We start from the raw sequence: 266,898 nt of genomic DNA on the forward strand, positions 1-266,898 counted from the left end.
AGGTTTTTATAAATTTCAGCACCTCCTTTAATAATACGCCCCAAGGAAATAACTTCACTATTACGCATCATTAAGAATTATTCTAGGAAAGCCCCACCATGCATTACCATGTAACGAAATGTTTTGTATCGCTAAAGGGACATTCTTTCTGAAATTGTTTTTATGAGTTTCACAAGCACTTCTCTAAAAAAAATCTCGAAAATTCCCCAGGATTACCTCCAGAGGCCGTCAAAAATTCCTTTCAGGATGCTTTTAGAATTTATCAAAAAAAATCTGGACAGGAAGAAGATTCTCGTAGGATTTCTTAGGATGATTTAAGCAAGAATTTCTTTAAAGATTCATCTTAGTATCCCTTCAAAATAAATTCTTGTCTATAAATATTTTTTTCTTAAGAAATCTCTCAAATAATAATCTTTGGTCCACGAGTTTTCTCAGAAATTTGATTTTTCAATGCTTCCAGTGAGCTACGCGCTCTTTGAAGCAAGCACGGCACTACACAACGGACTACATGCAACGCCCAGTGGCACAGCCGAAAACTTTTCCTGACTTTTCCTGAGGCGGGAATCGAACCCACGCTCCTCAGCACGATGAGACTAAGTGCTTGGTGACACTAGCCGCACGGCCACGAAGCCTCACAAATAATAATTTCTTCCGAATTTCCTCCTGGGATTCCTTAAGGTATAGCATTCCATCAAGAATTGCAGCATAAGTTCATGCTTGAATTCCGTCATGTCTTTATATATACACAGAAAGAAATCATGAAAATTGAACAGCACGTAAGTTAAGCATCGACTGAAAATTACAGCAGAAGCCACAAAATTACAGCCATTTACCGAGAGATGATACTGTCCGCTCAGTAATCAGCCAATCATGCGTACTGTTTACATTTTTTAGACATATCCGATTGAAATTTACATGCAGTAACGTAAACGAGGACAGCTACGCTCAGTCGTCTGCCTCGCTGCGGAGACTGCTCTCTTGCTCTCTGTGGCCGAAGCGGTACAACAGTTTGTTCCTTTATGGTGGAAGATGTTTATCTTTGATTGCCCTTTCTTCAGCTTGGTGGGACAGCCTAGAGAGGTTAGGCGTGAACTCTCACTCGGAAGATCTGAGTTCGATTCTCGTATAAAGATTTTTTTTAAGTTTCTCTGAAAAGTCGGTGCTTAATTAACACTTTTCTCTCAGCAATCAGCAGTGTAATTTTAATATCACACATAAATTTCTATCGAACACGATGGAGGTCAATTTGTTACATTCAGTTCGCCATAAATTTACAGATTTTGTTCGTACTGTGTATTTCTGTAGCAATTCCTCCAGAAAAATATCAGAATTTTATCAAGCAGTTTTTCTTTGGGATTTCTTTAAAAAATATTCTATAAACTCCTCCAGGAATGCCTCCAAAATTTTCTCCAAAAGTTGCAATTCCAGGTGTTAAGAAAACTGTTTCGCAGTTTGGCTGGCTAGTCCGTTAATTAGTTTTCCTTATTAGAAGGTACGATACGAGTTCAGTTTGCCCTTGCAAATTGTGAGGTTACTATAGCGGTAACGTAGCGATAAATAACAAATTCCGCAGGTATGGAAACAATCCGTATGGCTAGAATAATAGGCTATAAATAGTGAATTCAACTGTAATAACAAATAGTTTTTAACTAAATTATCAATTCACTTGATTTTATATCTTTTTATAAACGATAATCTTCAACAATTTCATTAGTTCAACACGTTGTTGTAGCATGTAGTTTGTTGTTGATCTTGAAGTAGCAATATCATTGTCAAGCTGTCACATTGTTTTCTCCGGACAGCCATAGACAACGTGACTCTATTGAGCGAGGTGATTTCTCAAAGGGTCTCTCGCTATAAATCCGCAACACCAGGAGTTAATTTTTTCACAAAGACTCGAAGATTCTTTCAGAAATTTCCCTCGGGTTTTACTTTAGAAATTAAGAAACTTTCCCAGATTTTTTCCAGATTGTTTTGCTTGAATTTCTATAGATTTTCTTCCAAGTATAACTCTATTTATTGAGGGATTTTTTCAGGCATTTATTTGGAAATTACTCTAGAAAATTCTCAAGAGTTTTATATTGAGGGTAATTTAGGGATTTCTCGAACAGTTACTTTATGTGTTTCTCCAGGTATTGCTAAGAATTAATTCAGACCTTCCTTCAGGAATTCTTTCAGATTCCCATGTTTTTGTTTCTAATAATTAACGAAGTATCTTGAGGTTTTCCTTCAGATATTCTCTTAGAGATTCTCCCAGGCAACCATCCGGGAATTGCTCAAAAGATAAATTTAGAAACTGTTTATTTGTCCAGAAATTCATCCAAAAATTTTTCAAGAATTTATTCTAGCAGTTTCCGAAGATATCTTCAGGACTTTTTTAGAGAATTCCTGAGACCATCCTCCAGGGTTTTCATGATTTAGTATTCTCTGTGCATTTTCAGGAAGAACATCTAACAAATCCATAGAGGAATATCTGAACAAAATCTTCGGTGGTCTCTAACGACATTCCAGTAAATATGTCTGAAGGAAGTGCAGCAGTAATTGTTTTTAAAAAATCCTAGTAGGAATTTCTGCAGGAACCATAAAAGGAATTTTTCAAAGTGCTCTTGGAGAAAAGTCTCTGAAATAAAGACAAATCAATCGATCAATCTTGGAGAAAACATTGGGGATTTTTTTTTAGTTTTTATTAATGTGTATTTTAACTTAAATGCTGCTAATTCTACACTCACTTGGGGAAATTACGAAGCAATCTGTAAAATTTGTAAAGAAAATTTTCGATTTTTTGTTTTAAAAAACTACATGGAAAACTTTTAAAAAAATTTCTAAAATTCCAGAAGCAATCGCTAAAACATTGAAGAAGACTTTGAAAATAGAAATATCTCCTCAAAAGAATTTCAGAGAGAATCCCAGCGGGAATTCCTGAAAAAAAAAATCTTGAATCCCTGCAGAATTTTTTGTGCTTAGTGCTTTTGAATGAATCTCGAGAGAAAAATTCCGCAAGAAATCCCAGGGCATTCCCGAGAAACTTCTCGAACATCCTTGGCAGAATTTCCGGGAAAAATATTGAGGTCAGTGTAGGAAAATTCCTGGAGAAATCCGTTAACAAAATCCTTTGAGTTTCTGAGAGAATTCTTAAATAAATCTGTGGAAGAATTTCTAAAACAAAAAATCTCGAATACCAGGAGAAACGCAAAGATAAGGTGTCTACAAAGACCCGTAGAAAAAAAACTCTTGGGATATTTGAAAATGAATTTCCGTAGAAATTCCTAGAAAATGTTTTTGAAAGTATCAGTGTAGAAATTATTGAACTTGTCTTCTGAGGAAATGTCAGAAACATTTCTGGGATAGTACATGGAATCCAGCCCGTGCACAGAAAAGGTGATAAGGGAGTGATTTTTTTCCTAATTTTGGCAAAGGGCGGAGGGGCGCCTAGTGTATGTAATATCGGCAATTAGAGGGGATTTACCTCCAAAACCCCTCCCTTGGGCACGGGCTTGAATGGCAAGAAACTCTGAAGGAATTCCTGTAGGATTTTCTTATGCACCCCCAAAGAAATATCTGGATACATTCATTTGGGATTTTTTAATGGAATCCCTAGAGCCACCTTTCTCGAACTATTGGTCGCGACCCATCAGCCCCATAAGAAATAAACGCGTCGGTAAAGAAGTTTGAGAAAGGCTGCCCTAACAATTGATTGGTGGACTTCCAAAAGAAACAGCTGGAAAATTTTTTGAAGGAATATCTGGATAATTTTCTGAAGAAATTACAGGAAGAATTTATTGAAGAATCTTTGAAAGAATTTAAAAAAAAATCCCTGAAAAATTCTAAAGTATCCCTGAAGGAGTTTCTGATGAAGTTTCTAACCGATTTTCTAGAAGAATTTTTAACCCTCTAATACCCAAATTTTTTATTTTGATCTAAATATCATTTTTCGCCATCTAAAATCGATTTAAACATGTTTTGGAAGATGATTCTTTTTAATTTTCGATTTCGTGAATTTCAGTTTTTGATTTTTCTAATTTTTATTTTTGAACATCCCCACACTTTTATATTTTTCCTGGAAGCCAATTTGGTGAACGGATTTTTTGAGATGAAAACATTTGGAGATTTTATGATTATTATTGAAATATTATTATTTTAAATTTTTTTCACAGAGAATTTTATTTTCCGTGTAATTTTAAGGAAAATAATTTTAGAGTGTATTCGATTCCCTTAAATTATTAAACAAGGATAGAATGATTTGGGAAAAATTTAAAATATGTTAATTGTAGCGATTCAATACAAAATAAACAATGACTTCTAAAAAGTGACTAAAACATCAATTTTTCGATGATTTAAAAAAAATGTAAATACGCTTTAAAATACACCAAAAATAATTTTGAGATATACAGAACAGTCCTTAATATCAGCCAAAAATATAAAAAAAAACTTTTTCCATGAAACAAAAATTACAAAAATGCTCAAACTATACCCCGTCTAAAGGCGGGATTGGGTATTAGAGGGTTAAAGTAATTCCTAGTGCGAATAGTGAGTCTACAGTCCCATGTATCCCCGACTAGAAAATTGTAACAAAAATATAACGTAATCGTAACAATTATTGATATTTATAACTCATTGTGATATATTCATGTTCAACATCCTTGGTGTTTTCAAAATACTGTTGCTCAATCATATCACATTATGTTATAAATGTTGTTTCATAACTCATTGTATTATAATTTAGTTTTGAGTCTTCGGCATTTGGGAAATAATGTAACAAAATTACATCAAATTTTGATAGAAACCAGTAATCCTGAGGCTGAAATTCATATCACAATTTGTTATAATTTTGATATGATTGTAACAAAATAGGTTATAATTTTGATTAGACCAGTGTACTTTTTGTTACAGTTTTAGTTATTTTAACATCATCCTGCATCTAGTTTATAACATAATAAGTTAGAGAAAAATATTATAACATCATAACACAATATGATACAAACTTGATATAATTTTCTAGTCGGGTCGGTAGAAGCCCATAGAAATCTATCAGAAATACTTGGAGAAAATTATGAGGGAATATTTGAAGAATTTCAAGATTCACTGGAAGAATTTCTTAAATCGGCGATGGAGTTTCTGTGCAAGATTTATCCTTGAAAAAATTCTGGAGGAACTTTTGATATTCTTTAAGAATTTCTGAAAGCGTTTTTGAATAAATCCGTGGATGGTTTCTTGAAAGATTCTCGTACAGATTCATGAAAAAGTCTATGGAGATTTTTTAAGCAAACCCACGAAAACTTTACTATGGGAATTTTTGGATAGATTTTTTTGAGGATTCGACAGCAAAAATTTCGCAGGAAGTTCTGAAGTGATCCATATAAGATGTTCCAAATAACTTTCAGAAGAAATAAAACAATTCCAAAGTCAATTTATGGGATATTTTCTAAAAAACTTTGGAGGAATTCTAAAGGAAACTAATAATTTTCTAAAGAAATCAAATCTCAGAAGCCTTTCATAGAAAAACATCGAAAATTTCGAACACGCAATTTTTTAATGTCTTACTAATTTATCGCTTTAAACTCAGAAAATATAAAAATTACCAACATTTTCATCTCTAAACGAAAAACACCGCAAATGTCACACTTGACTCCTTGACTGAGATAACAAAAAATGACTAAATAAAAAGAAAATCGCGTTAAGTACTGTTCCTTTGAATTCCACTAAGAATTTGCATCCTTTGACAGATACGTATTTCGACCTCAACTGTAAGGTCGTCTTCAGTGTCTTGTACTTGACTCGAGTCGAGTCGAGTCAAGTACAAGACACTAAAGGCGACCTTACAGTTGAGGTCGAAATACGTATCTGTCAAAGGATGCAAATTCTTAGTGGAATTCAAAGGAACAGTACTTAACGCGATTTTCTTTTTTATTTACAGATATTCCCCTAACAAGCCCAGGTTAATCATCAAAAAATGACTGTAATTCATGATTTTAGGACTCGAAGTCATGTTTACAGTAATCAGGGTCATGATTTTATGACACGGAGTCACGTTTACAGAAAGCAGAGTGCAGAGTCGTTATTTCATGACAAAACGTCATGATATTTTGTTTCTGAAAACGGTAAAAGCTTGGCATAACACTTTTCACAATCATGACTGTTCAAACCAACGGGATTGAACTGTACGGCGGTGAATCCCTCGGTGTTTGACATGCTATTGTAGGTAGGATGTATAGGTAAGCGAGAAGATAGACGGCAGCCTAACTGATAATGAGAGCAGGCAGATGATGTATAGCATTGAATAACGTGGAGACCATGTGAGATGTGGATGTGCTTCATGAAAGCGGAATTTATATTTAATTTGTCTGGATATTACATGATTACGAAAAATTGAATTATAATTTGGTGATTTGCATACGTTTTGAAGTGAGTGGGAACTGGTGGGACGCGAGTTTGTGCAATATTACATGAATTTGTTTTTGTAGGCTAGGGATTGCTGCAAAGAATTATTTGGTGGTGTAAATCTCACCCTTGCTTCCCTTGCTTTTATTGAATCGTAAGTCTCCAGTAATTGTAAAATTTCTAAATAACCTAATATGTTACTATTATCTTTAGTGCAATCACCGTTTAGAAACCGCTTGCGGGGCCGTGCGAATACAATAAACGATTAAGGGGAAAATTAATGTAAGATTGACTCAATAACGTAACCTCAAACAAAGTTAAAATACATCTATATTTGCAGCTTTGAGCGCATAAACCACAATCGCATCAGAGAAGTTTTTCTACCCGATCACAGTCCGAACAATGACTTTTGGTTCATGATAACCATCGTTTAGGTCCTGAAATTATGGCTTAGAGGCATGGAATCATGAGATTCGAAGAAAAGACTTTGATTTAATCACTTTTTGGTCATGAATCCGACAACGATTTTTTCCCCCGTTAGGAGAAGCAACGTCACCTGAAAAAGGCAGTGTGAGGAAATGAAATTTCTGTTCCGTTCTTAAGATTCACGGAAGCTGCTCTAAAAGAGCTCGGAATGAAGTTTTCACGAGAAATCAGCGAATAAAAAGCGAATGACAGAAAACCGTTTTTTGATGTCGCTCTAACTTTTTTCTTTGAAAATTAATATCTGGAACTATGATTTGATTTCGGAAAAGTCGTTTGGAATTGAGTTCTTTTCAACTTTGCAGAACACTTCATTGCTACAGCTACTACTGAACAAAATTATTAAATAGTTATCGTGGTTGGCGAAAAAATTGAACATTTTTTTTTTTCAATACATATTACAAATTTCAAGTGTTTTAAAATATTGAAAAAAAATGTGCAAAAATATGAAAAAACTTCCGGAAGACAGCATATTGCAAAACTATTAAACTTTTCGTCCAATTAAAAAGTGATAATTTTCGATCAGCCATCAAAATTTTTGTTTTCCCCTTTCCAAGTATTAATCAAGTGCAAACTACTTCAAACGATTTTTTTAGCTTTACGTCGCTTATTATGCACTGGTTATTTGAACTTTCAAGTAACATCGTGATATGGAGGTAAAATTATAATAAGCGTGACATCGACTAAAGGAAGCGTAGGGTTATGGAAATATCGACTTATTTAGAGTACGGTGTATGGAAAATTAAGGGACACGCGAATCCATCGAGTTATAGAGAATATCAAGTTGTAAAACATTGGCGTATCTTTAATGATCGATTTAGACACAGACACTTTTAATGCTTCCAGCTCTTCTCTTTTTGAAGTAAGCACGACACTAGACAACGGACTAGTATGCAACGTCCAGCGGCACAGTCGAAAACTTTTCCAGACAGCTGCGGCTGGAATCGAACCTGCGCTCCTTAGCACGATGCGACTACATGTTTGGTGACACTAGCTGCACGACCATGAAGCCACAAAATGTCTTTTCATCGATTTTCGTTTCTGATTATTCCGGGAAATACGCTCAATGTTCGGATGATCTGTCGATACGTTTTGATGGAGGGCGATGAGGATTAGCAACTTGAATATCAAAAAACAACCAAAAATGGTTTGCCGACTAAATTAGTGATCAATGAGAAAATCAATAAAGAGAAATAAATCATTTTAGGAAACGTCCGTATGATGATAGAAATGGTCTTCAAATTACGGCGATTAAAACAATAACAACATGACAAATGAATGAATTAATAAATAAATAATGAAAATAAAACCAACTGTCCGATAGACATGTGTTAACATCGAATTTTTAATTTTAACGGCAAGCGAGCTCAACACTGACAAATTTGCTTGCCTTTCAAGCGGGCAAAGCCTTGCGCTTTATCATCATTTAATTCCATTTGTTTATTGTTGTCAAAAATTAGGACTGTGTAAAATTATATGTGTTGTTACAGATACAATTTTACACACTTTAACGACGATATTTAGTAAACTTAGTGTATTCATATAGCACATTAGTTAAATTAGCCCTAAAACAACGTTCCCGACGGTATCAGATAAAGAAACCCAGAAGAATCACGTGTTACCTTGCGTTTTGCGCGCATTCGCTGTACGAACGCAGCCAAATGAATACATATTGCCAAGTCGCCTCTCTTTGTCAAGCGCAGTATACGTTTCTCTCAACGCCATTCACTCTCTCACCAAATGTTGAACAAACCGTAAGGGTAGTTTCCAATGGAATTTAAATATATTGCAACAACACTTATTTAATCTTTCATTTTGGAGAAATCTTTTAAAAGTCAAAAGAATGTTGAGAAATTTTTCAATAATTTTGGGACCTGAAAGGTATCGTTCTCCAATTCCAATATGAAGTATTCATAACAAGCGAGTAATGCTTCACCAGAGTCAGAAGTTGTGTATGTTTCAATCTTACTGTGCAATGAATTCATTCCGCGGCCACCGCTCGCCACACGACGACGCCAATGCCGAAGCGTATTCCCTCCACGCGTAGGCAAGCAACCCAGCAGCGCCTCGATGGAAAGCTTCACCAACGGACGCCCGCCAGTGCTTACCGAGATTCCGTTCAACGTTGACGTGGTTTTTGTGTTCGATTTGTCGTCGTCGTCGGTTGTCGCGCGTGACCAATCCATCCATCCGTCGTCGTGCCGGAATCAATCAACTCCACTTCAACACTTCCAGCTGGGTTGGGTATTGGAGTCAGGTACCTGCTTAACAGGGAGTCGTCGGATATCCACGCGTCCAAAAGAAGCGCATCATCCCTCACACGCGCGCTGCTTATTCGAGAGCGAGCAAGTTTTGATGCGTTTAGCGCTGTCGGTAGTGAGAGAGAGTAAGGAAGGAAAAGGGTGCCGAGAGAAAAGACGAACACGCCGCGATACGCGCAGAGAGAGAGCTATAGAGGTGAAATAATATTAATTTCGAAATAAATTATAAAAGCGATCCGCGGAGGACGGACCGCTTCCAGACGGAGAGTGAGTGCGCAGTGCAAGGTCCTACTTCCTCCCGAAGATCTTCATCTACGACGCCGCCGCCGCGATCAACGCCCAGTAGTTGAGGCGAGGATCATCCGGGAATCTATCTTCGACGCGTATAAAAACGAGACCAGTTCGGTCGCGGCCTTAACGGAGATCAGTCGGCTATCGTCCAGTGTTGAGAAAAGTCGCTCGGCATTGCTCTAATGAGTTTGAAGCGAGTACATCCGCATCCGTGTGAAGTCAAGTGAAATTGTGGTGAAGTGAGAGAAATTTCAAAGTCGCGCACTGGTGATTGATAACTTCTTCGCATTGGATCAGTAGTAGTAGTTCAAGAAGGTGTCGTTCGTCACTTTGGCGATTAACGAATTGTGCAGCAGTCGCAGTATAAAGCACGGAGGCAGAAAATGGTTCAAATCGAGTTTGGCCAGCAAGTAATGGCACCGTACCGCGCCGAGTCCGCTAGTAACTAGTTATTGTTGAAAGTGCGGCGTGCCTCCTCCTCGGAATATAAGCGAAAATCGCGAAACACAAACGTGTGAGCTCAAACGCGAAATATATAAAAACCGTTCAAGTTGATGCATAATTTTAAAGCCACGAGCTTCTGCGCGAGGGGCAATAAAAGAGAAATAGTTGGATAAGTGAGTGATTTTACTGTATATTTTCTTTCGCTGCATTTGCTACATTGGAGTTGAGCGTTTTATTTTATTTCATCCGCTCTCTTTCTGACACCTTTGACAAATTTTGCAAACCACGGGTGTCATCAATTACCTTCAATTAAAATCATATACTCTCTCATATGCTTGATTCTCTCCTCCCAAAGAGAGATTACGAAAATTGAATTTATTAAATAACATTACATCAAACTCTGACAAAAGAGAAAAATCGCAAAAAATAACCGCAAACACAGAAACAAAACAAAGAAGAGCAACACAGAGAGAAGAAATTGCAACAAAACAGCAAAAAAAAACAACAACACAAACAGAAACGAGAAGAAAACGTGTGAACTAGTTGGAAAAACGCAGAAAACTCGGTAACCAGTGAGTTTGTGTGAGTGCCATTTGTTGGAAAACAACGAAAAAAAAAAGAAACAGCACGAGACATCCAAGGATCACGAAAACAACAAAAAGGTAAGCCGTTGTTGAATGGAAAAATGCAACATTCCTATCATGAGATATAGGTACCTAACCACCAACGAAGCAGCGGAGAGACAGACCGAAAACTATGCTGACAGTAGTAGACCAGTAGACTAAACCTCAAGTGGAAACGTAACGAATATGAAACTCAGTCATAACACACCATCGCATCGCATCGCAAAACTGGTGGACGACGACGACGACGATGACGATTTACTCGGATTGTTGTTGTAAATTCGTGGCTCTCTCTCTCGCGCGCGCGGTCCTAAGCTTTAATTAAATATTTATCGATAAAACAACTGTTTCTCTGGCGAACCGTGAAAACATTTTTCGATGTGCACTCGCTCGGAAGCCTCAGCCAGCAGCACTGGGAGGGTGCGCTTCCTCCGAGAAGGCACAACACCACACAACATATTTCATGGACAGGAGAAAATATGTAGAGCAGTAGAGGGTTGGACTTTTTTTTTCTACCGAATAGCGAAAATGTGGAAGGACGTAGAACTGAACCGATCGGAAAATTGACGAATAGACGACGAAGAAAATTGGGTGAAGTTATCACCAGCACAGTGTTTGATAACATATAAGTTTGATCTTTTCAAACCTTCAAATAAGGAAATTGTTACCCAGAATAAAAGTAAAAAGATTTGTTTGTATTTCTCTTAAATTTTTACGGATATTGAAAAGATTTCTTAGTGTAACTATTAATAGTCTTCAATTAAATCATCCTATATTTTTAATGTAAATTAGTTAACAAGTTGTCTATCAATGATCCAAATTTCGGGAAGATTGAGCTATTCTATATGAAATTGAAAAGATTCTAGTAAAAGGCGTAATTATTTGATAGCCAACTTAGGGTTGTCATATCTTCGGATTCAATGAACCGAATGCAATGAAATTTTGAGCATTCATGACTTATATAGAGAGCTTAAAAAGCGTTTGACTTAACTGTAAATTGTTTCTAAGAAAGAAGTTATAGTGTTTTAATTTATTATTTGAATTTTAAGTAAATTGTACTATTTTTAATTTGCATCTAATAACTTGTTCCAAATTATTATCGGATATTATGTTACTTCCCTTCAAATCATATCTATATTCAAGTCAACTTGAGGGAATACAACTGAACTAACATTATCATTATGAATTATGATACGATGATGAAGTTTTGGCTGGCTGTGGAGCGGACGTGATGTGATAGTTAGAACACTTGACTATCACGCCGAGGACCTGGCATCGAATCCCACTCCCGACAAACTCGCAAAATGTGAGTTCTTCCTTCGGAAGGGAAGTAAAGCGTGGGTCCCGAGATGAACTAGCCTAGGGCTAAAAATCTCATTAATACAGAAAAAAAAAGTTTTGACTAATTATGTATTTTATTAATTTTTAATAAATATATCACTACCGTCAGTGGGGGTGTCATTGGGCCAAAATTGCATAGTACATCTCTTTGTAGGTCGTTACAACAATGTTTTAGCTCTAAATGAATGTTGTATTCGGTAGACACATTCATTTTTATACTGTTTAGGATTGTTTAAAGTGAAAATGCTTCAACTTTAATTTTGACAATGATATAACTTAAATGAAATTGGCCCAATTCCACCCCTACTAGGGAGAGACATTGGGCCAAACACTAAAATTCAAACAAAACAGTACTATGTGAGATAATATCGCTTGAAAATCGATACTATCAAATATATAGATACTTGCCCACAACTTATCAGTGTCTAGTCACTTCAAAATAACATCACAGATAAACAAACGTGACAATTTTACCACATTCATTGTAAACGATCAACGTTCCTACACAATATATCCGCTATCCCATAAATATAATTCCAACTAACATTCTCAAAAGACGAAAGTAATATTTCTTTATCATCTGCCTAGTAACTGATATGCGTGAATTTTAATTTTGCATGAATCTTACATTTATTTCCAAAATTTACACCGTATTATGCATAAAAAAAATGTGAATACTCTCAGTCGTTTTAATTCACATTTGTAAGGTTCTCGTACTGATTGCATTGCTTTTATATGGCCCAAAGTCATCCCCAAAACGAAGTATTTGTACTACAGCTTGAGTAAATAAGTTTTTCATGCAAAATAGCATACAAAACCAAGAAAATTTATTATACTTTTTATAACAACAATCCAACACACCGAGAAAACAGTGATTCATTACATGTTCGGTTTTCAGCTGTTTTCTGCTGAGCATTTTAAAACAACGATAAACAGTGATACGGTCAAAATTTGGCCACACAATTTTTTTCATAACTTTAGACTGCGTACACCAAAACAGTTGTTTTTTGGACCAGTAATGCTACATTATATGTAGCTTTATCAAAATTATACAGTATAATACTATTATGAAATTATGTTCGTAGTAAAATTTTGAGCCATTTTGTATGAATACTTTCAAAGTTGTAGCAGTTTGAATATGAAAAAAGCTGACCGGGTGCCACTTAAGCAAATATAACTTTGTAACGGCTGGATCAAATTGAATGACATTTTTACACAACATTTTGATATGCATACTACACATACAGAAAAATTTTCATTAAAATCGGTTAAGTATCTCTGACTCTATAAATAAAACAGTAAAAATGTGTTCTTATTTGTGAATCCTCTTTGCACAAAATTTTAAAATTGCAGATCTCAGGGTTCAACAATATCTCCGCAAATACTAGACCGATTTTGATGAAAATTTTATGATACAAGGCACATATAATGTAGCATTACTGATCCAAAAATCAGCTGTTTTGGTGTACGCAGTCTAAAGTTATGAAAAAAAATATGTGACCAAAATTTGACTTGACTTGACAGAATTTGATAAAATTTGACCACCTAAACAAATATAACTTTGTAACGGCTGGATCAAATTGAATGAAATTTTTACACAACATTTTGATATGTACACTTTACATACAGACAAATTTTCATTGAAATTGGTTCAGTATTTCTGGCTCTATAAATAAAAGAGTAAAAATGTGTTCTTATTTTTTAATCCTCTTTGTACAAAATTTTAAAATTGCAGTTTTCAGGATTCACAATATCTCCGCAAATACTAAACCGATTTTGATGAAAATTTTATGGCATAAGCTACATATAATGTACCATTACTGGTCCAAAAATCAGCTATTTTGGTGTACGCAGTCTCAAGTTATGAAACAAATTGTGTGACCAAATTTTGACCGTATCACCCTTTATTGTACAGTACGCCTAACCATAAAATTCACATCAAGTTTTCTTAATAGAAAATTGACTTAATGTGACTTTTTTCTACATCGGATGGTCAGCGCAAGTTATATTTACCGTTTACCATCCACTTTTTGATAATCACTTTGATAAATTTTAGTATTTTGAGCGAAACATCTTTCTTGATTTTTGGCCCAAAGTTACCCCCCAGGCCCAATGTCACCCCGACTGGCGGTATATTTTCTTCCGTGTTAACAATTTTAAGATAAGTCAAAAGTTTTTTGAAGTTCATTATAAAAGCCATAAATGCTCAAAATATCGTTACATTCGGTTTATTGAATCCGGAGATATAACAGATCAAAGATGGCTATCATCGGATAATTATGCCTTTTACCAGAATCTTTCTTACATCATGTAGAATAGCCCGACCTTTCCCAAATTTGGACTATTAATATACAACTAGTTAACCAATTTAAGTAAAAATTTCCAATCTTCCGACTGATTAATAATAATGTGTGTATGAGGCTAAGGCTGTAATACATCTATCAATATGGTTAACAAATACAAACAAAGACATCTAAGAGATGTCTAGACATTTTGATGATTTTTTCAATGCAAATACGCTTTGAAAGACTTTACCGTCTAGGAAACCTTCTATGATTGAGAAATGTCGCCATTATTTATATAAAAAATATCTCCGGGTATTCTCTCAGAAAACCATCAACGTTTTCAAGACATTCTTATATTCTTACTAACTTTTGTTTTCTAGATTGTCAATAGTTAGTTAAGAATGTTCATCTAAATTTCTCCAGGGATGTCTACAAAAAAATCTTCAAAATATTATTACAGAAATAAGGAAATATAATTTACGAATAATTCATTGAGAAATATCTCTCAAGTTCCCTTTAGAAATTCTTCCAGAGATTTCTTCAAAAACTTCTTTAGAAACTCCTCAATCAATTTTAGTACGAATCTTGAGAATCTTTTGTGGATTCCTTCTAAAAGTACACTATTGAAAAGTATTTCATAAAATGCATTACGTTATTACTTCCAGGATAACATATAATGATGCCTTTAGGAACTTCTCTAAAAAATCTCTCCATAAAACTACTACAAAAATTCCTCTGTAAATTTGTCATAAGATTTTACTATAATACTTTGAACAAATCTTAGTGTTCCTCTAAAAAAAAACTTTACGACTTCCTTCGGGAATTCTTTCAGAAAATTCATGAATTTTGATAAGGGATTCTTCCAGGAATTTTCTAATACATTCCGGAAGCAATTCCACTAAAGGGTTCTCAAATGTTTTCCCAGATATTATTTCAAGGAATTTATTCAGGAAAACCTTCTAGGATTTATTCGGAAATTTCCCTGGGAGTCTTCCAGATATTTTCGCCAGAGATTTCTAAAGATACTATAAATTAGCAGATTTATTCAAAAATTCCTTCAAGGATTCTTTTAGAAGAACAAATACTGGCGAAATTATTCAAGGAATACCCTAAAGGATTTTCTAAAATAATTCCTGGAGATACTTCTGGATATTCCAAGATTTTTTTGAAAATTATTCCTGAAAACATTTCCGAACAAAATTTTCTAAAGCAACCTTATGAGTAATCTTCGGAGAAGTTTCTACAAGAATCTATTGGAAATACATGGAAGAACTTCTCAAGATGGCTCTAGAGAAATTCCTAGAAAAATTTTATGAGAAACTTTTAGAGAAATTCAAGTAAAAAATCCTGGAGGAGTTTCTGAAAAAAAATCTCTAAGGAGATTTCTAAAGGAGTCTCTTCAGAAATTTTTGAAATTAACCCGGAAAATTTTCCATAGGAATCCTTGAAAGATTTTTCGTGGGAAACAGAACAAAAACTGCAGACAAAGGTATTGAAAGAGTTCTGTTAAGGAATTTCTACAGAAATTGATTTTTTTTTGGATGAATGGTTGGGAGACAACTGGAGAAACTCCGGGACCAATATATTGAAGGAGTTCCTGGAAAAAATTTAAATATAAAATCCTGAAGTAAAATCCAAAGGAAATTCCTGGAGGTATCTTTGAAGGAATATTTACTGAAATCATTAAAAGGGTTCCTGAAACAACTCCAGATTTTTAAAAGAAACAATTTCTGTAGGAATCTCTAAACAACTCCTAGGGGTAATGTAAAACATGAACTTTTAGCAGCTGGACGATATCAGCATATGATGTTTTACAAATCTTCCGTTTCCGGAATAATCGGACTATTAGTCCACATATGTCCATAAATAATGTGCATAAGGTTTTATATTGAAGTAATTTTATTGTGGGCACACTAGTACAAGTGGTACTGGAATTTGGAAAACTTTGGTAACCAGCTCTGTTTTTATCTCAGTTGAAGCACTATTCAAACTTCAAGCTTCAAGCTCACACAGATTCATCAAACTACATGTACGCAGAAAAATAAATTGTGAACACAATTAAATTCTAGTTCAAAACAAACAATTTTTCAGTTTGCTATAGCGACAAACTGATTTCTAGTTAAAACTGAACTGTTCCATTGTTTGATAATACAAATATTTTCATTTACCGAAATTTTTAACAGTTTGTTATAACAAACACAGATTTGGTAGTTTCAACATGAAATACCGGATTGTTTTAAACGACTGCACTTTTGCCTCTAACAAAGCCGGAATACGATTGTGTTGGTGATGGCTGCTCCTGCGGCAGCTCGGATATCTATTTTTAGACACTCATCGAGCGGATGGAAGCGAGAACGAATAAATAAAAGACAAAAAGGTGAAACCGACCAACTTTTTGTGGATGTTGTCTTGAGTGTTGTTTCTTCGTTGTGGCGATGTTGGGGTAAGAATTTTAAAGATGTGTGAGTGCTTCCGGGCCATGTTTGTGGTCCTCATTTTGTTGATACAAATGAAGGAGAAAAAATTGGGAACTAAATTATTTGCTAACTTATACTAAAAACATTAATGGGACAAATTGTCCATATCTGTAACGGAACCAAGGACTTTATCGGTCGACAACGACAAGAAGAGGACAAACGGAATGGGGCGACGACAGACAGGGGCGAACAACAAAACCAAAAGGCGGACAACAAAAACAAGGAACGTACTATACATCAAACTCTGACATCAACACGTTTCAAAAACTGGTAAATCAGGTTCATGTATTCCAAATCAAGTCCTGCCAACACTTCTCTAACGGGTTTCTGCTGTTTTCCTCGGACCCGGAGAATTTCATGCAGGTCAGATCTGACCTCGCGATACTCATTGCATCCCCACACGACATGTTCGATATCCTGGTGAGCCACGCCACAGACACAGAGATTGCTTTCTGAGAGCCCAATACGAAAGATATGTGCGTTCAACAAATAGTGATTGGACATCAGCCGACACATCATACGAATGAAATCTCGGCCTAAATCCAACCCTTTGAACCATGGCTTCTTCGACACCTGTGGAATGATGGAGTGCAACCATCTCTCCATCTCTCCATTTGTGTTGCCAGCTGATCAAGGTCACCTTTGCTAGCGCCCACCTTAGCCAGCGACATACAGAAAAACTTGTAGTTAGAAGGCACAGAATGTTGCTAATTGACAAATTGAGGGATGAATTTTTGAAAAAAATCGCGTTCTGGTGGGATTCGAACCCACGACCCCGTATTCGCTAGACCGGTGCTTTAACAAACTAAGCCACAGAACAGGTGATAATTCTGCGGAATAGAAAGCCAAACTGAACCCGAGCCCTCACCATGAACATTCACTTTTTCAAGAACCATCTCTCTATTGGCTTAGATGTCAACCCAAAACACAGCCTCGTTTGTGCCCAACAACTACAAGTGAGAGCGTATTTTATTTGAAGCCGAGACTTACTCTCGCACTCCGCATACCTAGCCACCAAGCAGTCTGTTTGCTGGTGTCTAATTCAGTATGCGTCGAGAGCATACTGTGTTGTGGATTGACATCTAAGCCGAAAGAGAGATGGTTCTTGAAAAAGTGAATGTTCATGGTGAGGGCTCGTATTCAGTTTGGCTTTCTATTCCGCAGAATTATCACCTGTTCTGTGGCTTAGTTGATTAAAGCACCGGTCTAGCGAATACGGGGTCGTGGGTTCGAATCCCACCAGAACGCGTTGTTTTTTTTTCAAAAATTTATCCCTCAATTTGTCAATTAACATTCTGTGTCTTCTAACTGCAAGTTTTTCTGTATGTTTATGACATACCAGCAAATCTGGTAAATGCCAGTAAAGGGCAACATATATCAGTGTACTTAGCCAGAGAGTCCGCCTTTTCATTGCTCGGAATCGAGCAATGTGAAGAGACCCAAGCTATGGTAATGGCGTATGAGCGTTTGGACAAAGCGCTCAAGACTTGGCACATTCCATTCAGGAAGTACGCTGAGTGCTTCATCAGTTTCGTTGACCGAACAGCCTCTCCAGATAGCTAAGAGTGTCGGTAAAAATTAAGTAGTGCTCAGGTGGAAGAATGCTAATGTACTCTAAGATGTAGTATATAGCCGCTAGCTCAGCAACGCATACCGAACAGGGCTTTTGAAGAATGAAGGCGGCGCTATGAAAATCGTTGTAGACACCAAAACCAGTCGATTCATCGTTTTTTGATCCATCTGTGAAGAACTGTCTGTTCCCGCTAATATGCCCGAACTTACTTGCAAAGATTTACGGAATACACATATAACGAAAAGATTCTGGTATTCCATGGACCTCATCCTTCATGGACAGATCAAAATCCGCAGAGGAACTGTCGAAGTCTGAGAAGTTGTCACGATTGATGTTAACTGAAGATGGGCTTACCTCCAGCCAGCGTCATGTACCAGTTCTGTTCGAGCAGCTTTTCGAAATTTTCTATGACCAATGGATTCACAACCTGGCATCGGATGAGGAACCGGAACTACAAAGCAAAGCGGTCTGTGTTGGTAGATATTTGAACGAAATATTAGAAAATAAAAATACATTGAGAGTAATATTCAGCGTGGATCTATATTTAATGTCATATACTTTGAATTTTCCCAAAACCTTACCCTTCGATTTCTTTTTATTATTTTTCTGTAGAAAATTGACTTCCTGCCTCAAAATTAAACTTTTATTTTTTATCGATTTTCACAACAAGCAAATGGAAACGAAAATCTCAAAATTTTTGGTATCAAAAATAGATTTCATGTACAAGTTCCAACGAAAAAAAACTCATCATAATTCCGGCAACAAACCATACTTAAGTAACAGCGAATTTAGAAATTCAAAAAATAACAAGAAAAATGCTTGGGACCATGTCAAAAGTTATTCGAAATTTTTTTTAAATTTTTATCTGTTTTACTGTTGAATGCTGATAATCAATTGTTTCTCACATATGTTACACATATATATGTTAGAACCCGGGTTGCCATATATACAGGTTTTTCTGTATTATACAGATTTTTGATCATCCGTACAGATTTCGTTTTATATGAAATACAGATTTTCGAGCTAGAGGAGCCTTTTTATTTTTGTATGGGATACATATTTTTCTTTTAAATTTTGTATGGGATACAGATTTTTAAAAAGAGTCATACAGATTTTTCAAAAAATCATCTGGCATCCCTGTAGAACCCTATTGAACTCAAAATTGGCCTCAAATTTTTCCCAACAAAGCTATTCAAATATTCAATACCAAAATAAGTAATGTGGAGCGGACCTGGTGTGGTGGTTAGAACACTTGAATATCACGCCGAGGAACTGGGATCGAATCCCACTCCCGACATACTCACAAAATGTGGGTTCTTCCTTAGGAAGGGAAGTAAAACGTGGGTCCTGAGATGAACTAGCCTAGGGTCAAAAATCTCGTTAATACAGACAAAAAAATAAGAAATAATGCATACCAACGTTTGCAATAAATCTATACAACTAGGAAGTGCAATTTAAATTCTAATCCGACAGAATACCACTAGGTATGCTCAACACAGAAGACCAGAGGTCAATCCTCCCGCATGATGACTCGTGCTTGAATGTTACATCAGAGCTTGACAGGTTCCATCCACAGGCAGCATAACCACCACCAGTAGTGCCATTATCGTCGAACGAGTTATGGCCACGTACGTTCAAGTTCAAGTTTATCAGGTCCGCTGCTATTGCATCACCAGCCATCCCCATCCAATCATCCCATCTTCATCATCCTCGTCATCTTCGCGGGGATGCCAGTTTTCTTCAGAGCGCGCCACTTTGGTTATTATTACACTTGCCCGTCCGTCTCTATTATGGCGCAGCCGGTCAGCAGAGTGGTGGCAGTTATTTCTGCATACCACAAGTTTTCCCCTCTTTCTCCATTCATATCTATTCCATCCCACCTGTGTATGCCATGCAAAAACGCTGCTTTTGGCCGGTAGTCGTTTCGATGTAAGACAACTACATTAGGAGAGGACGGGATGAAATGCACTCCGAAGTTTACATACCACTCGCTTTATGGTAACGTGTTTTTTTATATGTTTGGAACTTATCTGTGTACCGGTTTTGGGCACATCGGTTGTTCATTTGAATTTTTCAAATTATAAATGCAGTTTATGCATTACAGGAAATGCAAATCATCAAGACAATCAGATGTGAATACCATATCCCAGTTATTTAGCAACGACACATTTTATGCCATTTCCTCTCATACTTTATCCAAAGTAAGTTGAAAAGCATTGGAGGGATGGACTTCATGTAATTACATCCCGCGCGCATACCCAGCATTTACAGCAAGTTGGAACCGAGAAAGAGATATGTACCTAAACATTTACAGCCTCCTCACTGAACTTTCAGAGATCGGACGGACGATCCAGCAAATCCGGGGCAGGTGTGTGGAAGGAAAGTATGCGAATAGTTGTTGAAGATGAATCGCCTCCTTCGCGAGACGAGCAGAGTTCCAAATCGCGCGAAAGAAGATGTTCGCACACACCCCTTCGCGCGCCTCGGCAGAAGTGCAGAGTTCATTGATTTCTTGACTATGTGATAATTGCATCGCTGTTTCGATCTTCTCGCGATGGTCTGTTGCTGAGCTCTAGTTTTGCGGTGATTTCCAGATATGTTTGGTGTGGGCTACAGTGACCCATACGTTTCGAATAAAAAGCTTTTTCAGTTTGAATTATTAAGAAGAATAAGGAGTCATGAGGTCTAAATATATCTGCAAATAAAAATAAATTTGCATTTCCTTTGAAGCAACAGAAATCAGGAACGGATAAACCGATCAGCATGATTTTTTAGCGGATCAATTCGTCTTTGGAGTGGCTGTTTATATGTACGAAAATTGACGAAAATCAACTGAAAAAGTAGAACAATTGTGAAAATTGTGAAATGGCAATACAACAAAAAAGATTTCCAGTGAAATTTATAATTGAAATCAGAATAATATTTAATACTTCATGGGCTACAACTCATAGCGGTGATAATACGCCGAATGAAGTATCCGCTTTCACTGGTCTCTGTCCTGGGCCAATCGCTTCAAGTCGGCCTGAATGTTCAGACTCTAGACTAGAGTCCTTAGGTCCTCCTCAACTGCAAAAAGCCACCGTGTGCACGACATTCCACGAAGTCGACGACCCCTTCCTGGCTCTGCTAAATATAATTTTAGCTGGTCGTTCCTTCGGCATACGAGCTACGTTCCCAGACCATCGCAGCTTGCCGTGTTTTATTAGCTTCACTACTTCTATCTCTTTATAGACTTCCCCGGTCATATAGGAGTTATATTGACTTTTCAAAAACATGTGTGCTATGTACAATTTTATTATTTTTAAAACGTCAGAACAGTTATAAATATCATTGTTTGTTATTATCATGTTAGCCGGTGAGGTCTGACAAAATCGGGACATTTTTTGAAATCAATTGACTACTTGAAAAAGTTCTGAGCTCGTCAAAGACATTAGCTGCGTTGGAAGGCTGCCTTGTGGAGCGGACCTGGCGTGATGGTTAGAATACTTGACTATTACGCCGAGGACCTAGGATCGAATCCCACTCCCGACAAACTCGCTAAATGTGAGTTCTTCTTTCGGAAGAGAAATAAAGCGTGGGTCCCGAGATGAACTAGCCTAGGGTTTAAACATCTTGTAAATACAATTAAAAAAAGAAGAGTGCCGAAGATAGTTTGGGGGGAGGGGGGCGTTGGTTATGCTTTGTGTTAACAAAATTTGAGTTGGTGTTCAGGGTAGAAAAAATGGAATTTATGAAGTACATATTGAGTGCTTCATTAGCATAGAAATGTCCTAGACTAATTCTTCTTGGAACCCACGCTTTACTTCCCTTCCGAAGGAAGAACACACATTTTGTGAGTTTGTCGGAAGTGGAATAGGATCACAAGTCCAGTGCTTTAACCATCACACCAGGTACGCTACAGCGTGCTGGCGTAAATACTCCAGTATTAAGTGCTTGGGGTGTTTTCAGGTTAGAACGCTTAAGAAATTAAAGCCGAAAGGCAATGGAAACGGATTCAGATTTGACGTGCAAGTTATCACATACTTGTCAATCGAACACTGGTTCGTTTTCATTCGTTGACAGCTAAAGCTAGGAGTTATGATTCAAAGTGCACTTCCGTTTCCGCTGCCTTCTGTAGACCACAATTACTTTGAGCTGTGAGTTGGGATTTCATGATAAGAATAAGAAGCAAAAGATTCAATATTGCTTTTTTGCACCGTATTCGACCCCCTGCAGACATTTTTTGTCACACCACAATATGTTCCCACCAGTTTCAGCATACATTGGTTAGTTTCGCTGCTACCAATTTTAAGCGTCGGTTACACTTTTTGGGTGGTGCATGGAATAATCGGTTTGTTTACTTGCTACTTTCTTTGGTGTTGACGTGTGACCAAATATTTTAGACGATTAAACATTTGCACGGTAATCTAAAAAGCAAAGCAAGATGTTATTATTCTGCAGTAAAATGCAAATAAATACTAGAGTGGGTCATCGTTTATATGGAAAAATGAAAAATTCATTCAGATCAAAGCTTTTTTGATCCCATTTCAGGACCCAAATAAGTTTGCAATATTTGGGCAGGATCGGTTATGTCTACGTTTTGCGCATCGCGTTTGAAGTTTGTATGGAGTTTTACATGGGCAAACAGATTTTTTTGCATTCTCTTATAACAAGCTCGAATTTTTCTGAAACCATGTAACCGATAATGAGAAAACGTAGGCTAGGGTGTCCTGAAAAACTTTGTCCAAGACCGCGAACTGATCTGATGCTTATGAAAAAAGTTATAGCCTTGGCATTGCTTCCCGAAACAACATGATTTTGTTGCTATTGTTATTTCTTTACATGTTAAAACATAATCGCATGCATGCGGTTCGTTGGTTATAACTATAACATCCTAGGCAAGATTTTTAAACTTATGACAAAAATGCAAAATAGTATGTTTTCCAATAAAAAATCCCATTCAAATTTCAATTGCAATGCGCAATGTGTAGACGCAACTCAAACACTCAGGACCCGAACGGAACCAAAAAAGCTTTGATCTGAGAAAACGGTTCCGATGACCCACGCTAGTATATATGTATTTTGGACATTTACGGCAAAATCAAATGGAAGTGTCCAAAATATATACGCGTAACGGTCTGTCCAAATCATCTAAAACATCCTCTATACACACGCGCTCACTATTATTACGTTCCAGCATTTACAACAGAAAGAGAACGTTTGCTTCAAAGCTTGGCGTTTTAATAGGCAACGGTAAAAAATTGACAATTGTTTTATGCTAAACATTTATGTTTTATTGGCTTTTGTGTCACACCCTATTTCACTAATGCGGTACGAACCATCTATCGGCGAGTATAAAAATGGCGAAGCAATGTTTTCCCCCGATCCTCACACTGATCGACTTCAGTGACCCTCTCAACATGACTGCTGCTTGTGAGAGTGAGACATAATAATACACTCCCCACTTCTAACATGAGTGTCACAGACCCGAAGTTTATAGGTAAATATTTACCAGGGGCGTATTGAAGGGAAATCTGTAAAAGGAAATTGGGAAAATTTATAATTGTGGTGGAGCTACAAGACTACCTTGGAACCAACGGTTAAACATTCAAAGTGATTTTTTTTAAGAAATCCGAAGAAGGATCCTCCGAGATATCTCGGGATTCCCGGGTAAAATTTTTCTAGGAATCCCAGCAGAGATTCCTGAAGAAATCCTTAGATAAATTCCGGGAAGAATCCCTAAAAAATCCTGGCTAAATCCATGGAGTAATTTAAAGATAAATTATTGAGGAATCCCTGGACACATGCCCAGAGGAGTTCCTGTAGAAAGTCCTAGAAAAAAATGTGCACCACTATCAGCAAGAGTTTTTGGATGAAACCTAGCAGGAGTTCCTGAAAAACGCTTTGGTTATCATCTGTTCCATTCCTCCCAGCAAGGGGAACGTCTAAAAAAATGTAAGTGAATCATCTGAAGGGCTTCTTGTAGAAATCTCCAGAAGAATTGAAGAAGAAAAATCTGGAGGAACTTCTGGAGCATCACCAGCAAAAACTACGAAAACAATAGAAACAATAATTGCTGGAAGAATCGTAGCAAGAATTCCTGGAGGGATTCCACCACGAATTCCTGAAGTGTTAACCCTTATGAGAAATTATTTTAGGAATCCCAAGAGGACACAACTTGTTTCAAAGCCAGTGTCAGCAACATCAGTGCAATTTATTCACTGTTCGTATTAAGGACAACAGAACACAATTGCTTCTTTCTTGAAACGCAAAAAGCGCAGAGTCTAAATCGTTGTGCAACTTGATCTAGATAGAATGATAAAAAATGGATATAATATTGTCCAGACTCGAACCATGGACACCAGGAGTATTAACCACTCGCCATACACACTGCACACACACACGAATACGGATGCCCGGATAAACTGATACGGTTGATCAAGGCGACGATGGATCGAGTGATGTGCGTAGTTCGAGTGTCAGGAACACTCTCGAGTCCCTTCGAATCTCGCAGAGGGTTAATGTGTCGAAGACAAAGTACATGATGGCAAAGGGCTCCAGGGAGGAATCACCGCGCCCGCCACCCCGAATTCATATCGACGGTGATGAAATCGAGGCGGTTGAAGAATTCGTGTACTTGGGCTCACTGGTGACCGCCGACAACGACGCGACAACGAGGCGCGACAACGAGGCGCATTGTGGCAGGAAATCGTGCCTACTTTGGACTCCGCAGAACTCTACGATCGAATAAAGTTCGCCGTAACACGAAGTTAACTATCTACAAAACGTTGATTAGACCGGTCGTCCTCTATGGGAACGAAACATGGACCCTACGTGCAGAGGATCAACGCGCCCTTGGAGTTTTCGAACGGAAGGTGTTGCGTACCATCTACGGCGGAGTGCAGATGGAAGACGGGACTTGGAGAAGGCGAATGAACCACGAGCTGCATCAGCTGCTGGGAGAACCAACCATCGTCCATACCGCGAAAATCGGGAGGCTACGGTGGGCGGGTCACGTCATCAGGATGTCGGATAGCAACCCGACTAAAATGGTTCTCGAGAGTCATCCGACCGGTACAAGAAGATGTGGAGCGCAGCGAGCTAGTTGGGTCGACCAAGTGGAGGACGATCTGCGGACCCTACGCAGAGTGCGGAACTGGAGACAAACAGCCATGGACCGAGTGGAATGGAGGCGGCTAAATACTATGTACAGCAGAGGCCACCCGGCCTTAGCCTGACCGGTAAGGTAAGTATACACACTGTACCAGAAGTTCTGTGAGAAATTTGCTACTCAACACACCATAAAAGCTGCTGAAGTTACACGTTACTTTATTGTGCCTTATTTGTCACGAGCTAAAAAAAAACTATTAAAATAAAAAGACGCGCAAGATTTCCGCATCACATTTGGAACCTAATCTGAACAAACAAACCAGAGTAAGATGTTTCATATGTGTTACATAGCACATTTAATGCAAGCTGACTGTTTTGTCACTTGTAAGGAATATGTAAGCTCCGCCTCCATAAATCGATATCAAACACGATGTTATTTGTGATTTATATGAAACAAAGCCGCAATTTAACGATATTCGGTGTTTAAATGCAACTCAACTGACAAGATGGAAGTTCCATGTGCTTTCATTGCAACTATTTTAGACCAAAGCACAGAAAGCCACATTTTGGATGATGTTGCAGGTACTGCTTGGGAGATTCTATACTATTTCCCGGAAAGACATTCCCCGGAAATCCTTCCCCGGATAATCCATTTCCCGGAAAGACATTCTCCGGAATAACCCATTTCCCGGAAGACCATTTCCCGGAATGCCTAATTTTCCGGAAAGGCAATTCTAGGAAAACCTGAGAAGATATTTTAGAATCTTTAAACATGATTTGGTTTTTTGATTCTTATTACGACATATTTTATCAGTTGATGATCCTTAAAACTTTTGTTTATAACTTTTTTCAAGATTATAGAACTTAATAAAAGAATGGAACTCATATTCTCGTTTCAGTCCACTTAACAATGTAGAGCCAGCATCGTTGAGCTGAATGGATATATTTTGACTGGCTTTTCAATAATAAATTGTTCTTCCTTTTCGTCAAAGGCTGTTCCAGGTGCATTTTTATTGAACTGCTAACTGCATAGGAGATTTGCCTTTCTTTAATTAACAGTCTGTTCTTTCCAACGATGTAACGTTACAGAATTGATTCGCGCCCAATTTATTAATTCTATCTGGTGTTTTTCCTTCTTTAAAAATGGGTTGTTCTTTCGACCTGAAGGAACAACACATTTTTAAGAGAACAAAAATTATCAGATAATTTTAATAGTTTGGCCAGCTATCGAATACGTAACGTTGTAACAAGAAATGTTTACCAACATGTGTTTTATTAGCACTGCTTGAGGTATTATTCAATTATGGAAAAATCGCTATTTGTATAGAAAAATCGCCGATTATTATTTAGGTATTGCAATACCTGATGTCATTATTCACTAGTTATGCACAGAATGCACTCCAGGTATTATTTGAGGTATTTTACCTCTTATGCAGGGCTAATTAATAACTCTTCAGGTTGTAGGTATTGGGTTTTCCATACCTGAGTTTGTTATTCTTCAGCTATTTTCTCCTGCTCGGGTTAACAACTCAATTTGCCATACCCACAAGACGAGATAACGAGAACGGACACAACACGTTTTGTTCTTACTAACGATCGTTAGTAAGAACAACACGTGTTGTGTCCGTTCTCGTTGCCGCGTCTCGTGGGTGTAAATAGATCTTACGTGTGCACAAACCCAAGAAATTGAGTCAATTTGCCATTTTCTAGAACAGAAATCTGGAGATCCGTAGAGTGTCCTAGGTGTCCTAAGAATACATGAGATTAAAGAACTTTTTAAGTGACCCAAAACACTAAACAGGCTTAAGACTTAGAGGAAGTTTGAGTGAGGTAGTTGATGATTTCACTTCATAGTGCTGAACGCCCTCAAACGATATTTTAATATTTCGGAGTTATTTTATTTTTCTCGAAAAATAACTTTAGAACATTTGTTTATAAGGGAACGTCCATAAATTACGTCACGCAAAAATTGGCATTTTTAACCCCCCTCCCCCCTATGTCACACTTTTTGTATGGGACCTCTGAAATTTTTGTATGGGTCGTCACACTTTGCTGAACCCCCCTCCCCCCTCAAAGCGTGACGTAATTTATGGACGTTCCCTAATAAGAACAAAAAAGCCTAGTGGGTGTGTTTTAGGTAGAAAGTAGAGGTACACCTAGCTCGAGGATAGAAACTGATTTATCACGCTAGCCATCATCGATCGGTGTTGATTAGCTATGTACCAATCTACGTCTAGCTCAGATCCGCAACAACTTTGTAACAATTTGCATCGCGAAACAAGGCCGAATCAATACCGCCAGGCGAGCGAACATTGTATCCATCTGCATTGCATTCATCTAACCCTTTCCTTCTGCTGCTAACTATCCATCACGACGAGCTCTACTCCGAAGACGACGACGATGACTGCGCGATGGTGATTGCCACACAGACCTCGGAGGAATCCGGAGTCCGATCTAAAAATACGATCCAACATGCAATTATGGTCCTGGGCTTTCCATCGCACATTACATTGACCCGTTCCTGGTCATTATTTTAGAAAAGAACGCTCTTGGCTCAGCTTGTGCCATAGCCATTGCTCTAAGTACCGTAGATGGCAGTAATTGCGCTCCCGAGTGGATTAATACTCAACTGGGCTGGAACAGGAAAATGAAGCAAGCACGGCGCAGATATTTGCCTGGTCATCCTTCGATCCGGATGGAGAGTAGTCCGATAGGCAGACATAGGTAACATTCCAAAGGTACGAACAGGAGGAAGCAGAGGGCGGTCACCACCCGGTAATAGATAGCCGATAGGAGAAATTCCTTAGAAGCGCTGCTGCTGCAAGAATTCCATCTTTTCCATCACCACCGGGTTGAGGGCATTTCTTGATCGCCGAGGAAAAAAACGGTGCCTATATATCTACAGGTGGAACGAGATTCGCGCGACGAAAGAGGCATGTGATGTAATGTGGCAGCAGAAGCTGTAGTGCAACTCGGGATCAACATCATCATCATCTTTGGACTCCCGTGCCTGACTTGGATTGCTGCCTCCCGGAGTGTTTGCAAGTGGCCATTAAATATAACATCGCCATCGTTGCCGTCGACGATTGTCGTATCCCTTTTTCGTCTTCACGAGAGAATTTAGATGCGTGAAGAAGGCTGTAATCAAATTTTCACAGAGTATTTAAGTATAACTAATCGTGTTGTTTTGAATCAAATAAGTTGTAGTCCAATTGTATTTTAGTACCATTTAGAGGTCTTTGTTGATCATAAATATATTAGGCTAGGAACAACATCAACATCATACAACTGTTAAACCAATTCATACTCAATAAGTAATGTTGGATAGAAAAAGGTATCTTGCGATTAAAAAGCATGATATTCGCAAAAAAAATATCTAAATTAGGCGATGAAATAACAAAGCAAATTTGTAACGTTGCAATTTTCTCGCACAATCATGTCCAACAAAGAGCCCACAACTGCTGCTATGCTGTCATTTTCTCGAGAGGGAAACAAGAACAAGAAACTGGCAAAAGCCCAAACAACAACGTGCCTTCCAACCTTCCAAACAAAGATGATTCAACCGGCAAAAATGTTCGTTATTTTACACACAAGACTTTCGGGGCCGGGGCCGTCGTTTGTAGATATCGCGAGAACACACCTTCTGTCGAGAAGAGAGCAAAAAAGGCGAATAACAATTTTAATTCAAGTCATAAGCATGGAAATAAAGAACCACCACGATCGGGACCAGACAAGACGCGTAATGCTTACTTACTTACAATGAAGATTGCGTTCCTTCATGGAGAATCCACAAACAACCCACCAGGAAGAAGCGAATACCAGCAGCAGCAGCATCTTCTTCCTAAGCACCCAAATGCCCAAAAGCAGAACACGCTTAATCACCCTCATCTCCAGAAAACGAGTTGAAGAGCTGCGCACGATGCCGGAAGAATAACAAGAAGCACCCACCCCGAAATACTACGTCGTCGTATTCGTATCAGCCAATCTCCGGGGGCACCTGAGAAACCCATTTGGGAAAGAGCAAGATCAGACAATCAACGGTCGCTGTTTTTGCGTGATGTAAAAATTTCGGGATCGAAAGCACATGGCACGGTGCTGCTGGCTGGTGCGTATGCTCTCCCTTGGGCCCAGCAGCGAGATGCCCCTTTTCCGAAAGTGGTTGGTGGTTGGTGATCATCTTTCTTCGCCGCATTCTCTCGGACAGGGCGACGACGCGACGTGACGACGTGAGGATCGTCCAGAAGGGAGAAGAAATGCCTATAACAAGCGCGCGAGTGGGCACAGTTTATTGGCAGCCGTGTTGGGTGCTTGCGTGCCCACCGGCGCACAGGTTGAAATTTCGGTGGTTCGAACACGATCAAGATGATGATGATAGGTATCTCCTCCCAAATTCCAGACATTTTTTCCGATCGCACATTCTTTTACGTGCTATATACGTTGTGGCCGGTTGTTCGGACAGTAGCCGGTAGCAGTCAGTGGTGTGTATGGTGTGCTGAACGGATGCACGTGTTGACCCTTGCGGAACTGGTAATTTAGATTATGCAGGTAGTTTTTGTTTTGTATTTTTCGTCGTTAGATGCCATCTGGGACATGCCATGCATTTTCTGATCACTAAGTTCTAGTCATTCTCAGTCACCGAATTATAATTATTCGTATAATTTTGTAGAAGACACAAATAGCTGGATGCTTCAGGCAACCCAAGTAACAATTCATATTCTAATCAGTGTTGTCATCGAGATTACTCCAAGTACCTCGCTGAGTAATCAGTTCTTGAACCAAAATTCAACGCTACAGAAAGTCAACGCAACCCCATAATCCCAACCCTTTCTAAAATATTATTGTTTCCCATAACCTCGACCAAACCGCGAGTTTTAAGGTTCCCCAAAGCTAACATAGTCATTAAGAAGCCAACATGAAATTGTAAATAATAATTCAAAATGAGTATGGTTCCGTAATGCCTAATGACGCATGAGCCTTCAAATAAATGATTAAGTAAAAAAAAAGTTCTTGAGGTAAAAAAAAAACAATACGTGAATTTCGACTGAAAATTTATTGATTATTTTTACTAGGCAAATTCAAAACGACTTGTTTTGTATTGCCCGACGTTTCGGTCTTGTGAATTTGGCCTTTTTCAAGGGTAAAACTGTCTCTCGTTCTTCGTTACATTTATAGATGCCGCAATTTTCATTTTGGGCTTCTTGTATGCGAAATAACTATTCGATTCTTGAAATTCCTCCAGAAATCCCTACAAATAATAGAAATATTTTGGGGGATTCTTTCAGAAATTTGTCCCAGGATTCTCCTAGAAGTATATCAAAGGATTACCCCGCAAATTCCTATTGAAAATCCTTTAGGTTTTTTTTATTCTATCAAAAATCCATTCGGAAATTCCACGATTTCTTTAGTTTCTTATGAATATCTTCACAAATTCATATGAACTTTATGTAGGAAAGTATTTCTGTAGAAATTTATACAGCGATCCTTTCAGAAAATCTTCCAAGGGTTTTTAAAAGAAATTCTGAGTTTATTGCCTTCTTGGATTTCTCTGAGAAATCATCAGGAAAACTTCCATTGAATCCTTCAGAAAATTCTTAATTTCCTTTTGTATTTTACCCAAAGATTCAATTTAACTAGAATTTAATTTGGTATTTTTATCTCATAAATTCCTCCAGAAATTCCCTTTAAAAAGCTCCTTCGGTTTCTTCAAAATTTCCTCCAAAATTTTTCAGAAATTCGCATGAGAATTCTTTCCAAAAATCATCATTTTCTCAAAGAAAATCAAAGGTTTTCCCAGAAATTTCTCCAAGGATATGTTTAGAAAATCATCCACAGACTCTCTCGGAAATTCTTGAAAAAAAAATTTATCTAGAAATTCTTCCAGGAATTCTTTTAAAAAATCCCCTGGTGATTCCTTCAATTCTGTGGAATTAAATAAAAGTGAACCCAGAATTTTTTACTTTATTATGATGGTTTCCGAGGAAAATTTCCCCAATCAAATCATCATGTTACAGATTATTTCAGAAAATCTTCCATGTGTTCCACCAGACGTGTCACAAAGAATTCTTTTACGGAATCCGGCATGTATTGCTTCACCAATGCCTTTATGATTTTTCACAAATTCTTTCAGATTTTGTTTGAGAAATATGCCCAGGGAGAAATTTATTCAGAAATTTCTCTAGGCATTCGTTGGGAGAATCTTTTGGAGATTCCTTTAGAAAATCTACCCAAAAGTCTTCTGAAATCTTCTAAAAACTCATTCTAAAAATTCTTTCGGAAATTTGTCCGATTATTCGGTCAAAAATTCCTTACGGATTCTTTCAAAAAATCTTCCATGATTTCATTCGGACATTTCCCTCGGGGATTTGTTTAGAAATTCCTCCTTTTCTACAAATTCCACAAAGAGTCTTGCATGATTGACTTTTGAAATTCCTCTATGATTTCCCAAAAATATCGTTGAATTTGAGCAGAAATTCATCCAGGGATTCTTTCAAAAAATCGTCAGAGTTACCTGTAGAAATTTCTTTAGACAATTAATCAGATATTTATCTAGAGATATCTTTAATAAAACTTTCAGTGATGCCTTCAGAAAATATACCAGAGCTTTCAAGAAAATGTTGTGTAAGAAATTTGTGTATGAGTTTCTGGATGAATTCCTCCAGGAATTTTGTTCGATAATCCTTCAGAGATTTATACTATTTTTTAGGACATTCCTAGATTTTTTTTCCGGAAAGTCCTTCAAAAATTCCTTTAAACATTCTCTCGAACGATTTTCTAAACATTTATTCCAGAACTTTCTCCGGGATTTGCTTTAGTAATTTCTTCAAGGATTTTTTTTTTGAAAAAATAAATTTCCGGATCAAAAAATGTGTGAGATTTGCAGGGATTCCTAAAGAAACTTCCCTAGAGGTCCCTCACATTTTTTTCGAGGGATTCTTTCAGAAAATCTGTCAACCCAACATTTTGTTTTTGTGAATCGTAGCTCTATCTTTCCTCTTTTCAACAACAATTCGTTTTAAGGTGGGTTTTGGAGAAACTTTCGAGTTATAATGGTTAAAGTGAGCCACCATTTGACTAAAATCGAAGGATCTGCAAAAAATGTTGTGGCTCTAACTAAAGGGGGGTCCATCAATTTGAGTAACCAAATGCAATTTCCTTACTTATTTAGCGAGGACTTTCAGAAAATCGCCACCTTAAACATTTTTGAAGAGAAGGTGTAAATAGTGGGCCGGTCTAAGCGAGAATTACCCTTATGGCATTTTATTATAAATTTTCCTTCTACATTCTTCAGAAATATCTTCAGATTTTCCTCCAGAGATCACTTCACAAATTTCTCCTAGGATAACTTTGAAAAAACTTCCACAGATATCGAAAAAATCTTCCATGGACCCTTGCTGAAATCCATTCTAGGATTATTTTAGAAATCTTTCACGAGCTACGGAAAAAAATCTCCCAGGGATTAAGGAAATTCTCTACAAATTTCTTCAGATTTTTTTTTATTTAAATGGAGATTCTTCCACAGTTTTTTTAAGCATTCTTCTAGAAAACCGTCCAAGAACTTTCTCAAAAAAACCTCCATGATTTTTTTGCAAAATGATTCACGGATACATTAAAAATCAGAAATTCATAACTCCTTCAAAATTTTCCCAGAAGCTTCCTAAAGAATTTTTTCCTAGGATTGCTACAACAGATTTTGAAGGAAATTCCCAAAGTTCCCAAGACATTTCTCATCCAGGAGAAAGGAGGTCCTTGAGAATCCTCCAAGGGTTTCTTCAGAAGTTTTCTACACATTTTTTCAGAGATTCTTATAAGGATTCCTTCGGAAAGGCTGGAAGTCATTCTTGTAGAGTTTTCTACAGAAATTCACACAGAGATATAATCAGAAATTCCGCCGGGTATTCCCCTATGTATTTTCTCAAAAATTCCTCCAGGATTTCCACCCAGTGTACCTCTAGGAATTTCTCTTTGGATTCTTCCAGGAATTCATAAAAAAAAAACATTTAGAATTTTTATTAGGGAATTTCTGTAGGATTTTTTTTTTCGCAAAATACCTCATGAGGGTTTGAAGGTATTTCATCTGGGGTTTTCCATGTGTTTCTGCAGGTTCAGAAGTTGTTCCAGCCGTTCCTTCAAGAATTACTCAAGCGGTTTCTGCGTACATTCCTTCAGGAATTCATCCATGGGAATGTACCAGTGAAGGGGCACTTAAATCAGGGAACCTTGACTAACTAGCTCTGACTTTACCATGACAACACAGGAAATAATTTATCACACATCACATATGTCTAACATACCATTTTGGTTGGTTATCCGAAAAACAATAACATTCGTGTTTTATTATATAAGTTATTAATGCTCAAAATTTCATTGCTTTCGGGTCACTGAATCTGGAGATATATCAGCTCAAAGGTAGCTATCGAATAATGCTACCTTTTTCTAAAATTTGTCTTGCTTCGTGTAGAATAGCCCGATCTTTTCCTAATTTGGACCACTGATACACAACTCAACTTACAGTAAAAATTTGGGAATATTGTATGCACTTTTCGAAAAGTTACAGTTAGTTGAACATTTTTTGAAAAGTGAAAATTTTGCCTGTCCCGATGATTATGTCCATCCCCTGTGTTGTGTACGTATTCATGTGAATCCAGACCCAACGATACCTTCCCTATTAACAAACACTCTTTCCTGCAGCTTTTGATGGAGTCGCAGAGATAATCGCGGTCCTTTACATAATCAAGGTTGATAGTAATGTTCTTTCCCTCTTCCAACCTGACTGCAAGGACGTTGCCAGTGCCGTACTATTAAAGAGAGTCTCTGAAGCGTATACGTTGAGAATGTTGATCACTCCCACATTGGTTCGGGTCAACCGCGGAGTAGCAACCATATAACCAAGGTGGATTCGATCCCAGACCCTCGGTGTGATAGTCTCGTACTTGAACCGTCACACCAGGTCCGCTACACAGCATTTTTGTGACTTAAACATGATCCTGCATCTACGAATGAGTGTAATCAGTGGAATTAAAGTAAACCTTTTAATTCCACCCTGTTATGCTTATCCTTTGACAGATACGCGTAATTCGACTACCACCTGTAATCTTCCTCAGTGTCAGTTATCCCCAGTGGATAACCTCCGAATAATCAGCTGAAGTTTTTACTGTAACTCACTAACATCTCATATTTCAAGTGTACATTGAAAAAGAAAAAAATAACAGCACATTTTTATGAAAACTTTGATAAAAATTTGAGAAGATCGTCCCATTAATCAACCAACATCTCGACTCTCATAAATCTTACGCAAAAATTGTGTTCAGATGGCCGAAACATATATATACAGATTTCTAATATTCATGCAAAAATAAAATTGGAAATTGGTTTACTGCAACGTAAGATATTTTAATTTTAGTAAATTCCTAATTTTTAAAAACTGTAAATCAATTTTCAGGTAAAACTCAATAACCGTTCTACTTAAAAATTTTTGAAGCGCGGTGTCTACATTAGCACATAATAAGTATCAATAGTTTCGGTCATTGACAGAAGTTCACTACTTAAATTTTATATTGTAAACAAGTGATATTGTACCTAAGCATCAACAAACATTTCCTCAAAACTTAAATCGAGTTCAATTTAAAAGTCACGGACATATTCAATGCTTCCAGTGAGCTAAAAAGCTCTTTAAAGGAATCACGGCATTAGACAACGAACTAGCATGCAACGCCCAATGCACAGCCAAAAACTTTTCCTGACAGCCATGGCGGGAATCGAACCCACGCTCCCCAGCACGATGCGACTAAGTGCTTGATGACACTAGCTGCACGGCTATGAAGCCACGTTCTATGCCTGCAGGGGACAAAGGTGTTCAAGTGGCTCTATAGCTTGGAGGAAAGAAGCACCCGTCTAGCAAATTGGGTGTCGCACAGTGGTCCAGATTTGAAAATACCTGGCAAAAATTGCCAAATCAAAGTAGTCTGCTAGTTTTAGCCTATATGAGTGTATTGGAACATGATTTAGTGCTTAATTTCATTTTAAAGGCATTTTGATTTTTTGACGATTTCTTCGAACAAAATTGATGTTTTCCATACTATTTTACTACAGTAAAACCTCCATGAGTCGATATTGAAGGGACCATCGACTCAAGGAAATATCGAGAAGTGGAACAAAAATCCTTTGGGAAGCTTTTTGGAGGGACCATCATAGTAACCCAGAAATTATTTTTCAGTATGGAAAAAATTACCTCCATGAGTCGATATCGAGTCGAGGAACATCGACTCATGGAGGTTCGACTGTATACACATATCATCGTGGCGCTATTGTTTTGGCAGCTCTTGGCATTGCATTTTTCTTTAACCGATTCTGCATACATAAACGAGCATTTGAACGGAATCTAGCCGCGGGGAGTTGCGGGGAGCGATTTGAAAGACACTTTGAAGTCGAACTGTAAGAATTTTTCGTACTAATGACATGTAATGAAAATTTTGAAGCCAAAAGTGTTATTTTGATTTCTTGCTCTATTGCAGATGTCTGATATACACAGGAACTTACAAATAAACTTTTGAAAGCAATTGCATTACTTATATCAATAGACTTTATTAGTGGTTGAACTTGTTTGTGTTCTTTATCAAAAATTCAGCACTTTTTCCATCAGCAGCTATTCAGTGCTGTTACAAGATACAAAATCAATATTTCCAATTTTTTAAAATGCCAGTTAGTGCTTCTGGTATTATTGATGAATGCTCAATATACTGTATCCCATATAAAACATGTTCAAAAATTGAGTTTCTGCCAGCTTTTCTCAAAATTGGGCCTCTGGGTGTCGTGGGTTCGATAACCATCGGAACACGTGGATTTTTTTTTTCGCAATCGAAATTTCAATTTATTCATCAGATACGTGTTTATGTTGTGAACATGAACGTCAAAGCATTTCCAACCTTGTCAAAAATTGATAAGCTTTTAACAAAAATGTGGATGCATTTAAATTTTATTGTGAAAGCTTAGAAGTATTAATTGTTCTTTTGTAGTGGTTATATCTTGGTACTAGAATAGTTTATGATCAATTATTGCGCCGGTTTTTTTTTCTTATTTTTATTCTTCTTCATTTTTGTGGCTGGACTTTCGCAATGGAACTTGGAAAGCCTCTCTTCAACTTAGTGTTCTTAGAGCACTTCCACAGTTATTAATTGAAGGGCTTTCTTTGCCTGCCATTGCATGAAGTTATATCGTGAGGCAAGTACAATGATACTCTGTGCTCGCCGCTCGCCATAGCCTTATTACTAGGCGAACTAGAGACCTCAGTTTCTTATCTCTCCTTCTTATCTTCGATGTTATGCTTTTTTTCAAGTAAAGCACACTTTTTATGAAACTTCGGGCTGAAAGTCTCGTTAATAAAAAAAAACTTTAAATGAAAAAGTAGCCGGTAGATTCTTACGAACATATAGATTGAGCTGAATTGGTTTTAATTTCATTATTTTATGGTTTTAATTTCATTATTTTATTATATCAGACTTAGCATAAAGTGTCAGATAGTATAGCACATTTGTAGGAATTTCGTTTTTTAGTTGTGCATATATGGGACTAATTTTCTGTACATTCGGGGATGGGACCATTATTCTTTTTTCTCGTTTCAGAGAGCGAGTTATGGCGCATAAGCCTAGGCTTTAAAGCCAGGCCACATGGACAATAGACCCCAGCTATAACGGAGTGTGCCTTCTTAGCCTTCTTAGCTGCACTACTCCCAATGATTTTATGTTCAAACATTAGTCTCCCCAACCGAAACGGTTGGTACGGTTGTCCCCGTTTCTTCCTTCATTCAATTCCAAAAGGTTTGTCAATCATGTTATTCATAAGTGGTTAACCTGTTTACCATTTTTTTTATATTATATTCCAACACATTAGTCTGAACAGTGGGATATGGAAAAATGTAGAAAAAATACCAGTTCTTGGATGCAGTAAATAGTTGAATCCTGATAGCATATACGTGTACCATCGTACCATCTTCTAGTCTGAGGATTTTTCACCGCCCTGCTGAGGCCTGGCATCCAGACTAACCGCTCGTTGCAGTCTGTTCTAAATATTCAAATATGCGACAGCATATTCACAAACATACACATCCAAAGCTCTGTTTATTCGGCCAAATAATGTTGTCGAAATCAGAACAAAACCACGTGAAATAATGAAGATGTACACGTTAAGCAACAAATGCATACTCTAGGAATTGTAAGCATATGGATAATTCTCGCTGAGACCGGCCCGCTATTTACACCTTGTCTTCAAAAATGTTTAAGGTGCCGATATTCTGAAAGCCCTCGCTAAAAAAGTAAGAAAAATGCATTCGGTTACTCAAATTGATGGACCCCCCGTTAGTTAGAGCCACCAAAAATTTTACAGACCCCTCGATTTTGGTCAAATGGTGGCTCATTTAAACCGTTATAACTCGAAAGTTTCTCAGAAAACCACCTCAAAACAAATTGTTGTTGAAAAGAGGAAAGATAGAGCTACTATTCACAATAATAAAAAGTTGGGTCAGCCATATTGATGTCGGCCGCCATCTTGTATTTTTATTCCAAAACATTTTTTTCACCATGAGGGAAACCACCGATTTTCAAATTTTTTGCATCAATTGTAAGCTGAGGCATTTTTACATAACATATCAAAAAATTAGAGATGTCTTTTTTTCCTATCAAAAGTTATCTGCAGTTTTGTAAATTAAGCCACGTTTTCTCCATACATTTCCATGCGCACCGGCAACGACATGCAACAGCATCCGAGTTTACGCCTGCATGTATACACAAAGGCGCGTGCCGCGAAATTTGGCCAAATCGGAGGTTCGTTTCCGTTTTTGACTGTTTCTCAATGATGCGGGCATTGTTTTCATAACTTTTATAGTGATTTGAAAAGCTTAAATCTTCAGCTTTCCATTAGTGGACTCAGAATTCAAATTCGTGTTCGTGAAAATCGCGAAATAACGCTGCATTTATGTAAATGGCTGGCACCGGGCCCAGTGCGCATAAGTGGCAGGATTTACAAAACGGCAGATAACTTTTGAAAGAAGAAAAAGACATCTCTAATTTTTTTATATGTTATGTATAAATGTCTCAGCTTTCAATTGATGCAAAAATTTTGAAAATCGGTGGTTGCCCTCATGGTGAAAAAAATGTTTTGGTATAAAAATCCAAGATGGCGGCCAAAATCAATATGGCCGACCCAACTTTTTTTTATTCTAAATAGTAGCTTTATCTTTCCTCTTTTCAACAACAATTTGTTTTGAGGTGGTTTTTTGAGAAATTTTCGAGTTATAACGGTTTAAGTGAGCCACCATTTGACCAAAATCGAGGGGTCTGCAAAAATTGTTGTTGCTCTAACTAACGGGGGGTCCATCAATTTGAGTAACCAAATGCATTTTTCTTACTTTTTTAGCGAGGGCTTTCAGAAAATCGGCACTTTAAACATTTTTGAAGATAAGGTGTAAATAGTGGGCCGGTCTCAGCAAGAATTACCCATATGTCGCCCACGAGAGTTGAAGTTCACGCGTCATCAAGTGCAAGATCAAGTGCATCTGAGTCTCGTGTGCACAAATTGGCCGCAATTTTCTGCCTACGAACTTGACCACTTCGAAGCACATCTGAGTAGACAAACAAACGACCCTCCAACTATCCATCACATCACCATAATTTACCTATTCTTCCAGTAAACTGGCGATTGGTGCGAGAAGATGTACCGCACCATTCATAAGTGCAATTGTGGAAGCACGCCCCGAGCCGAGAGGACTTTGGTCGACAAGAAGGGGCTCGTCATTTCCATATTTCGACGACGCAACTTAGCTCAGAAAATATCGTGGGAGTTTAGCTATCGTTGCAGCAGCAGGCAATAGCCAAACAAGAAGCGTAAACACAATCATGCAGTCGTATCATCTCGAGCATTTCGTTGATATTTTCGTATAGATGATGTGGATTGTGGAAACTGCTGTTATTGTTATACCGCATATACTTCAAATGAAGTGTGTAGACGCGTGCAGCAACAGGTTGTTTGCGGTGTCTTACGCCAAAATATGACATCTTCATAATGTCTGCATTCATTCAAGTGGCCGTCAGAGTGACGTGTTGGAAGCGAAGACATCTAAATTTAGATGCGACTCGAGAATTGATAAATTACGCGAGTGCCTCTGGCCTGGCTGAATAGGAAAGTTGAGGATGTGATTCGACAAATTTCGGCGGTTTTTGCTATTTAGACGACTAATTTGATAATGGGCTTTAGAAGGGGCTAGATTTATGGAATCCGGATGTTTTTGACCGTTAGTTTCAACTTACATTTCCATTCTTTGTATGATTGTTTTTTTCGGGATCGTAACTGCGTCACGACCTCAGCTCATGCTTGTTTGTCGCATGATATGTTTTTTTTTTTTTTGAGAAACTTGGTTTAAACAATAACTTGATCGCTGCGCTGCTTGACGTAATGTGGTGCAGAAATTGATGTCGGTATTTGACAATTTTAAGAATCTTATTGGTAATCATTGGACATACACCACGACTGCATGCGGCTTTAAATATGGCATCAAATGGTACGGTATCCAAATCACTAATAATATCTGTGAATTTTATAAAATTCATAAATTAATATAAAAACGGTTTTTGAAGCATCCGTAGCAAACAAAACATTTTAAAAGAAAGACATAATTAAAAAAATATGGGAATTTTTAAATTATTCTGTGAATTTTGCAATATTCTTTAAAAAGTATTACTTCCTTATTTTCTTCTGTTAGTTCATTACTCTGGAGAAGAGTGCTTTTTCATTCTTAAAAGAATTACGATTCTCAATTGAATTTCAAGATCATCCTAACCTACAATTTTGCTCTCAAAATACCGTGCAACTCAGTTTGGTCTGTTTTCCAAAAACAATAAGGCAGATTTCTCGCTCAATTGGGTTCAGGGTGTTTCTATCGGTCAATGGAGTTGGTTGATCATTTTTGGGTATTTTCAGTGTAATATGTATGAAAAAACTACATTCTTATTTTTTGAGAATGTACCAATTTTATTTGCTCCCTCAATTCAAATAAATTAAATATTGTCCATTTTTCTTCTTTCAGGTATTGGAACTATAAAATATAACAGCCTCAACGAATCAAACTGACTTCAAATGCCGTGTCATCTAACAGTAAAAAAGTAAAAGGTAAAAACAATGTAACTTCCATAATGAACATAACTTTCCGCAAAAGTTCCATGTCACCTTATTTCACATTCCTTCAAAGACTCACCTTCGCACAAAACTATTTCCTTCCAAGCTTCCAACCTTCAGTTCCACTCTTATCCTTCGAAAGAGTCATTCAGTCACCAGTCAGTAGTGCGGATCATAACTCCGACGCATTCCGCACATGACAGACAGGGAGCACCAACACAAGTGCACAGTTACCTCACCCACCGACGACGACGCCGTTTACTAACGGGGTCTAGTTGACTTCAAACGAATAGTCACGTTCACGTACCTTACTTTGTGTGATCGATATCGTTTATTAAAAACTCCTACCAGCAGCAGCCTGCAACTTTCAGTCATCCACAGCTGAAGTTGTGCTCGGTTGTGTCCTACAATAGTGTCCCTCGAGGTCTCCATATTCACACACACACTGAGGGAGGTGCCACACCGCGCGATATTATTATTATTCGCGGTTCAACTCTCTTCACCACGGTTCAATTCTTTTGGCGAGGCGAGCTATACGACCGGTAGGTACCGTTTCCTCGCGAAATTGCAAACCGACCGAATCGAATAGAGGTAACAAAGCCAGCCAGCGATGATGCCACCCCCAGCTAACGGAATCGTTTGTATGGTGGCGGTGGTGATGCAAGTTATGTACCGTGAAGGGTTGACCACGTTCATCTGCGAATGTGAAGATGACGTTGAAAAAAACTGTGTTAAATTCAAAGAATCCACTACAATATTTATATAAATATAACAAGGGACATAATCCGGCAAGACACATCTCTTAGGATGTTTTAGGAAAAACAAACAAATCTAACCAAGGCTTCATTCGCAACATTGCCTCGCCTTCCCTAATATTCTACGTTATTTGTGTTTGTTTGGGTCACACCTTCTATTTTATTCTATTCTGGTTCCGCGTCGCTGACAATTGGCATAGTGAAATAAACGGTGTTTGACCTATATTTTCACTATTTCGGCTTTCATGGAGGTAATTGTCGATGCGGATGCTACCAATTTGAGGCGTTACTAATATTAGTTCATTATTTTTGTTGATGGACTAGTTTTTGCATCCCAATACACAAGTACACCGCAGTATTATTACGCTTGCTGGCAGATTTCTTTTCTGTCCCTGCGTAGAGTGTGGCCGACCCACCAACACTTTATTTCTTACATTTCTGTCGCTATCAGATATTCATGACATCGACGATGGAATTCGGTGTTAGAGATCGCATTGTAAGGCCACTATTTACGAATTATATAGTGCAGGCATCTATTGACGAAGACCTGCAGCCGTTAAGTGTTCTTCACTGCTACACACCAGGTTTCACTGGCGTATAGCAGCATAAATTTCACGTTCGAGTTGAAAATTCCAATTTTGGTGCGTCGACTGATCTGGTTGTTTTTCCATACATTTCTTAAACTCGCAAAAGCAGTCCTCGCCTTGTTGATCCGTGCACCTGTGTCGTTTTTGGTGGCGCCATCGGCCGCCATTTGGCTTCCAAGATATTAAAAGCTTCCAACATTTTTCCCTGATTGCCCAGATACTGTAAAGCTGGAAGGGTCGACTGTGTTTACATGAGGAACAGTAGTGGTGATAGTATACACCCTTGCCTCACTACAGCAACGACCCGGATGGGATCGGACAAAACACCGTTGTGCAGTACTCTGCACGAAAATGCCCTGTACTTTGCTTCAATGAGGCCAATGATTTTCTCAGGGAGACCCTTGCGCCTGAGGGCTTCCCGCGATTGAGACGGTCGAAAGCTTTTTCGTAATCAATTAACACCAGGTAGAGAGACTCTTGGAATTCATTGATTTGCTCCAGGATGATACGGCGCGTGGCAATATGGTCCACACAGGATCGTTCGGCACGGAACCCTGCTTGCTGTCGCCGGAGAGTTGCGTCAATTTTTTTTTCTGTATCCGGTTAAGGATCACTTAGAAGAGGACTTTGAGAATGATACACAGTAACATGATGCCCCGCCAATTATCGCATACAGTCAGGTCACTCTTTTTGGGCACCTTTACTAAGACGCCTTGCATTCAGTCGGCCGGAAATGTCGCGGTTTCCCATATGTTGCAGAATAATTGATGCAGTAGTTGTGCGGATACTACGGGGTCAGCTTTGAACATCTCAGCTGATATGCGTTTGACCCCTGGGGCTCTGTTAAATTTCATGCTACGGATGACTGTTTCTATCTCCTGCGCTGATGGAGCTTCGGTGTTGACCCTTGGCGGATGATGCTGAGGTGTTGATGGCGTGGCCGACACTTGAAAAAGGTTTCCAAAGTGCTCGAACCAGCGTCCAACTAGTCAGTCGGTCGGTCAGTAACTGTCCAAACGTGTCTTTCACGGGCATCGTAGCATTCATCTTGGTTCCACTAAGGCGACGTGAGACATCGTAGAGGAGACGGATGTCGCTGGTGTTTGCGGCTTTCTCGCCTTCGTCGGCTAGCGAGTTCGCCCACGCTCTTTTGTCCCGTCTACATGAGCGTTTCACTTCCTTCTCGAGAGCCGAATAGCACTTACGGGCTACGGCTTTGGCTCCTCGTGTTTTCGCTCGCTCTATCGCGGCTTTGGCGTTCCTTCGCTCCTCTATCTTCCTTCAGGTATCATCTGTGATCCACTGCTTTCTTCGGGTGCGTAACTCACACAAATTATTCTCGCCGGTGGCGATGAAGGCGTTATTGATGGCGCACCATTGATCTTCTACGCTTCCACCACCTGGTATATTCGCAGCACGGTTCTTTAGCTTCTCGACGAAGGACCTTTTCACCGCAGCGTCTTCCAGTCGGTGTGCGTTGAACCGGCGCCCGATTTTCTCCTCCTGTCTATGGATCCTCGCAATGCGCAGACAGATCTCGCCGAATAGGAGATGATGGTCGGACGCAATGTCGGCGCTACGTTTGTTCCGCACATCAAGAAGGCTCCGTCTCCATTCTCTTCTTCTTCTTCTTCTTCTTCTTCTTCTTCTTCTTCTTCTTCTTGGCGTAACGTCCTCACTGGGACAAAGCCTGCTTCTCAGCTTAGTGTTCTATGAGCACTTCCACAGTTATTAACTGAGAGCTTCCTCTGCCAATGACCATTTTGCATGTGTATATCGTGTGGCAGGCACGAAGATACTCTATGCCCAAGGAAGTCAAGGAAATTTCCTTTACGAAAAGATCCTGGACCGACCGGGAATCGAACCCGTCACCCTCAGCATGGTCATGCTGAATACCCGTGCGTTTACCGCCTCGGCTATATGGGCCCCATCCGTCTCCATTCTCGGCTGATTCAAATGTGGTCGATTTGATTTTCCGTAACGCCTTCACGGGAAACCCATGTCACTTTGTGAACTGGTCGATGAGGAAACAGCGATCCCCCATGACGTGCTCATAGTCCAAGTTGTCGGAACCAACCTTCGCGTTGAAGTCGCCCATGAGGATCTTGATATCACCTTTCGGAATCTTGTCCACGACAGCATTTAGTTGACTGTAAAAGTTCTCTTTGTCTTGCAATACGGCAGCATCGGTTGGCGCGTAACATTGGATCAAGGTAAGGTTTCGAACCTTCTAAATCTGGCTGAATGATCTGAATCTGGCTACAATTATCCTCTCATTAATAGGTTCCCACTTCATGAACGCAGTGTGGGTGAGAGCGCTGAGCAGTAAACCAATTCCACGGTGGCAAGGAGCGTGTTCACCTCGTAGGCCAGAGTATAACAGAATTTGACCCGACGTCAATCTGTGTTCTCCAAAGTTTCGCCAACGGACTTCGCTCAGTCCTACGATCTCAAGCTTCATAGCCGTTGTTTCGCGCTTAAAGTCGTTGTCTTAGAATCGGTCGTAATCTTTCATTTTCGATTCCTGTAACGGTTTTTTTGGGTTTCGGAAACATTAGGTTGTTGGCCTCAGGCCCCCTATCCACCGTGGTGGGGCTGACATCTTACGTATAGCTTGCGGTGGAGGAGAATTTCATACTCAGCCGCTGGATGCCAGAACATACGCTGTTTGTGCCGCACCTCCTTGGTGAACAGACGCTCGAGACGTACCACCTCAGCTGAAGCTGAAGTCAGAAGAACAACAGTGCCCAGGCTGCACTTCCAACTAGCGGTCTTCGTCATCGCTTGACCCGTGGAAGCATGAGGCAGGAACTTGTGAGGACTAGAGCTATGTTGGACGCTCTCCTTTTCGACTCACCGTTTTGCAGCCCAGTACGATAGCGCTAGTACGCCGTATATATGAGACTTATAATATGGCGTCCTTGGTGATAATTGTAGAGAAAACATTATTCTACAAGTTTGTTGCAAATCACATTTCAATATTAGGCTTCTGAACTGAGTAATAGATAAATGAGTCAAACGATTTCCAGGTGATCGAAAGCATCCTTGGGCTTGCCTCTTTTCAACTTATTGCTTCAATCTTGGATTTCTTCAGTAGCTTCTACTAGGGTTTACACATTCGTATGCTTTCTGTGGATTCCTTCAAATTCTTTAATGGATGTCTTCTGAGAATTTCTCCAGCAAATACTCAGAAAATCTTTAAGGGGATTTAGGAGCTTAGTCTGTTAGAAATTAGTTTCTCTAGTTTACAGTAAGTTAAGTCTGGGATCCAGAGATTCGATCTAAGGATTTCCCCAGAAACTACTCAAGCATTCCTAGAAGAAACACCTAAAAGAATCTCATCAATTCGGAAAGCTTCCCACAAGAAACTCTTGGAGGATTTCTTGAAAGAACTTCTACAGGATTCCTAGAAGAAACTTCTGAAAGATTCCCACAAAGAACTTCTGGAGGATGTTTGGGAGGAACTTCTGGAGAATTCCCAGAAGTTTCTAGAAGGAACATCTCAAAAGCTCCAGGAGGAACTACTGGAAATTTACAGAACAACTCCTGATGGATTCCTAGAATAAACTCATGGAGGATTCCCAGAATAAAATCTTGGATAAAATGCAGTAAGAAATCCTGGAAATTTTTTTGAATAAATCCTAGAATAAAATTCTGGAGAAACTCTAGAAGGAACTCCTGAAGGAATACTAGATAGAAATTTGAAAAGATTTCTGAAAATAATATTGGAAAAGAAAAGAAAATTCTCAAGAAACGAGAAAACTTCTGTAAGAACCGGAAGGAAAATCTTGGTGAATCTTAAATGCAATTCTTGAATGCTTTTCATTAAGATGTCTTGTAGAAGTATCTTAAAATCCAAAAAATGTGGTCACAAATGTGGAGTCACATTTGTCTGCGTCAGTTAAGAAACTGTAATCTGAACTGTGCAACCAAGAGGTACTGAAAGAAGTCAAAGACAATAAAATTTTATAGTAAACCTCATAATTTTACTTTAGAAATGTGTTTTATATTTAAATTGTCAGTTTGTATTGAAATGTTGCAAAATATTTTGTCAAAGAAAATTATTCCATTTTGCTGTGCGATTTTCAGCAGCCGAGTTAACAAACAGTACCTTGCAAATCCCCTTCGAGGGCGTCACGGCTCCCAAGTCTACGAAACGATAACCTTTCCGCTCAGTCACGTCACTGATTGGCTAATTAGCTCTTTAAAATTATATTCATTTTTTTTTAAATTTTTACTGTTATTTTTTACTGAATTTTTGTTAAAGGAGACAAAGGCGCTCAATCACTACAAAGGTCTAATACAGATCGGACTCGAATATCTAGAGTTGAGTTCTGAAGCATCCCAAACATACATCTAGCCGACAGAATGCAGTACAAAGCTGAAATTTTCACTGATGGCATATCAAAGTTGGTTTGACAAACCGTAAAAAAATCAGTTTGATGCAATCAAACCTCCATTTAGGTCGAATCCATTTAGGTAAAATCTATGTAGGTCCCTCCATTTAGGTATCGTTACCTAAATGGAATCTGATTGTGTTCAGAGCAGTTGGAGTGCTTTAGATTAGGGTAAGGTTGGTTTAAGGGAATAAAGTTACAAGTGGAGTTAAGGGGAGTTCAGGGCATGCTCAGGGGGGGAGCTATGAGGGGCGATGGAATTGATTTGGGACTGTTTAAGGTTTCCTAAGAATTTTCTTGAGCCACCTGAATCGTTTAAGAAATGCTTTGAAGCACCGCTGAAATATCTCTGAAGCTAACTTCAGACCTGTGACCCAAAATGTATTTTCAGAAACTGAAAGCCCCCTTAACCGCCCTCAAAATCCCCTGTAACACTCTTGAGACCCTCCGAAACCCCCTAAAATGACTATGTGACACCTCTAAAATCCGTCGTGTGAAGCTTCCTAAAACGCCCTCAAAATCCTCATAAAAACTCCCTCGGACCCCATGTAACGCGCCTGAGATCCCCAGAAACCCGCGAAACGCCTTCGTAACAACTGAGTAACGTCTCTGGAACTCGCCAAAAGCCCTCTAAAGCTTTCTGAAATGCCCTCGAAACCCCCTTAAAACCCCATCGGGGCCCATGTACCACAACTAAGACTCTTCCAACCAAACCTTCCGAAGCCCCCCACCCTCCGGTGCAACGCCTGTGACAAACCCCCCCCCCCCCACCCCTCCTGAGATTCCTATGAAGTCCCTCTAAAACCCCACTTGGCCCCCTTTAAAACTCCAGATCACTTGCCCTTCCTAAACTTCATTGCAATCTTCCATTCCATTTAGGTAATAAACTGAATCCATTTAGGTAAAAATTCTATTTAGGCAGTCCCAACCCGTTATCTAAATGGAGGTTTTGGTGTACAGCATTCCGTTCGTTAGATATATGCTTGGGAAGTTTTAGAACCCGACTCCGGATAATCGAGTCGTAATCGTAGTTGAACTGTTTTCAAAAGGTTATTCGCAAGTCCTTGTGTATATTAGATAGGGACTGTTTATAAATCACGTAGATAAAATTTGGCCATCTCAGACCACCCCCCCTTCCTCCTCGTAGACTTTTGTCCATAGATACAAAAAATTTGAAATTTCTATGGAGCCTAGACTTTGGCTTAGAGAACGAGACGAGATGGTATTAGTTCTATTCGTATTCTTCGATAACATCATCCTTGTACAAGAAACCGGCACACCCGGAACTTATTGTTTCACCGCAACCCAAATCTGCAAAAAAAAAAAAACAGTTTTAGCGACCATCGTCTACCCTAACAGGAACATTTCACGCTCCAAAGAACCCCGAAACCGAATTGGGCTAAAAATGCATTCACCAATTTCTGCTCACCACGACGACTGACTGGATAGTCTGCCAGCGTTGTGCTGTACTGTGCCATGATTAACCCAGTTTCGCTGCTAGGTCGGTACTCGACAACCGGCGGCATTCGGGTGCGGCGCGGTACGGTATTAGATTTTCCTTTTCATTGCGGTCCGATGCGGTTCGCTGTTTTGGGTACCGTTAACCAGGAGTAATTTGGTAGCTAATTAAAAGCCATTTTCGGATTGTATTCGCAGGTTTTTATCTTTTTGGCAAATTCTACATTCAATATTCGGCAAAATCTATGTAGAGAACAGAAGAGAGAACGAAAGAGAGAATAATAATAAATTAAAAAAAAAAAAACAAACATGTATGAAGTTGAAAGAGAGAATAACGGCGTTGTCATGGAGACGCCGAGTAGTAGGTAGGCAAAGAAAATTTAATAAAGCAGTCTTGTGAGATATTTCGACGGAAAAGAACGCGTTTTATTTCCTAGTGAAATCGTCTTTGAAGAATCTACCAGAACCAGACAAAAGGCCTGATAATGGAGTCCCCTCGTTTCGGACACGACAATCTACTATTTGAAGATGCTTTCAATACTATACATATACAATTTATATTTCAGAAATTTAAAATCATACAAACATATTTTGGCATTTAACTTTCATTTTCTCTACAGGCATTTTGTCCGAATAACTGAAAACATTACTGGAAATTGAATATGAGTGATATGTACCTACATATGCATTGAAAAAAATGTCATTGTTTTTACTAAGCATATCGAGGGTCTAGGACCATTTGGGCAGGGGGACCTATTTTGGGCACTTGTTACTATAACTCAGTCCAGTGTAGAATTAGCATCTAAGTTAAAATACACAAAAATAAAAACAAAAAAAAAATATAACTCAGTCAATTTCAAACCGATTGACTCGATTTTTGTACCACGATCAGATACGTACAGCAATATGTTCCAAAAATCAAGTCAATCGGTTTGAAATTAACTGAGTTATAGTAACAAGTGCCCAAAATAGCCCCCCCTGCCCAAATGGTCCCAGACCCTACGTACCATTATTCTGAATTTAGTGTGCCTGACTGTAATAATGCAATCGTAGTTAGGGTGAACCATATTTTCATTTCCCATTTCTATGGGAAAACAGCATATGTGAAACGTGATACCGTACAGTGCTTGCTTCAAATATACATAATAAATCAAGCAAAGAGATCAATTCTAATCAAAACTACGGTACTATTGGTTGATTCACCAACTTCGACAAATGCAGAGCACCAGCAGCTATCTTACGACCACATTCGAGCAAAACTCGCGAAAAGTCGAACACTACCTCAACAGCGGAGGAGCACTCTCAAGTGCTCTATCGGGGTTGTTGCTGTGGCGGCCGGCACCTCAACCGTTCGATGCATTTGTTGAATTATGCATTTGATGCGCATGGCGAACCAGCAAAAATGCACGTATAGATACCCCCGAAAAATTGTTCGCACCGCTCGCTACTCCGGGGCGATCGGTTGCTTGGTTGGTGATAGAGACTCGACAGGAGGAGCACTCGATCAGCTCAGCCAGCCATCAGCAGTCGATTCGAGAGAGTGATTGGCAAATGGCACCTCAAGAAGGTTACTTGGATGCGCTTTAGTTGACTGTTGCAAGCCGCCATCAATCTGTTGACAGAAATTTTGCAAGCATTGAATGCCACTCAAATGCATTCCACGTCGTGAAGGGGAATGGACGCGGTTGGGGCGAGTGCAAAAGATGTCGTTCATACGTCATCAGGGTCTTTAAAAATTCCCGTCATTGGTCATTTTCAGCTTGGGAATCCCTCGGTTTGATTTGATTGAACTTGTGATTGGGTTTTCTGCATACTTGAGCTTTCGTGCGATCGCCCCTTGGTAACAGCAAGTGACGTTCGGTGCGTTTTATGGTTCAATACCCTTTTACATTGATGACCGGAACCAGGAGTATGGGTTACTTTGGATATCAAGCAATGCAATGACCATACGATATACGAATTCTTTTGTGGTTTGGATATTATTCGATGATTGTAAATTGGTGAACTTGATTTATATCGTAATTTATAAAACCTCAACAATATCATGCCTAAATTCAAGTAAAACATATTTTTGTAAAAAGTATAGTAAAAAAGCATTGTTTTTAGGAATAGCTGAACCCTCTTACCCAGAGCAAAAAATGTACACATTTTTACATTACCGAAGGTGAACGCGTTGCTCCAACGATTCCCATCACGCAAGGCCGTTAGGTGACATAACGGGATAATCGAGAGTAGTCGTTGAAGTTACATTCTGAGACATAGCCGCTTCATACAGTGTTAGTACAGTAGCCAAGCCATCCATGCATGCGGTGCCGCTGCATCATTTATATAATTTGATTCGAGTAATTTAAACGCTATCGCGTGGAGAAATGGAAGCAATTAGCACCCGCCAGGTGACCTAAAGTATGTGGCTGTACATATAGAGAGAGGAGTGTCTGGAGCAATTTTATCTTTGTTGATTTAACCTTTAGCAGTGGGAATGTAATGGAAAGTTTTCATTAGAGTTGGCTGAGCTACTGTGCTGCCGTGTGCGGCATAGTTGTTCCATGTTCTATGGAAATCCCTTTTAACATGCGACAACTATGCTGCACAGTACAGTCGATTAGATTTATTTATCAGTGTAGGGTCTGGGACAATTTGGGCAGGAGCACCTATTTTGGGCACTTGCTGCTTTAACTCAGTAAATTTAAAACCGATTGACTTGAGTTTTTGTACATGGCTAGATACTGTGCCTATCTGATCGTATCTCAAAAATCAAGTCAATCGGTTCAAAATTTACTGAGTTATAGCAGCAAGTGCCCAAAATAGGTGCTTCTGCCCAAATGGTCCCAGACCCTATGTAACATTTATTTATGCAACGAGATGCAAAAAGATCTCATTTTTTCATCAGAAAACGTCGTACATTAATTCAAAAAGGAGGATTAGGCTCAGTGTACCAGTTATGGCTATAGTACCTCAAATTGGCTATAGTTGATTTTCAACCTATAACGATGAAAAACAACAGGAAACATTGTGTGAATACAAGATCACACTCAACAAAGATGATTGCAATCATTAAAACTTCACTATTGCTAAAATCATTATAGAAATAAATCATATTCCTTAAATAAAAAGAAAATCGGGTTAAGTACGATTCCTTTGAATTCCACTAAGAATTTACATCCTTTGACAGATACGTATTTCGACCTCAACTGTAAGGTCGTCTTCAGTGTCTTGTACTTGACTCGACTTATTCCTTATAATTTCGACTTCCTTGCACCCTATTTCGCCATAGTGTACCAGTTATGGCTAATCACATAAGGAATACATGCAAATAGTGCGAGGTAGAACCGAAATAAGAAAATGTGTCCATAACTGGTATATGGTTGCTATCATTGGCACACGCCGTAATAAATACTAAAATTAGTTTTGACTTGGTTTGTTTATTTTTCTTGTAAAATAACCCAAGTAACATTTTTTAGTTAAATAGAACCTCTTAGAACCATTATAAAACCAAAATAAAAGGGTAAGGGTTTTATGACGGTTCTCAAAACCTCTTCAAGACTAATTGGCCATCAAAATGTTACTTGGGAAGGAAACTACACATTCTTTTGACATATTGGGTTTCTCAGCGAAATTTCAAACTAATCAAACTTATTTTGTTTACCTGTTGTGCATCCGACGCCCCTGTCGTGAACTCAACCGAACTTGTGTATGCCAGCCGCTGCGAAGTCGTGTGCGAAATTCGACTGTGATGAAAATGAATTTCGGCCGAGTCTAAATGAGTGCAAATGTCGCAATATTGGAAACATTCGTCGATCTTCTTCTTATTTTTGTAGAAATAGTTTTCCTTAGGTAGTGCGATAACTGATACAGGCACCCTATATGTTATGTATTACTTTATGTTAACAGTAGATTTGCACTATGGTCAGCACACTATGTGTGCTGTTCATCATTTCCTCTTGAGAATACAACCCTGCAATGCTATCCGGTCTTCTTGCAAGATGCACCGTATGCTTCCGCTTTCCAGATGCTAGGTTCACAGTAGAGTAGTACAGACTGCAGAGAGCTCGTAGTATATCCTTCCTCAGGGAAGGGCCCGGTAGAGCCCCAGATAGCCTTGGTGCAGCTGGTGCAGCTACCTGTGTCGGACGCTAACAAGTCCGTTAAAATTGGGAAGCATAAGTTGCCAACTGACCCTACACGATCCATGAATCCAGCTTCTTCATGACCTGCCACGAACCAGGACATGTGACTGTAAAGGAGCAAGCAGTGTAGGCTACGTGGAGGTGAAAGCCATAGAGCGTAACCCAAGTAACAATCGTAATTCTATTTGGTTTTATTTGTTTTTATGATAGTTTTTTCATAAAACCATAAACACAACAAGAACTGTTGAACTTATTTTCATTTTTATAAGGCTCTTGTAGTTATCTTCAATCATCCGTTCTTGATCAAGAGCAACTGTTCTCGCATGAGAACAGTTTGGTACATGAAAAATACAAGAAAAAACTCAAGCATCAGATTTTGATTCTCATCGTTCCATTATTGCTGCCAATCAAGAACACCTACCCGGAAACCCAACCGCGACGCGGTGCAGTGCCAAATTCCTCCGGTTGCAGCATCCGATATGAGGTGGGTTTGGTAATCTAGGACGTAGATTCCCGTGCAATCGGGGTTCCAATCATCGATCTTCAAAATCTACAACTACTTACCTGGAAATGCTGACCGGAGGAATGAGGCACTGCACCGCATCAAGGACGGATATCGAAAAAGGTCTGCCTGGTTGGCAACGGTACCGGGCTGATAACTGAATTCATCGGACGAGATTCACAAAATCCACCGCTGTGCGATAATTTATTGTTTGTTTACAATTTGGCGTACATGATTTATGACGTTCTCGGCGGAGTTTGCATAAACCTACATCAAGAACGTTATAAACCTGAGTACTCTTGAGTAATACTTCTTACCCTTGCATAAGATGAAATAAATTTAAGACGTTCTTGATGGAGGCCAACCAGGCTGCATTGAGAACGTTATAAATCCTAGTATTCTTGAGTTATACTTTTAGCTCTAGCATGAGTTGAAAGAAATTTAAGACGATCTTATGGTGATGTTGATGAAAACCATCGATGATGGACCGACCACCGGCCTAGATTTCAATGGAAGCCATGTTGAGAAAACTCATGAGCAATGTTCGCATGACCAGGAATAATATTTTTAAATATTTTATTAGTACGTTATAATGGAAGCGCGTTGCAATTTTTGGAAGTATCTTGCAACATATATACAATGAATTTTGCTTGGCATTTGGCATCCTTGTTACACCACGGAAATATTTCCAATTTGTGTAATAAATTAATCCCGATTACAATAATGTGTCATTTTCATTGTGTTTTTAATTTCAATTTGATGCACCAAATATTTCTGTCGACATGAAAGCTGCATCAGCAACAACTCCAACAAATTTATTATCGTTTTATCGTGCACTTTAAGAATTCTACAAAGAGAGAGTAATTCGCCTTGAGGACAAGTTTTAAGAGAAATTTAAAAACAACTCTCCAAGAGCATCTCAGGATGGGCCTCTTTGGTCTTATGGCGGGTTTATGGTTGAGTTGATGTCGTTTTGCAGAGCAATTTGGTTTATGTATGGTTTTAAAGAACAGGTGTTGAAGAATACTTCAAAAGCATTATAAATTTAATTTTGTTACTTGGGAAGTCTGCACGAATCCTCACAAGAGTTTGATTTGTTCCGAGAAATCCGTGAACAGCAAAAACCCAATGGGAGCCCCGAGGTACCCGGCCTTCAGAAGAACCACGGTTGACAAGTCACGGTGCAGGTAATTAAGCTGAACCTGAACCACTGTGGGACAGCAACTGCTGTGTCAGGCAGTTACAGAATGGGGGACAGATATCGCACTTTTCAAGTATTTTTTACTTGAGTTACAAAAATAACACCCCTCTATTTTTTTGATATGTTTTATAACAACATTTCTTCTTTTGAATGCGGGCAAAAGATATGTTCATGTATGTCCCAACCCGTCATATCACCTTTTCAAAAAACTATGATTTTTTAAAGAAAAACACCTGTAACTGCAGGAATTAAACGGCTACCCAGTCTTCAATACGGAAAACGAAGTTTATTGTTTGCCCGACGTTTCGACACTGGGGTTTTGTGTCATCTTCAGGGGTGCTAAAAGGGGTTCAGGGGTTTTCCGTATTGAAGACTGCGTAGCCGTTGAAAAATCGAAACTGAAAAAGTTAATGCCAGAAAACCGATTTTTCTTGAACCACCCTAAGCTTATGTAGAAAAATATCTCTAGATTGGTCAATTTTAAAGCTACATAAAAACTGTCTTCAGAAAACTTGCTCAAAATGGATAGATCTACAACTTTGTCGAAACGTGTATATAGTTATTCTTGTAAAAAAAAAATGGTTTCCAATTTCTTTGAAAATATGGACAACCCTAATTTTCATGTACATTGGAAAGAGGGCCTTATTTTTAGGAACAACTTTGTAGCAGACCGTATTTGTCTAAAAAATCATTTGAAGGCGCTGAATCCATCTTTTCTCGTAAATCTGGTTCGTGGACCACTGTGCATTGTGCACTGGCCATGCTAGACGTCGATTTGGCTAATGTTGGTACCAAACGTATCTTTAGCCGAAACGATGCGGCATTCTTATTGGGAACGATGTGTAAGCACCGACGAACCGACGTGACAGCTAGAACAAATAAATTCAAATTTGTTGTCCCCGACGCCATGATGAAAAATATCCGAACACTACCGCCTCCTCTATAACGGTTCGCGTTGTTTTGATAGCTTGACTCCAAACCCCTGTGTATTCATATAGGAAAAGGTTCGCGCCTGTGCTGATTTGACAGAAGCGTTCGCTCGCTTTACTGATCGACCGTTAAATTTAGGGGGGACACTTTTGAAACACCACTGTCACGTCGGTTCGTCGGTGGTGTAAGGACGAACTTGGCTGGAATGCCGTTTCATCCGTCTTGGAGCTACAAAGGAGGATGAGCTCGGGGAGTTGCCTGATCAGACGCTACGTAGATCTTACCGGTGACCTGCGGTCGAATTTGACACCAATAATCAATAATGAATCCCGATAGTTTGCATGAGGTGTCATTCAAACCAACGGGGGTAGACGGCCCAAGTAACCCACTCATCACAGAAGAGTCACGGTAGCGCAAGGTTCTGTTGCGCAGAAGATATTGTGACTTACTTCTAACATATAAATACTAGAAGTAAGTTGCAATGACTTCTTTGCAACAAAACGCTGCGCCACCGTGACTCTTCTGTGACAAGTGTGTTACTTGAGGGTAAATATATACGGTTTTCCGGTAAATAGTACATTCCGGTAAATGGTACATTCCGGTAAATCGTAAATTCCGGTAAATGGTTTTCCGGTAAATGGCATTCCGGGTATTGGTTTTCCGGGTAATGGTTTTCCGGGTAATGGTTTTCCGGGTAATGGTATAGAATCGAACGACCAGAATAATCGAAGTTGCACAGAGACCCAATGAATGGTGCTTGGGACTAGCTACACACTCTCATTGTGCACAATTCGAGAGTTCAATATTTTAAAGTCAATAACGGCGCCGGCCACGTCCTTACGGTCATCGGGAAAGGGGAAGGAATGTTAGTTCGACAACCGTTGTTATTAGAAACCGTAGAATCCACAGCATCCCCACAGTTGTCTCGGGATGGAGTATTCATTAGTAGGGTAGGGTAAGGTGTGGATCTTGGAGTCACCTTTGGTAGGTGATATGATCCACTAGTTATATGAAAATACACGACACGGTCTTCATCTCGATTATTATTTATTTGGTCGCGATAGTAAGGGTAATACACATACGTCAACGATCGTTCAGTATTAAACGCGTCACCGCATGGATCGTTTACACAACCGTGAAAACCGACTTTCCCACGAAAGTTATCACGCGCTTTTAAATTTGCATTCAATATTCCCGTCCCCATCTCCCTACCGAAAAAAACCGATCGACTCACGGAAATAGTCGCGCGTTTCCCACAGTATTGAAGTTAGAGTATACGGAGAATAAACTTTCAAGCTTAGATAGCTATTTTCGAATTATGTATTTTACTAACAGTAGTCCCATATGTTACCTGTGATCGACAGCCGTTCAGGTAATTAAACCAATTATTTTAAATTTGCTCAATGATTATTGTGAAATGCAATTACTTTCTTCTAACATTTTTATCGCTTCAATATTAGGCCAGCACCAGAGCTACAAGATATATTTGCAGATATTATAGACTCCAGGAGTTACCCCAACTTCTTCTAGTATGTAAAGAAAAAAAACTCGGAATGATCTCACCCAGTTCCATGTCGTCGGATGACCGCAACCACTCCTTGACTCCTTCAATTTTCTGCAATACTGTCAAGTGTGCATCCATTTTTATCACTCCACGAGGAAGAAGAATGTGCACCTTCCCCAAATACGTTTCACTTTTCACTTTTTCCTTCGAACAATGCAACGCGGCCAAGATTTTCATCGCAGCTGCCACAAACAGTACACGCATCATTTTCACTTTTTCCTTCGAACAATGCCACCAGATCGCGATCCTCATCGCAACTTCTGGAATCAGCACTTGATTCTATATGAAAAAGTATGGTCGTTGATAGAAGTTCATCACTTTTGTTATAATGTGTATACTAGTACATAGAGAAGGTAGCTCTTTTGAGGCCAATCGATCGAAAAGTGATACGGCTCAAACATTATGTGGCCTTCAACATAACGACCTTCGGTCTAATGACCCAGCAACTTTGTTAACAAGAATGTTTTCGCAATTCAGCTGACCAGTATTGCGTTGCGTTGCGTTGTGTTGCGTGGTAACGGAGTAATTCGTAGATTGCATACTGAAAGTTGTCATGATAAAACTTTAATACTCCTATTCTAATTGCTTATGGAATGCTATTTGGGAAGTAACAGCTATCCAACTAGAGGTTGAAGTAAAAAAGACATGAGAACTTCCATTGCCGGCCACGCCCATCTTCTCCGTTATGAGGATAGGAAAGGATGTGATGATATGACACCTACTTTACAAGAGGTCAGCGACTCATCGACACTCCCATAGGTGTCAAGGAGTTGGATATTTGGAATGGGGTGATTTGGGAATCACTATAAGCGAGTGATGCGACAAGATTCAGATTGTGTATGTGTATTTGAGTAAATCATGTAGATGTGTTGAGTGAGTGGAAGTGTTTTAGTATATTTAAACACCAACGTTGGGAGTGACATAGCTAAGAAATTTTGTCACTCCATGGGCCTTTATGATTCCGGGATGGGGCACAGGCATTTACACTGTGTCCTGGCTAACAAGCCTAGGCTTAACCGCCATTGATCGGTCTCTGAAACGATAAGAAACACGTTATGTGGATGGGAAAGGATAGCAGGGAAGGGATAACTATTTATCGAGATGCCAGCGACTCACCGACGCTCTCGAAAAAATAGAAAGGAAATAGGATTTTGATTCGCAATTCAGCTGACCAGTATTGTCTATTAATTATTTTTGTTCATCGAGTTTGGTTATTTTATCCGAACATATCTATCTATGCTTTTCAAAAATATGCTCAGAAATGCACCACACATCCAGACAGAGGTCAAAGCCACCAATTTCAACTGAAGCCTATCAGCTAGCACTTTATATTCACCGTGCAATTCGACAATCAGTGAAAAGTTTTCACTCCCGCAAGCTCCAATTACTTTTAGTGCCCTCGCACTCGCTAGTGGCACGTGTGCCTCCCCCAAAATAGTCTTTTTTTAGTTTGCTTTCCTTGTTCCGTCGTGTGAATCGTTTCTCGGTTCCTTTGCCCAAAGTCACTTTCTGCTCAGCTGCTTCTCCATCCGAAATTGCCCATCGCCCGTCCGGACGTCGTCGTTGTCGTCACCGTTTTCGAAATGACATTTTAATTATGAATGAAATACCTGTCGCCGTCGTCAATACGATATGATGGTCGTTGGTTGCCTACCCTCGTGGACGAGGTGGTTTTGCGTGCGTGCCATGCTTTGATGAATGAACTGACTGACCAACCGAATAATCAGCTGAGGGTGAATGAAAGTTTAAGCAATCGCTCCGTCAGCGGGTGTGTTTGCTCATGCAATTGCTGTAATCGAACGAGACAATTGACAGGTGTCCCCAAATGTAGGGTGTAGGATACATGTTGGACGGAAGAGCTTGTTTTTAGCCCCACTAGGTTATTTAACGTTTTTCTGTCGTTGAACTTTCGATTCTTGATCGGAGTTGAAACCTATACTATGGAAACAGAACCATCTATTTATTATAATTATTTTTCTTGAAAAATGAAGCAAAAGTATGTTGAGCTATTTAACATAAATTATCTTAGCTGAATAAACGTGAAAATGACAATTTTATTATTAGATTTAACATACCACATTTTGCCAGTAAATTAAGCTTAAAAACCAAGATAAATTATGTGTGACGTTTGAAAATTTGAACAACGCAATTTGCAATATCGTCCATCATCATACCCAAATCGTGGGATTTACCCTATTTGGGTATCACGTCACAAGTGAAATGGCATCCTGCAGCAAGCGACGGCCGCTGTGACGTCCATGGCTATGGTGACACCGGTAGTGGGCCGCACATGGCCAATGCTCTTTCTCCCCACCTACCCTTAGTAGCCGGAACGAGCCGCTACAATGTATGTACATTGTGCATATGCAAAGTACGCTCTACCGATGGATGATAGTCAGCGTGTTCAATTTGCCATTCCGATGCAGTTCCACCACACTACGTGATAACACCACCTACCACCGACCACCGTCCGGTTGGACTACGGAATGGTATGGAAGTTTCTATTTCAAAAATCGTTGGAAGCATAACAAATGAACCTTCCACCCCCGCTCATTCGATCTGGTGCCGACGAAGGTGGCTGCGTACGTGACAGAGGGTTCATTTGCGTGCGTACGCGAGCTCGCACGCTCATCCGAGAGAGCTGCGGCAACATATACGCGAGAAGGGAGAGCCTGCTCTTCCTAATGCTGAACCGTAGAGGAACGAACCTATATGGAAATGACAGCGCTATACGCTGCTGCCGGGAGATTCAGATTCAAAACGTCTTTGCTCGCCGGCGTTTTTGACGAATGATGGTGCCAGCAGCATCGCGCGATCATATGCAATGTAGATTGACGAAGTGGGGGAGACAGCATTGTGGGGAAGGGTTATTAGCATTTCCGAAGTGTGCGCTCTGTAGCATTGACCTTGCAACCGATCAGGTGTTGATGGATGTGATCTATCTGCATACTGATGGAATGGAACAAGGCGGTGAGACGGGGCGTTCATTTCGGTTTCGGTACTGATATGTAATTCCTAAATTGTATGTGACAGATTAGGAACTTGCGTTCGAGGGCATCTCCGGGTTGATAGTATAGTACCCGATTGTAATGTAAACTATCTACATTTGTGGAACTCATTCCTTTAATCTACAATAGCAGTTTTTCCCGTAATAAAACATTGCATAATTTTCCGCAATCTATTCCATTGAAATTATAGGATCCTTCACTACAACTACAAAAAAGCCCGAAGAATGTTTTGATTTTCATGATTTTGAGAAACTTAAGATTTCACTTTAAGGGGTGAGGAGGGAGTCTGGTCGTCCACATAAATTTCAGAAATATGAACAAGAGTCTATGAGGGATGAAGGGACTATGAAATAGTGACACTTGTGTGATATTGCTGACGAAAGTCGTATTCTTGATCAAATTTTACAAACCTAGTCGAAGGTATACTTTTATATTTTCATTTATTTCGTAATACATCGAGTTCAAGATAAAACAGTAGAATAACTAGCCACAGAATGTCTATGTTGCGAGTGTTCGTGTGACCAACATCTAGTATACCACGTCCCTTCAGCGTCAGTACTGGTACTAGAATAACTAAAGCACGGGTACGAAATAAATCGAATAAAGTTACTGCCAACAGCGCCGTTAGCGATCTAATTTCTCATGTATATATTGATATAACTGAATCAACAATAAGGCATTGTCCATTTAGAATCCGGACGGACAATTTCACGTATATTTCAAGGATGGAATAACAAAAATAAAAGGCAAATTGAGGGCTTTTAACAAAGCCTATTTATTGTTGTTTCATGGAAAATCCAGATTAATCCACCTAGTGGTGATAGTGCCTTTCTCGTCGAATATGTACTCATGAACTTTTCGTCGACGTTAGCCAAAATGTTCCTGAATCCTGAAAACACTTCATATAGAAAAGCAACAATTTTAACAAAGCCATCATCGATTTTCGAAACTTATTGATGATACATATTCCGATGTTATGTTCAACAGCAAAACAGAGCTGAAAAATGTCAGACCTCTCGGTTGACTGCTTGACCACCTTAACCCTAGTCGTGTATTGGGGTCATTATGACCCCATTCCATCCACTACGGCAGCGGGGTGAGCGTCAGCTAATGCATGAAGAAGGTTGACTTTATTCACAATCACAGATCACTTTGTGATCTTCGCCAATGTTTATTTCAGCACACTTTAGGTTATATTTTATTACCATTGGTAACATGATTCATGTAAAATTTGACCTTCCTACAAGAAAAATGCATTCAAATTCTTGAATTTAATTTCCATTCAAATTTCAATCGCAATAAGAAAAGTGAGGCCTCAAGCAGCCGCACCAAAATTGTGAGCAGTAATTTTAGAAGCATAAGGAGATTGAAGATTGAAAAACTGTATAAGGTGTTGATGCGATTAAATTATATACTTTCCATAAAACGTTGATCCATCCTACTATACATTTACACCGCAGGAATCTGAAATGGTGTGATTTAAAGAGATCGCTTTGGTAACGATTTTGTTCTCTTGCAAATATAATCTTATAATCTTACCCAACGTTTACATGCTATCAAAAAAGCCACAATTTGATTTATCGCTGTGACATTTATTTTGTTCACCTTTATAATTCCGCTATTTGATGTGCAGCTTGCATGGGTTTTGTTAAATTTTGCGTTTGACCACTTCCGATGGGACACCTGCAACCGATTCCGGTTGTCTCAAATATGGTCTGAGACTATGTTTTTGTCAACTGTTCATCGGGTTACCTGAAAAGCCGAAATTTAATGTGATCTGAGGCTTTTTTCTTGCTAACCGTTCGGCAAATTTTTGAAAAAAGCCGCGATTTAATGTATCGCATGCGTGATTTTGGTTCACTTCTATTAAACCACTTCCGATGGAATACCCGCAACCGATTCCAAAATATTATTACAAGTTCTAGATGTGGCCTGAGACTATTTTCTTGTTGACCGTTAATCAGATTATCAAAAACGCCGCTATGGTTTAGTTCCCTTCTATATTTTACCACTTCCGACGCGTTACTCGTCTTGTCACCAGTTCTGGAACACTATCGGTTCTCTCAAATATGGTCTGAGATTATTTGTCGATTAACCGTTTATCTTGTTACTGAATAAGTCATTGATATGTTGCATGTATTGGTTCTCTTTTACATTTCACCTTTTCTGGCGGGACACCCGTAATCGGTTCCGTAACACACTGATATGGCTTGCGTGTATTTTCTTGCAACTGTTCAACATGTTACCTAAAAGGCCGTGATTTGAGCTATCGCATGCATGGGTTTGGTGTCACTTCCGGCCCGGAACCGGCTGCGGAACACTACCGATAGTCTCTTAAATAGCCTGAGCCTATTTGCTTGCTAAAGTTTATTAGGTTATCAAAAAAGCCATGGGTTTGGTTAAATTTTATATTTATCCGCTTTCGGAGGGAAACCCGGAACTAGTTTGGGCACTACTGACAGTCCATAATGTGATCTTAGCCTACTTCTTCAATAACCGGTCATCAAGTTGTCGAAAAAGCCGTGATTTGATATGCCGTATGCAAAAGTTTTGTCAACTTTTATATACGGCCACTTCCGGCGGAACACCCGGAGCCGGTTCCGAAGTACTACCGGTTCAGATATGGTCTGAGACTGTTTTCTTGCTAACTGCTCATCAGGTTATCGAAGATGCCGCAGTTTGATGTGTCGCATGCATGGATTTGGTTCAATTTTATATTTGGCCACTTCCGGCGGGACTCTCGAAACCGGTTCCGGAACACTACCAGTTCAGATATGGTCTGAGACGGTTTTCTTGCTAACTACTCATCAGGTTATCGGAAATGCCGAAGTTTGATGTGTCGCATGTATGGATTTGGTTCAATTTTATATTTGGCCACTTCCGGCGGGACATCCGGAACCGGTTCCGGAACACTACCGGATCAGATATGGTCTGAGGCTGTTTTCTTGCTAACTGCTCATCAGGTTATCCAAAATGCCGCAGTTTGATATGTCGCATGTATGTGTTTGTTACATTTTTATGTATGGCCCCTTCCAAGGGTACTGGTCCGGAACACGTAAATGGTCATAACTCCGGAACGGCTGGACCGATTCGAACCATTTTCAATAGGAAACAATGGGACCAGATTCCGCGTCGAATGGATCGTCGGTCATTAAAATCGGTTGAGGTTTACTGCCAAAAAGTGATGTGAGTTTTTTTGTACACATACACACATACACACATACACACACACACACACACACACACACACACACACACACACACACACACACACACACACACACACACACACACACACACACACACACACACACACACACACACACACACACACACACACACACACACACACACACACACACACACACATACACGCAGACATCACCTCAATTTGTCGAGCTGATTTGATTGGTATATGTGACTTGACCCTCCGGGCCTTCTATCAAAAAGTCGTTTTTGGAGTGAACATATAGCCTTTCCAGTACACTTAGTGTACGAGAAAGGCAAAAATACTTCAAAATTATTTATTTTTATTTTAAATACATTTCCTCACCGCGTTAACCTCCTTAAAAATCTGCGCAACGGTGGCAAATTTTATCATCAACCCCCATAGGCGAAACTAATGGGGGCGCCGGGGGTGCCAAGCACCCCCTAGAACTTGAATACTTTGCAGTGACATATTAGGCGATGAATGATGAATGGATGAATTAATGAATATTTGTTTGTGGTGCACCCTCTGACAAAAATCCGTAGTTTCGCCCATGTCAACCCCTTCGGCATGTTTGTCCGATTTCCTAGTGCCTTCACTAGTCGGATTAACATTCCGAAAAAAAATGTTTCAACATTTTTCTTATTGCAAAATGAAGAGCAATTTAGTGAATCGAGAAAACGCAAAATGTATGTTTTTTTTTCGTTGATACACAGACACACTACCCATCTGTGACGATACCACTGAACGGATCCGGCTGCCGTGAAAGATCATCAAAATAAATAAAACCCTTATGTGCCATCCTTTTATAAATGTGTTCCGAGCATCTTGTTTTTAAAAAATGATGCCCAGAGTTCGAACTTCTTGCCAAAAATTCAAATTTCAAGCAGGCTAATCGATGAACCCAAGTTTTAATTTTCTGGGACACTTCCTTATGCCATAGGTTCCCAAACTTTCAGGTGCGCGACCCCCTTTGGCCAGCAGACGTACTTTTTGCGACCCGCCATAGAAATTCTCTCATTTGTTGTCTGTTACAGAAAACTATTTGACTGTCCCTCGCGACCCCCTAAATGAAGGCCGGCGGCCCCCCAGGGGGGTCGCGACCCACAGTTTGGGAAACCATACCTTATGCTATGATTAACAACATCTGTGCACAAAACACATATGTCATGGTTTTGGAGATATTAACATTTTTTTGCGACTGTTGTACCTGACCACGCTAAATTTTCAACGTGTTTGTGCAAGATTTTTTTCTTTCGTTTGTCTTTAATCTGAAAAATAACTTGTCACTCGTTGCAAGAAAATCGATAAAATTTTCACAATTAAAAGAGGCCTAATGTAGGATCAGACTGCTGTTAAAGAATGAAGATTGTAATCATTAAGAGCGTCCCTAGAAAATATGCCATGCATCCGGGTTCTAAGTGGACAATGCTTTATTTTTCCATAATACACGGTTCGTGGCTGTCAATCTCCAACCTCGGTTACGCCCAACTCTCGCCAGAACTCTTTCCATCTAATCCGCCCACCTTGCACGCTGGCCTCCAGGTCTTCTTGTACTGTCCGGATCTCCTGCGACCACTAGTTTTGCAGAGTTGATGTCCGACATTCTGCCATCGTGTCCTTCAAATTTTTACCACCCTCCGGATGCTAGGTTCGCCGTAGACTGCAGTGAGCTCGTGGTTCGCCGCCACACACACTACCAAAGATGATCCTAAGCAACTGATTCTTGAATACTTCGAGTGCTTGCAAGTCCTCTTAGAGCATAGTTAAGGTCTCGTGCCTGTGGAGAACCATCAGCGTCATGCACATGTCGGTGCGTGAGCATATGTTTTTTGACCGCAGATTCATGTTGAGCCCACCGTAGGCCCAAATTCTACTGACGATCCGCCTTCGAATTTCACGGATAACATTGTTGTCTACTGTCATTAAGGATCCGAGATAGACGAAATCTACCACAATCTCGAACGTGTCCACCTCTATCGTAACACATAGCCCTAGGCTTGCCTTGTCGTTCCCGATTCCACCTGCCAGTATGTACTTCGTTTTCACCTTCAAACCGACCTTTGTTGCTTCTCGGTTCAGGCGAGTGTACAGTTCTGCCACCGTTCCAAATGTTCTTGCGATAATGTCCATGTCATCCGCGATACAGACAAATTGGCCGGATTTCGTGGAAATTGTATCCCGGCCGGCTTTTGAGCCCGGCTCGTCACATAGCACCTTGCAGGGCGATATTGAACAGCAGGCATGAGAGTCCAATGCCTTATCGCAGTCCCAGGCGAGATTCGAACGATCTAGACAAATCGCCTGAAACCCTTACGCAGTTTTCTACACCGTTCATCATGGCTTTCATCAGTCTAGTGAGCCTCCCGAAGAAGCCGTTCTCGTCCTTGATTTTCCATAGCTCTGTGCGGTGGATACTGTCGCCTTAAAGTCGATGAACAGTTGGTGCGTTAAGACCTGGTATTCGCGGCATTTCTGGACGATTTGCAGCACGGTGAAGATCTGGCCCATTATCGAGCGGTCATCGACGAAGCCGGCTTGATATTTTTCCACAAAATAATTCTCTTTAGGTGACAGAAGATGCTCTGGGATATCACTTTGTAGGCGTCATTCAGAATTGTGATCGCTCGGAAATTATCACACTCCCCTTCTTGTAGATGATCCCTTCCTTCCACTCCTCCAGTAGCTCTTCGGTCTCCTTTATCTGGACTATTAGCCGGTGCAGGAAGGTTGCCAACTTTTCCGGTTGTTGATGAGTTCCGATCGGATACCATCCTTATCAGCAGACTTATTGTTCTTGATTTATGATTTATTTATTCACCGCCTTCAACATTTAATGTATTGCACAGACTGTATCCTATCCTAATGTATTTAAGGGGCTGTCCATAAACCACGTTGTCATAAAGGGGGTGGGGGGGGGGGGGGTTCGGCCAATGACCATTTTGTATGGAAGAAAAAATAAATTTGTATGGACTAATGACCACGCGGGGGGGGGGGGCGGTGGTTTGAGAAGTCCCAAAAAATGACCACGTGGTTTATGGACAGCCCCTAACCTATGTTTAAAAGTTGTCTTGGAAATATTATTATCAAAAGAAGTGGTCGCGTTGTTGAAAAGTCGGCAGCACGAGATCAGAGGGCTATTGCTATCATACGCTGTACGATGGAATGGGATGTGAAGCAGTGCACGATAATGTAGAGTTTCTGCTGGGAGCATAGAAGTTCACTTGTTGCAGTTGATCCGATTCGTAATTAGGTCGAAACAGAATAGAGTTTGCAAAAAAAATCCTACTTACATTGGCACTGCATACTGATTTCAGGGCATATCATTGAAAGATGCAGTGATCCTGCATAGATATCCGAGTGATGCGAAGACATTCGATGTGGTAGTACTGATGTGCTCGTTGCAGTGTACTTTACTGTAGATCATTATACCCAAATCCTTGATTATAGCCATTCGCTCTAAAATCTGTGCTGCTATACATAGTTGCCAATCCAGTTGCAAAACGATAGGTCTGAAGATTTTCATATCATCTGCGAATAACAATTTATCGGATTCAATCAGATCGCACAAGTCTTTATATAAAGCCCAAAAAGTGGTAGCCCAGGCACTCCGGACGGAATATTAAAACGATGTGATGCTCAGCCATGTATTCCAACTGAAGCATAACGATCAGTTAAATACGAACGCAGCCTGACAATCATCCAACCCAAGAAGGACCCATTTTTTGTAGCTTTACCATTAACACATTATGGAGTAGTTTATCGAACGCTTTGGCGAAATTAACATAAATTCTCCATGTTTTGCACAAATTCATCACGAAATCCATAAGATTGGTCGTTATTGATATATCTCCTACAAAACCTTGCTGATCCTCGGAAATAATTGGAACTATAGCTCTGTACAGGGCGTCATAAACAAAGCATTCCAGAACCTTAGACAAACAGTTCAGTATTAAAATATCCTGATAGTTTCCTGCGTTGTGTAGGTTTCCAGACTTATGGATTGGAGTAATCGATGCTACCTTCCATAGTTCAGGAAATTCCCTAGATGAAAGTGATCGGTTGAAGATAATCGATGCGGGCAAAGCTAGTATTTACTTCGGCACATTGTCTAATAAACATCAGTGAAAAATCATCGTGTACAGGACCTTCAGTGGAGTCCATATCCGATAGACGCTTGTAGACCTCTTCAACGGAAACATTGATGAGGGGCATGTTCAGATCATATTCAACAATTCGATTAGTCACCTCATGTGATATCATATGTGAATCCTCTCTGTACACCGTTTTGAAGAATTCTGCCAATACAATAGTGGAGTGCTAGAAGATTATCTTCCGATCGATGCTTCAAATATCGCTTCCATGCCTTACGTAACCTGTTTCGAAGCGCGCGGAGATTACTGATCCACCACGGTTCAGTACAACGAGCTACAATAGGTTTTTTTTTCGAGGCACGTGTTGTTGGAGAATATTGCAAATGATATCGTAGAACTTTGAAACAGCGGGAACTTTGAAACTACGGGGTACTCATCAAGAACCGCATTTCAATCTTGAGCTGCTGGATAGCATGCTTAACTTCCCTCAACCTGGAAGTTGGTTCGTTGTGGCTACCTCCCGTACTGATGTAGTCATTTCTTCCGCTGCCTTGGTGCTCCATGTCTGCGCTACCCGCACCCGTGTTCGTCGTAGTGCTGCTTCCACCTTTCGATCATCTCACACCCGTCCGCCAAGATGCTCCCGTCATTATCCCTGCAGGCGGGTCTGCTGTTTCCGCGTTCTTTTATATCGTTCCACGTTCTGCCGAGTCCCGTGCTGCAGCATGAGCGCCCTCGCTGCGTTCTTCTCTTCCAAAATTTATCTGCATTCATCATCGAACCAATCCACGGTGGGACGAATGGCCAAAAACGTGAACTTTTTTCAGTAGCGTCTTTAAACGCGATTTTATCGGCATGGTGTCTTCGGATGAAAATTTCATAAAAATACGGCGCGTCGAATGGCGTTTAGTTTTAGTTCGCAACTTTGCCACAGGCGGCGCTGTAAAATCCAACTTTTTTGTTTGGCGTATTTTCAATATGGTGTCCTCGGCAAAGTTGTAGATATGCTCAATACAAATATCTTTGCCGAAGACACCAACCCTCTATCTCTACATTGCTTCAAGATACGGACGTATTTTATGAATGGCCCCCCAAAAGTCGTTTTATTCATATATTTCGAAAACGCGCAGTTTTAGAAAGTTGCAATGTTCTACAAAGTTGTGTAAAATGTCACAAGAAACATCTTTGTAGAAGTGAATAGGGTTCTAAAATGGCAATAGGGTTAGTTATGGCTATCTTTGAGTTCAAAATAGCCGTTTTTCAAGGCTCAATAACTATCTTGGATGCAACGGGATGCAAATCAAACCCCACTAGGTTCAATATGGATTACTATTAGTTAAATATCCTGATGTTTTCGGTTGTATCCTCGAGTATCCTTAGCAGGGGTTCTTAATTTTACTAGAGCATATTTTTGACGCTAAAACAATAATATCAGTTTTTGTATGTCATTTAGAACGTCATTATCTTCTGTGAAGTGATAAATATTACCTATTCGCATAATTGTATGCTTTATTGCGCCTATAAAAATAAATTATTATCGAATTATTATCATATAATTTTAAAAACACTGCATAGAAGTGAGCTGATGCAGTCGGTCATATGTATCCAAGTGATCTCACCTCCAAGCAAATACACATATTATTTTCAGCACGTATAGTAACCGAACAAGCAGAAAGTCAACTCATATTAAATCACTACGTTTCTTATGTCGAATACCCAATTACTAATTTTCTAATTCACTTAAAAGCGTCAACAGGCATGAGATTTGTCGATCGCTGTGAGAATGCTCTAAATAAAACCTGCATGAATGCAAATAAGCTTTTGTATACAAAATGTTTTAATGGTTTCTAGTTATCAAAAAAGTTGTGGATATGCACAACATCTTTGATGAAAAGTAAAAGTTTCTCTAATCAAAAATCATAAAAGTTGTTTTGGGTATGTGTTGGAATATGAGAACTAATTTAGAGAAGTTGGCCTTTTACTGGCTTAATCGAGAGTTTCTTGAGCCATGTATTCATTGAGCTTCCCGTATAAATACACACTCTCTTCCGCTTGTTCGGCACCTGTCAAATTCATGTTGTTTCCGATAGCTGAAAATGCTCCTTTTCATTTCCACAAATCAATTTGCAGCTATGTTTGAAAGTTAGGAAAATGGATACCAATGCTAACGCAAATGATTTCAGGTTTTCTAGACTTGCTGTTTGTTCGGTTACTATACGTGCTGAAAAAGAATATGTATATTTCTGGCGTTCGTTTTGAATAGGTCGTATTTTGACTGTGATTCTTACCCTGATTCGACCTATTCAAATCGAAAGCCAAATTTACATTTATGTTTTGAACACACGAATAAAATTTGCTTGCTGGTGAGATCACTTGGATACATATGACCATCTGGTTCAGCTCACTTCTATGCAGTGTTTTTTTAATGATATGATAATAATTCAATAATAATTGATTTTTGTAGGCGCCATAAAGCATACAATTATGCGAATAGGTAATATTTATCACTTCACAGAAGATAATGAGGTTCTAAATGACATACAAAAACTGATATTATTGTTTTAGCGTCAAAAATATGCTCTAGTAAGATTAAGAACCCCTGCTAAGGATACTCGAGGATACAACTGAAAACATCAGGATATTCAACTAATAGTAATCTATATTGAACCTAGTGGGGTTTGATTTGCATCCATTTGCATCCAAGATAGTTATTGAGCCTTGAAAAATGGCTATTTTTAACTCAAAAATAGCCATAACTAACCCTATTGCCATTTTAGAACCCTATTCACTTCTACAAAGTTGTTTCTTCTGACATTTTACACAACTTTGTAGAACATTGCAACTTTCTAAAACTGCACGTTTTCGAAATATATGAATAAAACGATTTTTGGGGGGTCATTCATAAAATACGTCTGTATCTTGAAGCAATGTAGAGATAGAGGGTTGGTGTCTTCGGCAAAGATATTTGTATTGAGCATATCTACAACTTTGCCGAAGACACCATATTGAAAAAAGTCAAACAAAAAAGTTGGATTTTACAGCGCCGCCTGTGGCAAAGTTGCGAACTAAAACTAAACGCCATTCGACGCGCCGTATTTTTATAAAATTTTCATCCGAAGACACCATGCCGATAAAATCACGTTTAAAGACGCTGCTGAAAAAAGTTCACGTTTTGGGCCATTCGTCCCACTGGCAATCGATCCTCCAGCTCTGTTTCACATACCCAACGAGCTTGTTAGATAGTTTGTTGGCAGATTGATAGACAGATAGCTGGTTAAATAGTTTGATGAAATCTAAATGTTCGCACCGTGGGTTCTTTCCAACACACTTCATGCAGCGCTACGTTGCCGAACCAACGACCCTTCAGCAACTCGGGGAGTAACACGGGTGCTCCCGCTGAAGTTAAGCTCGACAGTTCCGCGTAATGAGCTTTCATTCGCAATTCCTTCGTCGTTTTGCTCGTTGTCAATGGACTTGGCTTGTCTTACCCTCTTGCTGATGTTTCGATGAATTTGTTTTTTTATTGCTGACTCGCAGCACGGACATTAAGCCCCTAGCTTTACGGAGGACCATGGTGCACAGTTGAGCTCCGATTCCTTCACTGGCACTCGGATATTGATCATTCAGCCGATCCAAACACGAACAATAGACGATATTGTCAGCCGCTCCTCCTGGAGAACAGATACTAAGGTTTGCAGATACAAACTCCTTCCTTCCTTGTCAGCATAAGATCAAAGTTCCCTTCGGGGTTGGTTACTCGATCTTACCTAAGATCGTTCGCAGCCCTCCGGTATCACGAGAAAGCAGGAGTAAGAGTTGCTGGGAAAAGGCTAATGACCTTAATGAAGTCAGTAATATGCATTACCCAGCTTATGCTGTGATTTCCCAGCGGTATCCCTGGTTAAACTTATGATGGTATTTCAAATCAAAAATTAGGAGGGTTTGAAGAATTACCCGAAGTTAAAATTCACAAATAAAAAAAATAGAAGGTTGGTTGTTGCATTTTTTCAAATGAATTCAAATACCAACTGTTGAAAAAAGCAGCAACAATTCCTATAAATGTCTGGTGTAATGTTCCTAGATAACATGCTAGTTAAATTCCGGGCGGAATACTCCAAAATACTTCCTAGAGATATTTTAGTAATAGAAATCTTGATGTCATTTTTGCCGAATTTCTTGAAGAAATGGTGTAAATTATGAGAATTTCTGAATATGAGAAATTTCCCTATTAGTTTGACTGTCAATTTCACAAAAAACATGTAAAACACATTTCTACTGAATTTCTGGCAGCATTTTTATTTCACACAGTTGTTAGAAACTACAGCGAAAACAAATCTTTTGAAAATCATCATCCTCTTCTTCTTTTTTTTCCAATGGCTGAAAGTCTCTTAAATAAAGACAAATCAATCAATCAATCAATCATTCTTCTTCTTCTTTATGGTTCTACGTTCCCACTGGATCATGGCCTGCCTCTGTTCAACTTAGTGTTCTTTGAGCATTTACACAGTTATTAATTAAAGGGCTTTTTTTTCGGGTAGAGCGAAATGGGAAGGGCAAATTATATCATTAAAATAAAATGTTTGAATGGCAAAATTTGTTATTAGTGTGTTTGAAATAATAGTTAAAATAACATAAATAATAACTCATTCCTATGGCATAACAACTAAAGAATAACTCAGTTTGCTATTGTAATAACAAAATAATAGGAAAAAGAATGTCAAAATAATAACATATTTTAATATGATGATAAATTATGTTATTGTTTTGATATTATGGCCGATAGTTAATAGTAATATTTGTTATTAGGGCGTTACCGGCCGGTCGAGGGGGGGATAAAAATAATAAAGCATTTAATCAGAAAAATAATTAAAACTCATCAGATTTGTTGAAGAATTTTTAAGGCCCGATGTTTTGATAAAAATTCAAAAATTTTTGAAGGGGAGGGGGGGAGGCAAAAAGTCAAAATTAAATTTGCATCAGCCTTCACCTTATCATGTTATTATACTAGACTATTCAATAATAACTCATCAATTACAAGTTTTCCAATAATAGCATGTTTTGCTATTTATGTGTTATCCAGAGCTATTTATTAAAAAACTAAAGAATTGCAAATTTAGATATGATGACAAAATATGTTATTCTTAAGTTATTGGTTTGTTATTGACCTCTACTCGGGTTACCTGCCATTGTATGAATTTTTATATTTTGAGGCAAGGACAATGATACACTATGCCCAGGGGGTTGAGAAAATCTTCCCAATTGGAACGGGAATTGAACTCGCCGTCTCCGGATTGGCGATCCTCAGCCTCAACCACTAAACTAACTAGAGACTTTTGAAAATCATCAGTAATCAAATCAGAGATATGTTTGTATTCTTCTTGAGGCTCTACAGTAACATTTCTGAAAATTTGTCAAAGAATTTCACGTACCAAACAATGCTTTGCTAAACCCGTGCATAGTTCTTTTGAGAGGTCCGTAAAAAAAAGTTTGTCCAGTATAAGATAGAAATTCTAAACTATTTAGGAGTTTATTAGAAAAAATCTACCAAATGAGTTAGCAATCTGTTGTAGCAGTTTCACCAAAACAGAGAATTTCCCATCTCTTGAACGTGTAGCATTGGATCAAAATTCTGCGCTAGTTTAATAAAAATTCATTTAGGGTACTTCTTATCTTAGCGTGAACATTTCTCGAATATCTAAATAAAAAAAATCAATTGCTTCAAGCAAACCCACTTCAATGACATTATGTCAATCTTCACACCTTGTTCATAAGAATTCAATTACATTAATCGCATATTAATACCGCTATGCTACATAACAACTTTCGCGAAGCACACACCTAACCTTCCTTTAATGTCACATTACGCCAATCCCCTTTCACTATTCATCCAAACACTATCGGTAGGTATAAGCCAACCAACTAATCGACCTACTAATCCGCTCACTTACTTCCACCCGAACAACAGCACCAACAACAATGCTCAATCGATTACTACCACTATGTAGTGGGTGGCTACAAGAGGTGTTCCCCAACCGATCGAACGAAAGAAAAAAAAAAACAAATCGCGATAGGTACTGTTCAAGTTCACTAACATTTCGTACCCTCCTCCGAGCCGTTACTCGTGCCATTCATGTGTCGTTGTCGTCAGCTAGATAGAAGCGGTACATTCTACTGCCCGACGACAGGAGACGATCCCGTTCGTTCTGACAAACCGGTTCAATTCCTTCGACTCGCGACTAATGTCGCTCATCCACAAACCGTGTCGCCTTGCACACCCGATGCCGTTACACTTTAATTGGGGTCCCGAACGGGGGTTGGGAACGAAGTGTAAACTGATTTTGATATTACCGTCAGCCATAGTTAAACCTCAACGGAAGAAGGATAAAACTCAAAGTCGATGATTGTAATGATCATTTTTTAATTTTTTGACGTTTCACCTTAAGATGGAGTAAATTTGGTGAGTTCGTTCCATCTTTTTTTTTCTTTTTTTTTATCGTTATCTCATAAAATTTGTTAACCGACGATAGATCTAAGCGAATAAAGAAAATAACATGGAACGATCTCACCAATGGCACATAAAGAAAATAGGTGAGATCGTGCCAAGTTATTATTATCCGTTTGGTATATCACCAAACGGATAAAAATAACATGGAACGCTCTCGCCAATTTTCTACATGCGCAATTGGTGAGAACGTTCTATGTAATTTCTTAATTCGTTTAGATCTATCGTCGCTTTACTTCCATTGAATATACTACTACTGGAAACTGATCCTACTCGAATCTGATTGTGACGCTATGACTGATTGTTTGACCGCACGGCTGTTCTACTTACTTAACCGATGCGATAATCCAAACTGATTCACAAATTTGTTTTAATGGCCATTTGTCCTTTCCTACTCTTTCAATTGCAGAGATTCCTGTCGGCCAATTCGGAACAAGTCAGAATTTCAACGTGCCAACGACGACAGACTGCTGAGCACAGCAGCAAGAGCAGTAGCAGCGAGATGCGGAACTTGGACAAGCTGTGGTGGTGGCGGCCAAATCCGACCCCACTGAACCGAATAGTAGCCAACTCAAATCCAAATCGCCCGAAATGCAACCAGTGCTGCCCACTACCGATGACGACATATGCCGCCCTGCTGCTTGCCGGATTAGTGCTCCTCTGCTCGTCGCTGTCAGTCGTACAAACAGGTAATTAGAGTCACGCACATGGGAATGAATGACTGCATGGGTGGCGCTTGTTTACATTGTTCCCCTTGACGGTAGGTTTTGCTAGGTACTGCGGTAATGCAGTCAGTGAACAGTGGGAATTTTGTTCTAAATAAATGGTCAAATCATAGGCTCGATTACTTTATAATTCTCCTAAGATTTTTTTTCTATTTACTATAAGTTAGACATTCCTTCAGCAATTTCACCAGAAATTCCTTCAGGAATTTCATCAGGAATTCCAGACATTTCAGCAGAAACTCCTTAAAAATTACATCCAGAAATTCCTACAGGAATTTCACCAGACATTCCTTTAGAAACTTCACAAAGAATTCCTTCAGAAATTTCACCAGCAATTCATTCTGGAATTTCATCAGAAATTCCTACAGGAGTTCCACAAGAAATCTCTCCAAGAATTTCACCAGCAATTAAAACAAGAATTTCACCACAAATTCCTTCAGGAATTTCACCAGAAATTCCTCCAGGAATTTCACCAGAAATTCCTCCAGGAATTTCACCAGAAATTCCTCCAGGAATTTCATCAAAAATTCTTCCAGGAAGTTCACCAGAAATTTCTCCAGGAATTTGACCAGAAATTCTTCCAGGAATTTCACCAGAAATTCCTCCAGGAATTTCACCCAAAATTCAAACAAGAATTTCACCAGATATTCCTCCAGGAATTTCCCCTAGGATTCCTCCAGAAATTTCACCAGAAATTCCTCCAGGAATTTCACCAGAAATTCCACCAAGAATTTCACCAGAAATTCCACCAGGAATCTCACCAGAAATTCCACCAGGAATTTCACCACAAATTCCACCAGGAATTTCACCACAAATTCCACCAGGAATTTCACCACAAATTCCACCAGGAAATTCACCAGAAATTCCTCCTGGAATTTCACCAGAATTCCTCCAGGAATTTCACCAGAAATTCCACCAGGAATTTCACCAGAAATTCCTCCAGGAAATTCACCAGAAAGTCCTCCAGGAATTTCATCAGAAATTCCTCCAGGAATTTCATCAGAAATTCCTCCAGGAATTTCATCAGAAGTTCCTCCAGGAATTTCATCAGAAGTTCCTCCAGGAATTTCATCAGAAATTCCTCCAAAATTCTTATCAGATATTCCTCCAGGAATTTCACCAGAAAAACCTCCAAGAATTTCACCAGAAAAAGCGTTGATACTTCTATATCATTGCCAACGTTTCGATCCTTGGGTTGGGATCTTCCTCAGGGCTCGATCTTAATCAACTTGTGATAATCGTATTTTGCACACGATCGTTTGTCGGATTCTAAAAGACACTGCACTTTTTTCGTTCATCACCAGCACCTTAGTGGGATGTTGGGGATGGAAACGTTGGCAATGATATAGAAGTATCAACGCTTTTTCCGTGACTGAAAGCCGAAAAACTCTCATAGTTATCAAAAATCCAGTCGAATCTTTCCATTTCACCAGAAATTCCTCCAGGAATTTCACCAGAAATTCCTCCAGGAATTTCACCAGAAATTCCTCCCGGAATTTCACCAGAAATTCCTCCAGGAATTTCACTAGAAATTCCTCTAAGAATTTCACTAGAAATTCCTGCAGGAATTTCACTAGAAATTTCTCCAAGAATTTCACCAGAAATTCCTCCAGGAATTTTAACCTGAAATTTCTCCTGGAATTTCACCAGAAATTCCTCCAGGAATTTCACAAGAAATTCCTCCAGGAATTTCACCAGAAATTCCTGCAGGAATATCACAAGAAATTCCTCCAGGAATTTCACCAGAAACTCCTCCAGGAATTTCGCTAGAAATTCCTCCAGGAATTTCACCTGAAATTCCTCCAGGAATTTAACCAGAAATTTTTCCAGGAATTTCACCAGAAACTCCTCCAGGAATTTCTCCGGAAATTCCTGCAGGAATTTCACCTAAAATTCCTCCAGGAATATCACCTGAAATTCCTCCAGGAATTTTACCAGAAATTCCCCTGGGAATTTCACCAGAAATTCCTCCAGGAATTTCACCAGGAATTCCTCTGGGAATTTCACCAGAAATTACTCTGGGAATTTCACCAGAAATTCCTCTGGGAATTTCACCAGAAATTCCTCTGGGAATTTCACCAGAAATTCCTCCAGAAATTTCTCCACAAACTCCTCTAGGAATTTCACCAGAAATTCCTCCAGGACTTTCACCACAAATTCCTCCAGGAATTTCACCAAAAATTCCTCCCGGAATTTCATTAGAAATTTCTCCAGGAATTTCACCAGAAATTCCTCCAGGTTTTTTACCAGAATTTTCACCAGGAATTTCACCAGAAACTCATCCAGGAATTTCACCTGAAATTCCTGCAGGAATTTCACCTGAAATTCCTGCAGAAATTTCACCAGAAATTCCTCCAGGAATTTCAACTAAAATTCCTCCAGGAATTTCACCTGAAATTCCTCCAGGAATTTTACCAGAAATTCCTCCAGGAATTTTACCAGAAATTCCTCTGGGAATTTCACCAGAAATTCCACTGGGAATTTCACCAGAAATTCCACTGGAAATTTCACCAGAAATTCCTCTGGGAATTTCACCAGGAATTCCTCCAGGAATTTCACCAGAAATTCCTCCAGGAATTTCACCAGAAATTGCTCTGGGAATTTCACCAGAAATTCCTCCAGAAATTTCTCCACAAACTCCTCCAGGAATTTCACCAGAAATTCCCCCAGGAATTTCACCAGAAATTCCTCCAGGACTTTCACCAGAAATTCCTCCAGGAATTTCACCAGAAATTCCTCCAGGAATTTCACCAGAAATTCCTCCAGGAATTTCACCAGAAATTCCTCCAGGAATTTCATCAGAAATTCCTCCAGGAATTTCACCAGAAATTCCTCCAGGAATTTCACCAGAAATTCCTCCAGGAATATCACAAAAAATTTCTCCAGGAATTTCACCTGAAATTCCTCCAGGAATTTCACCAGAAATTCCTCCAGGAATCTCACTAGAAATTCCTCCAGGAATTTCACCAGAAATTCCTCCAGGAATTTCACCAGAAATTTCTCCAGGCATTTCACCAGAAATTCCTCCAGGAATTTCACAACAAATTCCTCCAGGAATTTCACCAGAAATTCCTCCAGAAATTTCACCAGAAATTCCTCCAGGAATTTCACCAGAAATTCCTCCAGGAATTTCACCAGAAATTCCTCCAGGAATTTCACCAGAAATTCCTCCAGGAATTTCACCAGAAATTCCTCCAGGAATTTCACCAGAAATTCCTCCAGGAATTTCACCAGAAATTCCCCCAGGAATTTCATCAGAAATTCCTCCAGGAATTTCACCAGAAATTCATCCAGGAATTTCATCAGAAATTCATCCAGGGATTTCATCAGAAATTCCTCCAGGAACTTCATCAGAAATTCCTGCAAGAATTTCACCATAAATTCCTCCAGGAATTTAACCAGAAACCTCCAGGGATTTCACCAGAAATTCCTCCAGGAATTTCACCAGAAATTCCTCCAGAAATTTCACCAGAAATTGCTCCAGGAATTTCACCAGTAATTTCTCCACGAATTTCACTAGAAATTCCTCCAGGAATTTCACCATAAATTCCACCAGGAATTTCACCATAAATTCAACCAGGAATTTCACCAAAATTTTCACCAGATATTCCTCATGAAATTTCATTAGAAATTCCTCCAGGAATTTCACCAGAAATTCCTCCGAGAATTTCAGCAGAAATTCCTCCAAGAATGTCACCAGAAATTCCTTCGGGAATTTCACCAGAAATTCCTCCAGAAATTTCACCAGAAATTCCTTCGGGAATTTCACCAGAAATTTCTCCAGAAATTTCACCAGAAATTCCCCCAGGAATTTCACAAGATATTCTTCCAAAAATTTCATCAGAAATTCCTCCAGGTATTTCACCAGAAATTCTTCCAGGAATTTCACCACAATATCCTCCAGGAATTTCACCAGAAATTCCTCCAGGAATTTTACCAGAAATACCTCCAGTTATTTCACCAGAAATTCCTCCAGGAATTTCACCAGAAATTCCTCCAAGAATTTCACCAAAAATTCCTCCAGGAATTTCACCAGAAATTCTTCCAGGAATTTCACCACAATATCCTCCAGGAATTTCACCAGAAATTCCTCCAGGAATTTCACCAGAAATTCCTTCAGGAATTTCACCAGAAATTCCTCCAGTTATTTCACCAGAAATTCCTCCAAGAATTTCACCAGAAATTCCTCCAAGAATTTCACCAAAAATTCCTCCAGGAATTTCACCACAAACTCCTCCAGGAATTTCACCAGAAATTCCTCCAGGAATTTTACCAGAAATTCCTCCAGGAAAACCACCAGAAATATCACCAGAGATTTTTCCAGGAAATCCACCAGAAATTCCTCCAAGAATTTCACTAGAAATTCCTCCAGGAATTTCACCAGAAATTCCTCCACGAATTTCACCAGAAATTCCACCAGGAATTTCACCAGAAATTCCATCAGGAATTTCACCAGGAATTCCACCAGGAATTTCACCAGAAATTCCAGCAGGAATTTCACCAGAAATTCCACCAGGAATTTCACCAGAAATTCCACCAGGAATTTCACCAGAAATTCCACCAGGAATTTCACCAGAAATTTTAGAAGGAATTTCACTAGAAATTTCAGCATGAATTTCACAAGATATTCCAACAGAGATTTCACCAGTAATTCCAGCAGGAATTTCACCAGAAATTCCAGCAGGAATTTCACCAGAAATTCCTCCAGGAATTGTACCAGAAATTCCAACAGGAATTTCACCATAAATTCTACCAGGAATTTCACCAGTAATTCCAGCAGGAATTTCACCAGAAATTCCAGCAGGAATTTCACCAAAAACTTCTCCAGGAATTTCACCAGAAATTCCAACAGGAATTTCACCAGAAATTTTTCTTGGAATGTCGCCAAAAACTCCTCCAGGAATGTCCCCAGAAATTCCTCCAAGAATGTCACCGGAGATTCTTCAAGGAATTTCACCAGAAACTCCTCTAGGAATTTCACCAAAAAATCCTCCAGGAATTTCACCAGAAATTCCTCCAGGAATTTCATTATAAATTCCTCCAGGAATTTCACCAGAAATTCCTCCAGGAATTTCACCAGAAATTCCTCCAGGAATTTCATCAGAAATTCCTCCATAATTCTTATAAGAAATTCCTCCATGAATTTCACCATAAATTACTCCAGGAATTTCACCAGAAATTCCTCCAGGAATTTCTCCAGAAATTTCACCAGAAATTCCTCCAGGAATTTCACCAGAGATTCTTCCATGAATTTCGCCAGAAATTCCTCCAGGAGGGAGACCAAAAATTCCTTCAGGAATTTCTCCAGTATTTTCTCCAGAAATTTCAACGGAAATTTCTCCAGAAAATTCAACAGAAATTTCTCCAGAAAATTCAACAGAAATTCTTCAAGGATATTGGCCAGAAATTCCCTTTGGAATTTCACCAGAAACTCCTCCAGGAATTTCACCAAAAGTTCTTCCAGGAATTTCAACAGAAATACATCCAAGAGATTCACCAGAAATACATCCAGGAGTTTCACTAGAAATTGTGGAATTTCACCAGAAATTCCTTCAGGAATATCACTAGAAATCCCTCCAGGAGTTTCACCAGGAAGTCTTCCAGGAGTTTTATAAGAAATTCCTCCAGGAATTTCACCAAAAATTCCTCCAGAAATTTCATCAGAAATTCCTCTAGGAATTTCACCAGAAATACCTCCAGAATTCCACCAGAAATTCATCCAGGAATTTCATCAGAAATTCATCAAGGAATTTCACCAGAAATTCCTTTAGGAATTTCGCTAGAATTCCACTAAGAATTTCACCATAAATTTTAACAGGAATTTCACCAGAAATTCCATCAGGAAATTCACCAAAATTTTCGCCAGGAATTTCACCAGAAATTCCACCGAGAATTTCACTATATATTCCACCGGGAATTTCACTAGAAATTCCAAAAGAAATTTCACCAATAATTGCAACAAGAATTTCATCAGAAATTCCACCAGGAATTTTACCAATAATTCCACCAGGAGTTTCACCAGATATTCCACGAGGAATTTCACCATGTATTCCACCAGAAATATCACCAGAATTTCCACCAGGAATTTTAGCAAAAATTTCACCATGAATTTACCCATAAATTCCATCAGGAATTTTACCAAAAATTCCACAAGGAATTTCACTAGAAATTCCACAATGAATTTCACCAGAAATTCCACAAGGAATTTTACCAGAAATTCCTCCAAGAATTGCACCATAAATTCTTCCAGGAATTTCACAAGAAATTCCATCAGGAATTTCACCAGAAATTCCACCAGGAATTTTACCAAAAAATCCTCCAAGAATGTCACCAGAAATTCCTCTACAAATTTACAAAGAAATTTCTCCTGGAATTTCACCAGAAACTCCTCTAGTAACTTCACCAGAAATTACTCCAAGAATTTCACCACAAAGTCCTCCAGGATTTTATCAGAAATTCCTTCAGGAATTTGATTGATAATTATTCAGAAATGTCACCAGAAAATTGCGATTTTTTTACGGAAATTTACCCGTAATTCTTCGGGGAATACTATCAGATAACTTGTTACCACTTGCCATACCAACCGCCTCCCACATTCCCATCCGATTATTGGTGGCGTCTCTCGTGACGATTTCCAACTGTGTGTGAGAATGCCGATCATCACCTTGTGTGTCGATCGCTGCGCTGGGTCGTTTGCTGGGGCCAATTGATTGCCCGGCTGGTAGAAAAAAAATCGATTGACTCAAATCCCAAACTCCGGCCGGGTGTGGGTAACTGTGTATGCAAATTTAATGACCGATACGACTAGATGTATATTATTAGCGTGGAATCTTCACTACACACTACACACAGATTTTAGAGGTATGTTAGGTATGTGTACCTACCTACACACATGTTGACTGGTGGATAACTGGTTGCCGTCGGGTTCTCCGTTAATCCGACTACTAATTTATGGGACCACTTTGCAAATCTATACGGGAACCGGACAAAACTTGTGGGTCATCTGGCTCACTGGCCTGGATGCGTGATCATCGTGTATTAGTGAGTTGAAATCAACCAGAAAATGTATGTGATTTGTTTAGGGCGTTATGAAGTCATTTCCAGACTGTGAATGCGGATATCAATGAGTAATGCGAATCCAATCGCCCTGCTAGAGGGCGTTGAATTGTTGTACCAACAATTTGAGTACTACTCTTCTTGAAACCTATCGAACACCGGTAATATTTAGTCTACTTGACGTCTCCATTATCACAACAAAGCCGGTCTCACCGTGGCTCGGCGAGTTAATCCATAAACAATTTCGCGCTACACTTTTTTATTCCTGACTTGGACGACGTTTATGTGACACTTCCAGCCGCCTACACAGTCGATCGTGTCCGATCAGAATCGAATAACAAGATAGCGAACACAATTTATTTTTTGTTTTGCATTTCAAAAATATGACATTCGCCTCAAAAACCTATTTTCCGATCATCCATTCCTCCTTCTTTAGTTGTCTGCCACCACAGTAACAAAAACTTCTTACCGTGCCAGCTGTGGAGATGCAGAGATGATTTCGATTTCTAGTAGAATCGCACGCCATATTAACAGTCCTTCTCTTTGTGGATGACTGTAAGGACGTGGCTGGTGCCTCTATTGACTGAAGAAAATGAGTGGAGTCAAAGGAATTGATGGTGCATTTAATCGTCCACTGCAGACCAAATATTATATCTATGCGTCTGATCGAGTTCAGGCAGATATTGGTTACAGGGGAAGTAGTGAACTGGCACAGGTTCACTTTGGTCAGCGGGTTGTCGATTGTTAGCGGCATAGTGCAATAGTTATAATTTGCATCGTTTTTGCTACATCTGTCTAATCGAGTCGTCAAACAGATAAAACACTTTCCGTTTCTTCCGAAGCAACTTCGAGTGCAAATTCCCCATAAGTTCGCACACACGTTATGCAAATTGGCTCTTGGAGGGGTACTAAAGAGTGAGACTTCAACGCCCACCCACGTCCTCCACGTACCTTCGTCTGTCTTGTGTCTTGTCTGTTTACAATTGGTATTTTTGTTGAGACGATATGGCGTTGAGTTTGAGTGCGAATATGCGAATGCGAAGCGCAAACATGATGATATTTCAAGAGTGGAGAGGTATGTACAATAATAATAGCAAACAATCAGCATAAATCAACTCCCGGGGTTCGAGTCGCGGGAATGGTTTCCTCCGTGGGGAGGTTCTGCTGATGAATTAGGTTCAAGACGTAGTAGAGGTACCACAGCGGTGAGCTATGCGTGGTTCTAGGATGTTATCGTTCTAGGCAGGATGTATTTCCGGTATGAACTGTTTGATATGCACGGCGTAGAATATGGAAAACTTCAAGAACTTTATTGCTATTTTTGTACGATCCATATTTCTTGGACAAAGCTTTGTGTTAGGACTGAACTTTCTTCTTCAAACATTCGTGAAATCATTTCATTCTGTATGATAGAGTCAAATCGAGCATTTTAGTGGAATAGCTCTAGAACATTTTTCTGAGATTTCCTCCTGGCTCTGCAGAGTTCTTTCTAGCATCTCTCTTCGACTTCCTGCTGATTGATCTTCCGGAAATTTTCCTGCAACTCCCTCTGAGGTTTTTCAGGAATTGTTCTAGATATATCTGCTGGAATACCTGCAGAGATTCCATCTCAGAATCCCGTAGAATTTCTTTCTGAGATCACTCAAGTTGATTCTTCAAATTTTTCTCCAAGATGTAATTCTGGAATTTAGTGTTTCTTCTAGGCTTTTTGAAATGCATTCCTCCAGAAGGTCGGAATAATGCGTGGAGGTACTCCTTAAAGAAGAAATTCGTGAAACAACCTTAAAAAAGAAATTCCTAAACAAATTCTGGGAAGAATTTCTGCAGCAATTATTTGATAAATGTTTGAGGAAATGCTGAAATCTTGAAGAATTTTCGAGTAAATTTCGATTAAATACTTAGAGAAATATTTTAAACATTTCATGCAAATATTCTTAAAGTATTCTGAACGGAATCCTCAAAGAAATCATTGAAAAAAATCCTGATGATATTTCTAAAGGTTGTACAGTGACGTTCCGGTTTTATCACTAGTCTATTTAATCACTACTCGCCTAAATTCACGGTTTTAGTTTCGACTTTATCACGATTTTCATTTCATTTTTATCACACTTGTTCTAAAACATTCCGAAATCAATATAAAATCAATATAACATACCCCAGCCCACCAAAGCTGCTAGAAAATGTGAACTACGGTTTATAAATTTTGCAGTTGATCGATTTTGATATAAAAATTCACATTTATTTTTCGTTTCACCAAATTCACGGTTTCGTTTATTTCACGGTATTTTTTTTTTTGACCGTGATAAAACTGAAAAACCACTGTATCAAATTTGCCTGAAAGAGATTTCGAGAGATTTCTGACGACAATTTCTCATGGATTTGCAGGAGAAATTTTTAAAGAATCCCTAGGAGAAATCTCTAAAAGTATGTCTGAAGAAATCTTGGGAGAAGTTTCTGTTGAACTCCTTGGAGGAATTCTGGGGCAAATTTCAGCTGAAATCCTTGAATATTTTTTTTAAATAAGGATTTCTCTCTTTTCATGATTCCTTATATAATTTCTCTTACAACTCCTTCTACGATTTAAAAAAAAAATATCCTACAATTCCTCAAGATATTGGGTTTCCCGTTATTATTTAGACTTCTGTGATAATTTGAAAATCCACTGGATTATCATTTCCTAGCGACATTTCACATTAATCAAACTTATTTTGTTTACCTGATGTGCATCCGACGACGCTGCAATGAACTCAAGCGAACTTGCCTACGTACAGGCGCTGCGAAGTCGTGTGCGAAATTCGACTGTGATAATAATGAATTTGGGCCGAGTCTAAATGGGTGCAAATGTCGCAATATCTATTATCGGATTTGTTCATACATCCTCTCTGAGATTCCTTAAGATGCTGCAGGATTTTCATCTTAAGTTTCTCCTTGAGATCCTTCAGTATTTTATCAAGCAACTATATTTGGTATTTCTCTTAGAGAGTTCAGAAACTCCTTCAGAGATTATTTCTGAAATTTCTCTTGTATTTTTTTTTCTAAGAATGCTCTTTAAGCTCTCGAGTTTTTTCCAGGAATTTCTTCTAGTCTACCCCAAAATTTTTTTCTTCACTCCCTTGAGTTCCTCGAGGAATGCTTTTTGTAATTTCTCCTGAACTTTCTTGTGGTGTTCGTCTTGCAGTGCTTTCAGTGTTTGTTTTTCAGGAATTTCATCTGGAATCAACTGACTAATGACGTCAATTTCTTGATTCTAGATAGGCTAATCAAGCCAAGTGGAAATTACAAAGTTTGATTCCTTTGGCATTTATGCACACAACAACAAACAAACAACACGTGTTTGCTGAACAAATTAAGAAATGAATAACGAAAAAAAAAATCCACGTGCTCCGGTGGGAATCGAACCCACGACTCCAAATTCGCTAGACGAGCGCTTCTTTCCTCCAAGCTGAAGGCACTTAGTGGAATCGAGTTCAGTTCTGTGCCTTCAGGGGACGGCGATGGTCAAGTGGCTCCGTAGCACGGAACAACAAAACACCCGTCTAGCGAATTGGAAGTCGTGGGTTCAATTCCCACCGGAGCACGTGGATTTATTTTCATAATTCAAATCTCAATTTGTTCAGCAAACACGTGTTTCTTTTGCGTGTATGAATGTCACAGCAACCAAACGTTGTAATTTCCACTTGGCTTGGTTAGCCTAAGCAAAAATCGAGAAATTGACAAATAGTTGTTTTTGATCCCCGAAAATATCCTCGATTTTAAGTCGCTAAATTTGAATCCGGGCTCAGATTTGCTTTAGCACGTCACGCATTTTGAGATAGAACTCATATTATATGACAAAATACGCGATGTTGTTGATTTTTGAGCGTCGGAATCGAATAGTTTTTTAAGCAATGAATGGCTCAATGTCTTCATTAAAATAAAAAAAAAAAAATACATTTTATGCAGAGTTCTCAGTCTTTCGTTTTCAGAACTTTAAGTTAGGTACAGTATCCGCCATACCAGCCAGCCGCCAAATGTTGATTGCACGTTAATATACCAAACTTAAATGCTTAGAACAATTAAGATAATTTGGCCAAACTCTGAAAACATCCTTGGAAGTAATTCCGAAATCAATCTTTGGTGGAATTCTCGAAAGAGTTTATGGAGGAAGCTCTGCAGGAATCTTTAAAATTAAAAATCTATGAAACAACTCGTGAAGGAATCGTCGGATGCATTTCCGAGGAAGAATGCTTAGATAAGTTTATGAAAAAAAGACTTGAGAGGATTACTAAAGCATTTTTGGGAGGAATTCGTGGAAAATGCTTGGAGAAACTCTTTAAAAATCTTTGGAGAAATTTCTAGAGCAACCTTTAAAAGAATTCCGAAATAAATCCTCGGAAAAATTTTCGTAGTAACCCTTGGAGATTTTCCCTGGAAGACTTTGGATAAAATCCTGAACACATCCTTTAAGGAATTTCTGCAGAAATGCTGCGAGAAATCCATCAGGGAATCTTTTAAGAAACATTCTTGAATAAATTTAAAATAGGTTTTGAAGATTTCTCATTAGGCAATGCCAATTTAATCGTTTGGATTCCCTAGACTGAGAAAGTCAAAAACTCCAAGCCGGGGCCCGTGGCGTAGTTGGTCACACGTTCGCTTCATATGCGGATGGTCATGGGTTTGATTCCCAGCCCCGGCACTTGCAATTTTTCGTCAGTTGCTCTTCCCCCGGCAGCGGTTGGCACTGACCCTCTTCTGAGCCCCGTGGCTCAAACGGTCCGGATACCTGGACATCGGCGAACTGCTACTCATAATGGACCCTCAATCGGACTGGAAAGGAACAACGGCCATCCATCATCTTTGTGTTCATCATTCTACCATGTATTGAGTAGAAAAGTGAAAGCAGCAGAAAGGCAACCAGATAAAGAAGAATAGAATATACATCTAGACGCTGTACACAATGTAAGTGCAGTCGTCAATTCAAATCGCTCACGTAGTGCCCTAGTGGACAATAGAGCTGTAAATTAGGTTAAGTGATTAAGAATAAAAAAAAAACTCCAAAACATAGAATTTCCAGTCGAAAATCTTCAGCATTAGAAATAGGTACTTGATGAAATATTTATGAAGATTTTCTTATAATATCCTAAACTAAATCGCAAATTGAAGTACCTGGAGAAATTCTAGATCATATTTCCGGAGAAAGTTGAACATTTCCTCTAAACAATTCTTGAGAGATTCTTGAAAGGAATTACTGATGGAATATCTTAAAAATTCTTAGGAGAAATCTCTCTAGGAATTTTGGTAGAAATTTATGTTAAAATCCTTGAAGGAGTCCTCGTTAGAATTTTAGCAAGAATTCTCGAAGACATTGCTGAAAAATCGTTGGAGAATGGGAGGAAGGAGGTAGGAGGAATTTATCATACAATCTGTGGAGGTTTTCTGGGTTCTGTGGTTTTGATTTCTTGGAATAATTTTTGAACAAATCCTTGTAATATCCTAAAATATATATCCAAACAAATCCTTGGAGAAAATCCAAAGAATTCTTGCGATTTTTGAAAGGAATTCTTCACGATTTCGTTTAAGGAATTTTTAGGAATTCTTAGGAGAAATCTCTGAAGAAATTACCGAAAAATCGTTGAAGAAATTCCTAAATGAATCAATGAAAAAATTCCTAAGGAATCCTCGGAGAAATTTCTGAAGAAATTTGTAAAAGAATTTATGAAGGTTTCTATGATGGATTTCTTGGAATAATTTTTGAAAGAAATTCATGCAGGCATTCCTTAAGGAAACATTGAAGAAATTCTTCGAAGACATTTTGGAGCAATCACGGAGCAATTTCTAACGGAATTCTGGAAGGAGTTCGTGAAGCAACTTTTGGAAGAAATCCTGAAGGATTCCTTGGAAGAACACTCGGAAGAGTACGTAAAGCCATTTCTGAAGAAATGTTTACACAAATTTCTAATGTAAAACTTGTAGGAAATGCAGAACTAATCTTTGGAAGAATTACTGAAGAAATCCTTGGGACATTTATTGTAGAAATCCTAAACAGCCTTCCTGAAGAAGTCCTGGTAGAACTTCTTGAAGGAATCCTTGGAGGACTTCCCGAAGAAGGACTTGTAAAAATTTCTGCAAAAAATCTTGGAGAAATGCCTTAAATAATCTTTGGAGGAACTTCAATCGTAACTCGGGAAGAAATCCAGGACAAATGTATTTTAGGACCCATGGAGAAAAATTTCTAAAAAAAAGCCATGAAAATATTCTTTTGAATTCAGAAATAAATCGCTAAAGGAGTTTCTGAAGATATTGCCGATGATAGTTGAACATTTACCCCAAGGAAATCTTGAGAGATCCTTGAAAGGAAGAATCTGATGGATTCATTGATGGAATTTCTCAAAAAATCTTTGAAGAAATCTCTGTAGGAATATTGGGAAAAATTTCTATTAAACTCCATGGAGGAATGCTGGGACGAACGCCAAAAAGAATCCTTGAAGCCATACCTGAAAATAAAATCGTTGGAAAAATTCTTAGATAAATCAGTGAAGAAATTCCTGAGGAATCCTCGGAAACCTTCAAGAAAGAATTTATGAAAAAATCTATGGAGAATTCTTGGAATAATTTTTCAACAAGTCCTTGGGGACATTCCTGAAAGAATCTTATAGTATCTAAAAATAAATCGCCAAAGAAATCCTTGGAGAAAATCCAAAGTCTTCTTGAGACGCTCTTGAAAGGAATTTCTGGTGGATCCGTTGGAGGAATTTTTAAGAATTTATAGGAGAAATATCAGAAGGAATTAAAAAAATCAGTTTAACTTCTTAGAGTAATCCAGGGACGAATTCCAGCAAGAATTCTGAAAAATCGTTGGAGAAATTCCTAATTGATTTTTCAGACGAACACCTTAGAAGGAATTTGTGAAAGAATTTATGGAGGTTTCTATGATATATTCCTTGGGATAATTTTTTAACAGATCCTTGGGGGCATTCCTGAAGGAATCATTGGCTAAATTTTTCAACGAAATTCTGGAGGAATTACGAAGCAATTTCTGAAGGAATTCTGGAAGGAGTTCGTAAAGCAACTTTTGAAAAAAAACAAAATGATTTCATGGGGGATCACTCGGAAGAGTACGTGAAGGCATTTCTGAAAAAACAAATTTCTAATGAAAAATTTGTAGGAGTTCCTGAACGAATCCCTGAAAAAATGCCGAAGAAATCCTTGGAATATTTCCTGTAGGAACCCTAACAGGCTTCCTGGCGGAATCCTTGCAGAATTCTTGAAGGAACCCTTGGAGGACTTCTCGAAGTAGTACTTGTAGAAATTCCAGAATTTTTTTTGGAAAAATGCCTAACATAATCTTTGGAGGAACTTCAAGTGTTAAACATTTACCTCAAGGAATTCTTGAGAGATTCTTGAAATCCTGATAGATTGGTTGGTGGAATTTCTTAAGAATTCTTAAGGGTCTGTCCATAAACTACGTAGGCTCTGAGGGGGGAGGGGGGTTTCTGGCCAAAGTCTACGCTCCATACAAATTTTCAAATTTTTGTATGGACAAAAGTCTACGGGGGAAGGGGGGGCCTGAGATGGCCAAAAATGAGTCTACGTAGTTTATGGACAGCGCCTAGGAGCAATCTTTGAAGGAATCTCGGGAACTCCAGAAGGAATCCTTGAAAACATTCCTGTAAAAATCGTTAGAAAATTCCTTATTGAATCAATGAAGAAATTCCTGAGGAACCCTCAGAGAAATTTCTGAAGGAAACCCTAAAATGAATTTTTGAAAGAATCTATGGATGAGGATTCCTTTGAATATTTTTTGGACAAATCCTTGTAGGCATTCCTTAAGAAATCATTGGTGGCATTCTTCGAAGAAACTCGATAAAAATTTCACGGAGAAATATATGAAGGAATTCTGGGAGGAGTTCATGAAGCAACTTTTATTAATAGACCGTTATAATTACCTTCAGTAATGCCACACTTGCAATAAACCTTAATTGCGTATGTCTTCTTCCACAAAAAAAAGCTTTTTTAAGCATGTATCTTCTCATTGTTTGATTACTATTTATGTAAAACATGTTTCGATTCCTCGATAATCGATTAGGGACACAGAAGATTATATTTTATTCCATAAAACATCATTCAAAAATGTAATTATAACAAACTTTCTCCGATTATCAAGTAATTCCTTGGGATTCCGGAAGAATACGTCGATGCATTTCTGATGTTTTTTTTGCAGAATTTTCAGATGCAAATCTCGTAGGAGTTCTTGAAGGAATTTCCTAATAAACGCTTGAAGCATTTCCTGTAGGAATTGTCGGAGGCCTTCCTGAAGGAACCGTTGGAGGAAACCACAGGGAAAGATTTCTTCGTTCAAGTGGTATCTGGTGGGCAAAAATATAAATTGAAATATGTTGGTCAATATTCTGCCCAATCATACTTTGAACACATGATTTGATTTGGATTGCGAAAAATTTGATCTACTTTTTAATAAACACATACGGCAAAATCACAAATTTTGACCATCCCATGTACTATAGTGTCACGTAGAAGGTTTGCCGGGAATTGAATTGAGGTTGTGCCCGAAAGAGACGTGAACCTGACGAAAAGAGGGACAAATATTCAATTTCATTGTTTTAAGTAAATTGTGGTTCTTTTGCAATATTTTTTTACATGATGTGGAAGCTAATTTATAAGTGAGTAATTGATACCAAATTGGCCACGAGGCGTTAGTCTAGGTGCAAGAAAATAAACTGATCATTATTGGTCGGTGCTTATACTGACGGTAATTATATGAAACCCCTGTAAGGCTCAAGCTTTTTTTCAATTCTGTAGTCGCTGTATACAGAGCCAAAAGTTGTGGAACAAGTTTTCAGCATGAAGCGCTTTGCGATGAAAAAATTTTTCGGCTGCGCCGTTATTTTTAAACTTCGTTTAAACTCATTACTGTTTACAAAATGTAAGTGTCAAATCAAAAAAGGTATCATTGACCGTTGGAAACCCCTCCCAGGGCCAATTTCTGGCTACGCCACTGTACAGAGCCGTAGCGTGTGGTTGGCTAGGTGGGCCCCCGCCAAGGGCGCCTGACTCTGAGGGGCGCTGGAAAATCCTAAGGTTAGAAGAAAATAGGATGATGCTAATGTTTTCTTGAATACTATCAAGATTTCATTTTTCAGCATTTTTATATTGATAATGTTTTTAAAAAAAAATTCCAAATCGAATTTCATTATTTTTTAAGCATTTACCATGATGTTACCTAAATCAATATGCTCTCAAAATTCTAGTGAAAGTTACTTTCTCAAATTTTTTAAACATTCTCACTGGGGAATGTCTAGAGGGTAGTTCCGAGGATTTTTTAAGCTTTCAATGAAATATCTCTTTAATTCCTTAAGAAATTTAAGAAGTTATCTACGAATTTATTCAGAACTTAGACAAAGAATTCTCCTGATATTTCTTCAAAGACTTTATTAGATAATCCTCCAAAGTATCGTCAAGGAATATCGACAGAAATTCTTTTTTTTAATCGTTCAGCGATAAATTTGTAAATTTTCTTCAAGGATACCTCCAGAAATTCCTTCAAACATTTTTCATGCTTTTATTTCTCAATACTTCTATATCACCTCTCTTAGAAAATCACCAAGGAATTTCTCAGAAATTTTTCAAAGTTTTCTTTAGAAATTCTTATAGAGATTCGTCCAAAAATATATTTAATGATTACTTTGAAATCCTGCAGTAGATTACTTCAGTAATTTCTCCATGGAATCCTATAGAAAATCCTGCAGAGCTTCTATGAGAAAATCCTTGCAGGGATTTCTTCAACAATTCGCCCAGATATTTTTTAAAATATCATCTAAAGATTTCTTTAGTAATTTAATCAAAATTTCCTTCGAAAAGTCTTCTATAGATTCCTATAGAAAGAAGAAGGCTCTAATATTGCTTAGAACGCCTTCCGAATGTTTTCCATGTTCACTAGAGATTGCTAAGTTTTTGCTAGGATTCCCCAAGTAAACCTTTCATTAATTTTCTCATAAATTCCTCCAGAAAATCACAAATTCCTTCAGAAATTTCTCTTGGTATTCAGTTGGAAAATCTACTAACGGTTTCTTACAAAACTTCTCCAACAAAATCTTTTGAAAACCTTTCATGGATCCGCCTCAGGGATCCATTTCTCAGGGATTTCTTCATGAGAGCTTCTAGAGATTTTTTTTAGAACAACATTTTTGCAGGGATTCCTCTAAAAATTTGTTCAAAATTTCTGTCGGAAATTCTTCCAGTTCTCCACAAACATTTGCAGGCATTCCCTCAGGCGTTTCTTCACGAACTACTACAGAAATTACTACATGTATTTCGTTGGAAACTGTTGTTAAAATGTCTCCTAGATGTTCATATGGACCGAATATTCCAGCAAAATTTCATTTAGTAATTCCTGCAGGATTTTTTCAGAGATTCTAACAAGCACTCAAATAGAATTTTTCAAAGGAAATCCTCCTAATATTTACCGATATTCTGGGAATTATTTTTATTAAACTTCGGAAGTTTTGGAAAATTCTGGTGAAACCTATTAAACTAATCACCAAAAATAGATCGTTTGATGTTTTCTGTAAACTTGAAATTCAATTAAATATTAAAAAATCTATTACACAAAAAATCCAGAAATAAAAAATGAAATAAAAAAATACCGTCGTGCGGGGCTTCTTTATACACTTTTTCGTGTTTTTTCAACTTTATGACATTATAATTCACAGAGTAGTGAATGGATTACCACAATTTTTACACACAATATTCGTGAGTATGTATGTGGGATATATGCAAAATTTGAGCTAAATCCATCAACAAACAAAAAAGTTGTTCATACACCAATCGGACACATCTCATTTAAAACTGGATGGGGGCTACTTTTGACATTTTTAACTATAACAAAACTGCATTTAAAATTCCAGGGTTATTTAGAAAACTACATTGTACCAATACTGTAGCATACTATATCGTACATAATTTCAATAAATATATGCGTTTTTAGATGGTTCTGTGCTATCTTTGGTATTATGAGCAGCTTGATATTGCTATATAGACAGCCTGAAAAAAGGAACCATCAATCCTTTATTTGGGTGAAACGGTCATCTATAATGTATAACGATACAAATATTCGGTTGTATATGGTACGTTGATACATTTTGAATGAATTGATCAACCCTTGAAATTTATGAACTGTAGAAACAATGCTTACAGAGCAAATGTTCTGATACGTTATGTATATTTTATTGGTTTATTCGATGTTTTTTCGCGTCCTGACAAGCAATAAACGGTCTGTTTGAAAAATAATTTCAACCAAATGAAGGAAAAACTATTGCTTCATAATAGTCCCAAAGACATCAAACAGATTTGAACCATATTTTAAATTCAAAAAATCCATATTCAAAAGTGTCCAAAGTAGCCCCGCATGTCAAAAGTAACCCCGCACGACGGTACTCTAAGAAAAATGTTTTGAAGAAATTTATGCATCATTTGTGTAAGGATTGTAAAATGTTATTTCTCATGGTTATGCTAGTCTTAGTGAGATTCTTGAAATGCAAAATGTGTATGTACTTAAACTCGAATTATACTCGTATAAAAGCATAAATTTGAAAAAATTTTTGGGCGACTCCCATTGAAAATCCAAAAGAAAAACACTATAAAAACTAAAAAAATCACAATTCTTCAGTACACCAACGAGGCTAGCCATGAACATGTTTGACACTTCTCACGTCATTTTGACAGACCAAATATATGCATGAAAAAGACGGATCATGTCCCAAGTAACACACTTGTCACAGAAGAGTCACGGCGGCGCATGTTTTTGTTGCGCATAAGTCACTGTGACTTACTTTTAGCAAGTAAGTATTTATTTGTTAGAAGTAAGTCACAATGACTTCTGCGCAACAAAAACCTGCGCTGCCGTGACTCTTCTGTGACAAGTGTGTTACTTGGGATTTCTACTTTATCGATCTTGTTGCCATCAGGTTCGCCCAAAGGCGCCATGAGACCATGCTACCACTCTGACTGTATACCATCAATGTGGAAATAACTACATAAAAAGCTCTCTAATAGCTCCAATTAAAGCCATACCTTTACTCATTCTTTCGGAAAAATATTTCTTCTTTGCAAAGAATCTTTAGAAACATCAAATGTTTTCCATACTGATCCCAACCTACAAAGTAACGGCAACTTTTACAGCTACCTACCAGTTTTATGGTTCGAGTTTTACTACAACCCAATACGCGATGTGGCCACCACGCTGGATCGTAAGTACGCATCGAGTTCAAGCGGAGTTCGCTCGACAGTCATTTATAGTTAGGCAGGGTCAAGTTCGTCTCACCGGCGTAAATTTCCTCCGTTCGTAAAGTTTTGCATTTTATTGATTTTTACGGCTTAATGTGATAGCTTGATGATGACTTGTCAAACAGTTCCACCCTCCTCCCTTTCATGGGCTTTCAGTGTAATCAATACCACCGTATAGGACCGTTGTTGACGACCGACGACTTCTACCGGTATGCGACCTTGGCCAGCTATTTCGCTCTCTGGTTGGTTGCCGGAGGAATCGTACATGCAAATTTCCTTCAAACGGGTCAAAGAAAGAAAGAAACAAGTGCAATATGCCATACGGTGCCATGCTGCTTGAGTAATGGATGGTTCCCTTTGCTATCTCGGTCGGTTTATCGCCGCGGTGCGGTGCCCGGGCTTTTGTAAACTTGGACCGTGTAACACTTGGGCAAACGGTTTTTTTTTGCAAACGCATGCGACAGCAGCAGCAGCAGAAAAAAAACGACCAGATCACGTCGTTCAAAGTCGGCTATTTTTGAGGCCACGGCGGCTGCCGCCGCGGTGACACATGCAAATGATGCATATTGCAGTTGACATTGCGGAGCTCATTCTGCTGGTCGATGTATGATGATTTTCACGTAGCAAAATGGAAAATCCGGCGTTACGTAAGGTGGTTTACTGGAAGGGTAAATCTGGACAGAACAAAGAGCTGAAGACCGAAGCAGAGGTCGTCGCCAGAGCTTCACGCCCGATGTGTACCTAATGTATGATGTTTCAATAACATGCACTTGTTGCCGTTCCAGGAATACAACTTCAAACAGACTGTTGACACATCTGGTCTGGCGTCGTCCGTCAATGCAAATGCCGGGCAAATATTTGCGATGAGCTTTTCACCATCTGTGTCATCCACTTATGAGCCGTGCGAAAACATCGGATTATTGACAACGCCGACGATCCGACCATCATAAAGCATGGATACTTTAGAAATGGGATACACGTTTTTCATCGAGCGTTGATTCATTCAAAGTTTTCATTACTTTAGCCAGCGTTGTAACCAGCTTACAGTTAGAACTATTGCTGTTAGAGATAGATACTTATATCTGCGTAAGTATCTCAGAACAATATAAATAATCAGAGCATTAGCTGTCATTAAAATAATTGTATATGACACAAGTTTAGCTCAAGACGTTACCTAGATTGTCAGGTATCTTCAAGACAATATATTTTTTTTTAATTCTTCATTCACTTAACCTAATTTACAGCTCTTTTGTCCACTAGGGCACTGCGTGAGCGATTCTTATTGACGGCTGCACTTGCACTTTGTATAGCACCTAAATGTATTATATTCTTATTCTACTATATCGAACTGGTTGCCTTTGCGCTGCTGTCACTTTTCTACCATGTCCATGGTAGAATGATGAGCACTTGGATGTTGATGTGGCTCTTGTTTCTTTTCTAGTCCGATTGGGGTCCATTATGAGTTGCCGTTAGCCGATATCCAAGTTTCCGGGTCCGTTAGAGTATATGCTCAGAAGAGAGTCAGGTGTCAGCCGTTCTCGGGGGAAGAGCAACTGACGAAAAATTGCAAGTGCCGGGGCTGGGATCGAACCCATAACCAGCCACTTACGAAATGAACGTATCAGTAGGTCGGCTCCAGAGGCACGTTCTCCTCCATTTGGGAAATTTGTGCCATCGCCATAAATATGAGCCTACTCATCATTTACCTGAGGGAGAGGGAAGGGAGGAATAAGGGATGGGATGGGGAAAGGGAAGGTAAGGGAAAAGGGTCGACATAATCGTATAAGCGTACCACAACGGGTTCAAACAGTGCCCTGAAAAGGGCACTGTAAAAAACGCATAAAGCGTAAAGTAAGTCTATAGCTACTTGCCACAACGGGTTCAGAACATCAGAACATCCTGAAGATTCAGGCTTCTTAGGTTAGTTTCACTTAATCAAGTGTTTACCGAGTACTCGGAAACGCAGTTGCGTAAAAACTGGGTAGTTACATATCAAATGATTCGAAGTTCCACAGTCGGATTCTCAGCCAAGATATACAAATGAAGCAACCTGTTGAGGCTTGTGATGGACAAAATCATAAGTAGGAAAACCACATTGAGTTATCTCAATTGCGTTTCTGCTACGAGATTTTTCAAAAATGATGGCAAGACTCCCGCATGGGGGCATCCACAAACACTCAATTTCCTAATCGCTGCTTGACGTAATGCCGAGAAGAGATGTTGGTTTTTGAGCATTTGGTAAATCCAATTGGAAATTATTGACAGATAAATAGGACAATGAATGAGGCTTCCAATATGGAATCGAAAGGTACGTGTTCAAAAGTATCCTGGAAATTCAAGAAAACACCCAAACAAAATTGTTTTTGAATGAATGCTTTTCCGATATCGTAAACAAAATTGTGTAAACAAATCACAGTGGACTTTCCATTTTGGTAAGCAAGTTGGTTTCCATGGAGAGGCATCCCAAGTAACAATTATACTTTTGTGGCAATCCTGAAGTAATTTCTAAGATAGAAAAATAAAACTTAGCAATAAAGCTCTTTGTTCTGCAAATCTGAGATAAAATAGGTATAAAACATCCATAAGACTAATCTGGCCCACTCTTCAGGAGATCTTCAAAGCTGCTTTTGAAGACTGCTTTGAAACTAGTTGTATTTATGTACATGCGCTGATGATTGATTATAAGAACTTCATGAAACTATAACAAGAATATCTTGAGGCATGTTGATCTTTTAGCTGTCTTTCTTAAAAGTGTCAACAGTGCATAATAAATGAAAACTTTTACCTTTGCATTATGCAGATGCAAACAAGTTTTGTTTCATGGATGAAATAATAATTGAACTGCGAATTAATTTTCATCAAATTGAAATGGCTAAAACATTTAAATTGCCTGACAGATCATTGATGACAGGGAATCGAAATTTTCCGTGCCATACCCACTTTTTCGTTGATATGCCACCCAAAACATACGAAAATTACAAAGCGCCTAAAAAATAATATCAATCATTAATATACGAAGACATAAATTTCCTTTAAAAACAAAAGGCTACGCCACTTTTTCAATTCTTTCTAAGCATGGCTGCCGTTCCAAGCGAACAAAACTCATGCAGCCGCCATAAATTTTTATTTCCTTTAATCCAAACCCCCACAAAACAATGATGGAACCAAGTCACCTTGCATGAACGCTACAGCCTTTATTGAAGATTGTTTTTACTAGTTATGATCTTAAGGCAGATTTGTTCGTCTTAAATGAAAATTATTCGTTTTATACAAGAGTAACAGCCTTTGACAATTGGTTGTTTACGTTTTCGATGCTAGAAAGTTGTCTCTGTACATTTCGCGGTGTTTCGCGTCAAGATGTGCCAATTCTATTTTGTTTCCCTGTATTTTTGCTATTAATAATGAAGTGCAACTTACTACAAAATACACTATTTGGCATGAGCTTGAGCAGAGTCACAGTAAGTACCCATCGATTCGCATAGCTATGGCCTGTGTGAGAAACTGGTTGAAGGCAGGACGACAGCAGCCAGCTACTCGCATTTTTGATTGGCCGTAAAATCATTATTTCGTTGACATGATTACTTTTTAGCACGAGAATGGCTAAATTATCAGTGAGCAAACATGTTTATGTGTTTATATTTGCATGAGAACGCGGTTTTTCAACCAATTTGTTACATTCATTATTTGGATTGAAAAATAGTTCGTTGTCTTATTATCATTATTTCACATAGTTCTTGTTCCAGAGTAATGGCTCTAGCTCAAGAATAGAAGGCTTCAAGAAGTTTTTAAAAGAGGATTAGCCAGATGATATGCACTTGAATAAACGAAGCATAAACTTTTAATAAAATATGTTGATGTTATGTGTTGAAAATACCTTCAAAGACACCTTAAAACTTATTATAAGATTTAATGCTCTTGTAAATTCAGTTGTTTTATGCGCGAATTTCAAAATTAACTTGAAGACAACTTAAAAACCGCAAACGAACGAAGATTGTTTTCTCTTGATAAAAACAACTATAAATGTTCCATGAATTGGTCATGCTGTGATAAAGCTTCCATAAAAATAATCAAATCTAAAAGGAATTGAAATTGTTACTTGGGATGTTTGCCAGAAAACATCACAGGTGTGATGCTCGACAAAGCGTTCTAATCATTTCAGAAGAAAGAGGTCAAATTGATAGGTCTGAACTTCATACGATATATTATTCACTTACGTAATAAACTTGGCAGTATAATCCCACCAAGATTGGGGAATAGCAAGGCTGCAAACAAGCAGTTTTATCAAAACATTTTGGGGCTCGAGGCATGACACGCGAGATTGCCATTTCAATTTTACTTAAAGTACCAAACATCGGGCCGAACGCAAAATGCGGAACCATATAGGTGTTAATTAAAGCATTACATCTACATAGAAATCCCTTCTACGAAAGTAAGGTTCTTGGACCAAAGCTGTTCTTTTATGCTGAAGATTGATCTGAGCTGTCATAACCATAGCCACTACCCAAACTAGGCACGATCAAACTCTTACTATCACAACACAAGAAAAAAGAGCAGCGATAAAAACCAATTCGGTATCGATTGAAGAACGCCAGAGACGTATATACACAGAGGACACTGTGAAGAACGCATAATGCGAAGAGCCATATAGGTAATAATTAAAGCTAATAAACAACATACTAATAATCCTACCCTTATTGAGCCTCGCATTTGAGGCTTAAGAAGGATAGCAGATTATCTCGGAGAAACGCAAGGTCCACTGCACTATTGCTCCGGTAAGCGCAGAAAGGGCGTAATACTGTGGAGGACGCCCTAATTGTCCACGGGCTCCGTTTGTGGTTAGGTTAGCATAAAGCATAGAGCATAAAGCCGCATAACACCATGAATTAGGGGTCACCTGTTTAGTGGACTCTTACCACTGGATCAGGCGGTTCGTAGCCAATTCTTAGCCAATTGAGACAACCGCTACCGACACTACACAGCTATCTAGGCTGAGCGGGAAAAGAAGTTGACATTGATGGTTAACTTCCAAGCGAGCCCGAACAGCCTGCAATGGTAGAATGATGAGCACTTGGATGTTGATGTGGCTCTTGTTTCTTTTCTAGTCCGATTGGGGTCCATTATGAGATGACGTTAGCCGATATCCAAGTTTCCGGGTCCGTTAGAGTACATGCTCAGAAGAGAGTCAGGTGTCAGCCGTTCTCGGGGGAAGAGCAACTGACGAAAAATTGCAAGTGCCGGGGCTGGGATCGAACCCATAACCATCCACTTACGAAATGAACGTATAAAAGTGTATAACTTCTGATTGAACGCATCCAAACAGCTGATTTTTTTATCAGTTACCGTATAGTATGTGTAGATGATGCCATGAAAATGTCATAAAAATCGGTAAAGTATTAGCGAAGATATCTCAGACGCAAAAGACGCACTGTAGAAAATGGTTTTAGCTATAACTTTACTGTTAGTTTGGAAAAATGTCTGAAAATTTGACTGTAGGTTCCCAACATAATACATATTAAGTGGCAAAAATTTCATCAAAATCGGTTCGCTACTTTTTTTTTCTAGAAATCAAAACTCAAACCGCGTCAGAGTGAATTTAGGCATATTTTAACAATGCCAAGGTCCGTGCGCACTATTTGAACTGTAGAACTGTTCATACTGCCCCGGTTGTCATCAAAATTTGACAGCGTTAAACTATTATATTAAACTGTTCTCAGTCAAATTTTGAGCCATTTTGGATGAATACTTTCAAAGTTAGAACACTTTGGATGTCACAATAAAAAAAAAAACATGTTCGATTATTGCGTCATTTGGCCACATATACGACCAGAACATTTTATAGGTGAGATCAAATTGAATGAAATTACCTCAAAATGTTTCCATGTACATACTTTACCAACAGAAAAAAAATCATCGAAAACGATTGAGTATTTCCGGCTCTAGAGCTAAAAGAGTAAAGAAGGAATTATTTTTTTAAACTTCGTTCGCACAAAATTAAAAAAATCTCATGTTTTGCGTCTGAGATATCTTCGCCAATACTTTACACACTTAGAATAAATTACAGTATTCGGTGAAAAAAATCACCGAAACTGGTCTACTACAGTATTACGGCGAAATCGATGAAATTACAGGAGAAAATCGGTGAATTCTAAGAAATCTCCGAAGAACCGGTGAAATCAGACAAATTTACAGGAGATTTGTGAATATTTTACCGAACAGACCGGTGATGGGAGTATTCTACCGTACTACTGTAAAATGCGTTTGACAGCCACGCCGGCAGCTTTGAGCATCAGTTCTATAAGAATTTGCGCATCATCTCCAAGCAAGACTCTCTTGTACAGTGGTAGCAAGTGTGGTTCCTGATCAGAAGGCCGTGTACTCAATCCCATGATCGACATTTTTATGAAAATAGATGTTTTTTTGTGCTCTCATAAAATCGCCGTGCATTTGTGAAAAACTACCGTAAGTCGGTAATATTTACGGATCATTTGTAAAATTTACCGTACGTTCAGTGATATTAGTAAACAAACATACCGAACGTTCTGCGATTTTTACGGTAAGTTTGTAAAAAGTACCGAACGTTCCGGTAATTTTGACAGATGCATTTTCCTGAGATTCACAGTACGTTCGGTGATTTAAAAAATCACCGAATTTTTTACCGTACGTTCAGCTGTTGAGATTACGGTAAAATTTTACCGTAATCCGTGATTTTTTCTAAGTGTGCACCGATTTTTATTGAAATCAGCTGTTTACATGCGTTCAATCAAAAGTGATACACTTTTTTCTGTGGTGCATTTTTTTCGAGTACAGGCCTTAGTTTTGAAAATTTTCCTTGCGAAATTTATGACGGAATACTATGTGGAATCCCTGGAGGGATACCTGGCGATACTCCTGAAGAACCTACCCAGCCAACCACATATCGTAAATCATTGTGTGAAAAAAATCGTAGGGTCTGGGACCATTTGGGCAGGGGGACCTATTTTGGGCACTTGCTACTGTAACTCAGTCAATTTTTAACTGATTGACAGGCAATTTTTTCCCTCATAAAAAAGTTCAACATGCTGTAACTTTTCATAGAGTGCATCAAAAATTCTCAAATTTTGGCTGTTTATCAACCTATTATATGTGCATTATTGGTACAAATTTGAGCTTGATTGGTTAATCTTTCGCGAAGTTAGAACCGTTCTGATAAAACACTCTTTTGAAGACAACTAATTTTTGAACTGTCATATCTCCGAAACCAGTGAACCGAATTGAATGAAATTTTGAACGTTTATCAACAATATATTAATGCTTCACAAGTCTTTAAAACACAGATACTCTTTGAACGTTGAAAAAAGTTATCATAGATTGACAAAAAACCCCAAATTATCGAAAAAGTGTAATTTTTTTACCTTTATGTCATTAAATTTTAAGTTTGATATCCAAAGATTTTCTACTCTATTCTCAGAATATCTCTAATAAGATATTTTAGAGCCTATGTGGATTGATGGAAAAACACAATTAGTAATTTTTGTGTGGTATTGTAAATTTCACTCATTTTCTCTATATGGGTGAAAATGTCAAACCGGTATAACTTTATTCGTCGTGAATTTTTTTTATATTTTACAACGTCGTATCAAGTATCAATATACTGTTGATAAACGTTCAAAATTTCATTCAATTCGGTTTTATGGTTTCTGAGATATGGCAGTTCAAAAATTAGTTGTCTTCAAAATAGTGTTTTACCAGAACGGTTCTAACTTCGCGAAAGATTAACCAATCGAGTTCAAATTTGTACCAATAATGCACATATAATAGGTTGACAAACAGCCAAAATTTGAGAATTTTTGATGCACTCTATGAAAAGTTACAGCATGTTGAACTTTTTTGTGAGGGGATACAAATTGCCTATCCCACACATATTGGCCACCCCCTGTACAATATCTAACCATGGGCATAAATTGAAGTCAATTGGGTAAAAAATGACTGAGTTATAGCAGCAAGTGCCCAAAATAGGCCCCCCCTGCCCAAATGGTCCCAGACCCTATATGTTCATATATTGAATCAGGATTGTATAATAATATGTATATTTGTTGACAATAATTGTGCATTCATGCCAAATGATCATAAAAAGTGCTAGATACTATCGGTAGGATACAGCTGATGACTTATAAAAAGTGGTGTATAGATTCCAACAACGATGTGAATTCCACGCCTCTTGCAAGGCACCACTTTTAGTGACACTCAATGCACAACAGCAACAACTCTCCCACCACAAGTCTCGCACCGTATCATGGTAATTTTTATTCGTTTCATCCCATTCACTTTGAACTCTCTACCTACAACCTGGCAATATAGCCAATAGAGATTAGGCGCAGTTCTCAATCAGAGGACCTAAGTTCGATTCCCACTGAACACCAATTTTTTTTTTATTTTAAAATCTTGAGTCGTATATCGGTACACTCAATCATAATAAGATCCTGCATAATCGTATATTAAGACAGAAAAAATCGGCGAAATCGTAGAAATTTTTCGAGAAATTGTAAATTATGTTGGATATAACCACAGTAATCGTATATATGTTTTGATATGGCTTCCACTTTAGTATGTATATGCCTGTTTCGTGCAGTGAATGTGATTTCTTTGGTGTGCACGGTGTGTCTGGTGGACAACATTAATTTAAAAAAATCGGTATCGCTAAGACACCCACCAAACGAAAGCTAAGGGTCCCCCCTTTCATTTGAGACTTAAATGAGAAAGTTCTATCGGCGGGTCTAGAACAATTTTTTTTTAAAGATATGATATTTCTTCATTTTTTTTCGAAGAACATATTTATGACAAAACACTGTTTTTCCATTGCAAGCATGACTTTCCGACGATTTATTTTTTATATTATGTTTATTATTCTACCTATAAAAACACAATAGTCCCATGAAAATAAGAAATCAAGCAGATGACAGTTTTGTGTTTATGGAGAGTGTGGTGGAAGTACCAGAGCGAACAGTGAGTATAAAATCGAGTTATATGCTGTTCCTTTGAATTCCAATCAAGATTCCAATAATGTGTATGCATCCTATGACTGATGCGTATACGTCTTTAGGGTCTTGTATTTGACTGACATCAGCAGGTCACCAATCGACCAACTTTACAGCACATACCGTCATTTGGTTCTTCAGATTTGTGCTCTTGAAATTTCGGGGTGTGACTTCGTCATATATTCTCCTCAAACAGCTTCTCAACTTCAATGCGCGTCTGGTACTCAAGACACATGTTTTCTTTCGTTTTCTTCTTCTTCTTGGCGTAACGTCCCTGCAGGGACAAAGCCTGCTTCTTAGCTTGTTCTATGAGCACTGTAATAAGAATAAATGAAATGGTTCGATTTGTTTGAAATTTTCTTATTTTATCTCCTACAAGCACTTTCACAGTTAACTAAAAACTTCTTTTGCCAATTACTATTTTGCATGTGTATAGGGTGTGACTTGCACGGAAATACTGCATGCTCATTTAAGTCGAAGAAATTTCCTTCACGAAAAGGTCCTGGACTGACCGGGAATCGAACCCGTCATCCTCAGCATGGTTGTGCTGGGTGCTCACGCCTTTGCAGCTGTGACTTTATGGGCACTTTTCGTTATCAAAAACAAATCATCGATGAACAAAATCGGTTTACTGTTCTGGTCACTCGTTGACGCCGGTTTCCATCTGGATGGTAATTCATGAATATTTGAGAGCTTCACCTGATCAGCCTAATCTCTGGGTTTTGCCCGCAAATATTCAGCAACTGCAGCAACTTTATGAGAAGTCTGAATGATGTTCAAAAAGTTTCAATGCACTTCAGCTTTAGTGCAAACAAGCTGCTTGCCTTTGATCATCTTCCTGTAGCATCTAGAACACAACTGCAACGAGCAATTTCTTTCTGCGTCATCGGTAGTAGCGCTAGATCTGCCACGTTTGCACTTTATGAGAAGCTGTAGTTCTTGCAGCACTACATATTTCACAAACAAGGGCCGCAACTCCATGTAGAAGGTTTTAAATAATATGTAAGCTCATAGAGAGTAAATCTAATGGGTATATTCGCCACCATTGAATGAGATAAATTTAAATGAGCAAGTCCGTACTTTTTTGTGGGGTAGTACTAACTGCTATCTCTGATATCTTTCAGAAAATAGTTGTCATAATATCAACAACCTGCGTGTAGAAACAAGAACAAGTTAAGACATTTTCAATCCGTTCTGATCAATATGTATGTGCTCAGACATATTCACTTTGATGTAAAACATGTGTATATGTCAATAAAGCTGTAGAATTGAATGAAAAGTTGTTAACTCGTCTTAAAAGCCATGATGCTAGCTGAAGATGTGGAGCGGACCTGGTGTGATGGTTAGAACACTTGACTATCACGCCGAGGACCTGGGATCAAATCCCACTCCCGACAAATTCGCAAAATGTGAGTTCTTCCTTCGGAAGGGAAGTAAAGCGTGGGTCCCGAGATGAACTAGCCAAGGGCTGAAAATCTCGTTAATACAGATAAAAAAATAGCAGAAGATCAAACTATTGATAACCGACAGATTAGCACATTGTTCTTACTACATATATATTGTGCAACCGTTAGACATGTAGCATTAATTATTCTATTTTTGTCTGTTGAGTAAGGCTACATGTTCACAAAGATACACTGTTACTAATATTTTTTTATGTCTAGTTACCCGTTATTAGACAATTTTACCAAACAAATCTAAAACAGTGAATATTAACTGCTTTCGATGATAATTGTGGCGGAAAAACAGTTCTTCAAACACAAAACGTACTCTTTGGTTTGGTTTTCCTCGTCACTTAGGGGGTTCTTGTCGTAGTTGTTTCTTTAAAAGTAAGGAGCTATACCTAACTGCAACAGTCTAAATTAACTAATAATGTTTAAATCTTAGGTACCATAAAGGTGCACAAATTGAACAAATACCGGCATGTGATAATTCTATCCGAGCCACGGCATACAAGGATATAAGACAGACCTTCACACTGATAAAATTGGTGTGGAGTTCTAGATCGTTTTATTCATGCTTTTGAACGATTTAAATTGCATCATCAAAAAATTTCAGTTTTCCGAAATGGGTTACCTTCCAAATGTTGTGCCCCGTTATCCGAGCTATTTTGATGTATATTCTATTTTTGTTGATATTACTCGGCCTACTTCGATCGTAAAACTGTTAAATCATGAGACATTGTCAATAAAAAATAAGAAAATCGCAGCCGCAATAACTACTTCCACATGTATAAAAGGCGAAGTTTATTTGCACATACGCCCAGATACTGCTGAAATTCTATTCAACTGCCTTAATTTTTTTTTTGCACTTTATGTCTAAGCAATATTTTGTAAGGGAAATTTTTAATTTTTGATTTGACCCGTTTACTCTTTTAAAAGGACACGTTACTACGAAACGCGACATCATACAAGTCTATTTGGCTACACTCAAGGTTGAAAAAAGAAAAAAAACACAAGTCTCAAAGATAGTAATATTTGAAAAAAAAAATTGTTCTAGACCCGCCGATAGAACTTTCTCCTTTTAGCCTCAAATGAAAGAGGGGGCCTTCAGCTTTCGTTTGGTAGGTGTTTTAGCGATACCGATTTTTTTAAATTAATTTTGTTCTACCAGACACACCGTGGGTGCTATATATATCGGACTGGGTCAACAATGTCGATTTTTTGGAACAAAGCTTTTTCGATTCCTTTTGGCGTCCAAAACAACTGTGCAAAATTTGGGAGCGATTGGTTGCGTCCCCGTATTCCGCATTGCGATTGAAATTTGTATGGAATTTAGTATGGGAAAACGTGCTTTTTTGCATTTATCACCTAAATTAAAATGTTTGGTCTAAAACGATCTAACTAATGACGTTGAAGTATAGCCTACATGCCGAAAAACTTTGTCGAAGACCGCAAAGTGATCCGACACTTATGAAAAAAGTTATAACGTACAGGTTGCCCGGTGGTGCTTAATATTTAACATGTAAAGGAATAACATCAATAATAAAATCTTAATTTTTAGCCTAAGTTACCAAGCGAATAACTTTTTTCACAAGCGTCGGATCACTTTGCGGTCTTCGGCAAAGTTTTTCGGCATATCCTAGGCTACACTTTAACGTCATTAGTTAGATCGTTTTAGACAAAAAATTCAACTTGGGAGAAAAATGCAAAAAAGCACGTTTTCTCATACTAAATTCCATACAAATTCCAATCGCAATGCGGAATACGAGGACGCAACCAATCACTCTCAAATTTCACACAGTTACCTTGACTGCCAATACAGATTGAAAAAGCTCTGTTCCGGGCTGGTACGATCAAATTTAAAGTTTCTCCATACAACGTTGACACACTCTAATATGTATATATATCCCTCCAACGCCCAAAAAGGAACCAATGGAGAAACCAGATTTTTTTTATTGTGAGGTGAATCATATAATAGAAATGTTCATTTCACCGAACCAGTTCATTTTACCGGTTCACTTTTGAACCGGTAAAAAATATTTTATTTTCCCGATTAGGAATCGTTCAGTTTTTATAATTTATTCTCATGAGAGATTGAACACTTGTATAAAATATGTGTTTGTGTGAACCGGTTTTCTCAACCGGTTCACTTTTGAACCGGTAAAATCAATAATATCGTGAAACTGGTATTATGCTAATGTTCTACATATTATGATGATAAAAGAGTGGAGAATACATTATTTGTTGAACCGGTTTGTTTAACTGATTCGTTTCTGAACCGGTGAAAATATTTAAATTAACTCGCTTGACGACAGTTGAAGTTTTATCACTTTTCATGGCAGACCTTTCAGAAAAATAATAAAACTAGTGATTTGAAAAACCGGTTCGCTAAAACGGTTCATTTTTAACCGGTAAAATCAAGAATTTTATCCCAGTAGTATTATAATGATATTTTGCGTATTACGATAATAAATGGATGCCCACTCGACAAGAAAACATGATTTTGGGAACCGGTTCATCAAAATAATAAATAGTGAACGGGTAAAATAATGTTGCTGTACCGCTTGATAACCGTTGGAGATTCATAATTTATTTTAATGAACGATTAAACATAGGACCAAAAAAAGTGATAAGGAAAACCGGTTCGCTAATCCGATTGAACTTTTAAAAAGAAAAAAATGTTCCACTTATGCTGTGTAAATTAAAAAAAATGTTTTTGAAGAATGATAGATCAACGAGACTAAAAGATTTTGCAAACTGGCAGTTAATACCAATCTAGTTATGAACCGGTTAAAATATATTATTGTCTAGTATGGGAAACGTTGAAGTTCTCTAATGCATTTTTTTTTTGTAATTGTTCATACGACAAAAAGAACCGGTTCGTTTGACCGATACACTTTTCAACCGACTTAAGTAATTTTAGTTATTTATTTATTTTATCAAACATAACGTAGGCTACATTTTCACTTATAACTACAGTATCGAACATTAGAAATGCCTAAAAGCCGTTTTCCCTTACAAACTATGTAGTCAACTTTAGATTCCCATACATATCACAGATATTTCTCCTCATTTTAATCTTCAACAACTATTGAAAAGTTTCGATGATAACTATTGATACAAAAATCACAGAAAGGTTGAATTTCGACAATGCATCAATATAAAAAAACGAAAGCAAAAAATTGTTACTTCTTATCATTATGGTGTTCTCGGCAAATTTGTTCCTAGTATAGCTTTCATTTAAAACCAGTTGCAAAAGATTTGATCAAGGATTCGATTTTTAACAATAACAACAAAACAGGTGTCACCTAGAGGTGACACTGGGCGTTGGAGAGATATACAGTCGAGACTCTTATAAGATCACTGCTCGGGGGGCGCAATAGGAATCTGCTTAATAGGAGACTAAGAGCTTATGGGATTTCGGCATTTTGGGGGTGTGGCCTATTATCTCGGGTGTGTTAAGAGTTAACGCAATACTTTCTTCGGCAAAAGTTTAGGGCTTGATAAGATCTACCATTTAGAACTTTGGTTCATAATTTGGGTTCAATTCATTTGGCCGCTAACAACAATTTGATGCTAAATTGCACTACAGGAACCATATCAGGTTGTCAAGCAAACGTTACGATATGCGACAGCTCAAGACCCTGATAGTTTAGAAGGATAGTGTCTTCGGGAAAGTTGTTGGGTACGCCAATAACTTACTGACGATGAGTTGCGAAGTTCGAAATTCCTCCACTGGGCGGCGCTAGTGAGCAAGTAAATTTTCAAAACCTCATATCTCAGAATCCCTATAACTTAGGAAGATGGTGTCTTCGGCAAAGTTGATCAGTATGACATAAACTTACAAAACAATAAACACTTGTTTCGCAATTCTGCCACTAGGCGGCGCTAGTGAACATGCAAATTTTAGAAATCTCATAGCTCAGAATCCTGATAACTTAGGAAGTTGGTTTCTTCGGCAAAGTTGATCAGTATGACATAAACATACATAAAAATAAACACTTGTTTAGCAATTCCGCCACTAGGCGGCGCTAGTGAACATGCAAATTTTAGAAATCTCATAGCTCAGAATCCTGATAACTTAGAAAGTTGGTGTCTTCGGCAAAGTTGATCAGTATGACATAAACTTACATAAAAATAAACACTTGTTTCGCAATTCTGCCACTAGGCGGCGTTTACCGGGTTTTTTCGTCTTTTTTCGATTTTTTGGCGGTTTTTCTGCTTGGCAAAACTAGTGTTGCTCCCCCCGATAACTTCGAAAAGTGGTGTCTTCGGAAAAGTTGATCAGAATGACATGCACTTACATAAAAATAAACACTTGGTTTAAAATTCTGCCACTAGGAGGCGCTAGTGAACTTGCAAATTTTAGAAATCTCATAGCTCAGAATCCTGATAATTTAGGGAGTTGGTGTCTTCGGCAAAGTTGATCAGTATGACATAAACTTACATAAAAATGAACACTTGTTTCAAAATTCTGCCACTAGGAGGCGCTAGTGAACTTGCATATTTTAGAAATCTCATAGCTCAGAACCCTGATAATTTAGGAAGTTGGTGTTTTCGGCAAAGTTGATCAGTATGACATAAACTTATATAAAAATAAACACTTGTTTCAAAATTCTGCCACTAGGCGGCGTTTACTGCTTTTTTCGTATTTTTTTCGACTTTTTTGGGGGGTTTTCGGCTCAGCAAAACTAGTGTCGCTCCCCCCGATAACTTAGAAAGATGGTGTCTTTGGCAAAGTTGATCAGAATGACATAAACTTACATAAAAATAAACAATTGTTTCGCAATTCTTTAATTTTTTAATTCTTTTAATTCGTCTGGTAGTTTCAGCTGACATACTCTTAAAAATTCTACGGAGGATTGCCACCTAGTGGCAGAATTGCGAAACAAGTGTTTATTTTTATGTAAGTTTATGTCACTCTGTTTAACTTTTCCAAAGACACCAACTTTCTAAGTTATCGGGATTCTGAGATATGAGGTTTTGAAAATTTACATGCTCACCAGCGCCGCCTAGTGGAAGAATTGCGAAAGAAGTGTTTATTTTTATGTAAGTTTATGACATACTGATCAACTTTGCCGAAGACACCAACTTTCTATGTTATCAGGATTCTGAGCTATGAGATTTCTAAAATTTGTATGTTCACTAGCGCTGCCTAGTGGCAGAATTGCGAAACAAGTGTTTATTTTTATGTAAGTTTATGTCACTCTGAACAACTTTTCCAAAGACACCAACTTTCTAAGTTATCGGGGGGAGCGACACTAGTTTTGCCAAGCCGAAAAACCGCCAAAAAAGTCGAAAAAAGACGAAAAAACCCGGTAAACGCCGCCTAGTGGCAGAATTGCGAAACAAATGTTTATTTTTATGTAAGTTTATGTCATACTGATCAACTTTGCCGAAAACACCAACTTCCTAAGTTATAAGAATTCTGAGCTATGAGATTTCTAAAATTTGCAAGTTCACTAGCGCCTCATAGTGGCAGAATTTTGAAACAAGTGTTTATTTTTATGTAAGTTTATGTCATACTGATCAACTTTGCCGAAGACACCAACTTTCTAAGTTATCAGGATTCTGAGCTATGAGATTTCTAAAATTTGCATGTTCACTAGCGCCACCTAGTGGCAGAATTGCGAAACAAGTGTTTATTGTTTTGTAAGTTTATGTCATACTGATCAACTTTGCCGAAGACACCATCTTCCTAAGTTATAGGGATTCTGAGATATGAGGTTTTGAAAATTTACTTGCTCACTAGCGCCGCCCAGTGGAGGAATTTCGAACTTCGCAACTCATCGTCAGTAAGTTATTGGCGTACCCAACAACTTTCCCGAAGACACTATCCTTCCAAATTATCAGGGTCTTGAGCTGTCGCATATCGTAACGTTTGCTTGACAACCTGATATGGTTCCTGTAGTGCAATTTAGCATCAAATTGTTGATGGTCCCTCTAGCGGCCAAATTGCCAACTAATCATATGAACCAAAGTTCTAAATGGTAGATCTTATCAAGCCCTAAAACTTTGCCGAAGAAAGTATTGCGTTAACTCTTAACACACCCGAGATAATAGGCCACACCCCCAAAATGCCAAAATCCCATAAGCTCTTAGTCTCCTATAACGCTCACCCCTGTCTAGTAGGAGTCCGTTTAATAGGAATTCGTTTAGTATGAGACTCGACTGTATATATGTGATATTTCAGTTGTAATTTCGATATAGCAACCAAATTGCTGGCTGGGTAGGAGAAAGTTTTAGAAAAATCTTTAAAAAAAATGTTTGAATATGATGAGAGAAGCCTTGTGGAATATATTAGATTGATTTTTTTTTATCAAAACACGATTTTTTGTACAAAATTTAAATTTAAGTTTGTGGAGTACTGAGTGAAAAACTATTAACTATGTGAAAATATACTTACAGTACATCAACCTATGATGACATGTTACGCATAGTGAGTTCTGTTTATTTGAGTTGTTTTAGAATGCTTTATAAACAAATTTTGAACACAACAGTTCTATACAAGGGCATTGCATACTTTTAGGCGTTTATCGGTGTATGGAGATTTCTGTCCGAATTTATTCTATTTTATAAAAACAGATTCACACAATAAAAATACGTTTTAGATGTACTTTCATATGTATAGTTTTGAATTACGTTTGCTTTTTCCTTAAATGATGTCGCACTATCAAAATTTCACCGTTTTACGGTACTCAAAAACTTTGACTGATGTATCTCAAATACGATTTGGCCAATAATTTTTGGTAACGAACCCTACACACTCAAAACAGATTTGTAGGTACGGCAAAAACGCGCATAGCCGTGTGCTCAGTAAAACGGTTCACTGATATCTCAGCGAGAAGTGACATTTGTTAGCTGGTTCTCAGCAAAACTTTTTCCGTATCTCAGCAATGAACTGTCAAAATTGCTGAGATCTCGGCAAAATAGTTGAAAGAATGAATTAATGCTGATATCCCGGCAATCTGAATTAAGTGTGTAGCAAGTTCTGATTTTATCTACACAATAGGTAATTTTGGTCCAAGTTGATGTTCCTACATAATTGCAAACTGCAAACCAATGTGCCCTATTTCTGAACGGTTCAAATTTTTCAATGACGCACTGCATGGTGGTTCCTTTTGTTGCATTCGCGATTCCATGGTTGTACTAGGTTATGATTTTATGTATCGTTAAACACGCGTTAATTGCAAGGCAAACAGTGTCAGTCTCTTGGATTTCCCCACACCTCTTTCAACAAGTATATTTCCGGAACACTTCCCGGTAATACCTATTTGTCCAAAAATATCCAACGGTACTTCACGATCCCGCTCAGCACCACCGCTGGTGGTTCAATATTCTAGACCAGACCCGAAGCTTGACATAACCTTGAACTCTAGAATCGACTCTGTATGATTACCGAGTGGGCTACGGACGGAGGCGCGTGGAGCCCGTGTCATGAAATTAATCCGACCACTTTTAAATGCTATTGTTCAAGCCGGTGCGACCCAAACACATATGGTCTGTTTCACCGTCGCCGTCGTCGTCAATTGTCGTCAGCAGGTTCTTACCGCGAAACCGGTGCCATATGCGCGTTTTGGCTAGCCAGCAGCAGCAGCAGCACGAGCGCACGGATTTGGTCTCGTGTGCTCCAAATTAACCTAGACATCATTGTTAGTACCTATCAGCGTTGGATAGCAATTCGGGACTGTGGTGGTAGAGTCGTGCAATGATGGCTTCATAAATTTATGAATTTGAGTAGCGTGTAGCACGCAGAAAAGGATGTTCTAATTTAAAAAGCGATTTTGATTAGTTTTCTGTTTCTGGAGGGCTTAAGAACGGTCAATTCATTCTGTGAAAGCGTGCTCTTATTTTAGATAATCATTGAAGTCAATTTTAGCTTAGTTGTGATGAATATTGAATCTGGACGAAAATTCAGCTTTATGGCAGATCTCCACGTCGCAAAAAGTATTCCATACCATAGCATTTGAAAACGAATTGTTGATTTGCATCATCTCAGAACTTTGTAAAAAGAGATAAGAAGTAATGGGACTGAATCAACATATTATCGCCCAGCAGTAAGTCCAATTTTATAAAAGATATTCCAAAGGTCCGACGTCTTTGAGGAGGACAGGAGCTATCCGGGAATCCCTCTCCTGATTTCACCGGGAATTTTCTTCAGGAATTCTTTCAAAACTTTTTCCAGCAATTCCCTTGACGATTCTTCCAGATTTTTACAGAGGTCCATCATTGGCGTATCTAGATTTTTTTTCCTAGGGGGTGCCAGTTCCAGTGGTTGTTTTTTTGTTTTGTAAAAGGAAATACCGATTCACCGTCAATTTCTTAGTATAATGATATACTGCGTCGCGGGAAACATTAGCCCGGCAATTTAAACGCGCTTTAGGTCAATTTTCCAATTGTTGCACGGCTAAAAACTCGCCTATTGTTGCACACTCCATGTTATTCTTATGAGGTGTGCAACAATTGGCGAATTTTTAGCCGTGCAACAATTGGAAAATTACCCTACATATTTTGAAGAAAAGTTTTTTTTTTTGGAAAATCCGAACCATTGTACTGTTTTAATACTTTCCCAGCCATGTGAGGTTTGAAAATTTGATAACTTGATTGCGTACAATACATGGAATTTGTGTTTTCAGTTTGAGCTTAACAATCATCGCGACAACACCTTTGTTTGTTTGGTAATTTCATCAGCAATTCCTTCGGAAATTTTGAAAACTTCGATTAGTACTTTGGGAACTTCTTCGGTAATTCCTTTAGAAATTGATCCGGCATTTCTTAAAGTTTTCCTTTTAGAATTTATTTGAAAAAAATCTTTGGCGGTACTATAAAAATTCTGTCACGGTGATTCTACGGCAATTTCTTTTGAAAATTCTTCCTAAATTTTCCTAATAAATTCCTTTGATGATTTCGGAATTTTTTTTTAGAATTTCTTTGAATTTTTTTTTGTGAATGTTCGTGGGAATTTTTGTAGAATATATTTCGGGAATTCTGTTCTGAGTTTGCATTTTATTTAAAAACCTTAATATTTTCTTCAGGAATTCCTCTGGTAATTATTATATGAATTCTGTGGTAACTACTACTTTGAAAGTTTTAAGGTAATTTTAATGGAAATTTTTCCGGCAATTTCTTTAGGAAAGTTTTCCGTAAATTGCATAGCTTTTTCTTTGAGTTGAGTTTTACTGAATTTCTAGTTCAGCAATTTTCGGAAGCAATAAATATAAAAACAATTAACTGAGAAAAAGATTATTGAAATAATTTCAGAGAAATAACCATTTAAATTATATAAAAAACCCAAAGAAAATGCTGATCAAATTCCAATGAAAGTACCGCAGAAATTTTTAACCAAAAAAAAACAACTATACCGAAGGAACCATATGGCCATATGGCGGTCTAGTAAATACGGTGTCGTGGGTTCGAATGCCACCAGATTTTTATTTTCACAAATTCACATCTTAATTTATTAATTAGCAACATTCTGGGCCTTCTAATTAATTCATGTTTTCCCCGTACATTCCTACAGGATTTCACTAGAGATTTCCCTGGTAATACCTCCTAGGATTTCTCTGGAAATTCCAACTATTCCCGAAATTCGTTTAGGGATTCCTCTAGAGATTTCTATTGGGATTCAGTTGGAATTCCTTGAAGAAGGCTAAGAGGAGTTCCAGGAGCACTACCATTAATAATTTGTAGAGAAATACAGGAATAATAACGCTAAATGAATTTCTGGATGAGTCTTTAGATAAAACCCTGCAGGAATCAAACGCATTTCTGGAAGTATCCTAGGAAAGAAGAATCCCAGCAAGAATGCCAGGAGAAATCCCTAGAGTCATGAGGAGCTCCTGGAGAAATCCCAGGAAAAAATCCTTTGGTATTTTCAGCAGGAAAAACCGAAGGTACTTCTGCAAGGCTCCTAGGAAGATTGCTTTGAATAATCCCAGCAAGTTTTTGAAGGAATCTCTGGAGAAATTCTTAGAAGAATCCCTAGAAGGACTCCGGGAGGTATTACGGTAAAAATTTCTGGAGGAGTCCTAGGAGGAATCGCTGGAAGAATCACAGCAGGAATAGCTTGGGAAATCCAGCTGAAATTCCTGGAGGAAGGCCAAGAAGAGTACCTGGAGGAATTCCATGAAAAATTTTTGAGAGAACCCTTGGATAAAACTTCTTGGATAAAAATTCCTGGAGGAATCACCGGAGAGCTTCTGAAAAAATTACAGGAAAAATCTCAGGAGGTATTCTTTGAAAGATTCTGGAATGTATCATTGTAGAAATCTCAGCAGAAACCCTAGGAGGAATTGCTGGAGGAAACTATACAGGAATTTCTAGAGGAACCCCATCAGGAATGCCTGGGGGAATCCAAAGAAAAAATCCTTGGAATACCTGGAATAGTCCCTGCAAGAACCGGTAGAGATATTCTGGAAGAATCTATAGAGAGGCCCTGAAGGAATCGCAGGAGGAATTTCTGAAGGAATCTCAGGAAGATTCCCCAGGAGTTTGGAGTATTCTTGGAGGAAGGCCAAAAGTAGTTTTTGCAGGAAATCCATGAGGAATTTCGGGAGGAATCTTTGCATAAAATCTCTGGAGAAATTCCTGGATGAGTCTTTGGAGAAATCCCTGGTAGAACAACCAAAGGAATTTCTGCAAGAATTCCAGGGAGATTGCCTGGAAAGATCCCAGCAAAAAGCCAGGTGAAAGCTCTAGAAGAATCCGTAGCATAATTTCTGAAGTACCACAGTTAGAATTTCTGGAGAAAGACTGGCTGGAAGAACCACAAGAATTGTTTGAGGAATCCCAGCTGGAATATCTGTAGGAATTCCTAGAATTCCGGGAGGTATCATAGAAGTAATTTCTAGAGAAATCCTAGAAACAGGAATGCTTGAGGTATCCTAAGAGAAGTTTCTCTAACAAATTCGTTGAGGAATACCTACAGTTCTCCTTGCAAGGGTCGGTAGAAGTATACTGGCGGAACCCCTGATGGAATCGCAGGAGGAATTTCTGGAGAAATCTCAGGAAGATTTCCCGAAAGAATTGCAGCAAATTAGTATGCAAGGAGAAATCCCTAGAAGTATTTCTGAAGGAGTCCTAATGGGAATTGCGTGAAGAATTCCAGCTGGAATTTTTAGAGGAAGGTCAATAGCAGTTCTTGGAGAAATCCCCTGTGGAATTTCTGGAAGGACCTCTGGATAAACCCTTGAAGAAATCTCCGGAAGAATCCCCGAAAGGATTTTTAGAAATTTTGCGGAAGAACTTCTCTAGTAGAATTCCTGGAGCTACGACAGCGAGAATATTTGGAGGATTTCTAAGAGAAATTGCTGGAAGAATCGCAACAGGAGTTACTTGATAAATCCTAGCCACAATTTCTGGGTGAATGCCATGAGAAATATCTGAAAGAATCTCTGAACAAAATCTCTAAAGAAATTCCTGGAAGAATCACCGTGGGAAAGGACTCCAGGAAGATTCCCAAGTAACCACTGAGCATTTAAAACAGCATTCCTTCAGCATTATAGTTGCCCTTACGACAAGGCGGTTAATGCTAATTAGCCGTATATACGACTATAGTGCTACATTACTGCAGGTTTTGGCAAAATAACGGGCTGTCTTAGTGTTACATCTTCAGGAACTTCAGGGCTTGTGGCCGTGCGGTTAGCGGCGACAGTCGTCTAGGCGTATCGTAAGCCTCGGAGTGTGGGTTCGATTCTCGCTCCAGTCGGTGGAAACTTTTCATTACACAAAAAATTCATCACTGGGCCACTGGGTGTTCTGTGTATTGTCCGTTGTCTAGTGTAAGTAATGTGTTCTCAGTCTGTGCAGCTTCTGGCTGAAGACGGTGTGAATTGTCTTTTAGGACGTCGTGACAAAATGTCAAAAAAAAGCGTAACGCCTCGTCGAGCAAAACAAAACAAAAATAGATTAACGCTTGCATCTCATTCTCTCAGCCCTCTCCCCCGCTTTCTCGTCCTTCCACAACACTCCAGCTGGTGTTAGGTGATACTTTTTTGCTTGTTTTAGTAGTGATTTGGATTTGAACTTACGATCCGAAGATTAGTCAATCGTGTTTACTAGTCAATCTGTTGCTACTGCTGCACCACGATGCTAAAGATGTTCCGACGGCGTGCGTTGATTTTATCCCCAATATAAAGAATACATAGAAAATAGTGTCAATTTCAACACCCAAAACTTGTTTCAAGGGGACATTTCATTATGAGTAGGGCATTTTTCTCTTTCGAATAATGTTCTGATTCGCCAAAGCATCCACCTAGAGTAATGCGGGGCAAAAGTTCGCACGGGGCAAAAGTTCGCAGTGGGTCTTTCTCTGAGCACGAGTTAAGAACCCAAACTAATCTGTATGGGTTCGACACATAATCAGGTCAGCTACTCGTCAATAAAATTTGGAACGATTTCGTTATGGTTTGGCAGAGTTATGCGAAAAAAAGTGTTTCTAGGGGTTTGGATAGAATTTTTTAACCTTTTGGAATAAGAATTTGTAGTAACAGGAAGAAGAAGAATCTCATAACCTCTTTATGTCGGAGAACCGTTATTGCATAGTAGTTCGCGAAGTGCACTCGAATAAACAATAAACTACTATTGCTTCTTGCAGAAAGGGAAATTGTTAAAACCTCGACAGTGGGGCAAAAGTTCGCAGTAGCTGTGGGGCAAAAGTTCGCACTAGATTTCTGAGTCTAGTACATCAATATAATTACAGAATTTTTGAAGCAGTGATTATTTCGTATAGAAACTACTATATACGCATAATATGAGTAGTATGCACCCTGAAATCGTTGCGACAGAGGGTCTGAACGTAGTTTTGTAAGAAGATTGATTGTAAGGCAAATATTATGTTCACGCATTTAAATCAATAAATGAAAAATGGCTAAAAAAACATTCAAAAACATTTTCTTCGTCATCCTCGTCGTGTCTTTTCGTATGTTTCTGAAGGTCTTATGTTCATCTTCTTTACCGGGGTCTTTCATAGCTTAGTTTGTAAATTCACAGTTATAATTCATCACCATACTGACGGGGATAAGATTCGATAACGGTCTTGTTCAATAGTTTTGCTGCACACTTGATTATTTTCCCATGTATTTTGTGCAACACGAATCTCGATGATTACTCCACAATGTATTTTGACAACTTCAGTAACGCTGTAAAGGTCAGCTCTTAGTTAATAGTTGTGGAAGTCTTCATAAAACACACGCTATACAAAAGTTGAACACCAGGTCGTATTCCAGTTGGGCCGTAATGCTAAGAACAGAAAGAAACAGATTTCATGGCTAGAGTGAAAAGACGAACATGAATTAACATGAAATAAATGAACATCACACCAATAAATTATCCTGTACAAGGTGCGAACTTTTGCCCCGCATAATGCGAACTTTTGCCCCCACTATGGGGCAAAAGTTCGCACTGGAGTACTTGTTTTAAAAATTGTATTACTAAAACTACAAAAGGAACGCGAAAAAATCTAGTACTACGCTTTGAAGGCAACATGGTAGGGACCCGTTTAACGAAGAAAAACGATATTGTTTTCTTTTCGTTTAATAGTTATTTTGTGAAGTCTGTTAGGTGCGAACTTTTGCCCCGCATTACTCTATTCGGCACACATTTTGCGACGAAATGAAAATCAGTAATTTTCTGATGGCCATGTTCCCGATTCAAACCAGTTGCTGCAATGTTTGTTTCTGAGCTGATGGATTAGTGAAGGGAAAAACGAAGAAGAAAATCAGAAGCTCAACTGTGAAAACAGAAGCATTGGTTCTGTAAGAGAAAGACAACGTGTGCTGTGAAATACATAACATATCTCCCATCCTCTTCAGTCTTAGCATTTAGAGAGCAGTTGAGAAGCATTCTGATTGCTCCTGAGCGAAAACATCTCAAGCAGTTGAAATGCTAATTAACAGCCAAAAGCTTTTGAGCAGCACAGCTTATGCGACTTGAAGGCAGTTATGCATTCGAACTGCTTATGTAGGGCAGCAAGCAGTTCAAATGCATGATACGGGCTACAGCTTATTCAAATGCTTAGTGGTTACCTGGGTTTTCTTGATTCAGGAACTCCTGAAGGAATCCCAATAGAAATTTTTAGAGGAACCCCTAGAAGAATTCCGAGAAGTATTATAGTAAGAATTTCCAAATAATCCATCTAATCCTAAGAGAAATTGCAGGATCAATCCCTGCAGAAATTTCTACTATGTATAACCCCATCAAGACTGCCTGGAGAATCCTAACGAAAGTTTATTAAAAAATATCGGGAAGAATCCATAAAGGAAGCCTAACGAAAACACTGTATGCATAGAGGAATCCATGGAGATACCTGTTGATTGTTCTTACGAATATCAGAAACGTCAAAATGTACAACAGGTATATAAGTAATTCCGGGTGTGCTTAAGTTTTGTTTAAATGTGCCAGTAATAAATATTAGAATTATTGTGTGAAGTTTTAAATTTTAGGTGACTGTCAAGTGTCAAGAAAAAATTTTAGACACCCCCCCCCCCCCCCCAGGGTTGAGTTCCATCCAAGCAATCCTCCATGAGCTCTACTTTGGATCTCTGAACAAAATGTTTTATGGATTCCAACAGAAACTCTTTCAGAACTATCTCCAGAAATTTCTCCACAATTTCCATTGGGGATTCATCTGTAAAGTTCTCCAGCAATTCAGAGAACTTATCAGAAAGTCCCCAAGATATCAAATACAGGGGGTGGCCAAAATGTTTGGGATAGGCAACTTTTTTTCTCTCACAAAAAAGTTTAACATGGTGTAACCTTTCATAGAGTGCATCGAATATTTTCAAATTTTGACTGTTTATTAACCTATTATATGTGCAACAGTGGTACAATTTTGAGCTCGATTAGTTAATCGTTTGCGAAGTTATAACTAATCTGGTAAAACACTATTTTTAAGACTATCAATTTTTGAACTGTCATGTCTCGGAGACCAGTGATTCGAATTGAATGAAATTTTGAGCGATTATCAACAATATAATAAAGCTTGAAAATTCATCAGAACATAGATACTTTTTAAACGATATTTTCACCCATTTAGAAGAAAATGTGTTCTTCGATTAATCCAAATAGACTCTTATATATCTTTTTATAGAATCTTATGAACAGAAGTAGAGAATCTTTAAATATCAAAAACAAAATTTTATGACGTTGATGTAAAAAAAAACATTTTTTTTCGAAAAATATCCAAAAAGTGTCAATCCATCATAACTTTTTTCAACGTTTAAAAAGTACCTATGTTTTAAATGATTTTCAAGCAATAATATATTGTGGATAAAAGTTCAAAATTTCATTCAATTCGGTTCACTGGTCTCCGAGATATGACAGCTCAAAAATTAGTAGTCTAAAAAATAGTGTTTTACCAGAACGGTTATAACTTCGCAAAAGATTAACCAATCGAGCTCAAATTTGTACCAATGATGTACATATAATAGGTTGACAAACAGTCGAAATTTGAGAATATTCGATGCACTCTATGAAAAGTTACAGCATGTTGAACTTTTTTGTGAGAGAAAAAAAAGTTGCCTATCCCAAGCATTTTGGCCATCCCCTGTACATTGAGAACGGTCCAAATGAAGCATCCAAAATTTAGAAATTATGAAGGTCATTCCAACATTTTACCGATTACATACACTCCCGATCAAAAGTTTGGGGTCACCCCTTCAAAAAAAATGTCATTTTTTAGGCCCATATGTCCGCCAATTTGCGTCCGATTTAAAAACCCTAGGTCTCATTCAAAAGATAATAAGTCAAAGAAACTTTGAGCATGATTTGAATAAAACTTTTTCAAAAATATTTGGATGTAAACTAAAGCTAAAGTTGCCAAATTTTCTATTGTTTATGAAACAATATCTGCGTCGAAACGAAAAAATCAGCACAATAATCCACGATAAAGATTTAGTTACATGGCATTCGGGATCCAAACTCACTCGATCTTTGAGCATGACTACATCTGACTACATGAATCATTTTCGTTCGATAGTCTGAAGGACAAGCATGACGACCACTGATAACCGATTGCTTCCCAGAAATGACCAAAACGATTTCAAAAACATCAAACCACTCGTTCGACATTCGTCATCATCGTTTGAGAGCTGTGGAGCGGCGGAGGTGGCGGCGGAGCTAACCAAAAAAGGTAAAGATGAGTTCGATGGCGCCACATAGCGTTTTATCCACACCGTTCGTTGTTTGCTGCGCGGGAATTGATCAAGAGTAATTGCGCACATCAGATTAATTGAAGCCCAAATTAATCGCTGGACGACGGCGCAGAGGGAAGCTCTATCGGGTCGGTTCTTCGGATTTGTGGCTGGTGGTTGTTCACGGAATGACGATCAAATTGATTTCCGCCTTATTCTCAACAGCCAATTAACGATTTTCGAACGCGCAATCAATTGGCGGCTCTGATCGCGGCGCGGCGCAACGCGGTGGCAACACTCATCACCTAGCGAGATAGAAACAATTGAAGACACCGACCGGTTTGTGCTGAATCGGCACCGTTGTTTGCAGATATACGCGAGTTAAAAATAGCACCCAGAAGGTGTGTGTAAATGACCAAATTAGCATTCCCTTTGGTGGCACGCGCTCAGGCTGCACTTTTATTGCCCGCAGGCGCCAGTGAAAGGTTGTCAATGATGATTGCAGTCAGCCGCGCGGCGATGATGAAGATGACTCGCGATCGTGGAGCCGACGATTATTATCGATTTATTTCTCACCTTCCATTGATTGACCCCACTACTGCATGCCGACGATGCCGTAGTCATCATCGTCGTAGTAAACGGTTCGGTTGTGAATTTCATATGAATCACAGAAGCGCGCTAACTGCTGTTGCTGCTGCTGCAACTAGCAGCTGGTAACGCTGCAGACTGGGTTAACCACTCCGCTCATCAATGAATTGACCAATGCTGGTAGACATAGTTGGTAGACTAGTGTTTCTCAAACTTTAAGTCACCATCCAAAGGGGAAAACCAGTAGGATGCGAACATCTTACATCCCGATAAAAAATATAGGGTAACCCTTTCAAAAAACATGGATTGTTTTGTACGGTTAAATATCGTCCAAACACAAACATACATTTATTTGCTCAACATCATATTTAAAATAAGACATATTCAACAATAGTACGCAACACTACTGGCTGCCACTCTCCAGTCTCCATCCTCGGTCACGCCCAATGCTCGCCAAGTCACGCTCCACCTGGTCCGCCCATCGTGCATTCTGCGCTCCACTCCTGCTTGTGCAAACCGGATCAGTCGCGAACCCCAGCTTTGCAGGGTTGTTGTCCGGCATTCTTGCAACATGCCCTGCCCACCGTATCCGTCCAGCTTTAGCCACTTTCAGGATGTTGGGTTCACCGTAGAGTGCAGCGAGCTCGTGGTTCATCCTTCTGCGCCACACACCGTTCTCCTGAACGCCGCCGAAGATCGTCCTTAGCACGCGTCGCTCGAAAACTCCGAGTGCTTGAAGGTCCTCCTCGAGCATCGTCCATGTCTCGTGTCCGTAAAGAACCACCGGTCTTATTAGCGTCTGGTACATGGTACATTTGGTGCGGAGGTGAATCTTTTTTGACCGCAGATTCTTCTGGAGCTCATAGTAGGCACGACTTCCACTGATGATGCGTCTCCCGGAAGAGACGGGTCTGCTGCTTCCGCTTCTGTCTGTATCGCTCCACATTCTGTCGGGTTCCATGATGCAGCATTACCGCCCGCGCTGCATCCTTCTTCTCCAGAACCGCTCTGCACTCCTCGTCGAACCAATCGTTTCGTCGACTCCGTTCTACGTATCCGATAGTGCTCTCGGCTGCGTTGTTGATGGCTGCTTTGACTGTATTCCAGCAGTCCTCTAGAGGGGCCACATCGAGCACACCCTCGTCCGACAACGCTGCCTCGAGACTTTGCACGTATGCGGTGGCGATATCCGGTTGCTTCAGTCGCTCTAGATCGTACCGGGGCGGCCGCCGGTACTGTACATTATTAATAACGGAGAGTTTTGGGCGCAGTTTAACCATCACCAGGTAGTGATCAGAGTCGATATTAGCGCCACGATAGGTCCTGACGTCGATAATGTCGGAGAAGTGCCGTCCATCAATCAGAACGTGGTCGATTTGCGATTCCGTTTGTTGTGATGATCTCCAGGTACGGGAGGCTGTGCTGGAAGAAGGTGCTACGAATGGCCATGTTCTTGGAGGCGGCGAAATCGATGAGGCGAAGGCCATTTTCGTTCGTCAGCTGGTGAGCGCTGAACTTTCCAATCGTCGGTCTGAATTCTTCCTCCTGGCCTACCTGAACGTTGTATATGTCATGTTCAAATAAGAAAGGAAATAACAAAGAACGAACTCACCTGGTAATCCTATTCAGCTGGTTTTCTGTGTTTGCCTTCGGTTTCAGTATGCCTATTGGCATAGAATACCCTTCAAACCGGTCGTACACCGAAGGATAAACCGAAAAAATACAAATACGCGAATATACCACCCGAGAAGCCGAAAGACAATCACTCGGATGCAGCAGCAGCAGACTCCTGCACCCACTTAATCGATAATGCCAGCGGAACTGGTTTCACAAGTTTTTTTCTTCACAAATTCCTCCAGAGAATTTCTCAGGAATTTCTCCAGAGATTTCATTGGAAAAATCCACAAAAATGTCTCCATGAATTACCTCAGGGATTCATCCGGAAAATACAGCAAGAATTCCTCCAGGATTCTTGTCTTATTATTTTAGAAATGTTTCTAGCAGGAATTCCTCCAGAGATTCCTGCATAAATGATTTTTTCAGGAGTTTCAGTAGTATTCCTTCGTAAATTTCTCCAGCATTTCCTATAAGGATATCTCCTGGATTTTTGCCACAGATTAACAAATATCACCAAAAACATTTCCATTTTAATTCCATTGGAAATTTCTCAAGAGACATTTCAAATTCCTCCAGGATTTTTGAAAAAAAAAATCATTCAGGTACTCAATTGAAGGATTTCTCCAGGAACTCTCCTATAGTATATCAATAAATTAACTTGGAATTCCACCAAGTTCTTCCTAAGAAGTTTCCTCTGGTGTTCCTCCAGGAATATTTTCAGAAATTCCCCCTGAGATTCCTTCAGAAATTTCGCTGAGATTCTTAAAAAATCCTGCAGGGATTCTTTTAGTAATTTCTCTATGGATTCCTTCTGAAATTTCCTTAAAGAATATTTCCAGGAACTATTTCCATTTTTTTTTTTTGTTTTTATTTATTTATATTTGTCAATTTTAACTTATTGCTATTTTTACAAAATCTCAGTACTTTAAGGAATTTCAGTAATGTATTTCTTCAAAAGTTCTTCCATTGATTTTCCCCCTAGAATTCCCCTTAAAAAATCTGCGGAATTTCTTTCTTCTATAAACTTGTAAACTTTTTTCTTTTTTTTTTAAGTGTCATTTTAAAAAGGCCTCATTTTCAACATTTACTAATTGCTCTAGAAACTATTTTTTGACAGGAACTACTGGCAACTCTGAGGATGCCACCATAAAATTTGTGATTCCATTTTCACAATGTTTTAACCCAATCTCGCCTTTCTTCATTGTCACCCCCAACGACGGGATTAATTTTGACACTGCAGTGTTTGAGAAAATAAAACGAAAGTTTTAGAATTTTACCGACGTTTCGACTCGTATTAGAGTCCTCTTCACCCCTAACGAAAAACGAAAAGCTTCAGCCCTTGAAAAAGAGACTGTATTGCGAGTCGAAACGTTGACAACAGTGCCGAAATTAGTAGCTCTATAGATAGCCCAAGTAAGTAGGTAAACCCATATGGCACTATTATTCGCCTTGCGTGCCAATACAGTACTAGTGTAGAACTGACCTGCTCTATATTGGCCGAATAATAGCCCTATAAGGCCAAAAAAGCGAAATATAGTGCTAATGGTTACTTGAGCGTAACGTCGAATTCTCTCAATCCGGAATCTCCTAAGGGTTTTTTGTATGAATCCCTGAGACAACTTCAGAAGATACCGAGACAACTTCAGAAGATACCAGTGGAGTTTCCTAGAAGAAATTTTTGAACGGTTTTGGGAAGGATTCCTGGACTAAAACCACTGAAGCAATTTCTGAAATAATCCCTGAGGATGGAATTCCCTGAGATATTTTTGAAGGAATTCCTGAAAGATTTCCATGAAAAACTTGTGGAGGAATTCTGGACATAATTCCAAGGAAAAACTCCTGGAGGGGTTTCCGAAGAAATGTCTGAGGATATTTCTCAGGGAACTTCTGGAGTAGCTTCCGAGGGAAAGATTTCTGATTGAGTGATTGATTTATTTTTAATATAAAGACTTTCAGCCCTTGCCTGGTTCGTTTTTTCACTTCACGGGAAACGTCATTGTTACATGTCACACAAGTGTTCCAAGATAAACAAATTCATCAACATTTTCAAACACATCTTCATCCATCACTTCTTCCGCACTAACGTCACTATTCACTAGGCCAGCAAGGGGTTTCCAACTAAATTGATTACCTGTCACTACTGAAAAAATTACTCTGATTACTCATTGATTACTGTGATTACTTCTTCTTCTTCTTTATGGCTCTACGTCCCCACTGGAACTTGGCCTGCCTCACTTCAACTTAGTGTTCTTTGAGCACTTCCACAGTTATTAATTGAAGGGCTTTCTTTGCCTGCCATTGCATGAATTTGTATATTGTGAAGCAAGCACAATGATACACTATGCCCAGGGAGCCGAGAATTTTTTTCCGACAAGAACGGGAATCGAACCCGCCGTCTCCGGATTGGCGATCCATAGCCTTATCCACTATAGTTAGCCTATAGGCTAACTGTAGACCCCTACTGTGATTACTATGATTACTTATAGATTACCAAGATTACTACAGATTACTTCTGAATACCATGATTACTTGTGATTACCTTGATTACTTATGATTATTATGGAGCGGGGCAAGATGGGTCAGTGCCATTTTCGGGCGCATTACTCATGTTTTGATTATGTTAATAATTTTGTTAGATGACTAGCATGAATATACAAAAGTTTTGGGGCATTAATTGAAAAATTATTCACTCACATTGGAAATAAAAAATAAAATGGTTTTAAGCCATTTTTCTTATGCGGTACATTCCATATAATCTCCATATAAACGGCAGCGGGGCAAGATGGGTCACCTTCAATTTTGAAGGTATTTTTGAAGCATTCAAAAGTTATTCATTTTTTATTACAAGACTATCTCATAAATGACTTCAATCAAGCGGAATGAACGCTCAAAATTCTAACATAAAATTAAGATAATTTTTAAAGGGAAAACATCGATTTTACAGTGACCTTAGGACCACTCAAATCGTAAAGTATTTTATATTCCAAATAAATTTATAAAATGTTTACTAGTAGCTCTTGTTTACTAAGTATGGATATGGAGCATATATGAATGCGGAACAAATCTTATATGTTGACGTTTTTCGTTGAGAAAATGTGAATTACTTAAAAGGTGACCCATCTTGCCCGCACTTTTTTCACGGCGCAAAATCGATCACTTTTTAAAACTGCTTGTTTAACATCATATTTTGTATTTAATGAACTTTTTATCGACTTTTGGCATAGCTAACTAGTGTTTTAAAGAGTAGCGGACGAATACAAACCAATACGATTTATATTTACAAAGTTATGGTGATCCATCCTTACATGAACCATCTTGCCCCGCCCCACCCTACTTATTGATTATCAAGATTACTATTGATTACTCAAGATTACTACTGATTACTCAGATTACTTATGATTATCATATGATTACAACTAATTACTCATGATTACTTTGTTTGATTATACCCTTGATTGATTTGTCTTTATTAAAGAGACTTTCAGCCCTTGGCTGGGTCGTCTCTATCGACTATACCGTTGATTACCTAATTGATTACTTTTGATTACCATTGATTACATCTGATAACCATTGATTACAACATCGTCCGCAAAGCCAACAAGTATATGCGACCATGTGATGATAGTGTCATTTCTCTGCACGCCAGACATCCTAATTAATCGCTCCTTCGAGAGCAATGTTGAACAGCAAATTTGAAAGAGCATTACCCTGCATCAATCCATCCAAGGTCACAAACGAATTGGACACTTTGTTTGCGATCCGAATACTTGATTTCGATCCATCCAGCGTTGCGCGCATCAGTTTAATTAGTTTCACCGGAAAACCATGTTCTGACATTATCTACCAAAGCTCATTTCTTTTCACTGAATCGTACACTGCTTTGAATTAAAGAACAGATGGTGAGTCACGGGGTCTCCAGTTAGCCTAGCGGTTAAGGCTGTGGATCGCCAATCCGGAGACGGCGGGTTCGATTCCCGTTCGGTCGGGAAAATTTTCTCGACTCCCTGGGCATAGTGTATCATTGTACTTGCCTCACAATATACAAATTCATGCAATGGCAGGCAAAGGAAGCCCTTCAATTAATAACTGTGGAAATGCTCAAAGAACACTAAGTTGAAGCGAGGCAGGCAGGCCAAGTCCCTGTGGGGACGTAGAGCCAGAAAGAAGAAGAAGAAGATGGTGAGTCACGAAAGCAGCCAGGTATTCGCCAACGACGGACTTCTCAAGAAGTCTCAGTCTATTGAACGACAAACTTAAAAGAGTAATCCCTCTATAATTGGCACACTCTAGTTTGTGCCCTTTCTTTTAGAATGGGCATATGAGGACATCCAACCAGCTGGTAGGTAATTCTTCATCCTCCCAAATCTACATGAATCAGGTAAAATGATTGATGTAGCTGTTTGCTTCCGTGCTTAAGAAGTTCGACCGGGATCTCGTCCTTCCCGGCAGCCTTGCTGTTTTCCAGCTCCTTAAGGGCCTTCTTAACCTCATCCAGTGTTGGTGGCTACACTGCTAGACCGTCATCCAAATATGCTAATCCTGTTCCTGGGTACTCTTTCACTGCTATCATTTAACAAATCTGCGAAGTGCTTCTTCCACCTGACTGCCGCCATTGCCCTGTCTTTTAGCAAATTTCATTTTCGGTCATTGTACATGGTGGGCACTGGCGCAGTATTGTCTAGCGCGTCATTGACAGTTGCATGAAACTTACACATATCGTTCCTATTCATGCTGTCCTACGCTTCAGCAATCACACTCTTCATGCTGCGGTTGATTCGTTTCTCTGCTGCTCTTGCCACCCTGTACGGCTCCACGTTGAGTTGGGTATTGGCCACTAGCATTAGACTTTCTTTTCGTTTATCACTCGTCGACACTATTCGTCGAACCAACGTTGGTCTCTTCTATCCAATGCTTTTGATGGTACTGTGCACTAAACTAACTGAAACGCATCGTTCTGTTGTTTCTTGAATCCGGCTGGGTAATCGCGCCCGGATTTTTGCGGCTACAAGATTATGATCCGAGTCAATGTTCGGGCCTCTGTAGGATCTCCGATGACAATTTTGACATCTTGTTTGGGCACTCTCCGTAGTCCTTAACAAGGATCTCATAGAACTCATCCGTCACGTCATCGGGTTTATGGTTTGTTGGCGCATACCGAGATGCAAATCAGTTTGTAGTTGAAGAAATTGCTCCTCATCCTCAGCACACAGATTCGATCGCTTATCGACTTGCACCGTATAACTCGCTTCATCTGCTTCACGATCACTATGAAGTCAACTCCACGTTCTGCCTTGTCGCTGCCGCTGTAGTAGATGTGGTACTTAAATGAAGTGTTGGCGATGGGACCTTCATTCGTTGCCGGGTGTGTTACCGTTGAATCAATCCGCTTACTCTACTATTGCTTTTCTTGGTGTTTGAATGTTTTCAGCAGGCTACCTTACCGGGGCCGCACTGCCTACATCTAAAAATTGTTTCCTGAAAATATCATCGAGAAGTTTCCAGGAATTAAGCTCTGGAAAAACTCTTGAAGGATTACAGGTGAAATGTCTGAAAGAATTCCTGAATAAAGATCTGAATAAATGCTTAACCTTCGAGTGATCACGCTGTTGTATTCAGCATTAGCGTGGTGCTGGCAGTGGTGGCCAACCGTGCAAGTTACGGAAGGTTAAATGAATTTATGGAGCAAACTTTGAAATGATACCAGAAGGACCTTTTGTAGAAATCCCTGGAGGAGCTTCTATAAGCATCTGTGGAGAATTTTCCAGAGAAATTTCTGGAGAATTCCAAGAAAATTTTTTAAAAGAAATGCCTGAGGAAATCTTCGGAGTACTTTTTGATAGTATCCCAAAAGAATTTATGGAGGAATGCCTGAAAGAATCTCCGAAGAAATTCCAGCAAGAGTTTCTGAAAGAATACCTGGAATAAAATCTGAAGGTATCCATGGAGGAACTCTTAAAAGAATCTCTGAAGGCACCGCTTTGATTTACACGCGTGCCGCTTTCCGATCACTTTTACACATTTTGAGCTTCTTGTCACGCCTAGACCTGAACAAAAACCTTTTGTACTTTGTATACGCAAAATTCAGCATATTTGTAGTTATATGATATAAATTAAGCTCAATCCACCACCGCAAACCATAGTTACGACATCTCAAAGTTGATCATTTTGTATGAAAATCGGCTTTTGTCCGATCAATTATGCACCACAGTGTACATCAAGTTTTCTACTTTGTTTAACAAAAATTACTCTGACAATGATTAACCTGGGCTTGTTAGGGGAATGTCTGTAAGTAAAAAGAAAATCGCGTTAAGTACTGTTCCTTTGAATTCCACTAAGAATTTGCATCCTTTGACAGATACGTATTTCGACCTCAACCTAGACCTCAACTGTATCGACCTGTATCTGTCAAAGGATGCAAATTCTTAGTGGAATTCAAAGGAACAGTACTTAAAAATTACTCTTCCAACCGAGCTGCCTTTGATATCAAAAGACTTCTAAATAGCATGATTCGTAATTTGCAAAACATTGAGAACCTCTGTTACTAGACGTGGCGTCGGTGGTTATTTGAGGTTCAAAACATCCGCATCTTCGGGGTCACCTTCGCCGCCACCACCGCCACCATGGTGATCGACTCAACAGGTTTCTTCATCCGTCTCATGCGCCTGAAGCGGATTTTCAAGCAACATTGGAAAATTCGCGCTAATTCTACACAGTCATATCAACAACGATGATAACTGGAAGGTGTTCAATGCCAGCGGTTCCGAATTGGTGCGATTGGAATAAGTAATTCTATTGCGTGGTTCCCCTGCGTACTTGGATGCGACAAACCGAACAGGGTGATAGAACCTTACTATTGATCGATCGCATGATCACCCGTCGTCGCTACCGTTCGCCGTCCGTTGCGTCGTTGCGCGGAGGGAAAAACAACGCGCGAGGGGAGGTCACGGTCTCTTGATCGCGTGAATGCGATCGTTTGAAAGCAACCCGCGCGCACACGTGCTCGAGTCCGGTATTGTGGATGCGAGTCATTTGAATTTGGCCACATTAAGGATGCGCCGAAATCGTTGTCGGTCGCACTTGCTACTGTTTTCAGTGGCAACCTCAGTCCTCTTGTGAATGAGACATTCGGTTGGATGAGGGACGATACCGGGTCGTACAGTGTACTTCCGAAAGGAGACTTCCTTTCAGGGTGGAGCCGTGATCCTCGTTTGCTATGACAAATAGAACACCCGATAGAAGGTTGCAGGTGATTCGATTGTCATTTGTATGCAGATGAGCCACATCGTTCAATACACTTCCGTACCTTTTGATCAGTTTGTACTTATTATTGTAACGTGCAAACGAGCATACATTAGGTAGATGAATGAGACCTGCATCAATAGGCGGATTTCCCAGTCTATAGGCTAGGCGTATGTTTGGATGTTTGTCTAGTCTGGCAACCTCAGCGTTTCAGTTTCCGATGTGGATTAGAAAATTGCGTGAGGAGCGTCGTAATCGTGCGTGATGTTGTGCATTTTTTCCCGCGGGGTGTTGAAAGGGAAGAAACGTGATTCTCATGAATTGAAATGAAATAGAAAACTCATTTAAATCAACTTTTGGTGGAAACGTAAATAAATATATATTGTTTACAGTGTGAGTGTTAACAATATCAATTAGTTTTAATAACATCTACATTTTACTATGCCTGCATGCATTAACATGTGCTGAGTTGTTGAAAATCATAAATAACGTGCAAGGCAACCTCATCGGTTCCCACCATAATTTCCGAAGCGGTAAACGTGTGGGTGTTCAGCAAAACCAAGGTGCTGAGGGAGTCTGGTTTCCCGATACAGTCAAGGGTCTTTTCATAATGAAGGACACTAAACATCTTAATATGTACTATGTACCATCAATCGATATACGAATGAGAAAATTGTTGTTTGATAAAAAAAAGTACCAAGCAGAGAAGTAGTTACTGTTCCATTATTGGCGTAGGAGTGAAATTTATCTCGTCCTAATAGGTAATCAAATAAATATTTGTATGTATACAGCCTCGTAAGGGCAACGAAAGGTTGCCCTCAAGGAGGAGTCCTCTCACCACTAATGTGGTCCTTAGTTGTAGACGATCTTCTAAGAAGCTTGAAGGAAAAAGGTTTCGAAGTTGTGGGCTTTGCAGACGATATAGTCATAATAGTGAGAGGAAGGTATGACGAAACTGTTTCGGAGAGAATGCAAAGGGCCCTAAACTATACACATTCATGGTGTATTAAGGAGGGCCTTAGCATCAACCCGTCAAAAGTCGTAATTGTCCCTTTCACTAGGAGAAGGAAGATCAACCTAAAAGCTTTTCGGCTTGGAGGGATACAAATTCATCCTAGTGATCGAGTCAAATACTTAGGTTTGATACTGGATGGTAAACTGAACTGGAATGCTCAAACTGAGTCCGTGATCGGTAAGGCAACAAGTGCGTTCTGGTTATGCTCCAAAACTATTGGCAGGAAGTGGGGCTTGAAACCAAAAATGATAATCTGGATATACTGCCATAATCCGCCCAAAAGTGACGTATGCTTCGTTTGTCTGGTGGCCAAAAACAAAAGAGGTTACCACGCAATCAAAGCTTGCGAAAATTCAACGTCTTGCGTCCATTGCTGTTACAGGAGCGATGCGAAGCACTCCATCAAAAGCTTTAGATGCGATACTCAATCTGCTAGCTTTGCACGAGTACGTGCAATTAGAAGCAGAAAAAGAATTGCTGAGACTTGAACGAATTGAAAAGTTTATGCCAGGTGATCTTGTAGGTCACCTGAGCATTTCACAATACTTCCAAAATAGGCCAGTAATGAAAATGATTAAAGACTGGATGAAACCTGTGGAGAACCATGATGTTCCTTACAAGTTGCACGAAACAACTCGTGCAGATTGGGAAGTCGGAGGTCCCACTGTTCGTCAAGGGTCAATCAAATTCTATACAGATGGCTCAAAAGTTGGAATAAAAACGGGAGCAGGAATCTACGGCCCTGGAATACAAATTTCAGTGGCGATGGGACACTATCCTACGGTGTTTCAAGCAGAGATTCTTGCTATTTTGAAATGCGCAAATATCTGCCTTGAGAGAAAATACAGATATGCAAATATTTGTATTTTCTCATATAGTCAAGCTGCACTAAAAGCATTGTGCGCTTACAAATGTACTTCAATGCTTGTCTGGGAATGCATTCTTTCACTGCGGAGGCTGTGTAAACTTATACTGGGTTCCAGGTCACTGTGGCATTGAAGGGAATGAAATGGCAGACGAGCTTGCTAAAAGTGGTTCCAATTTACAATTTGTTGGTCCAGAACCATTCTGCGGAATATCAAACTGTACAATTAAAATGGATCTGAAATGCTGGGCTGAGCAGAGGGTGATATCCAATTGGATGGATGTCAAAAATTGCAATCAGTCAAAAAGATTTATAGCACCAAATGCTTATAAAACCAAAAAGCTCTTAGAGCTCAACAAGAGAGCTCTATTTACATACACTGGCCTAGTAACTGGATACTGCCCGAGCAGGTATCACTTGAAAAATATTGGCCATATTCAGAGTGATATCTGTCGTTTCTGTAATACGGAACGTGAAACCTCGGAACATCTGCTTTGCAGTTGTGGTGCTTTATACACGCGCAGGCAAAGATTTCTAAATAGTGGTTGCTTGCAACCCAGTGAGATCTGGTCTGCAAAACCTGGGAAGGTCTTGGAGTTTATCAATTCCATTGCGCCTGATTGGGAGACGACGCGTCGTGTCAGTAGCTGATTACTTGACACATGGTAATTAGCTGGCTAGATGCGAATATCAAAACAGGACATGCCACAAAAGTTCAGCCTATTGGACGCAGTGGCTTAATTTCCCCAACAGGGGAGGGAAAAAAATACAGCCTCGTGGCCGTGCGATTAGCGTCACGAAGCGGGGTGAGGGTTCGATTCCCGCTCCGAGTGATGAAACTTTTCGCAAGAATGTTTCTTCCTCGTATCCACTGGTGCTCGAAATGTGTCCGTTGTCTAGTGTTAAGTTTCGTTCAGTCTGTACAGCCTCTGGCTGAAGACGGTGTCTGTGTCTTTTCTTTTATAACGATTTTATGGCTGCAAGAATATTTCATCGATACAGTTGACTCTATCGATGTTCCTTTTAACCTGCGAACATTTCTCCTCTCTATATGTTAATATCTCGGTGTCGATTGAGATAAGGCCCCAAGTAACATTTAGATTACAAATTAGACTTGAAGAGGTTTTGAGAACCACCATAAAACCTTATATTTTTATTTTGGGTTTATGATGGTTCTAAGAACCTCTTTCAGACTGTTTGAGTAAAAAATGTTACTCTGGGCGATATATTTCTGTATCTCGATGCGACCAAAGATATCCGATTAACAAGATGGCCATGTGAATGGGGTGTCCATATGAATCGTAGGAAACATGTCTTTTTTGCGATTGTGCTGCTACGTAGAGGAACAATATAGAAAGGGAAAACGTTACAAGGCATACTAAGATATTTCTTGAAGAAAATGACATTTGATTTGTTTTGAATTGGTCGAATATCAGATCTTGGTCGATCCAAAAGACTTAGGGAAGAGGCAAAGCTTCCGGCAGGTTTTTCGTTAAAATGGATATACAATGTGTAATTGTGTTTCCGATGATGCCAAGTGATGATCGCAATTACTCGCATCCAGAGGATGTTTGATTATTGGAGAAGTTTCAAGAGAATGGCTGGCGGAAGGAATTTGAATAAAGTGCATTTCTTAGTCTCATGAGTGGCTACTGGTACACTGATTATATGTGCGACATGACAACAGACTGGGGGTCGCGAGCGTTACGAGAGTCATGTTTGGGAAATGATGGGGTTCAATGTTCAATCCGTCTCGCCCAAGCATATTCATGCATGGCCATTAAAATGTTTGTCCTTCTAAATTAATATACGCCCCTTGAATTAGTTTTTTTTTTTAATTTTTTCTCATATTTAACACATAATGAATGGAACAAATATTTACAAATATTTTTTTTTACATTAGGGTAAAAGCCCCCTTCTTCGGCCTAGTACCTATATTCATCTCATTTTGTCTCAAGGACTAGAGATGTGCGCCGTCGAGATTTATTACTTCACGCCGCCGGATGTTTTGATTTTCTAGCACGCCGCCAGCTTAAAACTCACCACGCCGCCGAACTTAGAATTTCCCCAATAATCTTCAGAAAATAATCGATTTAAGTTTAAACGCTCCCATAATGAATGCATGTCATTCATTGCCGAATAAACAAAATATTTCGTTCAATGATCCTGTTGAGATTTTAGTTACTTTTTAGTCACTTAGGGCCAATTTCTTCACCTCGGCTTAACCGGTAAGCCAGGCTTACCCATATAGTTAAACCTGGTTTAACGCTTAAGCCAAGGTGAAGAAATCGGCCCTTATATATCATCATATAAAAATCCTAGCAAATATCATATTCTTCACACAAGGTGTATAAAGCATGCAATGACAGCATGCATGCTTTTCCCCGCGTGACGTCATAACGACGTTCGTTTATAATTGAGGGGGTCAATTTTTCATTACATACATACAAAATGTGAGGAATTTCAAAATCAACCAAATTTTCTCCGATGTAATGAAATCTGAAGAATTCAGGTTCTAATAATTCAATTCATGCCATAACTTAAGAATTATTTAGGCAGCATCCATTTATTACGTAACGCTAAAATTTATATTTTTGCGACCCCCCTCCCCCTCCGTTACGCTTTTTTGTATGGAAATCCAAAATTTTTTGTACGGGCCGTAACGCTTGGCCATACTACCCCCTCCCCCAAGAGCGTTACGTAATTTGTGGACTGCGCCTTATGGATTTTTTTTTATTTATTATGGAACGTTTAATTGTCTGCCGCACTATATACGAGTGCGCAATTACAAGTTACTACACTAAAACCTCAATTTATGCACATGGCTGGGGGTGCATAAATTAAAAAAGGCATAAAATGAGGGAAATTTGTGCATAAAAAAAACGCTTCCGTAACGCCTCTGAATCCCGCTGAAAATGCTCTGAAACTTCCTGAAATGGCTCCAAAATTCCCCTTAAACCGCCTCGTACCCCATGTAACGCACCTGCGACGCTCCGAAACCCCCGAAAACGCCTCCATAAGGCCTCTGAATCCCGCTAAAAATGCTCTGAAACTTTCGAAATCCCTCCAAAATCCCTCTAAAATCCCCTCGGACCCAATGTAACGCATCTGAACCCCCAAAAACGCCTGCCTAACGCCTCCGAATCCATCTAAGACCAACTTGCACCCGTTTAACGCACGTGAGATCCTCGGAAACCCCCGAAAACGTACCAGTAACGCCTCCAAACCCCGTCGAAAATCCTCTGAAACTCTCTGCAATGCTTTCGAAAACCCCCTCAGACCCCCGAAAACCCCCCGGAGATCTCCTGGTACCTCGGGGAAACCCCTGGGAACCCCCTGAAACTCCCCTGTGACTTCCATTTGCTCATCCTTATAAACACCCTTTAGCCGCCGTTGCAATAGTTACCGTCATTATTAAATATTCTTATGCACAATATTGGTTCTGAGTAGCTTTCCCTTAATTTATGCAGGTCATAAAAAAAGGTGGATAAATTAAAAAGTGCATTAAAATAACATGCATAAATTGAGGTTTTAGTGTATTTACATTCTCATATGCAAAGTATAGTTTGTTAAAATGTTTCGCTATATGAGATGTAAAAGAGCGAAATATTGAATTCTCATTTTTAACGCCGCCGCCGCCGACGACCAAAAATGATGTTTTAACCGCGGCGCACATCTCTGCCGAAGCACCAAAGCAAGCACCACAGCGGTGCCAGACATCAAGAAACAAATAGTTAATTGAATGAGATTTGGTCACTACAAATACGATGTTTTTTCAATCAGAATATGGTCGTTTCTTGGTTTAACATCTTGGTAATCGAACTTCTACGCAAATCGATCAATAATTTCATTTTCCAACGCCATTTCTTTCAAAATATTTGGTTTGGTTTTCATCTAAATATGCTGCTACCGCTCAAGCTTTACGAACTATCATCCAGTTCGGCAGCACTGATTTGCCAATCAGCTGTGAATGTATGCGAGTGCAAAACGTGGGGAGCGAGCATAGACGATTCGTCGAGCCGCACATTGTTATGACTTCTCCTTTGCGAGAGAGGAAAACAATCACAATGAAACTGTCACCTGCTAGGGAAAGGGAGTGCGTTAGTGGGTGAGTGCAGAATGCTCTACGATGAGAAAATGTGAGAGTGGTTGTGGATTTGCTGTAAATACTGTTGAGATGAATAAGGGGCCACCCGGTGGACCGCGATGAGATGAAAATTTTACGGTGTGCTGAAGATAGGTGCGAGTGGCTCGCGATTTGTGATCGCAATTAAATCAAATATTGAATGTAAATCCCACTCTAGTGCATCGTAAGATCAACAGTGGAAGTGAGCACGTGTATTAAAGGTTTGTATCATTAAGTTTGAAGCGTATACATTGCGCTGTGAGTGATTTTTCATGTTGCACATCCTTAATGAGACTAAGATAGGCACAAATAACGTTCATAATAAAATTATTTGAACTTCCGAGTTCTTGCGCAGTGCTGGCATTTCTCTATTGAAATGGGTGACTCGTTGTCGGCGGCGTAGTACAGATGATCTGACACCACTCCCGGGTTGCTCCCACTCGCCAGGATGCTCCAGATTGTCCGCAGCATTGTTTCTGGAGATCAGCTTAACTCCTTTAGCAACTCGCCCCCATAATTTAGAATTGTAATAGTTCTACTACTATCTTCAGCTAGAGCACTTGGCATTAGCCTAAAATGATTAAAAGCAAAGTTTCCAATAATAAATTGTTGAAATGAAACGAAGTTACAAACCTTTTCTTACCTCACAGAGCACAAAAGTTTGATAACTGAAAACAGTGTTGTTTATTAGTAACTTTCAGTTAGCAACATCCTAGTTAGCAACCACCAAAAGCAAGGCACACTTCTACCCCTATACCACTATTTTGATTCTATATTCTTCCGCAAGCTTACTGATGGCGCTGCATTTTTGTTTCCAGAAATGTTTGTAAGTTGAGGGGGTCTGATGCGACCTAGTTCTGCTTTGTCCTTGATTTTTTTCTCTCTCTAATGGCGGTAAGCTCCACAGCGTATTAAGCATCAATCACCTATTATCCTCCATTTTCGGTATTATCCTTGATTTCAATCAGAGATGTAAGTTTAGTGCGTCGATTTCGTTTAGTGCACCGATGTCGCCAGAAATATCATAAAGGGTACTCGCAGGAATTTCTACGGGAATTCTTCCAGGAATTCCATCAGAAATTTCAGATTTTTTTTTCGTGGTTTTCTCCAAGAACACTGATCATGCAACCTTGATGCTGTGATGATTTATTGTAATAAGACGCGATCGTTCACATCGCCGTCCTGCCATGGCGGAGACACAAGATGTACTGATGTACTGTTTTATTTACTCTACTTTAACTAGTGTATGTATGAGTATAAACGGTACTGTAGTGAGGGGTATGAATATCTTAAGTTTTGTCCGAACAAATACCTTTGGGAATTTTGTCGTGGATTATTCCAAGATTTTTGTTTTGTTGGATTACTTCGCAGATTCCTGTAGAAATGCTTCAGATGCTTCTAGGAAAGCCTTTGTGGATTCGTTAAGAAATTTCGTCGAACCTTCTTTTGGGCATTTCTCTAGGATTCCCTTCGAGTATTCCTCTTGTAATTCTTTTGGGGATACCTTCAATAATACTTTCAGAATCCTCCAGCAATAACTTCGGGGATACCTCCAGGAATTTCGTCGAGGATTCTTTCAGGAATGCATTTTTTCATTAATTTCTCCAGAAGCTTCAACGGAGATTCTACCAGGAATTCATACGGCAGTTGCTTTCAAAAATCCTGCAATGTTTTCTCTTTGACTTCTTTCGTAGTTTTTTTTTAATACCTACAGATGTTCCTTCTCGGATTTTCTTCAAGAGTTCCGTCAGAGATGTCTCCATGAATTCCTTTAGATTTTTATTGCAGGGATTTATCCAAATACATTTCGGATCTCGAGAATTCCTCTGGGTTTGATTCGGGATTTCTTTCGGGAATTCCTGCGGGGATTCCTCCAAGAAACTCCTTCAAGGATTCTTCAAGAAATTCCTTCGGGAATTCCTGTAGGAATTCCTTCGGGGATTCCTCTAGGAATTCCTTCAGCGATTCCTCCAAGAATTCATTCAAGGATACCTCCAGGAATTACTTTGGGGATTTCTCTAGGATTTTTTTTTCAGGGGTTCCCCGAGGAATTCTAACAAGGATTTCTTTAGGAATTTTCCAGGAAATCCTTCTGGGATCCCTCCTGGAATTCCTTCAGAGATCCCTTATGGAATTCCTCCAGATTTTTTTGTTTTATAATTTCTCTTTGCGCATTCGTTCACGAATTCCATTGAGGATTCCTCCAGGAATTCATTAAATAATTGTCTAGAAATTTGTTTTGAGATTCTTCCAGAAATTCCTTCGAGGATTTCTCCAGGAAAAAATTGAAATATCTCCATTAATTCCTATGTGGATCACTCATATTTTTGAGATTAGTGCAACGTAAGAACTATATCACAATAACACGACACGACGCGGAACAGGACATAACACTTTTTGTTCTTACAAATTTTTATAAGAACAAAAAGTGTTATGTCCTGTTTCGCGTCGTGTCGTGTGATTGTCCTATGTGGATTCCTCCAGGATTTTTTTGATGATTACTTCAGAAAGAGATTCTTCCAGGAATTCTTTCGAGGATTCTTTCTGGATTTCCTTTCAGCATTCCTCTAGAAATTCCTTTGAGGATTCCTTCAGTAATTCTTTTGAGGATTCCTCCAGAAATTCCTTTGATGATTCCTCCAAAGTCTGTCCCCAATGGAATTTCTTGAGAATTCTCTGAGTAAATTTCTCAAGAAATCCAAGACGAAATTCCTTAAGTAATCACTGCGGAAATTTAATGAACAATCCCTGAAGGATTTCCTTGAGGATGCTCTGGAGTAATTTTTTGAAAAATCCGTGAGAAAATTCCTTCAGATTCCTTGAGGAAATTTCTCAAGGATCCCTGCTGAAATTTCACCAGTAACTCCATAAAGATTCTCTGAGAAAATTTTATAAGGATCTCCTGAAGGAACTCCTTGAGGATTCTTTGAGGAAATTCCTTGAGGAATCCCTGAGAAAATTTCTTGAGTAATATCTGTGGGAATTCCTTGAGGATTCTTTAGGAATACTTCTAGAGTGATCCCTGAGGGAATTTCTTGAGGATTCTGTGTGAGAATGTCTTGGGTCATCCTTGATGGAAATTATTGAGAATTCCCTGAGGGAATTTCTTGAGGTATCTCTGAGATAATTTTCTGGGGATTTCTTGGTGGAATATCTAGATTCTAGGGAATTACCGGAGGAATATCTGGATGAATTCTCGGTAGAATTTCTGGAGGAATTGCTTGCGGTCGTTCTGGACGAACTCCTGTAAGAATTTCTGGGGAAACACCCGGATGAGTTTCTGAAAGAATTTCCGGAGGAATTTCTGGACAAATTCATGGAATAATTTCTGAAGAAATTTCTGGAAGAATTTCTAGATGAATTCCCGGAGGGATTCCTGAGGACTTTCTTGAAAAATTCACGGTTAATTCCAAGAAGAACTTATACAGGAATTCCCAGATTCACAGAATTTCTGGATGTATTTCCAGTGAAATTTCTTGTAGAATTTTCAAACGAATTTCTGGAAGAATTTTCTGAGGAATTTCTGGAGAAATCCCCGAAGAAATTTCTGGAGGAATTCCCAAAGAAATTTATGGCGGGATTCTCGGAGGAATTTCTGCAAAATTCCAAGGGCAATTTCTGGAAAAAAAATCCTGAAGTAATTTATTAAAGATTTCTCGGAGTAATTTTCAAAAGGATTTACTGAGGATTTAGCCAATCAATTTCTGGATGAGTTTTCTAGTGGAATTTCTCGAGAAATTCCCAGAAGTTCTTCTCGAATCGGGATGCCCTTTTAGGATTAGTTTTTCTAGACAAAACCAAACTATGAACATAGCAACAAATACTGTGAACTAAAAGGCAAACTGCCAATTAAAATACAATTCCAGGATGACTGATGGACCCAAACCAATAAATGACACCTCGTCATCCTGTGATCGGTAGGTGTTATCCATCTGGATAACTGGGCACATTTGTGTTTAGTGTTGTCCTGTGATTTGTGATCTCTTATGTGAAGAGCATTTGTAAGGTTCTATGTGTGTCGTTATATGTTAACACCTAATATTGTATTTTTCACGAATAATCAGACTTTCGCGACGAAATTGAAATCGCCCAAAAATTCTCCTTATCTGTCATCTTTGACAGCTTTTCGCTTTCTTTTCTACCCTAGATTCAGGCGAAATCAGCGTGGTTTGTTGTTGGCGAAATCAGCTGGTGGTTGCCGAACAATAAGGATGAACGTAAACATCGGATGCCCAGCTGATTTTGTTGTGTAAACATGATCAGCTGGTAGACCAAGAACAACGAGAGGAAATGGTAAACATTGAGGCATCCGGCGAAATCTGTAATTAGATCGGGCGAATTGATAAAGAGCAGCAACAGAGAGCGACAGCGAATCCGAAAGCGAAATCGGAGAACGATGAAATTTATTGCACTGAAGTCTGAAAAAAAATCGCAATACTAATTTTCTTTTATTTTTTCTGAAAGAATTCCTAGAGTAATTTCTGAAGGGATTTCCGGTAGAATTTATGGAGGAATTGCCTGAGGAATTTCTGAAGGAGTTTCGAAGGAATTTCTGCAAGAATTGCCGAAGAAATCTTCTTCTTCTCTTCTTTATGGTTCTACGTTCTCAACTGGAGTTTGGCCTGCCTCTCTTCCACTTATTGTTCTTTGAGCACTTCCACAGTTATTAATTGAAGGGTTTTCTTTGCCTGTGATTGCATGGAATTTCTGGAGGAATTCTCGCAGATATTTTTGGATTTATGTCCAGAGGATTTTTTAGAGAAATTAATAAAAGACTTTCTCGAGGTATTCCCAGAAGATTTTCTGGAAGAATTTGATGAAGAATTCCTGGAGGAATTTCTGGATTAATCCCAGTAAGAATTTCAGAAAGAAGCCCTGGTGGAATTTCTGGAGGAAGTACCGGACGAATTTCTAAAGGAATTCCCAGGAGAATTTCTAGAGGAATTTCTGAAGAATTTCTTAAGGAATTCCGTGAAGCATTTTTGAAGTAATTCCCGGAAGGGTTATTGGAATAATTTCTTGAAGAATTCCTTTATGAATTCCTTTGGAGGAATTTGTTGAGGAATTTCCGGAGAAGTTCCTGTAGCAATGCAGTTAGTGATTCCCTGAGGATTTTCTGGAGGAATTTCTACCGAAATGTTGACCCACAGAAGCAGGGATGGCATTCCACACTGGACTCACCCTGAGGAGCATGCCATCCTTGCACAGGAGTTTCTAGTAGAAGGTTTCTCATAGAAATTTCGATTTGAAGGTATCGTGGTTCGATTCCAGGTTACGACGTATTTTTATATTGCGCAAAAATATTTCATAAGATGGCGTAATTTCTTATGGAAATCAAAACTTGAAAGCAAATGATATTCTCAAACACGTTGTTAGGATTATTGACAGGATTGTTGTAGATAATGCTTCGTCAATTCCAAGTGCTCAACGCTTGTAAGAAATATATATCTATTTTATTGATATTTATCGGTGAACGAGTAAAACAATATCGTTTTTTGCGTGACGTTTCGGCCTAATCACTTTTCAGCCATCTTCAGACGCCTACAAGTTTATTACAAAAAAATAACATTAAACAAGATTTATACATTTTCATTTTTTCACCCCACAACTCACAATTTGATCGCCGCAGCTGATGCTACCTCCTATCCAGCTGGGAGATCACGTACCACTGTCTAGTAGGGTACTATGCGGTTGTGGTGCGCGTCCTCTCTCGTTTCCTCTTCGTCGTCTATCGTTGTTCGTCACTTATCGTAGCTTAAACACTAACGCATTGTAGTTCGTGTTGAACAATCCACATTCACGCTGGAGGTTCACTGTATTAGTTTCCCCTGCCAGCTTGATGTGGAATGTCTCCGCGACGACTCTGCTCTCCTGGTCGGCGATGCGTTCAATTATTTTCGTCTCGTCAAAATTGAACACATGGCCGTCACATAGTGTGTGGTGCGTCAATCCAGTCCTGTTGTCTTTCCGTTTCACGTCATTTTTGTGTTCGTTGATTCTCGTGTCCAGTTTTCTTCCCGTCTGTCCGATGTACACCTTTCCATCCCCTGTTCCACACGGTACCGAGTACACCACGTTTTTATGTTGTCCTGGTGGGATCGGGTCCTTCAGTTTAGCAAAAATCTCATTTTTCAATTTAGATTTTGCTTTCACCGCCAGTGTTATGCCGTGTTCTTTGAGGATTTTCTGCAACTTCTCACTCAGACATGGTACATACGGCGTGGGGATGTACTTCGTTTCCTCCACCTCCTTATCGTTCTGCAGTACGTTGTAGTGCTTGTGCACCCTCTGTTTCAGGACATTCTGAATGAACCAATTGGGGTAATTGTTACATTTCAGCATTTCCTTCACTGTACTGATGGCCGAGGGGCGGTGTTGCGCATCGGTTAACTTGATAGCCCTATCCACTAGGGCAATCGCAGTGTTGCGCTTGTGGGAGTACGGACTTTCCGAAACGAAATCGAGATACCGTCCGTTTGTCTGCTTTGGTAACCATTTTTTCTCAAGGATTCCATCTTTTCTCGTTACCATGATATCGAGAAATTTAATCTGCTCTTGTTCTTCCTTCTCCACCGTGAACTGCAGCCTATCATGGAAGTCGTTGAAAATCTCCAGGATTCGATCCACATGTTCCCTCCGTGCAACGCAAAAACAGTCGTCCACATACCGTCTGTATATCACCATATCGAGTTGTTCTGCACTCACCCTCTGTATGCTCTCCTGTTCCAAGCGCTCCATAACGATGTTCGCTATAACCGGAGACAGCGGGGATCGGTACACCGAAGGTTTGCGTGTAGGTGACTCCTCGATAGTTGAAGAAAGTAGAGTCCAAGACTAGCCTTACTGCATCCAAGAAACTTCGTTTATCGATCTTCGTATGCCTGGCTACCTCACTCCACCTTTCCTCGATACACTCCATCGCGTACTGCACCGGAACGTTTGTGTATAGCGATTTCACGTCCAGTGAAAAAAGCACGTGCTCCTCGGGGATCTGCATTCCTGTTACCTGTTGTGCAAACTCAAAACTGTTTTTCACGTGGTGTTCTGTTTTTCCAACAACATTTTCCAGGACCCCTGCCAGAAATTGGGCCATCTGGTAGGTGGCGGATCCGATCGTCGAAACTACTGGCCTCAAAGGTCTGCCCTCCTTGTGCAACTTCGGAAGACCGTAGATTCTGGGAGGATGACAGCTCGATATTTTCACTTTCCGGTGTTCGCTTTTCTCTATCCATTTCTTTTCCAGCCACGCATCCACCGTTGCATTCATCTTCCTCATGATCCTATTGTAAGAAATGCATATTCAAAGTTGTAGAAGACTTTGATTTTCAGAAAAAAAAATTGGTTGTACCTCCAGGTCGATTTTTAAAAAATGACTGTTTCCAGCAATTATGATTTCTTACCCTACTTATAACTTAAAACAGATCTACCTTTCCACGTAATCTTCAAAACTTCACAAACAGATTTACAATCATTTGAACCCAAAGTAATAGTAACGTACTTTTCTGTGTAAATCCACTCTCCAAATTTATGAATAGGAAAACCCAAAATATCACTCACATCCCAAACACCAAAATAAATCATTCATGAACCAACTACGTTTCTCCCGCGCATTAATCCGCAATAACGATCCGCAAGCCTAATGAAGATGAAGATCATGAACGCCAAAATAGTGCGCGCTGGCGCACGCTCTCGCACCGCACCAGACGCAAAAAAATGACCTCCACATCCGCCTTCGCCGCCAATTTACCGCAAGTCATTGGTATTCCCTCGGCGGCAGATCTGCTCCGGCAGATTTTTGCTCCGCAACTGTCGGATCCGTTTGTTTGTAGGCCTCCGCTCCGCAGCGCAGCTAGCAGCAGCAGTGCGATGTGCGTTGCCTGCCACACTTTCTCTTTCGTTCCCACCGCGGGGGTTGCTGTTGTTGTTGACTGTCGACGACGACTTAACCGCACGATTATCGCACTCTCATTGACTGTTGTGGCGAGCGCGCGCGCGTTCGCGGTTGATGGCTAATGATTGGCCATTTTTCATCTGTGCTAAACTGAAAGAGATCCCGGAGCGCACGACCCACCGGCGCGGTGCGATGTCGTAATCCGTTGTAATCCAACAGACGACGACGGCGGCGCGCAAATCGGTTATGATCATCAATTGTTGGAAGACACAATACTTATGCTGACTGTTTTTTTTTTCTTGTTTTCTTTCGCAGGACCAGTGACCAGGTCACGGCGGATGTTACGCGAGATCCACGGTGAGATCACCGATACGAACGTTCAGAATGTTACCAACTTTATCGGTATGTTGTTTTGGGCAATTATAAAGGGATTTTAGATTTACTAGGATCTGCATATTTATTTACAGCTGACACATGTCTCTACGATGGATCACAGGTGTCTCGGACGAGCATCACATGTGAGAAGAAGCACGGTTGTAGGGCGATTCAGAAAACGGGCGAGTGCTGTCCCGATTATCAGTGTGGTAAGTCTCTAAATACCTGTACAAGAAATTTCAATATAAATTTAAATATTATCTTGTTTATTCGTAGAATGTCAAAGAGATGGAAAAGTTTACTCCAATGGAGAGAAGGTGTTCGATCCTGAAACCCCCTGCCGTGTTTGCTATTGTCAAGGTAATTTTTAATAACTCTTTTTATCACACAATTATTACAGTTAAGATTTTTTTTGAATACTCCTCTCAGCATAACCATTTAAAAATTCAGTTAAATTCCAGCTGAGTTTTTTGGAGTCATAGGCAAATCACATAATGGAAAAATCTGGCATTACATTTAAAAGAACTCGAAGCTTTTATGAACTACCATAATTCGGCTTCTCTTGCGCCTAACCTTATCCATGATTTTAAGCCAATATCGTATCAGATTAGGATTAGGGGAAAGTGGAGTAAGATGCCATTTTTCAAACTTTCATCGTTTTCAATGATAAATAGCCTCATTTGTTATTGTAAGCCTAACAAATGAGGCTATTTATCATTGAAAACGATGAAAGTTTGTAGTGGTAACAGCAACTAGACAATATTTGCTTGATACATCAGCAAAAATATTCACCAAACTAATGTATTTCCATTGATTTTTAGCAATTTAAAAAAAAAGTGGTTCGTAAAACGGAAGTGGTGCAAAAAGGCCTTCTGCCATGAGGTAATATGCCACTTCAATGCAACATTCAAAAATAACGTCCATCATTTTTCTGGCATTTTCGACTCTCTTTCACCCCTCTGTCCCGCCTTTATCATATACAAAATACATAGAGTGTAACCCCCCTCCCCGCTAAACGATGGTCGTCATATTTGAATGACCCCTAACATGGATAGCGTAGAAATCAACAACCATGCGTCTCCATGTGTGTCTCAATCTCCTTGGAAACACTTGGCTGGTAATAAAATCACCAGAAAACCTTAATTGCAAGCACGAAAAACCGGAAGTTGCCAATTTTCATTGGGAAATCAAAAGATTTTCCGTGGGTTTGATGGCTTAGCTTCTAGAAGAATGGTTTATGCAAACATTTCTTGACACCGTTCACCTATAATAATGATCAAATCACATCCAGTAATGATTTTATGAGTTGGCCATTTTACCCCATCTTGGCATTGTGGGCTTTGTTCCCCTACTGCAAGAATCTTTGGGGTATTTTTTTTTATCTGTATTAACGAGATTTTTAGCCCTATGCTAGTTCGGGACCCACGCTTTACTTCCCATTATGTGAGTTTTTCGGGAGTAGGATTCGATCCCAGGTCCTCGGCGTGATAGTCAAGTGTTCTAACCATCACACCAGGTCCGCTCCACATCTCTGAGATAAGTCAAACGTCAAACACTGTCTCTTGAGGCGATTGATCAGTGGAACAGTACAAAATTTAGGCAAAATTCCACCAGGAATTGCTGCCGGTTTTTTTTTAGGAATTCTCGCTTTGATTTCCCCAAGAATTCTTGCTGGGGTTCCTCAAGAAATTCAACCCGTCATCCCTCCAGGAATTCTTCTTGATATTCCAACAGAATCAGAGCTGGGTACTCAATGTTTGCAAATTTCAGCGCCCCTATACGTTTACACTACATATCAAGAAAATGACTTCACTAACGCACATAATGAAGAATTACTCCGGAAAAACCTCTCCATGCATTATTATTTAACGATTTTTTTTCTGTAACTATCATGGAACGGACATTTTTGATGGAATTCCTTTTATGAGTTTAGCAAGAATGTTTCCCAAAATGTCTAGATACGCCAGAAACGCCTTTGGAGATTCTTTTTAGATTTATCAAAATATTTCTGAAATATTTACAGAAAGAAAATTTTTGCACCGTACTTCAGCAAGAGTTCATCTAAACATTCGTTTCAGTATTCCTCCAGAATGCAACACTGCCAAAAATTTATTTTGAAAATTTCACAAGGATTCCTCCAGAGATTCTTTTAGTAAATTCCCCAGGAATTTTTCCTAGGATTTTTTCGGGAGTTTCTCAAGAAATTTCTCAAAAGATTCAGCTTAATACTGGTTTACGGGTTTCCTCAGAATTTCTTCCCAAAATTCCTCTTGGGATTTCTTAAGGGATTCTATAGGAATTTCCATGAAGGATTGATACGTATGTTTATACATATATTCCTTCATATTTCTTCAAACATTTCTGGAGGAATCTTGGCAGTTTGGGATTTCTCGGGAAAATTTTCTACTTCACCCAATCGTTTCTTCCAAAGATGCAATTCCAGGAGAATTATCAGGGGTTTCTCCAACAATTCCTCCACGCACTGCTTTTTATTTATTCAGACCCTCCTTCAGGGATTTTTTTCAGATTTCTTCCCCAAAGGTTCTCTCAACAATTGCTGCAAAAATTACTCCAGAATCTATTCATTAGCATTTTTAAGGATTTTTTCGAGATTGTTTTTCTTCCAGGTTATATTTCAAAAATACCTCAATGAATTTTCCAAGTATCCCTCCAGAAATTTATCAAGCATTTTTCCCTTGGAATGATTTGCAAAATCTCCAATTAGCCGATGGATCGCCAATCCGGCAACGGCGGGTTCGGTCGGGAAAATTTTCTCGACTCTCTGGGCAAAGTGTATTCATGCAATGGCAGGCAAAGAAAGCCCTTCAAATAATAACTGTGGAAGTGCTCAAAGAACGCTAAGAGAATGCAGGCCAAGTTCCAGTGGAAATGTAGAGCCATACAAAAGAAGAAGATAGAATTTTGGAAGAAATTCAAGGAGTCTGTGGGAGATAATCTTAAAAAATCCTTGGAGAAAATGTTGGAAGAGCCTTCGATTTTCTTAAAGAAATACTGAAAGTATTTCCGAAGGAATCAAAGCGTGATATCCTGAAAGTTTTTTTTGAAGAAATACCTGGAAGATTCTTTGATGATTTTTTGAAGATATCTATGAAAAACTCAAGAAATCCTCAAAGAAAATTTTCGAATAAATCTTTGAAAGATTTTTTTAAAAGCCTGTAAAGCAATTTCAGGTGAATTTGTTAAGTAATCTTTGAATAGATTTTTGAAGAAATTCCGGGGTGAATTTCTGAAAGAATCCCTAGAAGAAGCCCCAATATCACAGAGTTTTTTTTTATTATACGTGTGAGAGCTCAAAACATGGAAACTTACAAAGGTAACTTACTTTTTCAACATATATGCAACCACGAAAAAATCTAAGAAGGTTCCTTATTTTTAGTAGAACAAATTGCCATTTTCATATAGAGGCACAAAAATTGCAATATTCACATGAATTAAGAACAATTCTATCACAGAGAACAGACATCCAAGTCCAGTTCCGAAGCTGTGTAAGGAATTTAACGGCCATTTGAAATCGGCAACACAAGTGGCAATAGCGTGGCGCTGCAATCGGTTAATTTCCCATACTAATTTAATTCACCTCTTGAAATGTTTCAATTCACCACTGACTGTGGCAATATGGTGTTTGGTGGCGTTAGTGTTGTCATCGTGTATTGGTTTGCAACCTTACTCAAGTAAAGATTCAAATCCTTACACAACTTTCCGAATGAAATTTGTTCTAGCCTGGATGTCTGTTCTCTGTGATTCTATGTTTGTAAGAGCGCAGAAAGATCACGCAATTGGGTTCTTTAGGGGTATCCGGATTATTTTATAATTCTCCGCCCAAAAATTAGTCGAAATCCAAAATTTCATAATTTTTGGAGTCCGGGAACTATTTTTAAAATGCATTTAAAGTTTGTATGGGGAAAATTTTTTGTTCGGGTCGAACTGTCATTTTATCGATTGAACTGTCATTCTATCCACCAAAATCAAAATTGTTTTGTTAACCATCAAAACAAAGGTATTAGAATCGAATAAAATCACGTTATACTCAGAAAAATGAGCTCTCTCGGTTAGGCTATAAAGAATAGCAATATTTTATTCACTAAACAACCCAATTGATACGCGTCTTATGGGAACTCGCTATGCGCTATGTAGTAGTGACATGTTTTGCAACAAACACGGATCTCACGCTCACGAAGTTTCTTCTTCCACATCTTTATTAGACTCTCATTGAGTGGTAATCACGTTCAAATGTATGCGTGCTTATTTTGTAGATGTAGTGTTCCTCAGCCTAACTGTCTTTGCGGGCCAAAATTAAATTTCGAAAAGAGTCTGCGGGCCGCAAGTTATTTGAGAGTTTATTTTCAAAAATCCTGAAAATCGCAGAGAATTGAAAACAGGAGTTTCAAAACCATAATATTCAGATTTTGTAGTTCTTGGTATTAATTATGTTGAGCAAATAATTTCAGACTAATTACTTGAAAATCATACAAAAAATAACAGCGTACTTATAGCGTAGATTATAAGTGCAGAATTGTGGAAGTTCGAGACACGAACAAATTTCTTGTAAAACCACTGGATCCAGTTTTGACAAATTTATGAATGGAGTTTCTTACTGATGCTTAGGGATTCCCTCAAAAGTATATCGAACCCTTTATCTAAACAAATCTTGGAACTGTGAGGTTTTTTGGGACTCGAGGATTTTGAGATATTTTTTGAATGATTTGTAGGGATTTCAGGGGGTTCTCTGAAAAAAAATTCGGAAGAAGAGTTGTGGAAATCCCTGATGATTTTTTCAAAGTTTTTCTTGCATAATTTCATAGGAAGCCAATGGAGAAAAACCTGCAGACATGATTTTCTGAGCAATATGTGCAAGTATTAGTAGCCGATTTATAGTAGATATTTCAAGAGGAGTTCCCAAAAATATTGCTAGGGGAATGAAGACGAAGAGTATCATGCCCAATCCCTGAAGTTTATAGCGATATTCCGAAAGTTTTGCCAACTCTTTTAAAGGAAATTGTAGACAAAAATCTATCATTTTTTTGGAGGAGTTTCCTGGTAGAAGTGTTGAATATAAAGTATAACGAATACAAGTAATTGTTTCGCCGATTTAAACAAAATGGCATTTATTATTTTAATTCTATTTTCGTGAAATTGAACAAATTACTAATGATGAGATCTTCCGCAAGACCAAGATCAATGGCGGAGAATCTGTGAAATTTACCCAAAACTCATTATTTGAGCGAAACACACCGTTCTCGAACAGTTTCAAATAATTTCGAAATAAAGTAAAAAAAAAACTAGACTTTTAAAGGTCGTAAAACTTTCAAAAAACCTTACTTCTTTTGAAAAAAATTTCCATGATATTGACAAAATTTCAGTCGTTAATATTCATTCGCATGAAAATTATAAAATATTGTGGAATTTATGATTTTCATTATGGAATCTATAACTGGGTCACTTTCTAATACATTTGAAAATCAGCTCGCAGGCCGCACAAAACCTCGAGGGCCGCACAAAGGTCGAGGGCCGCAGTTTGGTGACCACTGATGTAAAGCATTGTCCAGTTAAAATCCGGACGCAGATAATCACTTATATCTCAGAGGTGAAATAACAAACAAAAAAGGTGAAGCCCTCAAAACAAAGATAATTTACTGTAGTTTCATGGAAAATATCATTAAAATTATTTCATTTAATTTTTAATACATTTTCTCATTTTTTCCGTGATTACTTCCTTAAAAATCTGCACAATGGTTTTAACAACAACCCCCAAAATTAACATTTTTCGCAACTGTCGTACCTGACCACGCTTAATTTTCAGCGTGTTTGTGCAAGATTTTTTTCCTTCACTTGTCTTCAATCTGAAATAACTTTTCACTCGTAGCAAGAAAATCGATGAAACTTTCACCATCAATAGAGGACTTGTTTATGATCAGACTGCTGTAAAAAAATATGATTATGATCATTGAGAGCGTCACAATAAGTTTTCCTTTGCGTCCGGATTCTAACTGGACAATGCTTTAGCTGTAAAACTGAGGAAAACAGGGCATTCTTACACTGGACGTTAGTTTTATCATTATTTACCCGTTTTACCCTGTGGTAGAGTCTCAATTAATATTCGTTCAAACTACTCAATTCAATTGGGCAATATTTACATGTGCAATTTAAACAGCCTTTGAATAAGCGTGCATATTTGTGTGAAGAAAAATTCGCGCTAGTGTTCGTGTGTTGAAATATCACTTATCTTAGAGTAGAGATGAGACAGACAGAATGGTTATTTGGTACAGACTGATCAAATCTTCCGGGTGCGCTCCCTTTACACATTGAATATACAATGTGCTACCCACAGATGCCTTTGGAGCCATTGGAGTTTTCATGAGGACTCCAGGAGTCTGGTAATATATTTAAATTAATCTTGTAGCTCTGGTGTTGGCCTAATATTGAAGCGATAAAAATGTTAGAAGAAAGTAATTGCAGTTCACGACAATCATTGAAAATAATCAATTAAAAATAATTGGCTTAATTACCTCAACGGCTGTCGATCACAGGTGGGACTACTCTTAGTAAAAAACATAATTCGAAAATAGCTATCTAAGCTCGGTAGGGAGATGGGGGCGCGAATATTGAATGCGGAATCAGAAGCGCGCGATTACTTTCGTGAGAAAGTCGGTTTTCACGGATAAGTAAACGATCAATGCGATTTACTATCGCGACCAAACAAATCATAATCGGGATGATGTTGTGTCGCGTATTTCCATATAACCTACCACCATATCACCTACCAAAGGTGGCTCCAAGATCCACACCTTACCCTACGCTACTAACAAATACTCCTTCCCGAGACAACGGTGGGGATGCTGTGGATTCCACGGTTTCTAGTAGCAACGGTTGTCGAACTAACACTCCTTCCCTTTCCCGATGACCGTAAGGACGTGGCCAGTGCCGTTATTGACTTTAAAATATTGAACTCTCGAATTGTGCACATTGAGAGTGTGTAGCTAGTCCCAAGCACCATTTATTGGTTTCTGTGCAACTTCGATTGTTCTGGACAATCACGGAGTAGCAACTACGATGTGTGTACGGTTATCTTTGCTTGCTTGCTATTTTAAAAAGTTGTTGAACTCAATATTGAGCTGAAACTCAAAAACTGTTCTACTTATATATTTTTGAAGCACGGTTTCAAAATCAGCGCTAAATTGTGCTTTAAAAATTTAGTCGTTGACAGAAGTTCACGACTTTCGTTTTATTTTGTAAACTAGTGTTATATTCTAAATTTTGGAAGAATCTCTGACAAAGCTGGCGAAATCAAATACAGTAAGGACCCGATTTTGTCAGCCCCTGGTAGCATTTTGGGCTGACAAAATCTGGTACCTGACAAAATCGGGACATTTTTTAAAATCATTGTTTTATTCTTGAAAAATTGTTCTGAGCATGTCAGAGACGGAGATAGGTGTTGAGGGTCTGATTTGGGTTCGTTCAAATATTACCCCAAGCAACACACATGTTATATAAAAGTTACGACAGCGCAAGTTTTGGTTGTATAGAAGTTTATTTTACGTTATTTCAACACAATGTTAGAATTACGTAAAATAAACTTCTATACAACCAAAACTTGCGCTGTCGTAACTCTATTATAACAAGTGCGTTGCTTGGGATGTAACGCCAATGAGGGGGGGAAAGGGTCCAGCGCTGTGTTACGCTACATACAAAATTTTAAAATTTCTTTTTCAAAAGTAGTTACGCGGTGGAGAGATAGCGGATAGAGTCTAAAATTGCCAAATTTCGCGTTACGTAATATTTGAACGAACCTTTTGTGGTACAAAAAAAAATCGAAAGGGTGTTAAGGGCACAGAAAAAAAATAATATTTGGCAAAGTTAACATTCAGTGCTTTTTTACAGCAGAACTATTGAATCTTTTATTTCTTTTTCTTCTTGTCATAACATCCCTACTGGAACACAGCCTTCTGCTAGCTTAGCAATTGTGGTCTACAGAAGACAGTTGACACTGGTTAGCGCAGTTTAAATCATAACATCTAACTTTAGCTGTCAACGAATGAAAATGAACCAACATCTGATTGACAAGTATAGACACTCATACTGTCCGAATAAGCTCCTAAAATGACAAATATTTTCCCGATTTTGTTGTATAACACGAAGAAGCATGCTATTCTGATCTCAATAGATTTTTTCCGAACTTAAACAATGAAAGAATAGTTAATAAACTCGAACATAAAATAATGGTAAACAGATCTTTTTTGACATTCGAGGTCAATCTTGACGTAACGAAAGTGGACCGACGGGTTGCAAAATCACAATGGCTCACTTTTGACAACAAATGTTCCTATTTGACATACACGGTAAACAGAATTCATTCAGAATTGTGTGTTAAACAAGGAGAGTTTTAAAGATTATCAATTTTTTCAAAAAGTTATTTTATGGGCTTTACTTGATAGGAATACATGAAAAATGAGTAAATATGTCACATTACTCAATGCTTGACGGATTTATGCAAAAATTGAGAAAGGCCTTTAGGAGCCTATTGGCTACGTTTTGGCTGCCTTTTCACTTTAATTTTCAGAGCCTTATCTCTAAAGAATCTCTAGAGAAATCTTTGAAGAAATGTTCGGGGATTTTTTTTAGAGAAACTACCCGAGGATATACGAAACGTAACCATCAAGACATTCCCGAAAGGATTCCGTGAGTAGTTTCTGCAAAAACCTTTACAGGAGCTCCGGATACATCCCTTAATTAATTTCTGAAAGAATCCTTACTGTAATCTCCGTAGAAATCTCTAGAGGTATTTCTTTAGCTTTTTCTGAAAGATTATTAAAAGAATCCCTATTGCAATCTTTGAAGAAATCTCCTTGAGATATTCATGGAGGAATTCCTGGATAAGAGTACTAGGGAAATATCTGGAGCAGTTTAAGGAGAAACCATAGCAGAAATGAATTGTTAAATTCTAGCATGAATTCCAGAAGAGTTTCCAACAAAATTTTCTAAAGGAATTTCAGTAGCAATAACAAGGGATTTTCGTAAAGAAATACCAAGAGGTAACCCTGGAAAAATCTGAAGCGGGACCCCCGGGAAATCCATAGAGGATGCCCAATTGGGAAATCTAACAGAGGAATCATAGTGAATTCTCTAGAGGAATTCTTGTATGAGTAATTACTGAAGGCATTAATAGAGGAACATTTTAAGAAATTCTTAGAAGGATCGCTGAAGGAATCCTAAGAGGAATTCTTTAAAAAATCTCTAGGAAAAATACTAGATTTATTCATCAGTAGGTTGGCTCCAGGGGCACGTTCTCTTCCATTTGGGAAATTTGTGCTTCCGTAGATTTATTCATGGACTAAAGCACGCAGTAATTAATATAGGAATTATTGCAGAAGTATCTATACAATTCTCTTAATACATCACTAGAGGAGCTCCATTAAAAATTACTGGATAAAGTCCTTAATGAAATGTCTGAAAAGGTTCTTATAGAAATTTCCAGAAAATTTCTTGGAGGAACTCCAACAGGAGTTCCAGGACTATCCAAACACATATGTATGGAGAAATGCCAGCAGGATGCCTTAAAAGAATCGCTAGGAAAATCCCTGGATAAATCCACGTAGCAAATGTAGGAGGAAATATTGGAGAAACCCTTGGAGAAACCCCTGGATACATCGCTGTAGGAGTTCATGTACAATTTTTTTTTTGAGAAAAAATGCTATCAGAATATCAGCAAAACTTTTGGAGGAATCCTAGTCGGAGTTCCAGAACAAGTCTCAAGGAAAGCTTCTGGGAAAATCACAGGAGGAATGCCTGAGAAAATCTTAAAGAGACACACTTTAATGAATCGTTATAAAATTCCCAGAAGAATTCACAAGAAACCACGCAAAAGTTCTTGAAGAAATCGCAGCAAGAATTTTTGGGGGAATCCCATCTCGAATTACTTAAGGGTTTCTAATGAATACATTTCTCACAGCAATTTTTCAAGCAATCCAAGCAGAAAATCTACAATACAAATCTTATAATAAATTTAGACAAACATGTAAAAAAGAGCGGAACAAACTTTACATGTCTCAACTTCTTCCACCCCGTCTAGGCGTATCTCAATTTATTTATGCAAACTTAACCCGTTATCAGATAGAAGGGAGTCTGCTCTATCTGTTACTGGTCAGAGATTACATCAAAAATGGGCCATGTGCTCAGAAGGAAGGGAGAAGCGAAAATTCGAAATGGTTGTTGCGCCCTTTTCAAATGTTAGCCTATCTGGATCAATCCAAACAAGTAAACCTAGAGGAATCCCAGAGATGCCGGAAAGAAGTAAATAGATTGACTTGTAATCACAACAACAGGCAGCGTTTATTGTTTGTTCTGTTCCAGAGGAAATTAAAAAGAATAGTCTTTAAGCCCATATAGCCGATGTGGTAAGCGCACATGCAATCAACAAAACCATACTGAGGGTGACGAGTTTGATTCCCGGTTAGCTCAGAATCCATTTCATAATCGACATTTCCTTAACTGTCTTGTGTATAAAATATCTTCATGGCTACCACACGATATATGTACAAATACAAAATAAACATTGGCTGTGGGAGATCTCAGTTAAAAATTGCAAAAGTTCTCAGTTCTCTGAGCTGAGGAGCAGGCTGCGTCCCAGTTGGAACGTTACGCCAAGAAGAGAAAGAGAGCTGGAATTTTTTAGCAATTTAAAACAACGTTGGTTTTAAACATTGGCGAGGATTGGGTGCTAAAATTGACGCAATGTGTTAGAATGCAAAAAAAAGTTTGGCCGTTTTCAAAAGTTACATGAGTTTTTTTCATTGCGTAATTTTTCTATGACGCCTAAAGACATCAACTGCATTATTAATGATTATAAAATGGAAATTCTGAATGAAATACAAATTTATTTTTTACTTCAAAAAAGGCTGACAAAATCGGGTCAAAAAGCTGACAAAATCGGGGGCTGACAAAATCGGGTCCCCACTGTATTTCTTCTTGAATGTGTTCAATCATTTTGTTAAAACTTATCAAATTTCCTATAAAGTTTCCGGATTTTTTTTTTCTAATTTCCACCATGAGTTTATCCACGAGTTTATTCTCCAGGACATCTCCTCCTCTCCTCTTCTTGGCGTAACGTCCTCACTGGGACAGAGCCTGTTTCTCAGCTTAGTGTTCTATGAGCACTTCCACAGTTATTAACTGAGAGCTTCCTCTGCCAATGACCATTTTGCATCTGTATATCGTGTGGCAGGCACGAAGATACTCTATGCCCAAGGAAGTCAAGGAAATTTCCTTTACGAAAAGATCCTGGACCGACCGGGAATCGAACCCGTCACCCTCAGCAAGGTCATGCTGAATACCCGTGCGTTTACCTCCTCGGCTATATGGGCCCTCCAGGACATATCAGACTTGAACAAAAACTTCTCTAGATAATGAAGCTAAAATTTAGCTATGTTAATATATGCTGTGTAGTACATTCAAGAATTTCACAGTATGCATACATTACATTCCAGGCCGTCAATCCTATAAAACTTGGTCCGTTTTTTTTTAAATTGATATCTTATGGACTATTTATTTTTGTTTTCTAATTTCAGGAGGTGAAATTTCTTGCAGTCAGGTATCATGCTACAAGCGACACGATTGTGAACCCAAGTTCATTCCTGGCCGATGCTGCCCAGAGTATGATAATTGTCCTCCTCTAGGTATGTGTCTACAATTTTGAAATCATCTCTTTGAAAACTCCCTAATCTCACATTACGATTCCAGAAAACTCCAACATCGCAGAGCCCACCTCGCCCAGTGGCGAGTCCAGCGAACTCAAAGAAACCGAAATCGACGCAGAAGATCTGCTGGACGCAGAGAACAAGAAACTGTCTTCGATAACATCCAACGATGTCACTACAGCTGGCACAACTACGACCAGCACAACGACCACCACTACCGCCACCACGGAAGGTTCAACACCGGCCAAGCTACAAATCCCAGCCGCCAGTAACAACCCCCTGGGTATCAAAATCAAGGAAATCACCAAGCCGGAAGAGATTCGACTGACCGATTCCCGGCCGAAGATCACCACAACGACGAACAGCGTCAACAGCATCGAAGTGACAGCTCATCCGTCGACGGAATCGTCATCTTCCACGGCTGGACAAAGCGAGGAAGCCAACAATTTGGAACACTTGGACCTGAATGTGACCGATGACGGCGATGTCGGCATGAAGAACGTTCGACACACGGAGGAAGAGTTGATGGCTAATGGAACGCTGGAAGCCACGGACTCGAACGAGAGTTCCACGGCTGGTCCGTCAGAGTCATCGTCGGCGTCGTCGAGCGAAGTGGAATCGTCTTCGGAGTCAAGTAGTTCGACTACAGCTAGGATGACAGTTCCGCCGACGATGTCAACTACCACGGTCATGCCTGAAGATGTTTCGGACGAGGTAACCAAGAAGGATAAGCCGCTGCCGGCCGTGGTACAGATCGGAGATAAACTGGTGATTGTGGACCACAACCAACCGAAGCCGATTACGGTGATTCAGGTCGAAGAAGTTGCTGGGCTGCAGCGAGGAGATGACGACATTTCATACGATCAGGAGATGTATACAGATCGTGCACCGGAAACTCCGAAGCAAATGAAGCTGGACAGTTCAGAAGGAGAGATGCTGTCGACCCAGGCAGATTCGAGCGTTGCGTTCGAGACGGTTTATCATGGCGCATCGTCGGAGATCGATACGGTCTACCATGGGGCGTCGGCGGAGATTGATACGGTTTATCACGGAGGATCGACGGAAAATCTGGCATCGGAAGAGGTTTTTGAGACACAGCATTATACAGAAGGACCAGAAAGTAGTGCAGAAAGGAATGAGACTCAAGGCGATCAACTGTCGGCGAGCAGTGAGGAGTTTATACAGTTGACGGCATCGTCGGACAAGCCGGTAAAACTACAAGAAGAAGAGCACACGACGATGAATTCGTTGTCTACGAGTGTGGAAGAAGGAAGTACAACACTAGCGGATCTGCCAATCAGTGTATCAAACTCAGAGGCATCCGGTGATGAAGTATTCGAAACGCATTTCTACACGGAAGGCCCGGGAAGTTCCTCGGAAACGACTGAAGTTGCTGTAAATGCGCTTGGTGATGGTTCGGAAGCGGTGACACCCATGAAGGAACTTCCAACAGACGATATGGCGACCCAGAGCAAGCCATATATTGAAGACGATGAGCATGATTTAATTCAACCCGGCTTCCAACCCATTCCAGAAGACTTCAGCTTGCCACTCAGAGATCAACCTGCGATGGATGATGATATGGAACCTTCTGCAGCACCGGCTAAGAGTGAGCGCAAAGAACACGTTGGAACACCCAAGATTTTATCAGAAGTGCTAGAATTCAAACATAATGGGAGTAGTACAACGGAAAGTTCCAGCGAAGCCGAATCTGAATCTACCATTTCACCATCATGGCTGAAGGACGAATCGAAGCCAATGCTGCGAGCGCCGGGAGAGCCTCACTTGGTACCAGAATGGGAGCGAAACAACGTTACAGTTAGCAATTCGTCTTCAGAAGAAGAATTTAGTGGAGCAGGAGAGTTTCACGTACTGAAAATGAACTCCGAAGAGTACATGGATAGCTCTTCCGAGGGAAGTGGAGCGAGTTCGACAAGAAAGGAACCTGAGGAAACTACTCTGGCGCCTTCGAAGAGTATGCTGCAGGATATTGACTCCTCGGAAAGTGGGTCCGTTTCGGAGTCGGACAGTGTGAAACATAACCCCAAAAACGATGTCGAAAGTGTCAAGTATGACGAGGATGAAAACAGCACAGTTCAAGAGGCACTTCCCAAGCAAGTGAAATCTAGTGTCTGAGTTTAGGATTGCGTTTATAATGGTAATAGAATTCAATCAAATTCAACAAAAAATTAGCTAATCGAATTTACTGAATCAAGTATTTAGCAGATATACAGCGATTAAAACAGGTGTTCTCGTCTTTCCGGAAGTATTCATTTCGGAAAGGACCGAGAGCTAGGTGCCAGTTGATCAGAAGATGCTGTTCTTCGACTCTTTCTCCTTGACTACCCGAATAAGGATTATTTATTATTCCTCCTGTTTCCAACCCTCCCGGGAACTCAAAATCTGCGGTCGAAGTGAGAGATGGTTCTAAAACAATACGCTTTGGACGGTTCATTTTAGTGCCATTAACCACCAACACACACAAAAATCAGGAAAAGACACGCACACAGATCAAGCCTTTATGAAGCGCGTACAAAATTACAGAATCTTGAATCTTTTGCTCAAGTAGTGCAATCATTTATTAAGTTTGGGTTTGAACGTGTAAGCCACGAAATTCTACTCAGTGAATTCAGTTCTCGAAAAGAAATATATAGGCTGATCACTTTAATTTCGTAACATGCCAGGAGACTTGGCATCTTGATAAAGCGACGAACCCTTGGAAGAAGAAATTGTACAAAACACGAAACAGGAACATATCCATGGCAAATAGAAGAAACTCGATAATGTCGGAATATATTTGTATGCGACGTTTTCTCCTACATTCCTCCAGATATCTAACTTTAGTTACTCGTAAAATGGCTCAAATAATGATCGGAACGAACTAATAGTCGTTGTACTAAGTTATTTATTACGTAATGGTAGCAAATTTTAGGCAAAATGAAAAATCAGATTTGGACCAACACCCTTACAGAAAGTAAACGAAAAACTACAACTCAAAATTCACAGACATCGGTCGTCAAAACACTCAGCAGAGAAGCATGTGATAGTTCTTACGTTACGTTGAAAATAATTTAAATCCCACTTCAATCGAGAAGGATTTTGAAACCCCTAATTGAACGACATTTATTTCTTATACAAGAAGATCTAATCCTCGGCCGTCGGTAACCTAAGAGAGGCCGATCAAGAAATCTTAGCTTAAGTTTAAGACTGTTACTAGCAATAGTTGATGATTATTCGCAATTACAGAACGAATTGAGGGAACATGATGATTATTTATTGATTATTTATAGTCGTTGATGACCCACCGGAGGTCGTCCAGTTGATTTCGAGTTTGCATTCATTTCAACTGTCGGAAATATAACTAAAAGGCGTAGTTAGTCGCGGGCGAGTATAAAAAAAAACTCGTCGCCCCTAGCAAATAGTAGGCATTTTCTCAATTATTATCATTTTTTACTAATATAACTATTAGCAATTATCATCAGAACCTATTATCATTTCATCTATAGAACCTTAAGTACTCCATACAATACCCCTCAAATCCCCGAGTAGAGCTAGTAAGTAGGAAACGTTAGGAAATTGATTACAATTCTAACTGATGAAAGAGTCATACTTTTAGTTTGTGTAAACTTTATCAGTTAAAGAAGAGGAAGCCGCCTTTCTTTTTCTTTCGGTAGATCTCTTGTCCGTGGCAGCCTATTGGAACCATTCAGTAGGTGCCACCTTTGAGACGGAAGAATTGCATGAATCGGTGGCAAGCAATTATTAGCCGTTACTAGGCGAAGAAGTCGATCGATTAAGGAATGTAAAATAAAATAAATAAAATGGAAAAACTTTCTAAAATGATTATTTTTTTAACCTGGTGTTCGATATCACAATACAACCTACCTACCTCGATCAGGCTAAGGCCTGAGTGGCCTCTGCTGTACATAGTAGCCGTCTCCATTCCATTCGGGCCATGGCTGTTCGTCTCCAGTTCCGCACTCTGCGTAGGGTCCGCAGATCGTCCTCCACTTGGTCGACCCACCTAGCTCGTTGCTATCCGACATCCTGATGACGTGACCCGCCCATTGGTTCTCTTAGCAGCTGATGCAGCTCGTGGTTCATTCGCCTTCTTCAAGTCCCGTCTTCCATCTGCACTCCGCCGTAGATGGTACGCAACACCTTCCGTTCGAAAACTCCAAGGGCGCGTTGGTCCTCTGCACGTAGGGTCCATGGGATTTTTCGGCATAGCCCATTGAAACGTCGGGCGTAAGAAAGATATTTTCGTTTCAATCGCTTAACAGACTGAAAGCCGAAAAATCCCCTATGTATTCGAAGCAGTCGATAGCATCTACGTAGGGTCCATGTTTCGTGCCCGTAGAGGACTACCGGTCTAATCAGCGATTTGTAAATAGTTAACTTCGTGTTACGACGAACTCTATTCTATCGTAGAGTTCTGCGGAGTCCAAAGTAAGCACGATTTCCTGCCACAATGCGCCTCTGAATTTCTCTGCTGGTGTCGTTGTCAGCTGTCACCTCACCAGTGAGCCCATCAGTAGGTCGGCTCCAGAGGCACGTTCTCCTCCATTTGGGAAATTTGTTTGCCCAAGTACACGAATTCTTCAACCGCCTCGATTATATCACCGTCGACAGAAATTCGGGGTGGCGGGCGTGGTGATTCTTCTATGGAGCCCTTGCCATCATGTTGTACTTTGTCTTCGACACATTAATGACTAATCCGATTCGCCTGGCTTCACTCTTTAGTCGGATGTACGTGTACGCCATTGTCTCAAATATGAATATCATCAGCGAAACCAAGCAGCTGAACGGACTTCGTGTAAATCGTTCCACTCGTGTTTATCCCCGCTCTCCTTATTACACCCTCTAACGCAATGTTGAACAGCAAGCACGAAAGTCCATCACCTTGCCTGTAAGATTCGAAGGAATTCGAGAGTGTCCCTGATACTCGAACTACGCACATCACTCGATCCATCGTCACCTTGATCAATTGTATCAGTTTATCCCGGATTCCCGTATTCGTGCATAATCTGCCATCACAATACAAAGTCTACCCAAATTAAGTCAACTCTCAACTACTTGACATTATATAATGCAATATTTTCCATAACTTCGTTAACTCAATCTTGGTCATCTAAGACCCCCGCTTGTAGTTTTCGGCTTACAAATTATGGGACATACACTTTGGAAGCCCCCCTCACCTGCTCACAACAGTAGGTCGGCACCAGCGGCACGTTCTTCTCCATTGGGAAATTTGTTTCAGCTCTTTGTATCCTCCCCCTCTTTGTATGGACAGCCCCTTCATCTCTTAGAGTCTACATAGTTTATGAACAGACCCAAATCCAAAACAAATCTTGTAGGGGAAGTAGGTGCTATAATTCAGTAACAAATTTTGAAAACGACGTATAATCAATGCTACACCATTGATTATACGTCGTTTTCAAAATTTGTTACTGAATTATGATTTATTAAAATTTCGTTATGTTACAAATGGACAACCCTATAAATAGTGTTCAAAGTTAAGGTGAACGACAGAAGTGGACGCCATAATACCGTGAGGTGAATATACGAATCGGTACAAACATCACAACTTCTCCTTTTCTTACGCTGTTTCACCGCAAACGCCTTGTGATAGGCATCAGTCGATACATGCAGCAAACATTCAAAAGCACAAAGAAAACATTGCGTATTCATGTAGGAACTTAAGTGGGAACTCAGCCTAGCTATAAGATAAGCCTCATACATTTTATTAGAAAATCACTGAATAAATACTCATTTTTTCAACGTTTATTGCCATAACTCAACAATAAATAGCTTTTTGGTGTAGAATTAGCAAAATACACGTTAAAGAAAAAACGCAATGAATTCTCATCACTCATGAAAATTGGAATGCAAATAGTAGGGAGATTAGGGGCATAATGGACACTCGGGGCGAAATAGACACCCCTGTTATTGCCGAAACTGTTGACTTTTATTTTAACCTTTTAATGCACAAGTGTAAAGGATCAAGACATTGTTCGATTTTTTCAAAAGAAGCATTCATATTCCTCCAAAATAACCAAAATATCATTGAAATTAAAATATGCTTTTCATATGGTGGAATTCTTATAATTCCGAAGCAGCAGCTAATAAGGTATTGCAAGTGTTTGAGTGTGTCCACCATGAAAACAATTGAATAATTGTTACCTTATCTACATGTATACGCAGATTTAGTAATGCATGAAGCATTTTATTTTTGATCAAAATTTACTCATAATACCAATTTTAATGTTGTAGTCGATTCGGGGCGAAATGAACACTGGCAATTACGAATGGATGTACATGCATTGCATACTGTTAGGCGTTTCAGAGAGTTTGGAAAAAATCAATCTGATTATGTTAGGCTAAAGTTTATTTAATTAACTTTGATGTGATATAAACTCGTTTAAGATGGAGTATTATATCTGTGGTATTTACATCGGTAGGCAAATTACTTAACTGGTCGACGTAATCAAAGTTATAGCTTAAAATATGCAGGGGTGTCCATTATGCCCCGATGGTCCATTTCGCCCCGAATCTTTACTGCCAGCCCTTAAAAACACACGGTTTACAAATCATTATTTCTTCACAATGAATACATTCTACCTGCTGTAAATGTTTGAAATACGTAGGGAACAAGCTAAAGTTGTAAACCAACTGATACTATGTTAAGTTTTTCTCCGTTATACAGGCCTAACGAACTCATTTGCTTAGGGAGTCCATTATGCCCCTAATCCCCCTAAATATGTTTTTACAATCAGGTAACATTTTCAGAACGTCATTGAATTATAAAAAATAACATGTAAAATGGCAGAAAAAAAATACCAAAGCATAAATGAGATAGAATACAAAATACTTAAATAATCCACTTTGCGCTGATGGTGCCTAGGGAGCGTCCATAAATTACGTCACGCAAAAATGACCCATTTTTAACCCCCCTCCCCCCTATGTCACACTTTTTGTATGAGACCCCCCCCCCCTAAAAGCGTAATTTATGGACGTTCCCCTACCTCGTTCTTTCAAAATATCCTTTCAACAAAACTGAAGTGACATTATTTTGAATACCGTCAAGGCACCATTCACCGTGGATCTAAGAGGATTCGGGGCAAATAAGGGCTGTCATTTGACACCAGTCTTATAAACATTGTTGGTGCCGCTTTTAATTGCCTTCATTATAGGTTAAAATTAAAGCAATATCCCCAGAAGTAGAAAATTTTTCATAAAATTTGGTGATATAGTACAATTAGTAAAGGGTAGGTAGGTCGCCTAATTCCGTGGTAGGTCACCATTCACCGTGGTAGTAGGTAGTAGTGAAAAGCCCCAAAAAAATGACCACGTGGTTTATAGACAGCCCCTAATGGAAGGTATATCGAGGTAAATATGACAGTATTTAAGAACAATACCTTTATATGGTTTTAGTTGGTATTCTTTTCTGCTCGTGTGGATTTTCTTGGTCGACGATATCGAACGAAAAAATCACAAGGCAAGTGAATTTCAGTGAACAACACTAGTATAGCTTAGCGCAGGGCTGCCCAACGCACGGCCCGCGAGGACATTTTGTGCGGCCCGCGGCACGATTGGACAAAAATGATAGAATTTAGCCCGAGATATTATTATTCTGAATATTTTCCTTTTTCAATGGAAATGTATTTTAATAATTTTAAAAAATAAAATGACTTTTTAGAGTATATTTTGTAAAATTTTTAAAAAGATTTAAAAACATGCAAGCATTTGGTTTGAGTGTCATACAGAATTGAAGTAAAAGATTCTTAACAATAAAATAATGTGTAATGTGAAAATTCCAAGGGGACGGCACCCTATTTTTTACTATGGAGTTTGACAGGTTGGATTGTGCCTCCTTACGTGGAGCATAAATTTATGCTCCAGCCAAAATATTCACCAACACAGTCGTGAAATTTGAATGTTTACCTTTTTACGAGGGATATCGGTGCAAAACGCTTACATCACATTAGATCTCATAAAAGTGTTGATCATGAAAAAGCGGCATTAATTGATAATTTTCAATTTCAGAGTATCGATGTTTAGGTAAAGTTCCTACAGACAGTGGCAATTGTTTGTGAAAAGACACACAACACCTCTTTTCGCAAACTTTCTTTGCCAAAGTGCGTTTTTCCTTATTTTCTCCCGCTGCTGTATTGAATGAATGTTGGTATTAGTGAGCTCTGGTTGCGCATGATAAGCGGCAACAAAATCATATCAACGTAGCATCCCCGTGGAAAATTCGCTTGATAAGATTGTAAAACAAAATAGAAAGATTACGTCATAAACTTAATTTAGGAAAAACATGAAAAATTTAATCACAATTTTTGAAGCTTTCAGAGATTTTTTGTACCATTCAATAGCTCTATCTGGTACTTCATTGAAACATGTTATTGAAACTTCCTAAATACTTTGTCAAGCTTCAATATTCTGCAAGAAACCAAAAAACCTTTCAAATTTCATTAGAAACATTAAAATGCAAAAAAAGTTCTTTTCTATTGTCTAGCCATGCTCAGAAAAGATAAAAAAAATGTATTATTAACGAATTTCTATTTCTGGCCCGTTGACTGGTATGCAGTTTCATCAGTGGCCCGCAGCCGAAGCGTTAAAACTATACAATAGATAAAAGGCACTAGGTAGCTGAAGTAATGGGATGTTTGTATCCTGGAGTTGCAGGAAAATACTATAATGTATGTTATATTAAGGATTAAAATAAGATTGAATTTACAACAAAACTAATATTAAAATTCCAACATTGAAGCTGACTACAAATAAGGCCGCCTTCGTACGCCAGAGACCCGCATCATCCTATAAAATAAAATGGTAAAAATAGTCTGAGTAGGCCAAAAGTGGGCAAAACGAAGCACAGGGGGTTGGAAAAGAGGTTTATCCAGGGTATTGAACATGGCGAGAAATGTGGTAACTAGGTGGTATTGCAGATCAAATTACAGTCGAGTCTCCTATTGAACGCTGCCACCCACTTTACGCCCACTGCAATGTCTCGGCTATCTTGCATGCAATCCAGCTTATTTTTAGTGCAGTTTGGGCTAAATTAGATAGAAGCCTGGAAAGCTTGGTGGGCGTAAAGTGGGTGGCTGCGTCTAATAGGAGACACGACTGTATCAGGAAGCTCAGAGAGTTTAAAAATGGATTCTAAGGGACGCAAAGGAGGCAACAGAGGATCTAGGGACCAATTATAAGGAAAAAGTACAAACTGGGATCTGTGGTAGTTTTCAAGTAGGTGGAAGAGGAGGCAGGGGTATGATCCTTTCAGGACGGAGCGCAAATAAGTAAAATTTCCATAGAAATGGCTCAACTTTGGCTCTACAGAACTCTCACATTTTTCAACATATCAAAACTTTTTCTTTGGCATATGGAAGAATCACTTTTTATCTTTTGACTAGCTGTCCCGGCAAACGTCGTACTGCCTGCCTACTGTGTTTTTTGACGTACAGCTCCATAGGGACGTCCCCCGCAGTCATCTTTATGGGAGCCCCCCGCTCCAGAGACCGGAGAAGTCCCACACCAAGCTAAGAACCTTCCCCGGTCCCTAAAGCACTCACATACTAAATTTCACACCGATCGGTTCAGTAGTTTCCGAATGCATAGCGGTCTGACAGACAGACAGACAGACAGAAATTCATTTTTATATATATACTAGCTGTCCCGGCAAACGTCGTACTGCCTGCCTACTGTGTTTTTTGACATGCAGCTCCATAGGGACGTCCCCGGCGAAGTCATTTGTATGGGAGCCCCCCGTTCCAGCGACCGGAGAGGTCCCGCACCAAGCTAAGAACCTTCCCCGGCCCCAAAAATACCCACATACAAAATTTCACACCGATCGGTCCAGTAGTTTTCGAATCCATAGCGGTCAGACAGACAGACAGACAGACAGACAGAAATTCATTTTTATATATATGGATATATATAGATATATAGATATATAGATATATAGATAGATAGATAGATAGATAGATAGATAGATAGATAGATAGATAGATAGATAGATAGATAGATAGATAGATAGATAGATAGATAGATAGATAGATAGATAGATAGATAGATAGATAGATAGATAGATAGATAGATAGATAGATAGATAGATAGATAGATAGATAGATAGATAGATAGATAGATAGATAGATAGATAGATAGATAGATAGATAGATAGATAGATAGATAGATAGATAGATAGATAGATAGATAGATAGATAGATAGATAGATAGATAGATAGATAGATAGATAGATAGATAGATAGATAGATAGATAGATAGATAGATAGATAGATAGATAGATAGATAGATAGATAGATAGATAGATAGATAGATAGATAGATAGATAGATAGATAGATAGATAGATAGATAGATAGATAGATAGATAGATAGATAGATAGATAGATAGATAGATAGATAGATAGATAGATAGATAGATAGATAGATAGATAGATAGATAGATAGATAGATAGATAGATAGATAGATAGATAGATAGATAGATAGATAGATAGATAGATAGATAGATAGATAGATAGATAGATAGATAGATAGATAGATAGATAGATAGATAGATAGATAGATAGATAGATAGATAGATAGATAGATAGATAGATAGATAGATAGATAGATAGATAGATAGATAGATAGATAGATAGATAGATAGATAGATAGATAGATAGATAGATAGATAGATAGATAGATAGATAGATAGATAGATAGATAGATAGATAGATAGATAGATAGATAGATAGATAGATAGATAGATAGATAGATAGATAGATAGATAGATAGATAGATAGATAGATAGATAGATAGATAGATAGATAGATAGATAGATAGATAGATAGATAGATAGATAGATAGATAGATAGATAGATAGATAGATAGATAGATAGATAGATAGATAGATAGATAGATAGATAGATAGATAGATAGATAGATAGATAGATAGATAGATAGATAGATAGATAGATAGATAGATAGATAGATAGATAGATAGATAGATAGATAGATAGATAGATAGATAGATAGATAGATAGATAGATAGATAGATAGATAGATAGATAGATAGATAGATAGATAGATAGATAGATAGATAGATAGATAGATAGATAGATAGATAGATAGATAGATAGATAGATAGATAGATAGATAGATAGATAGATAGATAGATAGATAGATAGATAGATAGATAGATAGATAGATAGATAGATAGATAGATAGATAGATAGATAGATAGATAGATAGATAGATAGATAGATAGATAGATAGATAGATAGATAGATAGATAGATAGATAGATAGATAGATAGATAGATAGATAGATAGATAGATAGATAGATAGATAGATAGATAGATAGATAGATAGATAGATAGATAGATAGATAGATAGATAGATAGATAGATAGATAGATAGATAGATAGATAGATAGATAGATAGATAGATAGATAGATAGATAGATAGATAGATAGATAGATAGATAGATAGATAGATAGATAGATAGATAGATAGATAGATAGATAGATAGATAGATAGATAGATAGATAGATAGATAGATAGATAGATAGATAGATAGATAGATAGATAGATAGATAGATAGATAGATAGATAGATAGATAGATAGATAGATAGATAGATAGATAGATAGATAGATAGATAGATAGATAGATAGATAGATAGATAGATAGATAGATAGATAGATAGATAGATAGATAGATAGATAGATAGATAGATAGATAGATAGATAGATAGATAGATAGATAGATAGATAGATAGATAGATAGATAGATAGATAGATAGATAGATAGATAGATAGATAGATAGATAGATAGATAGATAGATAGATAGATAGATAGATAGATAGATAGATAGATAGATAGATAGATAGATAGATAGATAGATAGATAGATAGATAGATAGATAGATAGATAGATAGATAGATAGATAGATAGATAGATAGATAGATAGATAGATAGATAGATAGATAGATAGATAGATAGATAGATAGATAGATAGATAGATAGATAGATAGATAGATAGATAGATAGATAGATAGATAGATAGATAGATAGATAGATAGATAGATAGATAGATAGATAGATAGATAGATAGATAGATAGATAGATAGATAGATAGATAGATAGATAGATAGATAGATAGATAGATAGATAGATAGATAGATAGATAGATAGATAGATAGATAGATAGATAGATAGATAGATAGATAGATAGATAGATAGATAGATAGATAGATAGATAGATAGATAGATAGATAGATAGATAGATAGATAGATAGATAGATAGATAGATAGATAGATAGATAGATAGATAGATAGATAGATAGATAGATAGATAGATAGATAGATAGATAGATAGATAGATAGATAGATAGATAGATAGATAGATAGATAGATAGATAGATAGATAGATAGATAGATAGATAGATAGATAGATAGATAGATAGATAGATAGATAGATAGATAGATAGATAGATAGATAGATAGATAGATAGATAGATAGATAGATAGATAGATAGATAGATAGATAGATAGATAGATAGATAGATAGATAGATAGATAGATAGATAGATAGATAGATAGATAGATAGATAGATAGATAGATAGATAGATAGATAGATAGATAGATAGATAGATAGATAGATAGATAGATAGATAGATAGATAGATAGATAGATAGATAGATAGATAGATAGATAGATAGATAGATAGATAGATAGATAGATAGATAGATAGATAGATAGATAGATAGATAGATAGATAGATAGATAGATAGATAGATAGATAGATAGATAGATAGATAGATAGATAGATAGATAGATAGATAGATAGATAGATAGATAGATAGATAGATAGATAGATAGATAGATAGATAGATAGATAGATAGATAGATAGATAGATAGATAGATAGATAGATAGATAGATAGATAGATAGATAGATAGATAGATAGATAGATAGATAGATAGATAGATAGATAGATAGATAGATAGATAGATAGATAGATAGATAGATAGATAGATAGATAGATAGATAGATAGATAGATAGATTTACATATAGCTTTGTTCACCTAGGTAGATAAATCGGAAAAAATTTAAATTTGCGACAGACAAAACTTTTTTATTGCCAGGGCCCGTGGCGTAGGGGCTACACGTTCACTTCATAAGTGTACGTTGTGTTGGTCATTTGGCTTGTTTGGCCAAATATTTGTCATGTCTAATGGGACATTCTCGAGAGCTCAAAAGCGAAAAGTTATAGTACTCAAATTTTGGGTTTCTTGTTTCTCAGTTAAGCTGTATAAGTGCATAAAGCATTGTGCTATGTACATGTGGGGGCAACTGAGTGAAATTTCCCTGGGAGGCGACACTAGTTTGGCAAGAAATACCCCAAAAAAATCTAAACACTTGTTTAAAAAAGTCTAAAAACCTGGTAAACCCCGCAAAAGTTCAGGGTTTGGAAAAGAGGGTTATCAAGAGTATTGAACGTGGTGAGAAATGTGATACCTAGGTGGTATTAGAGGGGCAAATCTAATTCTCAAAAAGCTCACTGAGTTTAAAAAGGGACATAAGAGAAGCAACAGAGGATCTTGGGAACAATCAATAGGGAGTTTAACACAGTTATAACTGGGATCTCTGGGAATTTTCAAGTAGGTACGAGAGGGTTTTGAAGGAGGAATCAGAAAGGGGTCTCATCGGGGTATAAGCACTGCTTCCATGAAATCCCATCTCTTACTCCATTCAACCCCCTGTTGTCGAATTGATCAGTGATAATTGAGAAGCGCAAAACACCCGTGTTAACAATTACAACCAATAACAACACTTAAGCGAAACATTACTTAACCCAGGTTGACATAACTCCTCACCCACAAAAATCCGATTAACTTGCTTCCGAAAGAGGACCAACATTTTGCATATCATTATTAGCTTGGACGGACATTTAACTAACACCAACTCTGCTGATTACTGACGCACACGTAGCGATCCTCTTCCGATTCGCTGCGGTGTTGGCACCGGTCAACACCTGATTTGCATGGTGCCGTCGTCCTCACCACAGGTAGACCAGCACGTGTTTGAATGTGATTGTATTGTTGTAACACATATTTTATTCAACTCGGTGAGGTAAGTGGATCATGCTCGACTTGAGTTGTGTGTAAACATTGACTACCCCACTGGGTTCAGACGCATTCCGTAATCTCTCCTAGTAGCAATACTTTACGAATCGGTTGGGTCTGGTTTGTATTTGTATGGGTCACTTCACCGCTCATCATCCCCTGATTGGATTTGCATTTCAAGTTAGGTATGTGAAAAAGGTGTATGATTATCGTTATCGCATCATATCATACCGGCGCCGCCCTACCCATGAGTCCCATGGGTGAAAGTTGGCGACCATCGTCTAGGTCTTCGAAGCCGTCTTTGTCATTTGATAATTTAATTGATCGTTAAATTTAGCAAAACGAAGAAGCTACCCATGGAAAATGTACACAGTCATTGTATGCATTCAGTTGAATAGGCATTCATGGAGTCGTTTGTATTCCTCGCGAGGCAACTGTTTTACCGTCCATGTGACATTTTGAACCAAGACATACAAGGTACTTTGAACATCCATTCGGATGAAACCGACTCCAGGTACCTTCGATATCTCACATCACGATACGAATAATCGGTGCAAAATAAACAACTGTCATAATTCTTCCACGGACCAACGAGGGTGCTTGTAAATCTGCACTGATAATCACATCGATTGAGCTTCCGGTCACGACTTTGGCTTTAACGCGTCAAAGATCATCGGTTTCGCATCGTTGGATTTTTCCTTGCGCTTTCTTTTGAGTCACGACACGATTTACGGCACGGTAGAAGCACGTACTAGTGTACCCCCATGACCATTCGCACTGACTTTGGTGGTCGCTTACCAACAGCGAAGCAATGCCATCCACATATTATCTAATCGACAATCGGTAGTTGTAATATTACTAGCATTGAAAGCTAAATACTGACTTGCTGTAATGATTGATGGTTGTGCGAATGTGCGCCCCCGACAAAAGTGGTTGAAATCGGTTCAATGGTTTCCCATCGGACTGGAGTAGTATTTGACAATTTGCATTTTTCTTTTCGAAGTTTAGGCGTAAATCAAAAACATGTTTTCGTACTTCATTTCAGCAAAATTTGCATCATGTCAATCTTAAGCTGTTGGTACACAGGGTCAAATATTTGTCAAAAAAAAAACAATGCTCAAACATCGGACGAATATTCATTTGTGTCAAACTGATGTTGGTTCTTGAGTTCTTTCATTATCAAATATTTGACCCTGTGTATTTCAGGCCTTGAACATGCATTGCTTGAGTAGCTTTCATGCCGCTGCATTAAGTATTGAGGGATTTGCACAAAAGTGCACGCGGCCTATAGCTTCCGAAAGGTACAGCCGCGGTTTTCACTCCCTGTTTAGGGTAAAAGCCCCCTTCTTCGGCCTAGTACCTATATTCATCTCATTTTGTCTCAAGGACTAGAGATGTGCGCCGTCGAGATTTATTACTTCATGCCGCCGGATGTTTTGATTTTCTAGCACGCCGCCAGCTTAAAACTCATCACGCCGCCGAACTTAGAATTTCCCCAATAATCTTCAGAAAATAATCGATTTAAGTTTAAACGCTCCCAAAATGAATGCATGTCATTTGAACGTTTAATTGTCTGCCGCACTATATACGAGTGCGCAATTACAAGTTACTACACTAAAACCTCAATTTATGCACATGGCTGGGGGCAGGGATGGCATGTCACGCAGAAATTGTGCCCATTTACGCTCATCTTTCACTGAACTTCTCAGTTTCATTTACCTTACAAAAGAGAAAGAGAAAAAACGCACAATAAAATGTACATAATTTCTCTCGCGCAGAGTTTTTGTGCGGGTGATTAGAGTGCTGCGCGAGAGCAATGAGAGCCCGCAAGTCATAATCCCAGTGCGTAATTTCTGCGCGCACGCAGAAAAAACTGAACTCAGTGCACACGCAGTGTGTTCAAAGGGGTCAATGTTGCTTGAGCATTTGGTGAACCGAAAGCATGCCAGAATATGTCCAAAACCCGCTAAGGGGTATCAAATCCTGTGATATCAGAGACAAGCAGACGTCTTAAGCTGATCAAGGACTTACAGTTGATGAATATTTTGGTTCCAAATTCCACCAACAGGTGGTGCTAGTGAGCTAACAAATTTTGTTTTTCATATATGTCAGGAAAATTTGCAAAAAGTTGCAACTAGCGCCGCCTAGCTGCAGAAACTCGAACCAAACGATAATTATTCTGAAAGCCCTTGATCTACCAAACAATTTTGCCGAAGACACCATCTTTCTAAAAAATCAGAATGCTGAGATATGTGAAATGTAAAATTTGTACGCTATCTAGCGCCGCCTAGCGGTGAAATCACGAATCACACGGCCCATATTTTGAAAGCCCTTGACCAGCTGAACAACTTTGCCGAAGAAACCAATTCTCTAAGTAATCAGGATCCTGAGATATATGGGATGGAAATTTTGTCAGTGTTGCATGGTTGCATCTGCTTGTCTAAGATATCACATAAATCACAGACAAGTAGATGTGACACTAGCGAAATATCAATCTAATATATCTCATGATCCTGATTACTTAGAGAGTTGGTGTCTTCGGCAAAGTTGTTTGGCTGGTCAAGGACTAACCGATAATAAGACTTAAGTTTCAAAATTCCACCGCTAGGTGGCGCTAGAGAGCAAACAAATTTTAAGTTTCGCATATCTCAGCATCCTCATTTTGTAGAAAGTTGGTGTCTTCGGCACTATTGTTTGGTAGATCAAGGGCTTTCGGAATAATTACCGTTTGGTTCAAGTTTTTGCAGCTAAGCGGCGCTAGTTGCATTTTTTTGCAAATTTTCCTGATATTTATGAAAAATAAAATTTGTTAGCTCACTAGCGCCGCCTAGCGGTGGAATTTTGAAACTTAAGTCTTATTATCGGTTAGTCCTTGACCAGCCAAACAACTTTGCCGAAGACACCAACTTTCTATGTAATCAGGATCATGAGATATATGAGATTGAAATTTCGTTAGTGTCACATACTATTTGTCTGTGATTTATGTGATATCTTAGACAAGCAAGTACTTTCATACTCCTGTGGTACACACAGTATTGCACTGGAAGCACGACTGAGTGCGCTCTCAACACGAATTTTTGTGTGCACATTTTCTGCGCGCACAAAATGTGCACACAGAAACTGAAAAAACATTTGATCTAACATTTGTTTGAGCACTCATTTTGAGGGTGCCGCGATGGATGCCAGAGAGTGAGTGGCTGGTTTGTGTGTGAAGAAAGTTGCGTAGTTCACCCTCGCTCTCGTTGAAAGTCGTGAGTAGAGTGTATGTTTTCTCTTCTCACGTTTCGCACTGAGGAGCATGCCATCTCTGGCTGGGGGTGCATAAATTAAAAAAGGCATAAAATGAGGGAAATTTGGGCATAAAAAAAAACGCTTCCGTAACGCCTCTGAATCCCGTCGAAAATGCTCTGAAACTTCCTGAAATGGCTCCAAAATTCCCCTTAAACCGCCTCGTACCCCATGTAACGCACCTGCGACGCTCCGAAACCCCCGAAAACGCCTCCATAAGGCCTCTGAATCCCGCCAAAAATGCTCTGAAACTTCCTGAAATGCCTCCAAAATCCCTCTTAAATCCCCTCGAACCCAATGTAACGCATCTGAAACCCCAAAAACGCCTGCCTGACGCCTCCGAATCCATCTAAGACCCACTTGCACCCGTTTAACGCACGTGAGATCCTCGGAAACCCCCGAAAACGTACCCGTAACGCCTCCAAACCCCGTCGAAAATCCTCTGAAACTCTCTGCAATGCTTTCGAAAACCCCCGAAAACCCCCCGGAGATCTCCTGGTACCTCGCGGAAACCCCTGGGAACCCCCTGAAACTCCCCTGTGACTTCCATTTGCTCATCCTTATAAACACCCTTTAGCCGCCGTTGCAATAGTTACCGTCATTATTAAATATTCTTATGCACAATATTGGTTGTGAGTAGCTTTCCCTTAATTTATGCAGGTCATAAAAAAAGGTGCATAAATTAAAAAGTGCATTAAAATAACATGCATAAATTGAGGTTTTAGTGTATTTACATTCTCATATGCAAAGTATAGTTTGTTAAAATGTTTCGCTATATGAGATGTAAAAGAGCGAAATATTGAAATCTCATTTTTAACGCCGCCGACGACCAAAAATGATGTTTTAACCGCGGCGCACATCTCTGCCGAAGCACCAAAGCAAGCATCACAGCGGTGCCAGACATCAAGAAACAAGTAGTTAATTGAATGAGATTTGGTCACTACAAATACGATGTTTTTTCAATCAGAATATGGTCGTTTCTTGGTTTAACATCTTGGTAATCGAACTTCTACGCAAATCGATCAATAATTTAATTTTCCAACGCCATTTCTTTCAAAATATTTGGTTTGGTTTTCATCTAAATATGCTGCTACCGCTCAAGCTTTACGAACTATCATCCAGTTCGGCAGCACTGATTTGCCAATCAGCTGTGAATGTATGCGAGTGCAAAACGTGGGGAGCGAGCATAGACGATTCGTCGCGCCGCACATTGTTGTGACTTCTCCTTTGCGAGAGAGGAAAACAATCACAATGAAACTGTCACCTGCTAGGGAAAGGGAGTGCGTTAGTGGGTGAGTGCAGAATGCTCTACGATGAGAAAATGTGAGAGTGGTTGTGGATTTGCTGTAAATACTGTTGAGATGAAAAAGGAGCCACCCGGTGGACCGCGATGAGATGAAAATTTTACGGTGTGCTGAAGATAGGTGCGAGTGGCTCGCGATTTGTGATCGCAATTAAATCAAATATTGAAGGTAAATCCCACTCTAGTGCATCGTAAGATCAACAGTGGAAGTGAGCACGTGTGTTAAAGGTTTGTATCATTCAGTTTGAAGCGTATACATTGCGCTGTGAGTGATTTTTCATGTTGCACATCCTTAATGAGACTAAGATAGGCACAAATACCCTACTTCATTCTCATGGGAAATCACATTGCGGCGTTTCCTACGGTGCGGCTGTTCCTTTTGAAAACAATAGACCGCGTGAACTTTTGTGCAAAGCCCATTTTTGAAACATTTCAACGACCGCGCGGTGTTTACGTTTCAAGAAATCTGACAATATTATCCAGTAAATCAAAAGAAAAATATATGGCATGATTTTTTTTCCATTCACATTATTGTAAATAACAAATAATGGACATGAATACTAACTTCCTTTCATAAAACATGCAGCTATCGGACGCAACAACTATATCTGAGAAAATGGTATTGTATTCTTTCCTGCGCAGTGAAGAGAATTGTCAGACAAAAGAGGCACAAAACAAGCAACAAAGAAGACGCGGCGATTACTCTTTATCCCAACTGGTAACAGATAATGACATGATCTCGAAATTTTTTGTTGCAGACACAACGGAACCTGAATTTGTTGCGTACTTTTCAGCTCGTGAATAATCAATTATTACCAACCCCAAATCGAAAATTTTTGATAATACATCTTCAGCAGCGTTGCAGTATTTACCGACTCGAAGTTACCACTTGAAAATCACAATGCAAGCCTTTAAAATCTCTAAGCTCTTTGTCCTATTCTGTTCAAGTTGGGACAAACCTATGTCGCATTGGGTAGAATGTCGCAACAAATTAAGGTTGCGACATTGTCGTTATTGTTGCGCGATGGTTGAATTTTGATTCACTGTTCCTGCGTAAAGAATAATGTATTGTGTAGGCTCAGTGTACCAGTTATGGCTATAGTACCTCAAATTCACCATAGTTGATTTTCAACCTTTAACGATACAAATCATCAAGAAAAAATATGTGAACAATATATCACGTTCATAAAAGATGATTGCACTCATTCAAATTTAACATTTTGCTCAAATTATGATAGAAATAAATCATTTTTCTTAAAATTTCGGCTTCCTTGCACCCTATTTCGCCATAGTGTACCAGTTATGGCAAATCCCATAAGGAATGCATGTAAATAGTGCGAAGTGAAACCGCATTTAAAAAATATGTCCATAACTGGTATAGGGTTCCTATCATTGGCACACGCCGTAATAAATAGTAAAAGTGGGTTTTGCTCAGATTTTTTATTTTCCTGTAAACAATGAAAACAAATCTATCATTTGACATATTGTTTACATTCGTCGGTCTTCTTCTTAATTTTGTAATTTTGTTTTGTCCTTAGGTAGTGCGATAACTGCTACAGGCACCTATACAGAAAAAAAAGATTGCTGCTTGCTATAGGGCACTGCAAACCGCTAAGGTTGCAAAGGAAAAAAATCTAAGTTTTAGCATTATGGCATTATTTGAGGAGTTCCTTATATAGTTTCTACAGGACTCCTCCAACAATTTCTAAAGGAGCTCCTCTAGCAGCTTTGTAAGGAATGTCTCGTGGTGTTCTTTACAGGTTTCCCCAACAGAAAAACTTATCGTGCGTGTGTGTTTTTCGGAAGACGTGATCAAAGTTTGCTCGCGATTGAACGCAAATTTCTATGTTATTTCAACGGAATTATTCCATTCACGATCAGTGTATCATCTCTTCGTGTACATTTTACAACGCTTCAGTGAGTGATACTTGTTCAGTTGTGATTAAACCTTTAAAATCTGCCCATTTATACCCGGTGGTTGGCGGTATATGATCTTGATCCTCGATCAATAGCGCTCCATTGTTATTCACCATGAACTGCGAAAAGTGTTCGGGAGCCATCCACGAAGTTGACATGTATGCAGTGTGCGAAGGCAAGTGTGGTAAACGCTTCCATACATCATGTGTCGGTATGGACAAAGACCAATGGAACGCTTTATTCAACAACGTCATATGGCTGTGTGAATTCTGTATGACTGATTTCTGCAAATACCGCGATCGGCAGCAGTCGGTTAATGTTCCCAATGCAACTCGATCCGTAGACGAGGAGATAATGGACTTGAAAGTCAAAGTTGCAACGATATGCGAAACGTTAGCCACTATCACCGCACCTAAGCAGCCCTCGTCAGATGGAAACACACAACGGCATTCTACTCCTGTGTCGTCGCCCGGCTTTCGTGGAGAAACTAGTTCTTCGTGTGTTTATTCTCACGCAGATAGATGTAGAGCTGATGAGCAGCACCCGCAGACCGACAACAATACTTTTGAGTTATTCCTTACGAATATTAATCCAAATGTGACAGAGCATGAAATAAGCCTAATGGTATCTCGATGTCTTGGAACTAATTCGAACGATAATTTAGACGTAAAAAAATTAGTGTCTAAGCAAATTGATAGTTCGAAACTTGATTATGTATCTTTCAAAGTAGTGTTGAACGAAAATTATAGAATACAAGCTATGAGTGGTACTACCTGGCCAAAACGAGTCAAGTTTCGCGAGTTCGTTAACCGATGTAATGATACATGGAGGCCGTAGTTGATGCAACTTTGATTATTTTTAACGCGTAAATTATGTGTCTTGAATTGAATGTGTGTAGTATTTGTGTGTGTAGTATTTGATACAGCGTTTGAAATTGATATGTTTGAAAATTATTGATGTAGTAGTTTTTATATGGTTTTAGTTTGTAATTATGTATCATTATACGTTTTTAATGTGTTATGATGTAATCTAGTTTTTAAGATTTCATTGAGACCAATTAGGTCAGATGGATATACAAATAAATACAAATACAAATACAAATTTCCACAGGAATTCCCACTGGGAATTCCAGAAAAAAAACTTCTGAAAACATACCAAAAGAATTTGAAAGAATCTCAGAAGAAATCCCTGAAGGAACTTCCAGAAGAATTTCTGAAGGAACTTTTGGAGAAATCTTGAAAAGAAATCATAGAGAAATTCAAAAAGAAATCCCGTGATGAGTTCCTGGAGCAATTCCAGATGAAACTTTTGGAGAAATCTTGAATAAACTCCTGGAAGAACCTCAGAAGTAGCTATTTGTAGAGTCTTAGAAGGAACTCCTGGTTCAATTTCTGTAGAAAAGACTTAATTTTGGATGGAATCCCGGAAGTAATTTCTGACGGAATCCCGAAAATAACTTTTGTGGAATCCCGGAAGATATCCAGATAGAACTCCTGGTGAAATCTGAGAATAAAATCCTTGAGGAATGCCACAAAACTTCAACCACAGAAAAAGTTCAGCTTATTGGACACAGTTGCTTAATTTCCCCAACAGGGGAGGAAGAAAACAAATGGGAGGAATCTGTAAAGGGATTCCTCGCGGAAATCTAGGAGATCCTGGAGGAATCCTGGAAGGAGTGAATGGAGGGATATCGGAAAAAATTCCCGGAGGAGTTCCGAGAAAAAATCCTGGATAAATTCTAGAAGGAAGTTCTCGAGAAATCCCAGAAGAATCCAGGAAGGAATTCCTGCAGGAATCCGAAAAAAAAACTCCTGGAGGAATCCCAGAAGCAACTCCTGGAGGGGTTTTGAAGAATGCCGGATGGGTTTCTTGCAGAGGTCTCGGAATGAATATCTGAGAAAATTCCTGAAGGAAACCCGAAAGGAGCCTTGTTAGGAAACCCAGAAAGAAGTTCTGATGGAATCTCAAAGAAAATCCGTTTGAAATCCCTGAAGAGATGTCCGAAAAAACTGCTGGTGGAGAGAAGAAGAAAACTTTGAAAGAGTTCCTGAAGGAAACCATGGATAAACTTAAAAAAAAAACCTTAAAAAAACTCCCGGAGAAATCTCAGTAGGAACTTTTGGTGAAATCTAAGAAGAAACTCCGAAAGGAATTCTTGGAGGGATATCTGAAGGAAGTGCTGGAGGAATTAAAAAGGGAGGAATTCTAAAAATTGGAATCCCAAAGGAAGCTCCTTGAGGAATTCCAGAATCAACTGCTAAAAGAATTTTAGATGAAACTCCTGCAGGTTCCCTCAAATGTCATGGTGCATTTAATTCAAACGAAACCAATTTGATATTCCTAACAGATTACAGTTTACAGATTATAATACAGATTACCTATATTGGGAGCTTCAACTTCCTGTTCTTCGGCATCAAGAAGAGCGATTGGTTTATTGAGTCATTAGCTTCGGTGATGATCGCCACTGGTTGCACCTATGGTCTTGATGTCGGCGATCCGAACCTGGCAGTCGACAATGTGTTCTTGCTTTTGTTGTTTTTTCATTATATTCGTTAAACATACAAGCTCGCATACAAGTTTAAATCGAAATCCGAACTAAGTTTAGATGTTTTTTTGCTTTTTGACATACAAATTTTGATGAGGGGGGGGGGGGTTGACAGACAAGCTACGTCAATAGGGGGGGGGGGGTATCCGAATTTGTGATGAAAAGCTACGAGGGGGGAGGGGGGTTTTAAAAATCGCTTCAAAAAAGCTACGTCATTTATGGACGCCCCCTAAGAGGTCTTTCAAGGTAGTTTCAGGAAAAAAGGGTGGCGATTTCAGGGCGTTTTAAAAGATTTCAGAGGGGCTTTAGGGGACTTCACAGGTTCTTAGAAGCATTTCAATGCGTTTCTAAGTGTTTAATAGGAGTCTTAGAGAGCATTATCTCTCAGGTGAGCTCCACGGAGGTTTCAAAGCGGTTTAATAGACGGCATTTCAATGCGTTCTGCTTCCAGGCGTCTCAGAGAGGCGCCTTCACATGCTCTCGGATAAGTTTCACAGAGGGTTTCAGGAGTGTTTCAGGTCGTTTCAGAATGTTTTGAAAAGGTTTTATGCGGCATCACAGACTCTCAGGAGCAGGGACGTGCAATTTCGAAAGGAAAACATGACGCACGAAAGCTGTAGCAAATCGTTTCCCATGCGACGGGACTCCTGCGATGCTTCATAACTCACACTGCAACACGCTCGTTCATCATTGCTACTGAAACAAGTGTGTTTGAAAATTGAAGTGAAACACTTTGGATTTTTGTTTCAATTGTGGGTCATTGAAAAATTTCAATGTGCTAAAAACACTATTTGAAACAATTTTTCAAATAGTGGTGCACGCCAATAGAATGATCATTATGTTTTATGAACAAGGAACACAAGTTCGACCGCTTAAATCCAATTAACCGGCGCCTGTAACCATTGAGAGACTAACGCGCAAGAGTGAGACACTACTGCTCTGCCGAGTGAAGCACAAGCAACGCCACCCCGAAGAGAGACTACCGAGTGCTACGATGAATGAGAACGTTTTCCGAATCGAAAAGAAAGACTGGAATAGTGTGTCAAACAGATAAAGTGACTCATTCAAATGTTGCATGAAAGTGTCTCATTGAAACGAAATTAAACGCCCCTGCTCAGGAGTGCTTCACGGGAATGTCAGAGACTTTTCAATGCGTTTCAAGACGTTTGAGAAGGGATGTTACGTTTGAAAATTTTTATCAACACTTTGTCAGTTTATTTTGTATATTTTACTATAGTTTGTACATCTGTCCTTGAACTTTAATGTGCATTTGTAGCGTTCCAGTTATTTCGGGCAGCGATCCAGTACATAACAAGCCAGCCGTCCCCTAACACGGACATCAAACGACAGACAGTCTTGTGATGTTGCCCAAATCAGGATGACTCCCGTAGGATTAGAAATTCCTAGAACAAACGCAAGCTATGTAAACACCTGATGCTGCGAACAAAAGGCAAAGGCAAGAAAAAATACGATTACAGGAAAAAAACTAATTGGATTGGACATCGTTATCCATCTGGGCTGCAAAACGGTGAGTCGATAAGGAGAGCGTCCAACATAGCTCTGGTCCTCATAAGTTCCTACCTCAGCTTCCACGGGTCAAGCGATGACAAAGACCGCTAGCTAAGAGTTGTGTGCTTAGCTGGTAATGTAGCCTGGGCACTATTGTCCTTCTGACTTCAGCTAGATTGAGGAGGTACGATTCGAGCGTTTGTTCACCAAGGAGGTGCGACTCAAACAGCGTCTGTTCTGGCATCCAGCGGCTGAATAAGAAACGCTGCACCACGCCCAGCTAGATCCAAGGTGATAGCCCCATCAGCGTGGTCGTCCCAGTGTTGGTTGGGCCGTTAAACAGAACTGGCACGATGGCCCTCCGGCGAGACAGGAGTGTTGGCGTAGGCCCAATAAGCCACCCGTAAAAATCCCCATTGCGAATAACATAGGAAAAAATACGAGTCGATACAATCGACAAAGACAATAGAGGTAATAAACTATAGAGGACGAATGTCACTGACGTCGCTGCCGAAACATCTCTTGCTGGCGGAGATGGGCCGGGCTATAAGTAACAAAGCGAAAAAGTATGCAGTTTGACAGATAAATACCCGACATGTTTGCGAACGAGAACAAAGGGAACAGCAGCGACATTCGTCCTCTATAGTTTATTAACTCTATTGCAAAGACCCACGCGACGAAATAAGGACTACGAATGGAAACTTGGATCATGGAATTGCAAGTCACTAGCTTTCGCAGGATGTGACAGGATAATCTACGACGAACTACATCCCCACAACTTCGACATCGTGGCGTTGCAGGAACTTTGTTGGACTGAACAGAAAGTGTGGAAAAGCGGGCATCGAGCGGCTACCTTATACCAAAGCTGTGGAACCACCAATGAACTAGGAGCAGGATTTATAGTGTTAGGTAAGGTGCGACAACGTGTGATCGGGTGGCAGCCGATCAACGCAAGGATGTGCATATTAACAGTTAAGGGTCGTTTCCTCAACTACAGCATCATCAACGTCCACTGCCCACACGAAGGGAGACCTGATGATGAGAAAGAAGCGTTCTACGCGCAGTTAGAGCAAACATACGATGCTTGCTCGCCGCGTGACGTAAAAATCGTTGTCGGCGACATGAACGCGCAGGTAGGAAGGGAGGAAATGTACAGACCGGTAATCGGGCGAAACAGCCTGTACGCCGTCTCGAACGACAACGGCCAGCGATGCGTAAACTTTGCAGCCTCCCGTGGTATGGTAGTCCGAAGCACCTTCTTCCCCCGTAAAGATATCCACTAAGCCACATGGAGATCACTCGACCATCAAACAGAAAACCAAATCGACCACGTTCTAATCGACAGTAAATTCTTCTCGGATATAACTAATGTCCACATATACCGCAGTGCGAATACAGATTCGAATCAATACTTAGTCGCTGTATGCATGTGCTCAAAACTTTCGACAGTTATCACCACGCGTCGAAGTCGAACGCCGCGGCTCAACATCGCGCAGCTGCGTAACGTAGAAGTGGCTCAAGACTACGCGCAGCAGTTAGAAGTGGCCCTACCAACGGAAGAGCAGCTTGGCGCAGCTACACTTGAAGATGGCTGGAGGGACATCCGATCCGCCATAGGTATAGTATCTCGGCTACAGCAATAGGCTTCGCGACTCCGAATCACAGAAACGACTGGTACGACGGCGAATGTGAACTGTTGAAAAATGAGAAGAATGCAGCATGGGCGAGAATGCTGCAACACCGCACGAGAGCGAATGAGGCACGTTACAGACAAGCGCGGAACAGGCAGAACTCAGTCTTCCGGATGAAGAAGCGCCAGCAGGAAGAACGAGATCGCGAAGCGATGGAAGAGCTGTACCGCGCTACGGACACACGAAAGATCTACGAGAAGCTGGACCGCTCGCGCAGAGGCTTTGTGCCACAAGCCGACATGTGCCGAGATGATCACGCGAATATTCTCACGAGCGAGCGTGAGGTGGTCGAGAGGTGGCGGCAGCATTACGATGAGCACCTCAAAGGCGACGTTGCAAGTACCGAAGGTGGCGTGGTAACAGATCTAGGAGTATGTGCACAGGACGAAAGACTTCCGGCCCCTGACCTCCAAAAGATTGAGGAGGAGGTTGGCCGGTTGAAAACAACAAAGCCGCTGGAGCAGATCAACTACCAAGCGAGCTTCTAAAATACGGTGGAGAAGCACTGGTGAGAGCACTACACTGGGTCATTACCAAGATTTGGGAGGAGGAAGTATTACCGGAGGAATGCATTCCTCCGATAATACTTCCTCCTCCCAAATCCATTCGAATGGATGGAAGCTATCGTGTTTCCCATCTACAAAAAGGGCGACAAGTTGGATTGCGGGAAGTATCGCGCGACCACACTACTGAGCGCTGCCTACAAGATACTCTCTCAAATTTTATGCCGCCGTCTCTCACCTATTGCAAGAGAGTTAATGGGGCAATATCAGTCTGGATTCATGGGTGAACGCGCTACTACGGACCAGATGTTCGCCATCCGCCAGGTGTTGCAGAAATGCCGCGAATACAACGTGCCCACACATCACTTGTTCATCGATTTTAAATCAGCGTATGATACAATCGATCAAGACCAGTGATGGCAGATTATGCACGAATACGGATTCCCGGATGAACTGATACGATTGATCAAGGCGACTGTTCACTCCTTTTTACACCCTCTAAAACTGTTCAACATTGTTTTAGAGGGTGTAAAAAGGAGAGCGGGTATAAACACGAGTGGAACGATTTTCACGAAGTCCGTTCAGCTGCTTGGTTTCGCTAATGGTATTGATATTATTGCTCGTAAATTTGAGACGATGGCGGAAACGTACATCCGACTAAAGAGTGAAGCCAATCGAATCGTATTAATCATTGATGTGTCGAAGCCAAGGGCTCCAGGGAAATTTACCGCACCCGCCACCTCGAATTTCTATTGACGGTGATAAAATCGATGCGGTTGAAGAGTTCGTGTACTTGGGCTCACTGTTGACCGCCGAAAACGACACCAGCAGAGTAATTCAGAGACGCATCGTGGCAGGAAATCGAGCTTACTTTGAACTCCACAAAACTCTACGATCGAACAAAGTTGGCCGTCACACGAAGTGTGACTGCTGAATAGACCGGTAGTTCTCTATGAGCACGAAGCAGGAACTCTACGTGAAGAGGACCAACGCACCCTTGGAACGGAAGGTGCTGCGTATCATCTACGGCGGAGTGCAGATGGAAGACGGGAATTGGAGAAGGCGAATACACCATGAACTGCAACAGCTGCTGAGAGAACCAACCATCGTCCACACCACGAAAATCGGGAGGCTACGGTGGGCGGGTCACGTCATCAGGATGTCGGATAGCAACCCGACTAAAATGGTTCTCGAGAGTCATCCGACCGAGACATGGTGCGCAGTGAGCTAGATGGGTCGATCAAGTGGAGGATGATTTGCGGATTCTTCGCAGAGTGCGGAACTGGAGAGACACAGTCATGGACCGAGTGGAATGGAGGCGGCTACTATGTACAGCAGAGGTCACCCATGCCTTAGTCTGACCGGTAAGGTAAGGTAATGACGGCGATGGTTCGCCATATCGGTTAATACTTCTGTAGTGCGAGGAGAGATCATCGTGACATCCACCCACCCGTGAACCTGCATAAATTTCTAGGAGTCCTCTCTGGAGTCACCATCTTAAACGCCTTCATTTGGTCTGTGCACTCGTGCAGGTCGACCCAGGACTTCGTTTGTCTTGTGCTATTCCTAATCTCTACAAACACCCTTGGAATTGGTGAAACATTCATTGCCTAGTATGCGTGATAGGATCTCAACATATCAGTTCTAGTGCTATTAATTCACGAGTTATGATCAAAATTGTCATAGGCGGCTGGCATATTAGGCCAAGGTATGGTACACACACATAACCTATTTCAATTCAAACAGCATGTTTATAATCTCAACAATCATAATGGAATTGTCAACAATTATGTTGCCAAATTTCACAATCCGGTTTGTTAAATTGGTAGCTGGAATTATTAAAAAAAACTAATAATAAATATATCAATAGTTAATACCCGGTCGAATAAGTTCATCGGTTCTCCAAACCATGTTTCCACTAATTAATGCAACATACCTAGTTTTTAATATGTGGGATCGATTGGGTCTCATATTATCATGTCTAAAAATAATCCAGCACTACTCGGAAAACATCTCACCTTTAAAATCAATCCAACGGGTTAGATTCTTGATAACCTTTCGAAGTGAAAAGAAAATAATCGCCTCCACGTTGCATCTTCAGCCAAAATGCAAATTTCGACAAAATTCTAACTCGAAACAGGTTTCGATACCGATACCGAAGTCTGTTCGAAGTGGCCGCCATCGGTCGTCTTCAGCTGAGTTGCGGCCGGTACCGGTATTGTCCCGTGCCGTGAAATTTACATAGGAGATGTGATTCTCTATTGTGAAAAACGAGTTTTTCGACCAGAACGAGGAAGCTTTGGCCGATTATGGTGGATTCTGAGCCAAATAACAAAAAAGGGAGAAGTTTCACATATGAGGGGGAACCTGTTTTATCGGAACTTGTGTTCTGACTGATTGTCGTGAACCGTCTCCCTCTAAGCTCTGAAGCTTTTTATGTTCGGGGCTTCTCTTGGATGAAACGGCCGCCCACCTTGAGTGAGCACCACAGTGGACGGGCGTTTACCAAATGTACGATGACATTGGCCTCTCGGTGAAACATTCACTTATGACAAATATCAAGGAAACCATTACTCTTTTTATGTTTGCCAAAGGCATCACCATCGCCGTCTACGGCATTGAGGTTCAACGATGTGAAAGACGAATGCATTCGGAATTGGGGAAGAAGTGTGCATAAAATGTTGAATATTAATGAGCTGTTAGAAATAAAATTTGCCAAAGAAATGCTATAACACACATTAGACAAAATATGATTTATTGGACAATTAAGTCACAACCACATCAATCACACTGTTGCTTTGAATTTTGGTTAGATACGTCGTTTGCTTTTCTCATATATCAAAACGGTGTATTTATCAGCAAAGTTGTAAACATCAAAAAAGTTAGACACGTCGTTTGTGTAAAAATATACTTAGTTAAACAAATTAAGCAATAAATAATCAAACACTGATGTGCACTCTTCAATTTGCTTAATGAATCATGCAGTTGAAAACCCGGATATGTTTACATTTGCGAGTTACGTCGGATTGAAAAGTTATGCTTGGACTAGTGCTTGGATTTCTTTCACTGTACCTAGGATACGTCACATAGTCAGCCAATTTGCTGTCATCAGTTCGCTTTGTTGTTGGCTTAGCCGTGTTGATAGTTCTTAGCTTTAGCACTTGATATTTTTTTTTAATAATTGTATTTTTTATTCAATCTTCGTCGCCTCAAGTATGTCAGCACACAGAAGTAAATCAACCTTAAAAAGAAACAAACCATCATCCGTATTGAAAAGCAATTTTTTTTCAAATTGTAACCAATGGTGATAAAAAAATATCACTGTACTCTGTTTACCATCTTGGTAGCAGTTAAATAGCTTTCAACAACGGCTTCTTGAATTTGAGCGAAAAAACGGCTTTTTAATTGTTGATGATTGCTGATGCTGTTGATTTAATGACGGTTATTTGAGCCTTAAAGGAACTCCCAAACCCGATCATCGATTAAAACCATTGATTTGGTGCAAAATCAATTGAATTGTTGATATATGTTTATATCAAAGTTTCAAACGTTAAATTTAAATTGCTTGAAAAATTTGGAATAAAGAAAAGTGGCAGCACTATATTTTCTTCGTCGATGCAATCGAACGGAAAAATAACAAGGCTAGCGAATTTCTGTTGTCACATCCTATCCTAGCACTGTACGATTTGGAAAATTTCTCTTCACCGAAAGATTGTTTGATTCAAATACGAAGTGTTAAGGCATTAAAATTGTTCATCATAATTAGATGACATTAAAGACTGGACTCGAAAAAAATGAGACACACAAAATAATGTATAACTTTTGATTGCGTTCACAAAAACAGCTGATTTTTTAACCAGGAATAGCATATTATGTGTAGTTAATACCCTAAAAATTTAATCAAAAGCGGTTCAGTATTGGCGCAATTATTGTCGATACAATAAAATTTGATTTTGAAAATCTTGGGCATCTATTTTAAAAATTGTTTAGGCTATAATTTTGTTGTTAGCTCATCAAAACGGCTGAAAGTTTGATTGTAAGTTCTCCAAGTAAGGCATAATAAGTGTTGAAAATTTCATCATAATCGGTCTAGTACTTTTTTTAAACAATTCAAATAAAAAAACTGGTTTTTCAAATTTTGGGCATTATTACATAAACAACATATAAACAAATAATAAATAAATTAACAAATAAAATAATGTTAAATGTTTGTTAAATGTAAATGTTTATGTAATATAAACATTTTAAAATCAGGGTGCAATATTTTGACTGTAGAATTGGCAACACTGACCCGATTTTTATGAAACTTTGACAGTGTAAAATTTTTGTGTTGAACTGTTTTCAATGAAAATTTCAGCCATTTTGGTTGAACATTTTAAAAGTTAGAGCAGTTTGAGTGTCACTATACCATACTATACTATACATTTGCTTATTGCGACATAGTGCTACATACATATGGCTGTAACTTTTTAACGGTTAGATCAAATTGAATGAAATTTTGAGACAATACTTATACATACATACTTTTCGAACAGAAAAATTTTCATTGAGATCGTTTCAGTATTTTTGGCTCTACAATTTTAGATAAAAAATAATGCAAAACGGTGAGTCGATAAGGAGAGCATCCAATATAGCTCTGGTCCTCACAAGTTCCTACCTCATGCTTCCACGGGTCAAGCGATGACAAAGACCGCCAGCTAAGAGTTGTGTGCTTAGCTGGTAGTGCAGCCTGGGCACTGTTGTCCTTCTGACTTCAGCTAGATTGAGGAGGTACGATCCGAGTGTCTGTTCACCAAGGAGGTGCGGCTCAAACAGCGTCTGTTCTGGCATCCAGCGGCTGAGTAAGAAACGCTGCACCACGCCCAGCTAGATCCAAGGTGGTAGCCCCATCAGCGTGGTCGTCCCAGTGTTGGTTGGGACGTTAAACAGAACTGGCACGATGGCCCTCCGGCGAGACAGGAGTGTTGGCGTAGGCCCAATAAGCCACCCGTAAAAATCCCCATTGCGAATAACATAGGAGAAAATACGACTCGATACAATCGGCAAAGACCCACGCGACGAAATAAGGACTACGATTGGAAACTTGGAACATGGAATTGCAAGTCACTAGGTTTCGCAGGATGTGACAGGATAATCTACGACGAACTACATCCCCGCAACTTCGACATCGTGGCGTTGCAGGAACTTTGTTGGACTGGACAGAAAGTGTGGAAAAGCGGGCATCGAGCGGCTACCTTCTACCAAAGCTGTGGCATCACCAATGAACTGGGAACAGGATTTATAGTGTTGGGCAAGATGCGACAACGTGTGATCGGGTGGCAGCCGATCAACGCGAGGATGTGCATGTTGAGAGTTAAGGGCCGTTTCTTCAACTACAGCATCATCAACGTCCACTGCCCACACGAAGGGAGACCCGATGACGAGAAAGAAGCGTTCTACGCGCAGTTAGAGCAAACATACGATGGTTGCTCGCCGCGTGACGTGAAAATCGTTGTCGGCGACATGATCGCGCAGGTAGGAAGGGAGGAAATGTACAGACCGGTAATCGGGCGAAACAGCCTGCACGCCGTATCGAATGATAACGGCCAGCGATGCGTAAACTTTGCAGCCTCCCGTGGTATGGTAGTCCGAAGCACCTTCTTCCCCCGCAAAGATATCCACAAAGCCACCTGGAGATCACCCGACCATCAAACAGAAAACCAAATCGACCACGTTCTAATCGACGGTAAATTCTTCTCAGATATAACCAACGTCCGCACATACCGCAGTGCGAATATAGATTCGGATCACTACTTAGTCGCTGTATGCATGCGCTCAAAACTTTTGACAGTTATCACCACGCGTCGAAGTCGAACGCCGCGGCTCAACATCGAGCAACTTCGTAACGTAGAAGTGGCTCAAGACTACGCGCAGCAGTTAGCAGTGGCCCTACCAACGGAAGAGCAGCTTGGCGCAGCTACACTTGAAGATGGCTGGAGGGACATCCGATCCGCCATAGGTAGAACCTCGGCTACAGCACTAGGCTTCGCGACTCCGAATCACAGAAACGACTGGTACGACGGCGAATGTGAACAGTTGAAAAACGAGAAGAATGCAGCATGGGCGAGAATGCTGCAACACCGTACGCGAGCGAATGAGGCACGTTACAAACAGGCGCGGAACAGGCAGAACTCAGTCTTCCGGATGAAGAAGCGCCAGCAGGAAGAACGAGATCACGAAGCGATGGAAGAGGTGTACCGCGCTAAGGACACACGAAAGTTCTACGAGAAGCTGAACCGCTCGCGCAGAGGCTTTGTGCCACAAGCCGACATGTGCCGAGATAATCACGGGAATATTCTCACGAGCGAGCGTGAGGTGGTCGAGAGGTGGCGGCAGCATTACGATGAGCACCTCAATGGCGACGTTGCAAGTACCGAAGGTGGCGTGGTAACAGATCTAGGAGTATGTGCACAGGACGAAAGACTTCCGGCCCCTGACCTTCAAGAGATTGAGGAGGAGGTTGGCCGGTTGAAAAACAACAAAGCCGCTGGAGCAGATCAACTACCAAGTGAGCTTCTAAAATACGGTGGAGAAGCACTGGTGAGAGCACTACACTGGGTCATTACCAAGATTTGGGAGGAGGAAGTATTACCGGAGGAATGGATGGAAGGTATCGTGTGTCCCATCTACAAAAAAGGCGACAAGTTGGATTGCGGGAACTACCGCGCGATCACACTACTGAGCGCTGCCTACAAGATACTCTCTCAAATTTTATGCCGCCGTCTATCACCGATTGCAAGAGAGTTCGTGGGGCAATATCAGGCTGGATTTATGGGTGAACGCGCTACAACGGACCAGATGTTCGCCATCCGCCAGGTGTTGCAGAAATGCCGCGAATACAACGTGCCCACACATCACTTGTTCATCGATTTCAAATCGGCGTATGATACAATCGATCGAGAACAGCTATGGCAGATTATGCACGAATACGGATTCCCGGATAAACTGATACGGTTGATCAAGGCGACGATGGATCGAGTGATGTGCGTAGTTCGAGTATCAGGGACACTCTCGAGTCCCTTCGAATCTCGCAGAGGGTTACAGCAAGGTGATGGTCTTTCGTGCTTGCTGTTCAACATTGTTTAGAGGGTGTAATTAGGACAGCGGGGATAAACACGAGTGGTACGATTTTCACGAAGGCGGAAACGTACATCCGACTAAAGAGTGAAGCCAGACGAATCGGATTAGTCATTAATGTGTCGAAGACAAAGTACATGATGGCATAGGGCTCCAGGGAGGAATCAGCGCGCCCGCCACCCCGAATTAATATCGACGGTGATGAAATCGAGGCGGTTGAAGAATTCGTGTACTTGGGCTCACTGGTGACCGCCGACAACGACACCAGCAGAGAAATTCAGAGGCGCATTGTGGCAGGAAATCGTGCTTACTTTGGACTCCGCAGAACTCTACGATCGAATAAAGTTCGCCGTAACACGAAGTTAACCATCTACAAAACGCTGATTAGACCGGTCGTTCTCTATGGGCACGAAACATGGACCCTATGTGCAGAGGACCAACGCGCCCTTGGAGTTTTCGAACGGAAGGTGTTGCGTACCATCTACGGCGGAGTACAGATGGGAGACGGTACTTGGAGAAGGCGAATGAACCACGAGCTGCATCAGCTGCTGAGAGAACCAACCATCGTCCATACCGCGAAAATCGGGAGGCTACGGTGGGCGGGTCACGTCATCAGGATGTCGGATAGCAACCCGACTAAAATGGTTCTCGAGAGTCATCCGACCGGTACAAGAAGACGTGGAGCGCAGCGAGCTAGGTGGGTCGACCAAGTGGAGGACGATCTGCGGACCCTACGCAGAGTGCGGAACTGGAGACAAACAGCCATGGACCGAGTGGAATGGAGGCGGCTACTATGTACAGCAGAGGCCACCCCGGCCTTAGCCTGACCGCCTTATGTACTATTCCTGGTAAAAAAAATCAGCGATTTTTGTACACGCAATCAAAAGTTATACATTATTCTTTGTGTCTCATTTTTTTTTCAAGTCCAGTCTTTACGTTATCCCGCTATTTTATCTTGCCCCGATGTACCTTAGTCGAGACATTAGTTTAACAACCGGAACATTTGGAATGGTGGCAGAACTGTATATTAGCCTGGGACACGGTCTATATGGGAAAATATAAAAAAAAATGGGAAAACTTTAGCTCCTGTATACTTTTTGAGTTCCATTTTGGTCCCATATCGACTGTGCCAAATCGGCACCAACATTTCAAAACGGCGTAAGTGCTTTTGCAACCAATACCTTCTCATAAAGCTGTGGACCGTATCTCATCCCTCCCGAGCAATCCACTTGCACAAATAGAAAGATAAAATCCTCCTCTTTCGTTTAATGGATGTGAATTGCGTAAGATGAATGATATACGATGCACAGCTCTGTGAGAAGTAATTGGTTGTAAAAGCAGTTACGCCCTTTTGAAATGTTGATGCCGAAATTTCAGATCGATCGGGACAACTATATGTAGCGCTCGCCGTTCTTAGTTTTTCATACGATTTACTATAGGGTCACCCCTTATTCCTAAAAATAAGTCGACGAATGATTTCTGTAGAAAGCTGCAACGATCGTGGAAAAAGTTTTTAAGCCATACCCTATGGATAAAATGACGAGATTTTATTCCCAAGTAACCGTGAGGCATTTCGATTCGTCTTGTGTGCGAAATATAGTGCTAATGGTTACTTGGATTATTTATTGTTATTCCTTACATGTTAAACACTGTTGTCATGCTATTCGGTTTTCAGTCAATAACTTTTTCTACATGCCTTAGATCGCTATGCGTTCTTCGGAGGGTTGGCTCCTCATAAAATTTCCAACAGAAATCATTTATTGACTAATTTTTAGGGGTTAAGGGCCAACCTCTGCTGATTTTTCTTTGAAAAAGTGATTTTCCGCATAGTAAATCGTATGAAAACATAAAACGGCTGGCGCTAAAATATAGTTGCTCCAATCGAGCTGAAATTTTACAAAGTTGATATGGGGCCAAAATGGAACTCAAAAAGTATACAGGAGTGAAATATCTTCTGGTGTCCCATGCTACTGTAATATGACCACTCAGTGACCAAAGCACTATAGGGTATCAGGCGGACAAAAATCAGAAAAGTGACTTTCACCAATGCTTGTTCTGAAATTTTCTACCAATAATAAACATATCTGGAGCTCGATTTGAATAGGTCGTATGTGCTTTTGTCGATATAAAATTCGATCAGTTTATTTCAGTCATTGTAGAAATATGGCAGATATTTTGCAAACTTTTAATGATGGAACAGAAAGCCTGTTTTGTGAGGATTCTGCTGTATGTATAAACTATGCTAAATTACAACGGTTTTCGCTATAATAAGCGAATCCAACTGATCGAATTTTTAATCGACAAAAGCACATACGACCTATTCAAATCGAGCTCCAGATATAAACTAAGACAAATCTAGAATTTCAAGTTTCTAGCTGATGTTGTTACAAAGATATTGGGCATCCAATTTGAGTAAAGCTAAAAAATGGATTTTCGCTAAAAAAACAACAAATAATTTCAAATCGATATATTCTAATTTATATCATCATTATCCATTGGTTTCAATACATCATTGGTAAGGTAATGAAGCAAGCTTTTCAACAAACAGGTGGTTTTGTGAAATTGTTAAACAATTGTAAGAAAAACGGTAGAAGAAGAAGAAGAAGTTGAAAAAGGCGTAAAATTCGAATTTTGATAATCGGTATCTTTTTTTCCCACACATTCCCAGGCCCAAAATCAGTTTAAGGTCAAACTTTAGGTCTACACTAACGATTTTCAATGCGGTCTTGAAAGATAGAGGGTTTTTTTTCGCATGGGAATGCCCCTTAAGATTAAACGAAAATTAAAAAAAAAATAAATAAATTCCCTTTGAAACTTCCTTTTGCAGTAAATCCACAATATTTTAATCAAAATAAAACAAATCCAAACTGTTTTACATATTATCAGTTATTCGGCCATATTGAAAATACGCCCTTTTCAAAACTTGATCGAGATGCTTAAAAATCTTCATAACCAATATATTTTGTAAATAAAACGAAAATCGCGTTAAGTTCTGCTCCTTTGAATTCCACTAAGAATTTGCATCCTTTGACAGATACGTATTTCGACCTCAACTGTAAGGTCGACTTCAGTGTCTTGTACTTGACTCGACTGCCAAGGTTAATCATCATCAATATATTTTGACTGAACCAAATACATAAAACTCAGAAATGCACGAAAATGTAATAAAAATATTGTCCTCCTGCTTGTATGGGAATCTCCCACAGTGCAAAGCAGGAAGGATGCGGTGGTCAAGGCATGTTGCAAGAATGCCAAATAACAACCCTGCTAAGATAGTGTGCGCGACGATTCAGTTGGCACGAGAGACAAGAAGGCTGGGGCGCAGGGAGCTCGATGGGCGAACCAGATAGAGCGTGACTTGCCGAGCGATTGGGCGTGACCGAGGACCGAGTGACGGCCACAAACCGAATATTAGGGCGTTGGTTATGTTGGTTATGTCTTATTTGGCCTGCCTCGCTTCAACTTAGTGTTCTTTGAGCATTTCCACAGTTATTAATTGAAGGGCTTCCTTTGCCTGCCAATGCATGAATTTGTATATATTGTGATACGTTATGCCCAAGGAGTCGAGAAAATTTTCCCGACCGGAACGGGAATCGAACCCGCCGTCTCCGGATTGGCGATCCATAGCCTTAACCACTAGGCTAACTGGAGACCCCATCACATTAGTGTACGTAGTTTCAAGTCTCAAGGGTTTCAGAAAGATTCCGAAAATTTTCAAAGGGTCGCGGAGGGGTTCCTAGAGATTTCAGGAAATTCCAGAGGATTTTCAAGGGCATTGCAATGGTGTCTTCAAAGCATTTCGTAGCGTTTTAAGGGAATTCGGAAATGTATCCGGCCATTTGGTCGAATGTCGTTCGGCCGAACGCCATGTGTCGAATGGGTCGTTTGACCGAAAGGTCTTTTCAGAGACTGGTTGGTGCTGCCAATATTTTATCATAGATGTTTACCTCTTTAAATCATAGGCTGTTCTTTCGAGGTATACTGATGTGGATAACAGTGGCATGATCACTAAAGTTCATCATTAATTTATCGACCAAACGGCGCTCGGCCAAATGGCCCGAAACAGAATCCGGGATATGCAGTGGGATATTAAGAAAGTTTCAGAGGGGTTTAATAGAAATTTTGAAACGTTTCATGGTTTCCTTGAGTTTAAATACAATTCAGGAGGCTCTCAAATTGTTTTCAGGGGGCTTGCAAAGAGCCTTCAAGGCGTTTCAAAAGGTTTCGTAGGGTTTTTTGGGAGTTTTAGGAGGGGGGGGGGAGTTCAAAGGAGTTACAGAGATGTTTCAAGTGTGTTTCAATGCATTTCTTCAGGGAGCTCCAAGGTGTTCGGAAGACTTAACCCTTAAGCCACGTGCCGTCATAAAAAGTACAATACTCCTAAAAAGATCGCTCGCAGTGTACAGTGCAAGCGCGGTGCAGTTTTGACATCAATCAGGCGCGCGTCTTGAAAGGTTAAGGGTAATTCTAAAGGGGTGTCGGATCATTTAGTCGGAAAAAAAGAATAGCGCACTGAAGTGATAAAGTTAGTATTTACTACAAATTTCTTGGTCTATCTTCTAGGTGCATATAAAAAAGTAGACGAAAAGTTGTTCAGAAAATAAGCAAGCGTTGCTTTGTTCTTGACCATATAAGCAGTTCTCATGCCATCAAATTCCTCAGTGGTAAACTACTAATCAAAGCATATTCCTATAGACATATGCTTTGATTAGTAGTTTAGTAGTTTAGTATTAGTAGAAAATATTGCTAATTTAGAGAAAATTTTCCGTTTTACGGTAGAACGGAAAACTACCGCAACTGTCAGACTACTGATTTTTTCTGAGGCATCATTGATTAGCCCAAGCGACGCCTTGGATGTTGTTGGTTTTCAGCTGTTTTCAGTGCAATAAATAATTAAAGTTTCACCTCGCTAGCATACTTTGATTTGACCATCTTTTTCAATGATAGGATGATTTTCATGGCTGCGGTAGGACTTTGACAGCTGCGATAGAACTCGGCGGCTACCGCAGAGTGGAAATTTTTGAAAAAATCCACAATATTTCTAATTATTACGGCAGCAGTGAGTGTCGAAGACATTACAAGAAGACATTGATCTAGAAAATATGCTAAAAAAATAAAAATCTTTGTTAAAAATGTTAACGATCGATTACTTTTTGAGTACTATTGGTAGACGAAGTTGGATCGCACCTACATTCAAATAATCAGCAACATAGGTATTTAACCAGCATGACTTTTGATCATGATTAGACCAAACGGCATTCGATTATAAGACCCGATTGGCCGGACGTTTCACGGGGCTTTAATCTTCAACGAACTTCATGGGGTTTCAAAGGTCTTCTAAGGAAGTTTCAGGGAGGCTTTCGAGGGTTTTCAAGGGACCTTGAAAGGGCTTGGGACTGGTTTCCGTATCAGGAGCTTCAAGGTGGTTTCAGTGGGTTTTGGAGGGGTTTCTGAGGATTGTAGCGGTTTGAAGAGCCTCATGTATTTCTTTAACCCTCCTAATATGTTAGGCGTGATGCACGTTCAGCAAGCCTGTCTGGGTCATATTGACTCCAACATCCTACTAGGGTTAATTATTCCTTTATCATTTATATTCTTTTTCGGGAATGCTGTAGGTCGACACATGCACGACAAGTGAATAGCATTTAAGGCATAAATACCCCAGCAAACACAGGATCGTATATAATGTAGCATAGGATGCAAAAGTGGAGGCGATATACGCACACTTTACACGCGGGTAAATGGAAGCATGAACGCATATGGCCTCCGCTTTAGCATCCTATGTAACATCGTATACGACTTTATGTTAGCTGGGACGGCAAATTAGCATTTAATTACCTTCTACGAAGACGCACTGCTAAACAAATATCGTTTATTCTGCTTATTGGTTATATTTATTTGGGTAGCTACGCCACTTTTAAAGGTTCCAGGTTTCTTAAGGATTGCCATTAACAATTTCAAAATTGTTAAACAATGTTTAGGGATTTTTTGGCTGAATCTTTATACCTACTTCGCAAGACATAGAAAGACAAAGTTACGATAAAGCGTTCCATTGAGGTTTGACAATATACATAGGTTTAGAGATAATTGTAGCTGCAATTATATTGTAGCTGCAAAGATGTCAAATTTGATATTCCACGCGATAGAATAGAAGGGTGTTCAATGATCATGACATTCACAAAAAGCATTCGTCTGCATCAAAATCATTTGTAAGATATTAACAGTCTTTAGTTTTATCATCTGTCAAATTGCATTATGCACCGACCATTTGCATAAGCCATCAATACAATATGATAATTCTGTGATATCAGACATCAATAATAGAACCAAAATTCATCGAAAATGATAGAAATCATGACACCGAACCAAAAATCCAAAATAGCTAACCATCAAATCCAGACTCAATCAGCCACGACAACAAACAATAAACTTCCAAAAGAGTCTCCAAGACTCTTCGCTAGCGGTTTCAGACGAAACAGCAGAAAAACAAATTCACGCGGATCTTCATTTGAATATGGCAGTTTGGCGATACAAATCTTTTATTATTAGCCGTTCCCCGCCCTGGCCACAGAACTGGGAGCGGAGTGAGGTGTTGGACTACTTTTTTCGCTGTATTCAACCGGTCTCGGTGGATCGTCGGATTGGATTCGAAGGCAGATTTCTGGTCATGTTTTTTTGTTATGGTTTTTGTTTGTGTATTTTATATGGGTGATGGCTGGAAGTTGATCTTCCCCGGAGGAGGAAGGGCGATTGGCGTTTTCCTTGCGCCGATAGTGGAGAAAATCCAACGAGTTTGGGCGATATATAAAAGCACGGAACGCCCAAACTATCAATGTTCTATAGCTTGGGATTCCTTAGAGAAAAGACAGAGGTAAGCAAACGCTCCGAACAGGTGTTCAAGATACTTTGAGCATTTGGTTGGACTTTGGTGAATACAAGTTCTACTTTTGAAATTGAAGAGTAGTTGTGATCTCCAAATAAAACGTTCAACTAACGCACTTGAATCTCTTCCAGTAGTACAAAATGAAGATCCTCGTCTGCCTGTTTGCCCTGCTCGTGGCCGTCCTGGCGAGACCCCAGAATCTTCCCTTCTACCAGGAAGGCCTCCAGATTGGCAGCCGCATCCAGTTCCTGGCCCCCCATGATACCGTCCTGGATTACGGAGTAGTCCCGCTTGTCAACGTTCTGGAAGACATCCCCTACACCGAGAACGTCGATCTGACCCGTTTCCTCACCGGACTGGATGCTCCCGTCGCCTCCAACCTGCAGCGTTCGGTCGGCGAAGCTCTGTCCTAAACACCCCAAGCTGGTACTCAACCCGTCGTATCCAGACAACCCAGACCTCGGCAAACGACCCCGGAACATTTCTAATGGAAACCTTTCGGTGATTGCAATCATCACGACGATGCTGATTCTGCAACAACTACTGACATCTTTTGTGGCCACAAAGTTGACTTCTTCCGATGCCATCGGACCTTGTGTGAGAGTTAAAGACATGATTCGAACGAGATACGTTGCGCGAACGTGTGTGAAATCTTCAAAGCTAGTGAATCCTAAATGAAAATAAATTTATTTTATTTATTCTAGACAGTAAGGCGTAAAGTGAAAACTGCGAATAAAGTGACTAAAATGTATTTCTACTCTCTGCTTAATGGATGACAAAACCGTGATGATAATTGATACAAATAAGTTGTACTTACATTGCATTGGGATTAAACGAATACATGATCTAAGTAATCAACCTATTAGTAATCTGAAACTGCAAAACTTTTTATTAAGAGGAATCGTACGACTTAAAAAAAACAATAATTCTAGAATGTGATAGGTAATAAATACTTGATCAATCTTCTAGGGCTTCAAAAAATATTTGATGAATGGGCAAAACTTCAGACAATATATATTACCATTTCACAGAGTTGTAATAGTTTTAGCATTTTTTTTTTCAAATAACGAAAACATACTACGATAGAATTGCATAAAAAATCACCAACTCAGCGTCAAACAGTTTTTCAGAAACAACGACAAATGTTTCCATGATTATTGCTAAAAATGATTCTGAAGCATGTAACAGAATTCTCAATTCAAGCTGAAACTTATCTCGAGATTCAAAATCATCATAATCTTCAGCTTCACCGAACTCTTTTGGTTTGGAAATTCTCACGGTTTTTTTCCTGAAATCCTTGTAAAATGTATCCTGAGATGTTCTGCATAAATACCTCCAAAACTTCCGCCAGAGCCGCTAGGTGTTCCCTCATAGGGACCTCTAACTATTTCTCCGCCAGGAAGTCTTTATTTAGCAACTCTTCCGAAAGTTTTATCAAAATTTATTGCGTTGCGTTGCGTTGCGTTGCGTTGCGTTGCGTTGCGTTGCGTGGTAACGGAGTAATTCGTAGATTGCATACTGAAAGTTGTCATGTTAAAACTTTAATACTCATAATCTAATTGCTTATGGAATGCTATTTGGGAAGGAACAGCTATCCAATCAGAGGTTGAAGTAAAAAAGACATGAAAACTTCCATTGCCGGCCACGCCCATCTTCTCCGTTACGAGGATAGAAAGGATGTGATGATATGACACCTACTTTACGAAAGGCCAGCGACTCACCGGCGCCCCCATAGGTGTCAAGGAGTTGGATATTTGGAATGGGTCAATTTAGGATTCACTATAAGCGAGTGGTGGGACAAGATTCAGATTGTGTAAGTGTATTTGAGTAAATCATGTAGATGTGTTTGAGTGAGTGAAAGTGATTTAGTATATTTAAACACCAACGTTGGGAGTGACAAAGCTAAGAAATTTTGTCACTCCATGGGCCTTTTTGATTCCGGGATGGGGCACAGGCATTTACACTGTGTCCTGGCTAACAAGCCTAGGTTTAACCGCCATTGATCGGTCTCTGAAACGATAAGAAACACGTTATGTGGATGGGAAAGGATAGTAAGGAAGGGATAACTATTCATCGAGGTGCCAGCGACTCACCGACGCCCTCGAAAATAGAAAGGAAATGGGATTTTGGTACAGGAATGATCAGGAATTCAGTATGATTAGGTTATGCGTTAATTTGTAGCTTAATATGTTAAAAACGGTCGCTTTAATTGATTGATAACACAGCGTAACAAAAATTAACTTTTGGTCTGTCTCAAGAGCAAACTTATGTGTCTCCGAAGGATTTTGGGCCGCTGAATCCGAAACCGGGCTCAGATTTGCTCTAACACGTCACAATTTTGAGCTATACCTCAATTTATAGGGCAAAAAATGCGATTTTGGGCTTTTTTGACTGCAAGCCATTAAGCAAGGAAATATTTTTTTTTTAAGAAATCAAAAGGTTAATTGGTCAATTAACATCTAAATTAACGAAAATATTTCATTTTACCAAATCGAATTTGATAGTTTTAAGCGATTTATGTTAGATACGATATTTCCCATACAAGTCACCCTCCAGAAGTTGCATGCAAGTTTTCATACTAACATAAAATGCTTAAATCTATCAAATTTGATTAGGTAAAACAAAATATTTTGCATGAGTCGGTAATTTAGATGTTAATTGACCAATTAACCATTTGATTGCTTAAAACAAATATTTCCAAGCTTAATGGCTTGCAGTCAAAAAAGCCCAAAATCGCATATTTTGCCCTATAAATTGAGGTATAGCTCAAAATTGTGACGTGTTAGAGCAAATCTGAGCCCGGATTCGGATTCAGCAGCCCAAAATCCTTCGGAGACACATACGTTTGCTCTTGAGACAAAAAAATGTTGCGCTGTGTAATTATATAAAAAACCTCCCCAGAAAGTATGGACGCAGTAAGAAAATACTGGTATTTCAAAATTATTGGTGACTAGTTCTTTTTGAAGGCTACATCCTGTTCGTCAGTCTAACTTCTCTGCATTTGTATAGGGGTTTATGCGATCCCGACAGTTTGTTTCAAAATACATGAACTTACAGGGGAACATCGTCGAAAAAATGTGAACAAACGATGTACAGTGCTTGAGAAGTCACTTAGGAAATGAGCAAAATATGGATGGAATAAGTGAGAAAACCGTGCAAGTAGCTAGCAGCAATCACGTTGGAGATAACACGTTTGATCATAAGCAAAAATTGATAAAAAAAAGTTCCTGCTGACTCTCGTTTGAATAAACATATAATGATGGCAACTGATCAGAAGAAAAAACCTTATAACTAAAAAGAGCGGGATATGATCAAAAAAAAAAAAATCTAAATTCTTAGGGTCTGTTTCAATTGAAAAACCAAAACCAATCTTCACTTAGAATGGTACAGATATGAACACAAAACTAAACAAATAATTTGAACCCTCTCACCGGATTTATGCTGCATGCTTGACTCTGCCAATAAATCTGCTCCGCTCACATCACTCGCGTATTTCATTAAAAAAGTCCATCCAGAACACTTCACACTATTCACTGGAAACTCTTTTCCGAAAAAAAAAATATGACAGGCGCAAGAAAATACGGAGGCGAAAATTTTTGCGTCCGTACTCGGCCGCCGCACACTACGATCACTCTTGATTCTTAATACGACGTTATAAAATGTCCGAAAGTTTTATCAAAATTTATTCAGAAATTCCAACCGAAGTTCATCGCCACCGATGAGAATAATTTGGGTTAGCTACGCACCCGAAGATAACAGTGGATTACAGACGATACCTGAAACGAAGAAACGCCAAAGCCGCGATAGAGCGAGCGAAAACACGAGGAAACAAAGCCGTAGCCCGTCAGCGCTATATGGCTCTCGAGGATTTCGTGCCGGACGATCCTGTGTGGACCATATTGTCACGCTTCATATCATTCTGGAGCAAATCAATGAATTCCAAGAGTCTCTCTACCTGGTGTTCAAAAAGCTTTCGACCGTCTCAATCACGGAAACATGTGGGAAGCCCTCAGGCGCAAGAGTCTTCCTTGAGAAAATCATCAGCCTCATTGAAGCACAGTACAGGGCATTCTCGTGCAGAGTACTGCACAACGGTGATTTGTCCGATCCCATCCGGGTCGTTGCTGGAATGAGGCAAGGATGTATACTATCACCGCTACTGTTCCTCATCGTAATCGACGAGATCCTGGTAGGTGCGATCGACCGTGAACCAAATCGTGAATTGCTGTGGCAGCCCATTACCATGGAGCACCTGAATGACTTCGAATTAGCTGATCACGTTGCTCTCCTAGATCAACGGCGCTCGAATATGCAGAGCAAGCTCGATGATCTTGCCATTCGCTCCTCAGCCGCAGGTCTTACCATCAACGTCAACAAGACCAAATCGTTGGATGTAAACACGGTCAACTCTTCCAGCTTTACGGTAGCTGGACAATCAGTGGAGAATGTTGAAAGCTTCCAATATCTTGGTAACCAAATGGCGGCCGATGGCGATACCAAGATCAACATAGATGCACGGATCAAGAGGCGAGGGCTGATTTTGCGAATTTAAGAAATGTATGGAAAAACAATCAGACCAGTCGACGTACCAAAATCCGAATTTTTCACTCGAACGTGAAATCTGTGCTGCTATACGCCAGTGAAACCTGATGTGTATCAGTGAAGAACACTCAACGGGTGTAGATCTTCATCAATAGATGCCTACGGTGTATAATTCGTGCATGGTGGCCTCACAATTGGATCTCCAACGTGAAGCTACATCGTCGATGTCATCAAAAGCCGATTGCGACAGAAATTCGGGAGCGAAACACTCTACGCAGGGACGGAAACCGAAATGTGCAAGCAAGCGTTAGACAGGAACCCAGCAGGACATCGCAGCGGAGGCAGACCCTGAGGCTCATGGCGACGCAGTCTCAACAGCGAAACCTAGCAATTCGACAAAAATTTGAACTGGCCACAGGTCTAGGTGATGGCTGCCAATCGCCCAGGATGGAAATCTGGCACCACCGTCAATGCCCAGGACTGAAAGTAAATAAGTTTCTTCTGGAATATTTCAAGAAATTCTTCTAGGAATTACAATAGAACATTTTCCAGTTTTCCAGGCATGGCAAACGGATCTGATTGAAAATGTAACTCAATGTTTACTGTGCGGAAGCAAGTTTACATTCTCAGCCAGATACGTTTGACGGTTCCTTAGATTTGTGCTCGAAAATGGAGCTATGTACTCCAAATACCTTAACCCTAATTTTTTCCATGATTATTCTTCATATTTAATTTAAATCTCTGATTTTAAAGTTTTTCCTTGAAAATACCACTGAATAAATGGTTTCATAGATTTTTATCCACGGGATTTCTGGAGAAACCCTTAGATGAATTTCCAAAAAACTAATAACTTACAAAAATTTTTCAAGATTTTTTTTCAAGAATTCCTCCTGAAGTATCTCTAAAAGTTATTCCAGGATCATCCTCCAGGAATCCCTTCAGAATTGTATTAAGCAATTTATTCAATAATTCTTCCAGTATCTACCTTTACCTGCAATTTCTGCACGGATTCAAACTGTTTTTTTTTATTCTTTCAGAAAGTTACCCGAGTTCAATTCATTTCAATTCAGAAATACAAACCTTTAGAAATTCCTTTAGAGATTTTCTCTGAAGTGGAGCGGACCTGGTGTGATGGAAAGGAAGTAAAGTGTGGGTCCCGAAATGAACTAGCCTAGGGCTAAAAATCTCGTTAATACAGATAAAAAAATCTCTGAAATTTTTTCCATGATTTTCCCCAAAATTTTTCCAAGAGGTTTTCATAATTTTCTGTAAGGAATCCCTACAAAGCCATTAAAGTTCCTTCAGCTATTCCCCAGGGATTCCTTCAGAAATTCCTCCAACGATTACTTCAGAAATTTCATTCAGGAATCTCTTCACAAATTTTCAAAAATTTCTTCTTGGAATCTTCTGAGGGATTAATTTCTTGTGGTATTCCTTGAAGAAATAATCAAACATTGTTTTATGCAATTTCATGAAATACTCCTGTAAAAATCTGTGGAGGAATACCTGAAATATTTTTTTGAGAAATCTCTGAAGAATTCCCGGGAGATTTTTCTGAAGGAATCACAAGAGAAATTCCAAAAAGAAACCTGGAAATTTCTTCGGTAACCCCAGAACTGTTTTTTTCCAAGAGATTCCTAAAGAAACCCTTAGATGAATTTCCGAAAAAATATCCATTTTTTCGAAAATTTTGAAAATTATGAAAAAAAAATCCATGGGAATTTGACGGGAGAATCGGTAATATTCGCAACTTGGATTCAATAGCTACGCAGTCTTAATTAATCAGAACGAGTTGTTATCTATGTCGACGTTTTAACACTTCGGAAGAAGACACCATGAAAATCATGAAGGTATCCCATGTCCCATACATGAAGCGTGTCAAGGGGTAGGGGGTTGAAAATTGACAGTTTTTGTGTGACCTAATTTATGATATTTCTGAGGAATCAATGAAACGATTTCATGGGGTTCTGTATATAACAAGTTCTATTTTTGTGGTAAATGTACTTTTTAGCTTGTAAAATTTTACCTAAATTTAATGCACTTATCTGAAGTAATAGAGCACCCTGAGAACTAAGCTATCTCATCTTGATAGCCTTTCTTCAGGTCATTTCGGGCAAAAACCATCTATCAGATATAAGAATCGTTCCCTTACAGGAACATCAAAATGCACACTTAAAAATTCTGAAATTTGCACGAGACAGAAACATCAAAGAACGTAAACATTTTCAAGGTTGAATCACAAATTGGACTCAATTTTACGCGCATCATGTAAGTCCTGGTTGGTTGCGTTAGATGTCAACAAATCCACTTCATCAGAAACGTAGAATCAGTATCATATTCATTTCCCAAGTAACAATCTGGCAACCAATTAGCTATTGTGATATCTTATAATGGTTTTATTGTTACAACCAGCATGCTATTTTGCTTACAGTGAGCATTAAAATTGTGCTAAATAATCTCGATTTGAAACTATACTTATAAGTGTTTTAGAAGCCGTATCTAGTCAAATTATAAAGTCAGATATTATGTGGCATTTAATATAGGTTTATTGCAGCATCCTGTTCCTCCAGATAACCATTTGAATTAAATGCGAAAATTGGTTTAAAAATGCCGTGATAAAATATGCTTTTAACTCATTTCGTTGTCATAAAAGCCATAACAAAGCCATTCGGTTTCATCTGAGAGTGAAAAATGTTGCGTCCGACGCAGCGGCTGCTGCTTGGGCTGCTATGCACTGTCACGACGCCATCATTGTTCTTTATCATTCATCTATCATTTTATTTGCTACGGAGACATTTCCCAAGAACCTTATTTTTCCCAACAGAGTTATCTCGAGGCGAGCCTCGAGGGTATCGAGCCACCCGTTTGACCGTCTTCAGATTACACAGAACATAATATAAAGATCGCATCGCGATCTGCAAGAGCCATATCGGGTAGTAAATTCATGTATGACATCGTCTGTGATGCATCAGTGTAGAAATATTGATTAACACGGTTCTCGGTGGTCAGGCCAAGTGAAGTGTGAAACGGTCGGCATTGTGGATCCATAATATTGTGGGTAGTCTCGTCGATTTAGTAGCACTTTATTTGATATGAAACAACTATGAAGCGAAAGTTTTGCTCTATTTAGGCGATTTCATTTTCAAAACATACTACAGCTGTCAAAATCGCTTCAAGATGCTGTTTGGTTACCATATAGAGTGAAAAATAACCAAACGGCTTTGAAAGGGCTTTTAATGTAACTGTTTAGCAATAAAGTTATCTCCACAAATGCGTTCTCTAACTGTTCTGCACTAAAAGTTGTTTTTATGAAATCAAAGTGGCAACGATAATAAAAATTGATATTTTGAGTCCGACATGTTGATTTTCTGAGTTTTGCTGATTTCATTCTATTTGTCAAAGTGACTTTTCATGCCAATTACTCCAAATAACTACTATATTTTAAGAATACGACGTCTGTATCAACATGTAGATGACCACACCAGCATAATTTAAGCAAAGTTTTACAAATTGGTTTATTCTATAAAAAATACATTTTTGTTTTAGCTTAAGTTGTTTGGTAAATATGATGATTCGGGAAAGGGCGCTCGTTTTTCCGGTTTCCAATAGCAAATTTCACAATAAATTTTGATGGGCGCTTGAATTTGGAGCACCGTATAGTGGAAAAATTGCGCGAATGATTTGAGTACTGAGAAAATAATATTTCCATATTGTTATCGAATCGCTTGGTTGTGTTTTCACAATGAATTTATCGAGGCTGAGTGTAATATATAAATTCCACAATATTGCGATTACAGTCATCTTTAGTAGAGACGGCAACCTCTGAGACAGAGTGCGCTGGAAAATATAACAACAAATGTCAAATAACTTTTATTCAAGCAAGCAAATGGTTTTCAAATCGATTTCGGTGCAACAATCTTGTTGCTAGTTGATTTTGATTCAATCTTGAAACAGCTCTTTAATACGCTCTTGCAAACCTTCACTAGGATGGGCCCACTAGCAAAATTCTACTCTTTGGGAGGTTTTGATAGAAGCAATGCGGATAATATTGTCGTGGCTAGGGTTTTATCAGCATTGGTTTATAACGGTAAAAGGTTATTGCGGCCATAATAATTACAAAATGCACCATAGGAAAATAAAAATGCACCATAAATAATTAAGCAATGTACCGATAAAATGCACAGCTTTCTCCATAAATAAATAGAAATATTCCATAATAAATTAAAAATGTAGCAGTAAACCAAGAAATTTTCTGGTTAAAAATGAAACATTGTATCAATAAAAAAATAAATGAAACACCATAAACAAACAAGTTTGCTCCATAAAAAATAATAAAAACATCCATAAATAATGAATATTTGCTCCATAATTATACCATATTTGCTCCATAAAAAATGAAATTGCACCATAAATACCATCAATTTGCACCATAAACAAACTATAAATTTTACCTTAAAGAATGCGAAATCTACAAAAAAATCAAATTCTGCATCATAAGCAGTTTTTCAACGGCTAGTAGCACTGGAAATATATGTTAATGTGTTAATATGTGGAAGTTAAAAGGCTATATTCTGCTCCTTCTGCCATGATAATCTAAAAATAATCTAATCAAAAGAACGTTAGTTGTTATCAGGATACTTAATTTATTTTATAATTATATAAAACATATATTAATTATTTATCAATGCAGATGTAAAGAGAATAAGAGTTGACCCTTTTTTGATAATTTTTCCGATCAAATTGAAATCATTAATAAATATATGTTAACTCCAAGAATATGGTTAACCCTTTTTCAAAATGCGGGTTCTTTTAATCCATGCGGCGTAGCCTGTGGATGCGTTGTAACTGTGTCGATTCGGTTCTAGGTAATCCACAAATCCAAGAATTTGCCCGGTATAATGAAAACAGAGATGTTTTCCCTTTTTTTAAGTCCGACGAGCGTTAGCGAGTTCGAACAGCAAGCGATTATCCGGTAAATTGCTTTCATAGTTTTTCCATCTTTTAAGTCGTTCTATCATAGATGTGTGCTTCGGTATATGATTTCTGTTTATTTTCTCTTTATTTTTCATATTAACATTTTCCAATCCACATCCTAAAGTACTATATGTCGTTGGACACTGCAGCAATGGTACAATAAGATTAAATTTATGTAGCTTTTACATTCTTTGTGGTAAAATTTAAAATTTGTTTATGGTGCAATTTGATGATATTTATGGTGCAATTACATTTTTTTTATGGAGCAAATATGGTATAATTATGGAGCAAATGTTGCTTATTTATGGATATTTTTATTATTTTTTATGGATCAAACTTATTTGTTTATGGTGTTTTATTTATTTTTTTATCGATACAATGTTTCATTTTTAACAAGAAAACTTTTTGGTTTACCGCTACATTTTTAATTTATTATGGAATGTTCATATTTATTTATGGAGAATGCTGTGCATTTTCTCGGTACATTGCTTAATTATTTATGGTGCATTTTTATTTTTCTATGGTGCATTTTCGTTTATCTATGGGTGCATTAAATAGGCTGCCGTTTATAACAGCCATCTAATCTTTCATAAAACTGAAAATGTTACTTGGGTTGCTACCTTCTAAGTCGATGAAAAAGCCGAGAGGTAAGAGATGTGGCTCACAATCAGCAGATCCTGAGTTCGAATCCAGTCATGTCAATATTTTACTTTTATATGTTTTATCTATCAGAACGGTTCTAGTGATGGCTAAACACTAAGAAAATCCTGGAAGACGTAAATTTACATGTTTTGACCTCTAAATTTGTGTCTTTGAAGACGCTCGTATATGTCAGGTTCAGGACACCTAAAATTACATGATTTTTTCTAGGTGTGTGTAAATGTCTCGTATTGAAACCCAAATTTACATGCCCCCTTAGGATCGGAAAAAGTTGTTGTTCAATAGGTTTACAGGGCAAAATTCATGTTCTGTGTTGTTCACGTCCACATGTAATGTCCTTGTTTATTACGCATTTGTAGTGTTCCACTATAAGATGTTCTATCATATATACATAAAATCCCAGAGTTGTGCTGTATAGTTGTAATTGCATTGTTTCATTCGTGTATTGGTGTATGGTTGCATTGTTGCATTGATTGCCTCATTGCAAAAGATTCGTAATGCAATGCATTGCTGTATCAATCCTGTAGAATGTTCTAGAAGCTTCTATCACTCCATGAATAAGAACCCTACAACAGTCGGTTTTGAACCAAGATTGATTAGTATACCTTCTGGCGCTTCTCAACGAGATGCCCAGTGCTGGCCGTGTATTCGTTTGAAATTGACTGGATTATTGCGGAAAAGTGCCCAAAATACCCGTCACTGCTCAAGTGGTTCGGCACCCTAGGTCTTGACCGATATTTCGACTTGGTAACCGCTCCATTGCACCCACTATTGCCAGCGGGTGTGTTTAGCACAAAATAGCACCGATGGTTACCTACGGACATGAGACCTAGACGAGGCTTGAGGAGAACCTACAAGCAATGGGGCACGTTCGGTGTAGTACTAGGTTTGTAGTAATGAGCTGAATTTTAGTATGGTGAGAAGGACAATTATCCGTTTCTGCAATGAAATGGTGCAAATAGCGTGGGTATTATGATTCCTTGCCTAATTTGATGCTGTTTGAGGAAAACTTTGGATAACCATGTTGTTTATGTTGCAAGAAATGGAGAAAACAATAACACTGTTAACCAAAGTTTTGCTCAAACAGCATCAAATTAGGCAAGGAATCAGAATACCCACGCTTTTTGCACCATTTCATTGCAGAAACGGAGAATTGACCTCCTCACCATACTAAAATTCAGCTCATTACTACAAATCTAGTACTTCACTGAACTGTCCTCTTATTCAAGTGAGAACTTTGTGTGGTTGTGAACGATGACACACGAATTCACTTCACTCTTTGGAGAACCCATCAACTAGCACGTTGTTAAGCTATAACATTTTTATAAAATGACGCACAATAACCCTGCAAAATTGATGTTGGCAAAAGATCAGATTAGTACAAGAAGGCGCTACAGTCACGAATCGACCTTACACATATAATGGCCGTTGGCTCTTAATTAAAAAGAAGATTTATTCACACTGGCATAATTATATTTTGTCGTTTAAATCCTAATCTCTAACTTGAGTGCTTCAATATCCAATGACAAAAATAGCTACACTAAGACCCTTGATATTTCATGACCGATAATGAATAGCTTCCTGCAGCATCTTTTCGTACCACCGACTAGTAGTTACTACCTCCATCTCAACCGCCATTTATCCCTCGGGCAGTAAAACAACCCATAAAAGACTCATCTCCCGAAACGAAAACCACCAAGCATAGGGTCAAGTGGGGTAAAATGCCATTTTTCAAACTTTCATCGTTTTAAATGATAATAAGCCTCATTTGTTAGGCTTTCAAAGAGGTAACAGCAACTAGACAATATTTGCTCGATACTTCATCAAAAATATTCACTAAATTATTGCATTTTCATCGATTTTTAGCGATTTTAAAAACTGATTCGCAAAACGGAAGTGGTGCAAAAAGACCATCTGCCATGGGGTAAAATGCCACTTCATGAAAACATTCAAAAATTACGTCCATCAGTTTTCGGGCATTTCCTATTCCTTTTCCTCCCTCTGTCCCGCTTCTTTCGTGTACTCAATAAATGGAGTGTTACCCCCCTCCCCGCAAAACGATGATCGTAATATTTGAATGACCTCTAACATGGAAAGCGTAGACATCAACAACCATGCGTCTCCATGCGTGCCTCAATCTCGTTGGAAACACTTGGCTGGTAATAAAATCGCCAGAAAACCTTAATTGCAAGCATGGAAAACCGGAAGTTGCCAATTTTCATTGGGAAATCAAAAGATTTTTCGTAGGTTTCGTGGCCTAGCTTCTAGAAGAATGTTGGATGCAAACATATCGGGACACCATTCACCAATAGTGATGATCAAGTCCCATTCAGGAATGATTTTATGAGTTGGGCCATTTTACCCCATCTTGGCATTTTGGGCTTTGTTCCCCTACCTACCGAAAAGAAAATAAAACAACCCAATAATGTCACACAAAATCTCTCGAGAACCGCAAAACCTGCCCCATCAGCAGCAGCAACAGCAGTCAACGTCTTCGTGGCCGTCGTCGTCGTCCCCGTCGAAGCCGCCGAAAACCTTTTCACCCCGCTCGCCCGCGACACCGCAACAGCAGACAGAGCAACCCATCCCAACCAGCAACCAGACGCCGCCACCGCACGAGTTCCTCTCTTTCTCGTGCATTGAAATCTCTCCATGCGCGCAAACCCTCACCCGTGTGCAGGCTGTTGTGCCTGTGGAGCCGCGTCAACTCTCGCGATGCTGCGACTAAGCAACCATGGGTCAGAAATGAATTTAGGACGACGGAATTCACTACTTCGTCATAATGTTTCTCTTTTGGTGCATCGACTGAGGATTATCATCTGGGATTCAATTCAAACGACTAAAGGGGACGCCGCTAGGCCCCAAGCAGCTGGTCTGAGCCGCGGCCGCTTCCGGGGTGGGCACACGCAGAACTCGATGTACACAGCGCAACGAGTAACTTTCACGCAGCGACCGAAAAGACAAAAGAATTTTCACGCAGATTTGTGTAACACCGGATCAACACAAAAAATGTGCTGATCCGGTGTTACACAAATCTGCGTGAAAATTGATTTGTCTTTTTGCTCGCTGCCTGAAAGTTACTCGTGCGCTGTGTTGTTTCATTTAAGGGTGCACATAAAGCCTCTTATGCTCCCGGGTCCCATGGCGTTGGTAGCGTGGGAGAGATTTTGGATGTGGGTGGTCCTAACTAAATAACAATGAACTATTTACTTACATGTCTATTAGATCTCTTTCAGGAGTGGTGTACAATAACGAACCTCGTGTGTAACATAATGGATAACTAAAATGATCGCTATGAAATGAACAGACGTAACTCGACTGCTGTCACTGCGTTACAGTCCATATGCGGTGGCTCTTTTGTTTTGATGCGGTGAGAAAAAGTATGTCCCAAAACGCTGTTGCACCGTATTATCAGATTAATCAAAAGTCATTAATCATAATCACGTAAATTTCCCGTTTAATCATTAATCATCAATCTTATTCACTTTGCTTCCGCAATTTAATCATTAATCAGTAATCATAATCATAAGAAAACAAATTTAATCAACCATCAATCATGCATCATAAAAAATGACTCACCTTATAAAATATATGATCCAAATTGAATTAGTTGAAAAACTGTTCTAATGACTAAATCCTCTTTTATACAGGTTATTTTGATGCACTTTCAATTTATGCACCTTTTCTATGCCCTACAATATTGTGCATATAATAATGACTGTAACTATGGCAACGTCAGACAGGGGACGGGCAAAAGGAGGTTGCAGGGGGCCAATAAGGGGTTTCAGCAAGGTTCCAGGAGATCTCAGAAGCGTTAAGGGGGGTTCCAGGGACCTCTCAGGGGGCTTCAGGGATAGTATGATATCTCAGGAGTGCTTCAAGGGGTCTCAGGAAAGTTGAGGGCAGTCTCAGGGGAGTTCTAGCGGGTCTCAGAGGGTCTCAGGGGCGTTTAATGTTCATGGGAATTCCAAGAGTACCAGGGTTTATCAAGAAGTCTTAGGGGCGTTTAAGCGGGTCTCAAGGGGTTCCAAGAGGTCTTCGGGGTGTTTCAAGGTATTCAGGAGATCTCGGGGACGATTCAGGGGGTCTCAGGGGAATTTTAGGAGGTCTTAGAGGCGTTTCAGAGGAATCAGAGAAGTTTCAGGGGGTACCTGGTTAGGTCGTGGGCATTGATGTTCGGAGCAGGGTTTACGGGCATTTCCGAGGGCATTTCAAGTGAAGATAGGACGAAGCCACATTTCGAATTTTCAAAAGCACAAATCTGAGAAATCAAAAGTCGATTTGTATTGAAAAGTTAATGGATTGGTTAGCAGCTGGTGGTGACCAATCGATCAACTTTTTCAGTGCAAACTGACATCCGGGTTTTCAGATTTGTGGTCTTGCAAATTCGAGGTGTGACTTCGTAATATCTTCAGGAAGTTTCATAGGATTTTCGGCGGGTTACAGAGACGTAACGCAGGCGTTTTCGGGGGTTTTGAAGGGTCTCAGGAGCGTTACATGGGGCCGACGGGTTTTAAGGGGATTTCGGGGGCATTCCAGAATGTACCAGAGGATTTTTGACGGATTTTGGAGGCGTCGCGAAGGTGTTTTCGATGGTTTTGTAGGGTGTCAGGTGCGTTACATGCGGTCTATGGGGGTTTTAGGGGGACTTTAGAGGCATTTCAGGAAATTTCAGATGATTTTCAGAGACCTCTTTACGAAAACCCTTTGAATGCCACGGAAATGCTTTGAAACGCCCCTAAGACCTTCATAATCTCATTGAGAAGCCCTTGAAATCGCCGTAATCCATTTGAAATGCTTCTAAAGTATGAAAAATAAAATAAAATATTCCTTAAACTCCCCTTTTATGACCCTACCTGAATTGCTTCGAAACGACCCAGAACCCTCCGTAATCCCATTGAAACGCCCTTGTAATCATCATAATCAATTTGAAAAAAAAATAAACCTTTTGGAACGGCCCTAAAACTCTTTGAAATTCCTCTGGGATGCCTCTGAAATGCCTTAAAACGCCTCTGAAATTCCCTTTATACTAATGAAATCCTCGTGAAATACCAATGAAACCAGACGGAACGCCCTTATAATGCTTCTGAAATCCTCTGAAACGCCCTTGAAGACCCTAGAAACGTTGGTCTTTCTGGGAACTTCCTGGAAATCCCTTGGCCTTATCTCAAATGCCCAGAAGCAAGACCTGTTCACGCGAACTAGATTCACTCCTTACAGCCCTGACTTAATTATGCACAAGTTTCTTTCTTTTTATGTCCGTTTTAATTTATGAACCCCCAGCCAATGGTTACAACCAGGTTCCAGTGTAATGTGATTTATGATTCCTTTTTTTTTTCAAAAATATTCAAGTTATTTTTAAGGCTAGTTACCTTTTTAAGGCTAGTTACCTTTTTAAGGCTAGTTTCCACTTCGTACGTGCTTAGCTTAGACTGACTGTACGTGTCAATACAATGGTTACTCCTCCGTGATTGATCTGAACTGGTATGCATTGCACTGAGGTCCAACTGAATAAGGGGCTAAGATACTTCAATTATTCTCAACATGCAATTCAAGCAGCTCATTTTGGATCATCGGCGCCGGCCAAGTCCTTACAATCAGTTCAATTGGGAAGGGAAAAGGAATGTTAGAGTGTGATGGTAGTTGCTACTAAAGACGGATAGCACTCTGCGTCTGCACAACCACCACGGATGGGGTATTTATTTATAGGGTAGTGTGTTCTGGGAGTCACTGTTGGTCGGTGATACGATCCATGTATAGAAGAGCTAGTTTCCACTTCGTACGTGATGTACAAAAAGATAGAACAAGCAGGTTATGGTCAAGCATGTAATGATTCCGCTTCAAAATTCTCAGATGGCAATTAAAATGTAAAACCTGTAACGTCTTCCGTGCAATTTAAATGGAGCTGTCACTTTTCCTCGCGGAAAATAGTCCATTCTATTATTTTGTAAGGAAAAGTAACGCTTTCCCCCATACAGATTAGCGGAAAAGGAGGAATTCTACTTTGGCGCTCTACTTGGGAACAAAAAACTTAGCTTTACTTTTGTAATTTTAAATATATTTTAAATAACTCAGATCAAGTTTATCATTAATCATTTCCAGTTTTTTGTGATTGATTAATCATGATTATCAATCACAGAGCTATTTTAATCTTTAATCATAATCACTAATCGCAGATAGAACCAAATTTAAAAATGTATAATGATCATTAATCATCATAAAAATCAAATTAATCATTAATCTCTGAAATTGGAATTTTAATCATCAATGATTAATCATGATTTTTTTTTGTTAATCATGAACGCTCTGTATCAAGTGCCATACAATAATTATAATTATTGACTTTTGAACTTTTGTTGCACAGTTTTCTCTTCCGGCTCACAGTGCGAGAGGGTGGCGGCGAGAAAAGCACGAAATCTCGTATTTCTCCTAGCAACCGCGTGCCCGAGACCAAGCAAGCGCCAGCGGCGTCCCCCCAAACAGCAGCGACTCGGACGGACGGACGAAGACCAACCGCAGTGGGGGAATCTGTCACTATAAAAGCACCACTCGGATAGGCGCCGACGTTTTATCGTAGACGAATTTTCCCCCCATCAACATCCACACGTTCCGACGACGTTCGACGGTTTCGGATCACATCCATCTCCCGCACACTGTTCCAGAAGGTGAGTTTAGGGAGGGGACTTTTCGGGGTTGGTTCGACTAGGAGATCCCGCGGGAACTGGGTTCGGAGTTTGGTCGTGGTCGATCGTAGTGAAGGTTATCAAGTGATAAGAGTTTGACCCTCGGAACGCGCGCAATTCAACTTGCTTGGAGGAGGCCACTTTCGATTTCGAGACGAGTTACGTTATTGGGGACAAAATGAAAAGTTGATCGGTTATGCGACTGCGGACGAGCACGGGCCGAAGTGAATGCACAATATTTGACCCAAAGAAAAGTGAAAAGCGGCCGTGGTCGGTCGACGAGACGAGGACGGATCAAGGAGAAGAAGACGATAATGGCCAGAGTGGTGAAGATTACTCGGTTACCGGGCCGGGGTGTTTGCTGTTTGAGTAAGCGATTGAGTGCAACCGAGTGAGAGCAATGTAATGATCATTGAGAGCACACGGTTGGAGATGTTGTGCTGTGCTGCTGAGACTGGGTTGATTATTAGATGTTATGAAACGTGAACTTTTTTTGCCGCACGATCGCGAAACGGATTTTTTGTTTATTTCAAGTGAGATAATTCCGTGGCGTTTGGATTGCGACGATCGGAGTGTTGTGTGTTAGGGTGGTCCTGAGAATTTTGTTTGACTGTTTGTTTTGTTGAGCGGAAAATAATCGCTGCAATTTTTTACAAGTTCAAACATTGAACTGCACAAATTAGGGGTATGGAGGGTACAGAGAGGACATTTAAAATTTTCACTGGAATTCTAGAGAAGTGAGTGGAAGGTGTATTCAACGTACAGTCAAATCTCCTATAAGACGATGAAATCCGCTTTACGTTCACTACATTTTCTCAATTGTCCTGCTTAAAATGTTGCTGATTTTTGAGAGCGGTTGGGGTATATTTTAATCTTATATTCTTATCATTTAACGAATTTTTGAGAGTCGCCTTTAAGGTAAAATGAGAGAGCGTCTGGTAAATTTTTGACTCAAGCAATTCTAGTTTTATGTGTTTTAAGATTCGTGCTTTTAGGAAAAGTAGCCATTTTGCCGCCCATCTTCAGATTCTCTTATATGTGTCCATAACTGGTTACTGTCCCAAAACAGGTTTAACTTGAAACAAATGGAAGAAGAAAATGAAGCTTATCTATTAAATTTTATAGGAAAAATATAACATGTGCTGTTTCTTAAAAATGAAGCCGATCTGAAAGTGTAACTACAATGCCATTTTTAAACACAAATCAAAGGAAGCCCAATCACTGTCGGTTCAAAACCGACATCTGCACCATCATCATCGTGGTTCAAAAACTATTTGAACCTGTGTTACATCTGACAATTCTCACGCTCAGTATCATACGGGCGTATCTGCAATGATCGATTTCTCTTCATCGATTTTCTTTTCGGATTATTCCGGTAAATACGTTCAATGTTCGGATGATCTCTCAATTTGGTAAGGTAAAGGGCGACTTGGACTAGCATCTAGAACAACATAAACAGCCAAAAATGTTTTACCGCCCAAGTTATTAAACAAAGAGAAAATCGATGAAGAGAAATCGATCATTGTAGATACGCCTGTATGATACTAAGCGCGAGAATTTCTCCAGTTGTGTATTCTTTCATAGACTCCAGCCGGTATTCTTCCGTGAATTTTGCAAGGAACTTTTTAAGATTCTATCAAATGATGTTTCAGGACTTGCAGATTTATCCACGGTTTTTTTTTGCAAATATTTTTATGTTTTTTTCTCGTTCGGAGACACAATTGCCACACTTCAGTGGATACTTTTCAGGTGGATATTTCAGAAATTTGGTTCTGGGTCGTTTGGCCAAACGCCATTTGGCCAAACGCCGCGCCTTTTGGTCGAAAAATGCATGATGGACTTAAGTGATCATACCACTGTTTTCTACATCAGTATACTTTGAAAGAACAGCATATGATTTAAAAAATGAAAAACCTAGGATAAAATATTGACAGTTTTTGCGCTAACCAATCCCTGAATGGTAAAAATTTAAAAAAAAAAAGTAGTTAACCTAGTGGTTAAGGCTATGGATCGCTAATCCGGAGACGGCGGGTTCGATTCCCGTTCCGATCGAGTCAATTTTCTCGACTCCCTAAGCATAGAGTATCATTGTACTTGCCACACAATGTTACAAAATTTATGCAACGGCAGGCTAAGAAAGCCCTTCAAATAATAACTGGGGAAGTGCTCTAAGAACACTAAGTTGAAGAGAGGCATGCCTAGTTCCAATGCGAACGTCGAGCCACAAAGAAGGAGAAGAAGCCTATGATTAAAAGAAGGAAATACTTCTGATATCATACCATATTGATATAATGGTCATATTGGCAGCAAGAATGTCAAAAAGTTCCTATGAATTCTTTTGATCATAATTCGGTCAAACGAGCCTTTCGGCCAGATAGCATACGGCCTAATGGCGATCAGTCAAACAGCATTCAGCATTTCAACATAAATTTCTCCCTGATTTCCAACACATTTTCTTGAGTGTTCATTCATGATGTCTAAATATTTCAATCGGAATCGTGTGGCAGGCACTAAGATACTCTATGCCCAAAGAAGATAGGGAAATACGAAAAGTTTCTGAACCGACCGGGGATCGAACCCCTCACCCTCAGCATGGTCATGCTGAATACCGGTGCGTTTACCACATCGGCTATTTGGACTCTAACTTCATATGGATCTACCTAAGAATGTCTTCCAGGATTCTATAGAAATTATAACTAAAATAGTTATTCGTGCAACAAGTTGCAAAATGATGATTTTTTCAGCACAAGTCATACATTTATTCAACTAGGCTTGCCGAGATAGATAAATACGATGAGTGCTTAAAAAATCGAATTTGGCAACAAGTTGCATACAAATTTTTTTGTCATTACGAAAAATGCGGGTTGAATAGGATTTTTATAGCTTACATGCTTCTGCAGAATGAGGTACGACTGAGTATCATGGTCAATCAACCTCACTCAACATGTAGTTCATTCTCCTACTGATTACACACACAAAAATACATAAAAAAAGAATGTTGGCAAAAGTGCCGAAAAGTGCTACTTTTCAGCACAAGTGTCGAAAAGCAGTACTTTTCGGCACTTTTGTTTTAATGAAAAAGTAGGCCATTTTAACGCTTTTTTGCTCAGTGAAAAGTAGACATTTTCATAACGTAATGGCAAAAAAAATCTTTTGCTTCAAAACACAAAATTGGAAGACTATTGATCAACGTTTTTCAAACTATGGGTCGCGGTGCAATATTTGATGGGTCGTGAAGCTGTGGGCGATACTATAATCAATGTCTTCCTTAATTTGTGTCAAATTATATTGTACAAATACTCTCTTGCAAAGTTAGTAGAATTATTTCCAGAAATCAAGTTCCTCCTAAATTATATAGATCTTTTGGATTATGCGTCTTAATCCGGAGTATCTACGTTTGTAGACGTAAGTCTACGTTTCGAAATCGATTCTGGAAGTGTGATTACTGTCAGAAGATTCAAGATTCTAGTAAAATTCAAAAAAAAATCATATACTTGGAAGAAGATCAATTCAAGTTGTTGCTTCGAGTTTGAATATTAATTAGCAGTTACAGTATCAGTACAGTATTCAGAATACCGAAAATCAGGAAAACAAAACACCTAAATTTAATATGAAACTATTGAACGTTTGATAATCTCCAACGACATTTGTTTACCGAACTTCAATAAAGCTTAACTTCGTAAAAAACATTAATAAATGTCGGTAATCTGAACATTCTAACCTCATTTTATTTATTTTTTTTTTCAAAAAAAACAAAAAGGGCGCATCAGAAAGAAAGGAAAACAAAATGTCTTGGACTATGTGTTACGTAATGCAAGATTATCACAACCTTTTGATGGACATTATTGACATACAGGGGATAGTCTAAGGTAAAAAGTGTCAATCCATCATAACTTTTTTCAACGTTTGGAATGTACTTATTTTTTGAAGAATTTTCAAGCATTAATATATTCTTGATAATCGCTCAAAATTTCTTTCAATTCGGTTAACTGGTCTCCGAGATATGACAGTTCAAAAATTAGTTGTTCAAAGAATAGTGTTTTACGAGAACGATTCTAGCTTCGCAAAAGATTAACCAATCGAGCTCAAATTTGTACCAATGATGCACATATAGTAGGTTGACAAACATTCAAAATTTGAGAATTTTTGATGCACTCTATGAAAAGTTACAGCATGTTGAACTTTTTTGTGAGAGAAAAAAAAAGTTGCCTATTCCAAACATTTTGGCCACCCCTTATAGTGATTAATAATATGATTCATTGTAGCAAGATCATGTTAGTTAGTTACACCGAAAAGTGTAAGTCATCGAAATTTATGAATTGTATGAACAATAAATTCGAACTCTTTTGCAGTTTAAAGCTGCATCGAACCGCAAATGTACTGCGTGTTTTATGTGTTGCTAACAGCCCGGTGCTGACCGTAATTCCCACTCTGATCCCCGCCAACACTAGCATTTTTTCTTTCTTTACTAAATGTATCCTTATATTCAGGACGTTGATTGTGATCGCGCCTCTGCCTAAACATAAACTACACGGAGAAAAAAAAGTACCCTAATGTGAGTTTATTTTACTCAACTTCGGGGTTGCGCGTGGGAACCCAAATTTATGTTCGTGGAACCGGCAAAGTTTTTTTTTCATCCAGCTGCGAAATACTCAAATCTGAGTTCAATGCTGTTTACTCAATTTTGGTTTCCCGCACCGAGCTGTCAAAGTTGTGTGGTTATGCTCTTCGCTCTCTGACAACAACAAAGAGAGTGGATGAGAGAGCAGACACAAGAGAACTAAAAAGTGAGTTTAAAAATACTTAAATTTAGATACTTGAGTTTCTCCGCGTAAGATTATATCGCAGAATCAAATGTAAATAAATCCACATTTCTTTATCTACGATTTCGATCAAGAAGCTTTCCATGGTATCTGTCCCAAAGTTCACGTAGAAGTACCAACTGATATCCCCTTAGATTTTTTAGCAAGCATTCTCCTTAACTAGAGATTTTTGCTCATAGCGATTTGCTTTGGAACATCCTTATCATTCCTGCAAAAAAAAAATATAGAAATTAATCAAATTTCTTCCCATAAAATTCTGGAGAAGCTACGTGAAGAAACTCTTCCGATACTGGGGTGGTTTGATTTAATTAAAAATGTAGAGTTCGCGTGCGTGGGAAAGCGTGCTGATTCATGACTTGATGGTGGCAAGGTGGCACCCCTTCAGGGGTCCTTCTGGAATTCCAAAGGAGTTCCATCCGGGAGTCCTTCGAGGCATCCTTCACGATTTCTCCACAAATTTCTTCCAGGGCTGCTCCAGGAGTTTCTTCTGGGATTTTCAGGGACGTTATAATGACATTCTTTCGGGGGTTTATTAAGGATTCCTTCAGATGTCCTCTCTGGGATCCTTGCAGGAGTTTATTTTAAGATTCTCAAAAAGTTCCATCTGAGATTCCTTCCGGGATTTCTCAGGGAGTTCCGAGAATCCTCCAGGAATTCCATCCGAGAATCTTCTAATTGTTTCTTTTGGTATGTCGTCAGAATTTTTTTTCTGACTTCAAGAAGGTATTTCTGGAAAATTGGACTCCAGGAAGGTACTGTTGGAGGAAAACCTGAAGGAACTTGGAACTTTTTTTTGGGTTCCTCAAGGATTTTCTTCTGAAATGACGCCTAATGTTTCTTCTGGGATGCTTCCAGCAATTGCACCCGGAAATTCTTCGGGGATTCCTCCAGCAGTTCTTCCGGGAATTCCATCGGGAATTACTTCCGAGATGTTTTCAAGAACTCCCTGCAGAAATTCCTCCCGGATTTCTACGGGAGTTTTTTTCTAAGATACTTCCAGATACTCCATCTACTTCTTTCAGTATTCCTCCGAAAACTTCCCCGGGATTCCCCCAGGAACTTCTTTAAGGAACTACCTACTTGTGGGATTTCTTCACGTATTCCTTCTAGAATTCCTAGGGTAATTTCCCCGGGAACTACTTCAGGAATCATTCTGGGAATTCCTTCAGAGATTCCTCAGGGAACTCCTTCAGCAATTGCTCCGGGAACTTCTACTGGGCTTCTGTCTGGGATTTCTTCAGGTACTTCTTCCTGGATCTCTCCGGGAACTTCTTCCGGGATTTCTTTTGGAACTCTCTTTCCAGGTTTTCTTTTGGAACTTCTTCCGGAATTATTCAGCGAACTTCTTCTGGAATTCTTTCAAACACTGCTTCCGGGATTTCTCCAGTAACTCTTTCCAGGATTCATCTTTGAACTTTTTTTTTGATTCCTTCAAGAGTTCCTTTTAGAATTACAGCAGATCATACTGGAATTCTTCAGGATGTCAATTCTAGACTTTTTTCAATGGAAATCCCCCAAATGCTTATTAGCGAATGTCTTCAGGAGTATTTTGAGCAGTTTTTGTATATGTAATTCCTCATGAAATTCCTACAGGAGTTCCTTGAGAAAATCCTCCAACAAATTTCATCTGGTTTTCCTCCAACAGTTGCTTCCGGCATTCTACTTTTTCAAAAAGTAAAAAAAAAACTTCTCAAGACATTCTAAAAGAAACTTCACATAAATCTCCTGAAAGGATCCCAGAAAGAAATTCTGCAGGTACCCCAAAAAGAATCTCAGATGGAGCATCCTGAGGAATCACAGAAGAAAATCCTAGAGGGATCCCAGAATGCGCAGAAATCACAGGAGGGATTCCTAGAAGCATCTCAGGAAAAGTTGCTGGATCAATCGAAAAAAAAATTCCTGAAATTCTTTCAGAAGGTATTCCTTAAGAAATCCTGAAATCCCGGAATGAATCTGTTAAAGAAACCCTGGAGTACTTACTGGTGGAATCTTGGCAAGAGCTCTTGAAAGAATCGCAGACGAAATCTTCTTAGCAATCTCAGGAAAAAAAAAACTCCTGGAAGAACCCCAGAGGGGGGTCTCCAGTTAGCCTAGTGTTAATGCTATGGACCGCCAATCCGGAGACGGCGGGTTCGATTCCTGATCCAGTCGGGACAATTTTCTCGACTCCCTGGGCATAGTGTATCATTGTACTTGCTTCAATATCCCTTTCGTGACGGACCATAAAAGAATGATTATCTCAAATTTTCTCTTATAAACTTAACATCCTCTAGAATAAAACTTTCTTTACTTCGGCTACTTTATCCATCTATGCACTTTTTGGGGTCGAATTAGGACCAGCACAATTGTGCTGGTCCGTCAATGAGAGTATATTACAGGTGGGGAAGAAGATACTTCGTGTGCGTGAGATCCGTGTCTGGTGCAAAACATGTCACTACTACAAGCAAAGCGAGCTCCCATAAGAACGCGTGTCAAATAGTGACGTCACTATTTGTGTTTACATTTTTCTTTGCTTACTAATACATAGCCATCTCTTCTTCTTCCCCACCTGTAATATACTCTCATTGCTGGTCCGTCCTCAAGCCGGTCGATGTTCTCTAAGTAATTGCTAAAAATTGCCTACTTTTAGGCGTTTTTTGGTACAGAAGATTTATTGTAATTATTAAATCACTGCCAAGTGTTAGTTTGTAGAAATTTAGACTATAATTTTAAATCTAGGAACACGAGATCAGCTTGACAGGGTATTCCAATCATAGAAGAGAATAAAAAGAAGATGATAAGAACAGCAAATCCCTGTTCCAATCTAATTCATGATTTCGATAATGTGGAGTAATATTTTTCAAAGTTCCTTAAAAAACTCGTACAAGCTGATATCGTGATCCTTGAGTTGAAATTATACGTCTAAGTTTTTCCAAACTAATACTTTGTAGTGACTTAATAATTAAAATCAATCTTCTATACCATAAAACGCCTAAGAATAGGCAATTACCGATGGAACTTGGACCGCCTTGGGGACGGAACAGCACAATTGTGCTGGTCCCACTTTGACCACCCAGAAATCTTATGCTTTTCAACAAAGCTTAACTTTTTCTTCGCCGTTCTGCAGAACTACTCTTTTTCTATCGATTTTTATCCCTGCATACCTGCATTAAACAAATATTTATAAAAATACGACAGATAAATTTTTTTCAACTTCTAAGGTGATTGTTTACTTTTTGTTTAACTTATCATGGCGTTTTTTATAAACAATTCCAATCAAAACTGAGGCTCAGAAATACAAGTTAGAGTAATAACTCGATCATAAAAATTATTTACATCACATATTTTGAGGAAAAAACAATTGAAAAAAATGTGTAAAACCAATGCAGAAAAACAGCACGATTGTGCTGGTTCGTCACGAAAGGGATATACAAATTCATGCAATGGCAGACAAAGAAAGCCCTTCAAATAATAACTGTGGAAGTGCTCGAAGAACACTAAGTTGAAGCGAGGCAGGCCAAGTCCCAGTGGGGACGTAGAGCCATAAAGAAGAAGAAGAAGAAGAAAAAGAACCCCAGAGGGATTTTCTGAAGGAATTCTAAAAAAGAATCTTATCAAGAATTCCCTGGGAATCCCAGAAGAAACCCCTGGAGAAATCCTGGAAGAAATTTGTGGAGAAACCGCGAAGGATTTCTTTGAAGATTCCCGGATGAAATTTCCGTGGAATCCCAGTAGGTCCTCCTGGAGGAGTGCCACCGTGCCACCATCACGTCATAAATCAGCACACTTCCATCACACGGGAACCCCATATTTTGAATTAAGTAAACCGGCCATGATCATTTTTTCAAGTCCGGAATCTGGTAAAAGTCCGAATTGTAAACAACAAGGCCACGGCGTGCAGTGCTCTATTCATCAAATTTAAGAAACGCTCCTTCTATCTGGCTGCCAGCATTCCCAATAAACATTTTTACTGTACAAGAGTGGAACAAACCAGTCTTAAGCAAACTTTAGCTTTAGAAACTGTTGTTCGACTACTTCTGCTTTGTCTGTCAGCAAACTTCCATCCTAGTCACTGCACATGTCGAATGCTGGCTCAGTCTTATGCCGCGAACCATTGACAAAGGCATAAAATCTTCGCATATCGTTCCAAAGCATGCTTTCTTGTCCCTTAGCAATCACACTCTATTCGTGATGTGTTCCCTGCGGATGATCAATTTCTCTTCTGCTCTTACCACCCTATACCATAATCCGGATAGTAACCAGGATTCGACTGCTGGAAAGGTTCTTCACGTCATTACGTAGGAGTAGCTGAGTGGTATTCGACTCCTATCCACTCGTCTAGCTTCGGATGATACTGCAGAGCAACTCCCTCTGCTAAAAAGCGTTGGATATTGATTCGCATGGTTCTGCTGTTTTTTAAACTCGTGCGACTGGATGATTGCGACTTCTAGCAGATTTTTTTTCTCAGCCTACATTTGTATTTAAACTTTAAAACAACCGCACTCATCTCTCAACGTCAGCCATTAAAATAACGTTGCAAAGCCGATTTCGCCGAACGTCCCAAGTCTCGCGCAACACTGTTACCAAACCATCAACTTAACGCCCAGAAACGCCACTAGCATAAACGATCACGACGACGACCGCGACCAAAATTAATGAAACACGGATTACGTCAGTCATCCACCAACCAACCCAACACTAAGCCTAAACTCCACCGCACCGGAGAGCATTCCAAATATGTAAACCGCATCTTCTTTTTTCTTTCGCCCATCTTCTCGCAGCTCTAGCAAAAATGAAAGTCGCCATCTGCTTGCTTGCCGTCGTCGCCGTGGCCCTGGCCGCCCCTCAGGAACGGGACGGAGCTGCCCTGACGAACGAAGCGATCCGACAGGCCCAATCGCAGCAGCTGATCCCCCGCGATGCCACCATCCAGGGCGTGCAGGAGGGCATCCAGGTGGCCGCCATCGAGTCCATCCCCGGCGACCAGCGCGTCGATCTGTTCCAGCTGCTCGGCGACCAGGTCCCACGGGAGGTCATCTCCAATCTGCAGTCGCAGGTTGACCAGGTCGGACACAACTAAGGCCCTTCGAAGGTCTTCGAAACTAGCGGGAATGACCGAAAGCGGAAAGTCAACGGATGATGGATTAAACGGACCAGTGATATGACGCCACGCACCCGGAGGCATTAGGACAGTATTTTTATAATGAAGGTTTTCTTTTTGATTATTTTATGGCGAGGCGAACATCAGCTCGACAAATCGTATAGGAATATGATTTTTGTTTCTCTCTTCTTAGTTACCATGTTCGAATAGGCGAAGAAAAAAATAGGCAAAACACTTGTTATTCTTCCACGATAGTGCCAATAGTCCTTTCCCGGTGGTCGTTGCCATCGGGAGGATGTGTTTTTGTTTACCAGTGTAGATGTTAAGGTTAAAGAAATTTTGATGTAATAAAAAACAACGAAAATCCGTAAAAAAAATATTCCTCTGTTTTCTTTGACTAAATCACTCCCATGACTTCCATTCTCGTTCAGGGAAAATCTTTTGGCAATTTCGAATGAAGGTATCGATTGAAATAAAAACCCCGAAAGTAGGTTTCTCAGTCAACAAGCGTGCAGAATCCATTTCAATTCATCCCAAGGCAACTGGCACGAACCTGAGATTCGTTTTCTCAGAGGGAGGTTCGTCGCTTGCAAGTCACCGAGCTCATTGATGAAAAAGACAACGAGACGGCTTCAACTCTTCGTGTGTTGACTGATCTTGTCGATCGATGGATGACGCGACATTTCAACATCAGACCAGTCTTCGCTTGATCGGTTGAGGCCGGCGTGGCGATGATGCATCAGTGGCGAAAGGTAGGTATAGGTAAGTCTAGAAAAAACGAACATGCAAAATCCCAGACGAGGTCGAAGAATAAGAAGATGGAGCTGGATGCGAAGTTACGTAATACTGAACATGAATGGGGGAGTTTGTCTCGAGAGTATATCTTGTGGAACTGGTTGGTTGGTACATGAGATTGGGTGTACATATGAATATTTTTGATTTTATTTGGAAATTCTGGAACTATTTGTATCTACAAACACATGATTTCTGATGAAAGGCCGAGTACACTAGTGAACTGTTTTATTAATTTTATTGTTAGTTGACAAATTCAGTTCTAAAATAAATATGTTTTGCCTTTCTCGTACACCAAAGTGTACTGAATATGGCTATATGTTCATTCAAAAAACGAATTTTCGATAGAAGGCTCGGAGGGTCAAGTTACATATACCAATCATCTCAGTTCGACGAATTGAGATGATGTCTGTATGTGTGTATGTATGTCTGTGTACAAAAAAAGTCACTCACTTTTAAGACACTTCCCATTGACCGATTTTACGGATTTTAGCACGAATCGAACCGGAATTTTACCGCATTGTTTGCTATTGAAAATGGTTAGGATCGGTCCAGCACCGGTGGAACTGGTCATAATATCTATATATATAAAAATGAGTTTGGAGTTCCTTTGAGGCAACAAAACTAAAGAACGGATTAATCGATCAGCATGACTCTTGCACGGTTCGGTTCGTATTCGTGGTGGCTGTGTTTATAAATAGAAGAAGTTACGGAAATCAACTGGAAAAGTAGGAAAATTGTGAAATTACTGATTTTTTATGAGTTGGGACGAAATTTGACACGATCGAAAATCTAGAGTGCGGCGCTGCAATGACCTCAACAGTTGTCAAATCACCACAACCGGGCAAGACAAAGTTTGCCGGGCCAGCTAGTATTATAAAAAATTGAACCAAGCCCCATCATGCAACACATCAAGCTGCGCCGATTTTTGTAACCTTTAGCATGGTTGACGAATTTTGTGCGAAAACAAATACTGGAGACCAGAAAATCCCCAATATCGGCCCAATATTCAAAATGGCGACCAGAATATCCAAGATGGCGGACTAAAATCCAAAATGGCGGCTCAAAATTCAAGATGGCGGCGTTCAAAGGAGTTTTAGGCCCTAAACCATGCAATATGGGTATAGGTACAATATGGTTTTTATGGGGAAGACAATATGGTTGATATGGGGAAGACTTCCGGAGTCCAAAAATAGCGGTCAGAATATTCCAGACGGCGGTCTAAGATCCAAGATGGCGGCTCAACATTCAAGATGGTGGTTATTGTTATTGTTATTGTTATTTATTTTTAACTAAAAATTTTGAAAGAGGGAAAAGCCCCTTTGAGTGATTTCCTCATCTACGAAATCTTTCTCAAAAAGGCATAAAACCTCTTTTATCTTTTCAAAAATCATTATAAAATAAACTTAAAACTAAAGGCTCCTCCGGAAAGGTATCCATAATCGAGCCGTGGTCTTGATGCGGATTTATCAAGGGATGAACCAAGGTAATCTGACTACGACGAAGGAATTTTGAACATCAAGGACAGAAATCGGACGCAGTTCTTGAAAACTGAAAAAAAAAATTTAAAGAGTATCAAACAGCATAACCAATTTCAATAAAATATCTGAATAGAATTTTCATCATGACTAAAGATTTACAACCTAAAATATCTCTAACAGATACAGGTAAAGAAAAGCCTAAACTTTTAAATCTATCAATTAAGTTTTTTCTGGGTAATGTATAATGAACACAATGAAATATTATATGATCAATATCTTGATATGATTCACCACAAATACACAAATTTGAATCTACAATATTGATACGATATAAATGACTATTAGAAATATAATGATTAGACATAAGTCTTGAAAACAAACAAATAAAATTTCTACTAGTAGATAAATGTTTGAACCAAGGTTTTTTATCCACAACAGGACAAATGGAATGACACCAACGACCTTTATCACTGCAATCCCAATCAATTTGCCAAGAAGATTTCGATTTTTGTTTGATTTCAGCAAAGTATTCCGAATGAAAAATATTACGTTCATAAATAATACCACGAGTAGCACCTAATTTGGCCAAACAATCAGCTTGTTCATTACCAAAAATTTGACAATGTGCAGGAACCCACCCCTCGACGTTGTAAATCGTATACTAATTTTCTCAGCATTATGATTACACTAGTTTACAGCATTTTTGAACTCGGTAAGCTGATGATCATTTTTGGTGTAGAATCATGCCCTGAGTTCGAAAACGCGAAGGAAAAAAATTACAGTAGAGCGGAAAATTTTTCGACTTTCCATACAAGGTTGATGATTTGAAATCGATTTTTGTTCTATTTTTAAGCAACGTCGCTTACTTCACACACCTCATTCTCCGTAATCAATGCTCCGATTGAGCTGAATTTTTTACTGTAACTCGCCTACATATGATATATCAAATAAACGTCGAGAAAGAATTTTTAACTTGGTTTTTTCTTATTGAAAAAAATACATTTCTTCAAAAAAATTAGGGAATTTTGCTAAAATTTAAGAAGATCGTCCCTAAAACTCGCCAATATCTTGAATTTCATCAATCTGACGCAAAACCTGTATTCAGATGACCGAATGGTATTGTATTCAGCTTTTAATTTATGGAAAAAGATTTAAAATTGGTTGAACAAAACGCAATATATTTGAATTTTAGTAAATTACATATTTTGAAAAGTTGCAGAACTCGATATTGAGCTAAATCTCAAAAACTGTTCTACTTTAAATTTTTTGAAGGTCGGTTTCGAAATCAGCACTAAATTGTGCTTCAAAAATTTTGGTCGTTGACAGAAGTTCACGACTTTCGTTTTATTTTGTAAACTTGTGTTATGTAATGAATTTTAAAATTGAAATTTGTTGATTTAATTGCATTTAAACAACTCAAACTATCAGTACATATGATGTACAAATTTGGAGAATACCCTTCAATAACACTGCATGTGAAATATAAAGCAATCAATTCAGCAACAAAAATGGAACAAGGAGATTTCAATTTAAAAAAATGAGCCACCTCAATATTATAAACTCCAAATCCAGCACTATTTCTAATGAATGAACCATCTGTATAAAATAAATACTGAGGTTCAATTCCACCAAATTTACGGTCAAATAACAATTTAGCAAATCGATAATGCTCATAGTATGGAATTTGTTTTATTTCCAAAACTAAAGAGATGTCAATTAAAGGTTGAAAAGAGTGAACATTTTATGTCATGATTATAAAAATTAATTGAATCAAGAGGGACAATGTTTCTAGTGTAACAATAAATAAATGAATTTAGGATCCTACAAGAGGGATTAATTTCATACAAATCTTTCAGTATGTTAATTATTGGATGGTTATTGGTAAAGCACTGGACTAGAAATTTAGTATTCAATTCATTGAAACGAATTTTGAGAGGAACAATGCCAGCTAAAGCTTCAATAGATTTTGTGTGCGTGGAATTCATCAATTTTAGACAAATTCTTAAACATCGAAATTGATTTTTTTCGAGTTTTGCCAAATGTGTTTGAGAAGCACAACCAAAAGTAAAACAACCATATTCCATAACAGAACGAATTGTTGTCTTGTAAAGAGTTATCATATCAGATGGATGAGCACCCCACCAAGTGCCAGTGATAATGCGAAGAAAATTGATTCTCTTTGAACAAATTTTCTGAATATACGATACCTAATATGATAACTCCAATTCGGTTTAGAATCATACCATATACCTAGATACTTGTACTCACTAACCTGCTCTATATCAATACCATTAAGATATAAATCTACACTAATAGTGGAATGTTTTCGAGAAAAAATAATAAATTTTGTTTTTTGAACCGAAAAGTTAAAACCATTATTGAAAGCCCATAAACCAATATTATCCAAACTAACCTGCATAAAATGACGAATTATTTCTCTGTTTTTGCCACTTACTGAAATAACCTTATCATCAGCGAACTGAATTAAATAACAACCATTTGGAATGATTGCTGAAACACCACTAGTGAATAAATTATATAAAAAGAAACTTAAACAAGATCCTTGAGGAAGACAATAATAACTATAACGAAAAATTTTAGAAGACCCATTGTGATAAAAGTACATAATTTTATATGAGAATAAATTATAAATAAAATTGGATATAATTAAGGGAATTTTCAAATTATTCATTTTTTGGAAAAGTAAATCTATAAGTACAGAATCATAGGCTCCAGATACATCAAGAAATGTGGAAATAACATCTTGTTTTTGATTGAAAGAAAGTAAAATTTTAGAAGCCAAAAGGGCTGTGCAATCACGAGTACCACGACCCTTTCTAAAGCCAAATTGAGAAGTTGAAAAAATGTCATTATTTTCAGCCCATAGCTCAAGACGATTTAAAATCATCCTTTCCATAAGTTTACGAAGACAGGATAATAAACTAATTGGTCTACGACTATCAGGCAAAGAAGGGTCTTTACCTGGTTTCAGAATACTAACTACTTTAATAGAACGCCATTCTAATGGTAAAATATTTTGAAAAAGAAAAGAGTTATAAATTGACAATAAATGAATTTTACCTTCAAACGGTAAATTTTTAAGTACAATGAATTTAACATTATCAATACCTGGAGCAGAATTATTTATTATAGATAATGCCAAGTTTAGCTCATCTAACGAAAATGGAGAACATAATTCAGGAAAATAATTGTGTAATTCTACATTTTTGAAATTAATAGAACGGGGAACAAAATCAGGACATATTTTCGATGCAAATTGATCAATCCAATTATCTGAATATTCCAATGTAACAGGAGACGAATTATCCTGTTTCCTTAAATTTCTTGCTACTGACCATAATGTACTTAACGAAGTTTCTTTATCAAGATTCTCAACAAAATGTTTCCAATAGTTTCTTTTTTTAAATTTAGTAACGCGAGTAAACAAAGCTTCTTCCCTACGGTAGGACAAATAATTTTCTCTTGTGCCTGAACGACGAAATTTTTTGAATGCAGTTGATTTATTTTTCAAAGCAATTGAACAATCATTATCCCACCAAAAAGTGGGACGATTTTTTTTCGTGATTTTTGCGTACTGACTTGGTTTTTGAGATTTAAGTAAACATTTAATCAAAATTTTGATAAATTGATCATAATTTTCAATTGGCGATTGAGAATTATCCCAAAGGATTAATGAAATGGAAATTAAATCAGAAAATTTCACCCAGTAAACATTTTTTGAAAGATCATCAATATTAGAATTTTCAGTTTTATTACTATATTCATTATTATTTAATTTAATCAAAATAGGAAGATGATCACTACCATTTGGATCAGGTATTATTTTCCAAGATATTTTGAATGCTAAACTATTGGAACATAAAGATAAATCAATACATGAATTTTGAAATGGAGGAACTGCAATTCTCGTAAATGAACCATCATTAAGAATATTTAAATTGAATTCATCTATTAGTTCCATTATTAAGGAACCTCGACCGTCAATTCTATCACTGCCCCAGGAATAATTATGAACATTTAGATCACCTACAATTATAAATGGTGATGAAACATTATCTAAAATCATTTTGAATTCTGATTTGGAAAAGTATGAATTTGGGGAAGCATATAATGCAAATAATACAAAATTTATAATCATTATAAGTAACAGAAATAACAACACGCTCAAGTTGTATATTCAAGGCTAAGTTCAAATACTTAAATTCAATGCCATTCTTAATGCCAATCAAAACTCCTCCAAATGAATTATCTCTATCCTTTCGAATGATATTATATGATGGGATACGTAAATACTTTGAATTTGATAACCAAGTCTCATTCAAGCAGAAAATATCTATACTATTTTGAGCAATCAGAACTTTTAATCTATCTAATTTAGGAATTATACTACGGCAATTCCATTGTAGAATATTCAAGTGACAATGTTTTGTTGAAGCCATTACGAAGAAAACAAAGAAGCAATGATGGGTCCAAATGAATTCAATTTATCCAGAAGAGAAGCCAAAAATGGTAGAATCATCTTGATTATTTTCTTCCAAAAATCATTAAATCCCAATAAATCAACTAAATCTTCCAAAATTCCCAAAATTGAAGAATTATTGCTATTATTGCTATTTTGGTTATCATTAACATTTTCATTACTATTTGGTGGATCAGAATTAGAACGCTGAAAGCCAGGAATAATTCGAGGCTTTGAAGAACTCAAGCAAGGGAAATTTTGTTGAAATGAAGCTGCCTTTGGATTTAAACTACTTTCATCAATATTAATATTTGTTTTTTGAACACGCTTCCTTTTAGTAGGAGGTTTGTAAATAAAATTTTCCGTATATACACAATCATCTTCTTCATCATCAGTTAAGGATTCAAAAATAAGATGGTGGTTGTTTAATGGAGTTTAAGGCCCTAAAACTATGCAACATGGGTATGTTTGGTATGTCCGGAGTCTAAAAATGGCGACCAGAATATCCAAGATGGCGGTCTAATATCCAAAATGGCGGTTATTTAATGCAGTTTTAGACCCTTAAACGATGCAATATGGGTATATTTGATAGGAGGAAGATGTTGGGAGTCCAAAAATGGCGACCAGAATATCCAAGATGGCGGTCTAATATCCAAGATGGCGGCCACTTAATGTGTACTTAAAACAATGCAATATGGATATATTTGGTACTAGCTGCCCCGGCAAACTTGGTCTTGCCAAGCTTGTGGTGGTTTGACAGCTTTTGAGCTTATTTAAGCACCGCACTCTAGATTGGTTTCATTTCAATCGTGTTGATTTTCTTCCCGGCTCTTGAAAAAGCAGCACTTGGCTTACTTTTTAAGTTGATTTTTGTAACCTTTTCTATAAACACAGCCACAATGAATATGAATCTAACCATGCAAGGGTCATCCCGATCGGTTCAGCCGTTCGTGAGTTTTGTTCCCTCAAACTCATTTTTATATATACAGATGAGGAAGACGTCGGAAGTTCAAAAAGGCGTCCAGAATATCCAGAATAACGGTCTAAAATCCAAGATGGCGGCATTTTGATGGAGTTTTAGACCCTAAAACCGTGCAATATGGGAATATTTGATATGGGGAAGATGTCCTTAAACAATGCAATATTGGTATATTTGATAGGGAGAAGATTGGGAGTCCACAAGTGACGACCAGAATGTCCAAGATGGTGGTCTGAAATCCAAGATGGCGGTTCAAAATTCAAGATGGCTGCTGTTAAATGGAGTTTTAGGCCCTAAAACCATACAATATGGGTAGGGTATACTTGATATGGGGATGATGTCCGTAGTCCAAAAATGACGGCCAAAGTATCCAAGATGGTGGTCTAAAATCCAAATTTAAAATGGCGGCTATTTCATGGAGTTTTCGGCTCCAAAACCATGCAATATGGGTAATTTAATAAGGGGAAGATGCCTGGACTCCAAAAAATACGACTAGTATATCCAAGACGGCAGCTCAAAATTCAATATGACGGCTGTTTAATGGAGTTTTAGGCCCTAAACCATGCAATATGGGTGTATGTATTTGGTATGGGGAAGATGTCCGGAGTCCAAAAATGACGACCGGAATATCCAAGATAGCGGTCTAAAATCTAAAATTTCGTCTCAAAATTCAAAATTTTGAAGCTCAAACATCAAAAGCCATACTAAGGATATGATTTCTGGTGCCATAAAATGGATTTTTGTTAAACGCATGAAAGTGCTATACAGTTTCTTACAGATTCTGGCAACACTAGTTTTTGGAAACTTATTCTTCCCGATTTCAGCAACACCCGTTTTTGGTAACAATTTCTAACCGATTTTGCCAACACCCGTTTTTGACAACATTATTTTACCAAATTTGGCAACACCAGATTTTGGCAACAATTTTTTTTACCGATTTTGGCAACACAAATTTTTGACAAAATTTTTTTTATCTTAAATACATGTTTTTAGCCTTGCCTCTATAAGAAAAAACATAAATTCATAGTTTTCAAAAACGAACATTTTTTAAATCATGACGTAATTTATGAACGTCACCTAAGGGGAGCGTTTTGTAACTTGTGAATAGTCCATATTGATAATATAAGTCAAAATAACGCATAAAAGTTGTAAAACCACATGTTTTTACCGGTTTTGACAACATTGGCAACATAAAATTCACCTTGTGTTGCCAAAATCGGTAAGAAACTGTATACATCAACATGTCATTTGACTTTTGAGAAAATGGGTTTTCGAAGGCATGAGAAAGGCGCCAGCACCGCTAGGTGGATTAACTAGGATTTTATTATACAGTGTAGGACAAACAAACATTCGTTAAGCCGGGCCATTTTTACTATTTTTTTTTCGCAACTGTAATAATGTTTAGTGCATAATAAAGTTTGCATAAGATAATGCAATGAAACAAAATTGCATTTGTAAAATACAAAAAATGCTAAAAATCGTTGGATTGCTTCGACATTCATGCACACAACTCCGGTGGGAATCTAACCCACGACTATCAATTCGCTAGACGGGCGCTTCTTTCCTCCAAGCTATGGAGCCAGAAGGCGCAGAACTGAACTCGGTTACACTAATGCACATGGTTTGTTTCTTTTCACAATCCAAATATCCTTCGGATGGAATTGGATATACGTCTACACGTCCCTGTTGTGTGCAATGTGCATGAATGTCAGACCTAGAGAGGAACTATTTTCGAAAATAGTCGTGAGGGGCACTGTCTATCCGATGACTTATCGTCATGACATTAGTGTGCCGTCGGACTCGCGACGGGTCGGTCCTTAGATGACCCTTTACGATAGTGTTACTGTAGCACCCTACAAATGTCAATTTCTCGTTTTTTTTGCTTAGACTAACCAACGTGTGATTGCTCTAACATTCATGCACACAACAGAAGTTCAGTTTTGTGACTTCAGAGGTTGGAGATGGTCCAGTGGCTTTGTAGCTTGGAGGAAAGAAGCGGCCATCTAGCGAATTGGGAGTCATGCGTTCGATTTCCACAGGGGCACGTGGATTTCTTTTCATTATTCAATTCTCAATTTGTTCATCAAACACGTATTTCTGTTGTGCTGTTGACAATCCCAAAAATCTTTCAGCTTAGTTGGAAAATTAAAATATCAAATTTCAAAATATTTTGTACATACATCGACCATGTGACCATATTAATTTTACATCAATTTCATAGAAACATATCATTTTTTTATTCCTTGTTGGGTATCTAACCCAGGTAACCACTAAGCATTTGAATAAGCCGTGTATCAGCCCGTATCATGCATTTAAACTGCTTGCTGCCCTACATAAGCAGTTCGAATGCATAACTGCCTTGAGTTAGCATAAGCTGTGCTGCTCAAAAGCTTGTGGTTGTTAATTAGCATTTCAACTGCTTGAAGTGTTTTCACTTGGGAGCAATCAGAATGCTTTTCAACTGCTCTTTAAATGCTAGGAGCAAAAAGGTTGGGAGATATGTTACGCATTTGGCAACACATATTGTCTCTCTCTTACAGAGCCTTTACTTCTGTTTACAAATTTGTGCATCTTAATTGTTCCTTCATTTTCCCCTACTCATCCAAAAGCACCAAAGAAAATCATCAAAAAATAACCAATAATTTATCATTTCGTCGGAAAATGTGTGCCGAATAGGTGGATGCTTTGGTGGATCATAGGATTGTTTGAAAGAGGCAAGAAACAATCATATTTCACAGATATTTAAAAGAAGGGATCGTATTGTTCTACCATAATGAAATATCTCAGTGAAAACAAGTTTTGGATGTTAAATCTGAAGCTGTTATCGAATCATTCTTTATATTGGCGATTAAATTAACGCACGCCACCGGAACAGCTTTAGCATCGTGGATCAGGAGCAACAGAATCAGAAGCATATATGATTCATCAATCTCCGGATCGTAAGTTCAAACCTACATCACTACAAAAATCAGCAAAAAAGTACCACCTAGCACCGGCTGGAATATGGAAGGATGATGAAGCGGGGAAGCAGGCTGAGAGAACAAGAAGCAGACGTCAATCTATTATTGTTATTTTTTTTTTGCTCGACGAGGCGTTACGCTTCTTTGACATTTCGTCACGACGTTCCTGAAGGGATAGCACTAAGACAGCCCGTTATTTTGCCAAAACCTGCTGTGAGGTAGCACTATAGGCGCATATACGGCTAATTAGCATTAAACGCCTTGTCGTAAAGGCTACTATAATGCTGAATGAATGCTATTTTACTTGGGAAGTCACTGCGACCAGTTGTTAGATCTATTGTGACATATGCCCCAGTTTTATTTAGCTATGTCAAGTTGACGTATTACTATTGGAGTTAGCAATAATCAAACCTTGACTGTAAGCCTGATCCCAACACGGTTCGACAGTTCGGATAAACTGTACTACCACATTGAGGTTTGTTCTCCATACATCAAGGGGTTCTATTTGCCCCTTGTCGAAGAACTTAATTCTTTTAGCAGAAATTGCCGGACAACGGCACAACAAATGTTCCGAGTCTTCTTTATCCATGTCGCAAAAGCGACATACATATCATAACATATCATAAGAATGCAAATGACATTCTTTTGCAGTTATTTCCATCTGAATATTCTAATGGAGGTGAAATAAAGGTGAATAAAAATAAATAAAGGTGAAAAAAACATCGCGTATTTAAGTGCGTTACATTCTGATCCTATAAATACAAGATAGCTGTAATAAAAAAGGCGGTAACCGCGAAATCTTTCAAAGAATTTCGAGAAAGAACACTGAATGAATGCTGGAAAAAGTCCTTGGAAGAATGCCAGGACGATTCCTGGAAAGAACCTTAAAGTGTTTAGGAAGAATTCCGGTAGAAATCCCTGTAGGAATCCCAAGAGCAATCGATGAAAGGGTTCAGGAGTAATCCCTAAAAAAATAATAATGGATGAATCTCTGAATCCTAAATGAATCTTAGGCGAAATCTAGCAAGGAAAGAGAGAAAACTATGAAGGAATGCCTGAAGGAACTCCGAAAGGATTCCAGGATAAATCATTCAAGGACCTCGGGAGGATTTTCTGAAAGAATTCCTGAACGAAATAAGAGAAAAATCAATTAATGAGTCGTGGGAGAATTTCCTGAAGTTATCATTGAAAGAATTCTAAAAAAAACCTCGAAAGAATCTCTGAATGAATATCGAGGGCAATAATTGAGAGAGTATCAATAGGATCCAGGAAGAAACCAATTGAGAAAACAGTGTGAGAATCCCGGGAAAAAATCCTAGAAAAGGGAGTTTCCGGGGGAAACTCGAGAAGAATCATTGAAATAGTCACGGAAGACATTCGTGATGGAATTCCTGAAAGGACCAGGAGGAATCTCCAAAGGAATCTCGAAAGGAATTCATGGATAAATCCATAAAGTATTCTTGGGAAGCATTCTTGAAAGAATCCCTGAATGAGTCTCTGTATAACGAATGGTATCTCTGAAGAAAACTTGAAAAAAAAAAGCCATAAATAAATCTTTGACAAAAGCCCGGGAGATAACCTCGTATCCCAGGAGAAAGTCCAAAAAGGAAGCCTGGGAATCCTGAGAATAATCCATGAAAGAATCCAGACCAAAATCCCTGATGTAATGCTGGAAAATATCCTCAAATCAATGAGAAAATTGCGGTAGGAAGGTCTGAAGGAATTCAGGGAGAATTCATTGAAGGAATTATTGTTAGAATCGCAGGAAATTTATCAAAAGAAATACCGGGATTAACCCCAACAATCAATGAAGGTGAATCCTCTGAGGGGGTCTTTGCAAAATCTGAAGGAATTCCCTAAGGAAATTCATAGAAAGAAAGAAGTCCTAAAAGGAATCCGTAAAAGAAATCATTGTAGGAATGTTGGATGAAATACCCGGAGAAATCTGCAAAGAAAGTCTTGTGGAAAACCAGGATGAATCGTTGAAGGATTCCCCAAAGGAAGCATGAGAAAATTCAATGATGAAATCTCGCGAGGTATTAATGAAAGAATTCCTGAAGAAAACCTGGAAGAAATCATCGAAGGAACCTCAGTGAAATCCCTAAAAGAATCATGGGAGGAGCTTATAATAGAATTCCAGTAAAAAAAACAGGATAAATGCTTAATACAATCCTGGAAGAATTCCTGAAGGAATTACATGAGCATGAGCATGAGCATTGGTGACCGTACACTTCGTAGTTGCTACTCCGTGATTGACCTGAGCTAGCGAAATTGCACAGAGAACCAATTGGTTGGGGCTTGGGATTTGCCACCATCCTCAATGTACACGTTTCGTGAGCTCAAACTTTATTGGGTCAATAACGGCGCTGGCCACGTCCTTACGGTCTACCGAGGAAAGGAAAGGAGTGTTAGTTCGACAACTGTTGCTACTAGAGGTTGTATGTACTACTGGACCCTCCACAGTTGTCACGGGAAGGAGTTTTGTTAGTAGGGAGGGATTGATAGTTACATAGATCAGGGATACACTTTGGTAAGCGATGCGATCCATGCAACCTTACAGTATTCACACAAATGTGTCACCTCACAATTTGGAAGAATGGTGAGACCATGAACATTTTAAATTAAAGTCTATGGAATGAAAAAGATTTTGCGTCACCTCGCAATTGAGAGGACTGGTAAACCAATATGCTACTTGCCATGAAATCGATATATTGAAACAAAATATTGTGCCGACACTAACAGTGACGGACCGCACAAACTTAGGCAAAATACTGACGCATAATTACGGATCAAATCAGTGCGGCCAGCACCGTAAGGTGCCGAACTGCACAAAAATACAGAAGAATTTTTTAAACACAAATTTAATTGAAAAATTTGGCCGACACCTGAAGTGACGAACTTTGCAGTTCGTGTTGAGTAAATATATGAAGGATGGTTTTAAACTAACAGATAAATTTACTGCATCTTTCAAAAAAAAAAAACAAAAACTTGTTCACCGATCAGCAATCATTCAGTCGAGCACCCGTCCACCTATCGCTAAAACGATACAATCGTGCGACACTATTTTTCGACACTCGCATGTATAACAAAGAACAACACAATACTGAACACTAAACACCCGCGCATCTATTGTTTTGATTTTCACGCGAAATAATAGCGAACGCGATCGATTATGCTGAGATACTCACCCCTTACAGGAGCGATGCATGCACAGCAAAGAACAACACAATACTGAACACTAAACACCCGCGCATCTATTGTTTTGATTTTTACGCGAGACAATAGCGAACGCGATCGATTATGCTGAGATACTCACCCCTTACAGGAGCGATGCATGCACAGCAAAGAACAACACAATACTGAACACTATACACCCGCGCATCTATTGTTTTGATTTTTACGCGAGACAATAGCGAACGCGATCGATTATGCTGCCATATTCACCGCTTACAGAAGCGATGCATGCACAGCAAAGAACAACACAATACTGAACACTAAACACCCGCGCATCTATTGTTTTGATTTTTACGCGAGACAATAGCGAACGCGATCGATTATGCTGCCATATTCACCGCTTACAGGAGCGATGCATGCACAGCAAAGAACAACACAATACTCTGGAAGAATTCCTGAAGGAATTACAGGAGAAATTCTCAGAGAAAACTCGGGAAGGATCAATAGAGTAACTCCGGAGAGTAACCCGAGAAGAATCCCGAAGAAATCCCTGAACGAATCCCGAAAGAAATCAATGGCGAAATTTCGAGATGAACCCCGTGGTAAACTCAGAAGATTTTTTTTAAGGAAATCCTTCAATGAATCAATGAGGTAATCCCTGGTGGAATTCCGGAAGAAATCCCTGAAACAAAAACCAGAGCTGTGGAGATATCTTTGAAATAATCTTGGGAACGGGAAGAATCCTTTTTGAGAATACCGGCAAGATCCCCTGGAAGAATCACGGGAGGAATCTCATGAAGAATCCTTAGAAGAATATTCGAAGGAATCCCTAGTGGAGTACCGGACGAAACTCCAAGAGCAATTCTGGGACGAACACAGGATTCCCGGGAAGAATTGGTGAATATTTTGACGGACCAAGATATCCGTGATATGTATAAATTACATCAGTGCCATCTAGTGTGACAATTTTTGACTGCACATCATTTCGACATGTTTTTATACACTTGAATGGTTTTAGTGAAAAGCCATCTTTCTTTCTCTTCACTGAATTGGGATATTAGCAACAGTAGTTGTCAACATCAGTTCTTACTAACAATCAACTTTGGATAGACAAACATCCTGGCAGAAAACACAATAATTGCGTTGTTTTATTGGGTTGAGATATTATCAAAACAAATCAATTATAATGTAGCACCATCTGGTGAGAAATTCCTAACTAGAGATTTTTTGAATTTGTTGCGACGGGAATTCATCCCGCCGTAGATGATTTTCGGACGCTGCAACAGAAACCAGTTTCAGCATTGTTTTTCAACAGACGCTCGAAACTACAATATATTTCAGTATAAAAATCCATAAAATAACATATAAAATCACTTACACTATTATTTTCGTCCAAACGTCGACGGAGCACGGATTCAATGACAATAATCATCTACATACAACATACAATTTGACGTTTCACTACAGCTTGCGCAAACAACTTGTACAAGAACTTGTGTGGCTTCGTGGCCGTATGGCTAGTGTCACCAAGCATTTAGTCGCATCGTGCTGAGGAGCGTGGGTTCGATTCCCGCCGCAGCTGTCAGGAAATGTTTTCGGCTGTGCGTTCCATGCTGGTCCGTTGTCTAGTGTCGTGCTACCTTCAAAGAGCGAACACCAACTTCAAATTTTAAACTTCTGTTAAGGACAATCGTCTTATAATCAAGATCATTAGATTATTTTGTATTGCTGTTAGTTGCAGTTATCGTCTGTGTTGTTTAAAGGCTTTATATACTGGCCAACATAGATTGTTTGAAAGCTTAACATTATTTTAAAGAAAGATAGTTTCAGCAAGTCATATTCAATATGCTGCGTATTGCTGCGACACCAGATATGTGATTCGCGTTCGAAAAAAAAATATTCGTTCTCCGCTATGCCTGTCCAGCACAGCGACGGGATGAGGTTGGCAGAAGAAGAGCGACAATGTAATGGAATTGAAGACATGGCCGCGGTCGTAGTAGCCTCCCAGGATACACGTGAATTTTCATTTCTGTTTATGTTTGTAGAAATGAGAGTGGATTTTATTTTAGTGAATTTACATGTTCTCTAATTATTTTTGCTATTTTAGGTGGATAAAGAGCTTCTAACTGTGGCTGACGTTTGGAATGAGGGGACAACATAAGATATGCATGACTTTTCAATTCAAATCAAACTCATCAATCTAAGCTTCACACCAGCCATCTGCAGTTATGACGATAGTTAATTACTAGATTTTGAATTCGATTTACTGCTTGTATTATGGTAGTTTCCGTCTGAACGCTGTTGTTTAGAAAAAATAACGCTACATTCACTACACCGGTCTGAGGTCAGGCCGGGCTCGAGCCTTAGTATGTCCGGTCTTAGTTTCGGAAAGTCGCGTCATGGCGAAGTATATTTATCGCAGGCAACGAATCTAAAGTTAACCAGATTTTCCGAATTTATTCGCTGGATGAGCTGTATTGCGAATATGGCCTAAGAATTATATCCAGAATGATTTAAGGTTTCTCGATTTCTTTCCTTATTTTTAATTTCAATTTTAAAGTACATGCTGTATCATCCTTGAATAATGGGCACAATTCGTGCCCATACTCAAAACATATTCTAATCAAACCTAATAAAAACTGCGCCATAGTTGATGAAGTCGAATTGTAGACTTCAGCTCAAATGAAGGTTTTAAAACTAACTGTTAGACCACCTCCTTATCATTCCATATAGAGCGCGGGTGCGTGAAAATATCGTAATTCAATCGGAATCTATGCGAGTCCCGCACTGTCCGTTATGGTTTGATTGGTCGAATCGTCAAGCCAACAAGGTTTACGCATATTATAAACTTCAATTTGTATCATTTCCTTAACACTTTGCTCTTCCATTGGTATATCATCTCTAGCTCATAAAGTTTCGCGACCCTCGGAAGCCTAAAAATATTAAAAAATAAGTATTTTGACGAAAAATAAAACCTATAAAATGCATGAAAGTTGATCCACAACGAATTCCTAGACTCCACGCAAATATAGCGAAAAATTTTGACAGCAAAATCAACAAACTTGGATTTTTGCCTACTAAGATCAAACCATAAAATCGGTCGGCAAGAATTGTCAAATCTGAATAACCCCTCGCAATTTTATAGCCAGCGTAAAAAGCTGGATACCAGTATTGGGCTGCACCAAGACCCGATTTCATGCACAATTTTTGGAATAAAAAACTCACGACGATTCATGGGCGCATGGCGGAATGCTTCAACATGGTGCGACCACAAGAAAGCGTACGACTCATTACCGCACTTGTACATAGGTAGTGCAGTTGTACAAGGTGGATGGGAACGTCCACGGTGTTCAGAAACGACATCCGGATGGAGTTTGGAATTGACAAAAGTCGGTCAGTTCATCTTCGCCGGGCTCAAGTAGTGGACGCCAGCTGTTTCCGCGTCAACGAACATGAAGTGTAAAAAATACCTCGGCTTCCTACAACTTTGAGGTATTCGCCACGCAGCGTTCTAGAAGGAACTGCAGGACAAGTTCTTGGATCGTGTCAAATGTGTTCTGAGGAGCTTTCTGTCAACCGGCAACAAGGTTAAGGCGATAAAGGAGGGGCAGGAGAATTACCAGCTGAACTGCGACATCAAGACCGTTGACGAGATAATCGTTGCGTGAAAGCAAAAGGAGTTGCATGGAACACACCCCTATCAACTGGAGCTCGAGTACATCGATAAGGCGGCGTCAAACGCTTGGCTGGTTTGGGGTGACTTCTTCTCGGAAACAGAAGGTTCCATGGTAGCCATCCAGGACCAGGCAATTGCGACGAAGAACTATCGGCGGTATTATTGCAAGAATACGTAAAGGAACGCTGTAGAAAGCGCAATTCAGTAGGAAAAAGATTGAGCATGTAGTTACAGGCTGTTCAGTGTTAGCTGGATCCTACCTCGATCGTCACAACGAAGTTACCAAGATTGTGCACCATTAGCTTGCTTTAAAGCATAATCTTGATCGACAGATTTGTACCCTACTACAAGTACCAGCCGGACCTGTTTCTGGAAAATAGTTGCATAAAGCTGTACTGGGATCGCGAGATCACAACGGACGTCCTCATTCATTCCACCTGACCGTACATTGTGGTTTACGACAAAAAGATGATGCAGGTAACCATCCGGATTCCCGGATAAACTGATACGGTTGATCAAGGCGACGATGGATCGAGTGATGTGCGTAGTTCGAGTATCAGGGACACTCTCGAGTCCCTTCGAATCTCGCAGAGGGTTACGGCAAGGTGATGGTCTTTCGTGCTTGCTGTTCAACATTGCTTTGGAGGGTGTAATAAGAAGAGCGGGGATAAACACGAGTGGGACGATTTTCACGAAGTCCGTTCAGCTGCTTGGTTTCGCCGATGATATTGATATTATTGCTCGTAAATTTGAGACGATGGCGGAAACGTACATCCGACTAAAGAGTGAAGCCAGGCGAATCGGATTAGTCATTAATGTGTCGAAGACAAAGTACATGATGGCAAAGGGCTCCAGGGAGGAATCACCGCGCCCGCCACCCCGAATTCATATCGACGGTGATGAAATCGAGGCGGTTGAAGAATTCGTGTACTTGGGCTCACTGGTGACCGACGACAACGACACCAGCAGAGAAATTCAGAGGCGCATTGTGGCAGGAAATCGTGCCTACTTTGGACTCCGCAGAACTCTACGATCGAATAAAGTTCGCCGTAACACGAAGTTAACCATCTACAAAACGTTGATTAGACCGGTCGTCCTCTATGGGCACGAAACATGGACCCTACGTGCAGAGGACCAACGCGCCCTTGGAGTTTTCGAACGGAAGGTGTTGCGTACCATCTACGGCGGAGTGCAGATGGAAGACGGGACTTGGAGAAGGCGAATGAACCACGAGCTGCATCAGCTGCTGGGAGAACCAACCATCGTCCATACCGCGAAAATTGGGAGGCTATGGTGGGCGGGTCACGTCATCAGGATGTCGGATAGCAACCCGACTAAAATGGTTCTCGAGAGTCATCCGACCGGTACAAGAAGACGTGGAGCGCAGCGAGCTAGGTGGGTCGACCAAGTGGAGGACGATCTGCGGACCCTACGCAGAGTGCGGAACTGGAGACAAACATCCATGGACCGAGTGGAATGGAGGCGGCTACTATGTACAGCAGAGGCCACCCCGGCCTTAGCCTGACCGGTAAGGTAAGTAAGGTAACCATCATCGACTTCGCTGTACCGTTAGATCATAAGGTTCGATCAACGTTTTCCGGCAAGATGACCAAGTACCTCGACCTGGCGGAGGAGTTGAAGCAGATGTGGCACCTGGAGGGCGTCCGTATAGTTTTTTTGGAACCTGTAGTGCCTGTAGTATAGTCACCATTTTGTATTCTTTCTTTTTTTCATTAACTTGGGCTAATCCTATACTTCTTTTAATAGTATTAAAACCCCATATAATTTTTATGTTGTTTTAGTTCCTCCGTCATAAACTTAAAATAATAAATTCTGGTTTAGAATTGTATGTTATCGTGCGCTTATAATCGGAGTAGTTACAAGAGTAGACCACTGTGTGGCCATCTTCCAACGAGCCTGCCCTAAATGTGTAAAAAGTTATGTGATATGTAGTACGTAAAAAGTGTTGAGTGTGAATAAATCTTAAAAACCTTATCAGTTTCGGTCCAACATCGATCCAAAATCCATAGACATAAGATGAAAGGAAGCATATCTCAATTAATATCATGATCTTCTTATATATCTAAGACATATTAGCGTCTCATTTGAATTTCTGATCCGCGGTAAAATCATACGCAAGTTTTTTTTTTTTTTTTTAACTTGTGAGGTTATGTTAGTCATACAAAATTGACGATAACTCAATGTTGTTGGCACTCACCCTATCGAATAGTAACAGTGGTGGCACACTTTGTGTGCACGGTGTGTTTTATAGAAGATGTAGAAGTAGAAGATCCTCAGCAAAAAATAGGCATTGCTGATTTACTCATATGAACGAAAATGACAGGTTATAGCTGTTGGTAATTATTTTTTCCAATTTTTTTGCAAGATTTTGAAACAATATATTTTTAAAGTTTTTTTTATCACAAAAATATAAATAAAACTCAAGAATCAGCCCATTTGACGGGCTTTTGTGTGTTCAGGTTTCGTTTCAGTTTTCAATCTAATAAGGGTGGCTGAAATTTGATTTTTCGTCAGTCTTATCTTTATGACCATAATTTTGTTGCGTTTTCGATCTTTAAATCGTAGATTTATGATTTGTAAGGCAAGTCAAAGTCCATAGAGCGACAAACACACTCATGAACAATTCAACTCAACCGTTGCTTCGTAGTTCAATTTTGACGTGTCTCTTTCAGGTAATCGAGAGAGAATCGCTTCAAAACAAACCGAACTCACTCTCACCACATGTCAGTCACGGTTTTATCGCGAGAGTGATTTTCGTCGTCGTCACGTCATTAACATTTACATTTTGTCAATATTTTGCTTCAAACCGCGCAGCAGCTATCACACACAGTACATACGGTCGATTGCAGTTCTTCAGTGTCCTTTCATCCCAGTTACACGCAGTGTGGAAGAACAGTGTCCTGATTTTTTTTCGGTGTGAACAAAGAAATTGAAAATCCAGTGCCCGGCCCCTACAGCAGCGCCCCTCCCGTACCCCAATGATTTGCTATGTTTTACGGCGGTGTGGCAGTAAAACTAACCCATCATCTGGCAGGCCATTTGCGTACTAGTTGTAGCAGCTCTTCGGTGGTGTCCTCCAGCAGCGGTGGTAGCGGAAGCTTCCTTTCAAAACCGTGGCAAGGTAGAAGGTGGTCCACTGCAGCAGCATCAACATCCATCAAAGAAGGCCATCCGGAGCGTAAAAATTGCGGCAGTCCTGTTTCGTCGCTCTGCCTCCGGCGACGGCCTACACAAACCATAGCAACAGCATCCACATCGGGCTTCGTCATCTCATCGACCTCCACCACCGATCAATACCAGCAATCACAGCAAGCGGGGGGACAAATTCGGTGAGTTTTTTTTAGTGTCCTGCCCTGTTAGCAAATGATGTGGAATGCGCATCAAGGCAGTGGATCACAGTAAGCAGGTGCCACGGATTACATAAGGTTCGGGGATCGAAAATCGAGTGCTCTATGTAGTATTTAGAAGCTAGAGTGAACGACGACGCATCGGGTTCATACTGCAACCTTCGAACTGGTATTCATCAAGGACGTGGTACGTGCCGTTTGACTCGTAAAATTGTTTATCTTGACTACATCGCTGAGAATGAACCAATGCTCCCTCCGCTCGTTAGATGAGCGTGGTAGGTGATTAAATAGGCTGAACTGGTTCCCTATGGGAAAAAACAGTAATTTTGATCAACAAAACTAGTTGTGTTATCTGCAAATATTTGATTGATTCATTATAAGTGAAACATATTATGATTCAAATAGTGATATTGGACGAAAACCATCCGAGAACGTTCAATCTGTCCTTCAAGTTAACCCGTAGGCTACTGGGCTTATTAAAAAAATCAAACCGCTGGCAAAGGCGCAAAAATCAATAGGAGTACTCACTAAACAGATTAAAATGCTGCGTAAGCCATGATTTTCTGCTTATTTGAATTGTTTGATGATTTTGCGATTGAAATAATCAAAGATTGCCTTGGTGATCGCGACGTTTGATAAGTTTAATCAGTCTACGCTGTTAAGTGAATCCCCCTAATGTTTTTCAATGAAATTTTGAAATTCACTTAAGTTTTAGTCGTTGTTTCAATTATGCTAAGAACTTAAAAAATCGGAGCCTCGTGGGCAGTTTTATTCCGATAGACGTCTGGGTCAGGAAGGCTAAAATTTGCATAATCTTTCTTTTAGCAAGGCCGCATTAGATGGAATTGAAATGATTTCATCTAAAAAGTGGTTAGCTCCCTGTTTTTCTGAATATTAACATAACAAGACAGGGGGTTAAGAAGTATAAAACTACCGTAGAACTTTTTAAACGCCTCCAAAACATTTTCAAGTTTGAGTCAAATTCTCTGTGCGCTTGGATAACTCAAGCATAATTTTTCAAATCGACGTATCTAACTTTTTCACTGATCTGTGAAAATCCATGGTCAATGTTGACGACCATTTCACTAAAATAGTTTTTTATAAAAAGACTTTTCATAAGTTTTTTCGTGCTCTCCATCACCAGGGATATAGCACGCACTAGGTAAGAAGCAAAACCTACTCATTCCATATCATTTTCACAATGAATTTTGACAAAAATACACATACACCGGGTTGGTTAGAGATACGTCATGCCAGATACGTCGCTTTTGTATGGTGCCAGTTTGGTGTATGTGTTACTTTGGATTTTGGCTAGATACGTCGTTTGGTTTTCTCATATATCAAAACGGTGTATCTATGAGTAAAGTTGTACACATCAAAATAGTTAGATACGTCGTTTCGAAAAATATGCTTAGTTAAACAAATTAAGCAATAAATCATAAAACATTGATGTGGATTCTTTAATTTGCTTTATGAATCATACATGCAGCTGAAAACCCGGATTTGTTTACATTTGCGAGTTACGTCGGATTGAAAAGTTATGCTTGAACTGTATAAGGCACGATAGGTGTGGATTATCATAAGGATTTTTTTGAAAAATAATGAGGTTTTGCGCCTTTTTAAGAAAGATTTGGAAGGGTTTCGGGTCATTTGGCCGAACTCCATTTGGCCGAATGCCGTTTGGCTGAAAATAAATGATGAACTTAAGTAACCATGTCACTATTCCTCGCATCAGTATAACTCGAAAGAACAGCCTATGATTCAAAGAAGGAAAAATAATTGATAAAATATTGACAGATTCAACGCCAACTCATCCCTGAATGTCAAAACTAGAAAGAATAGCCTATGATTAAAAGAAGAAAATAATTCTGATGATCATATTGGTAGTTGGAATGTCAAAAACTTCCTCTGAATTCTTTTGAACATAATTCGGCCAAACGGCTTTCGGCCAAACGACCATTCGGCCAGATGGCAATCGGCCAAATGGCGTTCGGTCAAACGGCATTCAGCCAAATGGCCGGACACCGTGTATAAGGCACGATTGGCGTGGATTATTATAACGATTTTTTTGAAAAATAATGAAGCTTTGTGCCTTTTAGAGAAAGAGTTGGAAGTTGAGAGAATCACTCAAAGGAGCTTTTCCCTCTTTCAAAATTTTTGTTTAAATATAAATGATAACGATAGGTGTGGATTTTTTTTGTCCTGAACATCCACATGTTCTTCAGAAAGCATCTGTCTGACTTGAAAAAAATATGCAAATATTCATGATCCTTCAAAAAAAAACCTGAAATTAAGAACTTCATTAACTATAGCCTTCTACCCGAAGACTTTCGCAGTGTCACGGAAAGTGATCTTATATTGAAGATTTGTTATATCCTCAGAACATCCTGAAGTCGAAATACACAAAGTTTTTGTAGTTTTCATGTAAATATTTGCATGGTTTTTAGAACAGCGCGGGTTAAGCCCTCTTGCGGATTTGGCGCGGAATTGATTTTTGTAGTGTGAATAGCGAAATGTTTGAATGATTATCGACACTTCATTTTAAAATAATGAAATGTATTCGAGGCACTATCCCAACTAACATTTTCAGCGCTATAAGCTCCAGTCATTTGCTTTCTGTTGTGTAACCATCGAGTAAAAGCAGTCAACGCTGAATAAAAGGAAAGCTAGTCAAATATAAATCGTAAGCTAATACACGACTGCAAAACAAGCATCATACAGCTACCAAACTCGGTTTTCAGAAATTCATTGCTTGTCACTGGGGCTGCCTTTACTCCACCGTATTCCAACTCCGGGAGATTTCCCGGAAGATGTGAAAACTTGAACACATCGAATAGGAGTCCCCACTAACAAAACAGCTGCTACTATATAGTACAATTCGTTATACTGACAAATCCCCAAACCAGCAGCGCTTTAAAGGCCGTTATGCGATTTCATTACGGCTAGAAGCTGTAATAAAGAAACTGTTGGTTTACCAACACGGCTTGTCGGATATAAACATCATTGTCAAAACAAACTTTAAGCGGGATATATAGCTACTACACAAATTCTTTACAGCTATCCATGTATGTGCTGTGAAATTATTTGGGTTACTTTTATTGCACTTTAATTCAATGCCGGAAGATTTGCCGGAAGATGTGCAAATCGAGTAAGAGTCCCAGCCACTACAACAGCTGCTTTTATACAGTACGTTTTGTAATGTTGCCAAAACACAAAACAGAAGCGCTTTGTAGCTGTTTAAAGAACACTCTTTCAGCTAGAAGCTGCGAAGAAGAATCTGTTGGCGCAACCACACAGCTTGTTCAATGTAAACATTATTGCGTTTGACGTTTCACAAGCTTTTACAGCAAGATGAAGTTGGGTAAGGTTTCTTGTGGCACAATTATGAAGCCTTGTCTGGAGTAAAACAAAACGGGCTATTTTCTATGTTATTTATATATAGCAGTGTGGCAGCGAGGACATCATCGGGACCAGTGGATACGGAGATCGGGAGTTCAATTCCAAGTAGCGGCAAGTACTTCAATTATTCAATTTTAAACGTGATAGTTCCAGTTCCACATGTATTGCGTCACGGTATTCATAACCTAATTATATTTAATCGTTTAATTTGGGGATGCCGTAAAACTATTATTTAAAAATTGCGAAAAGGCTGAAAAAGCGCCTACTCAAGATGTTATTCAGTTAGTGGTTACATAGGAGCCGAGAAAAGAGCTATGACTACCGTGCCATGCCCTAATACCGTGACCTTAAGGATGCTCTTCACTTCAAAGAGCCCTGTAAAAATCAATAATCTATGTTTCTTGATTTTTCAAACGCTATATTATTGCTTATTGTGTATATTATGTATAATAAATATGATAAATGGAATTCCAAATGTTTATTCCATTGTTAAAATCAAAATTGTAAAACATATCATTGTTCCTAATACCGTGTATGTGACCCGCATACATTGGTGGTCGTTTGAATCATCACTACATCAATCATACTAAGGTCATACTTAAAAGAACCTGTGCGTCAAACGTTGCCTAGAGGTTTGTGCAACTGATTCATAAAGTAAAAAGTATCAATAATATTTTCAGTGTTCAAGTTTTAGCCGAAACACGGTATTTGGAACACAAATGGAACCATGCCCTAATACCGTGTATTGGTACTTTGCACTCACATTCTGTAAATATTTTTAATTGCTTGTTTTTGTACATATGTGACAAATTTATCACGCCTAACTTGAGAAGGTTTAATATGCTTATGATTGAACTAGTTACACATTTAAAAAAATAATATACTTAGTAAAATATTTGAGTTTTTTGTCAATTACACGGTATTAGGAGGCACACGGTATTAGGGCATGGCACGGTAGGTGGCATAGAAGCTGATCGCACAGCATGTACAAGCTGATTAAGTTCGCCAGATTCATTGGTATAGGGCTTGCATAGAAGCTTCCGTCCATATGTACAACACAGTCACTCAGCATCAAGCCGTATTAAGGACGCTTTGTTGACGTTTACATTCACAATAAATGTTAGTTGGGATGCCTTAATGCTATGAACTGTTCTAAACTGTCGCCGAACGCATAAATGTCACATGTTACATTTCGTCAAATGTAGATCTCAGAGTTGGCGTCAAATCCTTCCCAACCAAGCTGAGTTATATGCCCAAATTTCAGGCAATTTGGGCCACAAAACCCCCCCCTGACGAAGAGAACAAACCTGCCGATAATACCCTTATTCACCCTTATACCGTCCACGCTAGAACTACACTGAGGATACTGCAACTCCGAAAATCATACGAATCAACTATGATTTTTTGCCACGAGAATTTCTTGCGAAAATCATAGTTACGAGATATGATTTTGTATTCAAAGCGCCAACTATTATTGTCATACTGTTACTGTTTAAATTTCATAACACTCACGTATGAAAATCATACCTATTGTCGCGCTTATCTTAGATTCTCAGCAAGCTGCGTTCGAAACGCGCAGCCTCAGATCGCGCCAGACCGCGCACGTATGATTTGTACACGGTGTGCACCTTGGCTAAAACTATTTTGCAGCCGCCGGATGGAGCTGTCAGCCGCCGTGTACAAATCAAACGGGCGCAATCTTAAGGCGGCTGACTCAGATCAGCAGGATCTGAGTGATTAAGCTAGGATGCACAATATAACGTATAAAAATAGTTTCAGTCTTATGACTATCATACATATTTTTATGAAATTTTTTGCACAAATTAAAAAAAAAATCGCAACCTGGAATCGAACCAGGAACATTAAGGATAACGAGTGCGTGCTTTACTCATTCGCCCATCGACGCTTCGAAAGTAGAAGTGGTTAGAAGCCAATAAAAGGTTTTGTTGTTTTTTAGCAATGGTGTTTCATAACACATCTTATGATTTTCATACGAAGCTTCTTATAAGATTTTTCATACGATAAGTCTTATGGATTTCGCTTTACAATGTATGAAAAGCATACGAGAACTATGAAATGATGAAAAAAATAAAAATAACTTATTCATAAGATGTAAACTATGAAAAACATACGAACAGTATCCTCAGTGTAGGTAACTGGTTTTGCGAAACCGCAAGAAATTTGTTTATATCTTAATGTACACCACAATAAACACAAGTTTGTCAATTGATAATCCGAAAACACATATTAATTCAACTTTTAAGACCAACAAAGAGTTTCTTTTATACCAGGATAAGTTTTACCAGCCATTTTTATTCGCACTTTCTAAAACGAGTTACCTAGTTCTAGCATTAAGGGGGCGATATACTTCGATAGTTCAATTGCGTTGAAGTCAATCAAATGCGACAAGAGCTAAAGTTTATTTTGAAACGTTTCTTCGTGTTTTTCTATTGTAACATGTAACATGTATGCGCGCGCCTGAGGGCATAAATGCTGAAATTTGCTAAATCTGTTTCAAATTTCCATTTTCGTAGAACGCTATGATCACTAGAATGCTAGGTCATCAGTAAAAGTCACATGACCATTTTGTATGGACGAATAAAAAATTTTGTATGGACTAATGACCACGCGGGGGGGGGGGGGGGGGGGTTTGAGAAGTCCCAAAAAAATGACCACGTGGTTTATGGACAGCTCCTATACTTGAAAATGTTGGTGTCGGAGTTACCAAAAGATTTTTGTAAACTCTTTAAGAAATCCTTGATGAAGTTCCAATAAAAAAAAAATTTAGTTGGCTAGCTGAAATACTCTTTGGTGAATTCTTTAAAGAAGTTTTCTACGCTATCCCAGGAATTGTGAAGGTAAGAAGGACGACATTATTGACGTAAATCTGTTTTGATTCCTATTGCCAGAATTATGGGAGTGTTTTCTGGTGAAATTCTTCGATGAATTTGCTAACAAATTTCCTGGTAGAAGTTTATTGTAAAAATACTGGCATTTATGTGATATTTTCTAACATACCAAATATAATAAAATAAGAATATGGCTCACTCTTGCGAAAAGCAGGCTAACACTTTTTAGTCAACGCAGCGCCACGGTATGACTCGCGGTCAAAGCTATACGAATTTACACTTTTCTATAAATTGTTGGTGGAAATCAGGTTTTTTAGTCGTTCAAAACTTAATTTTTAAAATTTGTGATTTAAAATATGTTTTGCCTAAATTCAAGGTCTAATCGTTGATTCAAGCATCCGGACAATCAACACATGTCACCCGGATAATATTTATCAAACAAAAAATCACTTGTAATTCTGAGTCCATTCCCGAATTTCCCGAATCTGTGGTCACCCTGCAAAGACCACGGTCCATACAAAATTAAAAATGGGGGGGGGGGGGGGGGAGTTCAAAATCCCCAGAAAAAATGACTACGTGGTTTATGGACAGCCCCTTAAGATGTTTTCACAAAATTTCATGTGAATCAGTGCAATACTTTTTGTTATAGCCATAAAAGAGTAGAATGTGCGCCATTGAATCTGTGAAAATATTTTTGATTTTTTCTACAAAAGATATAGGTTTTCAAAGTCCGTTTATGGCTACCTGAAAATCTTCTGAGAATAATCTACCAATATGTTTCAATATTTTTTTCATGTAATCTGTACGTCTGTGAAGCTTAGATGTATAGAGGAAAAATAGAAGATATAGTATTTTTTGTTGGAGAAAAATCGAGTTTTCTGATAGCTGACCAATTAGCTTGCCGCTGTAAAAATGAGGTGGGGCAAGATGAGTCATGTTTTGAAAATTGTTTATCAAGAAGCAGGTTTCAAACTTTATTACCTTTCTATACTCTTATATCACAGCTGACTAGTGTACATATCTGAGAGCCGTGGTAGAATACAGAGAAATGCGATTTATATTCAGAAAGTTATAGGGGTCCATTTCATAGGTGACCCATCCTGCCCCCACTTACCATACACCAAAGAATTCTCAGTCAATTATTTGGCTAATTTTACCGATTCAGCTACAGTCGTACTCCTGTGTTCCAATTATTGCGGATACAGGCTTTGTTAGACACTACTGGGTCACGTTGGAATTCTCAGTAAGGACAAAGCCGACCATTTACCCAAAGACTGATGAAATGGCGTGGAGTTATCCTGTTGTACTTAACTGTAATTCTTAACGGGATGATGTGAATGTGGGTGGTTTTAATTTCACTAAATAAAACAAACAAAAACTAAAAATGTTGAGTATCGAACAAATCCAGCATCTAACACATTTTCCTTCTCGCAGGTAGTGCCTACACCACATTATTTTTCTTTGTAAGCACAACCTAATCCCACATCTTTATCTCGCTCCTCACTTTCAGTGCCCTTCACACCTCATCCAGCATGGCATCCGGCGGAGCAGGACCATCGGACAAACCGAAACACACCAATCGATTGATCCACGAAAAGTCACCCTACCTGCTGCAGCACGCCCACAACCCGGTGGACTGGTATCCCTGGGGTGAAGAGGCGATCGCTCGCGCCAAAGCCGAGAACAAACTGATCTTCCTCTCGGTGGGCTACAGCACCTGCCACTGGTGCCACGTCATGGAAAAGGAATCATTCGAAAACGAACAGGTGGCCGAGATCATGAACGAAAATTTCATCAACGTCAAGGTCGATCGCGAGGAACGACCGGACATCGATAAACTGTACATGACCTTCATCTTGCTCATCAACGGTTCCGGTGGGTGGCCAATGTCTGTTTGGTTGACTCCGGATCTGGCACCGGTGACCGGAGGGACGTACTTTCCGCCGAAGGATCGCTGGGGAATGCCAGGGTTCACGACGATCTTGCTCAAGCTGAAGATCAAGTGGGCGACTGATGGGGAAGATTTGGCGTCGACCGGAAGAAGCATAATCGATGCTATTCAGCGAAATGTGGAGGAGAAACACCAGGAGGAACCGGAGCGGGTGTTTACTCCGGAGGAAAAATATCGCCAAGCGGTTACGATCTACAAGCGGAACTTCGATCCGGTTTGGGGAGGCTCGCTTGGAGCACCCAAGTTTCCGGAGGTGTCCAAGTTGAATCTGATCTTTCACGCCCATCTCCAGGATCCGTCAACTAAAATCCTAGGGGTGGTACTGAACACGCTGGAAAAGATGGCAGCCGGTGGTATTTATGATCACGTGTTCGGCGGATTTGCGAGGTACTCCGTGGACAAGAAGTGGCATGTGCCCCATTTCGAGAAGATGCTGTACGATCAGGGCCAGCTGTTGATGGCCTATTCCAATGGGTATAAGACCACGAGAAAGCCGTTGTACTTGGAGGTGGCAGATTCAATTTACAGGTACATTTGCAAGGATCTGCAACATCCGGCCGGTGGATTCTACAGTGGGGAGGACGCAGACTCGCTTCCCACGTGGGAGAGTACGGATAAAATTGAGGGTGCTTTCTACGCTTGGACATACGCCGAAGTTCGGGACCTGTTGAGGGCGAATCTGGAAAAGTTCGGGGATATCGGAAAGGTGGATCCGGTGGAAGTATTCACCGAGCATTATGATATTCAGGAAACCGGGAATGTTGAACCCAGTAGCGATCCTCATGGACACCTGCTGGGCAAGAACATTCCCATTGTGTACGGGTCGATTCGAGAAACCTCAGAGAAGTTTGAGACTACTTCTGAAGTCGTTGGAAAGATTTTGAAGGTTGGAAATGAACTCTTGCACGAAGTGCGTGATAAACGACCCCGACCACATCTGGACACCAAAATCATCTGTGCCTGGAATGGCCTTATCCTCTCTGGGCTGTCGCAGCTGTCGTGCATCAAGGATGCACCGAATCGAGCCGCGTATCTCACGTCCTGTTCAAAACTAGTCCAATTCATCCGGGAGAATCTTTACGATGTACAAGCTCGAAAGTTGCTCCGTTCCTGCTACGGGGACGAGAGCGACAAAGCAAAGTCATTGTAAGTATTGGACAACCTGGATAATTGGTCTCTGGAATCAACATTTGACGGTTCTTTTCCCGCAGGGAAACTCCAATTTACGGATTCATCGATGATTACGCGTTCCTCATCAAGGGCCTTATCGACTACTACCGTGCCTCGCTGGACACAGCCGCCCTGGGTTGGGCAAAGGAATTGCAGGAGATCCAGGACGAGCTCTTCTGGGACCACAAGCACGGTGCATACTTCTACTCGGAGGCCAACTCGGCCAATGTCGTCGTGCGACTGAAAGAAGGTAAGTCTAATTCGGAGAAGCAAATGCTGTCATTTGACATTCGGATTTATTCACAGATCATGACGGAGCCGAGCCCTGTGGCAACAGTGTTTCCGCACATAACCTCATTATGTTGGGTGACTATTTTGAATCGGCTCCCTTCCGGGAGAAGGCTGCTAAGTTGTTTAGCTACTTCTCTAACGTCACTCCCTTTGGGTACGTGTTGCCGGAAATGATGTCGGCAATGTTGCTGCAGGAAAACGGACGCGATATGCTGGTCGTGGTTGGTGAGTATCAATGAATAAACTGATGTTTCTGGTTGTGAATTTAGAAGACGTGTTGGACTACCGTATCTATGTAGTTGTAGTTGAAGGAATCAAGAAACGTGGTGGACGTATTGGACGACCGTCCTAATGAAGTAATTTTCGATTATAGGGAACCATGCGAGGGAGGTGTTGGACGACCGTGTGAACTGTTCCTTTAAAAAAGTTAAGATGATGTAACCGAAAGACGTATTGGACGACCGTCTTGAGAAAGTGAAGTGATATAACTGTTCCATTCATTGATAAAGCTGGAAGACGAGTTGGACAACCGTCTGAAAAGATTAGTTTTTAAATTCGCCAGACGTATTGGATAAGCGTCGGTATTGGTGGATCCTTGATTGAAAAAACCGAAACAGTGTTGGACGACCTTCTGAATCAGTTGTCCTTCGATGGTTGAAAGCAGAAGATGTGTTGGACGACCATCACACTTAAATTGCTTCGGTGTCTTTGATTAAATCGAAAGTTAAATCTTTGGTTAGAGGAATAGATAAAATGGCTAATGAGCAAAACAAATCAATCTGCTAAATCTCTCTATTTTTTTTCTATATGATCATAATCTTTTCCCTAATCTCCCATTCATTCAGGCCCCGACGGACCCGAAGCAACCGCCCTGGTAGACGCTGTCCGGGACTTCTACATGCCCGGCCTGCTTATCGTGCAGCTCGATCCGAGCATACCGGACCACAGCCTCGGAGGCAAAACGCTCAAAAGCTTTAAAATGATGAACGAGGCCCCAACGGCGTACATGTGCCACAACAAGGTTTGCCAACTCCCGGTCACCGAACCGGAAAAACTCGCCGAGGACCTGGTCAACACGTACGTGTTCGACTACGCCGAGTACGAGAACTGATTTTTCGAGGCCTAAGGTTCTCTGTACGCGCATTGGGATGTTTGAAGAACAGTCTAGGAAGTGAAACAGGAACTGGCGGCCGCCACGGAAGCGAGCTCGAGAAAAGAGTCATTTTTATAATATTTTAACACATCACACAAGTAGCGGAAATTTCGTACGTTTTTCTACGTTCAACTTTGCATGTTTCATTAGAGAGTCACCAGCGTTGATCGGAATAAAAATGTTACAAAAATACACATATTCTAAACCACATAGAACGAAAACTAGCACACCGAATCAAATGAATATCATACACTAGAAGTTAATGTTGCAACTAGAATCATACTCATATCATGAGAGTATCAGATCAATTTTAATCAAAACATTTCTATTGAACCTCAAAAATTTCGAACATTTTTAATCGTTATGTAATGCAAACAGTAAAAATCTCACAGAGCGATCGCCGCTATTATTTACTAATTGAACAGATAGTAACGTAGTGCTTTTGTTATTGGAAAGCATGGGCCGAACAGTTTCTAAAAAGGCAACATTTAAGTCTGGTGTATAGAATGCGTTACAAAAGGATAAGCTTCCGTACTAAAATTTAACGATTTTAAATATTTAATAACATTTTTTCATTATATTTGTTGCTTTAATATTCCTTAACGTATTGAAACCCGGAGACTTTTCGGCCCAAATATATTCGATAATGAAAACAAATAAGCAAAAAACTATGGTTAGGAAACGCACGAAACTTTATTCGCAACTTTATTGCTCACCGTAGAGAATAATTTTCATACTAACGTAATCATACTATTTAAAGAATAGAAGAAAAGAAAATCAAAAGAAACGAGAAACGAACCGAGAGCGATTTGAAAAAAAAGCTAAGAGCAAAGAAACAATACAATACTATGTGATCTAGCGTTTAGACAACTGTAGAACCGCACGTAACCGCAAACCCAGTCTACTGAAAAAAATCTAGGTGCCAATACTTGGTTGCAAAAATAACCTCTTACACCCCCGAGGAAGCAGTTTTTACATCTGGAAGGATGCGAAATTATTGTTAAGTTATTTAAAATCTCTATATTAATGCTAACCTGTAGGCATGGGCAGCGAGAAATGGCTGATTCACATGCCTCTCAGCTGAATTACTTTAGAAGCATTAAATAAAGCTAATTTACAGACTTGAAGTGTCGTACATTACTGTTACCATTTTCGATTGTGTCGTTTTAAAAATGAGCAAAACATCTTCAAAAGTTTATTCAATAAAGAGATAATGGAAGTGAACCACTATCAAATGTGGTTATTATTATTTATCCGAAATATGAAGGTTAGGGTGGCTCAAGCTTGTATAGTAAAAACAACACCTCAAAAAGTTCGATAGGCACCTCTCTTATTTCGTTCTATATGATGCCACGATACTTTAGTTAAATTCTCAGTTCAATCCGTTGCCATTTAGGCGTTGCTAAACTCGTTTGAAGTTTGTATGGAAGTATAGGGTAGAAGCTTCAGTTTTGGCCAGCCCGGAGTTTTGGCCATAGTGCGGTATTCAGCCTGTTACGATCTAAATCGGCATAAATTTATTTTTTACTAGTAGATTCTAATATAATATGATGATTACAGCTGTGAAAACCATACATTTTGATTAAAAAATGGAAGAAAAAAATATGTTTTCTTAAAAAATCAGTTCCCATATCTCTATTTTGGCCAGGGTGCTTCTAATTTGGCCACTCCCATAAGAAATACACGCGATTAGCCAAAATAGAAACCAAAGCTGAGAATATGGCCAAAACTGCGGCAATGCTTCTATTTTGGCCAGCGCCACTTTTAATACGAAAATCATGTATTAGCTTGATTTCTGCATTTTTCTAATAAAGTATAGATTGAAACCTTTCATTTAACACATTGGTAGTTTTCATTGGATTATTGCTTATTTTTATAAAAATGATTTCCCTTAGACTGGCCAAAACCGGTGCCCGCACCCTATATGGGAAAACATTCCTTCAATAATCTCTTTCGAAATTCCCCCAGGAACCATTTCCCGGATTCCTGCGGGAACTCCTTCCGGCATTTCTTCGAGAACTCCTTACGAAATTCTTTCAAAAACTGCTTCCAGGATTTCTTCAGGAGCTTCTTCCCGGATTCATCTAAGAATTTCTTCCGGGATTCCACTGGGAACTCCTTCCAGTATTCTTCTGAGAACTCCCTCCCGGATTCCTGCAAGAATTTCTTTCAGGATTCCTCCAGAAGTTCTTTCCGGGATTGTTTCAGGGATCGTATCAGGATTCTTCCGGGAAATCCTTCAGGGATACCTCCGAGAACTCTTTTCTTTTTGGAATTGCTTCCTGTTTTCCTCAGGAACTTCGTCAGGAATTCTTACAGATTCTTTTCCGTTTATTCTGGAATTCTCCCGGATGTTTCTCCAGATGCAAATCCGTCAGAAGATTAGTAGGAAATTCTTCCAGGAGTAATTTAAAGAATTCCTCCTTAAGTTTTTAAATGGAATGCTCTTAATTCCTACAGGAGTTCCTTAAAGAATTCCTCCAACAGTGTCTTAAAGAAATTCTCCAACAGCTTCGGAAGGAATTCCTACTGGAAATCCTAGAATAAATAAAAACTTCTGATAATATTCCAAAACAAACTTTTAAGAGCATCTCGGAAGGAACTCCTGGAGAATTCTCAAAACTCCAAGAGAAATCCAGAATCCCCCGAAATGATTAGGAGGAATCATTGAAGGAATCCCAGCTTGAATTTATAAGGAATCCAGGAAGAATCCCAGAGGGGATTTCTGAAGGAAGCAGTCTTATTAGAGATCACATTCATTTGAACCTTTTCATCGATATTCGGCCTCCTTTGTGTCCGACATTCACCACACAAGCAATCAAACTACAGTACGAAACAAAAATGTCAAACGAATGCACTTCACCACGATAGCGTCTCCGGGAGACGGTTTGGCTTTTGTTATTCCTGTCTTCTTCCATAATGAGAGCTGTGTTGGTCAAATGTGTATCGTATTCAATGCAACATGCAGAAATAAACTGATACTAACATTCACAATCGGAATTGGCTGCAAATCTATGCGAAAAGCTTGAATTAGACAAATGTCATTGTGTCAGAAGATAACGATTTGACGCTTTCTTATGTTTAATGAATTTCGTTCCACCGCTCGTGCTGTGTGTATAGCGCACGAATGTAACAAAGCAAGCTGACACCCGACTGCGGCAACGAAATGAAGGTAGTGAAAAGTGTCGAATGTTTACAAGACTGGAAGGAAGCCCATGAAGAATCTTAGATGGAGCTACCTGAACAACCACAAAAAAAACTCCCAGAAGAAACCTGGAAAAAAATCTGAAGCGATAACTTCTAGTTAAAGAGTTTTAAAAGTTCGATGATAACTACTGGTACAAAAGATACAGATAGGTTGAATGTTGACAATAAAAATGCATCAAGCCAGAAAAATATAATAGCAAAAAATGCTGAAGTCATATCGTGTTGATCTCATCGGCAAATTTATTCATAAGCACACAAGAAACATATGAGGGGCCCAGAATCAAAGGGGTGTAAGTGACTATTTTGTCGATTTTGAGCTGAGCATATAAAAAAATCAGATTTCAAGCTTTCAGGAACTTTTTTAAGATTATGTTTACGATGATTAGAAAAATTACAATAAATCGGAGAAAATTGGGTCAATTTTGAAACTCCATACATACTGTATGGGATGAAAAATTGGTGAAAAACATTAAAACCTCTGTTGCGGGAGCAAATCGTTTATCCGAACTCTTTTTAGCATTACGCAAACTCCGAGTTATTCTGGGTGCGATACAGCTTAAAGCTGGAATGTTTTATTTTAATTAGTATACAAGAAAGCATAGTTAAGGATTATCTTACAAATTTCGGTTTGGAGCTCGTTTGTGCTCGTCTAACGTATTTGTCCAGTAACCTGTGATAATTCAGATGTAGGTTAGAACAATACATTTTTGGAATAATTAAATACTTACAAGTTTGATCGTGTAGGAATGTTTCTAGTTATAAGTTACAACTGTAGATTTAAGTTCCTTTGTAGATATAGCATAATTAATATAAGCTTTACGTTTAATAACGAATAACTTTGGGTATTCGTTCAACTTGCACGTATTTCGGCTCTCAGGCCATGACAAAGACTTCTCATTTCATACTTCTCTTTTCTGCATGTCATCGTTTGGCTGTTGGCAGATTCATGTCATCACCGATGTCAAATCGGACAGTGTTGGCAGCAACATACTCCCCCCCGTAACACTGGCCAGAGGTTCAGTTTTACCAATGTTTCGATTCTATGAATCTGCCAGCGTATCGACAATCCAATGCTTTAATTGACCTGCTACCAGGCTTATTACAAATTCCAATAAATCTATCAAATAAAAAATCAAATTAAAAAAAAAAACTACTTCGGCCTTTGTGCTGTGCACGATGCCTTCTATAAACATTTCCCTTCAGTTATGCATGTTGATTCAATCAGGATTCAAGCATCGCGTCGTAACTGTAGCACACTGTTGGTGTTGTTGTGATCGATGTTGGTGATCGCGGCAGACAGATAACAGATCTTGATGTCCGGAGTTGGCGAGAGTTTTCTCTCTTTCATAAACCCTTTCGATGCCCAAAGTGTACCTGTCACTAGTAGCGTCCATGAAGTTCATTGAGTTGGTGGAATTGGCGGCGGCTGTTTGTTTCCTATCCAGAATTGCGCGACCTACCCCCGGTGGAGCGTCCTGTACGGATTGGTGGCTCAGTAGCTTTTTGGTTTGGGCGATCTTTGTGGCAATGAAAGTGAAATGGCAATCTACCTCCTCGGTGTATTTGTTGTCGATCTGACCGGGATGATCCAAAACGATGACTCGAGATGTAAAGCCAACAGATTCCTTGGGTGGGTTATCCTTGAAGTCATCCGTGATGTTGTTCACACTGATAAGATTTAGGTCTTCGAGCACCGTTACCTGTAGAGCTTCGTGATGAGTTTCAGCGGACTTGATTGAGGAAGTCGAGTTTAGTTGGGCGAATACTACTGGCATATGTGGTTTTAGAGTGTCATTTCTGATACGATCAACTTTTACCATCCCTTTACTGCAGATTTCATAAAACTCATGCTTCTTGAAAGCGGTTGTTATCTTCATCACATGGAACAACTTTTGACAATTAGTACCAATGATGGCAATCTGACCGCAAATCGCAAGTGTGTCGCACTGCTTCTCTTGCTGTACTGACGAACGCCAGCAAGTAACATCTAATGCCAAACAGAAAACTCTGTGCCGTTCCCATTGAACTAAGAGCAGACCATGATATGAGTGGATCTCCGTGTACTTCATTTCGGTTTTGTTCGGAACGGTACCTGTCCAAGTGGTTGTGAGATCTCGAAACGATAAACGCTGTACGACAAATCGGCCTAGCAGAGATCGGCTGCGAATACCAGAGCTGGATCGTTGAAGGGTTCGATATTGATCACAATCATTGTGAGCTCGAAGTAGAACACGATTCTCTTGTCGATGGTATGACAACGATGAATTGCGCTGCTCTGCTGATCTAGGGTTAATTCTCTCGGAGATGATCGACAGTGATCTTTCGGATATAACGGTGAGTGTCGTACCTGACTTGAGTTGTGCTGGCGTTGATGTCGGAGATTGATCGGAATAGGAAATCTCAACCACAGAACCTGCTGTAGCATCTGTGTTCGACGTAGAAGCGTAGTCGAGAAATTGATCGTCGTCGGTCGAGTTGTAAAGCATAGAAATTGGCTGCATTTTCGCCGTTGTAACGATGTTAATTTTGATTTCGTCTAAGGTAGCTGAAAACATGTTACTTTTCACAGTACCCAACCGATCGTATCTCTTCTGGGACACCAAAGAGAATTTTCCATTGAATTTCGTATCCATCGTATCAAAATTCCGTTTAACCTTCGGGAACTGTCCTGTGTCCGGGTCCAACTGACAGTGAACCGTTTCAACCTCAATCATTGTTGATCGAAGATCAGGCCGCTTCCACACCTGTAGTTGGATCATATTAACCACTGTTCCCCACCGGTTTGATGGTGGTGCGAACTGTTTCGGCCACTGTACATGCACCGTGACTGTGAGACGATCGCAGTAAAAGATCGTTTTGTTTTGATTATGCCTTTTTCGTTGATCTGAAATACGCACTCGCTCTCGGTAACCCTTATCGTTGGGAGGTGCGATACTATCGCCGTTCACCAGACCTTTTATCGCTGCTAAGGAAGCAGCGCGGATATCACGTTTGGTTGGCTCCATGTTGTCGTTGCTGGAGCTGGATATTTTTAAAACCTTTGGATTCACTTCGAGAATCGCACTGGAGCTCTGAGGCTGAGTCTCGCAAAAGTATAGCTGATCAGCGGCGTCTCCAACTTGCATCAGCTGTTTTGGTAGACATGGGTAGTTTTCCGACCGTACTAGTGATCGTTTCAGTGTGTCAGCTTGTACGTCGGCCGTCGATTTGTTGTTATTGATCAACGGTTTGATGTCCGTTTTCTCGCTACGTACAGAGCTCTTCTTCGCGAGTAGTTTCTGCAACAGTTCGTATTTTGCCTGCATAGCCTTCCTCTCGAATACCAGAATCCGTTCCTCAACGTCTAGTATGCGCTGCTGGATTGCGCGTTCTTCATCTAGTTGTTTTAGCCTTAGAGCTATGCGATCATTCACCCCACTCTTGGTTGATGAGGGGCTAACTCGTAAACAACTGCGGCTGGTCATCGGTAGCTTCTTATATGTATCGGGGTGCGAAAATTTGCCACATCCTCCCGTTCTAGCTTCATTGGAAGATTCGGGGCGCGGAAGATTGTCGCAGCTTCCCGTACGGACTTCGTTCTGCAATTTGGGGCGCGGAGTTTGGTCGCAGTCTCCCATTTTCGATATGTTAGACAGATCGTGAAATTTTACCACGAAATTTCTTTAAGTTTGTTGCGGGAGCAAATCGTTTATCCGAACTCTTTTTAGCATTACGCAAACTCCGAGTTATTCTGGGTGCGATACAGCTTAAAGCTGGACTGTTTTATTTTAATTAGTATACAAGAAAGCATAGTTAAGGATTATCTTACAAATTTCGGTTTGGAGCTTGTTTGTGCTCGTCTAACGTATTTGTCCAGTAACCTGTGATAATTCAGATGTAGGTTAGAACAATACATTTTTGGAATAATTAAATACTTACAAGTTTGATCGTGTAGGAATGTTTCTAGTTATAAGTTACAACTGTAGATTTAAGTTCCTTTGTAGATATAGCATAATTAATATAAGCTTTACGTTTAATAACGAATAACTTTGGGTATTCGTTCAACTTGCACGTATTTCGGCTCTCAGGCCATGACAAAGACTTCTCATTTCATACTTCTCTTTTCTGCATGTCATCGTTTGGCTGTTGGCAGATTCATGTCATCACCGATGTCAAATCGGACAGTGTTGGCAGCAACAACCTCATTTATTTTTTTTTGCTCGTTGGCAAGCAAACATGCTGGAATGGATCTTAATGAAAAAAAAAATCGAAATTTGTTTTGCATACCTACCTACTTTGTTTTTCGAAGGCTCTGCTTCGGCTGATAAGCAATAGTGCAAGTGCAGTTATCGGACAACTTCTACAACATTTCAATTCCAAAGGAAAATTGTATCCACCGGTGCGGTCATCTGGGCGACGTGCCGAGTGACATTTTGGGAGCAGGGAGGGAAGATGTACACGAGCGTTCGCGTATGAGTGAGATTTTTTTCGTTAGCAACGGAACAAGTTTACCCGAAGAGACCCGAAGTTGAGCCGAAATTTCTTATAGCAAACCGAGTCGGCTGCTGATGAGTTTTCTTAAAACCTTGAAACATCACAGAAAAGTAGCAAACACCATCGATATTTGCTACCAGATCGCATCAGAGGGATGCTTGCTAGTAATTGCCCTACAATTTCCTAATTTATTTGCACATTTGAAGAAATTTTCTGTTTTATGGTGCAAAAAGTTTCCATAACAAATTCCAATCGTGAACCGAAAGAACAGAAAAAGAATAAGAAGCTCAGAAAATTCACCGAAAAACGGCAAAATTCACCAGCCGTCGGCCACGCACACGACCATACTATCTGTATACCCGTCTTACATATATCCTGTTTTGGGAGTACATTAAGGGAGGTTCCAGGGGAGGTTCAAGAGCTGTCCCGAAGATGCACAACTATAAACTTGAAAATTAAATCATACCGCGATCCCAGGCCATTTGCAAATGTGAGATTTGCGTCGCTACCGGTACACGAGAAGGAAACAGCAATTTGCCGGGATTTGTGCCCACAAAACTCAAGCGTGGAAGACCCCAAACCAGTCCCGACACAGAGGGTGTTGGTGGATCTAAGTAAGCGGTAATTTGTGAAACTTGCTACAGCGAATACGGAAGAGGTAAAAGGCACCGTTATAATTCAATCACCTGGACGTCGAATTTGAAAATAATGTTAAAACAAGGAGCAGAAGAGTCCTAGTCGAGTTCTGCGGATGCGGTAGTAGCTGACTATTTGCGTTCTAAGAAATCTTCGTGGGAAGCTGTTTGTCTTCAAGAAATACACTTCTCGTCCAGAATCATCCAAGAATCTAAGTGCAGAATCTTTGTCGAAGGTGTTTAAGGGCGAGTGCAATTTGAGCATGAGGAAAACTTTGGGTAATTAGTATTATATTTATGTACAACAAAATTTATTTTATGTAACCTAATAAATATTTAGGTGTGATAAAAAGTATTTGAGGTTCGAGAGTAAAGTTCGAGCCGCGAGTACGGGAGAAGTTGGTACACGCTAACACCGCTCAGCACTAAAGTGCATAATTTCCAGACTACAGCAAAAATGTGTAGACATTCACAAAATCAGCTCCTGTGTCCGCAAAATCGTTAAATTCGCAAAAAAAAAAATTGCACAGCAATCTAGCTAGGTTTACTAGTGACCTTGAAAAACAAAAACAAATATCGACATTTCGCATCAAGACAAGTGTACGAGCTGTTTTTGAGAATGTGTAACTGTAACACATTTTTGTGTGGTATGGAAATTATGCACTTATGAGTAGGGCTTACACATTCTAGGTGCGGAGTGGTTTTAGCGTGTCTAGTCTAGTCTAGCCTACACATACACAGCCATTCATTGAAAGAATCCTGGAAAATGATAGAACCGACTAATTCTACCATTTTTCTTGTCATTATTAATACTTGTAGTACATCAGAAGTGCATTACAAGCATTAAAGCGGCCAGGCCTACTGTGCAGCGTTATTGGTTTTTTACAAGAAAGCTATAGAGTGAGGACATCTGGTACCAACCGCTCAGTCTATTTAAAAGCAAAAAAAACCTTGAAAATCGGTGGGGGTGATGATGCTAAGAAGGTTAATGTCACCCCTTGGTCCTTAGTTTCCTGGGATGGAACACAGGTATTTACTCTGTATCCTGGCCCTTATGCCTAGGCTTAAGCGCCATTACTCGCTCTCTGAAACGAGAAAAAAAGTGTAATGATCCCTTCCCAAAACGATAATTAATATGATAAATAATATGGAAAATATCAGTATAATTATAACGAGTTGCAGACAACTTCACAATGCACATCAGAACAAACTCATCAAATTAGTAATTTGTAGAAAATATTAAAGAATACCTAATTTTATTTACCTGAATTGACCTAAAATAGCATTAACTAATTATATGTATATAAAACCATCTAAACTCATCAAATTTAAACTTTGTTACACTGCGGATAGACCATAAAAATGCTGTTGGCTTGCTATTGCTTGAGTTACTATACTCATCGGCCCATCAGCTGATGACCGGTCCACAGGAGTTACCTCGAAGTTTGTTTCGGATCTTCAAGCTGCTACTCGCGTATTTACGCTTGCACACCCTCAGTCACACTTCAACCATTGTTTATGGTTCCAGCATCCAAGCACCATCCTAATCAAGAAGAAATAAGAAGCCTCCGATTCATTCCTCCGGGCAGATATCTTCGAAACTAATAGTTATTTCCGATGCCGGATTGCACCCGTAAAAACAAAACAAAAAACTCTCGCACAGTCGCATCGATCGGAAATGTAGCACTACTAGGTTGCAAGTCCATTCCAAAATCTGCATTAACCCTCCTTTGGCATTAGCGTCATTTTTGACCCAAACCGTACACTACGCCAGCGAGCTGTTCCCAACGTGTTGCAAAAGGAAGGTTAAACTGGCACAAACGTACACTCCACAGTCCATTTTAACTTTTTTAAATCAATGATTGTAATTAATCACAGTTTTTGAGTGGCTATCGGCCAAATTGGTAAAAAAAATGACAGCGGCACCACCTAAACACATCACGCAAATTTTGTTGCGTCCTTCCTCGCGCGCGGCACACTTCGATCTTTTCTAGCTGCTTGGTGGTTTTAGCGTGTACACGGAGAGACGAAACTACCCAAAAGTGGGTTCTTTCCACCCAACTTCGGGGTTGCGTGCGTCAAGCCAATTTTGAGTTGATGGAATCGATGTTTTTGTTGGGTTGTTCCCGCTTGCTTCCATGTGAAAAAAATACCTAATTTTAAGTTTTTTCAACTCAACCGAAATTTTGACTAGGTTGTATTCACTCAAATTTGAGTACTGTGCTAGAAACTCAGTTTTGGCTTGACGCACGGAACTGCAAAAGTTGGGGTGTTTCTCTCTTCACTCTCTGACAACAACAGAAAAAGCGCATGAAAAGGGAGATGAAAAAGAACTCAAAATTGAGTTTAAAAGTACCTAATTTTGAGTTTTTCAGTTTCTCCGTGTAGTAAGAAACCGGCAACTCAATGATTTATTTGAAGTTGTGCAGTTGAGTAGTATGGTAGTATCGCAGGGAAAGTGGGGTCTTCGTCAGATGAGATCGTAGTCTATTGCACTGATGTACCCGTGCTAATAAATCGGATTAAGCTTTCAAGACTAACAGCCGGAGAAGATTGTTTGGTGAAAATTAGAATGAACGGGGGAAGAAGTTTTTTTCAAAATTACTTTATCTGACATTTCTCCGCGAAAGGATCATCGTGTTGGCAATGACTTCAAGGGTGGCGGTGTGAAGAAGCTCTTCGTCATTGCACTTTTACCAAACCTCGCTGAAAAATACGACAACATTTCTCCCATATGGACTGAGCTGCTCAAACTGCACAAACTCGAATACTTGGTTGCCGGAGATCTCAGAATTAGAAACATTATAGTTGGCATAATGGCGCACTCTTATGAGAATCCATTTCCGTATTGCGAAGCCTTCAAGTATGAGCTCGGTACTTCCAACGGCATCCAGAGAACCAAAGGAAGCATCAAGGAAAATTGCACAAGAAAGAGAAGCATTACGCAAGTTGTGTGCGTGCTCCAGTGGTGGCATTACTCGCATCGTGAAGCAATTCGCGAGTGTAAAGCCAACACAAGGTTTACTCACGATTCCGAGAGTAAACAGTGTGTGAGGTTATTCGCACCCGCCTGCTTCGTGAGTAAGAAGCAAAACAAAAACAGAAACACTCATGAGTTTTTATTCGTGAAGAAATAGTGGAGGTGCGGGAAGTGCATTTTATTGTGGTTATAATAGCAAATCTAGTGATTATCCAACATAAACTAATGCTTTATGCTTCATTGTTCCTAAAAAGCAGCATTGCCAGTCGTTAAAATGCGTTTTTCGTCAAAATGCAAAAAACTCACGAAGCTTCGTGAATCACATGCTAGTGCTTGTCAGCTTCGTTTACTCACGAATAAAGAAGTGCGAGTATTCTCGGGCCCCTGTTGTTCGCGAGTATGTTTGTTTTGGTTTGTGTCTGCTCAGCTGCAATCTTCATCATTTTCCATCTCTGGCGTGCTCCTTTGGTTACCGATAATGACGAAGAAGAAATGTTAATCTTTGTCCGCCTTCACCACTGCATATCACGCATGGAATCGTTAATACAATGTTCAAGTCCCTCGAGAAAAAAGCGACAGCTTGGGTAGACTTGCACAAAATACAAACTGGTTCAAAACAACTTAGCCTACTTTTTTGGCAGATGTTTTGGTTACTTTAACGTGGATTATTATAAAATGTGTTAGCCTAAAACATCAAACCAGGATTTCTCGAGATTCATCCTAGGGATAATTTTCAAAATTGGTTTGTAATAACGGTCTGTCAGGGCACTGTGGCCGGACTCTTTATTCGTTCCAGCCATATACAATTTACAACAATCTTCTCTCAAACGGATTCAAGGTCCGACCGCGTTCGACGCTACCTGAACATTCCACGCTACGCTAAATTCCCACGCTGGCCACGTACTTGCGACAGCGTAAGCTGGAAAAGGATGATTCGATATACAGGGTGACTGGTAATTCGTGTTACACCCGAAAGGAGGTGAAAGTAGACCATATTTGCAGCAAAAAATTGTTCTACAGGTAGGTCCGGAAATCACTGCTAAGTGAGTTATTCAAAAATTAGTGTTATTGAATTACCCCATCTTTAAACATCTCTAACTCAGAAACTATGAACCGTAAAATCAATCTTAGCGCACGGATAGAAAGCTTAAAGCTTTGTCTTTTAATGCTCTTTGGACAGGTAATTGATAAAAAGTCATTTAAGTGCAGAAATTTTGACTTTTATGTAAAAAGTGCTTAAAAATATACCCCCTTTTCACCTTTTTTGATAGTTTACTCGTGAAAAACGTGATAAATGTGAGAAATGTTCTTCTACAAAACATTCATTTTTTGATACGCTACCAAACTGTCCTTTGGTGCAACATTGTATCTTTCATAGTTTTGTCACAATCTTGAATTCAAAATTTTGTGAAA

General features: G+C 39.3%; 5 protein-coding genes across 7 annotated transcripts; 4 read left to right on the plus strand and 1 right to left on the minus strand.

The window, feature by feature from the left end:
• Positions 1-8,953: 8,953 nt before the first annotated feature.
• LOC109416797 (serine-rich adhesin for platelets) lies at positions 8,954-158,653 on the plus strand. Its single transcript, XM_019690857.3, has 7 exons — positions 8,954-10,519; positions 73,150-73,429; positions 143,043-143,129; positions 143,195-143,311; positions 143,379-143,462; positions 154,685-154,792; positions 154,857-158,653. Exons 2-7 carry the CDS (start codon positions 73,243-73,245, stop codon positions 156,947-156,949), a joined length of 2,676 nt encoding a protein of 891 aa, XP_019546402.2. The 5' UTR covers positions 8,954-10,519; positions 73,150-73,242; the 3' UTR covers positions 156,950-158,653.
• A 36,885-nt stretch (positions 158,654-195,538) lies between these two features.
• Positions 195,539-196,456, plus strand: LOC109402726 (uncharacterized). Of its 2 annotated transcripts, none has more exons than XM_019675431.3 (2): positions 195,539-195,693; positions 195,840-196,456. In XM_019675431.3, the coding sequence occupies exons 1-2, from the start codon at positions 195,655-195,657 to the stop codon at positions 196,116-196,118; spliced, it is 318 nt and encodes a 105-aa protein (XP_019530976.1). In that variant the 5' UTR covers positions 195,539-195,654; the 3' UTR covers positions 196,119-196,456. The 2 variants fall into 2 exon arrangements, with proteins under 2 accessions (XP_019530976.1, XP_019530983.1); XM_019675438.3 differs by having other exon boundaries at positions 195,547-195,693; positions 195,837-196,456.
• A 15,927-nt stretch (positions 196,457-212,383) lies between these two features.
• Positions 212,384-222,469, plus strand: LOC109416798 (uncharacterized). The gene is made up of 2 exons (XM_019690858.3): positions 212,384-212,546; positions 222,148-222,469. Exon 2 carries the CDS (start codon positions 222,159-222,161, stop codon positions 222,444-222,446), a length of 288 nt encoding a protein of 95 aa, XP_019546403.1. The 5' UTR covers positions 212,384-212,546; positions 222,148-222,158; the 3' UTR covers positions 222,447-222,469.
• A 20,315-nt stretch (positions 222,470-242,784) lies between these two features.
• On the plus strand, positions 242,785-255,425 carry LOC109402466 (spermatogenesis-associated protein 20). 2 transcript variants are annotated; one of them, XM_019675157.3, is made up of 5 exons: positions 242,785-243,359; positions 251,136-252,722; positions 252,788-252,996; positions 253,053-253,262; positions 253,883-255,425. In XM_019675157.3, the coding sequence occupies exons 1-5, from the start codon at positions 243,019-243,021 to the stop codon at positions 254,146-254,148; spliced, it is 2,613 nt and encodes an 870-aa protein (XP_019530702.2). In that variant the 5' UTR covers positions 242,785-243,018; the 3' UTR covers positions 254,149-255,425. The 2 variants fall into 2 exon arrangements, with proteins under 2 accessions (XP_019530702.2, XP_019546406.2); XM_019690861.3 differs by lacking the exon at positions 242,785-243,359 and adding an exon at positions 243,374-243,564.
• Positions 255,426-257,953: 2,528 nt separating this feature from the next.
• LOC134286005 (elongation factor 1-alpha-like) lies at positions 257,954-259,172 on the minus strand. The gene is made up of 3 exons (XM_062847566.1): positions 258,772-259,172; positions 258,016-258,067; positions 257,954-257,959 (listed from the first exon to the last, which is right to left on the minus strand). The coding sequence occupies exons 1-3, from the start codon at positions 259,170-259,172 to the stop codon at positions 257,954-257,956; spliced, it is 459 nt and encodes a 152-aa protein (XP_062703550.1).
• Between the last annotated feature and the right edge of the window lie 7,726 nt (positions 259,173-266,898).

This window comes from Aedes albopictus, chromosome 2, assembly GCF_035046485.1.
Source record: "Aedes albopictus strain Foshan chromosome 2, AalbF5, whole genome shotgun sequence".
NCBI lineage: Eukaryota > Metazoa > Arthropoda > Insecta > Diptera > Culicidae > Aedes > Aedes albopictus.

Bases quoted from the DNA above. Each gene is read 5' to 3' on its own strand.
- LOC109416798 (XM_019690858.3), top strand. From the start codon at position 222,159: ATGAAAGTCGCCATCTGCTTGCTTGCCGTCGTCGCCGTGGCCCTGGCC.
- LOC109402466 (XM_019675157.3), top strand. From the start codon at position 243,019: ATGTTTTACGGCGGTGTGGCAGTAAAACTAACCCATCATCTGGCAGGC. The intron at 252,997-253,052 runs GTAAGTCTAATT...ATTTATTCACAG, and splicing joins CGTCGTGCGACTGAAAGAAG to ATCATGACGGAGCCGAGCCC. The intron at 253,263-253,882 runs GTGAGTATCAAT...CCATTCATTCAG, and splicing joins CGATATGCTGGTCGTGGTTG to GCCCCGACGGACCCGAAGCA.
- LOC134286005 (XM_062847566.1), bottom strand. From the start codon at position 259,172: ATGCCAGTAGTATTCGCCCAACTAAACTCGACTTCCTCAATCAAGTCC. The intron at 258,068-258,771 runs GTACACTTTGGG...GAATTATCACAG, and splicing joins ATGGACGCTACTAGTGACAG to GTTACTGGACAAATACGTTA.
- LOC109416797 (XM_019690857.3), top strand. From the start codon at position 73,243: ATGCGGAACTTGGACAAGCTGTGGTGGTGGCGGCCAAATCCGACCCCA. The intron at 143,312-143,378 runs GTAAGTCTCTAA...GTTTATTCGTAG, and splicing joins CTGTCCCGATTATCAGTGTG to AATGTCAAAGAGATGGAAAA. The intron at 143,463-154,684 runs GTAATTTTTAAT...TTCTAATTTCAG, and splicing joins CCGTGTTTGCTATTGTCAAG to GAGGTGAAATTTCTTGCAGT.
- LOC109402726 (XM_019675431.3), top strand. From the start codon at position 195,655: ATGTTCTATAGCTTGGGATTCCTTAGAGAAAAGACAGAG. The intron at 195,694-195,839 runs GTAAGCAAACGC...CTCTTCCAGTAG, and splicing joins TCCTTAGAGAAAAGACAGAG to TACAAAATGAAGATCCTCGT.